The sequence below is a fragment of the Oncorhynchus clarkii genome, chromosome 19 (genome assembly GCF_045791955.1).
Source record: "Oncorhynchus clarkii lewisi isolate Uvic-CL-2024 chromosome 19, UVic_Ocla_1.0, whole genome shotgun sequence".
Lineage (NCBI taxonomy): Eukaryota > Metazoa > Chordata > Actinopteri > Salmoniformes > Salmonidae > Oncorhynchus > Oncorhynchus clarkii.
Genome location: NC_092165.1, coordinates 30,755,724 through 31,024,026, shown reverse-complemented (window position 1 = coordinate 31,024,026; position 268,303 = coordinate 30,755,724). Strand labels below are relative to the sequence as shown.

Below are 268,303 nucleotides of genomic sequence, written 5' to 3'. Positions count from 1 at the left end.
ACGCAAAGTCCCCCTGCTCAAGCCAGCGCATGTCCAGGCCCGTCTGAAGTTTGCCAATGACCATCTGGATGATCCACAGGAGGAATGGGAGAAGGTCATGTGGTCTGATGAGACAAAAATATAGCTTTTTGGTCTAAACTCCACTCGCCGTGTTTGGAGGAATAGAAGGATGAGTACAACCCCAAGAACACCATCCCAACCGTGAAGCATGGAGGTGGAAACATCATTCTTTGGGGATGCTTTTCTGCAAAGGGGACAGGACGACTGTACCGTATTGAGGGGAGGATGGATGGGGCCATGTATCGTGAGATCTTGGCCAACAACCTCTCAGTAAGAGCATTGAAGATGGGTCATGGCTGGGTCATCCAGCATGACAACGACCTGAATCACACAGCCAGCTTTAAACTTCTTCACAACAGTATCTCGGACCTGCCTGGTGTGTTCCTTGTTCTTCATGATGCTCTCTGCGCTTTTAATGCCACCTGAACCTCTGAGACTATCACAGTGCAGGTGCATTTATACAGAGACTTGATTACACACAGGTGGATTGTATTTATCATCATTAGTCATTTAGGTCAACATTGGATAATTCAGAGATCCTCACTGAACTTCTGGAGAGAGTTTGCTGCACTGAAAGTAAAGGGGCTGAATAATTTTGCACGCCCAATTTTTCAGTTTTTGATTTGTTAAAAAAGTTGGAAATATCCAATAAATGTCGTTCCACTTCATGATTGTGTCCCACTTGTTGTTGATTCTTCACAAAAAATACAGTTTTATATCTTTATGTTTGAAGCCTGAAATGTGGCACAAGGTCGCAAAGTTCAAGGGGACCGAATACTTTCGCAAGGCACTGTATATGCTATTAAAATAGTTCATAGGAGTAACATGAATTTGTGCATAAGGCAGAAATTATGCGGTGCGACTCGAGTTTTGCCATCAGCTGGCAGACTGTGTCCCTATTTGGTCAGTGTCAGTGGAGGAAACGGAGAGAAGGGAGATGTTGAGAGGCAGACCCTCAGTCTGCTGCTCTCCCTCCGCTGGGCCTGACCATCAGATGCAGGCACCATCAGCCCAGATTTATTTTTTATTATTTCAAATATATGCTCACTCAGCTGTGCCTTACAAGTAATACAACTGATCAATTGCTGGTGTGATCATATAGCCTACCTCACATTTTTAAATATAAACTGAACAAAAATGAAAAACACTACATGTAAAGTTTTGGTCCCATGTTTCATGAGCTGAAAAAAAGATCCCAGAAATGTCCCATATGCACAAAGCTTCTCTCAAATTTTGTGCACACATTTGTTTACATCCTGGTTATTGAGCATTTCTCTTTAAGCCAAGATAATCCATCCAGCTGACAGGTGTGGCATATCAAGAAACTGATTAAACAGCATGATCATTACACAAGTGCACCTTGTGCTGCAGTTGTCACACAATGCCACAGTTTTGAGGGAGTGTGAAAGTGGCATTCTGATTGCAGGAATGTTGCCAGGCCTCACAACCGCAGATCACGTGTAACCACACCAGCCCAGGACCTCCACTTCCAGCTTCTTCATCTGAGACCAGCTACCTGGACAACAGATGAAACTGAGGATATTTCTGTCTAATAAAACCCTTTTGTGGGGAAAAACTCATTCTGATTGACTGGGCCTGGCTCCCCAATGGGTGGGCCTATGCCCTCCCAGGCCCATCCATGGCTGCGAGCCTGCCCAGTCATGTGAAATCAGAGATTAGGACATAATTAATTTTTCCATTGACTGATTTCCTTACATGAACTGTAATTCAGAAGAAAATGGTGAACATTGGCAGGGCAATTGAAGCAAATACAATATGCCTATAGCCTACTGCACATACCTCATTGCTATACTACTGTTTTTAAACTGGTTAATGTTATGTAAGGTTACTTAAAACAAAATAAATCTGAGCGGTAGAGCTTGTCTTGCTTTTGGACTCAAAGTGATCTCAACTCAGATTGGTGACCACTGCTTTAAAGGATTATTTCAGTTGTGGTCCATTAAAATGTTAAGGTTAAATAAGAACAAGTGTAATAGAGGCTTTTGGACTGGAGCTGCTTATTATATTGAGTTTAGGGTATGAAAGGGAGTAAGTTCGCAAAGCAGCAAATGCCAATGTTCAATACCTACAGTAGGCAGCATTTGTTAATAAATTAATTCCCTAAAACATCAAAAGGTACATATCTACAGACTAAATAATGCCTCGGTCAGTGAGTCTTCCATTGAAAAGTTAACTGTATCAGTCAAGATCTAAAATATACTGCGCTTTTTGTCAATGTAATAGTAAGGCTGATTGTGTGTGTGTATTGGTGTGAAATCATAGTATAATGTACACAAAGGACAGAATAACTGGAAATAAAATGGGTAGAAAAGTTCATTGAGATATGAACTTCAATCCAATTCTGCTCCGTTAGGTCATGCTGGTGAGCATCCATTCATTTTCAGAAACTTCACTGGAGGACAGTAGTGAGTGACCAACCCTCCACAACCAACTTGCCAGTCTGTGAGATCTGTACACAAGGTCAGTTAAGGAGGACAGGGCAGGGGAGGCAGCATGGTGGTCGAAATATAAAATCACACATTAATGAACGCATCTTCATATTCCTCATCCCTAACGTCTGGCTGCAAGGTATCCATCGAGTCCCCCTGCCTCCCACCATCCTCTTCAGTGCCATGACAGGTAGGACCGATGATGTAGCGGTAGTCTCCACCGACAGCCAGAGCTGCCCCAGAAGACACCACGAGCCAGTCTTTCTCATCCTCCTCCATCCCCACACACTGCCAGGGCATTCCTGACCAGAAGGGGTCCTTCCTTGGGCCCAGTGCCCCTGCCCCCTGCTCCCCCTTGTCATTCTCCAGGTTAACGTAGAGAAGGGCCTCCTTAATGCAGCTAGGCCCTGGGGATAGGCTGGCCCACAGCCCCTCCAGCTGGTCAATCAGGTGCAGGAAACTGGGGCGGCACTTGGGAACAGGGCTCCAGCAGCTATGCATGATCTCATAACTGGGAAAAGAGAGGGAGAGGACTTGAACTGTCAGGTCGTTATTGTAAAGTAATGTGTTCTCAATGAGTTACCTGGTTAAATAGGCAGTAAAATATACAAACTCATGATTAAATCATTTTCATTAATCTGGCACCAATGATGATAATTAGTAATTTAGTCATTTGAAAAGTATAGCACCGATCCCATCAGTTCTGATGAAGGCCTTGCAGGCTGATTTTCAACGCCAGAGAATTTTCTATCAGACCCAGTGGACCACTCACATGTCGTCTCGGCAGTCAGGTGGCTGTTTGAGCCTCTCTCCCTTGATGAGGTACTCGTAGATTTCGGAGTTCTCCACCCCGGGATAAGGGGTCTGCCCCCGTGCCATGATCTCCCACATGGTGACTCCAAACGCCCACTGTGGGGAAAACAGAGTCAGTCAATTAACTTCCGGGGCCACTAAAAAGGCAAAAATAAGGAATTGACAGTTCCAAAAACATAATCAACATATCTATTAAACAGGGACTCAGTCAGTGAACTTCTGTGGCCACTACATCGTTTAAAAATTCGAAAATTAAATTGATTGGTCTGGAAACAAATTTAACATCTTATCCACGATGCATTGAATTGCATTACAAAACACAAATGTAATCCTTTTCACAAAGAGGATTTCAAGATGGGGATCCCAAACTGAAATATTCCCGCCCTACAGTGTCACCATCATTTAGAAAGTGAAGATACGAGTTTGTGTGTACTGTGACCACTATGAGGGTGCTTCCATCTTTGTATATACCACATCACTCTGAGTAGTGTAGACATTGTCAGCAAGGCTCTCCAGTGCTATCCACTTGACAGGCAGCTTTGAAACAGATCCTTGTCTGTAGTAGTCGCCACTGTAGATTTTCTTTGACAGCCCAAAGTCTGCCACGCAGACTGTCAAGTTTTCACTAAGCCTATGAACAAAGGAGAGGAGATGGTCACAATCTAACCCACAGGCAAGATAACGCTCTAGTAAATTCAGTGTAAAGTATATCAGAGGGAGTCCCAGTTAGGAAAGAGTAAAGTGACGGGTTGCTGTCTCAAATGTTGCCATATTCCCCATTTAGTACACTAGTTTTGACAAGGGTCCTACAGGGAATAGGGTGCCATTTGGGACAAAGCCACAGTCTACTGTGCTCGTAGATTCTCACATGCAGTTGCGCGCAGCCAGATCTCTGTGTATGATGCTTTTGTTGCTCAGGTACGCCATTCCACGGGCGATGTCCAACATGAACTGTATGAGCATCTGCAGTGACACGGTCTGTGTAAGGGAGAGACAGCAACATTTTGCTAAAACGTGATTTGAACCTATACAAAAAGTCTACTATGAAAATAAATAATAATTTGGGCCCACAGGTCAAACTGGTCTTTCCTCTAGTTCCATAACATGAAATAAATAAATAATTTAAAACATTGTATGTAAACTGTCAAATGTAACAGTAGAAGACCTGGAGTCCTCTGGACACACATTGGGCAGAAATGTATTATAGATGGTGTTATAGGGTGAGTGTACAAAACATTAGTAACACCGGCTCTTTCCATGACAGACTGTCCAGGTGAAAGCCATGATCCCTTATTGATGTTACCTGTTAAATCCACTTCAATCAGTGTAGATGAAGGGGAGGAGACAGGTTAAAGAAGAATTTTTAAGCCTTGACACAATTAAGACATGTATTGTGTATGTGTGCCACTCAGAGGGTGAATGGGCAAGACAAACGTTTTAAGAGCCTTTGAACAGGGTATGGTAGTAGGTGTCAGGCCCACCGGTTTGAGTGTGACAAGAACTGCAACGCTGCACGCTCAACGGTTTACCGTGTGTATCAAGAATGGTCCACCACGCAAAGGACATCCAGCCAACTGGACACAACTGTGGGACGCATTGTCGCAGAGTCAACATGGGCCAGCATCCCTGAGGGATGCTTTCAACACCTTGTGGAGTCCATGCCCCGACAAATTGAGGCTGTTTTGAAGGCAAAAGGGGGTGCAACTCAATATTAAGGAATGTGTTGCTAATGTTTTGTACACTCAATGTATCTATTTTAGTATGCATACAAGTGTGTATAAAATGTTTAGGGGGCACTCACAAAGGGCTCGTCTCCAAGGCGGGACAAGAGCAGAAATGTGTGAAGGTCCCCGTGCTTCATGAATGGCAGGATAACCATGGGGATGGGCAACCGTTGCTGAGGGCGACTGTGCAAACTCACTCCTGGAGGACCAAAACATATTCAATATAATCAACAACTCACTGCATTGAGTTTCTGTAATGACAGTTACAACTCTTTCTCTGATCCTAAGTAGCCTACTTGTACCCGTTTGTAGAATATATTATTATTTGTAATCTGGCAATGCCTTTCGTAAATAAAGTTGTCATGAATTTAATTGAAATAAAAGTTGGCCTAAGTCATGGGTTTCTTTCTTCACTACTAACCAATGAGCTGGATGACATTAGGATGATCGAAGTCCTTCATATGAGAAGCCTCCTTCAGGCACTGTTCAATATCACATGACGAGTTGATATCCGCTGATGGAAAACAAAAAGTTATCACGACTTGCAAGGACGTATTAGTTCACATCAGGGGTGAAAGTAAGCCGGTATGGAGTTCTGGCAAAATAAATAGTGGGGGCACGCCATAAGACTCATGTTTTACCGGTAGGCCTATCACAATAATTAAAAAGATGCCAAGAAGAACTGTAGATTATTACACCATTATGTATCATTACCCGACCACATGTCAGTGTCATGACAAATGTGAGACTGGACGTGTGGAAGTATGCTCCAAAATACGGTATTGTTGGACAATGTAGTGACATTTTGCCACGGCAGAGATGAGTGGCCGAGACTGAGACGCACGCAAACAGCAGTGGATGCATCAATTCAGGTTACACAAGTTTAAGAATTTTTGACAAATCTCCAAATCGAAATCATCATTCATTCCACTTTCTGGTGTTTTGTAACAGCTGTCTCTATCCATTCAAATGGCGGGTGCACAGTACACTGTAATGATGCTGGAATATATATATTTTTAGTGGACAAACGTGCGCAGGTAGCCAGGCTTATTATAGGAGCCGTTTGAAAATCAGATGAAAACATCATGACTGGTTGTGTTTATGCAACATTAAAACATTATTTTTTTTAAAGATAATACATTTTAAAAGTTAAACAACACATTTGTACTATTAGACCTACAGCGTACCTCTGAAATGAATAGGGATTCTGTAATTCTATGATTAGGCCCAAGCGTGTGCACACAAAGTTCCAAAATGGGAAGAAATCTACGTTCATGCCTACTTTCAACTGTTTCAATGTAATATCCACCGACTGTACACATTCATATAAAAAGGCAGTGAAAATGTAGTCTATAGTCGCTCACTCACTTTTGAGCACCTTCACTGCAACTTTCTGTACAGTACTGTCCTCCATCTTTAGGAAGGCCTCACGCACTGAGCCAAACTCACCTACTCAAACACAGAAAATTAAAAACCACTGGCACATTCATCCTGGGACAATAAACACTTTGGTTACAATTCAACATATTCCAAAACATCACAACACAGACATGAGGTCTGCCTTGTTATTTAGCCATACACGGTCATGATTATAGGCCATGCCAGACGTTAGTAAATGTTTTCCTTTGCAGTCGCCAGCATCTACCACATTTTCTTTTTCTCAACAGGTCTACTTTCAGTCAACACTTTTAAGGGTGTGAGCTAGTTTGTATAGAAACGGTACACAAGGAAGCCCTCACCAACCTTTTCCCAACATGTGTCCGAGGGTCAGTAGTCTTTCTGGGATCAGGACGTCTTGCAGTTTGGCCTTTAGATCGTTATTGATACCCAAACTGTCCACTGGTGGGAGACACCGATTTAATTAATTAATCACCACCAAGGTCCACTGACTACAAGCACAGAGTGTCAACAGAGGGCGGCACCTTTATTTGTGGAGGCCGCAAGCCAAACACGACTGACTTTACTTACAGCTGGATTCTGGGAGCTCGGGGCAGGTCCTGTTGAATGACCTGGCTGCAGTGAAGGACACCAAGCGCTCATTCCCTGGGGGATTGAAGACAGACCTGCAATGACAAGCAGAGTCCTGCATTCACATACTGTATGGGCGCCGGCAGGCCGACTGTCTGCAGTATCTACCAGAATCAGAGGCCTGGTTTGAATACTTTATGACTGCACTGTTATTCCTGCTTTGCCTTGGTTTAGTAACCTTGCAGTAAAGTTGCTCCTGTTCGAAGACTTCTAAAAATGCATTCTTCCTTCCTTCCTTGGGGTAATTGGTGAAAGGAATGTAGTCGAAACCTTGCTTTCCCTCATCCAATCATGTCAGCTCAGTGATAACTTTAAGGAAGGGATGAAAGGAAGGTAGGCTGCAGTCATAAAGTATTCAAACAATGCCTCTGATTCTGGTAAATACTGCAGACCGTAGGCCTATATGTAAAGTCAGTGTACTTTTGGGGGGGGGGGGGGGGGGGGGGGGGCTGGCAGCTGTTTACAGTAGGTCAGTGTATTCATTGAAATACTGCTTTCAGCCCATGCAAATTAATTTAAACAGAAAATAATGTTTATTTGAAAGGCTTTGGCCTGGTCTAGTAAGAGAGCAATGGTAGTATACCCAAACTGTGTCTCCTTCCCTCTGCGGTGCACTAGGACTGTCAAGAGAAGCCCCACCATGGTGGCCACCAGCAGGCCCAACAGAAGACCCACCCACATATGGCCTCTCTGCATCTGGGCTGGCAATGCTGGTGGAACACACACACACACACACACACACACACACACACACACAATTACAAACTGGCTTTACATACAGCAGAACGCCCTGTCACCTTCAAATTTGGAACATAGGTTTTAAAACAATTAGAGTGACAGGGCTTATAATGGAGAGTGAGAGGGGCTCACTGACCTGAGGCGGGCATGACCAGTACAGGCTGGCTCCAGGGCCCACAACCAGCCACTGTACACGCTGACACGTGGAAGGTGGCGTTGAAGAAACGACCGCCACCGGACAGGTGGGCCACATTCTCTTTAAAGAACAGAGCCTCCTGGAACACAACAACCAAAGTATGTCAGTGTGTATGGTCTACATAAGACATGCTTTGAGTTGAAGAAACTTTTTTAAAAAGCTTCCATTTCAAGGGAGTGCTGGGCTTTTAAATGTTTTTACACAACACACATTATGATTTGGAACTGCTGAATACTGAGAAGGCCCTGCAATTGGGTCTCGGACCACCTGACAGGCCACCCCCAAGTGGTGAAGGTAAGAAACAAAATCTATATGCTGATCCTTAACATGGTGGCCCCACAAGGGTGTGTGCTCAGCCCCCTCCTGTACTCCCTGTTCACCCATGACTGCGTGGCCACGCACGCCTCCAACTCGATCATCAAGTTAGCAGACGACACAAGTAGTAGTAGGCTTGATTACCAACAACGACGAGACAGCCTACAGGTAGGAGGTGAGGGCCCTGGGAAAGTGGTGCCAAGAAAATAACCTCAATAACTCAACAACAACAAAACAAAGGAGATGATCGTGGACTATCTACATCGATGGGACAGTACTGGACATTTTTAAGTTCCTCTGCGTACATGTCACTGACAAACAGAAACGGTCCACACAGACAGTGTGGTGAAGAAGACAACAGCGCCTCTTCAACCTCAGGAGGCTGAAGACATTTGGCTTGTCTGGTGTGTGGTAGATTTCTCCAGCGTGTACAGGTGTATGAGACTGTCTCTCCAGTGTGTACATACACTTGTATGAGGCTGTATCCTACCTGTCCTTCTCCTCCCAGGTTCCACTGGACTTTGTAGGCCATCAGTTTCCCCTGCAGCTCATCGTCCTCCAAGGTCGCCCAGTTCATGGACAGCTGCTGCTCCGTTAGGTCAAATGTCAGGTTCCGGGGGGCAGCAGAGGGCACTGGGGAGGAATAACACACAGGGGCGCAGTGTCAATGAATACATTTAACACCTTAAATTTGATCATAAAGAACATTATAAAAAAACAGGTCGATTTGGTATACAGTACCAGTCAAAAGTTTGGACACACCTACTCATTCAAGTTTTTTTTTGTTTTTTTTCTACATTGTAGAATAATAGTGAAGACATCAAAACTGTGAAATAACACATATGGAATCATGTAGTAAGCAAAAAAAAGTGTTAAACAAATCAAAATCTATTTTAGATTTGAGATTCTTCAAAGTAGCCACCCTTTGCCTTCATGACAGCTTTGCACACTCTTGGCATTCTCTCAACCAGCTTCATGAGTTGTGTTAACAACCTTGTGTTAACAACCCTCCAGGCGAGCTTCAATGCCATACAACTCTCCTTCCGTGGCCTCCAATTGCTCTTAAATACAAGTAAAGCTAAATGCATGCTCTTCAACCGATCGCTGCCTGCACCTGCCCGCCTGTCCAACATCACTACTCTGGACGGTTCTGACTTAGGTATTTGTAGTTGTCCACATATTCTAGGTGTCTGGTTAGACTGTAAACTCTCCTTCCAGACTCACATCAAACATCTCCAATCCAAAGTTAAATCTAGAATTGGCTTCCTATTTTGCAAAAAAAGCATCCTTCACTCATGCTGCCAAACATACCCTTGTAAAACTGACCATCCTACCAATCCTCGACTTCGGCGATGTCATTTACAAAATAGCCTCCAATACCCTAATCAATAAATTGGATGCAGTCTATCACAGTGCCATCCGTTTTGTCACCAAAGCCTCATATACTACCCACCACTGCGACCTGTACGCTCTCGTTGGCTGGCCCTCGCTTCATACTCGTCACCAAACCCACTGGCTCCAGGTCATCTACAAAGACCCTGCTAGGTAAAGTCCCCCCTTATCTCAGCTCGCTGATCACCATAGCAGCACCCACCTGTAGCAGGCGCTCCAGCAGGTATATCTCTCTGGTCACCCCCAAAACCAATTCTTCCTTTGGCCGCCTCTCCTTCCAGTTCTCTGCTGCCAATGACTGGAACGAACTACAAAAATCTTTGAAACTGGAAACACATCTCCCTCACTAGCTTTAAGCACCAGCTGTCAGAGCAGCTCACAGATTACTGCACCTGTACATAGCCCATCTATAATTTAACCCAAACTACTACCTCTTTCCCTACTTTATTTATTTAGCTCCTTTGCACCCCATTATTTCTCTCTACTTTGCACATTCTTCCACTGCAAATCAACCATTCCAGTGTTTTACTTGCTATATTGTATTTACTTCGCCACCATGGCCTTTTTTTTTTGCCTTTACCTCCAGTATCTCACCTCACTTGCTCACATCGTATATAGACTTATTTTTCTACTGTATTATTGACCGAAAGTTTGTTTTACTCCATGTGTAACTCTGTGTTGTTGTATGTGTCGAACTGCTATGCTTTATCTTGGCCAGGTCGCAGTTGTAAATGAGAACTTGTTCTCAACTTGCCTACCTGGTTAAATAAAGGTGAAAAAAAGAAGAGGAAGTCACCTGGAATGCATTTCAATTAACAGGTGTGCCTTGTTAAAAGTTAATCTGTGAAATCTTTCCTTCTTAATGCGTTTGAATCAGTTGTGTTGTGACAAGGTATGGGTGGTATACAGAAGATAGCCCTATTTGGTAAAAGACCAAGTCCATATTATGGCAAGAACAGCTCAAATAAGCAAAGAGAAACAACAGTCCATCATTACTTTAAAACATGAAAGTCAGTCAATGTGTAAAATTAAGAACTTTGAAAGTTTCTTCAAGCGCATCGCAAAAACCATCAAGAGCTATGATGAAACTGGCTCTCTTGAGGACCGCCACAGGAAAGGAAGACCCCGAGTTACCTCTGCTGCAGAGGATAAGTTCATTAGAGTTAACTACTTCAGATTGCAGCTCAAATAAATGCTTCAGTTCATGAAACAGACACATCTCAACATTAACTGTTCAGAGGAGACCGTGAATCAGGCCTTCATGGTTGAATTGCTGCAAAGAAACTACTACTCAAGGACACCAATATGAAGAAGAGACTTACTTGGGCCAAGAAACACGAGCAATGGACAATAGACTGGTGGAAATTTGTCCTTTGGTCTGATGAGTCCAAATGTGAGATTTTTGGTCCCAACTGCCGTGTCTTTGTGAGACGCATAGTTGGTGAACAGATGATCTCGCATGTGTGGTTCCCGCCGTGAAGCATGGAGGAGGTGGTGTGATGGTGTGGGGGTGCTTTGCTGGTGACATAGTCTGTGATTTATTTAGAATTTAAGGCACACTTAACCAGCATGTCTACCACAGCATTCTGCAGCAATACACCATCCCACCTGATTTGTGCTTCGTGGGACTATCATTTGTTTTTCAACAGGACAATGACCCAACACACCTCCAGGCTGTGTAAGGGCTATTTGACCAAGAAGGAGAGTGGAGTGCTGAATCAGATGATCTGGCCTCCACAATCACCCGACCTCAACCCAAATGAGATGGTTTGGGATGAGTTGGACCGCAGAGTGAAGGAAAAACAGCCAACAAGTGCTCTGCATATGTGGGAAATCCTTCAAGACTGTTGTAAAAGCATTCCAGGTGAAGCTGGTTGAGAGAATGCCAAGAGTGTGCAAAGCTGTCATCAAGGCAAAGTGTGGCTACTTTGAAGAACCTAAAATATATTTTGATTTGTTTAACACTTTTTTGTTACTACATGATTCCATAGATGTTATTTCATAGTTTTTATTTCTTCACTATTATTCTACAATGTAGAAAATAGTATAAATAAAGAAAAACCCTTGAATGAGTAGGTGTGTCCAAACTTTTGACTGGTACTGTATGTCAATGCGGTCATTGTAAACTTGTGCTACTGCCATCAAGCAGTTCATTATTTAAAACACCATCTGCTCTAAAACCCAGGAGAGATTTGCAAGGAGAGGGAAATCACTAATCAATCAGTGTCTTTGACCTAACAGCACACCTAACAGCAATAAAAATTGGTTGATCTCTAAGAGTGAGAGCCCATGGTCTCCCTGTAGTGGTATTCCTGACCAGCGTGTGGGGACACTGAGGCAACAGGCCTTAGTTCAGCACTGCAACACATTGATTTGGATTGAGGGCATGCACAATGGTTCATTGTACCAACAGTACTGGAATCAACTGGCCTGTGTCCTGGCCTGTGTCCAGCACTGCCAGTTTACCATCAAGGTCACCCCCAGAAACCCCAACTGCACTGCTCCCCTCATCAGACTCCCTCCCATAAACTCTGCTGCATGTATGTACACCATATCTCAACAACAAACCTTATTTAAAACCAATCAGATTACACTGCATCCTATATAAAAAGTTAAAGGATTTAGTTCATGTTCTAGTACTTTGACAGTGTAACAACTTTGAAAAGTTGGCTGTGAGGCACAGAGGGCCAACAAACATGAAGCATTACGTTATATTCCCATTGTGATAAGGTTGCCACTTGCCATATTGTTGCATGAAACATCATGTGCTTTTCATGTCCAGCTGGTGAAGTGGTTGGTTGACCATGTGTGTATACTAAATGGCACCCTATTCCCTAAGTAGTGCACTACTTTTGACCGAGGGCCCATAAATAGTGCAATGCATAGGGAATAGGGTGACATTTGGGGCGCATCCAATGACAAAAAAACAGTTGATGAACAAAAGAGCTGATATGTCATTATGTATTCTATTGGCTGGATGCCCACCTGCTTCTGGTGTCTGAAAGTCCAGCCAGCCAGAGAATAGGGAGGTCCCAACCTCATTGTCACAGCACACTCTAACACTGTAGTTGGAGTAGCAGCTCAGCCCACTGAGGATCTGTTGGAATGGTGGAACCTTTACACGCTGGTCCAGAAGTTCCACCTTCCTCCCAGAGTTCTTAGAAATCTGCAAGATGTTTGAAGGAAGGAAAACATTCCATAAGGGTTAAAGTTCAAGGACAAATGCCAGAGCGTGTGGGAAAAAAATGCATGATATGTCATCCATCTTTTGAGGTGAAATTCTCATGTTTTCGTCAACAAATTATTTCATTCAAAGAACAAAAAATAATAATACTCAAGGCGCTGCCCCCCCCCCCCCAAAAAAAAAGATATATATATTTTCATTATCTCAGTCTTGACTAAGCATTGATCCAAGGCATGAATCTCAATTTTGATGGTTGTCACTCCCATCCTAAATTGCACTGACAGACGACTTTCAACAACCACATCTCTTACAAATGCGTAAATATATTTAACTGCTGACTGAGTGTGTCAGTTTGCTGGCATATTCCATGACTGCTTTATTGAACATCCACATATAAGAATTCAGTCACAGGGTTATTTGATTAAGGAATTTAGCCAAATCCACAGCACTGGCCAGCCATCTCAGTTGTGCTGGTTTAGTTCCTTTTTACCTGTGGGAATGGAGTATTAGAATATTATACAATTCTTTACCTGGATGGTGCAGGCCGACAGGTCAGAGTGTCCGGTGAAGCCTGGGCTCCAGGCCAGCGTGACATTGTTCTCCACCATGTGGACCACCTGCACACCTTTAGGGGCTGCTGGGAGGACTGCAGTCAAAGAAAAAGACGGGGATTTAGATTTACTAACATCAAACTCTGCACAGACAAGAAGAGCTAAGTGACAGCAGCGTACTGCGATGTCCATTGACTAGCCGGTCTTCATCAAGGCAGCATATTCAATTTGAAAAACAAATGCCTTGGTCACACATGACAGCACTGAATATTCATGAATTAGTCACCTTTAATGTGCACAGTGCCTGTTCGCGATACTGAGATACCTCTGACATTCTTGGCTTCGCAGTAGAACTTGATGCTGTTATTCACACCTACAGGGAAAGGGAACAGAGGTGGGAGACATGTTAAGTGGGGTACGCAAACCAGAGCCCTTTAAAAAGGGGAGGGTTCAGTCGATGCCAAAAGAGTGAATTAAACCAGTCCCCTGCTACTATGCCTGACCAACAGTTTGTTTCTCCCATGTAAATGAGTCATTTTCACACTGGGAACAGTATGAAATGCATACCACAGTGGGTTACTAATATATATATATATATATATATATATATATATATATATATATATGAATGTATCATCTGGATTTCCACAACCTCAGCGGCAACCGATGGTGAAATTGCCACATCTCCAGACATCCTAGACATCTTGTGCACTGAAAAAACCTGTATTTTATTCACGCCTAACTTGGATAAGGATCTAAGGGTTTTCGAAACCACCAATTTGCACAAACCAGCTACTGAAACTACAGCACGGAAACACAGGGAGTGCACAAGGAATAACTCCTAACCTAGACCGACATTGTTAAGCCTTGTTTCACTTTCCTGGAGCTAATCCTTCATGACAAACACAGTTACAGGAAGGCTTGTGTTGTGTGTGTGTGTGTGTGTGCATTTTACTATCCTTGCAGGGACCAAAAGTCCTCACAAGGATAGTAAAACAAGGACAATTTGGATAAGTGGGGACATTTCGCCAGTCCCCACAAGGAAAATGTTATTTTAGGCTTAGGGGTTAGGTTTACAAGTCAGGTAAAGGTGAGGTTAAGGGTAAGGGAAATAGAATTTTGAATGAGAATCAATTGTTAGTGTGTGTGTGTACTGTACAGTACAGTGAACAATATCAGGCAATAAGGGCCACTACCTGGTTAGTCATCCACTGACTGACAGAAAAACATGCCAGGGTCATAACAGGGAACGCATCTGGTTACTCTCACATTCCAAGGAAACATCAGTCTCTGGTAGCCAGATAGGAAAACATCAGCACCTGTTAAGTGGAGTATCTGGCTACTTCATTCCTGACTCAGAGTTAGAACTCAGCAGCAAAGTCTTTGTATCCATCCCAAATGGCACCCTCTTCCCTATTTAGTGCACTACTTTTGACCAGAGCCCTGGGGCCAGTTAAATAGGACAGAGGAACTAAACCAGCTAAACATAAGCAGGAAATGAAGGAGGATAGCCACTAAGGCGAAAGGCTTACATATCACGAGAAGGGAATGAATCAGACTTCTAATGAACAATCCACTGGCTGGTGTCTACACGTATCAAACATTTACACTTGTACGCGTTCTCAACCAATTACAGCGCATTTCCACTCTCAAGTCATAACATTTGTTCTTTCTGATAAGGGGAATCATTACAGGTTTCCCTATCTATAGCCAACAAGAAAACACGTCATACAGTGCTGTGCCCATAGACAAAAAAAGCACTGTGTATTTACTCGTAGACATCAGCATAGCATAGACATAACATCGGAGTGTAAACCCTCAGAGGAAAGCGCAAGAAAGCCCTTCATTAGCGTTCCACCCACTGAGAATAACCTTTGGCTTCATTCTACCATTAAAACAGTTCTATTTTCAACTCACGCACAAATCTCTAAGAGCAGCTTGAAAGCCATAAAACCATGATCCCTTCCTTGCAAAGTATGACTAATGTCTGAGTTGCTCTTACAACAGACGGATGGCGGTCCACCTTATTGAACTAACAGCACTAACAGTCTGATCAGACATATGATTCATATGTCATTTTCTGGCTTGTTAAATCAAGAGGATATTTCTCAATCATCTTTCATCAGTTCCTGAAATCAGGAACAGCAGTGGAGAAGGTGGAATGTTTTAAGTTCCTCGTTGTACACAACCCCGACAAAACTGAAATGGTCCACGCACACAGACAGTCTTGTGAAGAAGGGGTAACAGCACCTCTTGAACCTCCGGAGGCTGAAGAAATGTGGCTTGTCACCAAAAACCCTCACTAACTTCTACAGGTGCACAACTGAGAGTATCCTGTCGGGCTGTATCACCGCCTGGTACGGCAACTTCCCCCACCACAACCACAGGTCTCTCCAGAGGGTGGTGCGGTCTGCACAATGCATCACCGGGGGCAAAATAGCTGCCCTCCAGGACACCTACAAATCCCGATGTCACAGGAAGGCAAACAAAAAAAATCAAGGACAATAACCAGCCGAGCCACTACTGGTTCACCCCGCTTCCATCCAGAAGGCGAGGTCTGTACAGGTGCAAAGCTGGGACCGTGAGACTGAAAAATACAGCTTCTATCTCAAGGCCAGACTGTTAAACAGCCATCACTAGCACAGAGAGGCTGCTGCCTACATACAGACTTGAAATCATTGGCCACTTTAATAAATGAAACACTAGTCACTTTAATAATGCCACTTTAATGTTCCCAAATCTTGCATTACTCATCTCAAATGTACATATGTAACAGTATAACTTTAGACCGTCCCCTCGCCCATACCCGGGCGTGAACCAGGGACCCTCTGCACACATCAACAACAGTCACCCACGAAGCATCGTTACCCATCGCTCCACAAAAGCCGCGGCTCTTGCAGAGCAAGGGGAACTACTACTTCAAGGTCTCAGAGCAAGTGACGTCACCGATTGAAACGCTATTTAGTGCGCACCACCGCTAACTAAGCTAGCTGTTTCACATCCGTTACATATACACTGTATCCTTCACTATCTACCCTTTACTATCTATTGTATCTAAGCTGCACTGTCACTGCTCATCCATGTATTTTATATATTCTCATCCCATTCCTTTACTAGATTGTGTGCATTAGGTTTTGTTGTGGAATTGTTAAATATTACCTGTTAGATACTACTGCACTGTCGGATCTAGAGGCATAAGCATTTCGCTGCACTCGCAATAACATCTGCTAACCATGTGTATGTGACCAATAAAATGTGATTTGAGTGTCTGAGGGGAGGCATCTCAGATCTTCTCCTCCAATGTGTTTTGAGAAGGCGGCGAGGAGACAGGATGCACGGATTTGAGGAAAGCCAAAGAGAAACAGCCCAGTAGAGACTCACCGTTAACACGGAGTACAGATGGCGAGGAGGTGGCATCACCCTTCTGTACTCCCCCCAGCCACCAGAGCACCTCCACAGGGTCCGGGGGGCCCACAGCAGCACACGTCAGGTTAAAGGGCACCATAGGGAACGTGGCTACATCTTGGGGCTCAAGTATAAAGTTGGGGACACCTGGAGATGGATGGGGAGAGCGAGAGCGAGGGGGGTAAATCCATTTGAATTCAATTACTTTTTGACAGCACCCCTTTTGATTGGAGCGAAACCTTCCATACATATTTGCCCATTGTGGAAGTGCTCAGAAAGTGACTTTTTGGGCCGGAATGCCAAAACATTCAAGAGATAGAAGGTGCTTAAAAATGGTCACTTATCAACAACAAAAAATAATTTAAAAGTGCATTTGCATATGTTGTAGATTAGACTGACCCTAATTGACATAATCTGAGGTGTTTGGGTTGTGCCCGCCATTGGTCCAATACAGGGTTGTTGTCATGTTTTGGCTGATAAATTCTATTCCCATTTTAGTACATTTAAATGTCAACTTTCAAAATGGTACCACAAAGACGGTTGGAGGTCCGCACATCAGAGAATGTTGACTTGAATGGGAATTAAATTATGTCAACCCTCCATAGGAAACCCAGCAAAAATCATAGAAATATAGATCGAATACACATGACCATTTAAGTTGAGAGACGGTGGGTGGACCAGCGGCCATCTTTGAGGTAGTAAAAAATTTAATGGTGTACCAGATAAATTGCAGGGATAGTTCCATTCTATTAATTCTATTTCTAGGATTAAAATGGTCACCCACCCTGTATTCAAGAGCTTGTTGTGTCTCAACCGATGGCGGGCACAACACAAACACCTCAGATGTAAAGTAGGGTGTAAGCTACAACATCTGCAAATTTGAAGAAAAAAAAAACTAAAAATCAGAATTTTTACTAATAACCGTTAAAAGGAAAAACGGCTCAACTTTGAGCACCTTTATCTCCTGAATTGTTCGGCGTTCAGGTGCAAAGAGTCACTTTCTGACCACTTCTTCCATAGGCAAACATGTATGGAACGTTTGGTTTAAATCAAAAGGGATGTTGTCAAAAATGTATTGAATTCAAATGGATTTACCAAGACACAGGCATACAGACAGAGGGATAAATGTATTGATTGATTTACCCTCGACTGTTATCCAGGCGGGCTCAGAGGAGATGGTCAAGCCATGGAACTCTACCTCACACCAGTACTTCCCTGCATCCTGTTGCTGGACAGACTTCACACTGAAACCACCCGGACAGACAGACACTCAGTGATCCCCCTAGTACTTTACATGAGATGCTAAATAATGCACATTTCAAAATGATAGAGGAGGCGAGACCCATTAGGCCACATTTAGGTAAAAGCCCATCACATAAATTGGGTAGGAGACGAAAAAGGACAATAAAACAAAGATAAATAACCTCTTGAGAATATGTTGAGAGATGGAGTAGGACCCTTACTAATTGGATCAATGAACTAGCTTGGGGCAGGAGTACACTGTGCATTTGTGTTAGGAGTCACTCAGGAAATCACTTTGAGCATTGACAGGTCATATTCACTCATAGGTTTGGTACATTACTTTCTAAACGTAATTCAGTACAGTTACCTGTCCAATTGTAATCTGATTACATTCAGTTACTTTTCGATTACTTTCCCCTTAAGAGGCATTAGAAGACAAAAACGTATGTTACAGATTTATCCTGCAATACATGTCGTTCAATGTTAAAAAGTTTACATAGCTGGCCATATATGGATATTCAATTTTACTTTATTTACGGGTTGGTTATGTAGGCTTCTTCTAACCCATCGCTTTCTACTACATATAATACAATTAAATGATATCTTTACATTAAAAACTAAGGTCTATTAGAATTCCAGTCATTCCAATAAATGTTATACACCTTCAAGAATAGGACTTGGAAATATGGTAGTATAGATTAGCCAAATTGCTTTATCTGAGCTTAACCCCAAAACTAAGGACTTATTAGCCTGCCCTACTCTGTTGTTTATGATTTTGTTGTCATGGAGGACTGATTGGGCTTAAAAAACAAATGCTACCTGGAATGGCATGCCTTGGTCACTACTGAAAAGTGCTATTTGCATTTGCTATAGGCCTATTGTTTACCTTTTTGTTGGGGACACTATAATATCTTGATAATATGCAGATGTTTAAAGGGCAAATCCACAGAGGAAACTATAACAAAACGGACGCCCCGCCTCTGTTTTGGTAAAAAGCTGAGGGTTGGGCCTGGAGAAATGTAACCCCTCTTAGATTAAGACACCGCTATGGATACAAGGACTGTTTTAACCATGTTATGAGGCTATACAGTGTTTGTTTACATTTACAATGTTTACAAACGTTGGCGTAAAACCAGCTTATAATTTTGGGTTCTCATGCAGTGTGACAGTTGAACTAAGCTCATGAGGCATTTATAAGTTATATTCTTCAAGAATCAAAAGGATATATAATTTATAAATCCAAAAATGAATGTTGCAACAGATTGCCCATTTAAGTCTATCAAAAGTGTGCGAGTGTGAGCATGTGCCCATTAGGCCTATGCATTTAAAAAATATATATAATAATCAGCGTGAATTTGTTGAACAATAAAAGCCCCATTTTTATTCCATAGGCTGTGATCTGCACTATGCAGCTGTTGCATGAGCGCATGTCACTGGCTGTCCACTGGATAAAAAAAATAATGATTGGTAGGCAGTTTAAACTTCTTGAATTCAACCATTATTGGGTTCAAATACACATTTAGATGTGTGAACAGCCATCCACAACAACCACAATCCGTACATAGCTAAATGAGAGAGCAGCAGTGTGATTCACATCAATGCGCTATGTAGATATCAATAAAAAGTGATATCAGTATCACCGTACACTACACCCCTGCTGTCATCCTCACCTCCAAGCATTTATTCAAGTTGGATGATCTTTGGATGCCGACAGCAGTCGCACCATTGGAATACATAGCTTGGATTGTAGCCTACAAAAGCATATTCCTGCTCTTTTCCCTCGATCCATCAAACACATTTGGTGTGTCATCATAGTGGTCTCTGACTTGTGGTCAGACTCGCTCATGTGGAACAAACTTAAATTTGCGCCTTTTTTCAATGCTGATTTGAATGTCATTGAGAAAACAGAAGCGTCAAATATTTTTTTCCACAAACATCCTTTCTGAATTTAAAAGTAATCATCTAGTTTTTCAAAAGTATCTTTAATTGGATTACAATATTTTTGATGGTAATGTAACAGATTACAGTTACCGTTTTTTTTGTAATCTGTTACTCCCCAACCCTGCCCACTTCTGACACCAATCATCACCAAACTCACCACTCCAACCATTGAAGGACAAGTCACTAGACCATAGAAATATGATATAAATGTAGAATGATTTCTATCTTTCACATCATTCTAGTTCTTTAGACTAGACACAGCATACGGTGAATGTCCCTGGTATCTAGGACATTCGTGTCTGTGTGATGAGCAGGAAACAGGAACATTTTTTCAGACTTTAGAGAGATCAAACTGAAGACCTTCGAGCTTCAGTGCATGAGATGAACAGAAACGGCTACCAATGGCGATGCAAGTTCACTTTACCAACAGGTCCAGCAGTCTGCCTCCAGCTTTACGTAACTCACAGACAGATGCAGATGACTGCATTACAATCCCCTCTTCGGGGTCTGGTTTACGGTAAGGGTAGACCCCTTGCTGTCTCCACTCCAGCCATGTTATTTACAGTTTTTTTTTCTATTTCTGACAGGGATAAAGCCTCCCCAAGCCGATTATTAAACCTCCCCCCAACACCACCCAAAACCTACAAGTTCTATTCTGCCATATTTAGCAGACCTGCGTTAAAAAACGATCTGAAATAATTCGCTTGATTATTCTTACCCATTGCAATTTGACCGAATAGAAATTCCCAGAAGTGCAAAACCCACCTATATGGCATTTCAGGCAGGCTAAAGCAAACACTAAGTATTTTGAAAGATTTAAAATAGTATTTAAACCCAGGTCTGATGTTGAGCCTCTTGGTGGTAAGAGTAGGTAACAACAACCTCCACGCTGATCCTCAACACAGGTGCCCCTCAGGGATGTGTGCTCAGTCCCCTCCTGTAGTCCCTGGTCACTCATGACGGCACGGCCAGGCACGACTTCAACACCATCATTAAGTTTGCCGATGACACAACAGTGGTAGGTAGGCCTGATCACCGACAACGATGAGACAGCCTATAGCAGGGGTGTCAAAGTCAAATACCCAGTGGGCCAAAATGTAAAACCTGAACAAAGTCACGGGCCAACATTGAACAAATTAACCTTTTAATATGGACCCAAACAAGTTTTGCTTTAACATTGAATATGGAACAAGCATCGCTTATTCCCATACAATATATAATTTAATAGTGGAGACATGCAAAATCGAATTTCAAATGAAAAAACACATCAATGGCATTCATTTATTAAATAAATAAAATGTAAATAAAAATTGTATGCCTCTTTTCTATTTGCAGCCTTCTGATTTAAATACCAAAATAAACTTTTTCCACTGGCTAATAATTTTACAAATAAAATGATAATAAATCAATCAACCATTCAAGCCCATGCCTTGTAGCAAGAAAAAGTGCATAAAGAAAACGTTAATTATTGCACACTGGTCTAATCTGATGTGCCCAAGCCAGATACCTGGCATCTCTTCTTGGATGCTAGTTCATCAATGTCTGGGCTCAAGCTCTGAGCTGAAGAAATCCTCAGTATCGAGCGAAGATGTTCATCAGTCAGACGTCTCCTGTGAGTTGTTTTGGTCATCTTCATCGAGGAGAAAAGTTGCTCGCATAGATAAGTGCTGCCGAACATGGAGAGCATCTGAGCAGCTTGGGTGCGGAGCTGAGGCATTGTGTCAGGGATGAACCGTGGAAACTGTGCGGCGCCCACAGCATCATACTTTGACTTCAGCGTGTCGTTGCACTGGAGTTCAATCAGCTCCATTTGGATGTCGGTTGGTGCATTTTCCACATCAACTGCGAAGGGATTACTAAGCAGTTCAAACTTGCATTTCTGGGCATCGAAGTCGGCAAATCGCCGGCTAAACTCAGCGGCGAGAACACTGAGTTTTTCAGCAAACTGTGCGCATGGGAACACGGCGGTAGAGATCTGCGCTTTTATGGATTGGCAGCAGGGAAAATGGCAAGGGTTTCCTTGCAGCATCTGATTCTCCCACAGGCACAGTTTAGTTTTGAAGGCCCTCACTGCAGCGTACATGTCTGTGATGATGCGCCCCCGCCCCTGAAGCTGCAGGTTCAGCGCATCGAGATGGCTCGAGATGTCACAGAGAACGGCCAGCTCACACAGGAACTTTTGCTCCCGGAGCTCTGCTGTATCCTTCCCTTTGGTTTCCAGGAATTGACATATTTCCTCATGCAGCTCAAAACATCTGTTCAGTACTTTTCCTCTGCTTAGCCATCTCACCTCTGTGTGATACGGCACGTCTGCGTATTCCGAACCACACTCCTCCAGAAAAGATTTAAACTGGCGGTGATTTAGACCTTTGGCTCTTATAAAGTTAACTACCTGTGTTACTGTGGTCATAACATGTTCCATCTTTAGGGCTTTGGCACACAGTGCTTCCTGATGTATGATGCAGTGGTAAACAGTTAGCTCACCTGCACAGTTCTCTTCCCGCATCTTCTCCCGAACCATGCCCACCAGTCCACTCTTTTTACCGCACATCGCTGGCGCACCATCTGTCGTTAATCCAACGAGTTTATCCAACGGCAGCTTTATTTCAGTTACACATTTGGAAACCTCCTCAAAGATTTCCTTTCCTGTGGTTGTGCCATGCATTGATTTGAATCCTAATAGCTCCTCCGTAACACACAGATTTGAGTCCACTCCACGGATGAAGACTGACAGCTGAGCAGTATCAGATGCGTCGCAGCTCTCATCCACAGCGAGGGAGAACGCAACAAAATCTTTTCCCTTTTCCATCAGTTGGTCATACAGATTGGTGGCAAGATCACATGTGCGATCAGCTACTGTGTTCCTGCTCAGGCTCACGTTTGAAAATGCTTGTTTTTTCTCTGGGCATACGAGGTCACAAACCTTCATCATGCACTTTTTCATGAACTCTCCCTCATTAAAGGGCCGGGCTGATTTTGCGATCTCTGCTGCCACTATATAACTAGCCTTTACAGCAGCCTCGCTTTGTGATGTGGCTTTTTTAAACATATTCTGTTGTGAAACCAAACTTCTTTTCATCTCCTCTACTTTCTGGCTCCTTTGAGTCATGTCAAGGTCCTTGTATTTGTCATGGTGTTTCGTTTCATAGTGTCGTCTAATGTTGTACTCCTTACTTACAGCCACGTTGACTCCACAAACAAGACAAACAGGTTTGTCTTTTACATATGTAAACAGATATTCTGCCTCCCACTTGTCCAGAAAGCTCCTGTTTTCTGCCTTTCTTTTTGCCATTTTTGGGAAGGGTTAGCTCGCTGACAGTTGTAGCGTCTATGTTGCTATGACTACTGTCACAGAGGAGAGAGCGTTTCTGGGTCCTGTCCTGATTGGCGCGCGAAAACAGCAGAGCATTATGGGATTCGTAGTATTAGTGGTGAATGCGCTGTATAATACCGGCGGGCCAGCTCTAGTAGTAATTTGGTATTGTCTCGCGGGCCAAATATAATTACCCCGCGGGCCAAATTTGGCCCACGGGCCAGAGTTTGACACCCATGGCCTATAGGGAGGAGGTCAGAGACCTGGCCGTGTGGTGCCAGAATAACAACCTATCCCTCAACGTAACCAAGACAAAGGAGATGATTGTGGACTACAGGAAAAAGAGGACCGAGCACACCCCCATTCTCATCGACGGGGCTGCAGTGGAGCAGGTTGAGAGCTTCAAGTTCCTTGGCGTCCACATCACCAACAAACGAACCTGGTCCAAGCACACTAAGACAGTCGTGAAGAGGGTACGGCAAAACCTATTCCCCCTCAGGAGACAGAAAAGATTTGGCATGGGTCTGAAGGGTTAAAGTTGATTTTGGGGGTCTTCTAAAGACCCCCACCATTGATTATGTTGTTATTAATTTGCTTACGTGCCATTATACTTATGCTCACTGTATAGCTGAATATTGAGGCCTCTGTCTGTGAGTAGCTCTCTGCCAAAACCCGCAGCCCCGCGTCTGTGAGAAAAGGTGAGATAAGGGACGGAGGGTGATAGCGAGAGAGAGCGACAGCGTCTGTTTTTCTCTGAAACAAGGGCAGATTTGCATACTGCTGAGACAGGTTCTCAGAAACCTTGTGTTGAGAATAACTTGTTCTTTTAGCTGCACATGCAGGTTTTGACATAGGAGACATTGAGTGTTCCTTATTTGTTAAGTAAACAACAGAGCCCAGAAAAGTGGAACCAACAGGTCCTCAGATCCTCAAAAGGTTCTACAGCTGCACCATTGAGAGCATCCTGACTGGTTGCATCACTGCCTGGTACGGCAACTGGCCCAGTACATCACTGGGGCAAAGCTTCCTGCCATCCAGGACCTCTATACCAGGTGGTGTCAGAGGAAGGCCCAAAAAATATGTCAAAAACTCCAGCCACCCTAGTCATTGACTGTTTCTGCTGCTGCATGGCAAGCGTTTACCGGAGCGCCAAGTCTAGGTCCAAAATGCTTCTAAACAGCTTCTACCCCCAAGCCATAAGACTCCTGAACACCTAATCAAATGGCTACCCATTTGACTATTTGCACCCCCCCCCTCTTTAACACCACTGCTACTCTGTTGTTGTTATCATCTATGCAGTCCCCTTAATAACTCTACCTACATGTACATATTACCTCAATTAACCGGTGCCCCTGCACATTGACTCTGTACCGGTAGCCCCTGTATATAGCCTCCACATTGACTCTGTACCGGTAGCCCCTGTATATAGCCTCCACATTGACTCTGTACCGGTAGCCCCTGTATATAGCCTCCACATTGACTCTGTACCGGTAACCCCTGTATATAGCCTCCACATTGACTCTGTACCGGTAGCCCCTGTATATAGCCTCCACATTGACTCTGTACCGGTAGCGCCTGTATATAGCCTCCACATTGACTCTGTACCGGTAGCCCCTGTATATAGCCTCCACATTAACTCTGTACCGGTAGCGCCTGTATATAGCCTCCACATCGACTCTGTACCGGTACCCCCTGTATATAGCCTCACTTGTTATTTTACTGCTGCCCATTAATTTTTTGTTACTTTTATTTCTTATCCGTATTTTTTTTTTAAATGCATTGTTGATTAGGGGCTTGTAAGTAAGCATTTCACTGTTGTATTCGGCGCCTGTGACTAATACAATTTGATTTGAGTCAGATAAAGTCTGCTCGTGTAAATTCAGTAACGTTGTCAGTCTGCCTTAAATCCAGTCACACAAGAGCAAAGACTTTTGAAGGATAAAAAAAAAGACAATGCTTTAAGCTACAATTAATGTTATTTGACCAGCTTTATGATTAAACTTAGAAGCACTTTCTCTGACTTTTCAACTAACTGGATATCTACTAATCTCCTGTGAAGCTGATCTGGTGATGGTGAGCTCAGTGCTTTGCAACACTCCAAGGAAAGGTTAGTTTCCTTGCGATAATGATGACGCTTTGCAAAAACAGCCTCCAAATGATTTCTGGTGAAATGCACTGATTACAGCAGTGTGAAATCCAATCTCTCTCTGTGCTTAGGTACTCTACTCCATCTGGTAGAACTATCTATACCCATCTGCCTAAACAATGATTAGAAATCTAAACTGAAGCATCACTCACCAATCCTTGCTCTTCCCACAAGAGCCAGAGTGACAGAAAAGATAAAAGTTCAACATTATGTTCTCACAATGAAGTAGGAGACTGAACCAAAGCGCTGACCTGTGGAAGGTCTCCCAGTGGTGTTGCTCGATGGGGATGTACATCTGGTCTGTGCTGTACAGCTTCTCCCCATCCTTCATCCACACGATCTCCGGCTCACTCAGGCCCTCGACGCAACAACCCAGGCGAGCCGTGTTGCCCTGGGTTACTTTGAGATTGGTGGGGTTCTTGGTGAACAGGAGTCCTAGAAGTCAAAGGTCAGGACACACCAGAGTTCAATGAGTCACTGATTATTAGCCTAAGCTCATTGTGGTTGTTTCTTCTTCGTCCTTCACTACTTTAAAATGGTGTGGAAGAAAAGATCATGGATGGGATCTAAGGCTACGTCAGATTCCAACACACAAGCAGTAGTGAGCGTTACAGGAAAGCTAACTGGATACCCCTGAAAAGGTAGCCGACAAAATGGTAAAGCATATTACATGGTAACAATTGCCGCGGCTGACTTTTCACTTAAAATGTATGCCAAACAAAAACCATCGATTTCAACGTTTAAGAAACCACACAACTGAACATGTCACAAAACCACATTCACTGGAAGAACTGTGCAGATGTAAAAGTTTGGTCACAGAATTTCTGTAAAATCGATTTTCTTTTATGTAAACACATTTTCCAAAAACTCTTAAATATCTGCTCTGACTTACAACTCAAAGATGTCTGCAAAAATAATGGAGAGTCAGGTATGGCATGAAAGCTTGAGTTATAAAAATATATTTTGGTTATTGAACTACAGTAAGTGACGTGGATTTACACCCGGTAACAGAATTGCCGTAATGGAATTTCATCATGGGTCCCTGATCTTTACTACACAGAGATGCATAATTATGGATATGAATTTCATTTTCTTCATGGTGATGTATCATAAATACGTACACAAAAAGGTAGAAACATGCAATATCATCTTTTGAATATTTGGGAATTATTCTATACACTGGATATTATTTTAATGAGCTCCGCCATCAAACAAGACCAAATTTGGTTGGTCCGGACCAAATCTGAACCAATCATAGGATGTTAATGTTTCACATGTACAGCACAGTAGAGTTCAGTACAGTACACTATAGTATACCGTAGTGTGCTCTACTGTGTACTGTACAACCACTCTATTCTTCTCTACTGTACAGGACTATAATCTACTTTATTTACTCTACTGAACTATACTAAAGTTTTTTGTACTGTGCTGTCCAAACTTGTGAAACATAGACGTCGTATTAAGAAACGCTATAGATAGGTTTCTACACTATTTTCATTCTAACAAAAAAAACGATTGGGCAACAACAAATCCAATCCCTTTTAGACAACTTCCTGGACAAAACGTTTTACTGCAATAGCGAACGTGTAAACTTGTTAGTAGAAAGTCTAAACTATATATTTGACCTCTCAGCTTCCCTATCAAATCTAAAAATGTCAAGCAGACAACCTAAGAAAATGAACAATGACAAATGGTTTGATGAAGAATGAAAAACCCTAAGAAACTAATTGAGAAACAGATCCAACCAAAAACACAGAAAACCTGGGCCTACTTCACTTTGGTGAAACACTAAAACAATAAAGAAATACACTAAGAAAAAACAGTGGTGTAAAGTATTTAAGTAAAAATACTTGAAAGTACTACTTAAGTCGTATTTTGGGGTATCTGTATTATTTTGACTACTTTTACTTCACTACATTCCTAAAGAAAATAATGTACTTTTTACTCCATACATTTTCCCCTGACACCCAAAAGTACTTGTTACATTTTGAATTTTTTGTAACCTTTATTTAACTAGGCAAGTCAGTTAAGAACAAATTCTTATTTACAATGACGGCCTACTGGGGATTGTCTAATTCACACACTTGTCAAGAGAACAACCCTGGTCATCCCTACTGCCTCTGATCTGGCGGACTCACTAAACACATGCTTTGTTTGTAAATTATGTCTGAGTGTTGGAGGGCTATCCACAGATAAAAAATAGAATGGTCCAATTTGCTTAATAAGGAATTTAAAATTATTTATACTTTTAATACTTAACTATATTTCAGCAATTACATTTACTTTTGATACTTAAGTATATTTAAAACCAAATACTTTGACTTATACTCAAGTAGTATTTTATTGGGTGACTCACTTTTACTTGAGTAATTTTCTATTAAAGGTCATCTTTACTTTTACTCAAGTATGACAATTGGCTACTTTTTCCACTGAGAAAAAATCTAAATAAATAAATCAGCTAAGTGTAATTGAAGAATCAAACCACTTCTGGGAAAATTGGCACACACTGAACAACACAAAAGCTACCCATCCAAAATGGAGATAAACCAAGACTCAAATATTTTCAGTTCTATAACAAAAGAACAAACAGCAAAAATATGTACACCACCGTTCAAAAGTTTGGGGTCACTTATAAATGTCCTGTTTTTTTAAAGAAAATCACATGTTTTGTCCATTAAAATAACACCAAATTGATCAGAAATACAGCGTAGACATTGATCATGTTTTTAATGACTATTGTAGCTGGAAACGGCTGATTTTTTTATGGAATATCTACATAGGCGTACAGAGGCCCATTATCAGCAACCATCACTCCTGTGTTCCAATGGCACGTTGTGTTAGCTATCCAAGTTTAGAGGTGAAAGAAACACACACCTATTTAGGCGAGGTGCTGGCTAGAGGAGTGGAACACTTAAAACATAAATAAAAAGGAGAGCACAACACAAGTGTATCATTTTAAAAGGCTAATTGATCATTAGAAAAAGCTTTTGCACTTATATTAGTTGTGTACTACTCCCTTCACAGAACAGTGCAAACTGGCTCTAACCAGAATAGAAAGAGGAGTGGGAGGCCCCGGTGCACAACTGAGCAAGAGGACAAGTACATTAGAGTGTCTAGTTTGAGAAACCGACGCCTCACAAGTCCTCAACTGGCAGCTTCATTAAATAGTACCCGCAAAACACCAGTCTCAACGTCAACAGTGAAGAGGCGACTCCGGGATGCTGGCCTTCTGTGTTATTTTGCCCATCTTAATCTTTTCTTTTTATTGGCCAGTCTGAGATATGGCTTTTTCTATGCAACTCTGCCTAGAAGGCCAGTATCCCGCAATCGCCTCTTCACTGTTGGTATATCAAACTTTACTTGTTACTTCTGTGAACTTTCATTATCCACCCTCCTCCTCAGTGAGAGAAATGATGAAATATCTTACAGATATGTGGGTTTTTGGTAACGGAATTACAAGACAGAGCGCAATGTTTCTTAAATGTACAGAAGCCAGATATGTTATCCTAAAGTAAATACAGGCCCAAGTGTAGATAGTAGTTGGCAGCGGTCTTTTACCTCAACATTAATGTGTTTTGATGTATTTCTAATGCATTTTAAGACTTTATCTGGTAGATGTTTTCTAAACCCCTTTTCCATCTGCTTGACAAAAAAAAAATAGAAGCCTTTGCTTTAAAAGTCCCCCACAAAATAAAAGTCCCCACAAGTTATTCAATTTGTGTCCACAAATGGCACACGTGCAGGACTTTTATTTTGACAAGAGGTAAGCAGAGAGGAAGTTGGTCATGACCCATGTTTGAAAAGTCTGTTGAATAATATGATCTTTTAGATATTTTGTCTCAAATTCCCCCCATCATAATGACCAAGCGTTCTGCCCACCTGCACAGTGAGTTGAAATGGAATTGTATTTCATTTCTGGCTTCCCGCTGACTGTTTTTGTGCAACCCTATACAATTTGGAGCAATACATTTGTGTTGCTAAAAGCAGGTAAATGAAGCACTACCTTAAATTCTACAAGCAGAGTGAACGTTATCATTATATTGAATGTCCAGACCACTGATTTCACTACTATATTCATTTAAAAGCGGAGTGGGGGTGGGGAAAGACTTGGGTCAAATAGCCTAGACAGGCCTATGGAAAATACTTGGTTCAAATAGCCTAGACAGGCCTATGGAAAATACTTGGGTCAAATAGCCTAGACAGGCCTATGGAAAATACTTGGGTCAAATAGCCTAGACAGGCCTATGGAAAATACTTGGGTCAAATAGCCTAGACAGGCCTATGGAAAATACTTGGGTCAAATAGCCTAGACAGGCCTATGGAAAATACTTGGGTCAAATGCATACTGTAGGCCAGGGCTCCCTAACTGGCGGCCGGCATTTGGCCCCCAGGTGGATTAATTTTCTCCCCCATGTTAAAAAAAAATATATATACACACACTTTTTTAAATAATTGGGGAGGGTATAAGACTGTAAAAACACCAGGAAATCAGCTCCAAGTGATTTTAATTTAAGTAATCTGTTACCAAGTATTCCCACTCATAATAGATAGACACGTGATCTTATACAAATGTAAGCAAGGTTTGAAATTATTATGTTTTAGTCAAACATTATATCTGTTTGGTCTTTTGCAGTCTACAAAATATTTGCAATTATGTCAACCACCCACTCCAGAAAACAAATCGACACCGCGACTGAATCTAGTTGATGATCCCTGCTAGGCCTATGTAAAAATAGTCCCCTTTTAAATATTTGGAGCCAATATAATAGTCCCAAAAAAGCAAAGCCAAAAATCAAATAAACATCTCAAATACTTGAGTATTTGTCCGAATGTTTTGGACCCAGGTCTGGATGGGGAATAAACAAATTACCTAATCTTAGGAAGAAATATGTGCCGAACCCTGGCTATGATCAGACTCTTCCCTTGTTATTGTGCCCTATTTAAAAAAACGTTGTTACAAGTCATACTGTAACATTTGGAAAGAGAAACCCCTACACTAGCACTCAATTGTGTGCAGAAAACCTAAGTGGTGGACTTGGTCCCTTGTTTTGGACTATCGACCACTGAAATAACATCGATCGTTGTTGACAAACATATACGCGAAACGGAGTTCAATAAACTAATCAAAGTATAACCTAATTAGACATTTCTGAGTAGTCGTGCAGTCAAGGGATAATTACTCAAACTTACCATGGATTGCTCTACTACTTTGTGCCAAGAGTATGATCCAAAGATAAATGGTCATCTTTTTAACATCTGGTTCACAGTTTGAGCCTCTTATTCACAAACCTACGAATTCCGAAGTTTTGAACAGTCGAAGCCCTGAGCTACATGTCCCTTCGGGCAGTGACTCCAAAGTAGGTTTCCGCACTAGAAAGTCACTACTTTGAGATTTATAGGGAACAATTCACCAAGACCGAAATACCAGTAAATTCCTGTCCGGGATGATAAACAAAGTATAGGTTGTTTTCTTTCCCCTCATTAAGTAACCGACCTTGACGTGGACTCCGTCTATGGTGATTTACACGTTGTTTTTCTAGCCTCCTACTACATCAGGGTGTATTCATCACGTCGGTTGAATTGCAACATAAATCCTTTACTCCAAAAGTATAACGAAAACGAGTTTCCATTGGACAAATTGAGTTAGATCCCCCGTTTGCTTCCGTTAGAAAAACGTTTTGCAACAGAATTATCGTAGTGAATAAGCCTCTGGACAAAACGGTCAGTGTCCTGAGGAATGTCAATGTGCATGACCGCCGCCTAGTGAGAAATCTGTTCGTGTAACACCTATTGAACCTACAGAGACAAAGGCAATTGTAAAAGCAATTGTATTTATATTTAATGGGAGAATTTGTAATGAGTTGCAGAGTATATTAGGTTACTGCAAGTAGTACACAAAAATAAGGTTGTGACAATCTAATGTGAAGTGATCTTTTTACTGTACACTCGCACAAAGCTAGGATGGCAACAAAATCGAATCTGATTTAAGGAAACAAACTCAATGGAAATATTAAATAGAAACATTAATAAATGCAGTAAAAGGAAACATTAAAGTTAGGTAAATCTGTTAGTACAGTATATTGGCATAACTCATGGAGAGTATTCTGTTACAGTTCACTTCCATACATACACCTGATGTTAAGTTATATTTCTTGTTAATGACAGCCTGCTGGAGCTCCTCCTTCATAGAAAGGACCTCTGAGGTTGTCGTCAATCTAGTAATACAGGTTGAGATGCAGAGGCCCTTGTCAGATGAAATAATGTGAAGAGGATCCATTAACACGTGTTTGCGGGTCAAAATGAGAAAAGTAGAGGTGGTCATATTTTGTGTTTATCTGATATGATCACACTTTCAAAAAACAAATGACAAGTTATTTAGAGTTAAATTAGAAAAATTGTAAGGATGTGTTCAACAGATAAACTGAAGATAATAAATAATACAAATCAAGTCCAAATAATAAGACTAGCAATAATTGAATAATGAAATAAAAGAGTATGCTTGCTAAGAGTCGAATGGATTGGTTTACATTAAACGCTGTGCTTTTCTTCATTCTTTCCCAGCATAAAAAAAAAATAAGCTCTGGTCCCGCGTGTTGTGTGTGCGGCTTGCCGATGCGGAACCTTCCTCAACTGAAAATAAATTACCAGGACCCTAGAAAACTTGGGCTGCCCATTCCAGATCCACAGAATAAGCAAGCCTCTGTGCATAAAGGAGTTCTCTCATTCTGGGTCTATGTAGTGCACTGCTTTGACATTCTGTAACTCTGTACTACAGCTTTCATTCACTTGCTGCCCACCGGCACCATCTCTTATAGGCAAAAAAGTAACACTTAGGCAATCTACCCCAGCCAAACCCCTGTCAAACTCCCAGCAGTGATTATGCAAGAATGGGCTGCCATCAGTCAGGATGTGGCCCAGAAGTTAATTGACAGCATGCCAGGGCGGATTGCAGAGGTCTTGAAAAAGAAGGGTCAACACCGCAAATATTGACTCTTTGCATCAACTTCATGTAATTGTCAATAAAAGCATTTAACACTTATGAAATGCTTGTAACTATACTTCAGTATTCCATAGTAACATCTGACAAAAATATCTAAAGACACTGAGGCAGCAGACTTTGTGAAAATAAATATTTGTGTCATTCTCAAAACTTTTGGCCACGAATGTACTACAAGCATAACCTGCTTCGGTTAAATAACTAAAGACAACATTTCGGTCAGAAATTAATAGCTAAGTATTCAATATGCAATTTATGAATATCATTAAAGTGAGTGCACTGTCCATCGTTCACATAGTTCTCTGTCACCATCAATGGTGTCCTGTTGTTTTCATACGCAGTCCTGTAGCATGCTCCTGATCAGTCCTTCTCTACAGTGGTACTTCTCCGTTGTAACCTGTTGCCGCAGCAGTGCAGAAGCCATATTTACTGTAGTACACCACAACCACTTAGAGAGGGTGCTTGAGGGTAGATCACAAGCTGGACTCAGGGGGATGCTCTCTTTCTATTGTTCAGGCAAATTTCTTTTTGGTTGCAGTGAAGCGCTCCATGTACTGTGGGGTAAACAACAAATTAGATGAACAAATAGGCACATCTGAGGCTGCGACACCACAGACAAAATGAGAACTATAAGATACGCCCTTTGAGTAAGAACTGAATGGTGGTCTAATTTGAGTATGATAATAGGCAGGTGGTCCTATTTAATGGTTGGGGCTATATTTGACCACAGATTATGTCAAGTGCAGGGATTATGACTAAAAAAAGAATAGCAGTCTGAACCACAAATTTCTTCAGTTGATCCTTCTCAACATTGAACAGGAAATCCCATTATTGTTTAGCTAGAACACCACTTTAGAAACATTATTTGTTTCTACGCTGCTCACAAAAATTACGTCAACCATGGGGAGGAACGATATTTAAAACAGTTGAGTTTTAAAACGCATGAGCTGTTTTGTTTACAATCGATATTAAAGACAGCATAGAGCAGTAGCTTGACTGTTCCTTGCTTTAACCTTGATCATTCATTTAGCAGCGGGCTGAATGTCAAAGAAACAAGCATCTGTTTCACGACTCACCTTCTCATACCCTTCCAGGTCACGCATATTCTTCACCTCGAACAGGTTGCCCTCCACGGAGAGCAGGGACACCTGGGAGGTGGTGAGGATGGACACAGGGATGGAGGTGAGCTCCAGACAGTTCTCCTCCAGTCTCAGCACCTTCAGCCTCTGGCAGGTGGACACCTCCGCAGACACCACTGAAATCTGGGATCATCATTTATATACACAGCACAAAAACGTGTTGGTCCCATCTTTCATGAGTTGAAATAAAAGATTGCAGAAATTTTCCATATGCACAAAAAGCTTACTTCTCTCAAATGTATTTACAAATCAAATGTTTATTTGTCACGTGCGCCGAATACAACAGGTTTAGACCTTACAGTGGAATGTTTACTTACAAGCCCTAACCAACAGTGCTATTTAAGTAAAACAAAATATATATATATTAAGTAAACAATAGAGAAGTAAAGAAATACAAAAAGTAAAATGACAGTGAGAATAACAGTAGCGATGCCATATACAGGTGGTACAGGTACAGAGTCAATGTGCGGGGGCTCCGGTTAGTCAGGCTAATTGAGGTAATATGTATGTGAATGTATACTTAAAGTGACTACGCATAGATGATAAACAGAGTAGCAGCAGCGTAAAAGATGAGTTGGCGAGGGGGGCTGGACAACAAGCAAATAGTCCGGGTAGCCATTTGATTATCTGTTCAGGAGGTTTATGGCTTGGGGGTAAAAGCTGTTGAGAAGCGTTTTGGTACTCGACTTGGTGCTCCGGTACCGCTAGCCATGCGGTAGCAGAGAGAACAGTCTATGACTGGGGTCTTTGACCATTTTTAGGGCCTTCCTCTGACATCACCTGGTGTAGAGGTCCTGGATGGCAGGCAGCTTAGCCCCTGTAATGTACTGGGCCGTACGCACTATCCCCTGTAGTGCCTTGCGGTCGGAGGCCAAGCAGTTACCGTACCAGGCAGTGATGCAACCAGTCAGGATGCTCTCGATGGTGCAGCTGTAGAAACCTTTGAGGATCTGAGGACCCATGCCAAATCTTTTCAGTCTCCTGAGGGAGAAAAGGTTTTGTCATGCCCTCTTCATGACTGTCTTGGTGTGTTTGGACCATTCTGGGATAATGGTGTTGATGTGAGCCATTACCAGCCTTTCAAAGCACTTCATGGCTACGGACGAGAGTGCTACGGGTCTGTAGTCATTTAGGCAGGTTACCTTAGTGCTCTGGGCACAGGGAATATGGTGGTCTGCTTGAAGCACGTTGGTATTACAGACTCAATCAGGGACATGTTGAAAATGTCAGTAAAGACACATGCCAGTTGGTCAGCACATTCCCGGAGCACACGTCCTGGTAATCCATCTGGCCCAGCGGCCTTGTGAATGTTTACCTGTTTAAAAGTCTGACTCACGCCGGCTGATCACACAGTCGTCCGGAACAGCTGATGCTCTCATGCCTCAGTGTTTCTTGCCTTGAAGCGATTTAGCTCGTCTGGTAGGCTCGTGTCACTGGGCAGCTCGCGGCTGTGCTTCCCTTTGCAGCCTGTAATAGTTTGCAGGCCCTGCCACATGTGACAAATTCCACAATGTGGAAAATAGTCAAAAATAAAGAAAAACCCCAGAATGAGTAGGTATGTCCAAACTTTTGACTGGTACTGTAGATTAGGTACCTGGTTAAAATTGGTGCACTATATCTATTAGCTGCTAAAGGCACTTATGTCACTCAAAATGTCAAGCTTCTGCCTCTAACCCTAGGAAACTATTTTCCACCTTCTCCCCACTCCTTAATCATCCACCCCCTCTCTCTACGCGGACAACTTTGTCAACCACTTTGAAAAGTAGGTAGACGACATCCGCTCCTCATTCACTCAGCCTATTGAGTCCACCGGTCCCACTCACACAGAACCTTATACCTTGATCTCTCTCCCCTCTCTCTCCAGATGAAATCCTGCAACTTGTGAAGTCTGGCAGCCTGACAACAACCTGCCCACTTGGCCCCATCCCCTCCTCCAGACCATCTCTAGAGACCGTCTCCCATTCCTCATCCCTGACTACTGGCTGCGTCCCCTCTGACTTCAAAATCCCTCACTTCCTCAAGAAACTAACACTCAACCCCTCTGACATCAAAAACTACAGACCGGAATCACTTTCTTATTTTTCGAAGTGCCGCCTGATAAACCATCTCGGTATCCCTCTCAGAACGATCTTCTTGACCTTAACCAGTTCAAGACGGGTACATCAACCAAGACTGCTCTTCTCCAGGTCACGGAGGCTCTCCACACTGCCAAAGCGGACTCTCTCCGTTTGATGCTTCACAGTGCCTTTAATACTGTGAACCATCAGATCCTGGTAGGCCGCGCCTACCAGGTGACATGGAGAGGATCTGTGTCTGCACAACGTACTCTCACTACTGGTGTCTCCCAGGTCTTGGTTCTAGGCACTCTCCTCTTCTCTCTATACACCAAGTCAGTCGGCTCCGTCAAATCCTCACATGGTCCTTCTTATCATTGCTATACAGATGACACTCAACTACTTTTCTCCTTCCCCCGTCTGACACCCAAGTGGTGACACGCATCTCTGCGTGCCTGGCAGATATTTTAGCTTGGATGTCAGCCCTTCCACCCCAACAAGACAGAGCTGCTGCTCTTCCCCCCCGGTGGAAGGCCTGCCCGGTCCAAGACTTCTCCATCCCGGTTAACAACTCCACGCTGTCCCCCTCCCAGAATGCAAAGAACCTTTGCGTGACCCTGGACAACACCCTGACATTCTCTGCAAACATCAAAGCAGTAAATCGCTCCTGCAGGTTCATGCTCTACAACATCCGTATAGTATAACCCTACCTCACACAGGAAGTGGCGCAGGTCTTAATCCTGGTACTTGTTATCTCCCGCCTGGACTAAGGCAACTCGCTGTTGGCTGGGCTCCCAGCTTGTGCCATCTAACCCCTGAAACTTATCCAGAACGCCGCAACCCACCTGGTGTTCAACCTTCCCAAGTTCTCCCGCTCCTCCGCATACTACACTGGCTTCCAGTTGAAGCTCGCATCCACTACAAGACCATGGTAATTGCCTACGGAGCAGCAAGAGGAACAGCCTCTCCCTACCTTCAGGCTATGCTCAAACCCAGAGTACTCCATTCTGCCACCTCCGATACCTTGGTCTGACAGCAGACTCACTGCCCATCTTCTGAAAACGTGAAACCCTACCTCTTCAAATAGTGTCTTAAATAATCTCAAAGCACCCCTCATCTCCTTTTGTGAACTTCGCACCTGATCCCCCCCGTACTAGCACTGACTTTGCTGATAGCAAGTTAATTGAGGAAAAATGTACTTACTATGACTGAGATATTTGTCTGTCTTAAGATAAATACAGTAACTATAAGTCACTCTGGTAAGAGTGTCTGCTAAATGACTAAAATGTAAATGTAGGGAATACACAGCTGTACATTTCGATGAAACATGGTGAAGCCCCAAAATTGCATTCCTTGGAAGCCTGTGTTTCAGACATAAGGAAGTGGATGGCGGCAAATGTTGTACTTTTAAACTCGGACAAAACAGAGATGCTAGTTCTAGGTCCCAAGAAACAAAGATCTTCTGTTGGATCTGACAATTAATCTTGATGGTTGTACAGTCATCTCAAATAAAACTGTGAAAGACCTCGGCATTACTCTGGACCCTGATCTCTATTTAGACGAACATATCAAGAATATTTCAAGGACAGCTTTTTTCCATCTTCGTAACATAGCAAAAATCTGAAACTTTGTCCAAAAATGATGCAGAAAAATTAATCCATGCTTTTGTCACTTCTAGATTAGACTACTGCAATGCTCTACCTTCCGGGCTACCCAGATAAAGCACAGAATAAACTTCAGTTAGTGCTAAACACAGCTGCTAGAATCTTGACTAGAACCAAAAAATGTGATCATATTACTCCAGTGCTAGCCTCTACACTGGCTTCATGTTAAGGCTAGGGCTGATTTCAAGGTTTTACTGCTGACCTACAAAGCATTACATGGGTTTGCTCCTACCCATCTGTCCGATTTGATCCATACCTACACGTACGCTACAGTCACAAGATGCAGGCCTCCTTACTGTCCCTAGAATTTTTAAGCAAACAGCTGGAGGCAGGGCTTTCTCCTATAGAGATGAATTTTTATGGAATGATCTGCCAATCCATGTGAGAGATGCAGACCCAGTCTTGACCTTTAAGTCTTTATTGAAGACTCATCTCTTCAGTAGGTCCTATGATTGAGTGTAGTCTGGCCCAGGAGTGTGAAGGTGAAGGGAAAGGCACTGGAGCGACGAACCACTCTTGCTGTCTGTCTGGCCGGTTCCCCTCTCTCCACTGGGATTCTGTCTCTAACCCTATTACGGGGGCTGAGTCACTGGCTTACTGGTGCTCTTCCATGCTGTCCCTAGGAGGGGTGCGTCACTTGAGTGGGTTGAGCCACTGAGGTGATCTTCCTATCCGGGTTGGCACCCCCCTCGGGTTCATGCCGTGGAGGAGATCTTCGAGGGCTATACTCTGCCTTGTCTCAGGGTAGTAAGGTTGGTGGTTGAAGATATCCCTCTAGTGGTGTGGAGGCTGTGCTTTGGCAAAGTGGGTGGGGTTATGTGCTGCCTGTTTGGTCCGGTAGTATCGTCGGGCAGGGCCAGTGTCTCCCGACCCCTCCTGTCTCAGCCTCCAATATTTATGAATTTAAGTGTATATATTTATTTATTTCTCACTCACGAGGAGATAAACCCTAGGACCATGTCTCAGGACAACCTGGCCTGATGACTCCTTGCTGTCCCCAGTTCACCTGGTCATGCTGCTGCTCCAGTTTCAACTGTTGTGCCTGTGGTTATGGAACCCTGACCTGTTCACTGGACGTGCTACCTTGTCCCAGACCTGCTGTTTTGGACTCTCTCTCTACTGCACCTGCTGTCTCTAACTCTGAATGATCGGCTATGAAAAGTCAACTGACATTTACTCCTGAGGTGCTGACCAGTTGCACCCTCTTCAACCACTGTGATTATTATTATCTGACCCGGCTGGTCATCTATGAACATTTGAACATCTTGGCCATTTTCTATTATAATCTCCACCCGGAACAGCCAAAGAGGACTGGCCACCCCTCAGAGCCTGGTTCCTCTCTAGGTTCTAGACTTAAGGGAGTTTTTCCTAGCCACCGTGCTTCTACATCTGCATTGCTTGCTGTTTGGGGTTTTAGGCTGGGTTTCTGTACAGAACTTTGTGACATTGGCTGATGTAAAAAGGGCTTTATAAATAAATGTGATTGATTGAATAAATATGGTGCTATTTGAGATGCACCAATAAACACCTGATTACCTGGTTCTGGTTGAGATTGATCTCAATGGCCTGCAAGGCCGCCACCTCAGCAGGCACCGCCTGGATGTGGTTCCTGGACAGGTCCAGAACGTCCAGGTGTCTTAGGGAGCCAAGGCCAGCAGGAAACTCCCGGAATTTGTTCCCTGACAGGCTGAGGGTGCGCAACGCTTTCAGCTGTCCTACAGTGATAGGGAGCTGCGTCAGGTGGTTCCCGTTCAGCAAAAGAGTCTCTAGTTTCTTCAGCTTTCCAATTTCATCTGGGAGACTTGCTGTGTACACACACACACACACACACACACACACACACACACACACACACACACACACACACACACACACACACACACACACACACACACACACACACACACACACACTTAATACATAGCCTAGCTAAAGAGATTGATTGAAGCAGATGAACGCACATAAATAATCAATGCCAGTAATGGTCATTCATTATTCAGTAAAAGCAAAGTTTCGAAAATTTGTCAACAGATGCTGTCGTATGACAGACGGTAACGTTGAGGATGCAACAACCACTTACTGAGTTTATTACAGTTTAAAGTCAGACTCTTCATCTGAAGGAAGTTTCCTATGGCAGCAGGTAGCACTTCGATCTTGTTGGAGGACAGATCTACAGTCCGCAGGTTTCCAGTCAACCTCTGGAGCTCCTCTGGGAACTGAAATACATTAGCGGCAAAAAAATACATACTTTCAAACCGTCCAAGACAAAAACCACAACTGAATGGAATTCAGCTAAATAAAACAAACCGTTATAAGGCTTTTGTGGAGTGTGGACATTTTAACAGTCAGACTATAGGATGTGCTCTGTGTGTGTGTGTGTATATGACTGTTACCTCGGGAAGACCTTTCCCTGTCAGCTGAAAGATCCCAGTCTTCTGTGAGTTCTCCAAATGGGCTTTGATTGCATTGTTCCCCATCTTTGTTGTAGTTACCTGGTGATGCGGTCCTCCGAAGTGATGGTCTTCAACTCGACAGTAAGTCACACACTTGTAATTATCTAACCTATTATTATGATGGTGGTGCCAGATAATGTGGGTCTGCCTGCTACTTGGTTTTCAGTGTGGCCCCTGAAAGAGATAATTGATTTTGTATTCATCACGGCTGTAGGCCATTAGGCATTAGCTGACAAGCAAGGAAAGGACAATGAGGTCAGAAGTTGGTTAGCCATTGCTGCTAGCTATCTTACTACTGACTGTCCAAGGCAAACTTTGAGACGTTCATGCAAATTATTGACTTTAGAAGTACTATGGCTATTAGCAAAGGGTAATAACGTTATCTGTACTTTCAAATACAATTTTCCCAAATTATGGTAAATATTTGGAGGATACTGTTAGCATAGCTAGCGAGTAAGACCAACTGGGATTTGTTTACAGTAGTTAGCTAACTGATAACGTTACTTACCTTGCGGGCTGATTTGAAGTCCTCCTCGTGCAGTAAATTACGTATCTGCAAATGGTAACTAACATATTAGGAACATATAACTATGAGGATTGTTGGACTAGTCAAACCTAAACAATTAGCTAGTCGCCTAGGACATACTGTAGCTAATCCTGCATCTCGAACAACAAACATGTCGCTGGGAAGCCAGCAGTTTGTAGTGGTGGGTCGTTCGTGAACGGATCTTTTGGATGCATCCGTAAGAAAGCCATTCATTCGGCTCTGATTTGCATACTGGTACTACTGCTTTTTGAGCAATTTCTTTTTTGCTGCAGATAAATTACACAATAATTATCTATAGAGGGTGTATCCTGACTGCATGAACAATAAATAATGGGGAGCGCGTCAATCTGGTCCACGCTGAATTTTCTTTTTTTTTGTATTGCGTAAAAAAAATCGAATAATTTGGTCAGTAAGAAAAGTATTTGAACGCGAATTTCACGATCTGACATACATTGGATATTTTCATTTTCTTCGTGGGTCTAGAACTTCTAGGTCGATGTTTAATATTGCAGAGGGTTTATTGTTTTTTTGAGGTCGGTTTATATTTGACTATTAAAAAATTATCCGATTTCAGTTGGATTATTTTATGAAATAATGACGTTACAGTGATTTTAGGAATTCCTAAACCAGAAATAGTGAACATTCATTGCCAAAGCATTGAAAATATTCCATTGTCTCTGTCAGGTAGACATCAATAGAAAAATATGAAATAAAAATATAAGTTGTGTATATTATATTTAATTCCTTAAAGTAATCATCTCTGCTCAGGCAGTAGCAGTCAGATAATCTAACATTATGTGCTCCCCATATTGTACTACCCAATACTCAGGTTATGGATGTGTCACTGCAACCTTAAAGGTCCTCAATGATGTCGCTATTGCCCTTGATTCTAAGCAATGTTGTGATGCTATTATTATTGACTTGGCCAAAGCTTTTGATACGGTAAACCATTCTATTATTGTGGGCCAGCGGAGTATTGGTGTCTATGAAGGGATCTTTGGCCTGGTTTGCTAACTACCCCCCTCAAAGAGTGCAGTGTATAAAGCAGGGATGCAAACTGGTGAGGGCCCAAAAAGGTGATACTTTTTTTTTTTTACACTGAAACATGCAAAAAAAAATCCCTGCTATGAGGGATAACATTTTTATTTTTTATATATCAGCTTTAAAATGCTAATTTCTTATGACAGGCTGGATCCTTTCTTGAAATGCAGGTTTTAACTAATTAAACAACAAATGATATGATCTACATGATCAGTCTCTGTGTGCAAAATAAAAAGTGGTTAATGTGAACCTAACTCGCAGCTAAAAAATTTAAGAAAACCAATCCAATGTTATTTGTTGCCTAGACTTTACTGCAAATGACAAGTCCAGAGAAAAAAAACAATACACTAATATTACAGTTAGCCACGACAGCCTTTATAATAGGGACATGAAGTAGCCTAGTGGTTAGAGCGTTGGGCCAGTAACTGAAAGGTTGCTGGATCGGATCCCTAAACTGCCATGGATCAAATCCCAGAGCTGACAAAGTAAAAATCTGTTGTTCTTCCCCTGAACAAGGCAGTTAACCCACTGTTCCCCGGAAATAAGAATTTGTTCTTAACTGACTTAGTTAAATGAAAACATAATAGAACACTTGTTGGATATTTTCATTTTCTAAATATTGCACTTGGGGAAAAAACATCTTAAAGTAGAAATAGAATGAAACAGGCATTTATTTTTGCTCTATTATAGTGGGCACTATAGTAGACATCGATCAAGTGCACCAAAAAAAAAAAATGTTCACTGAAACATTCACTAAAAAATGTAATAATCTTCCTCACTCACACACACGTGTTACTCTGTGTCAAGTTCAACACAACAAAAGCAATGTCTTATTACATTGTACACTTTCTGCCTGTGGACATCTGTTCTACAATGTGTCAGCAGCAGAGCATGAGACCCGTTGTTGGCATAATTGATCTCTTTCAGGCAGAGAGTACACCTGGCATACCCCATTTTATCCACTGTGTTGAAAAAGTGAGAAAGAGGAAAAGTGTGTGGTGTTCCTTTCATCTCAAATAAAATTGTATTGGTCACAAACACATGGTTATCAGATGTTATTGTAAGTGTAGTGAAATGCTTGTAGTGACATCCAGTTTAAGCTAGGCCCAGTTCCAGCTAACGTTACATTTAATCCCTGAATCCACTTGTTAAACAAGCAATGCCTCATTTTCACCTAATTCTCTCATTCTTAAAATTAACCACATACTGTAGAGGGAAAATATTAGTTCATATATAGTAGTTAGTTCATTAGCTAGTTAACATTTCACATAGATTGCCAGGGTCCAGTAAGCAACTAAAGTTTAGAACTTGAGGAATGGCAAGGAGTCGTATACCAGTTAATACTATAGCGAATTGGTTAGGTTATTAATGTTAGCTCATCTGATGTTGTAATGTTAACTAGCTGCCTAACTTTAAACTCAATTATTTGATCAGCTAAATTGGCTAATGCTGCTCAACAGTTTTCTAATGGATAATTCGATCCAGCTAGCAAGATAATTAACAATGCCAATTTCGGCGAATTCCGCCGAAAGGTGACTAGTTTGCATCCCTGAGTCAAAACATCTGCTGTCTCAACCACTGTCTGTCACCAAGGGAGTACCCCAAGGCTCAATCCTAGGCCCCACACTCTTTTCAATTTACATCAACAACATAGCTCAGGCAGTAGGAAGCTCTCTCATCCATTTATATGCAGATGATAGTCTTATACTCAGCTGGTCCCTCCCCGGATTTTATGTTAAATGCTCTACAACAACGCTTTCTTAGTGTCCAACAAGCTTTCTCTACCCTTAACCTTGTTCTGAACACCTCCAAAACAAAGGTCATGTGGTTTGATAAGAAGAATGCCCCTCTCCCTACAGGTGTGAATACTACCTCTGAAGGTTTAGAGTTTGAGGTAGTCACTTCATAAAAGTACTTGGAAGTATGGCTAGACGGTACACTGTCCTTCTCTCAGCACATATCAAATCGCAGGCCAAAGTTAAATCTAGACTTTGTTTCCTCTATCGTAATCGCTACTCTTTCACCCCAGCTGCCAAACTAACCCTGATTCAGATGACCATCCTACCCATGCTAGATTACATAGATGTCATTAATAGATTGGCAGGTAGGGGTGCTCTCGAGCGGCTAGATGTTCTTTACCATTCGGCCATCAGATTTGCCACCAATGCTCCTTATAGGACACATCATTTCACCGTAGTCCTCTGTAAACGGGTCATCTCTGTATACCCGTTGCAAGACCCACTGGTTGATGCTTATTTATAAAAACCCTCTTATGGCCTCACAGCCCTCATCCTCCACATACAACACCTGTTCTGACAGTCACATTCTGTTAAAGGTCCCCAAAGCACACATTCATCCCTGGGTCGCTTGTCTTCTCAGTTCGCTGCAGCTAGCGACTGGAATGAGCTGCAACAAACACTCAAACTGGACAGTCTTTTCATTCAAAGACTCAATCATGGACACTCTTACTGACAGTTGTGGCTGCTTTGGGTGATGTATTGTTGTCTCTACCTTCTTGCGGTTGTCTGTGCCCAATAATGTTTGTACCATGTTTTGTGCTGATACCATGTTGTGCTGCTGCCATGTTGTGTTGTGTTGCTGCCTTGCTATGTTGTTGTCTTAGGTCTCTCTTTATGTAGTGTTGTCTTTTGTCTTGATGTGCGTTTTGTCATATATATTTTAATCCAAGACCCCATCCCTGCAGGAGGCCTTTTGGTAGGCCGTCATTGTAAATAAGAATTTGTTCTTAATTGAATTGCCTGGTTAAATGATTAAATAAAACATGGAAATACTGTCTTTAATCATCCTATTTAGCTAGCCTGCCTATTGTACTGCAGAGCTGTCTGACTATTATTTTTGTTACTAGTTCTTCAAAGTAGATAAGGTATACTTTCACGATCTGTCTGTACCTCTCGTCGTTCTGTTGTGTAGGCTAAATTCACCTCTCGTGTGTATTTTACAGATTTTAGCAGGCGTAAATGTGTATCAGTCCAGAGATCTGTGAACAATGACGAGACGATCATGTCTAACAATGGGAGTCGGTGTCCCAAAAGCGGAAGGCAGGCGACAAGCTCAGGTCCAAAATAAACCCATAGAAACGCATTGGGTTTATTTTGGACTAATTTTGGCGAGTGAAACCTCTCGCTTCGCGTTGTCTAAATCTCTTTAGCCGGAAACAATGGCGCAACGGATTATGCTTAATTACTACATTTCTGCGCTGAACTAGGTTGAATATTCGCTTAATGGAAACTAGAGTTCTTGACTTGATTTCTCTTTAGAGAAACGGCACGTCGGGATCACATATAAAAAAAATAAATGGAATTCAAGTAATTGAACAGAAGTCGGTAAATGAGTTGTTTAATAACCAAAAAAGCGAAATATTGGTTAATAGCTCAGCACTAATTGTTAAGCATTTTGAACAAAGAGCCTTTTGGGAGCTAAATGAGCCGTCTCTTTTACACGAACTGACCCACATTTGCCGGCTCTGTGTATTGGCAGCAATGTGATGGGAAGTTCGGATCGTTTCGACTCGTTCAGTCAAAACAATTAATCTTTCGACTCATTTTCTTCATTTGAGTCAGTTATGCCCAGAGCACGCATGACCCCTTATCTGCGAACGATGAACTTAAAACTCGAGAGGCATGGTTCTACAAGCCTCTCGTTTACGTCTTTCAACATAGGTGGCTTATTGGAGCTGTCATTTGTGACAGACTTGTAAACGTGTTTAAATAATGCATATTTTTGATTGCTAGGCATACAGATACGATTGTCTTCATACATTTGAAACGAGTCTAGAGGCCGCAACCAGACTAGATTGTTAACAACTCTTGGCGGAAAGCATTGCTTGATGGTGATAAGCAGCGCAATGGGCTTTCTCGAACTGCAGGCCCACAACGATTAGTTCGAGTTCGAGGCTGTGTCCATAACATTCAATACATTAATTACATTCACTCTTGCACCATGCCCGATCAATTAGTTCAAAACATATGCCATAGTCGGGAGACCATCTCTGTAGCCACTGCCGGAGGAGCGTATCATCTAGCAAACTCAGGTCAAACGAACGACTAAAATGAGCGAGTCAGTAAAAGGAGTCGTTCAAAAATAACGAATCGTTCGTGAACTGCACATCACTACAGTAAAGTTAGAGCGGGAAGTCCGGAAGTAATTTCTTCACCAAAGGAACAACATCCGCGGGCTAAATTTGAAAATAAATATTTGGTCGAAAATTGGTAAGACAAATGGACTTACACTGTAAAATGTTGGTGTATATGGGTAACTATATACTAAACTAGTAGTTGTGGGAATGTGGTAAAATTAGGTTTTCTATCTTAACGTAGACAAACGTTGCTTTCTCAGTTAGCTAACAGTAACGTTAGCTAGCACAACATTGCTAGCCTCTGCGAATCCGAGTGTGTAACGTTAATGGACACTAACTAGCCACGTTCTATATAACGTTAGCTAGCTAACTAAGATTCGCTTGTTATATTGAGTACGAATCTTTGCTTTTTTACAGCTACATATTTTCCAAGGTTGACCCCACCGCTCTTACGAATGAATCCGTGGGACATTGCTCCATATTCAGTGACACCAGTTGCAAGTCTTTTGACCAGATGCGTCGCCTCGGGTGTTATTTCCCAGGTGAGTGCATGCCGAGCAGGAGTGTTTTTAACTAATTCATCGGGCAAGAGTGAATGTAATTAATTTATTATGGAATGTTATCGACACAGACTCGAACTCGAGAACTAATCGTTGGGGGCCTGCAGTTCGCAAAAGACTTTGCGCTGCTTATCACTCTCACTGCAGTCAACAAATACATTCCGCAAAGAGTCGTTCACAATCTAGTCTGGTTGCGGCCACAGCTAGACAGGTGGGTATAATTTGTGGAACGTTCCAACAGGAATTTGTTCCAAAAACTTCGTAAATAACAAGGTTGCCAACAAACAACCAAAACAAAGTTGTATCGCGGCGGAATAAGATACCGGGTAGGAAGTGTGCTATTTCAAAGTGTTTCACTCACCACGTTTATTCCGAAAAATGTCTGTCCTCACTCTGGTAGCCAATGGACAAACGTGAAGAAGAAACTACGTGGCGAGTTTATGCCTATTCGGCAGCTAGGTGAATTGATCATGCTACTTTGTATGCGTTGTTTGTTGGCAACCTTGTACTTTACGTTTTTGGAACAGATTCCTGTTGGAACGTTCCACAAATTATACCCACCCCAACTAGACCTCGTTTCAAAAGTATCAATACAATCTTATTGGTATGCCTAGCAATCAACACATGTGCATTGTTTAAACACGTTTACGAGTCTCAGTCACAAATGACAGCTCCAATAAGCCACCTTTGTTAAAATACATAAACGAGAGGCTTGTAGAATCATGCCTCTCGAGTTTTATGTTCATCGTTCATGGGCAGGGGGTCATGCGTGCTCTGGGCATAACTGACTCAAATGAACAAAATTAGTCGAAAGATTTGTTCTTTTGACTGAATGAGTCAAATATCAGAGTCAGTAAAAATATCTTAACTTCCCATCATATACTACCAGGACCCAAAATGAATGCAATCAACTTTCACCTGGTGCAAAACACACCTACACCTTGGTATAACAGAGATTATAAACTGGGTGGTTCGAACCCTGAATGCTGATTGGCTGACAGCAGTGGTATATCAGACTGTATACCACGTTTATGACACATGTATTTTTACTGCTCTAATTACATTGGTAACCAGTTTATAATAGTGATAAGGCACCTCAGGGGGTTGTGGTATATGGCCAATATACCACGGTTAAGGGCTGTATCCATGCACTCCGCGTTGCATCATACATAAGAACAGCCCTTGGCTGTGGTGTATTGGCCATATACCAAACCTCCTTAGGCCTTATAGCTTAATTAGATAATATTTTTGGAGCAGAATTATTTGAGAATGTTGCCATCTCTAGAAGGGTTGTTTGGGTACCCTTGAAGAAGAGTGTATGCAGTGCATTTGGAAAGTATTCGGTCCTCTTCACTTTTTCCACATTGTGTTACGTTACAGCCTTATTTTTCCTCATCAATCCACACACACTACGCCATAATGACAAAAGCGGGTTTTAGATTTTTTTTTTCACGTTTTATTACCTTATTTACATAAGTATTCAGACCCTTTGCTATGAGACTCGATAGGACTGACAGAGCTCCAGAGCACTCCACCAATTCTTTATGGTAGAATTGCCCGATGGAAGCCACTCCAGTAAAAGGCCCATGACAGCCCACTTGGAGTTTGCCACAAGGCACCTAAAGGGCTCTCAGACCATTTTCACAGTAAAGTCTATACTTTTTGTATTTGGCGCATGTGACAAATAAGGTTTGATTTGAGGAACAAGATTCTCTGGTCTAATGAAACCAAGATTGAACTCTTTGGCCTGAATGCCAAGCCTCACATCTGGAGGAAACCAGGCACCGCTCATCACCTGGCCAATACCATTCCTAAGGTGAAGCATGGTGGTGGCAGCATCATGCTGTGGGGATGTCTTTCAGCGGCAGGGACTGAGAGACTAGTCAGGATCAAGATGAACGAAGCAAAGTACAGAGCACTCCTCAATGAAAACCTGCTCCAGAGCGCTCAGGATCTCAGACTGAGGGCTCACTTCACTTTCCAACAGGACAATGACCCAAAGCACACAGCCAAGACAATGCAGGAGTTACAGTGCCTTGCGAAAGTATTCGGCCCCCTTGAACTTTGCGACCTTTTGCCACATTTCAGGCTTCAAACATAAAGATATAAAACTGTATTTTTTTGTGAAGAATCAACAACAAGTGGGACACAATCATGAAGTGGAACGACATTTATTGGATATTTCAAACTTTTTTAACAAATCAAAAACTGAAAAATTGGGCGTGCAAAATTATTCAGCCCCTTTACTTTCAGTGCAGCAAACTCTCTCCAGAAGTTCAGTGAGGATCTCTGAATGATCCAATGTTGACCTAAATGACTAATGATGATAAATACAATCCACCTGTGTGTAATCAAGTCTCCGTATAAATGCACCTGCACTGTGATAGTCTCAGAGGTCCGTTGAAAGCGCAGAGAGCATCATGAAGAACAAGGAACACACCAGGCAGGTCCGAGATACTGTTGTGAAGAAGTTTAAAGCCGGATTTGGATACAAAAAGATTTCCCAAGCTTTAAACATGCCAAGGAGCACTGTGCAAGCGATTATTGAAATGGAAGGAGTATCAGACCACTGCAAATCTACCAAGACCTGCCGTCCCTCTAAACTTTCAGCTCATACAAGGAGAAGACTGATCAGAGATGCAGCCAAGAGTCCCATGATCACTCTGGATGAACTGCAGAGGTCTACAGCTGAGGTGGGAGACTCTGTCCATAGGACAACAATCAGTTGTATATTGCACAAATCTGGCCTTTATGGAAGAGTGGCAAGAAGAAAGCCATTTCTTAAAGATATCCATAAAAAGTGTTGTTTAAAGTTTGCCACAAGCCACCTGGGAGACACACCAAACATGTGGAAGAAGGTGCTCTGGTCAGATGAAACCAAAATTGAACTTTTTGGCAACAATGCAAAACGTTATGTTTGGCGTAAAAGCAACACAGCTCATCAGCCTGAACACACCATCCCCACTGTCAAACATGGTGGTGGCAGCATCATGGTTTGGGCCTGCTTTTCTTCAGCAGGGACAGGGAAGATGGTTAAAATTGATGGGAAGATGGATGGAGCCAAATACAGGACCATTCTGGAAGAAAACCTGATGGAGTCTGCAAAAGACCTGAGACTGGGACGGAGATTTGTCTTCCAACAAGACAATGATCCAAACCATAAAGCAAAATCTACAATGGAATGGTTTAAAAATAAACATATCCAGGTGTTAGAATGGCCAAGTCAAAGTCCAGACCTGAATCCAATTGAGAATCTGTGGAAAGAACTGAAAACTGCTGTTCACAAATGCTCTCCATCCAACCTCACTGAGCTCGAGCTGTTTTGCAAGGAGGAATGGGAAAAAATGTCAGTCTCTCGATGTGCAAAACTGATAGAGACATACCCCAGGCGACTTACAGCTGTAATCGCAGCAAAAGGTGGCGCTACAAAGTATTAACTTAAGGGGGCTGAATAATTTTGCACGCCCAATTTTTCAGTTTTTGATTTGTTAAAAAAGTTGGAAATATCCAATAAATGTCGTTCCACTTCATGATTGTGTCCCACTTGTTGTTGATTCTTCACAAACAAATACAGTTTTATATCTTTATGTTTGAAGCCTGAAATGTGGCAAAGGTCGCAAAGTTCAAGGGGGCCGAATACTTTCGCAAGGCACTGTATATCGGGACAAGTCTTTGAATGTCCTTGAGTGGCCCAGCCAAAGCCCGGACTTGAACTCGATCAAACATCTCTGGAGAGACTTGAAAATAGCTGTGCAGTAACGCTCCCCATCCAACCTGACAGAGCTTGAGAGGCTCTGCAGAGAAGAATGGGAGAAACTCCCCAAATACAGGTGCACCAAGCTTGTAGCGTCATACCCAAGAAGACTCGAGGCGGCTGTAATCGCTGCCAAAGGTGCTTCAACAAAGTACTGAGTAAAGGGTCTGAATACTCATGTAAATATGATATTTGTAAAAAAAAAAATAATAATAGTAATAAAAAACGGTATGCTTTGTCATTATAGAATAAGGCTGTAATGGAACAATGTGGAAAAAGTGAAGGTCTGAATACTTTCCGAATGCACTGTAGTTGCTTTTCTACCGATATCCTAGGCCATCACACTAAGAGTCTCTTTCCTTACAGGAGGATGTTGATTCTGTCCCTAGAGAACCCCACGTCTTTTCCCCACATCTCCTGGAAGCTGAACAGCTCATCACTATGGAACGGGAGCTTGACAAGGTAACGTTACAAACAGGTATTCTTGTATTAATTAGTGCACATAATAGCAATACATTTAGCAAGAAAACAAGTTTATTGGACATGTTCAGGTAGTCCCTCCCCGTTCCAGTCCGTTTTCTTCCATTTGGTGCCTAGTGACTACAATCCTGGTTTGGTGCCAGACACCTGTCCTGTTTGATGCAGAGATATGCATTTACCTAACTTAGTTCTATTTGTTTTAGATCAATCTAGAAATGGAGTTGTTGAAGTTGGAAAAAGAAAGCGCAGATGTCACTCACAAATTTTATTTGAGTAAGTGGGGATGTGGTACTTTTCCTTTGTGGTGTCTTGAGGTAGTAGGTAGCAACATTGTCAGATACAAACATGTTTAATGTTTGGAGGGACAGCCAGACTTTGATGTAATTGTCTGGTCATAAATTAATAATTGAATGTGTTTCTTATAGGTCAAAGGTTTACATCATTGCAGCAATTCACCTCCCATCTGCAAGATGTGCTGAGAGAACAGGCAAGCCTGCGCCGAAGACTGATGAAACCACTGTGTCAGACTAACCTGCCCGTAGAGGCAGATCTTCACAGGTGAGCTACCTTTTATTTTTGCATGCACTGACAACACTGTGTTTACAATATTCTTGAATTCTGTACACAGGAAGATGCCCTGATGTTTTTTGTGATGTTATATTGCTGAGTGTACCTTTTTGAATTGTATTCTCCCAGTTAACAGAGGAATGATGGTCCTGTTTTATAGATATGTGGTGGAGGTCATGAGGATGGTGGTGGACTTCATTGAGAACTTGGAGGCAAAGATAAGCACTGTTCGTTCTATTCCCACCATTGATGATTCCATGAGCAATCTGGTGAGTTCTTTCAGTCAAAACCCTATCCCCAGGCCAGATGTATTGCAAGTCCTAAACTCTGCCATGGATTGTGTTCAGTAGAATGCATGTAGCTACGTTTTGTACAGTATCTTCCTCTTGACCCCTTTTTATCCTCTATTTTACAAGCCTACCCCTTACCCCAGAATAATAACACTTTTCAGGTTGTTGAATTTATACTAGCTAATGGTAGTAAGTAAGCATTGTCTGAGCCAGAATGGCCCATGTTATTGTTAATACTGTACTGTGATTGTTCATGTTAATTTTATACATTGTACTCTCTCTTTCTCAGAACAATGGCATAGCTCAGCTCCTAGCCCAGGTGACAGAGGTGGAAAGACTCTCTAAACAGATTCTACAGTGGAGAAGTCAAAACAGCAGCACTTCCATCAATGACATCACTACCTGAGAGCAAGGTGAGTCCCAATTCTTCACCTTTTTTCCTGAAGTGTGCACTTGCCTGTCATGGATTCAACAAGGGTGGAAACTCCCTACAGCCAATGCTTACATGAATCCACTGCTTTCAAATCCATTATTTTAAATTGTAGTGTGCAAGTAAACACTTTGGGAGAAGGGTGGAGAATCGGGACGCAACCCAAGTCAAACCTTTCAGAACGCTTCAATGGACATTTGTCAGTTATACATGACGAGGATTATGTGTTCTGAAAATGTTTGACAAATGTCTCATTCAGAGAGAATGGGTGTTGTGTTACTTTACAACATTCCCCTTAATGTGCTTTTTTTATGTTAATTTTGATTCTAACTAATGGTATCTTTGTAAATAAATCTATCTTGTTAATATTTGGACTGTGCGTACCCTGCGGACGATGGAGCCGAGTAGCTATGTCACAATGAGACCTCCCGATTGGCGCAGCAGTCTAAGGCACTGCATCGCATTGCTTGAGGCGTCACTACAGACCTGTGTTTGATCCCAGGCTGTGTCACAGGCGGCCGTGACTGGGAGACCCATGAGGCGGCACACAATTGGTCCAGCGTCATCTGGGTTAGGGGAGGGTTTGGCTGGCAGGGATTTCCTTGTCCCATCGCACTCTAGCGACTCCTTGTTGTGGGCCAGGCGTCTGCAAGCTGACGTCGGAACTTAGGGGAATTGCAGCGATTGGACAAGACTGTAACTACCAATTGGATATCACGAAATTGGGGAGAAAGAGGGGTAAAAGTACAACAACAACAAAATAACAATGGGGCTGTCTCGTCTGTGGACTCTGAATTACACTTTCCTCTCTCTAACTATCAAACACACACATAATTCCATTGTTGATGGGTGTTACTGAGATGAGAATAAGGACAAGAGAGGGAAAATACTAGTGAAGAGCCTACTTTATTGCCAAGACTTTGTGGACACAACTGAAATACACAAATAGACTAAAGCAGAGTTGGAAAAAGATCCATAAATTCAGACAGATACACTTGTACAGTGCATATGAAAACATTATTTAAACTTCCCATCTATCATAACTACAGTCTATGTAGAGTCAGAGCCAAAAGCAATAAAGTGAATGTAACAATCTGTTTCCTTGCTGTTCACTATGTACTGTGCCTTCGGAAAGTTCTCAGACCCCTTGAGTTTTACGTTACAGCCTTATTCTAAAAATGGATTAAATATATAAAAATCCTCCGCAATCTAGACACAATATCCCATAATGACAAAGTGTAAACAGGTTGTTAGACATTTTTGTAAATGTATTCAAAATAAAAAACAAAAATACCTTCTTTACATAAGTAAAACCTTTTGCTATGAGACTCAATTGAGCTCAGGTGCATCCTGTTTCCATTGATCCTCCTTGATGTTTCAACAATTTGATTGGAGTCCACCTATGATACATTTTATTGATTGGACATGATTTGGAAAGGCACACACCTGTCTATATAAGGTCCCACAGTTGACCGTGCATGTCAGAGCAAAAACCAAGCCATGAAGTCAATGGAGATGTCCGTAGAGTTCCGAGACAGGATTGTGTCGAGGTGCAGCATTGAAGGTCCCCAAGAACACCGTGGCCTCCATTCTTAAATGGAAGAAGTTTGAAACCACCAATACTTCCTAGAGCTGGCCGCCCGGCCAAACGGGGGAGACCAAGAACCCGATGGTCACTCTGACAGAGCTCCAGAGTTTATCTGTGGAGATGGACCACCATCTCTGCAGCACTCCAAAAATCAGGCCTCTAGTAAAAGGCATATGACAGCCCGCTTGGAGTTTGCCAAAAGGCACCTAAAAGACCCTCAGACAATGAGAAACAAGATTCTCTGGTCTAATGAAACCAAGATTGAACTCTTTGGCTTGAATACCAAGCATCACTTCTGGAGGAAACCTGGCACCATCCCTACAATGAAGCATGGTGGTGGCAGCATCATGCTGTGGGGATGTTTTTCAGCGGCAAGGACTGGGAGACTAGTCAGCATCGAGGCAAAGATGAACGAAGCAAAGTCCAGCCAGATCGTTGATGAAATCCTGCTCAGGACCTCAGACCGAGGTGAAGTTTTCCCCCTCCCAACAGGACAATGCAGGAGTGGCTTCGGGACAAGTCTCTGAATGTCCTTGAGTGGCCCAGCCAGAGCCCAGACTCGAACCTGATCGATCGAACATCTCTGGAGAGACCTGAAAATAGCTGTGCAGCTATGTTCCCATCCAACCTGACTGAACGTGAAAGGATCTGCAGAGAAGAATAGGATAAACTCCCCAAATACAAGTGTGCCAAGCTGTTAGCGTCGTACTCAAGAACACTCAATGCGGTAATTTCTGCCAAAGGTGCTTCACCAAAATACTGAGAAAAGGGTCTGAATATTTTTGTAAATGTGATATTTCGTTTTTTTATATTTGCAAAAAAATGTAACTGTTTTTGCTTTGTCATTATCTGGTATTGTGTGTAGACAAAGTTTTAATATGTTACAATGTAACAATATGTGGAAAAAGTCAAGGTTCTGAAGACTTTCCGAAGGCACTGTATGTGTACATACACACCATTGGCCTGGCACTAGATATGTGATTTAATGCTTGGCATATCAATGAACCTGGTCAAAGCAGATGAGGGCTCCTTCTCACAAAGACAGGCTGATTCATATGAGCAGGGTGTCATCGACTGAAGAATTTGAAAAGTGGGACACTTGGGTTATTTTAGACTTTTCTTTAGCGTAATTGAATTCTGTACAGTAACCACAGCTTTTGCTATGTGTATATAGTGTAAGGATTTGTTTGTAAGCGACTTGCCTAGTTAAATCAAATATAGTTAGTCAATCCAATTCAATCAAATGTATTTCTAAAGCAGTTTTTACATTACCTGCTGTCACAAAGTGCTGTACAGAAACCCAGCCTAAATCCCCAAACAGCAAGCAATGCTGATGTAGAAGCACGGTGGTTAAGAAAAACTGGAGGGTGAAATTATGATTGAGCTGTGTTTATTGTGTAATTTAGCATTTTACAGTACTTAGACTTACAACTTATATAAAGTGTGGTTGTTATGGTAATAACGGAGGTTGGCGTTCACGCATGTGCTATTCTGCTGCATACCACAAGTTGTCAGCTTTGAGCTATGTAGGGGGACTGTTCCCCAAACTGCAATTTTGGAAACCGTTGCAAAATATGACAACTGTGAAACATAACATGCAGTGAATAACAAATTCGCGATACGGGTGGATGACTAGAAAACCTTTCTTGACCCTTACCTAAAAGCTATAATTTCCTTTCAGGCCCCAGCGAGGTTCGAACTCGCGACCCCTGGTTTACAAGACCAGTGCTCTACCACTGAGCTATGGAGCCGGTTGTTGAGGTAAGAATGTATTGGCATTTGATCACGTGATGTCATAGAGCCATTTCGAAGTATTTTACTTCAAATTCGAAATAACCAACACTTCCTGTCTAACTACACCACACATATTCATCTAGCAAGGCTATCTTGTGGAAACGGACACAGTCGCTGTTCAGTCCGATTTTGCCACCACCGTCGTGTAAGCAAACTAATTACAAAAGTTTATAAAAAAAAATATTCAAATATTTGTCTCATTGTAAGATATAATTAGCAAAATGTTCCTCCTTCCTTCCTTTTCCATGTTATTCTAAAACCATGTAGCAGCTATCTTCTTGCCATGTGTACAACCATGCTTCAGAGGTTGTTGTTCACTTGCAGTAGAATGCTATGCAAATTTGCAATGGGAGAGCCAATCCACTAGTTTCCCTACATTCCCGCGCATTGACCTTCATGGCAGCCACTGGGCTCGTTTGAGTGGTAAGGCTAAAGCAACCGACTGTTATTTAAATTTATCTAGGCAAGTCAGTTTATAAAAACAAATAATTATTTACAATGATGGCCTGGAATAGCTCTAACTTGAGTGATGCAGAGGTCCAAGGCACTGCATGTCAATGCAAGAGGTGTCACAAGAGGCTCTGGTTCAAATCCAGGCTGTGATTGTGAGTCCCATAGGGTTGTGCACCATTTTCCCCCTGTTTTTTCCAGGTTTGGTTGGGGTACGCCGTCATTGAAAATAAGAATTTGTTCTTAACTGACTTTCCTAGTTAAATACATAAAACCCAGATGACACTGGGCCAATTGTGCACTACCCTATGGGACTTCCAATCACCAAGGTCTGCAATGGTTCCTCTAGCACTGAGATGCCTTAGACTGCTGTGCCATTCAGGAGGTGCATCCAAAGTGTATTTCCCTGTAACATGCCATTGTTTATGAAATTTTAGGAAATAAACATGTCTTCAACCCCCATATCACACACTCACGTACTTAAATCATAGTTGTGTGTACATCAGTGGAGGCTCATCAGAGGAGGAAGGGGAGGACCATCCTCAGTGAATTTAATAAAAAATAATGAAACATTAAAGTTATCCTTTTTAGACAGAACTATACTAAATATATTCACGTCACCAAATAATTTATTAAAGCATATTGTTTTGCAATGAAGGTCTACAGTAGCTTCGCAGCACTCTGTAGGGTAGCACCATGGTGTGGCCGGAGGACAGCTAGTTTACGTCCTCCTCTGGGTACATTGACTTCAATACAAAACCTAGAAGGCTCATGGTTCTCACCCTCTTCCATAGACTTACACAGTAATTATGACAACTTCTGAGGGACATCCTCCAACCTATCAGAGCTCTTGTCCACCGAATTAAAGGATCAGAGAATGAATCTAGTACTGAAACATAAGCTACAACTAGCTGGCACTGCAGTGCATAAAATGTGGTGAGTAGTTGACTCAAAGAGAGAGAAAGACAATATATGACATTTATTTTTACAAATGAATTTCTTCAAAAATGAAGGAGAAGCAAGAGAGCGAGAGAGAGCTAGATTTTTAATTTTTTTTTAAACTTTAACTTACTTAGCTAGTGAATGCAGCTAGCTAGTTTAGCCTACTCAAACACCCGGCTCAAACAGAGGGATGCTATGTTACCTAACTGGCTATGGCTCTTCAACAGTGCAACTCTTCCATGTCAAGGTAAGCTTTTGGTTTTATTAATTTATTTCTACCGGGGCCTGCCGGTGAAACGGCTAATCTGCTTGCTAACTGTACACTGTACTGCATGATTGTAGCGGGTTTACCAAAGTATTAGTTATAGTAGCTATGTTCCCTAGATGTTAGCTAATATGGTGACAATAGTGTAGGCTGTGTGTAGCGCTTAGCGGTTATGATATGAAGATTTGGCTTGTAAAGTTTTTTTTGCCTGATCACAGACAGCTGATGTGTTAGTGAGAGGTGGAGAGCGCGTAGATGCGAGAAATAATTATCCAACGATCTAAGGGCTCATGCTGTTTGTATGTGGCTGCTTTGAAAGTGAACTGTGTTTGGGTGTGATCAGTACTGTATTCATTCTGACGATTCTGTTGAAAAACATTTCTTAAACGGAAGCAAACGGAACAAAACAGGGATAAACATACCTAAATTTGTCCAATAGAAAATCCTGTTTTTAACTGTTGGACAAATGATTACATCCTAGATCAGCTAGATGCAGGCAAGATTGTGAAAGGCGGTCTTGAATGTGTCAATGTCTGTCACCTTGATTACTAAGATGTCTCTCGACTTGGCACCTACGATGTAGACTTTCATTCATAAGCTAGGCTGTAGCAACCTTATCATGGTTAAGGGAAAATTTGAGTATCGTGTAGTAGCCTGAACCTATCGATCTTACATTGAACTGAGTGAATGCAATATGAATGGCAGTCATCCAATATGCTGTAATAGAAATAAGGCCATGCTCATAAAAACAATAATCATCCTCCTTCATCTTAAACGGCACCGACCACCACTGGTGTACATTGTACAATCAATTTAGAGAGTGAGAGAGCCTCATATCACATTAAATTCTATATATCCACTGTATACATGAATCCCAGAAAAGTTTGTTCCTGTTTCAGTCATGTCTTTGGTCACGTTCACATGGGTCAAACAAAAACACCTTAATCATTGGTTGACTATAGAGCCTCCCACAATGCAGGTGATGGATGAAGTTGGTGAAGAGCAACTGCAGAAACTTGATCACATGATTTATGAACGTTTATGCAGTCTACTGGTCGGCGCAAGTCTGACAATCTTTATCCCCATAATGCAACACACTTTGAAAGGCAGTGACCAATGATGGTCACCGACTTGACAAAAGTGGGGATAAAACTTTCCTTGAAGAGATTCCCTAAAAACACACGTCCCATCATTGAATGTGCTCATGGTAGTTGGCAAACCAAATACCCAGACAATAAAAAGAGAAATTGGTTTGATGGTTTACAAAGCAAAGTGTGTGATGAAGTGTGATTTTGCCCTAGCTTTGCCAAGAGGCAGTGCTTGACTTTGGCAGGAGTTCACCAAAGCTGAGTACGAGCACCTCAAATTTTCAACTGCTTGAGTTCCTGCACCTCTTATAGAATATTATCTCAAAAGTATTGTGGAGTTCCTGCACCTAAATATTAACAGTCCCTGCACCCATCATCTTTTGTGGACAGATTCATGCTTACTTCTGGGTAACCAAGATTACTGCACCCAAAATGAGTACTGGCACCTATTTCAGTCCAAGTCAAGCACTGCCAATAGGTTATGATGATGTTGTTGGACGAATGTTGTTAGGAGCATATTTTTATCCCAGTCATCTAATTAATTCAGACATATTTCCTGCCTAGTCATGACATCAGTCCTCAATGTTTCAGACACCAGAACCAAGCAGGGTGACTTGGACAAATAGGCTAGCCTGAAGTGTGGAGTCAGTCCACACCGAAGACAGAAATGGAGTGATGTTCCGTTTGGATTCCAGGCTTCAAATTGGCAGTTTTTCCTTTGCCTGTGACTTTCCCTGTTAATCCTCTCCTGTCATTCCACCCTATTCCCTCTTCCCCTTTCTCACTATGCTTTTTCCATGTCAAATGAGCACATAACTTGTGAGTCTGTATGGAGCATTTATTTCAGTATGTGATCATGAGAGAATATTAAATAACCTGGTATTCATTCTCCTTATACAGTATATTCATTCATTTACTGTTTTAGATTCATTTCCTTTAGAGAAAGCATCGTCTTACATTAGCAAAGTCTAACATTTTAATTATAAAACCTTTAAGACTTTAACACAGCAATTAAATCAGCATTACATTACCTTAATGAAAAGAGGTAGACCTATAAGTGCCGACATCGACAACAATTAGACAAAAGTTAGACAGCAATATGCCTTGGTTTTAGTTACAATCACTTAGGCCACAGTCACAAATAAATTCAATCACCTCTCAATCGACTCTCATTTCTAGGCATCAACGTAGTCTGAGTTCCCGCATATCACCCCTGCGTCCTCGTAATGGGCACAGTTATGTATTCCTATGTCTGTGTGTTGACAGTCCAGCAGGCTCTCCTCTGTGCCCTCACACTGCACATCGTCCAGAAGAATCCGGAGACTCTTCCCTTCTCCAAACTCAGAGTGCTTGGATGCCTTCAGGGCGAATCGGAACCCGAGCTGCCGACATACCACTGCCGCGTTCTTCGTATTCCACAGGTCGTCGCACACCGTACCCCATTCACCGTTGACGAAGATCTCCACCCTCCCCCGGTCGTCCCGCCCCTGCTCATCCCCCGCCAGTCTCACCGCCCCGCTCTGAGGCGCGGCTGCCGGCGCCATCCCGCTCTCCGAACGGTGCTTGCCCTTCTTTCGTCGGTTTTTCCGTCGTGTGTGCCTGGGCGGTTTGGTTGTAGTTGGAGGCAGTGTGGTGGTGACGACGGCAGCCCCTTGCTCCTTTAGAATGTCCATGAGCTCCTGAAGCCAGTTCTTGTCAGACTCTTTTACTGAGGACTCAGTGGGATGGGGTCTGACGGGCTCTTCTGGCGGGGAGAGCTTTTGATGCTTTGTCGGTAGTTCAACTCCTGTTAATGCTGTGGGATAGAAGAACAGGTCAGATTTAGGATAACTACATGGACTGTCCTAATGAATAGATCGGTGAGATGAGGTTATAATTAGCATGTACGCCTATCCACAGTATAATAAAAGTGTAATATGAATCTGGCAATCTCAGAGGTTTTGTGTCTAAAATATCTCTCAAATGACAATAATCAGGGAATTGATGATGAAGTGAATAATCTAATCGAAGCAGCGAGATCTAGTGACAATCTAGATCGAGCAGCGAGATCTACTGACATACTGTAAGTGTTTGATTGAGCAAAGGGGGCTAAATATAATGAACAAAATAAAAGCAGACAGACTGAGATATATGTTGAAAGCCAGCATACTCACTTTCTTTTGGCCTGAACTTGATGAGCTTGCTCTTCACTCTGACAGGCAGTGGGTCATAGTGACATTGTCTTGGCGGTGCCCGTCTAAAAAAGACAAAATACCAAAAGTTCTCAGCTCAGCAGGGAAGAACACTAAATCAGAGGGTGAGAAGTCAGTTTCACCCCAGTTTCATCAGCCTCTGTTGAGACTTCAACTCTCTTTTTTTGATTCGCTTTCAGCTGGTCTCCCTCCCAGAATGAGGCTGAAGGCCTATTCTTCTCTTCCCCTTTTCCAAACATTGCTGTGGTAGAGAGTAATTCATATCAGCTTCATGAGCGAGTGAGAAACAAATAACTTGACACAACAGTATAGTGCTGCAGCCAACAGAGAGCAAAAGAGAGGGTATGCAAGAAAGAGAGAGATCTTGCGGCCAAGACTGTTTAGACCTAAGTCAGTGAGAGAGAGATTTAGATAAAAGAGCATTCACACTGCTCCAACACCCTTTATTTTATTTTATGTTCGTTCTTTCTCTTTCACCTAGAAATCTGGAGAAAGGGAGAGTGAGCCGACCCCGAAAGAGGGTAAGAAAATCTCAATGATCACCAAAACAGAAATAGAATGCCTTCATCAGCAGTTATGCTATAAGAACAAAGAACACACAGAGAAACAGAATGTACAATGTAAATCAGATTAAGAACTACAGACAGAAAGATTATGATGCGGCACATTCTTCTGACTTAAAATAGATCAGTAATCATGAACAGATGCTTAACATGTTTTACTGATTTTGTTTTGTCTTTGTCTCTTTTTAAAAGTGTGTCTATGACGGTAATGCTAGGCTTCTGCCATCTTCAAAAGAAAAGCAGAAGGACACTACACTTTATTTAGCCCTCACCTTACCAAACATTGTGGCAGGGTCAGGCTGTTGAAAATACAGATTGTGGCTGTAACGGTTTTCTTCTGGTGAAGGAGAGGCGGACCAAAATGCAGCGTGGTTATAATTCATGGTTCTTTAATAATGAAACCATACATGAATAAACTACAAAAACGTGAAAACCCGAAACAGTCCCGTGTGGTACAAACACTGACACAGGAGACAACCACCCACAAAACCCAACACAAACCATGCTACCTAAATATGGTTCCCAATCAGAGACAATGACTAACACCTGCCTTCTGATTGAGAACCATATCAGGCCAAAAATAGACAAACTAGACATGTAACAGAATGCCCACTCAGATCACACCCTGACCAAACAAAACATAGAAACATACAAAGCAAACTATGGTCAGGGTGTGACAGTGGCTTTAAATCCTTACCTTGAGGGATCCACCAGTTTGTAAACAACACCGGTGGGAGATGTGGCACTGGGCACTCCAGTCGACATGAAGTACAGTTCTCCTGTTCAGACAGAAAAATGAACATTTCACATAATTTGGCAATCTAGCTGTTTTCAGTGGCGATTCTCCATTGAGCATGCTTTTTAGTCCAGGACTAAACTTAATATTGGTTTGGGAAACTGGCCTTAAATGTGTGCAGCCTAGAGATCTGATGCTTAAAAAACCTTTTCCATTGCCTGTGTGACCATGGGCAAACAAAAATAGGTTTAATGTGACTCCTCCTACCTGCCTCGTCCTCAGCGAAGGAGATAATGTACTGGTAGTAGTTGTTTATGAGGCCAGGAAAGGCACAGGTCAAACCAATGCCCATACAGATCTCATGGTAGTTCCACTGACCCGTGTTCTTATTCTCCTGGAGGTTCATCATACGCCTATAGGGAGGAGACACTACATTAAATGTTATTTTGACTTTTTTTCATTTGCAGTATGCTTTCCTTATAGACCATATATAAAAACATAAAACACAACTTTTGAAACATAAGAAAATACACCTGCTACAGTGCATCCGGAAAGAATTCAGACCCCTTGACTTTTCCCACATTTTGTTACGTTACAGCCTTATTCTAAAATGGATTCAATCGTTTTCCCCCTTCATCAATCTACACACAATACCCCATAATGACAAAGCAAAAAACGGATTTTTAGCCATTTTTGCAAATGTATTAAAAAAATATTCTTAACTCAGTACTTTGTTGAAGCACCTTTGGCAGCAATTACAGCCTTGAGTCTTCTTGGGTATGACGCTAAAAGCTTGGCACACCTGTATTTGGGGAGTTTCTCCCATTCTTCTCTGCAGATCCTCTCAAGCTCTGTCAGGTTCTTTGGGGAGCATCGCTGCACAGCTATTTTCAGGTCTCTCCAGAGATGTTCGATCGGGTTCAAGTCCGGGCTCTGGCTGGGCTACTCAAGGACATTCAGAGACTTGACCTGAAGCCACTCCTGCATTGTCTTGGCTGTGTGCTTTGGGTTGTTGTCCTGTTGGAAGGTGAATCTTCGCCCTCAGTCTGAGGTCCTAAGCGCTCTGGAGCAAGTTTTCATTATGGATCTCCCTGTACTTTGCTCCGTTCATCTTTGCCTCAGTCCTGACTAGTCTCACAGTCCCTGCAGCTGAAAAGCATCCCCACAGCATGATGCTGCCACCACCATGTTTCACAGTAGGGATGGTGCCAGGTTTCCTCCAGACGTGACGCTTAGCATTTAGGCCAAAGATTTCAATCTTGTTTTCATCAGACCAGAGAATCTTCTTTCTCATGATCTGAGAGTCCTTTAGGTACCTTTTTGCAAACTCCAAGTGGGCTGTCATATGCCTTTTACTAAGGAGTGGCTTCCGTCTGGCCACTCTACCATAAAAGCCTAATTGGTGGAGTGCTGCAGAGATGGTTGTCCTTCCGGAAGGTTCTCCCATCTCCATAGAGGGACTCTAGAGCTCTGTCAGAGTGACCATTGGGTTTTTGGTCACCTCCCTGAACAAGGCACTTTTGCTCAGTTTAGGAAGTCTAGGAAGAGTCTTGGTGGTTCCAAACTTCTTCCATTTAAGAATGATGGAGGCCACTGTGTTCTTGGGGACCTTCAATGCTACGCACATTTTTTGGTACCCTTCCCCAGATCTGTGCCTCGACACAATCTTGTCTCAGAGCTCTACGGACAATTCCTTCGACCTCATGGCTTGGTTTTTGGTCTGACATGCACTGTCAACTGTGGGACCTTATATATAAGTGTGCCTTTCCAAATCATGTCCAATCAATTGAATTTACTACAGGTGGACTCCAATCAAGTTGTAGAAACAGCTCAAGGATGATCAATGGAAACAGGAAGCACCTGAGCTCAATTTTAAGTCTCATAGTAAAGGGTCCGAATACTTATGTAAATAATTTCAGGGTTTTAGATGTAATAACTTAGCCACATTTTCTAAAAACCTGTTTTCGCTTTGTCATTATGGGGCATTGTGTGTAAATTGCTAAGGATTTTTTTTATTTAATCTATTTTAGAATAAGGCTATACTGTAATAACATTTGTTAAGTCAAGGGGTCTGAATACTTTCCGAAGGAAATGTATATGGACTCAAACATCTATAAACACTTATAGGATTGGATTAAAAACGGTGAACACGTACAGTAAGGAGCCTTACCCGCTCATGAAGTCTCCAAATATGTACATGCCGTTCAGATTGGGGTATTCACACCCTCTGTACACATATCCGCCAGTCACAGACTTGCCCATCTTGTGAGGGTAGGCATAAATGGGGAGTACATCATCTGGAAGAGAACAGGAGGAAGAGATATAAGACGTATTTTTTAAATGAAATTGTGCAGAGCCTGTGGTTTTCCAGAAATCCTGGTTAAATTCACGGATTCCCTGCTTATTCCCACCTGAGCACTCCCCTTCTAAGCACATTATGACCCTGGAGAACGGTGTTCAATCCCTACATCCACCCTTCCAATCTCTTCCCACTCTGGTTCCATTACTGTCTAAGGATAAATAAAGTACAGTATTCAAGTTTTTTTTTTAAACAGGAAGATTTTTTTTTAAGGAAGTCACAGAACAAAACACACTGAGACCTTCATCTCCCAGTGAACCACAGGATGCCGGCATGACAATGAGCATTGGAGTTGGTTATGCAGCACAAACTGATCTTGGATCAGGCTACAGGATTCCCACCTAGAGAGCTGTTGGCGCACAGCTTCTTGTCATAACAGGAGAAGCCCTCTTTGGCCCTCCAGCCGTAGTTCCTTCCCTTCTCTATGATGTCGATCTCCTCAAACTTATTCTGGCCCACGTCCCCGCAGAAAATACGGCCCTTCCCCTCCTTCGTCAGAGGGTCCCCACGGTCCACAGAACACCTCCATGGGAGAAACAAGAACAAAGCTACTTAAGTAGCTACAACTAGATTACACTTCATTTCCAAGTTATTACTCCTTTATTCAGTGCAGTAATGTAACGTCTCGCCACACTTTTTTTGGTCAAGGTATATAAAGTGTAAGGAAGTGTAATGTTTCATGAAGTAAGCATATCGTGAAAGTGTTGAAAAAAAGGGGGCACCTCCACATGTTCCGCACCCCGTAAGCGTAGACCTCAGGGCGCGCCCCGCGCTCATGCACAAACGGGTTGTCAGAAGGGATCCTGTACAGGGGACCCCTATCATTGTCATCAACATTGATACGAAGCACTTTGCCTAACAGGGCTGACCTGCAGAAGAGAGGAGTGTAAACTTGGAACATCTTTCCGCGAGTATTATTGTCTTTGCGGTTTACCTAGTAACTTATTATTAGCAACTGTGTTAATGGTACAGCTGTAACTAATTGTTAAAGAGTTATGTGAGTTGATGCCATAAGATGACATCATGAATGAGAGGTCCACATATTTTTCCCTCTTCTCTCACTTGTTCTGAGCATTTCCATATTTCCCAAAGGGGTCTCCGGCCATGCCCCCGTCTCCAGTGAAAATGTACAGGTATCCATCATCAGCAAACATCACCATTCCTCCGTTGTGATTGGAAGCAGGCTCATCAACCTCCAGAATGATCCTGAGAAGGTGTTTGAGACAGAGACAGATACGAGACAGAGAATTCAGTGCGGCAGCGCCCATCTCTCGGAGGTAAAATAATTATGGAAAAAATACTGCTTATCCAATCACTTTGTTGCTGGCGGGAACTCATCTTATCCACCTCTAATGTGTAATATCTACCATGTGTTATGCACAACAGCAATAATTTTAGGCCTACTACTACACATTGGTGTAGATATATGTCCAGCTGTATGCAAAACCAATTGTACTGTAAATCCATTCCGCACCCTTTGAGTCTTCATAACAACAGCAAAGCCCAACTGCCTTGGTGATGGACACCACAGCAGCCATTTTGGGGCAAGAGCACAACACAGGTTTCAACCCCAAATGGCACCTTTTCCCCTATATAATGTACTACTTTTGACCAGAGCTGCCCTTTTGGTCGAAAGTAGTGTTCTATATATAGGGAATAGGGTGCCATTTGGGAGTCATCGATAACTACCTCTCAGATGCGTGGTCCACCTCGTTCATGTCGCCGGGGGAGACGCGGAACTCGCTGACCCTGATCCTCTCGTCGAAGCCGATCTCCACGGAGTAGTACACGTACAGCTTCCCATTGTACTTATAGTTGGGGTGAAAGGTCAGGCCGAGGAAGCCCCTCTCGTCCCCCTCCCAAGGTGACGTCAGAACAGCCTTAGTGATGTTCAGGAAGGGCTTCTCCAGCTTGGAGCGGTCAGGCAGGTACGTCCACACCAGGCCCACCTACGATATGATATGATATACTTTATTGTCCATTTACATGGAAATACATTTTGCGAGGTCAGCATACACGTAAAAAAAATGCCCCAAATCTATACACTATTGGCCGGTTTCCCAAACATAGATTACGACTAGTCTCTATTTTCTATTGAAATAACTTTTTAGTTCAGGACAAGACTTAATCTGTGTCTGGGAAACCGGCACTATAATACCACAATGCAATAAAACAACTCTGGAAAGTGAGCACAAACACACCTGTTCGGCTATAAAAAAGCGGTGCGTGCCATCGTTGGCGTGCACCATGGCCAGGGGGTTCCGCAGCCCGTTGGCTACTTCCTCCAGACAGAGCTGCAGGCAGCCCTCGGGGTCGGCCAGGACGTGGCCCAGGTTCTGCGTCAGCTGCTCGTTGCTGAGGAGGTGTGGGTAGCAGTAGTCTGGGTCCTCCAGCTCCAGGTGCTGGCAGAAATGGACCTGGTCCGGCTCGGCTTGGGCTAGCTGCAGGTCGTCAGAGAGCAAGGTGATGGTGGAACGGCATTTGAGCCAGAACTGAGAGCAGTAGTCAGGACACAGGCCAGGGAGGGTTCTGATGGGGGTACTGGGGTCCTCTGCATCAAAGAGGTGAGCTGCATATGGAGAGCATTCCTGAAGGAGGGGAGAAAGAAGGAAAAGGAGGAGAGAAATGTGAGGAGTGAGGGACCAAACAAACTCTTTCATTTGTACAACCCCCATGTCCTGTTAGACAATCGCCTTGTTCTGTGAAGAACATACACTTTCGTTTTGAGGAGATACGCTTGTTATGACAACGTGCATTTTATCATGCAGTGATTGACAAAAGCGCTACAGGACATACATTGTTAATTTGTTATTATGCATTCTATTACGCAATTATGCACTGTAATAATGCATGTCATATCGGACTATTTTATCGCATTGGATGAATGTGCGGGTGTATAACAAGTATATGCCTTTACAAACATGCCTGTGCTAGCCAATAATGGATGATGTAATTCTGAAAACAAAACCATGTATCGACCTTTACCCGTTCTTTGCTTACCTGGCAGAGAAGGTCCTGCACGTACCCAGCACAGTTGGCATATCCATAATTGTCGAAATTGTCCATGATCTTATAGAATTTTGCCATCAATTCCTGGTCCTTCGCTGAGTCGCAGCAGCCGAAGTTCCTGTACATTGCGCAGAACTGGAGGTCCTCTTGAGGCTTGAACGGGGGCTTGAAATCCAAGCATTGTGGGTGTAAGGACACAGGTGCTATCCAAAATCCCAACAAATATAACCCAATGAACGGCGAGTGCCTGACACGACCGAGGATATCACAAAAATACCACATTCTGCCGTTACGGGTCACCCGGTGCCATCAGAAAGTTATGCAAACCAGCGAAAAACGAGACTGCCTCCGGTTCGACTGTCCTGTGAACGCTTTATCTCGCGTGTGGTTGGTTCACTGAACTTTGCTCTGAAGCTTTAATCATCAACGTTCGACGGGTTGCAGTCCGTTTTATTTGCAATTCCACCACGCAAAGTATCTGTCTTAAAGGCTACTTTGTTGTCCTCATGCTACACCGCAAATTATCCAGTGTTAAATCAACACTGACAGAGTTACATTTAAAATTAGTCCCGAATCTATATGGGTCCACACATTTCAGTGTTAAATTGACACACTGCTCAGTTTAAAGCCTTATTTGCATATTTCCCAGAGTGTCTTGCATTTCGAGTGAAGTTTTAGAGTTTACCACCCATGACTGTATTTGTAGTGACAGAAACATTGTTGTTGCATTCATCAAAGTTCAGTCTTTTGTTCTTCACCAAGTGAGATCCTATGTTATTCTTCAAATAAAACTATTTAACACATCCACTAAATATTTCGTGAGGCATTACTTTGAGGGCCTTGGTTAACCCTTAGCCTACAATAATTAAAATAATTTTTAAAATCCCCATCAAAATCCGTCTGTTTAAACAGAGATATGTGTTTTTTTTTGCATGGGCTGCTTCTCAATCCCCTGCATCCGCCGATATCACCTTCCCGCATCTGCGGTAAAAGGTGGCAAAGCTAGACTATCTGTTGTTCCATGTAGTGAATCTGTTATTCAAAACATTTATATTGTCTAATAGCAGTAATGCCAAATTCAATGTTTCATCCAATATTTTTTTAAACATATTTTTTGATACCTTAAGGTGTCTTAAAATTCAAACAGATAAATAATCCTTGGTTTTCCCATCTTAAAACAATTCCATATGTTAGTTTAGAATGTCCCTCCCCCAGTTTAGATAGGGCTTAGACTTAGACTAATGGTTTACAGGCAACATCAGGCCTGTAAAGTAACACTATACTGTCTTGAAAATTATATCTAATTCCTGTCAGAATCCAGCCAGAATGGGGCTATTTTTATTCATCTGCATTCAGAATCACTGCCAAATTGGGAAGACTAGTACATGAGACTACCTAAACCATCTTAATGAACTTGAACAACCATTTCAGTAATGGGTGTAAAAGTCCAAGTAACAGATTGGATTTGTTTAAAAAAATGTATGCTATTTATATTTGAGTAGAATGAGATGAATTAATCAATCATTGTATATGCAAAACATAGATATTGAACTAAACAATTAAAAAACTCTACCTGCAATAGAGCATGTTGGGAAACATGGAAATTGTGGACGTGGTTTTGGTTTAACACTGGTTGTATTAACACCAACACAGGTTATTTTACACCAATGACTGTTCATTTAACACAATCAACACTAGTCGTGTTATACTGAAAAATCAACACTTGGTGATATATCCATATGAAGGGAAAGGGGGATACCTAGTCAGTTGTACAATTTAATGAATTCAACTGAAATGTGTCTTGGGACTGCCTTTAATCGACATCCACCTCATTGGCACCCGGGGAACAGTGGGTTAACTGTCTTGCTCAGGGGCAGAACGACCAATTTTTATCTTGTCAGCTCGGGGAATTGATCCAGCAACCTTTCGGTTATCCACTAGTTCCAATATGTCCATCACAAATGCCATGGATATATTGGAACTAGTGGATATATGGAGGCTTAAATATCCTGACTTAGTGAGATATATATATGGTGGAGGCTCAATCTTATGTCATTTTCACTTGCACCAAAAATGTAAGAATTGTTGATAGGGGACAGAATGCGGTCGGCTCATCAAACAATTAGCATATTACTCTTACAGAATGTCCATGTGGGCAAGGATATTGGACATTTAATCAAAGCCTATTGGATTATAACTTGTTTTTAACTAGGACAGAAGAATTTATAATTGACATTATCCCGACATAACATAGGTACAGCAGATCCCCTTATTGTATTGGACACTTTTAAATATGCCTTTAGAGGCCATGCAATTCAGTACTCATCTCTAAAACAAAAGCAATTTTGGTCAAAAGAGTCTAAATTAACAAAGGAAATGGAAAGACTAATAGTACAGATAGATAGCAATAAAAACTGTACCAAAGAGGAAAAACAAAAAAAATCGAGGAACTTATTCAAGAAAGATCAAGGGTAATATATTATAAAAAATTAAGCGAACTGGATGGAAAATGGGGGAAAATGCACCAAATTATTTTTTAATCTTCGACATAGAAATGCTACCAAAAAGAATAATTTACTAAAACTTGATACAAATGGAGTCCCCCATGATTCACCAAACTATCATTTAAAAAAAGAGCGTGCAAAGTACTTTAAGCATATGTTTTCATCTTAGTCTCCTCCATCTCCACTAACAGTTGATGTATTTTGTTCTATTATTAATGTAAAATTAACAGCTGTACAGAAAGACTCATGTGAAGGCCAATTACAGAGGAGGAACTTCTTCATGCAATTAAAGCCTTTAAGTCTGGGAAAACTCCAGGGTTGGATGGCGTACCAGTGGAGGTACAATAGGCAGGTGTGTGCCTTTCCAAATCATGTTCAATCAATTCAATTTACCACAGGTGGACTCCAATAAAGTTGCAAAAATGTCTAAAAACCTGTTTTAGCTTTGTCATTATGGGGTACTGTGTGTAGTTTGATGAGGAAAAAAAATAAATGTAATCCATTTTAGAACAAGGCTGTAACGTAACAAAGTGGGGGAAAATCAAGGGGTCTGAATACTTTCCAAATGCTCTGTATACCAAACCTTTTTTGATATACTCAGAGGACCGTTATTAGCATGTTTTAACCACTCCTACAATCAGATTATCAGATACTCAACAAGAAGGTCTGATTTAATTATTACTGAAACAGGATCCAAGTGGTAAATACAAAGATCTTGTCCATTAAAACATTTTGAGACCCTTACACTTCAGTGTAGTGATGCCACAATTCCCCCCCCCCCCCCCCAAAAAAATGCATAGCGCATAGAATTTAAAAGGTATTGTCGGATATTATTCCTCCTAATCAGACAGGTTTTTTTTTACATGGACAATACATTGGAGATAATATAAACTGGAAACAATAGAACACTATGAAACATTTGGGAAACCAGTTCTGGTATTCATAGCTGACTTTATATTTCAATTTTGGAGAATCTCTTATAAAATGAGTTATATGGTGCTTAGATATGGTATGTATATATATGTATATATGGTATGTATATATTTACAATAAAATATATGAGGGATTGGAAATTATGCAGACAATTACATTGATGGAAGCTACAATCTATCAGCAGTATTTAAGCTGATCTACCCATTTCTCTCCGTCTGGAGAAATGCCATGGCTTCTTTTGCTATTTTATCTGTTCTGTAGTTATGCTTGACCACAGACGTAACTAAGTCATTTTTGCACCACTATTCGTATCCCCTACAGTACCAGTCAAAAGTTTGGACACGCCTACTCATTCAAGTGGTTTTCTTTATTTGTACTATTTTCTACATTGTAGAATATTAGTGAAGACATCAAAACGATGAAATAACAAATATGGAATCATGTAGCAACCAAAAAAGTGTTAAGCAAGATGAGATTCTTCAAAGTAGCCACTCTTCACGTTGATGACAGATTTGCACACTCTTGGCAACATAGAAAATAGTAAAAAAATAAAGAAAAACCCTGGAATGAGTAGGTGTGTCCAAACTTTTGACTGGCACTGTATATGCCTTCAGACCCGCACAAAACATACAATAATAGGAGAGGAAGTCATGGTATCAGTCCTGTCTGAAACATTAGTTCAGTGTTTTCAGACAAGCATCATGACATTGGAAAGAGGCCTAATGCAATAAGAAGCAAAGAAACACAAGGGAAGTTGACACATTAGTGAGGGACTTCCATTGGTGTCTGCTTGTCTCTCGAGGAGAAGCTAAATATGACTTAATAAAGGCTGTTGTCATTTCCCCTAGCTATTATTATTATTATTATCTGTCAGTCAATTAAATACACTCTTATTAATTAGTTTTTTTAATAGAAATTAGGTAATGTGTTATTATGTTCCACATGAACGGAAATAATAGATATGTCTAATTCCAAACAAGAAAAATAAAAGTTTTCATTCTTTGACTGAACATTTTTTTTTATATACTTAATTTGTTTTTGGTCAAGATAAATGTCAACAAATGTCTTTGTTTCTGCATTGCATGACGGGGGTTTTGAAGCAATATATCCTATAGTGGCATGATGGAATTGAAACATTTCTACAATTGCCTTGTTGCTACTGTGTTGCAGTTTTTGGTGTATTGTTGCCTTTGCCACTAGATGGCAACCTGTTCACACAATATTATTGAAATATTGTTTTGTCGCATAACGTCCCATCACGTCCCAATCCCATGGCCCCACAATTTATTGAACTTTAGTAAACTATCAACCACTTTCAAGTAATGTTATCATAATATTATTATTGATCATAATCTTGGTTATCAGATTTTAAGCTTTAGAATCAATATCGTATCGTTCTCCGTGGCCTCACCCCCCTGCAAAGCCCGACAGTCAACACTTGTGCTAATTTAGATCAGGGTGAATGAGGAAGAATATATTGATCATAGGCCTATATGCATAATAACCATGCATCAAACTCCCAGGCAAATAATGAGAGGACTCCACCAAGCACGACATCTGTATCTACAGCCATAGCCAATAATGAATTATGCTACACTAGAATATGTTTTATTTGTTCATTACACACCCATTTGTCACATTCCACAAAATACTTCCATACACAGCATCAAAGTTAGGCCTACTGTTATAACTCTAATATTAGGCATACTAGCCAGTAGCCTAAAGAGTTGCCATTATATATATCAAATAAAATGTTATTAGTCATACACATACATACATACGACCTACTTCCGGCGCCGACAGAGATGGCCGCCTCGCTTCGCGTTCCTAGGAAACTATGCAGTTTTTTGTTTTTTTACGTGTTATTTCTTACATTAGTACCCCAGGTCATCTTAGGTTTCATTACATACAGTCGAGAAGAACTACTCAACGCATCACCGGGGGCAAACTACCTGCCCTCCAGGACACCTACACCACCCGATGTCACAGGAAGGCCATAAAGATCATCAAGGACATCAACCACCCGAGCCACTGCCTGTTCACCCTGCTATCATCCAGAAGACGAGGTCAGTACAGGTGCATCAAAGCTGGGACCGAGAGACTGAAAAACAGCTTCTATCTCAAGGCCATCAGACTGTTAAACAGCCACCACTAACACTGAGTGGCTGCTGCCAACACACTGACACTGACTCAACTCCAGCCACTTTAATAATGGGAATTGATGGGAAATGATGTAAATATATCACTAGCCACTTTAAACAATGCTACCTTATATAATGTTACTTACCCTACATTATTCATCTCATATGCATACGTATATACTGTACTCTATATCATCGACTGTATCCTTATGTAATACATGTATCACTAGCCACTTTAAACTATGCCACTTTGCTTACATACTCATCTCATTTGTACATACTGTACTCGATACCATCTACTGTATCTTGCCTATGCTGCTCTGTACCATCACTCATTCATATATCATTTTGTACATATTCTTTATCCCCTTACACTGTGTACAAGACAGTAGTTTTGGAATTGTTAGTTAGATTACTTGTTATTACTGCATTGTCGGAACTAGAAGCACAAGCATTTCGCTACACTCGCATTAACATCTGCTAAACATGTGTATGTGACAAATAAAATTTGATTTGATTTGATTTGATTTTGAAAATCTTACAGTGAAATGCTTACTTCCGAGCCCCTAACCAACCACGCATTTTCAAAAACAATACGGATAAGAATAAGAGATAAAAGTAAAAAGTAATTCAAGAGCAGCAGTGAAATAACAATAGCGAGACTATAAACAGGGGGGTACCGATACAGAGTCAATGTGCGGGGTCACCGGTTAGTTCAGGTTGTATGTACATGTAGGTAGAGTTATTAAAGTAACTATGCATAGATGACAACAGAGCGTAGCAGTGGTGTAAGATCCAGGAAATGATGGGCAATAGGCGTATTGTGGCCTGGTATTTGGTTAATGCATTCCAAATAGGTTTATTGTTTACGACCGAATCACTTTACTTTCTGCATCTGCCAGCTGACCCTTTAAAAAGACTCAACAGTGGGACCAACGCACAACCCACTGGGCACAGACACCAATTCAACATCTATTTCACGTTGGTTCAACGTAATTGAAATGACATGGAAACAACGTTCATTCAACCAATGCGTGCCCAGTGGGAAGGCTCTACTTTTATCTACCTGCTCCAACTAGGCTATGTTTCCACTTGCTGAGTAAACTCAACTCCGTATACAGTACATCTCAATGGAGTTGATTTGCGATGAGTTTTAGCGGAGTGTACCTCCGACATCGAGTCGATATCAGTTGTTACTTGTAGAAATGTCCATTCTTTAATGCGTACCTTGCACATATGTTTGTCCTCTGTAACTGTGTTGTTTTCTTTAGGTGCCGCAAGCCGCAGTTTTTTTGTAAAACGTGCTTTTTACTTGACCTCCGCCAAGGGAGCAGTTGTTTGTTCATGGATAAAGAGCAGATTGCATGGCAGATTTCTTCATTTTGGCTAGGGATGCATAGAATTATGTTTTTTTTTTAAATAAAACCCGATGAATTCCAACTCCCACTGACAACTGTATAACAATCAGGACAAGTGTAGCACATGGGGATGTGTGAAGCTTACTCCTCAGCCTGAAGTGTCCCCACCTGCACCAGCGAATAGCTAGAAGTCGCTAGCTTGGGCATACCAGTAGTTTACAATTCAACCGAGAGTGTTGGAAGTGAAATGTTACAATTGACCCCATAGGCAGGGTTAAATCTAACAGGCTGAAGGGTTAAATGTAGCATTGTCATCAATGGTAAAAACGAATGGCAATTGAAAAATGTTATGATTTGAAACTGATATTTGGATGAAAATAAATAAAGTTGACAAAATGTATATATTTTACATTAGCATTCAAAAGTATGAATTGGACTTTTTCTACAGTATAGTCTTAAATTGTACTGGGAAACTTGATGTAAAGAAGTGACATGTTTTATTATATCATTCATTTGAGTGTAATTGGAGTCTTGTGAGAAAATACAACAATAATTATTGTCATCAACTAAGCTGTACCAATCAAAAGACTTCTCCTTACTGATAAAATTATATGTGATGAGAAAAATGGCGAATTTCCACAGATCAATCATTTGAAAAAGAGAGGCAGCCAGAATATTCACTTTAGGCCAAAACATATATATATTTTAAGTAAATAAAACAAAACATATGCTTCAAACTGTATGAGTAGAAGCTTGACAGAAATGGTAGCAGAAGGTGAATGTGGAACTTTTGTTGCACACATATATAGATGATGCTGCTTACCAATGATAGTGTCATTGCGCAAAATAGTATTCAGCGTCATCTAGATGTGTGCAAGAAAAATTCAACATTCACCTTCTGCTACCATTTCTGCCAAGCCGTCTATGCACATACAGTTTGTCACATACATTTGATAAATCTAACACTTTGAACACACCGACAGCAAAATTGCATTTTGGGACACCAGAATTACATTAATCTCCAATTAAATGCTGCGTTTGCCTTGCATTGTGTTGCAGAGGCAGTTGCAGTGCTTTCAGTGAGGTGCATGAATAGGATTTATCGAACATATGAGTCAAACTGTATGAGTAGAAGCTTGACAGAAATGGTAGCAGAAGGTGAATGTTGAACTTTTGTTGCACACATATCCAGATGGTGCTGCGTACTATTTGCGCAATGACGCTGTCGGTGTGTTTGATTGGTAAGCGTAATGTGTTCACCACACAGAACGCACTGCAACTGCCTCTGCAACGCAATGCTGCAAGGCAAACGCAGCATTTAATTGGAGATTAATGTAATTGAATGTCCTTCTGGTGTACCAACATTAATTCACTCTCGGTGTGATCGAGGCGTTCAGCTCGAAGCTGCCACAGGATGAGGAGAGGAGAGGGCGAGTTTAATCCATCAGATTCCAACCTAACTGCCATGATGGAGGACAACATTTAACGAGAATGCTATAATGTATCCATATAGTGCACTTTCGGCTTACTTGAAAATTAGGAATTTATATACGAGCTCGTCCGCGGGATTGCTTAATTGGAACATTTCTGGAACTTTCTTTTGAATATTGCCTGGCTGAAAGCAAGCCCGTGCTGTGGACACACGCGACCTCTGACATCACGGATTTACGCAGCGCTTGTTGACGATCAGCGAGGCTGTGGGAGATCCTTTCCAGTCTGTGGTTGGTGAATCCGGTGTCCAAGAAGACCGCCTCTCTCCGGGTCTGTCCAGTGCGTTAAAGCGAGTAAGGCGTCTCAGAGAGGAGGTACCGGGATGAAAACGAAAAACTGTTTTTTTGCGATTTTGCTGAATTTTACAAGGGGATTACGGTTCTGTTGCCTGCCTGCTTGCCTGACAATGTGGGTCACCTGCTTAGCTCCAAGGCGCTTTTATTAGGCTCCACATTCCTGCCCAGTGTTGAATTAATCTTTACCCTTCATGTCGCATTGGAATAATTTCATCTATCATGGATTTTATTTTCTTTTACAAAGTCACCGTTGAGGCTCGGTTAGACATCTTATAGATCCGGACACTGTAAGCTACCATCGAACTCACCCATATAGCGCAACATCAGGAGGGGAACATGGCCAAAAATGCCCCAGGCGGACCGTTGCGGGATGACTTAAGCAAGCTCTCCGGAGAGGAGCTCTCCAGGCTCGGCAAAGACGAGCTGATCAGGAGGCTACGGAAAACGGATAACGAGAAAATGTACTTAATGGTGGAGCACGGGAACATGATGAAAGATGTGAACCGGAGACTACAGGTCCATCTCCATGAGATCCGCAGCCTCAAAGAGATCAACCAGAAGCTTCAGGATGATAACCACGAACTCCGGGAGCTCTGCTGTTTCCTGGACGACGACCGACAGAAGGGCAAGAAGCTGTCACGGGAGTGGCAACGCTTCGGCCGCTACACCGCCGGATCGATGTGGAAGGATGTCGGGGTGTACCATCAGAAGCTGAAGGATCTGGAAGCCAACCAGGACTCTGTGATGCGGGAAAACCTGGAACTGAAAGAGATCATTCTGATGCTGGATGAGGAGAGGAACGGAGCCGGGTCACGGAGCTCCATAGATTCCCAGTCCAGCCTGACCAACCTGAACGGGGGCACTGGAACCGTTAGGGACGTCGGGGACGGGAGCAGTACCTCCAGCACCGGCAGCGCCGGTAGTCCTGACCACCACCACAACCACGTACACAAGCCAAACGAGGGAAAAATAGCATCCCTGCGGAGGTCTATGGACGACCTATCGCTGGCGTCACACATCCACCTGCGCATTCCTAATGGACTGAATGGTGAGTCCATATAATAATGACTGTACATATAGAATCCTATGAATTCTAGGATATCTGTGGGTGATTCTATCTACAGAGTGCCACAAGATCCCCAATGTTCCCCTTAATATTGATGATGATGAGGATCTTCATTTTACAGGCTACATCTTTAGTTTGTTATCAGCCTAACATGCATAAATGGTTGAGATTATATATTTGTTGAATGTATAGCCTGCATATGAAACATGAGCCATTAGGAATCTACCCTAGCTGGGTGTGTGAGTAGAGAAAGTGAATGAGAGTTTAATATGCCTATAGCCTAGAACACAAGTTACTTGGAGGTGTGAATTGAAGTATTGAAGTATTGATAATAGCCGTCCTTTCAGAAAGGAGTCAGGCCAGGGACACGCCCAGGCCATGTATGACCTTCTGGCCTGTGAGTCAGAAAACTCCACAAAACCTGAAAAGTCTTTAAAACAATGTTCCTCCCCAACCGTTGATTGCGCTCAGCATTTCAATCTAATCTCGTCAGGCACCTACAACCACATTTTTGCCCTGTGTCCTCTGTCACAAGACACTCATGTGCAGTGCAACCTAATGTAAAATGTGTAAGATGCTTATTTGTCTGTTCATTGTCAGCTAGTATACTATACTTAAACATCTCCTTGAAAAGTTAACTAGGCCTGCCTGTCATGCCCTGTTACATAGTAATAACACTGGTCTGACCGGGTCCAGAGGAATCTCACAGTGCTGTTAGTGATGAGTGGTAGATAAGGGATGTAAAAGTATGTGGATGTGGGTAATTCCGGTGAATTTCCTCATCCTCACACCTTTCCACACATCCTGTCCGCGAAGGTACTTCAAGGAAAATGCTTGACAAGATTTGATGGAAGGCAGTCATGGTTAGTAGAGAGAGGAAATAAAATGGGTATTATTGAGGTTCCTATATCATTTTACTCACTAGAAGAAGTTAAAGAGGAATTCCGGGATCTTAAGCACTTACAAATTCGTTACATATTGTATTCATTGGAATTCGTAACATATCCGAATTGCACTAAAATATATATATATATATATATATATATATATATATATATATTTTTTTTTTGCAGGACTTGACATATCACAATCACGTAGTACACAATTTTCGAGGACCCGTTTCGACTTGTAAGCACTACTTTCAAAACTACTGGCTGAAATGATATAAAAGCTCTGGAGCATGACTTTAATAGTTGCAGCTAGTATTCACAAGAGTGTTTGAGAGTGTGTTGAACGTGATGGATGTTGATGGATGATGGTGATGGTGGTTCAGGTTCAGGAACCTCTGCAGAGTTGGTTTAGAGGTGTCAGTACATTATTGACCGACAAGACTGAAAGTAGACTGAGAATAGACGGATACTTCAGTCATCTTGTTTACATTGAGGAAGCGAAGACAACACACACACACACACACACACACACACACACACACACACACACACACACACACACACACACACACACACACACACACACACACACACACACACACACACACACACACACACACACACACACACACACACACACACACACACACACACACACACACACACACACACACACACACACCCCTCGCTGCACGGCTCGAGGGGATGTTTGCTCTCCGGTTTGTAGGGAAACCATTAAACACATGGTCACGGTGTGCAATGCCAGCACAGCAGTTCTCCTGTACTGTGGGTTACCAGATACACACACACTGCTGTCTCTCTTTTTCAGTCTGGAGGACCCTACACACTGGAGAGGCGATAAGCAGAAGACACAAACTTTGAACACGCGTGCTAGCTAAGTAGTGAGTGGGTACCAGGAAACATACAATAAAACACTAATGCCTGCAATATATCATACATATTGGAAGAAGGTACTTTCATAATGAAACGAGTAGTTACACTGAAGCTACACTTCATAGTGTATCCATGTGGACTTTGTTGATTGTTTTTGTCAATTGACTTTGGTGGTTAAGGGGTCACGTGATGGTGTTACTGAGAGGAGTCACAGATGGTGTCACAAACGTATCCATCAGGGACACAGCCATGGTGTTTGGTTCCTCGAGACTAAGATGGCCACCGTCATGTTGACAGTGTTGATGGTGACAGCGATGACGGTAAACGGTCCTTGTCCTGGACAGATGGCGTCTCTAATTACCTCAACTCTGTGCTGCATGGCAGACCTGATGAGGATTATTTAACTGAGTGTGTGTCCCAAACGGCGCCCTATTCCCTTTATAGTGCACTACTTTTGACCAGGATCCATAAGGCTCTGATCAAATGTAATGCACCATATGGAGAATAAGGTGCCACTTGGGATGCACTCTAACTAACGCCCTCCTCACAGCGAGCAGCAGGGCAAGGGCGACATGGTGCTAAGTCGCCTCAGTAAGTCACCTTGTTCAAATCAATACAGAACCCACTGACTGAGCTCTGCAAACTGTCCATCTGCTGACATTTTAAGTATGACCCAGGCCAGGCCTCATCGCAGTCAAACTGTGTTCAACTTTTAGACAAGGCCTGTTTAACTTCATAGACATCTAGCTCTTTGCTGAAGAGTTGAAATGACCCAGTCTACTAATGGATCCTTCCTATCAACCAGCTTAAGTCTTTATCTTATCTTAGATATGCACTTAACACTATCCCCTCACCTTCCACTCCCTCGTCCTAAACTACCTCTATCCTATCTGTCCAATAGTTCTACTCCCGAGTCCCGAGTCCCTCAACCCCCCCTTTTCACCAGATGATAAACTCATATGCTACAGTGAGGACAGTTGGCTGGACAATGCATCACATCAATACAGCTACAGTACAGACGATACTGAAGCAGTGTGCCCTTATGTGTGTCTCTTTTGTCCATGCGGTTAAGGCTAATCAATGTGTCGCGTCCCAAATAGCACCCTATTCCCTACACAGTGGACTACTTTTGCCCAGAGCTCAACGTTTCCAAAACAGCAACCTGTTCCCATTGAAAATAGGGTGACATTTGGGACGCATCCAATGTGTGAAATGGCTGGTGGTCGCCGTGACAAAGCAATTGTTAGTGTGGGCATACAGCCCTGTATGGGGCCTTTGCTATTGAATACTCTGATGGACAAACTGTATTGATCATAGTGCCACTGTTGCGTGAATAATAATGTGGCCTGGTGTTGGCACAAGCTGCTAAGCTCCTGGCTGGCTGGTGAATTCTGATTGGTTCATTGTCACAGTGTCACAGAGCCAAAACCTATTTGGTATGGTTCAGCACTGGCTTGTCCTACCTGTCAAACATGTATAGACATGAATTAACATTTAATGTTCAACTAATCTATTTACCTAGTTATTATTGCGTTATTACATGGTTAGATGTTAATGAACCATATCATAACTTGTAATAACCTAATTGTTTTCTCTTTCTCTGCTGGTCAAGTCAGCCAGTCCCTCTCACTCATATGCTGTTGACCTTCTATCCCGACCAAGGCTGATGCCTCACCTCCAGCATTCTCTCTCTGTGATGCAGAGGTCCTTGTGGGATTGCCTGTGGCTGTCAATCAAATAGTTATAGCCTGTTTATTGGTTCCCTGTGCTCTCTGGCCTATTAAATCAGCCGCTGAGGCTGAGGGGAAGGAGGTGCTACTGTGTCGCTGTCAGTTTTACCCGCTGCTTTTATTTACTAGCCGGACCATGTGGGAGGGCTGTTTCAGTTGCAGTTTTAGCCTCTCGTGTGTGTGTGTGTGTGTGTGTGTGTGTGTGTGTGTGTGTGTGTGTGTGTGCGTGGGGATATATGTAAGATGAGAGAGCCCACTTGTTGAGAATAGTCCTGACTGTAAATTCCCAAGATTAATTCCACCGCTGCATCAGAGGAAAAGGCCCGGGCAACGGACGCTTTCTCACAGCTGTGTGTGTCATCTTAAAGTGGCAGCCGGTCCTCTTCTAGTTGTGTATGTGTCTGTGATATACTGTACATCCCACTTATCTGGCACGCTGTTTGTGTTTGTGTGTGTGCCTATGTGTGAGTTCATCATATAGGTGTGGCAGGCAGCCTAGTGGTTAGAGCTTTGGGCCAGTAACCGAAAGGTTGCTAGTTTGAATCCCTGAGCTGGCAAGGTACAAGTCTGTCGTTCTGCTGCTGAAAAAGGCAGTTAACCCACTGTTCCTAGGCTGTCATTGTAAATAAGAATTTGTTCTTAACTGACTTACCTAGTTAAATAAAGGTCTCTGGGCAGATGCCCGAAAACAGTGAAGCTGATTGGTCGAGGGAGGAGTACGTCTTTTTGTATATGACAAGGAAATATTCTTATGTTTATGTCAAATTTGTTGCACCTTTAATTCATGCACCTTTAATTCATGCACCTTTAATTCATGCACCTTTTCTCAGAAAAAAAGTATATTTCAACACTGTCTGCTCAGGCAAATTTGCAAACTGAATAAACTTGGAACCAATCAGAACTCCTGTAGATACCCCTTGTGATGAAGGCAGCCAATGGCCTGCTTCTAAGATGTAAAAATAGCCTCTGATCTGCTGTCAGTGTGTTAAGATGAAATAATGCTTTCTCCCAAAGACTGAAATAAGATTATATATACAAAGTATGTGGACACCCCTTCAAATTAGTGGCTTCGGCTATTTCAGCCACACCCATTGCTGACAGGTGTATAAAATCGAGCACACAACCATGTAATCTCCAAAGACAAAAATTGGTAGTAGAATGACCTTACTGAAGAGCTCAGTGAATTTCAACGTGGCACCGTCATAGGATGTCACCTTTCCAACAAGTCAGTTTGTCAAATTTCTGCCCTGCTAGAGCTGCCCCAGTCAACTGTAAGTGCTGTTATTATGAAGTGGAAACGTCTAGGAGCAACAACGGCTCAGCCGCGCAGTGGTAGGCCATACAAGCTCAGAGAACGGGACCTCCGAGTGCTAAAGTGGGTACCGCATAAAAATGAGCTGTCCTCGGTTGCAACACTCCCTACAAAGTTCCAAACAGCCGCTGGAAACAATGTCAGCACAATAACTGTTAGTCGGGAGCTTCATGAAATGGTTTCCATGGCCGAGCAGCCGCACACAAGCCTAAGAACACCATGCGCAATGCCAAGTGTCGGCTGGAGTGGTGTAAAGCTTGCCGCCATTGAACTCTGGAGCAGTGGAAATGCGTTCTCTGGAGTGGTGAGTCACGCTTCACGATCTGGCAGTCCAACAGACAAATCTGGTTTTGGCGGATGCCAAGAGAACGCTATCTGCCCCAATGCATAGTGCCAACTGTAAAGTGTGGTGGAGGAGGAATAATGGTCTGGGGCTGTTTTTCATGTTTTGGGCTAGGCCCCTTTGTTCCAGTGAAGGGAAATACTAACGCTACAGCATACAATGACATTCTAGACGATTCTATGCTTCCAAGGACCTTTCCTGTTTCAGCATGACAATGCCCCCGTGCACAAAGTGAGGTCATTACAGAAATAGTTTGTTGACATCGGCGTGGAAGAACTAGACTGGCCCACACAGAGCCCTGACCACAACCCCTTCGAACACCTTTGGGATGATTGAAATGCCGACTGCAAGACAAGCCTAATCGCCTAACATCAGTGCCAGACCTCACTAATGCTCTTGTGAATGGAAGCAAGTCCCCGCAGCATTGTTCCAACATGTAGTGGAAAGCCTTCCCAGAAGAGTGGAGGCTGTTATAGCAGCAAAGGGGGGGTCCAACTCCATTTTAATGTGTTACAGTTTGCTGTTTACAGTTGACTAGCCTAGCCAGCCAGCTAATACTGTAAATGTCATTGTGCCTGCTCATGAAGCTAGTGTTTCATGAGCCATCGCTCTGTTAGTGAATTACATTTGGAATCATGTTTTGGCATGATTGTCTCATTACAAGTAGCTAGCTGCAGGCTTAAAGAAACATTTGATCATATAATTTGCATAGAACACCCCAAAAAAGCATGTCGATAAAAAGCTGTGTGTCATGTCTGCTAGAACGGAGGTTTAAAAGCGACAAGAGACATATGCATATTAGCCAATACCAGATGAGATCTCAAATAGCAGCTTCTCAGTATCATGGTGGGCATGCATAATGTTGGATGCATTGGAATATAAAGGTATGGAGAATGATAAAGAGCTTGTACGGTTATAGAACAAGCAGTTGGTAAATGAATGTTTGGGTTTCATAATACTAAATATTCAGTGAGTGTGAGTATGCATCTTTAGATGGTTTAAACGATTCATTTTCATAAAATTGAACTATGGTCCTGTGTCTATACAGATCCACACTTCTCAGTGTTAAATGAACACGTCGCTTAGTGTAAAGCCTTATTTTTGTGTTTCCCAGAGTGCTTTGCCTTTCTGGTGAATTGTAGAGTTACCACCCTTGACTGTAGTTGTTAGTGACAGATATATGGTTGCAGTCATTTTTTTTGTCCTTTGGCCTTCTCCAAGTGAGATACTAAACAAATTGCTTTCATTCAAATGTAATTATTCAACACAATACAAGTATTTAATAGGGCCTTATTTTGGGATCCTAGGTTTACCTGCAAGTCACATTATTTTATCTTAAAAAGTGATGTGTAATTCGTAAAGTGATGTGTAATTCATTTTAAAATGTTTATTCACTCACAATTTGTATTCAGAATGACTGCCTGACAGGGAAATTTAAAATAGGAGTTTACCAAAACCATCTAAATTGGAACAACCATTTCAGTGGTAATAAGTCCAAGTAACAAATTTAATTAGTTTAGAAAAATCAGTTTTTAAATGTGAGTAGCATAAGATGAATTAATCAATCAATGTACATGTAAAAACAGAGATATTAAACAAACAAGAAAAACAAATCAACCTGAAATAGATTATGCAGGGAAATAATGATGGGCGTGGTTTAGGTTTAACACTGGTTACTAACACCAACACTGGGGTTCTTTTGCTCCAATCCATGTTCATTTAACACTTACAGACTTAATTTAACACCCGAATCAACACTAGAAATGTCACACTGAAAAATCAACACTAGCTAACGCTGGCATGTTTTCCATAATGTACGTTTCATGCAAATACATTAGAACAAAGAACACCGTCACAAATAGTGTTTCACCATTTCATGTGTATGGAAACAGATAGCAAAGGTGTCTCAGGCAGTATTTGAAGTATCTAAATCTAGTATAACCTACCAATCAATGTATTTCAAGTGCCGTGGAGGGCACAGGCTTACAATGTTACAGTCCAGAAATGAGAGCTTTACCATCGATGCCAAAAGCCCGGGCCTCCGATGGAGACGATACAACTATCATCAACGAAGGCTTCAGTATTCTGTCTAGGAGCATTTGTGTGCCCAGGCCCCATAGGCGTATCGAAAGGATCCCACCCTGGTCACCAATGTAGCTGACCGATGTAGAGAGAAAACAAATGCCTTAGCAGAATGCAATCTAAAGCTTGTGTGGTCCAGAGATGAGAACTCCACCATGTATGGCCAACGCCTGGGCTCCTGATGGGGACAATGTAATTATCACCACTGCATGTTACAAGAGTCAATTCATCTGTTTGCCACCTGTTAAACTGATTCTACATTGAATTTAGTCTTCAACATAGTTGGAGTTCTTCAACTCTAAAATGCATGAGACTGTGTCAGACAAAACCCACAAAGAAAACAGGCAAAATGCGGTCTTAATGTCTGAATAGTGACGGCAGGGCTAGTTCAAACTGCAGTAGGATGGTTCTCCTCACAGGTGAATGAATCAGCCCATGCTTGGTGAATAGCACTTGGTTGATCTCTGGGAGCAGGACACAGGAGAGCCGACTAGATCATGTGAGACAAAAGTGAGAGACAAGAATGAATACAATAAATCCTCACAGCACAATAATGGAGTTTGTGAGCTGGATTATGTGGCATTTCGTCAGCATGAATTAAATTAGTGGGTCCTACTGTAACGGGTGTCGTCGTCTGAAGAGGAGGAATCGGACCAAAGCGCGGCGGGGTAAGTGTTCATGACTTTTTATTTAAACTGAACACTATAACAAAATAACAAAGAGAATAAACGAAACCGAAACAGTCCTGTCAGGTGCAGAAAACACTAAACAGAAAATAACTACCCACAAAACATAGGAGGGAAAACGCTACCCAAGTATGGTTCCCAATCAGAAGCAACGATAGTCAGCTGTCCCTGATTGAAAACCATACCCGGCCAAAACAAAGAAATACAAAACATAGAAAAAGGAACATAGAATGCCCACCCAAATCACACCCTGACCAAACCAAAAATAGAGACATAAAAAGCTCTCTAAGGTCAGGGCGTGACACCTACCTTGATGACTATATTAGCTATACACTACCTGTCCTATAGATTTTTGTAGTTTTAAATTATGACTTTGAATAAACTGCTATCTAAAAACGCTCCTTGTCCTGGAAAGACATGCTAGCTAACATGCTAGATAAAGCTATCTGCTCCTGCTAGCTAGTAACACATCAACTTGTTGTAACTAGCTAGCTAACTAGAAGCTAGCTACACTACTAAGGTTGCTGCATTCTAAGTTGGGAGTCGTTTTACAGCTTGCATTGATGGTATCACGTTAATATAACTAAATAGTTAGATGACAAAAAAAATTATAATACTTGACCTAATAGCAGATTGTCAGATGGAGATCTCTCTCTCTCTCGAGCTGTCTCCAGCTATCTACTACCTTAGATACGGATAACGTGATTGGCAGACGGAGATCTCTCTCTCTCTCTCTCTCTCTCTCGAGCTGTCTCCAGCTATCTACTACCTTAGATACGGATAACATGATTGGCAGACGGAGATCTCTCTCTTTCTCTCGAGCTGTCTCCAGCTATCTACTACCTTAGATACGGATAACGTGATTGGCAGACGGAGATCTCTCTCTTTCTCTCGAGCTGTCTCCAGCTATCTACTACCTTAGATACGGATAACGTGATTGGCAGACGTGATCAACAGAGATAGTACACAAGTTGTGTTTTCCTGTCCAGCTAGCGGATATAAAAGTACGTTTTCTGCAAAAAAAATCGCAAGAATTGACATTTCCAACAAACAGAAATGTGTTCCGAATGAATAAATATACACAATATGTAAAAACCAGCTCCTCCCTTGACAGAGATCGATCATCTCGAGAACTAAAGCAGATAGCTTGCTACGGCCCACCACCTATTATTTACAATCTACTGTACACGACCAAGGTGCTAGTCAATCAGCAAGGACACCGTTTCTATGATTATTTAAGTGTATTACTGGACTAAAAGCTTACTGTAGTTCTCATGTGAGACTGAAGAAGGTTCTTTCTGAAAAGGGTTCTTTCTCCCACCATCTTACTCTTTTTTGTTGCCTCAACAGTGTGGGAATTTCACTTCATCCACTTTTTTGTTGTTCTATGGATGCTATACGGTATATACACACTTATTTTAGGTTCTTTACAAGTTGTTTTAATAATTTCATAATTATAATCAGGAATAATAACCTTAAGAAGAATGCCCATCAGGAAGGGGTGCGGTCCAACTAATGGATAACTGAATAACTGTGTACTTCACACTGCTTTGAGGTGATTAGACAGTCTAAATAGTTTGCGGTGCAAAGCTGTGCGCTCTGGGGTATGGCTCTGTGTGTGTTTGGTTTTACCCTGTCTCGGGCCTTGGCTCACTCCCTGGATGATGACAGTGTTTGATCAGGTAGTGTAGAGCCGGGATCGGGGGCTGTGTGTGGCGCTGTGTGTGTAGTTCTGTGGATGGGGCTGTGTGTGTAGTTCTGTGGATGGGGCTGTGTGTGTAGTTCTGTGGATGGGGCTGTGTGTGTAGTTCTGTGGATGGGGCTGTGTGTGTAGTTCTGTGGATGGGGCTGTGTGTGTAGTTCTGTGGATGGGGCTGTGTGTGTAGTTCTGTGGATGGGGCTGTGGAGGTCTTTGTTCAGCCGTCTCTGTTGTGTTCAGCTCCTGTGTCCTGCTTCCCAGCTGCCCTCCTCCTCCTCCACCACCACCCCACCACCCCCAAACTTTGATCAATGGGTCTTTCTTTCACTCGCTCACTCACTTATTTACTGTCATTTATTCTCTCTCTCTCCTCTCGCTCTTCCCCTGTTGCCCTTCTTCTCACTCCCTGTCAGGCTCTCACTCCCGCTCTCTCACCCCCTCTCTTTCTCTATTACTTTTCCTCACTCCTCCTGTTGCACTTGTTCTCACTCTCAGTCCAAACCCTGAACCCCTTTTCTCTGCCTGTTGCACTCAGTGCCCCCCCCCCCCCCCCCCCCCCCCCACCCTTACTTTGGTTCCCACAGCCTGGACGCTGCTGAATTGTAGAGAGATCGAGAGAGAGGGAGAGAGGCAGAGAGAGAGGCAGAGATAGAGAGGCAGAGATAGAGAGGCAGAGAGAGAGAGAGAGAGAGAGAGCGGCAGAGAGAGAGAGAGAGAGAGAGAACAAAAGGCCTGACTGAGAGGGGCTTGGATGTAACTCAGGCCTGAGTGGTGACTGTCTCTCTCTGGCTGGCTGGGATGGAGAAGGAGAGGGTTTAATCCATGGCACCTCAAATCCTTTCTCGTACATAATGTGTTTGACCAAGGCCTGGGTTGAACTATCAACAGTAAATACTGTAGTCCTAGTGTATGTTTTCTTGTGAAACATGGCACTGTTAATCCTGTCAATCCTTCAGAATAAACCATTTTTGGATTTCTATGTAACATATGTGGATGGATGTCTATTTATGGGCCTCATCTACAGTAGAAGTATTTATCCTAAATCAGATTTTGTTGTCCAACCAAATGATAATCATCATGATTAAGAACATGGTGAACATGGTGATCACGCTGATTAACATGGCAGACTCAAAATAGTGTGTGTGTGTGTGTGTGTGTGTGTGTGTGTGTGTGTGTGTGTGTGTGTGTGTGTGTGTGTGTGTGTGTGTGTGTGTGTGTGTGTGTGTGTGTGTGTGTGTGTGTGTGTGTGTGTACGGGTACGTGTGGGTGTGCGCAGAACTTACATACAGTATGTGTGGATTGATCTAACACATATTTATTTCTGTACATGTCATTACTGGTTTTGAACAGAATTATAGATTTTTTGAATTTGAGGGTGTTTTTCTCAGGACTCACTTAGCCCACCTTAGCACTTAGTACCGTAAATAACTCGAAAACCCAAAGCGATTAGGCTTAGTGGGAAAGTCAATACACATCCAGACCCAGCAATAAAATTAAAAGCTTTTCAAATCTGTCACACTATCCACCCAGCCAGCCTAGTGTAAAAAATGCTATAACAGCAGCGGCCCTATTTGATGTGTGTGTGTGTGTGTGTTTGTGTTTATGTGCACACTGCAGGCCCAAGGTGTGTCTGTTATTGCTTTACGACAGTCCAATTGTAAGTCATTGTGGAATGAATCCTCAGTTACAGGCATTGTCACATTCTGACCTTAGTCCCTTTGTTAGGTCTTTGTTTTGGTATGGTCAGTGCGTGAGTTGGGTGGGTTGTCTATGTTCCGTTTTCTATGTTGTGTTTTTGCGTTTGGCCTGGTATGGTTCTCAACCAGAGGCAGGTGTCGTTAGTTGTCTCTGATTGAGAATCATACTTAGGTAGCCTTTTCCCACTTGTGTTACGTGGGTGTTTATTTTCTGTGTCTGTGTGTTCCACATGGAACTGTTTGGTGGGTGTTTATTTTCTGTGTCTGTGTGTTCCACACGGAACTGTTTCGGTTGGTTATTTCACGTGTCGTTTATTGTTTGGTTTCAGTGTTCGCTTGTTTTAGTAAAGAGCATGAACATGTACCACGCTGCGCATTGTTCCTCCGATCCTTACTACTCCTCCTCGTCGGAGGCATGAACATTTCAAACAGGAGAACATTCCAGAAAAAAGGTGGCTAGGAATGAGAACATTCAGACCTCCCAGCCAGCCAACCTAGGGATGGATGGTGCTCAATCTGCCATCCCATTTGGGGTCGTATTGGAGTTTGGGTCCTATTTCAACTTTCAGATGATGTTTCAGCCCCCACTTCCCATGGCTAGAGAGAGAGAGAGAGTCGAGTTGCCCTGTGCCGAGTTGCCCCGCCCGGTCAGCCCTGTGTATGGGATCTCCTGGATTCCCCAGCAGCGGTAGAGAGAGAGGTCCAGGTCTCCAGCCCACCGACCACTTCATCCCTGTTTACGAGGGGTTAGGGCACACTTAGAGGGGTTAGAAAGAGCATCTCCAGACAAGCTCTTTTCTAACATGCCATTAAAACAGATGACTATTATAGAGGCTGAGGATCTGGTAACTGTTAGCTTGGCTTAGCTCCTCAGCCTTTTGACTGGTGCAGGAGTTGGGGTCTTCGGGCTGAATCTTTATTTAAGAACCGTGAACATAACTGACATTTTCATTCAAATCTCCTGTTGACATCAATGTATTATTTCCACACAAAAGGTATGAGCACAGATCTCAAATGAGTATGAAGCCTTTAGAGTGTTTGTTGGTCATGTTGCTCATTCCTGGTTGTTGGGATCCTTTAAGATCCCATGAGATCTAGAGGAGTCATTGCTTGCGTCCCAAACGGCACCCCATTCCCTATATAGTGCTCCGGCTCTGGTCAAAAGTAGCACGCCCTATAGGGAATAGGGTGTAATTTGGGATGCCCACATTGAATCCCTTGTCCCTCTTTCAGGAAGCCATATATCTCGTGTGACCATGTAATCCCCACGCCTCAGTGAAAGAATGGCCTACTGGGATAATTTATGCCCCAATACTCACCAGGTCATCCGTACCCAGGTCACAGCTATGTCTGTCTGTGTTGTATAATACACCATGTCACTACCTGTTTAGTCATGCGTTTTTGGGTCTGTAACATGAAACTGCGACGGAGATCAAAGCTAATCCGGCTGCCAAACATCTATGGGACGTTCTGGAACCAACGGAACAAACCAAAAGCAGATGTTGTTTTCCCAGAATTCTGATTCCGGAATAAATTAATCAGAACTGCTGAGGTTGTGAGCTGGTTTCCCTGAATGTAGCAATGTGGGTACACAGTTCTATATCTACAGGTACAGTATGCGTGTCCTGGGTGTCCATAATTGCTGCTATGTGCACGCGAAGAAGATGATGGAACAAAACATTAAAAAACATGATCTTTCTTTCATTGTAACACACCGTAGACCAGCAGACCCTCACTAGCTCTAGTTGAAGAGACACACAGTGAAGAGCAGGAGTCAACCAACCTTGTCTTATTGTGCGCATGCTTTGCCTCAGTGTTTTGTTGTTGTTTTTTTTCGCTGAGTCCGAGGTTCTCAGAGTTCCAGCTGACTCCCTGCTGTTCAGACCTCGCCGTATAAAGAACACAATAATCTATCTGTCTGTCACGTCTACTCCCTCTCCGGCCTCTAGGTCATCAGGCGGCTGATTATCCCGCACACCTGTCACCAGCGCCTCATGACACTCACCTGGACTCCATCACCTCCTTGATTATCTTCCCAATATGTGTCACTCCCCTTGTTTTTTTCCTCAGGTGTTATTGACTCAGCTTTCATGTCGGTGCATTTTGTTTCGTGGTTATTGTTTATTTGATATATTAAAACACTCACTCCCTGAACTTGCTCCCCGACTCTCAGCGCACTCGTTACACTGTCTGTTTTCACTCCCTCCACACACATACAGAGTGGGCCATCCCAAATGTCACTTTCTTCCCTATATAGTGCACTGCTTTTGACCAGAGCCATATGGGCCCTGGTCAAAAATAGTGCACTATAAAGGGACTAGGGGGACTTTTGGGTTGCAGAAACAGCCTGGCTGGTCTGGTGTTGACTGCTACAACAGTCTGTAATTAACCTGTCCATTCCCAGCTCAGACAGCCACTAACAATAGACTGGAGACTGCAACCTTGTGAATACTTGTAGAGGGAGAAATACACATCTCAGATAGTTATAGAGTTTTCTTGGAGAGTTTTGTAAACAATTGAAAGACACACAATGTCCAGAACATTTTCTGGGACAGAGGACCTAGATGGGGAGTTTGTCTCCACATGTCCATTTGTCAACATATATTTACTATATAAGACTATCTGAATAAAAGTTGCATTTGGTTTATTTTCAGTTTGGTAATTGAAGTGTGATAAGCCTGTTATTTGGCTGTCCGGTCCAAATACAGTTTGTTATTCCACAGACAAAGCGGGGTAATTTGTTTACATTGAGGACGGCTGTGTGTTTGTTGACGGGGGAGCTTGGGTTTCCTGTCCCAGTGAATGGATGGATGAATGGATGGATGAATGGATCAGTTTCAGTTCTACTCCCCTGAGATTCTACTTCTTGTTTATGTGAACGAACTGCCTCTTGGCCCTGTGCATGCATGCATGTGTTATTGTTACTGCTAGCATGGTTAGTGCTCGGTCTGCTTCGAATGATTTATAGCCCAGGGAGAGAAGCGAAAGTGCTTGTCTCTGTTGTTGTGATAATGACACTGCATAAGGAAGACCTTTGTGGGTATGTATGAGCCAATGAAAGACAGGTTAAGAATGTTTACCCTCTGAAGGGTGAGTAACCTATTTTATTTAAGCCATGCAGATTGAGGAAACAAGGTGTATATTGACTGATTGATTGTAGAGGGCCACTCTATGGTTTTCCCTTGGTCAGTAATTGGACACACACACACACACACACACACACACACACACACACACACACACACACACACACACACACACACACACGCTGGTCTCAGCCCACAGTGTCTGCATGTGGAAGGTCTGGGTTGGACAGATGGACATGGAGTGAGAGCCAACGGGGAGGCTGGAGGCTTGGGTTGCAGATTACTGGGGTGTTTTTGACTTTAGTTGGCGTCTTGTGGACCCAGACCAGACACTGAGACTTGGGCAGGCTCGGTGAGACAGTGATAGATCATCAGGATCTGGATTCATAAAGTATCTCAGAATAGGATTGTTGATCAAGGATCCGAGAAAAGCGACTCGGCTGGGATAATTTCCTTCAATGTGAGACTTACCGAGACGTGCAAATGGCAGAAAGGATCAGGAACCCCCCTATCTCTATTTCCTCAAACTCCTCCTACTGTCTCTCTCTCTCCACGAGCCATGATTCGATGCAGTAACACTAAGGGCTTGTTAGGGTTATGGTCATCACTTACAGTCTTATTGACAGAACAGGACCTGATCAGCTTGCAATGTAGCTAGTTGGTCAGACCCACTTCCCTCTCTATCTACCCACACACACACGTGTGTGTGTGTGTGTGTGTGTGTGTGTGTGTGTGTGTGTGTCTCTGCATGTGTGCGCATGCATTTGTGTGTGTGCATCGCCGGAGACCATTCCAGAGGAACTCTTCCTTTACTGAGCTAAACAACATTTGGTTTTGAAAGACTTTTATAATAGATTCATATCAGAGTCTTGCCAGAAGTCACAATCATTTATTTTATGACTTCAATATTGTTTTAATATCGCTTCATGCATTTTCCCAGAGCTGTCAAACTCAGGAAACTGAATCTCTTCTCATTTCCATCTGTCTCACAGTGGAAGTGGAGGGGGGCAATATAAATATATTGAAATAGATTTTTATCATTTTGAAACCCATTAAATCCAAACACGACTCTTGAGATGGAAACTATATGACTATCACAATTGCTTTTCATATCGCAATTCTGAGGAACGTTCTATACTTTCAGGATGGCTCATTTATAGCAATGTTTTCCTAATGGTAGGCTGGACAATTTCAATTTTATCGGAAGACCGTTCTGGTGTATGGCAGGAAACATTGCTTTCTTGATTGTGGGAGCCACAAGAATACTTAGCAGAGTAATAACACAAGAAAGTTGGTGAAACAGACACAGGCTTTGTGCTATTCTGATCCTAGATCTGTGTGTGTTCAAAAAAGCTGCCGTGTCAGGATCCACCACATTCCTCCGCAGACCAGAGAGGAAGTTGGATTTCACTGGGTTTCACCGTGTGAAAGGGACACACCCAGGAAACCCTACAAAAACATTGTGACAACATGGGCTCTTCTCAACAGCGCTCATTAGTGTCACACTACAACAGGAAGCCGTGTGTATTCTCAAATCCCCAAGCATTCCGTTACATGAGCACACACCTGTAGAGTTTGAGGCAGCTAGGAAATAGTCACAGCAGCCACAGCGCTGTAGAGGGCCTACAGGAAATATGAACTCAGCGTTAAGTAAAGAAATATATGGATGTTATGGAACTTTCCACTCTCTAGCAGTAGAATGTGGGCTGCTCAGATTGAATTAATTAGCTAGCTAGTCATATGGAGGCATAGAATTTCACAGGGGACATTTTGTTTTCGTCATCTTTCTCTACCTCTTTTCCACATTCAAAATCTCTCTCTCTCTCTCTCTCTCTCTCTCTCTCTCTCTCTCTCTCTCTCTCTCTCGTTCTCACTCTCTCATGGGGAAAGTGACCTCATTGGAGGGAAAAGGGGGTCAAAGGGGAGCGGGAGGCTGGGATTGGCTGGTCTCGCATGGCCAGGAGGTGGTAGTCGTGGGAATGCCATAGCAACCAACAATTATCTGCCGGTTGATTGATCCCAGAGGACCGGTAGAACAAAAGAGGGAGAGAGGAGGTAAGAGAGTAGGTGAGAGTAAGGGCTAGGGTGAATGAACGAGAGGTATGTGTGTATGTTTGAGTTTGTAAGTATGAATGGTATAGACCGTACTATAGAGGGTGTTGCTGGCTTTTAACCCCAAGAGGGTGTGGCTGATTCAGAGTGGCTTTTCCACAAGACACTGCAGCCAGACAGGATGGCAGGGCCTGTTATGTAAGCATGTGGATGGATGAGCAACCTCACCAGGGTCAATGAGTTGAATAACCTCACCATGCAGTCACCAGGGCCAAATCCTCCATTTGATGTGACAGACTGTCTGTTACGGGATTATTTATAGATTTGTTTTAGGTCATTCTGATTCACATCAGTTGCCAAGCATTCCACTAGTGGCTAATGGAAGACAGTGATGTGTTTTTGAGAGAGTGAGAAAGAGAGATAACCAATTCATCCATGAATCAGGTATAGCAGGGGAAGAAATACGGGGCTAGAAGTGGCCATTTGCTAGGGTCAACCCCAGTTTTGATAGGGTCAACCCCAGTTTTGCTAGGGTCAACCCCCGTTTTGATAGGGTCAACCCCAGTTTTGCTAGGGTCAACCCCAGTTTTGCTAGGGTCAACCCCAGTTTTGCTAGGGTCAACCCCAGTTTTGCTAGGATCAACCCCAGTTTTGCGACGGGCAATCCCCATTTTGTTAGGATTATTCAATGTGTTTGGTGTGAAATATGAAGGAAGTCAAAAGCAATAAAAAACAGATTGGCTTCTCCTGAGCCTGCAGTTGGCCTCTTGGTTTAATCTGACCAATCTCTTAATCCCACCGGATCTGTCTCATCCTCTCTTTCTCTATCGCTCCCTCCCCTTTTCTCGCTGTCTCACCTGAAGAGCAGCCATTTTACATTTGAGTCATTCAGCAGACACTCTTATCCAGAGAGATTTACAGGAGCATTTAGGGTTAAGTGCCTTGCTCGAGGGCACATCCACAGACTTTTCACCTAGTCGGCTCGGGGATTCGAACCAGCAACTTTTCGGTAACTTGCCCAACGCTCTTAACTTCAAGGCTACCTGCCGCGGTCACACCCTCCCTGAAAGGGGTGTGTGGTATCCGAATAGAAATGTAGAAATGCTAGTATTCGGTCTAGAGATTCTGTGTTCTGTTAGCTAATCATCATTGTTTGGCTTCTGTGATTGAGAAGCCTGTTAGATCATCCCAGACAGAGCGACGGGGGGGGGGGTTAAGCTGTACCCCTGTCACTGTCTGAACCGGGTTGGAGGGGTTAGAGGGGTGTGTGTGTGTGTGAGAGTCTTGCTTGGGTCTGCCCGGGCCATCTGTCCGACACTATTGTTTTGCGGACAAAGGGGTTGGGGGCTCTTCAAAGCCCCACCATGGTGAATGGGTGAATGAAGCATCACGTCACCCCACTATATCACTACAGGACCCTGAGCATGGGCTGGCTAACGCCGAGACTGACACACGCAGAGTGGAGAAACCAGCACAAACTTTCTTTCTCTCTGACACACTCACACAGTCTTTATTTCCCACCTCTCCCTCCCCTCCTGCCTCTTAACTCCACTATCACAGGAGGTACAGAGTGAGAGGCTAACCTCACAGGCTATCCTCTCCTGCCTGGAGGCCCCTAGATAAGACAGGGTTACTAGGTAGGGTTAGGCCACACACACACACACACACACACACACACACACACACACACACACACACACACACACACACACACACACACACACACACACACACACACACACACACACACACACACACAGGGTTAGGCTGCAGGGTTAGGCAGGGCCAGGGGACAAAGGTCTCTCTTTGAATGATTAGCCCAGGCCTCTCATCTAATGCTTCAGGTTTATGACACCAGCGTATCTATCTGAATATAAGTTTACCTCTCTTTACTTGTCTCAAAATGAATGAACTATCCAATCCAATTAAAAAAGATCAAAGTTTACTCAGTATATGACACGAACGGTGTAAGGTGAAGAATTTCACCCACTAATGGTTAAGGGAGGAAAAGCTGATCCTAGATCTGTACCACTCCAAAGTTGTATGCCAAGGTGATGGTATTTAATCAATGAAAAGTTCAGCCAGTATGAAGTACTTTTCCTTCCATGTAAGTGATTATAAATGTGATATGTTATAAACTCTGTCTTTCAAAGATAATTCGTAAAAATCCAAATAACTTTACAGATCTTCATTGTAAAGGGTTTAAACATTATTTCCCATGCTTGTTCAATGACCCATAAACAATGAATGAACATGCACCTGTGGAACGGTCAGTAAGACACTAACAGCTTACAGACGGTAGGCAATTAAGGTCACAGTTATGAACATTTTGGACACTAAAGAGGCCTTTCTACTGACTCTGAAAAACACCAAAAGAAAGCTGCCCAGGGTCCTTGCTCATCTGCATGAACATGTCTTAGGCATGCTGCAAGAAGGCATGAGGACAACAGATGTTGCCAGGGCAATAAATTGCAACGTCCGTACTGTGGGACGCCTAAGACAGCACAACAGGGAGACAAGATGGACAGCTGATCGTCCTCACAGCGGCAGACCACGTGTAACAACACCTGCACAGGATTGGTACATCCGAACATCACACCTGCGGGACAGGTACAGGATGGCAACAACATCTGCCCGAGTTACATCAGGAACGCACAATCCCTCCATCAGTGCTCAGACTGTCCGCAATAGGCTGAGAGAGGCTGGACTGAGTGCTTGTAGGCCTGTTGTAAAGCAGGTACTCACCAGACATCACCTGCAACAACATCACCTATGGGAACAAACCCACCGTTGCTGGACCAGACAGGACTGGCAAAAGTGCTCTTCACTGGCGAGTCGTGGTTTGGTCTCACCAGGGGTGATGGTCGGATTCATGTTTATTGTCGAAGGAATGAGCGTTACACTGAGGCCTGTACTCTGGAGCGGGATCGATTTGGAGGTGGAGGGTCCGTCATGGTCTGGGGCGGTGTGTGACAGCATCATCGGACTGAGCTTGTTGTCATTGCAGGCAATCACAACGCTGTGCGTTACAGGGAAGACATCCTCCTCTCTCATGTGGTACCCTTCCTGCAGGCTCATCCTGACATGACCCTCCAGCATCACAATGCCACCAGCCATGCTGATCGTTCTGTGCGTGATTTCCTGCAAGACAGGAATGTCAGTGTTCTGCCATGGCCAGTGAAGAGCCTGGATCTCAATCCCTGGGACCTGTTGGATCGGAGGGTGAGGGCTAGGGCCATTCCCCACAGAAATGCCCGGGAATTTGCAGGTTCCTTGGTGGAAGAGTGGGGTAACATCTCACAGCAAGAACGGGCAAATCTGTTGCAGTCCATGAGGAAGAGATGCACTGCAGTACTCCAGATACTGACTGTTACTTTTGATTTTGACCCCCCCCCTTTGTTCAGGGACACATTATTCAACTTCTGTTAGTCACATGTCTGTGGAACTTGTTTAGTTTATGTCTCAGTTGTTGAATCTTGTTGTGTTCATACAAATATTTACACATGCTAAGTTTGCTGAAAATAAACGCAGTTGGCAGTGAGAGGGCGTTTCTTTTTTTTGCTGAGTTTATGTGAAGCTGCAGCCCAGTTTTGCTTTTGATTGGCACTGTTCCAAATAACAACCCGGAAAGTATCTCTGGAATGTGAGGTAGATGTGGAGTTTGAGCAATTACCACACCACTCGCAATGTACACACGCCATATGTCACTGGTTGCCCGTCGCCCTCTCTACGGTGTGTGTGTGGGTCAGCATCTTTCACATTAAACTTAGGACCAATGCTGCTATCTTATCCCATGTTCCCAAGACACACACTCTCTCTGTTTCCGAGAGGACACAGCCCTCCTTGAGGGGGAGTTTGGGTACTTGTACAGGATACTGTGATTAACAATACCTGGAGAAAGCGGACAGACTTATTCTAGTACGACAGTAAAAACAGGCTTGGAATTACAAAGATACTCAGGGAACCCCCATAAGCCTTTGCAATATGTTTATGTTGATGTTAACCCATTATTTCAGAACCCCCCACAATTACCAAAGGTGGAATATGCACTGTTCATTGAAAATGAGCTGAAAGGGAGATGTTCCTGTAACAGGGATACAGTGACTTGGAAAAGAGCTCATGAGCATCGATATATCCTTTCTGATAGAAATGGGTCATTCTCCTTCTCTCTTGTTCTTTGTGTCTTCCTCTCATCCCCCTCTCCTTTTCTCTTTATCGCCTTCGTCTAATTTGCATCGGAGGATGTCCGTAGTATCTTCCCCCGTCTCTGCCCAGTTGTGAAACCAACGTCTACTGTCACCCATTCTGGTATTAGTCTAATGATTACCCTTGTTTGAAAATGACATTTATCCCAGTGGAAGTGAACTTGTTTCCAAATACACTTTCATCCTGATTTCCGAACGGCTCATTTTAGGATTTCGAGCAACTTTCATCCTAAACAGTTTTGACTGTTATTTAGATATCAACTGAAACCATACAAGCCACAAAAATGGGAGGTACATTTTGAGGGGTTTCAATGTAATATTCCATGTGGAAGATCAGTGAGTCCGTGTTGGTAATGATGCTTAGTTTTAGCTCTAGGCAGTAGGGATCTGGTCACACACACACACACGCACACACACACACACACACACACACACACACACACACACACACACACACACACACACACAATGGAAGGAAGCAGAAGAAGCCAATATAGCCAAAGAGCACCCAGGCCCTGAAGTCAAACAGTGAGATTTGTTGCTCGGATACCTTCTTGTCAATGCCTTGATATTCAGTCTCCTCTCCATGTTGTTTCTCCGACGATCTCTCTTTTTATTCCACTGTTTATTTTTCCACGTTTAAGTCAAGTCCTGACTGGCTGACTGAGGCCTGTTTGTTTACCTGTGTTTGAATGGAGCGACAGGAAGATGAAGGAAGAAGGCCTTGGGGCAATACTTTACTCCACGCTGGGTGTTTATGTACCAAGGTATTTGGAAAAGTAGAGTTAGATTATAGACCCTGGCACTCAGTCATTTTAATTTAATTACACCTCCAAACGTGAACTTATAAACAAGCCACCAGGAATGTAATGAAATTTAACCAGGGAGTGAAACACTATTTCCCCTGTCTGTTCATTACATACAGAAAGGCTAGCCATCTCAAAGCCTTTCATTTGATCAACTCTCTTTATCTCCTGCTTTCCTTGCTATGGGGTGAGTGGTACATCATATCTAAGTGTTTGCTTTAGCTAGGTGTGTTTATGATGCTGTTATGACAGAGTTAGTACACAACGTGTTTGGTGCCGGTCAGCATTCATCTCGGTTGTTGTCTTTGTGGGCTACCGAGTGGTGCAGCGGTCTGAGGCACTGCATCTCAGGGCTAGAGGCGTCACTACAGACCCTGGTTCGATTCCAGGCCGTATCACAACCGGCCCGTGATTGGGAGTCCCATAGGGCGGCGCACAATTGGCCCAGTGTCGTCGGGGTTAGGGTTTGGCGGGGGTAGGCCGTCATTGTAAATAAGAATTTGTTCTTAACTGACTTACCTAGTTCAATTCAAGGTTAAATAACAAAAAAACGGGGTCAGTGTGGACAAGTACCTGCAGGGTGCTACAGTTGACACACTCAAGACTGCTTTGATTCTCAATGAGTGACCTGGTAAAATAAATAAAAAGTTACATCTTTAGATGGGGAAACATTGTGCTACATTTCAGCCTTGTTGTAGTAAGAGAGCTAGCCTGGTCCCAGATCTGTTTGTGCTGTTTTGTCAACTCGGGTCATTGTCATAGGAGTTGGCAAAAACAGCACACGAGGATCAGGGACCAGGCTAGTAGAGAATTGTAAATGCAGTTTTATAGTGGTGAAACAGCATATGCCCCTGTCTACCAGCGAATCCAATGCTTTGCTCTGTAAGATCCTTACAGCTTTCAGTCAGATTCTGTATGTGTAAAAAACTGTGGGATAAAATGGCCGTTTCCCATCTAAAGCCAGTTAGCCTTAAGCTTGAACCGGGACCAAGGCCATGCTAACACTCATAGGGTGGATCCCAAATGGGACCCTATTCCCTGTGCACTACTTTTTACCAGAGCCGAATGGGTCCTATATAGGGAATAGGATGTCATTTGGGAGGCATACACTCACATTATCCCTAGACACTGATCTAAGGTCAGTTTTGTGTAGTATTACCTCAAGTCAGGATTTGGGGAGGTTAAACTGATCCTAGATCTGTGCCTTAGCCTAAAAGCAACCGGAGGCCCCAGTTAGTTCCTCTTCTGGGGATACAGGACTTTGAAACAACAGGCCTAGATTCTGACATATTCATTGGCTTTCACCTACCCAGTCCATAGTTCTATCAGATCTGCCATGTGGAGTAGTGAACCCTAGCAGAAAGGACGGAATGAAGCACAGCCGTAGTTTAGCTATCCTAGGTCCCTCTCTATAGGGAGGCCTAACCTTAGCGTGTGCCTATCGACTCCCTGTAACCTTCACGCTAATAACGCTAATGAGCCTAGCGCCACGGCCGTTAGATATCTCATGTGGCTCTTTAGCACTTAGCAGTTAGCGAAGAGCACTGTAGTAGAGCTTCACTACAGGGACCTTCACTGTGAGAGGTCAGGTTAATAGCTAGCTACACACCAGTGGTGTAGTGGGGGTTTTACGCAGGTATAGACTGTATACCTACTTGTTTTTCAGTGGGCATGGCGTATATTCACTTCTTAATCGCCACTGATGCGCATCAACTAATAAGGCTGATGGAACAGACCAGAATGTTTAGCTTAAAATGGTGATAACGTATTATCTCTTCACATATTAGGCACAGCAATGTACACACGGCCGTAGGCCTGCGCCTGAACGTTCCAAAACACTGTTTTAAAATGTACATTAGCACATGCGAGTGGTTTCATGGGCAAAGATGGAAATATCTCCTCGGAATGTACAAAGAGGGGGATTTAAAGATGCGACAACTATCATGGTTGCTAACATAACTAGGACAATGCCTTTGGTTGCTAGGCAATGAAAGAAAGTTGAAAGAAAACGAGAACTCATATGAGGAAGTCTTCATAAAGAATGATTGCCTCCACGTTTTTATGGTGGGATTTTGGCTATAGACTACTTTGAAGCAAGGTAAGCCATGTCTCATGATATGAAGTAAAACGTCCAGGTGTCAAACAATTAAGGAACAGGGAAAATACAGTGACGCTGCTAATGATAGGGCTTTTGGTAGTTGATAAAGCTTTCCCAAAACCTACTCTATGAATGTTAACGAGCCACAAAGTAGCCTATGCCTACCTCTCAGAATGACATCATGAGTATTTGCGTCAATTCAGTGGCCGTTTAATTTGCAAACTCCATCTCATGTGCAACAGAAACACTGCTAACCAAACAGTGCTAGGTGCCTGCACACTTTAATTAAAGGGTAACTACACTCAAAAATGGAATAATCTTAGATTTTCCCCAGACCTCGAAAGTGGCCTCTTGATGTGTTTCAAGCATTGTTATGGACTTAGAACATACCATTTTGTTGTTTTTCTGTAACTTTGAGAGCAAAAACCTGGAGAAATTGGGACAAATCTGAAACCTGGGAATTTCTGAATCAGTTGACAGCCTCATTTATCTGTTTCAATAGAATACCACGGTATGAGTCATAATACCCATAAAACCTAGAGGTCAAACAGGGAAATGGTTCCAATCATTTTTCCACCATTCATTCTTCTGATAGGGGATTTTAGAAACACTTAAAATAAGGGCTGTGTGTCGTGTAGGCTTAGCATGGCGTGGAATTTTGATAATCATGTACAGTGCCTTGCGAAAGTATTCGGCCCCCTTGAACTGTGCGACCTTTTGCCACATTTCAGGCTTCAAACATAAAGATATAGAACTGTATTTTTTTGTGAAGAATCAACAACAAGTGGGACACAATCATGAAGTGGAACGACATTTATTGGATATTTCAAACTTTTTTAACAAATCAAAAACTGAAAAATTGGGCGTGCAAAATTATTCAGCCCCTTTACTTTCAGTGCAGCAAACTCTCTCCAGAAGTTCAGTGAGGATCTCTGAATGATCCAATGTTGACCTAAATGACTAATGATGATAAATACAATCCACCTGTGTGTAATCAAGTCTCCGTATAAATGCACCTGCACTGTGATAGTCTCAGAGGTCCGTTAAAAGCGCAGAGAGCATCATGAAGAACAAGGAACACACCAGGCAGGTCCGAGATACTGTTGTGAAGAAGTTTAAAGCCGGATTTGGATACAAAAAGATTTCCCAAGCTTTAAACATCCCAAGGAGCACTGTGCAAGCGATAATATTGAAATGGAAGGAGTATCAGACCACTGCAAATCTACCAAGACCTGGCCGTCCCTCTAAACTTTCAGCTCATACAAGGAGAAGACTGATCAGCGATGCAGCCAAGAGGCCCATGATCACTCTGGATGAACTGCAGAGATCTACAGCTGAGGTGGGAGACTCTGTCCATAGGACAACAATCAGTCGTATATTGCACAAATCTGGCCTTTATGGAAGAGTGGCAAGAAGAAAGCCATTTCTTAAAGATATCCATAAAAAGTGTCGATTAAAGTTTGCCAAAAGCCACCTGGGAGACACACCAAACATGTGGAAGAAGGTGCTCTGGTCAGATGAAACCAAAATTGAACTTTTTGGCAACAATGCAATGGCGTAAAAGCAACACAGCTCATCACCTTGAACACACCATCCCCACTGTCAAACATGGTGGTGGCAGCATCATGGTTTGGGCCTGCTTTTCTTCAGCAGGGACAGGGAAGATGGTTAAAATTGATGGGAAGATGGATGGAGCCAAATACAGGACCATTCTGGAAGAAAACCTGATGGAGTCTGCAAAAGACCTGAGACTGGGACGGAGATTTGTCTTCCAACAAGACAATGATCCAAAACATAAAGCAAAATCTACAATGGAATGGTTCAAAAATAAACATATCCAGGTGTTAGAATGGCCAAGTCAAAGTCCAGACCTGAATCCAATCGAGAATCTGTGGAAAGAACTGAAAACTGCTGTTCGCAAATGCTCTCCATCCAACCTCACTGAGCTCGAGCTGTTTTGCAAGGAGGAATGGGAAAAAAATTCAGTCTCTCGATGTGCAAAACTGATAGAGACATACCCCAAGCGACTTACAGCTGTAATCGCAGCAAAAGGTGGCGCTACAAAGTATTAACTTAAGGGGGCTGAATAATTTTGCACGCCCAATTTTTCAGTCTTTGATTTGTTAAAAAAGTTTGAAATAGCCAATAAATTTCGTTCCACTTCATGATTGTGTCCCACTTGTTGTTGATTCTTCACAAAAAAATACAGTTTTATATCTTTATGTTTGAAGCCTGAAATTAGGCAAAAGGTCGCAAAGTTCAAGGGGGCCGAATACTTTCGCAAGGCACTGTAAATCTCTCCAGGACAAGGTAACTTTTATCAATATATTCACCTGTATTTACCCCCCAAAAATGAAATGCTAATTAGCTGCTAATGTGGCTATCATAAAGAACTACCAAATGCCATGTTGATCTGGACGAGACTGCCTCATCGAAGATTAAAGGTAAGAATCTCTGGAGCAACTATCTAATGTTAGCTAAATGTAGTAATGAATAAATAGTTCTACATTTCTTTAAATTGACAATTATGTGAACTGTCAAGTTTTAAATTGACATACCTGTTAGCAAAGGTATCAGCTAGAGATGATGTGCAGGAGCTTGCAGGGATTAGCATTTTTTAATCTGAGGGTAAATAGAGACAAATATATTGTTAAAGTCATCTTGTCCGAGGTAAGTTTACATGGTTATCACGCCAGGGTAAGTCTACACGAAACACAGTCCTTATTTTAAGTGTTTCTAAAATCCCCCATGGGAAAAATGTATGGTGGAACAATTATTGGAACCATTTCCCCGTTTGACCGCTAGGTTTTATGGGTATTATGACAACTCTACTGTGGGACTCTATAGTAGAACTACTATTAGCCTACTTTCACAATACATCTTGGGTTGTCCTGACTGTGAAAAACCAATATGGGATTTTTTTAGGTCAGTCAGAGTGCATGTCACTGTTTCTCATAGAATTCTTCACACAGAGGCTGGTGGGAGGAGCTATAGGAGGACAGGCTCATTGTAATGGCTGGACCTTTTAACACAAATGGAAACCACATGTTTGACTCCGTTCCGTTAATTCCAATCCAGCCATTACAATGAGCCTGTCCTCCTATAGCTCCTCCCACCAGCCTCCACTGGTTTGAATACTGCATACAAAGTGTGCATGTAGCCTAAACACTGATGGAATTGTGTGCATTTGAAAACAACTTATTCAATGCTAGATGAGTCCTCCCTCATTTAAGAGCTATAATAAAGACACATACCGATCAGGGATGTGATGTATTCGGATATTGTTGGATTAGTGGGTTACTGAAGCCTGCTAAATAACACAGGGGATTTACACCTGACCTGTTATGGGCAGGTATGTACACAATAACGCAGAGAGAAAGAGAAAGAGAACAGGAGAAAGAGAGAGACTTAGGTAGCATAAAGGTGTGTAACATGAACCAGGCACTGATCTCTTTATTATATTCTTATATAGGGGGAGAGAGGAGTGAAGCGGGCCACTGCTGCTGAACCTTGGGAATGAGCTTGCTTTACCAGACACCGCAGACAGGCAGAAAGACAATATGTTGTAGCCAAGTGGGTTGTCAGGGCATCGCTCAATGTTTTATTTTCCCTTACTGTACCCTACTGTACCTTACTGTACTCTACTGTACTCTACTGTACCCTACTGTACCTTACTGTACTCTACTGTACCTTACTGTACCCTACTGTACCTTACTGTACCTTACTGTACCCTACTGTACCCTACTGTACCTTACTGTACCCTACTGTACCTTACTGTACTCTACTGTACTCTACTGTACCCTACTGTACCTTACTGTACTTTACTGTACTCTACTGTACCTTACTGTACTCTACTGTACCTTACTGTACTCTACTGTACCTTACTGTACCCTACTGTACCTTACTGTACCTTACTGTACCCTACTGTACCCTACTGTACCTTACTGTACCCTACTGTACCTTACTGTACCCTACTGTACCCTACTGTACCTTACTGTACCCTACTGTACCCTACTGTACCTTACTGTACTCTACTGTACCCTACTGTACCTTACTGTACTCTACTGTACTCTACTGTACCCTACTGTACCTTACTGTACCTTACTGTACCCTACTGTACCTTACTGTACTCTACTGTACCTTACTGTACCCTACTGTACCTTACTGTACCTTACTGTACCTTACTGTACCCTACTGTACCTTACTGTACCCTACTGTACCCTACTGCACCTTACTGTACCCTACTGTACCCTACTGAATCTCCCTGATTCTTTTGACACTTTTGACCTGAATCTATTGTGGTTGTGTATGTCTGTGATGCCAACTATGCCCTTGATCGGAGCACATCAGCGCCATGGCCTGGTTTATACAATACCCTCTGCTCCTCTCCACAGTGTGTGGGTTTATAACACACACACACACACACACACACACACACACACACACACACACACACACACACACACACACACACACACACACACGCAATAGAGAGATGGTTGATAGTGGCACTGACCTGACCAGGGAGGTTAGTTTTAGATTTGAACTAGTTAAATGTACTCTCACGTTCAAACACTGTTCTAAAAGATCTTACTACCTCTCTGATAATAAGATTCTATTCCCGAAGCGAGTGAACTGAACAGTTACCGTTATGACTTGAGCGATCCGGTGATGTCATTAAATTGTGATGTAGGTAAGCAAACATCCTGTAGCTGGAGTTGTATGGTTGGAATTTGCATGTTCCCTGAAGCAGCATCTTCAGATAACATCTAGGTTACATCTAGGTACACACACACACACACACACACACACACACACACACACACACAGGAGCACTTGTCTCTCATGGAAATCTATTCAAATAGCAGATTAGAAGTTGTTGTCCGGGTCTAGTGGTGCATTATGAAAAACAGGGAGAGAAGGGGTGATAGATTATGGTGTCAGGTTGTTGGATGTCTTCCACCTTCCACGTGGTGTTGGTGGGTGTGTAATTGTGTGTGTCTTTGAGTGAAGAGGGTATGAGAGTAGAGACAAGGAGAGAAAGGTCCTAGCTCTGTGTGTGCGTGTGCGTGTGCGCATGTGTGTGTGTGTGTGTGTGTGTGTGTGTGTGTGTGTGTGTGTGTGCGTGCTCTAACTCAGTACTGTGCCTCATTACTTGGCTCTCTGCAGCTCAAACAGAGATTGATAGTGACAGCAGCGCCCCTGTGAATGGACAGATGCACAAGGGCACGTCTCTCCCTATCTCCTTCCTTCTAACTCTCCATCTTTCTATCCCTCGCTCCCTCTTTCCTTTATCACTCCTCCTCCTTCCCTGTGGTTCTCAGTGCGGTCGAGCAGTGTAGAGAGGAAGTGTCTGTTGACACTGCTGTCCCCAAGGGGCCTGTCATGTAAGCAGACTCTCCATCACCTCAACCACCTCCATCCACAGCTTGTGTGACTAACGTTGTATAGACTAACCAAACAACATGGGAATTCTCCCCCACACAATCTACCAACCTTTTCCCCTTTCTCTAACTCTCTCCATTCTCTCCTCTCTACTCTTCTCCATCCATCCATCCCTAAAACCCTGATTCCCTCTTTTTCTTTCTTTCTTTCTTTCTTTCTTTCTTTCTTTCTTTCTTTCTTTCTTTCTTTCTTTCTGTGCTTGTGCTCCTCTCTCTTGTCCAGAGGCGATCGGCAGCACATACAGTATTCTCCTCTTTGCATTCTGTATACACTGTCTTCTCCTATAAAATGTCCCTCCTGAGTGTATTCAGACTGCACCTTTGCACCTCTGTCTCCAGCTTCTACCTTGTCTAGGTCTGGGGCAGCGCAGGCCCATCCATAAGAGTTAGCAGGAAGTGGACAGCTGCTGACGGACTGTAATTGTAGGATACCCTCCTCTCCTCTCCTCTCCTCTCCTCTCCTCTCCTCTCCTCTCCTCTCTTTTCTCCTTTGTCCTTCGGTCAGCACTGTCTGTGTCTGCGTCTGTAGGCAGTTGGTGTGTGTCTGTGTGTGTCTGTGTGTGTGTTAGAGAGTCGGTGTGTGTCTGTCTGTGTATGTGCGTGTATGTGTATCCTATAATCAGAATTGTCTGTGTCTGTATCCCGAGGCAGGCTGTGTCCTCCAGAGTAGAAGCTGCTCAGTCATTCATTTGACTCACAGGCCCTGGTACGGCACACAGTTACTGTTTAAGAAGTTGTTCTATAATGCTGCTTATGTAACTGGGTGTGGCTGTGTGTTTGACCTTATCAGCCCTGCAAAGTTCACATGTAGTTTTATGTCTCTCTGTTATGGCTGTCATTCCAGGTCAGGTCCCACCACTCTCTGTAATGAGCCCTCAGGGAATGTGTGAATGTGTGAGTGTGTGTGTGTGTAGGTGTGTGTGGTGTGAGGGCCAAATGAGCTATGGTGATAGAACTGTGGAAGGGTAAATCCTCAGGACATATACTGTATCTATCTATCTGGGTCTTGAGGGTTCAACGTTCAGATCTTTACAGAAATGGAACGGCTCGCTTAGCCTCGCAAGCAATGCAGGCCTCTGTCTGTCTGTCTGTCTGTCTGTCTGTCTGTCTGTCTGTCTCGCTCTGTCCCCCTCTCAAACCTAGATGTATTTACATGATGCAGACAGCTCTATGCTACTGATATATTGTTGTTTGTTACAGTTCCATTTCACACTCCGTAATTCGGTGTAATTCAGTAGGCTTTGTCTGCAGCTTTGGTCAGCAAAGTTTTTCTGTTACTGTATCCCTGCTATCCAGCCTGGTTTGCTGAGTCAACACTCCTGGCTTTTTCATTATGCCCTGGTTGTATTTGTGGGTGTAGCGTTTAACTATTTCAATCTACTTTGAGCATATTTGTCCAACTATTTACCAAGCATACAGAATCTGCCTGTATGTCATCGTCAGTTGTGTCTTCTTTTCAACTCTGTTTAATCTCTCCTGTTCTTAGTAGACTCATCTCTCCTGTGTATGGCTTGTGTGAGGCTGCAACTCAGTCATCAGAACCGTATTGGCCTCTAAGAGTCAGACCAGATCAGGTTACTATAGAGACCCTGGCCAGGTCATGTTACTATAGTGACCCTGTGAACAGACGGAGAGTGGAGCAGAGGGGTGCGGAACAATACTGCACTGTTTGCCTGCCCCACTGGCCCCTGTGTGTGTCCGTGTGTCCGTGTGTGTGTCCATGTGTGTGTTTTCCCTTCTCCCACTAGCCTCTCTAACTCCACCTACTAGGTAATTGAAATCATTCCTTGGTCTGCCTCGCAGCTACCTTGCAGCTGTGTGTGTGTGTGTGTGTGTGTGTGTGTGTGTGTGTGTGTGTGTGTGTGTGTGTGTGTGTGAGAGAGAGAGAGAGAGAGAGTGCGTTTCCAGGGTCAGGCCCCTGATCTCCCTCCCCCTCACTGTAATTGAAATCATTCCTTAGTGAGTCCCAATCAGGGAGCTCAAAGCCTTCTTTATTGTGCTGCTCTAAGGGGAGCGCTCTGAAGATAGAGTAGGGGTGTACAGTAACCCTATGTTATAGTCTCATTAATTGTGTGTGTGTATGTGCGTATGCGTGCATGCGGTTGTGTGTGTGTCCAGAGGTAGAGTAGGACTGTGTTTTTACTAGTGTTTTTATAATGGAAGGAGTAGTGTGGGAGGCGAGGCGAGCTAATTTGATTGTAATTGATTCCATAACTGGAGGTCTGCCTGTAAGGTTTAGTCACTGGTTACCCCCCCCCCCCCCCCCCCCCCCCCGGCCTCCTATTCATTAACTATACTCTCATGAAGCATTCCTTCCGTCTCAACTAGTCTGTGGAGACTTCACCTCACAAAGTTGACTTTCTACAGGTCATAGACGCCTGGACATTACCAGTGTGCATAGATCTGGGAACAGACAGCATTACAGGCTCATGTGTCTGCACGTGCCATCATGAAATCAAGAGAATAGTAAGATTGCAGAGTTATCCCTTGTGACTGAAAACATGGTCAGTTGGCAACGGTGTGTTTTTTCTGTCAACGTCCTAGTGCTTTTTTTCTGCACTGTACATGCTCCTTCTAAACCTCTGTATGAGTGTGTGTGTGTGTGTGTGTGTGTGTGTGTGTGTGTGTGTGTGTGTGTGTGTGTGTGTGTGTGTGTGTTATACTCACTCAGTAAAGATATTCCCTGGGTAATCCTCTTCACGTCCCATCTCTCCCATGAAAATGAATTTCTGCTATTCTCTCCTTCTTTCCTGCTGTAATCCCTAGTCTGATAATGGCTGAGGTATTTATGTATAGCTGAGAGGATACAGCTCTGTCACAGGTTACACAACACAACCGTATGGGAGAATAAGAGTAATGGAATTAAAGATGCCAGCAGGGAGAATATGACTGTCCATTGTGAGGATGCATCATGGCTACATTGTATGAGTCTCGCTGATTGTCTATGCAATACTGTGACGTGTGATCGACGCCTGGCGATTCTATCACAGTAGAACCAGAACGATTCGAATGGCCGTGGTTCTAGATTGGAACGGAACTCAGGAATCTATTCTTCTGGACAAAAGTAGTGCACTACGTAGGGAATACGGGCGCCGTTTGGGATGCAAATTTAGGGACTACCATCTAGGCCTTAGGCCCTTTTGCCGGACAGCCTGTCTGCCTGCCTGGTGGAGTAATCGGCTTGGGAGCTGGCTGCAGGGTACAGGACAGGACAGGTCAGCTGACCACTGTGGGTAGATTAGAGCGGTCACAAGGAAGGCAAAGAGGCTTACTGTAGCCACAGGAGCCTTGCCTGCCGCTCCCTCTCTTTCTCTCTCTCTCTGTTTCTCTCTGTGATTCTTTCTCTCTCTCTGTTTCTCTCTCTCTCTCTCTTTAACCTCTGTCTCACTTTCTCTTTGTTTCCTTCCCAGTGTTTCTCTCTCATTCTCTCACTGCCTGTGCCTGTCTCCCCAGTTTTCCCTTTCACTCTCTGTGTTTCTCCTTGTCTGCCTTTTCATCTAACTGTCTGTCTCTCAGCTATTTATCTGCCTCTCTCTACCTCCCTTACCTCTCTGCCTCTCTCCCTCGCTCTTCCTCCTTCCCTGCCCCTCTCTCCCTCGCTCTTCCTCCTTCCCTGCCCCTCTCTCCCTCGCTCTTCCTCCTTCCCTGCCCCTCTCTCCCTTGCGCTCTCTCCATCCTGTGGTTTTTACAATGAAAACACCATTGCGTCATTCACTGGCGGATGAGTCAAGTTAATCACTACTGTATCTGTCTGTCTGTGCCTCTGGTCCTTACAGCTGAGACAGAGACAAACAGCCAGTCTCATGGCCAGTAATGACTGAGCTCTGTCATTGGTTTTATGTATCATATACTGACACCTGGTGGTGGAGGAGACACACGTTGCCTACACACAATACCATATAATGTCAAAGTGGAACTTCTTAGAAATTAACTGGACAAAAATATAAACACAACATGTAAAGTGCTGGTCCCATGTTTCATGAGCTGAAATAAAAGATCCCATACATTTACCATACGCACAAAAAGCTTATTTCCCTCAAATGTTGTGCATGCATTTGTTTACATCCCTGTTAGTGAGCATTTCTCATTTGCCAAGATAATCCATCCACCTGACAGCTGTGGCATATTAAGAAGCTGATTAAACAGCATGATCATTACACAGGTGCACCTTGTGCTGAGTACAAAAAATGTGCAGCGTGCAATTGGCATGCTGACTGCAGGAATGTCCAGCAGAGAATGTAATGTTCATTTCTCTACCATAAGCCGCCTCCAACATCGTTTTAGAGAATTTGGCAGTACGTCCAACCGTCTTCACAAACGCAGACCATGTATAACCACATCAGCCCAGGACCTCCACACCTGGCTTCTTCACCTGCAGGATGGTCTGAGACCAGACACCCGGATAGCTGATGAAACTGAGGAGTATTTCTGTCTGTAATAAAGCCCTTTTGTGGGGAAATCCAGTGGGTGGGCCTGGCTCCCAAGTGGGTGGGCCTGTTCCCTCCCAGGCCCATCCATGGCTGCACCCCTGACCAGTCATGTGAAATCCATAGATCAGGGCCTAATTCATTGATTTATATTGACTGGTTTTCTTATATGATCTGTAACTCAGTAAAATCATTGAAATTATTGCATGTTGCATTTATATTTTTGTTCAGTATAATAAACAATTTAAGTTGAGTCAATAAGTATTCAACCCCTTTGTTATGGCAAGCCTAAATAAGTTCAGAATTAAAAATGTGCTTAACAAGTCACATAAGTAGCATGGACTCACTTTGTGTGCAATAATAGTGTTTAACATGATTTTTGAATGACTACCTCTTCTCTGTACCCCACACATACAATTATTTGTAAGGTCCCTCAGTCGAGCAGTGAATTTTAAACACAGATTCAAGCACAAAGACCAGGGAGGTTTTCCAATGCCTCACAAAGAAGGGCACCTATTGGCAGATGGGTAAAAATAGACATTGAATATCCCTTTGAGCATGGTGAAGTTATTAATTACACTGAATGCTGTACCAATACGCCCAGTCACTACAAAGATACAGGTGTTCTTCTTAACTCAGTTGCTGGGGAGGAAAGAAACCGCTCAGGGATTTCACCATGACATCAATGGTTTAATGGCTCTAATAGAACAAAACTGAGGATGGATCAACAACATTTTTGTTACTCAACAATAGTAACCTAATTGAGTGAAAAGAAGGAAGCCTGTACATAATAAAACATATTCCAAAACATGCATCCTGTTTGCAACAAGGCACTAAAGTAATACAGCAAAAAATGTGGCAAAGCATGAACTTTTTGTCTTGAATACATAGTGTTTTGGACAAATCCAAAGCAACACATTACTGAGTACCACTTCATATTTTCAGGCATATTGATGGCTGCATCATGTTGTGGGTATGCTTGTAATCGTTTAGGACGGGGGAGTTTCAGGATAAAAAAGAAACGGAATGGAGCTAAGCACAGGCAAAATCCTACAGGAAAACCTGGTTCACTCTGCTTTCCACCAGACACTGGGAGATGAATTCACCTTTCAGCAGGACAATCACCTAAAACACAAGGTCAAATCTATACTGGAGTTGCTTACCAAGAAGACGGTTAATGTTGGCCTGGTTACAGTTTTGACTTAAATCTACCTGAAAATGGTTGACTTGCAATAATCAACAACAAACTTGACAGAGCTTGAAGAATTTTGAAAATAATAATGGGTAAATGTTGCACAATCCAGGTGTGGAAAACTTTTAGAGACGTACCCAGAAAGACTCACAGCTGTAATCACTACTAATGGTGCTTCTACTAATGATTGACTCAGGGGTGTGAATACTTATGTAAATGAGATATTTCGGAATACTTTCTGAAGGCACCGGGGTGCCATTTATGGACGCAACCCCTATCCAGCAAAACGCTTAAAATGGGTTGTTGCGATTTACTAGTCATAAACTCAGTGGTTAGAGGGTAGAGGAGATCAACTCTAGCTCGTGTCACAGCCCTCGCATCTGTACGCCTACCAGCTACACCATTAGACACCTTGGCATTGGTTCCACTGTCTAGCCCTCCATATCTCTCTCTCTCTCTCTCTCTCTCTCTCTCTCTCTCTCTCTCTCTCTCTCTCTCTCTCTCTCTCTCTCTCTCTCTCTCTGTCTGTTATCCATCATTCTTCCCCCCTCTTTCCCCCTGTCTCATTCCTTCAGAGGGAGTTATGGAGGAACAGAGAAGAGAAGGATAGAGTAGAGAATGATCCCTTCTCGCTAAGTTTCAGTCATTAGTCATCACTATGGTCAACACCCACCCACACACACACACACACACACACACACACACACACACACACACACACACACACACACACACACACACACACACACACACACACACACACACACACACACACACACACACACACACACGCACACACTCCCCCCTATGCTGCCCCCCCCTCTTATTAGGGAAACTACTGAGATGGATGACAGAGCAGTGTGTGTGTGTGTGTGTGCGTGTGTCTGTGTGAGCGTACATGTAGGGGGCCTAACAACTGCTGCCATTGCAGATTGTCTCCATTTAAATCATGAAAACCACGAGGTTTTCGTGCCACCAACATAATCCCAGTGCTTTAGCTGATGGATTGGTTTGAAATCTCTGTAAAGGAGCTGTGCAGTCCAGTATTGATTGTTGGGGATCGGCGGTTTACAGGAAATGAAAGAGAGCCATTTTAGGATTACTGTAGTTTTAGGCACAACATAATCCCCATGGGAGAGTCAACAATAGAGCACTGGACTAGTGGAGGGTTAAGGCTGAGTGGACTGCTGAGCATCACACAAACATGCCAATCAGAGGGACCCAGAGCCCACCAGAGTGAAACTGTGGGCCCGCATGTGTTTTGGTCTAATAAACGATGTATGGGCTGGTGAGAGAATTAGGAATGTGTCAAGGTTTCAGACATGTGGTTCAGATTTGACACTGGGTATGTGCCAAATGGCACCCTATTCCCTATATATATATATATATATATATATATATATATATACACCGTATATGGAGCCTGTTCAAAAGTAGTGCACTAACAGTATATTGGGAAGAGGGTGCTATTTGGGACACTGACTGCCATTCTTGTACATGATGTTTTCTCTTCCTCTTTTTCTCCCAGATCCATCTTCAAACTACATGAGACAACTGGAGACCAAGGTCAGCATCCTAGAGGATGACAACAAGCAGCTGCTATCACAGGTAAAACACTGCTGCTGTTTTATTACCATGGGGAAAACGATCACCCCGCCGTTGATATTCTTCTCTCTCTTCGCCCTCTGTCTCTCTCTTACTTTCTCCCCCTCTCACTTTCTCAAACCCAAGCTCTCTCGTGGGAGAGACAGAGGAAGCAGCAGAGACACGAGTGTATTTTTCAACGTATAAATAGAGAATGTGAGAGATGAAAGAGAGCGAATAGCGAAAGCTAAATATTGCAGAGTAATCGAGTACACAGGGGAGATGGGGAGGAGAGAGAGAGAGCTTCTACCTGCTGGGATGATAGGGTTAATTGAATAATTCAGTATCACAGGGAAAGTGGTCTTCAATAATGGATTGGGTTAAAACAATGGGAAGGGAGGAGAAATCACACATGGACTGAATGTTTCATGGCTTCTCATTGTCATTCTGTCTGCCGTCTGATTTCACACGAAAGGAATCGGTGAAGAGCAACAACACACACACAGACAAACCGATTCTCAGTATCTCTACCCTCTACTGGGAGATCCTAGAACACACACACGCACACACACACACACGCACACACACACACACACACACACACACACACACACACACACACACACACACACACACACACACACACACACACACACACACACACACACACACACACACACACACACACACACATGAATGGACACCTACACACTAGAGTAGAAGGGAGTGCAGAGTTAGTGCAGAGTTTTACTAACATTGTAACAATCAGAGAGAGCATCATTATGGCATCAGCTAGAAGTGTAGTCTGTGTCCCAAAATGCCACCCAATTGGCCCTGGCCAATAGTGCACTTACTGTAATAGGGAATAGGGGTGTCATTTGGGATTCAGTTATGAGTGTCAGCTCTGTGATTACAACAGCCTTCACTATGGGGACGGTACTGTAATCCCACTGAGCCAATCCCAAATGAGCTGAAAGCACACAACACCAATCAGAACAGAGCGAGAGCGAGAGACTGAGCGAGAAGGTCCATGTAGTGACACAAACACACTCCAGAAAAAGGGATTACACAGGGCATTTGTGCTGCTCCAACGGCCCCAAAGACGACACGCTACCGCTCTGTGTGTTGGGGCTGACAACATGTTGATCTCTCATTCTGCACTCCACACAAAGAGAACATAGAACACTGACAAAGAACACAAAATCCATCCCTCAGGGTAGCAGGTAGCACAGACCAATCAGGGAGTCTAACCATGAGGAGTGTGTGTGTGTGTGTGTGTGCGTGTGTTTGTTTTTTTTCGAGCTGAACTGAAGGGTTGCTGTTAGCGTCAGATAAATGCAAAATAACACTGAACAGATACCGATGTCTGAATCAAACGAAACATTCTATGCCTGGTTTGCTTTCCTTACGTGGCCCAGAGGGTAAAATAGACAGTGTGGAATCTAGATCAACCAAACTTTATTTTAAGTGCATTCAAATGAAAACAATACAATGAAAGAAGTAAACGCAAACCAGAAGCAATGAAAGAGTAAAAGCAAAACTAAGGATGTCTTCAAAGAGTAAAAAGATTAAAAGATACACAGTTTAGAGTGAGCTCATCATAATGACCTCACACACGTACATAGAAAGAGGCCATACTGCTCCAAAGCCTGCTATACAGTTTTATCTCCAAGGGAATATATTTGATTTGATTTATCCACTAAAACCTGTCTTGTCTCTGTTGTATTACCTTGTCCAATGAGACAGACACAGATATGTGACATATGTAAAGGCAGGAGGGAATGTTCATTGACTTTTTGGTCCCATCTAATGTCACAGTGACCTGAGGCAGAGGGATTGCCATTTACTGTATGCCAGACAGGAGGATTCAAAACACATGCTGGCCACTTTCACTGATATACAGGGTATAAATGAACTGAACTGGCTGAACAACTGCTGTTACAAGGTTGTGCTTCTATCTCTCGGCCAGAGGAGATCGGCAGCACATATTCTGTTCTTTGCCTTCTGTGTGCATTTTTCCTCTAAATGTTCTCTCTCTCTCTCTCTCTCTCTCTCTCTCTCTCTCTGTATCTCAGCAGGCTAACAGTGGTGATCTGAACAGTCTGAGGAAGGGTCTGTCTCTCTACCACTCTGAGTCTCAGCTCTCCTCTCTCACACAGTACCAGCAGGACGCCGGGCAGAATGTACGTATAGTTTGCTAAACCACTCCTGGTGTGTGTGTGTGTTTATATGTGCAGGGATCTAGAGTGCGACCAATTAGAGTGCAACAAAATATTCTGCTGGCGACCTGCAGTTTTAGTTTGGGATCACCTGCGCAGCTAGAAAAAGGTTTTCATGGAGTCCTCTCTCTCCCTCCACGACTGCTTGCTTCCAGTTCCTGGGCCACACACACCAAGTCCCGCCTGCTGTCACTCAAGCAGGCAGCACACAGTTCCTCCACGCTGTTTATTCTCTCAGCATGCACTCAACACATACACGATATGGCCAAAAGTATGTGGACACCTGCTTGTCGAACTTCCCATTCCAAAATCATGGGCATTCATATGGAATTGGTCCCCCCTTTGCCACCACAACAGCCTCCACTCTTCTGGGAAGGCTTTCCGCTAGATGTTGGAACATTGCTGCAGGGACTTGCTTCTATTCAGCCTCAAGAGCATTAGTGAGGTCGGGTACTGATGTTGGGCGATTATGACTGGTTCGCAGTCAGCGTTCCAATTCATCCCAAAGGTGTTCAAGGGGGTTGATGTCAGGGCTCTGTGCAGGCCAGTCAAGTTCTTCCACACCGATCTCAACAAACCATTTCTATATGGACCTCACTTTGTGCATGGGGGCATTGTCATGCTGAAACAGGAAAGGGTCTTACCCAAACTGTTGTCACAAAGTTGTAAGCTCAGAATTGTCTAGAATGTCATTGTATGCTGTAGCTTTAAGATTTCCCTTCACTGGAACTAAGGGGCCTAGCCCGAACCATGAAAAACAGCCTCAGACCATTATTCATCCTCCACCAAACTTTACAGTTGGTACTATGCATTCGGGCAGGTAGCATTCTCCTGGCATCCGCCAAACTCAGTTTTGTCCATCGGACTGCCAGATGGTGAAGCGTGATTCATCACTCCAGATAACACGTTTCCACTGCTCCAGAGTCCAATGGCGGCGAGCTTTATATCACTCCAGCCGACGCTTGGCATGGCGCATGGTAATCTTAGGCCGCCCCATTATACACCTGTCAGCAATGGGTGTGGCTGAAATAGCCGAATCCATTCATTTCAAGGGGTGTCCACATACTTTTGTTTATATAGTGGATCTTCTTCGTAAACAAGAACGATGCTGCTTTCCACATTGCTTCTAAATATGAATCCAGTTATTTTTCTTTATCATACTATTCGTTTGTGTATCTTGATCTCGGCAAAATGTTAGTTAGTCTAAGGAAGCTGGCATGTTTCAAACATTATGCTAATGCTATTCGCTAACTAGCTAAATGCTGGTGGTGTCGATCAGCACGTTGTTTGTGCAACTTACTACCATTTTTGCCTAAATGTAACATCTGTTCAAACGCCACGAGGGTCCCCTGGGAAACAATTATCAACACTTTTGTTCCTACCCTGTCATAACTCCTACCTACAAACAACACCAACCATAGAATTTGAATAATCAATCCAACAGTTCACCAGTGTTTTTATCTGTTTTGCAAGACAAATCGCAATATTTGGTTGAAAAATCACAATTCTATTTTTTGCCAATACTGTGCAGCCCTACTAACTTTATCTATATATGCAAACACTTGTGTGGTTGAGGGGCAGCTCTCAGAGCTGTGGGGGGGATCTTGAATGGTTGGTAGCCTGGCGGTTGGGAGCTTGGGCCGGTGGCTGATGGGTCGCTGGTTCGGGTCCCTGTTTTGACTTGGTGGGAGATCTGTCGACGTGCACTTGAGAGGATTGCTTGACCCTGGTTGCTCCTGTGGGTCGCTCTGGATGGGAGTCTGTTAGATGACTGAATGTAATGTAAATGTTGAGTGGGTTCACTGCAGGGAAATAAAAAAATAACAATTAAAAAAACAAACAAAGGAAAGGAAAAGTGATGTATTTTTCATGAGATGTGCTTCAAAAGTAATTAGGATTCATATAGGCCCGTTGTAGGCTTTATCTGAATCAATGACAAAATATTTCTGGTGCTCTTAGATTTTATGTGGCGCTCCTAACTTTTGTAAGTTTGGAGCACCAGTGCTACCAATGAAAAATTTTTCTCTCCAGAAATGAGCTGGTCTGTGGCTGACCTCAGTACCACTTCACAGACCTGCTTTGAACTGGACTTTCACACACTTCACTTCCAAACCCTCTCCAGCTCCTCCACATTTAAAGGTGTATCATCACACTTTGCAGTATCGAATGTCAGCCTCCAGTAATATGCACCTTCACTCCAGCCCCGCCTCTTCCATATTCTACCCTGAGTCTAAGAGTTAAGAGACAATAACCTCAGGTCTTTCATGTAAACACAAACTCAGACTTTACCCAATAACACTGAGTACTAAAGTAGACCTTACAACAACAATACCTCATGTTAACCCTACCTTCCAACCCCCTCACACTGTTTACCTGTCTTTGATTCTCTAACCCAGCCTTGAGCTGGAGACTGAATCTGGAGTCTTCTCTCTCTCTCTCTCTCTCTCTCTCTCTCTCTCTCTCTCTCTCTCTCTCTCTCTCTCTTTAATACCCCCCCCCCCCCTAGTTTTCACCACCCCTCTCTGTCTCAAATCCAGTCTTTCTTCCATTCCACTCAAGCTCTCTCTTTTTCCTTATTGCCACCTACCTCTCTCTTGTATCCATCTCTCTCTCTCTCTCTCTCTTCTACAGCCCTGAGACTTCACCTGTCTCTCTATTGGTTCTGTGTTTAACCAGAGGACATCACCTCCCCCCCTCCTCCCCCACCTGGCCCTGCTCTTGACAGTGGAGAGAAGCATTTCAGGTTTAAAGCACTTTTTATGCAGTTGTAGACATTTTGCCACAGGGCGTAGGGAAAATGTCTCAATGTTATTTTAAAAAATCATGAAATTCTGCTCATTTTCCCATGGGGAAGATATGTATATTTTTTTGCAGTTTTAAAGCTAACTTACTGTAATTCTACCCATTTTGCCATGGGGTGAAGATAATTGCTGATGCACAACCAAATTTCAACTTTGCACCTCGTCTATTCTATTATTCTAACTCTCAACAGGAAGTTGGGACCCCACATTTTTTTTTAAATAAAACCTAGCAGCCTGGATATCTAAGCGACTGCTTATGTCGCTTTATACCTGAAGCCAGCCCTGGACATCTCTTATGCCTGAAGCCAGCCCTGGACATCTCTTATGCCTGAAGCCAGCCCTGGACATCTCTTATGCCTGAAGCCAGCCCTGGACATCGCTTATGCCTGAAGCCAGCCCTGGACATCTCTTATGCCTGAAGCCAGCCCTGGACATCGCTTATACCTTGAGCCAGCCCTGGACATCTCTTATGCCTGAAGCCAGCCCTGGACATCTCTTATGCCTGAAGCCAGCCCTGGACATCTCTTATGCCTGAAGCCAGCCCTGGACATCTCTTATGCCTGAAGCCAGCCCTGGACATCTCTTATGCCTTGAGCCAGCCCTGGACATCTCTTATGCCTGAAGCCAGCCCTGGACATCTCTTATGCCTTGAGCCAGCCCTGGACATCTCTTAGCCTTGAGCCAGCCCTGGACATCTCTTATGCCTTGAGCAAGCCCTGGACATCTCTTATGCCTTGAGCCAGCCCTGGACATCTCTTATGCCTTGAGCCAGCCCTGGACATCTCTTATGCCTTGAGCCCGCCCTGGACATCTCTTATGCCTTGAGCCAGCCCTGGACATCTCTTATGCCTTGAGCCATCCCTGGACACCTCTTATGCCTTGAGCCATCCCTGGACATCCCTTTGAGACCACTAATTAAATTAGCATCACTCCTTTCAGAAGGGCAAAGACTCCCTCTGTTCTTTCCCTCTCTTTTATCCCACTTTCCAGCTCTCACCTTGGCATGGAGAGGAGAACAGGGGGAGGGAGAGGAGAAGAGGGTAGGGAGATGAGATTGGGAAGGAGAGGAGAGGAGAGATGTGAGGAAGGATGGAAAAGAGACTAAAGGAGAGAGGTGGGGAGAGAGATTATAGAGAGAGAATAAGGAGAGAGCTGAGAAGAAAAAGAAGAGTCTTGTTCAGTATTCTGATTGGTCGTGATAAAAGACATCTAGAGTCGTCATGGTAACCACTAACCACTCAGGTACTCTTCATCCACAGGAAGGAGAAAACAATTAAGAGTGTGTAGCATGAGCTACAGCGTGTGTGTGTGTGTGTGTGTGTGTGTGTGTGTGTGTGTGTTCTGGAGTGAGAGACATACATACTCTAGACCCCTATCCTGATTAGCATGACTTTGAACTCTCACTTCAAACACACAGGTGATGCCTTGAATAATGCAACATCTCTCTCTCTCTCTCTCTCTCTCTCTCTCTCTCTCTCTCTCTCTCTCTCTCTCTCTCTCTCATTTAACCAGGTAAGTTGACGGAAAACACATTTTAATTTACAGCAACGACCTGGAGAATAGTTACAGGGTGGAGGAGAGGGGATGACTGAGCCAATTGGAAGCTGGGGATGATTAGGTGGCCATGATGGAATGATGGCCTGATTGGAAATGTTGCCAGAACACTGATGTTACAGTTTTTCTCAATTGCTAAAACACAATTTCTGAAACCTTGCTCCATTTCCTGAAAACATTAAACACAAAACCTCATCTTCCAGCACTATTTACATAACCTCTGACTCCTCTTGCAAAGTGAAACATTCGCCTCAAAACAGTTTTACCTGTGTTCAAAATCAAACACTGCTCTCAAATCATAAACAAAGTGATCAAAATTATATACACTCTCAAGCAGTCAGTAAACAATACACCGAAAAATAGAAAACACATTGTTCAAAACATACAATTCTCAGGGAGAAGTACATTTTTAATCTAAAAAAAATCATATTTTTCGGTCATTGTCTTTTGATGAACGAAAACATGTTCTATCATAGTAGCTCAAAATTGATCAGAAATTACTACTCTGCTTTGTTCTTTGCAATTTAATTTTTTGTTCTTCCTCCTCTTTGTACCCCTATTTTTACAGTACTGTACCCTGCATCTCACTTGTCCTTTGTCTCTGTGATACTGTAATTCTTGTTCTTTGTTGATATGAACCTGCAACCAGTCAACATTTATTGATCAGTCAGTACTGTTAATAAATGGGGAAAGCACAATGTTCAGGGCCATACAATTTGTCCATTGTACAGTATACCGCCTACAATGCACTGTACTACAGTATCCATTCTCAGACTTTCTCCTTCCCACCTTCAACAACCTGTTTGCTCTCTGAACTGGCTTATATTGGTTGTGTAGCATCATTTGAAACAGGTTAAATCAATTTTGAGTGGTTGTGTTCAATCAATTACATATGTTCTCTATTTGTATTTGACTGTTGCCACTTGTGTTTACCAGTATGGATGACATGTGCATTAGTGTGCCGAATGTGTTTTGAGAATGAGAATGTGTTTAGAGTTTTGCTGAAAAGTCTAAGTGAGATCTGCAAATTGTGTTTTACCATGTGAAATGGTTTAAGGTATTGACAACAGACAGCATAATTAGCTAAATGAGTCCAGGCAACTGAGAACTTTGTTCAGCCAATGGGTTTTAGTGTTTTAGCAATAGAGAAAAACTGTAACATCTCTGCAGTGTGGTATGCTGCTGGCTCTCTCTCTCTCTCTCTCTCATGTCACACCCAATGACATGGCCTGATATACACTTTTTATGGTGGGTGGATTTTTGTTGTTGTTGTGATCCCCATCAGCTGCTAACAAGGCAGCAGCTACTCTTCCTGGAGTCCAAACACATTAAGGCAACAACATCTCCTCCCCGCTGATCCTCAACACTGGGGCCCCACAAGGGTGCGTTCTGAGCCCTCTCCTGTACTCCCTGTTCACCCACGACTGCGTGGCCACGCACGCCTTCAACTCAATCATCAAGTTTGCAGACGACACAACAGTGGTAGGCTTGATTACCAACAACGACGAGACGGCCTACAGGGAGGAGGTGAGGGCCCTCGGAGTGTGGTGTCAGGAAAATAACCTCACACTCAATGTCAACAAAACTAAGGAGATGATTGTGGACTTCAGGAAACATGTCACACCCAATGCATTACAGACAAACTGAATTGGTCCACTCACACAGACAGCATCGTGAAGAAGGCGCAGCAGCGCCTCTTCAACCTCAGGAGGCTGAAGAAATTCAGCTTGTCACCAAAAGCACTCACAAACTTCTACAGATGTACAATCGAGAGCATCCTGGCGGGCTGTATCACCGCCTGGTACGGCGTGATACAGCCGTACCAGGTATTCCTGCTCCGCCCTCAACCGTAAGGCTCTCCAGAGGGTAGTGAGGTCTGCACAACGCATCACCGGGGGCAAACTACCTGCCCTCCAGGACACCTACACCACCCGATGTTACAGGAAGGCCATAAAGATCATCAAGGACATCAACCACCCGAGCCACTGCCTGTTCACCCCGCTATCATCCAGAAGGCGAGGTCAGTACAGGTGCATCAAAGCTGGGACCGAGAGACTGAAAAACAGCTTCTATCTCAAGGCCATCAGACTGTTAAACAGCCACCACTAACATTGAGTGGCTGCTGCCAACACACTGACATTGACACTGACTCAACTCCAGCCACTTTAATAATGGGAATTGATGGGAAATTATGTAAATAGATCACTAGCCACTTTAAACAATGCTACCTTATATAATGTTACTTACCCTACATTATTCATCTCATATGCATACGTATATACTGTACTCTATATCATCGACTGCATCCTTATGTAATACATGTATCACTAGCCACTTTAACTATGCCACTTTATTTACATACTCATCTCATATGTATATACTGTACTCGATACCATCTACTGTATCTTGCCTATGCTGCCCTGTACCATCACTCATTCATATATCCTTATGTACATATTCTTTATCCCCTTACACTGTGTATAAGACAGTAGTTTTGGAATTGTTAGTTAGATTACTTGTTGGTTATTACTGCATTGTCGGAACTAGAAGCACAAGCATTTCGCTACACTCGCATTAACATCTGCTAACCATGTGTATGTGACAAATAAAATTTGATTTGATTTGATTTGATCACACACACAAAAAAACAAATAAAACAGTACATCATATACCATTGCACCAATACATATATCTACAATACAAAATGCATAATAGCATCATACGGTGATGTTACAATGTGCGTGTATGTAGAGTGCGTGTGCTAGCGTGTGTGTGCGTATGCGTGAGTGTGTGCCTGGATGTGTGTGTCTCTTCACAGTCCGCGTTGTACCATAACGTGTAGTTTTATCATTTAAAAAAAAATCAGATTTAACTGCTGGCATGAGATACTTGATGTGGAATAGAGTTCCATGTAGTCATGGCTCTGTGTTGTCTGTTCTGGACTTGAGGACTGTGAAGAGACCCCCGGTGGCATGTCTTGTGGGTTTTGCATGGGTGTCTGAGTCGTTTGAACAGACAGCTCAGTGCTTTCAGCATGTCAATACCTCTCACAAAGACAAGCAGTGATGCAGTCAATCTCTCCTCTACTTTGATCCAGGAGAGGTTGACATGCATGCCATTGATGTTAGCTCTCAGAGTACATTTAAGGGCCAGCCGTACTGCTTTATTGCCTATGTCTCTCTTTGTGGCCCTTGACCATATGACTGGGCAGTAGTCCAGGTGCGATAAAACTAGGGCCTGTAGGACTTGTTTTGTTGATAGCAATGTGAAGAAAGCAGAGCAGCTTTTTATTACAGACAGACCTTTCCCCATCTTAGCTACCGTTGTGTCAATATGTTTTGACCATGACAGTTTATAATCCAGGGTTACACCAAGCAGTTTAGTCTTTTCAACTTGTTCAATTTCCACAATATTCATTACAAGATTTAGTTGAGGTGTAGGGTTTAGTGAATAGTTTGTCCCAAATACAATGCTTTTAGTTCTTGAAATATTTAGGCCTAGCTTATTACTTGCCACCCATTCTAAAACTGACTTCAGCTCTTTGTTAAGTGTTGCTGTGATTTCACTTGCTGTGGGTAGCTGACGTGTATAATGTGGAGTCATCAGTTTACATAGACAAACAGACTTTACTCAATGCCAATGGCAGGTCATTAGTAAAACATTGAAAAGTAAGGGGCCTAGACAACTATCCTGGGGAATGCCTGACTCTACTTGGATTATGTTGGAGAGACTTCCATTAAAGAACATTCTCTGTGTTCTGTTAGACAGGTCACTCTCAATCCACAATATAGCAGGGGATGTAAAGACATAACACATACGTTTTTCCAGCAGCAGATTATGATCAATAATGTCAAAAGCTGCACTGAAGTCTAACAAAACAGCTCCCGTAATCTTATTATTATACATTTCTTTCAGCCAATCATCAGTCATTTATGTAAGTGTGATACATGGTGAGTGCCCTTTCCTATACTGTAAGCATGCTAAAAGTCAGTTGTTAATTTGTTTACTGTAAAATATCTTTGATTCTTGTGAAACACCAAAAAATCTAAAGTTTACTAAGGGTCGGTAACAGGCTGTTTGGTGGGCTGTTTGAGCCAGTAAAGGGTGCTTTGTTATTCTTGGGTAGTGGAATGACTTTTGCTTCCCCCCAGGCCTGAGGGATCACACTTTCCTGTAGGCTTAGATTGAAGAGATGGCTAATAGGAGTGGCAATATAGTCTGCTATCATCCTCAGTCATTTTACATCCAAGTTGTCAGACCCAGGTGCCTTGTCATTGTAATTTCTTCACCTCTTCCACACTCCCTTTACGGAATTCAAATTACAATGCGTATCTTTCATAATTTGGTCAGTTATGAATGGACGTGCAGGTTCAGTTTGTTGTTGGCATGTCATGCACATTTTGCCAATGAAAGAATCATTAAAGTAGTTGGCAATACAAGTGGGGTTTGTGATGAATGAGCCATCTGATGCAATGAAGGATGGAGCTGAGTTTGCCTTTTTGCCCAACATTACATTTAAGATGCTCAAAATATTTGTACTATTATTCTTTATAATGTTCTTTATATTTGCTTAATGTTTGACATAACTTGTGTGTTACTTCACTACGTGTTGCCAGGGGCTACCTATGATTGGTAGAGAGAGAGCCCACCGGTTGTATCAATGTTGTTTCCACATCATAACATTTTTTAGTTGATCAATGTGATGACGTTGAGTCATCGTGAAAAAAATGTATTTGGATTTGAAAAAAGTCATCAACATTTCTTTTCACCCAACTTTAAAAACCGAAATCCAATGACCTGGTGACATTTTGAAATTGATTTCACCAAATGTAAATCAAAACCAGACGTTGAAATTGTAGAGGGGTCGCTCCCACCCCCTACATCCCCCTACATCCGTCACAAGACAAAATGTACCCAGCGATCGTGATCCCACCTCTGTAGCACTGACTGAGGCAATGTCCCGACTTTCTCACATAACAAGAGAGCAATCAATCAAATGTCAAAGTCCCGACTTTCTCACATAACAAGAGAGCAATCAATCAAATGTCAAAGTCACAACTTTCTCACATAACAACAGAGCAATCAATCAAATGTCAAAGTCACGACTTTCTCACATAACAACAGAGCAATCAATCAAATGTCATAGTCACGACTTTCTCACATAACAACAGAGCAATCAATCAAATGTCAAAGTCACGACTTTCTCACATAACAACAGAGCAATCAATCAAATGTCATAGTCACGACTTTCTCACATAACAACAGAGCAATCAATCAAATGTCAAAGTCAATCAAAGTTGTTTCTGACGCAGAAGCAGTGATTCTCTATCTTGTAAAAATTGTTGGTTGAAAATATGTGTCCTTTGGAGCCTCTCTTTATGTTTTCTTTCAGACTTTCAGACTGATCAATGGCACTCTATTCCCTTCATCAGTGTTTCCCAACCCTGGTGGGACTCCAGTACCCCCAACAGTAAACATTTGTATTGTAACCTTGGACAAGCACACCTGAATCAACTTGTCAACTAATCATCAAGCCCTCAATGCGCTGAATGAGGTGTTTGTTCAGGGCTACAACAAAAATGTGTTCTGTTGGGGTTACTGGAGGACCAGGGTTGGGAAACACTACCCTACATGGTGCCCTACTTTTGACCAGAGTCATATGGGCCCTGGTCAAAAGTAGTGCACTATACAGGGAATAGGGTGCCATTTGGGACGCAATTAAGTATGGTGTGTCTGTGTCAGTGTTCTCTGAGTATTGATACTGGGTATTGATACCAACTCTGTAATGTTAGACTGGAAGCCCGGTCAGGTTCACTTCCCTCCTCTTCCATAATGCCTCTACAGCAGGTGCCTACACCATTGACTATGGGCCTGTTGTTATTGCACTCTCAGCTTTGTGTGTGTGTCACTCACACTCCGGTCACACTCTTCTTCTTCCTCTTCCTCTTCATGCTCTCTCTTCTCTCTCTCTCTCTCTCTCTCTCTCTCTCTCTCTCTCTCTCTCTCTCTCGCTCTCTCTCTCCCCCCTCTCTCTTTCTCTCCCTATATCCCTTTAACCCCCTCTCTCTCTCTCTCTCCCTATATCCCTTTATCCCCCCCTCTCTCTCTCTCTCTCTCTCTCCCTATATCCCTTTATCCCCCCCCTCTCTCTATCTCTCTCCCTATATCCCTTTAACCCCCCCCCTCTCTCTCTCCATATATCCCTTTATCCCCCCTCTCTCTCTCTCCCTATATCCCTTTATCCCCCCCTCTCCCTATATCCCTTTATCCCCCTCTCTCTCTCTCTCTCTCTCTCTCTCTCTCTCCCTATATCCCTTTACACCCCCCTCTCTCTCTCTCTCTCCCTCTCTCCCTATATCCCTTTACCCCCCCCCCCTCTCTCTCTCTCTCTCCCTATATCCCTTTAACCCCCTCTCTCTCTCTCTCCCTATATCCATTTACCCCCCCCCCTCTCTCTCCCTATATCCCTTTAACCCCCCCCCTCTCTCTCTCCCTATATCCCTTTAACCCCCCCCTCTCTCTCTCTCCCTATATCCCTTTTAACCCCCCCCCCCTCTCTCTCTCTCCCTATATCCCTTTAACCCCCCCTCTCTCTCTCTCTCTCCCTATATCCCTTTAACCCCCCCCTCTCTCTCTCTCTCTCCCTATATCCCTTTAACCCCCCCCTCTCTCTCTCTCTCCCTATATCCCTTTAACCCCCCCCCTCTCTCTCTCTCTCTCCCTATATCCCTTTAACCCCCCCCCCCTCTCTCTCCCTATATCCCTTTAACCCCCCCTCTCTCTCTCTCCCTATATCCCTTTAACCCCCCCCCTCTCTCTCTCTCTCTTTCTCCCTATATCCCTTTAACCCCCCCCCTCTCCCTATATCCCTTTATCCCCCTCTCGCTCTCTCTCTCCCTATATCCCTTTACCCCCCCCCTCTCTCTCTCTCTCTCTCCCTCTCTCCCTATATCCCTTTACCCCCCGCCCCCCTCTCTCTCTCTCTCTCTCTCCCTATATCCCTTTAACCCCCCCTCTCTCTCTCTCCCTAATCCCTTTACCCCCCCTCTCTCTCTCTCTCCCTATATCCCTTTAACCCCCCCCCTCTCTCTCTCTCCCTATATCCCTTTAACCCCCCTCTCTCTCTCTCCTATATCCCTTTTAACCCCCCCTCTCTCTCTCTCTCTCTCTCTCTCTCCCTATATCCCTTTAACCCCCCCCTCTCTCTCTCTCTCCCTATATCCCTTTAACCCCCCCTCTCTCTCTCTCTCTCCCTATATCCCTTTAACCCCCCCCCCCCTCTCTCTCTCCCTATATCCCTTTAACCCCCCCCCTCTCTCTCTCGCTCTCTCCCTATATTCCTTTAAACCCCCCTCTCTATCTCTCTCTCTTTATATATATCCCTATATCCCTTTAACCCCTCTCTCTCTCTCTCCCTATATCCCTTTAACCCCCCCCCTCTCTCTCTCTCTCTCCCTATATCCCTTTAACCCCCCCCCTCTCTCTCTCCCTATATCCCTTTACCCCCCCCCTCTCTCTCTCTCTCCCTATATCCCTTTAACCCCCCCCCCCTCTCTCTCTCTCTCTCTCCCTATATCCCTTTAACCCCCCCATCTCTCTCTCTCTCTCTCCCTATATCCCTTTAACCCCCGCTCTCTCTCTCTCTCCCTATATCCCTTTAACCCCCCATCTCTCTCTCTCTCTCTCTCTCTCTCCCTATATCCCTTTAACCCCCCCCCTCTCTCTCTCTCTCCCTGTATCCCTTTAACCCCCCCCCCCCTCTCTCTCTCCCTATATCCCTTTAACCCCCCCCCCTCTCTCTCTCTCCCTATATCCCTTTAACCCCCCCTCTCTCTCTCTCTCTCCCTATATCCCTTTAACCCCCCCCTCTCTCTCTCTCTCTCCCTATATCCCTTTAACCCCCCCCTCTCTCTCTCTCTCTCCTATATCCCTTTAACCCCCCCCCCCCTCTCTCTCTCTCTCCCTATATTCCTTTAAACCCCCCTCTCTATCTCTCTCTCTTTATATATATCCCTATATCCCTTTAACCCCTCTCTCTCTCTCTCCCTATATCCCTTTAACCCCCCCCCCTCTCTCTCTCTCTCCCTATATCCCTTTAACCCCCCCCCCCCTCTCTCTCTCCCTATATCCCTTTAACCCCCCCTCTCTCTCTCTCTCTCTCCCTATATCCCTTTAACCCCCCCATCTCTCTCTCTCTCTCTCTCTCCCTATATCCCTTTAACCCCCCCTCTCTCTCTCTCTCCCTATATCCCTTTAACCCCCCATCTCTCTCTCTCTCTCTCTCTCTCTCTCTCTCCCTATATCCCTTTAACCCCCCCCCCTCTCTCTCTCTCTCCCTGTATCCCTTTAACCCCCCCCTCTCTCTCTCTCCCTATATCCCTTTAACCCCCCCCCCCTCTCTCTCTCTCTCTCTCTCCCTATATCCCGTTAACCCCCCCCTCTCTCTCTCTCTCTCTCTCTACCTATATCCCTTTAACCCCCCCTCTCTCTCTCCCTATATCCCTTTACCCCCCCTCTCTCTCTCTCCCTATATCCCTTTACCCCCCACTCTCTCTCTCTCTCTCTCTCTCTCTCTCTCCCTATATCCCTTTAACCCCCCCTCTCTCTCTCTCTCTCCCTATATCCCTTTAACCCCCCCCTCTCTCTCTGTCTCTCTCTCCCTATATCCCTTTAACCCCCCCCTCACTCTCTCTCTCCCTATATCCCTTTAACCCCCCCCCTCTCTCTCTCTCCCTATATCCCTTTAACCCCCCCCCTCTCTCTCTCTCTCTCCCTATATCCCTTTACCCCCCCTCTCTCTCTCTCTCTCTCTCTCTTTCTCTCCCTATATCCCTTTAACCCCCCCTCTCTCTCTCCCTATATCCCTTTAACCCCCCCCCTCTCTCTCTCTCTCCCTATATCCCTTTAACCCCCCCCCCTCTCTCTCTCTCTCTCCCTATATCCCTTTAACCCCCCCCTCTCTCTCTCTCCCTATATCCCTTTAACCCCCCCCTCTCTCTCTCTCCCTATATCCCTTTAACCCCCCCTCTCTCTCTCTCTCCCTATATCCCTTTAACCCCCCCTCCTCTCTCTCTCTCTCTCTCCCTATATCCCTTTAACCCCCCACCCTCTCTCTCTCTCCCTATATCCCTTTAACCCCCCCCTCTCTCTCTCTCCCTATATCCCTTTAACCCCCCTCCTCTCTATATATATATATATTTATATACAGTATATATATATCCCTATATCCCTTTATCCCCCTCTCTCTCTGCTCAGGGGCACCGGTGTTGGAATGCTGGTTGGGATGGTTGAGGATCTAACGCTAGAGTGGTGCTCAGAAGGCTGTGACTGAGCAAAGCTGGGATAGAACCAGAGATAGGGATAACTAAGTGCTTGGACAGTAAGAGCTGGGAATGAATAGGATAGAGCTGGGATAGATTGGGCCCCTGCTCCTCTCTCTCAACGACCTCTTTTTGCATTAGCTGTGACCCAGAGATGGAGAGACACAGGGGAGTTTGACCAGGGTCAGGGAAAACCAGGGGAGATGAGAGTTGTAATGAGCTGATTAAACCAGGGATTTACCCTCCTTTAGGGGTCTGGGTCGGTGAACTATAGTACCCCAGAGAGAGAGAAGGGAGATGGGGGGATTAATTTAGATTGCTCACATCTCTGAAAATAAAGTACATGTGTGTGACCACTCTGACCATCTCTCCCTTCCTCTCTCCAGGGCTCCGGTAGGACCCCTAGTGGTGAGCCATCCCTCCCAGCAGACTACCTCCCTGTGGGCCAGAAGACCGAGGCTGTGGTCCATGCCATGAAGGTGCTCGAGGTCCATGAGAATCTAGAGAAGAAAATCCCTGAAGACTATGACAAGGACCTTAGTGAGAAGGAGAAGGCCATCGTCAGGGAGATGTGTAACGTAAGGAACTCTCTCCTCCCTCCCACACGACCTTTCTCACCCCCCCCCCCCCCCCCCCTCTTATACTTTTTCTCTCTCTCCCTCACTCGTTTCCTTTCTTCTCTCTTCCTCTCTCCCTCTCCTATCCCAAAAAGCTAATAATGAGAGCTAGATGAAGATACGAGGGGCCTGTCAAGTTGCAGCTTTCTCTCTCTCTCTCTCTCTCTCTCTCTCGTTCTCTCTCTCTCGTTCGCTATCTCTCTCTCGTTCTCTCTCGTTCTCTCTCGTTCTCTCTCTCTCTCTCTCTCTCTCTCTCTCTCTCTCTTGTTCTCTCTCTCTCTTCTCTCTCTCTCGTTCGCTCTCTCTCTCTCTCTCGTTCTTCTCTCTCTCTCTCTCTCTCTCTCTCTCTCTCTCTCCCCATTTCTGTTTGTTTGCCTGTCAGAATCACAAGCATGCCATCACTTTGACGGAGGGCAGTGTTTAAATTATTACACAATTACTCTCCCTCCCTCCCTCCTCCTTCCCTCTCACCTCTCCTCCCCCTCTCACCCCCTGGCTTCCCTCTACTTTAATTGGAGGCTCCCATAAAGGAGCCGTAGTATTAACGACGCACTTGTCTGCACCATTAAAATAACTTCACTGGGAGAAACAATGGAAGCTCCTGTTGAGGCCTTTTAAGCTTCCGAGCTCTATTCTCCATGCTATATACACCTTCCAGGCCTAGGATAGGACAGGATAGGGGAGGACAGGGCAGGATAGGATCGAAAGGCTAGGAGGATTGGACTATGGAATAGAAGCTACAGGCCCCTCCCCATTCTCTCATCTCAACATCACATCCTCCTTCCACCCCCACAGGTGTAGGCTCAAAATGGCATCCTATTTCCTTTACAGGGCACTACTTTTGACTAGAGCCGATAGGGTTAGTGTAGTATAAAAGGAATAGGGTATCATTTGGGCCACAACCATACAGCCTGAGACAGTGGAGTGGGGTCATCTGGGACTCGTGTGATGACACTTTTCTTGCAGGGACGACCCCAGGCCCTTCTAGTCTTTCAGCACTAAGCGATGCCTGTTGGTTTCTCCGGACAGAGCTCTGTACTTGGAAGAGACACAGAGAACATGGAGGCACAACGCAACCATTTATAGTGGAGTATCCCATCAAGCATAAAGAGATAAATACACCAACATCCTGGTGAGGTCTATGTTACATAGTCCATCTCGAAGCTGGGAGTCATGTGTTTTACAACTGTTGTCTTGTCCCTACGGTTGCATCGTGTGCTCAGATTATGTGGAACATACATTTTTGTAGGCCGTTATTGGATGGCTGGATTGATGGATTCCAGTCTCTGTGACCTCCCTTTGTAGACCCCAACAACACACTGGTCATAATAAAATGTTCTACAATAAAAAGCTTTGTGTAACAGTGTTTTCAAACCTTATTAGTGTAATTAGTACTAAATGTCCCTTCCACCTGGCTTTTCTAGAGACCCTCACTCATCTTAAAGGGCTGGATATGCTGTAGCTAGTATATCCATTGTATGACAGTGTTGTGTAACAGTGCTTTGTGCCCCCCCCCATTTCCTGTCCTGTGTTGTGTTCTCAGGTGGTGTGGCGTAAACTGGGTGACGCTGCGGGCTCCAAGCCGTCAATCCGCCAGCATCTCTCTGGGAACCAGTTCAAAGGGCCTTTGTAGTCCCTAGGACGACATTAACCAGCACTCAAACGAGACAAACGGACAGACAAATAGATAAACAACAACAACAACAATGGATCCTCAGCACTGACTGGACAAAGGGACACATCTCAATTGACCCTCTCCTACTCTCTCAGCACTGTGACCGTGGCTAGATGATCCAGACAAACCCTAACCTAAACCCAGCCCACTGCCTCTGCATCTGTGATATCCATCTTTGGCCTCCCTTAACCTCATGCCCTGGTGGATATTGGAATGGTGACCTGACCTGGGTAGTGGCTACAGGCAATTTCAGATTAGGGCAAAACAGACTGTGGCGACGAACGGTTCGAAACAGCGGGTGGCCGTCCTATCGCCTCCACAGCACAACAGAGCATCTGCCTTCATTTTCTGTTCAATGCCTGACTATTCTACATTTTGAATCGCCACCGTCAGTTGACAGTTATGGTGTGTTTTTGAAGAAGAGGAAGATGAAGGGAGGATAGGGGCACGAGCCATGCATTACCAACTAAACTCTCCCTTACAACCTCACAACCAGTCACTACAGTACTGAGCTACTATACCTGTGACCTGTTCTACAGTACTACACCTGACAGTCCCAACCAGTCACGACAGTACTGAGCTACTATACCTGTGACCTGTGACCTGTTCTACAGTACTACACCTGACAGTCCCAACCAGTTTCTACAGTACTGAGCTACTATACCTGTGACCTGTTCTACAGTACTACACCTGACAGTCCCAACCAGTCACTACAGTACTGAGCTACCATACCTGTGACCTGTTCTACAGTACTACACCTGACAGTCCCAACCAGTCACAACAGTACTGAGCTACTATACCTGTGACCTGTTCTACAGTACTACACCTGACAGTCCCAACCAGTCACGACAGTACTGAGCTACTATACCTGTGACCTGTTCTACAGTACTACACCTGACAGTCCCAACCAGTCACGACAGTACTGAGCTACTATACCTGTGACCTGTTCTACAGTACTACACCTGACAGTCCCAACCAGTCACGACAGTACTGAGCTACTATACCTGTGACCTGTTCTACAGTACTACACCTGACAGTCCCAACCAGTCACGACAGTACTGAGCTACTATACCTGTGACCTGTTCTACAGTACTACACCTGACAGTCCCAACCAGTCACGACAGTACTGAGCTACTATACCTGTGACCTGTTCTACAGTACTACACCTGACAGTCCCAACCAGTCACGACAGTACTGAGCTACTATACCTGTGACCTGTGTACTACACCTGACAGTCCCAACCAGTTCTACAGTACTGAGCTACTATACCTGTGACCTGTTCTACAGTACTACACCTGACAGTCCCAACCAGTCACGACAGTACTGAGCTACTATACCTGTGACCTGTTCTACAGTACTACACCTGACAGTCCCAACCAGTCACGACAGTACTGAGCTACTATACCTGTGACCTGTTCTACAGTACTACACCTGACAGTCCCAACCAGTCACGACAGTACTGAGCTACTATACCTGTGACCTGTTCTACAGTACTACACCTGACAGTCCCAACCAGTCACGACAGTACTGAGCTACTATACCTGTGACCTGTTCTACAGTACTACACCTGACAGTCCCAACCAGTCACGACAGTACTGAGCTACTATACCTGTGACCTGTTCTACAGTACTACACCTGACAGTCCCAACCAGTTTCTACAGTACTGAGCTACTATACCTGTGACCTGTTCTACAGTACTACACCTGACAGTCCCAACCAGTCACGACAGTACTGAGCTACTATACCTGTGACCTGTTCTACAGTACTACACCTGACAGTCCCAACCAGTCACGACAGTACTGAGCTACTATACCTGTGACCTGTTCTACAGTACTACACCTGACAGTCCCAACCAGTCACGACAGTACTGAGCTACTATACCTGTGACCTGTTCTACAGTACTACACCTGACAGTCCCAACCAGTCACGACAGTACTGAGCTACTATACCTGTGACCTGTTCTACAGTACTACACCTGACAGTCCCAACCAGTCACGACAGTACTGAGCTACTATACCTGTGACCTGTTCTACAGTACTACACCTGACAGTCCCAACCAGTCACGACAGTACTGAGCTACTATACCTGTGACCTGTTCTACAGTACTACACCTGACAGTCCCAACCAGTCACGACAGTACTGAGCTACTATACCTGTGACCTGTTCTACAGTACTACACCTGACAGTCCCAACCAGTCACGACAGTACTGAGCTACTATACCTGTGACCTGTTCTACAGTACTACACCTGACAGTCCCAACCAGTCACGACAGTACTGAGCTACTACCTGTGACCTGTTCTACAGTACTACACCTACCTGTGACCTGTACTATACCTGTGACCTGTTCTACAGTACTACACCTGACAGTCCCAACCAGTCACGACAGTACTGAGCTACTATACCTGTGACCTGTTCTACAGTACTACACCTGACAGTCCCAACCAGTCACGACAGTACTGAGCTACTATACCTGTGACCTGTTCTACAGTACTACACCTGACAGTCCCAACCAGTCACGACAGTACTGAGCTACTATACCTGTGACCTGTTCTACAGTACTACACCTGACAGTCCCAACCAGTCACGACAGTACTGAGCTACTATACCTGTGACCTGTTCTACAGTACTACACCTGACAGTCCCAACCAGTCACGACAGTACTGAGCTACTATACCTGTGACCTGTTCTACAGTACTACACCTGACAGTCCCAACCAGTCACGACAGTACTGAGCTACTATACCTGTGACCTGTTCTACAGTACTACACCTGACAGTCCCAACCAGTCACGACAGTACTGAGCTACTATACCTGTGACCTGTTCTACAGTACTACACCTGACAGTCCCAACCAGTCTACTGAGCTACTATACCTGTGACCTGTTCTACAGTACTACACCTGACAGTCCCAACCAGTCACGACAGTACTGAGCTACTATACCTGTGACCTGTTCTACAGTACTACACCTGACAGTCCCAACCAGTCACGACAGTACTGAGCTACTATACCTGTGACCTGTTCTACAGTACTACACCTGACAGTCCCAACCAGTCACGACAGTACTGAGCTACTATACCTGTGACCTGTTCTACAGTACTACACCTGACAGTCCCAACCAGTCACGACAGTACTGAGCTACTATACCTGTGACCTGTTGACAGTCCCAACCAGTCTACAGTACTACACCTGTTCTACAGTACTACACACAGTCCCAGTCACGACAGTACTGAGCTACTATACCTGTGACCTGTGACCTGTTCTACAGACTACACCTGACAGTCCCAACTCACGACAGTACTGAGCTATACCTGTGACCTGTTCTACAGTACTACACCTGACAGTCCCAACCAGTCACGACAGTACTGAGCTACTATACCTGTGACCTGTTCTACAGTACTACACCTGACAGTCCCAACCAGTCACGACAGTACTGAGCTACTATACCTGTGACCTGTTCTACAGTACTACACCTGACAGTCCCAACCAGTCACGACAGTACTGAGCTACTATACCTGTGACCTGTTCTACAGTACTACACCTGACAGTCCCAACCAGTCACGACAGTACTGAGCTACTATACCTGTGACCTGTTCTACAGTACTACACCTGACAGTCCCAACCAGTCACGACAGTACTGAGCTACTATACCTGTGACCTGTTCTACAGTACTACACCTGACAGTCCCAACCAGTCACGACAGTACTGAGCTACTATACCTGTGACCTGTTCTACAGTACTACACCTGACAGTCCCAACCAGTCACGACAGTACTGAGCTACTATACCTGTGACCTGTTCTACAGTACTACACCTGACAGTCCCAACCAGTCACGACAGTACTGAGCTAGAGCACTACACCATCTCCACCCAACGTCTCTTTTTGTGTTTGTGTAAATGTTCACCTACCATGTGTTCAGGACTGACAACCACTCTAGGACAGACTATTCTACTGCAGGCCCTGTTCTGTTCTTGACTTTGCTTCCATGACTTCTCCACAGGCAACTGACTGACAACTGACTGACAACCTACTTTTAATATGAGGAAAAATCCTGGAAATGTTCTGATGTAATTTCCTTCGGTGTATAGTCACAAGCCATAGGTTTACATGACTTAAAACCTAGCTGCTGCAGCCTACTGTTTGATAGTGTCATCCCCTTTTGCCTGAGCAGGAAGTATGTGTTCAAGTGTAGACAGAATTGATTTCAAAGTGTTCAACTAAATTCTAGCACCAAATCAGTTATGTGTAACAAAACATAGCCCTGTTTAAAAAAAAGTTATAATTTAAGACCGTGTTTGTTTGCGCCTCAAATGGCACCCTATTCCCTATACCAACACCATATAGGCATTAGGGTGCCATTTCGGATGCACACGTTGTAACTAAGTACAGAAAGTGGAACGCCGAGTTCAGTTTTATACCCTGTGTTTCAAAAGTTTCCTCCCAGGCAGAAAGCTTATAGCCTGGGTAGGGTCTGTTTATGCTCTCCTGCCAACTCCTAGAATTGTCAAGCCAAAATTTTTACATTTTAGTCATGTAGCAGACACTCTTATCCAGAGCAACTTACAGGAGTGAGTTCATACGTTTTCTCATAAGAGTCCCCCGTGGGAATCAAACTAACAACCCCGTTGTTGCAAGCACCATGCTCTACCAGTTGAGCCATACAGGACTTGACAATGTCTGCAATGGAGTTGGCAATAGGACAAACAGTTCTCGGACCAGGCTTGAAAGCTTAGCCTGTCAGACTATTAACTGAAACCTTAAGTCGAGGGAGAGGTTTTGGTTCATGCATAATATAAGGTCGCTTCTGATGATTGATCATGGATTAGAATGTCAGGATCTTGCTAGATGGAAGTGGACTTTGAATTCACAATCTGAATTTCTAATGTATGACAATCCTTGAAACGGTTTTGAAAACAGCTGTTATTTTGACCCGTCCTAACTTTTCCTCAATGAGCTCTTATAGGGACCATACCTTATGAAGTCTCATTGGAGACTATGTATACTACATGAGGTCTCTTAGCTGGGTCCGATGTATACTTTATAAGGTGTCTTAGCTGGCTCCTGTACATTATGATGTGTTAGGCCCGATGTGTGCACAATGAAGTCTCCTAGAGTCCCTATGTCTGCTCTATAAAGTCTCATAGCTGTCATCTCTATAGTAGGACTTCAGTGTACAATCCACTGATACGCGCCGATTATGTTGACATCGATGAAGGCAGCCCCCCGCACCTCTCTGATTCAGAGATGTTGGGTTAAAAGCGGAAGACACATTTCAGTTGAATGCATTCAGTTGCACAACTGACAAGGTATCCCCCTTTCCCTTTCTCCCTCCCCTTTCCCTTTCTCCCTCCCCTTTCCCCCACTGCGTAGCTAAATGAAGCTTCATAGCTGTGTTCTATACTCTGTGGCACCTCCTAGCTGATTGCTGTGTATTTGAGTCTTCTCAGTATTGTATGGTGAGGGCTAATAGATAAGCTACATAACATTGCCATGAGACTGACACAACAGATGTCATTAAGAGTTATAGCAACATAACAGACAGATGTCATTAGGAGTAATAACATACACTACATGAGCAAAAGTATGTGGACACCTGCTCGTCGAACATCTCATTCCACAATCATGGTCTTTAATATGGAGTTGGTCTCCCCTTTGCTTCTATAACAGCCTCCCCCTTCTGGGAAGGCTTTCCACTAGATATTGGAACATTGCTGCGGGGACTTGCTTCCATTCAGCCACAAGAGCACTAGTGAGGTTGGGCACTGATGTTGGGCGATTGGGCCTGGCTCGTAGTCGGCGTTCCAATTCATCTCAAAGATGTTCGATGGGGTTGATGGCAGGGCTCTGTGCAGACCAGTCAAGTTCTTCCACACCGATCTCGACAAACCATTTTTGTATGGAATTTGCTTTTGCATGGGGGCATTGTCATTGCTGTAACAGGAAAGGGCCTTCCCCAAACTGTTGCCGCAAAGTTGCAAGCACAGAATCAGATTCGTCTGTCGGACAGCCATATGGTGAAGTGTGATTCATCACTCCAGAGAACGCGCTTCCACTGCTCCAGAGTCCAATGGCGGTGAGCTTTAAACCACTCCACCTGATGCTTGGCATTGCACATGCTGATCTTAGGCTTGTGTGCGGCTGCTCGGCCATGGAAACCTATTTCATGAAGCTCCCGACGAGTTCTTGTGCTGAAGTTGCTTCCAGAGGGAGTTTGGAGTGTTGCAACCGAGGACAGACAATTGTTTTGCGCTACGCGCTTCAGCACTCAGCGGTCCCGTTCTGTGAGCGTGTGTGGCCTACCACTTCGCGGCTGAGCCGTTGTTGCTCCTAGACATTTCCACTTCACAATGACAGTACTTACAGTTGACCGGGGCAGCTTTAGCAGCTCTAGCAATTTGATGAACTGACTTGTTGGAAAGTTGGCATCCTATGATGGTGCCATGTTGCGAGTCACTGAGCTCTTCTGTAAGGCCATTCTACTGCTAATATTTGTCTGTGGAGATTACATGGCTTTGTGCGCAGTTGTATACACCTGTCATCAACTGGTGTGTGGCTGAAATAGACGAATCCACTAATTTGAAGGGATGTCCACATACTCTTGTATATATAGTGTATGACTGTGTATATGATATCTTACCTATAGGGGTTCAGGAGTTGTATGTAAAACGAATGAAGTCTGATAGCTGAGCTGAGTTGTATGCATATGTAAGGCCAGTGAATAATGTATATGAGTTCTCATAAGAGTCTTATATACTGTATGAGTTCTCTTGGCTAGTCTGAGGTCTGAATAGGCAGTTATAAACTGTTAAAAGACACTTGCTGCATTCTCTCGGATATGTGTTCTAAAATCTGAACTAAAGGTTTGCTGTCAGATTGGTAAATGAATCTGAATTGAGTTTGACACATTGTCAATCTATATAGGGGTATAATAAATGTATACCCTTTTTTTGTGTTATACATAAGGCTGTGTATAAATGTACGTTTACACATCCCCATGAATTCTGGGTAAAAAGCATTCTAATTGGAGAGAATATACTGTATTGATAGCAAAATATATTTTGGGCAAAGCCAGCCTGTCCCCTTATTCCCCATTTAGTGCTCTACATTTGACCAGAGCCCTATTTACCTTGGTCAAAAGTAGTGCACTTAATAGGGAATAGGTTACCATTTGGGATGTATCCGCTGTGTTTCAGTGTTGTTGAGGGGTCTGGATGCAGCAGGTGACTTTGAACAGTGACAGACTGACTGTGTGTTTGACCGGTCTCGTAACGTACAGTGTAAGTGCTGTGTGAACAAAATGAGCAGGAATCAACAAGGAAAAGCTTCATATATAATATATGAGGTATATTCCTGATATATGAAGATAATTCTGTTTGAATCGAGGACCTCGATAAAAGCATACACTGTTCTGTACAGTGTCGTCTTTAATCGTCCGGCATTGATGACTAAGGAGTTTCCTAACGGAAAACTGTATGAATAAGTCTTCACAAATTAAACTTTTGCAAAAGTGACCTTGTTCTTAAACAGATAAGTCTACACGCAACGACTGACTTTTATATTTGTTCATTTGAAAGCACAAAGTTCTGATTAAAAGTTTGACTATTTTCCTATTGTTACATTCAAACACATTCCTTCTTTATTCTCTCTATGTTGAACCGGTGATGTCCTTTTTTTCAGCCTCTTTTTCTGTGATACATAGTTTAAGGTATCCTAGGATATACAGTGCTATGTACATACATACGTAGTACTCCTGTAGCATACAATTAACTAGCATGCCTTTATATGTTTTTCACAAGCTGTATGTAGCTGAAATTGGACTGTTATTTTAGCAAATTTAAAATGTGACAACTGAGGTAAGCCGCTTTCAAATTTTTTAATAAAATTGAAGTATACTTTCTTTTTAACCCCTGGTGTGTTTGTCAGTTGTGAATGTCGACGAAAGTGTAACTTAGTGATTCCTGTATATACAGTCCGGGTCAAAAGTTTGGGCACCTATTCATTCAAGGGTTTTTCTTTATTTTTTACTATTTTCTACATTGTAGAATAATAGTGAAAAAATCAAAACTATGAAATAACACACATGGATTCATGTAGTAACCAAACAAGTGTTAAACAAATCAAAATATATTTTATATTTGAGATTCTTCAAAAAGTAGCCACACTTTGCCTTGATGAAAGCCTTGCACACTCTTGACATTCTCTCAACTAGCTTCATGAATGGAATGCAAGTTAATTTGTGGAATTTCTTTCCTTCTTAATGCATTTGAGCCAATCAGTTGTGTTGTGACAAGGTAGGGGTGGTATACAGAAGATAGCCCTATTTGGTAAAAAACCAAGTCCATATTATGGCAAGAACAGCTCAAATAAGCAAAGAGAAACAACAGTCTATCATTACTTTAAGACATGAAGGTCAGTCAATCTGGAAAATGTCAATAACTCTGAACGTTTCTTCAAGTGCAGTCGCAAAAACGATCAAGCACCACGATGAAACTGGCTCTCATAAGGACCGTCACAGGAATGGTAGACCCAGAGTTACCTCTGTTGCAGAGGATAAGTTCATTAGAGTTACCAGCCTCAGAAATTTCAGCCCAAGTAAATGCTTCACAGAGTTCAAGTAACAGACACATCTCAACATCAACTGTCCAGAGGAGACTGTGAATCAGGCCTTCATGGTCGAATTGCTGCAAAGAAACCACTACTAAAGGACACCAATAAAAATAAGAGACTTGTTTGGGCCAAGAATCACGAGCAATGGACATTAGACCAGTGGAAATCTGTCCTTTGGTCTGATTTCCGACTGCCTTGTCTTTGTGAGACTCAGAGTAGCTGAACGGATGATCTCCGAATGTGTGGTTCCCACCGTGAAGCATGGAGGAGGAGGTGTGATGGTGTGGGGGTACTTTGCTGATGACATTGTTGCTGATTTAATTAGAATTCAAGGCACACTTAACCAGCATGGCTACTACAGCATTCTGCAGCGATATGCCATCCCATCTGGTTTGCGCTTAGTGGGACTATCCTTTGCAAGCCCCCCCCTTTTTCCCCCAAACATAACAATGGTCATTATGGCCAAACAGTTCTATTTTTGTTTCATCAAACCAGAGGATGTTTCTCCAAAAAGTGTGATCTTTGTCCCCATGTGCAGTTGCAAACCGTAGTCTGGCTTTTTTTAATGGTAGTTTTGGAGCAGTGGCGTCTTCCTTGCTGAGCAGCCTTTCAGGTTATATCGATATATGACTCGTTTTACTGTGGATATAGATACTTTTGCACCTGTTTCCTCCAGCATCTTCACAAGGTCCTTTGCTGTTCTGGGATTGATTTGCACTTTTCGCACCAAAGTACGTTCATCTCTAGGAGACAGAACGCGTCTCCTTCCTGAGCGGTATGACGGCTGCGTGGTCCCATGGTATTTATACTTGGGTACTATTGTTTGTACAGATGAACGTGGTACCTTCAGGCATTTGGAAATTGCTCCCAAGGATGAACCAGACTTGTGGAGGTCTACAATTTTATTTCTGAGGTCTTGGCTGATTTTATTTTGATTTTCCCATGATGTCAAGCAAAGAGGCACTGAGTTTGAAAGTAGGCCTTGAAATACATCCACAGGTAAACCTCCAATTGACTCAAATGATGTCAATTAGCCTATCAGAAGCTTCTAAAGCCATGACATAATTTTCTGGAATTTTCCAAGCTGTTTAAATGCACAGTCAACTTAGTGTATGTAAACTTCTGACCCACTGGAATTGTGATACAGTCAATTGTAAGTGAAATAATCTGTCAGTAAACAATTGTTGGAAAAATTATTTGTGTCATGCACAAAGTGGATGTCCTAACCGACTTGCCAAAACCATAGTTTGTTAACAAGAAATTTGTGGAGTGGTTGAAAAACGAGTTTTAATGACTCCAACCTAAGTGTATGTAAACTTCCGACTTCAACTGTACACACACACACACACACACACACACACACACACACACACACACACACACACACACACACACACACACACACACACACACACACACATAAAAACAGAAGATAAAAAGATGGCTAACAAGCAACCTTCAAATTTAAGGAAGAGAGGAAGGATGCCTTTACTAAAGTGTTCATTCAGTACTGGTACTGTATGTATATATGCATACACATATATTCACAAAACAGAGGCGGGGCGATCGTTTTGTTATTGTTTCATCGGTGGATTTGCCCTTTAAACAGCTGCATATCATCAAGGTATCAAAGTGGCACCAACAAAAAGGTCAACAATAGGCCTATAGCAAATGCAGCATATGGCATTAATTTTTCACAAGTAAATAGCACTTTTCAGTAGTGCTCAAAGCATGCCATTCCATGAGTGCAGCATTTATTTTTCAACTCAAATCATTGAGCCCAATCAGTCCTCCATGACAACAAAATCATAAACAACAGAGTAGGGCTGGCTAATAAGTTCTTAGTTTTGGGGTTATGCTCAGGTAAAACAATTTGGCTAATCTATACTACCATATTTCTAAGTCCTATTCTTGAAGATCAAGGGGTATAACATTTATTGGAATGACTGGAATTCTGATAGACTTTGTTTTTTAATGTAAAGATAGAATTTAATCGTTTTATTATATGTAGTAGCATGTGATGGGTTAGAAGAAGGCTACATAACCAACCCATAAAGTAAAATTTTACATCAATATATGGCCAATTATGTCAACTTTAACATTGATTTATCCTGCAGTAGATGTCACTCAATTACACACATTTTTGTCTTCTTCTAATTCATCTTTAGGGGAAAGTAATCTAAAAGTAACTGAATGCAATCAGATAACGTTACTGATTTTGGGTAATCCAAAAATTACTTTACTGATTACAATTTTGGACAGGTAACTAGTAAGTAACGGATTACATTTAGAAAGTAACCTACCCAACATAAACTCCGCAAAAAAAAATAAATGTCCTCTCACTGTCAACTGCGATTATTTTCAGCAAACTTAACATGTGTAAATATTTGTTTGAACATAACAAATTTCAACAACTGATACATAAACTGAACAAGTTCCACAGACATATGACTAACAGAAATGGAATAATGTGTCCCTGAACAAAAGGGGGGTCAAAATCAAATTATCAGTCACTATCTCGTGTGGCCACCAGCTGCATTAAGTACCGCAGTGCATCCCCTCCTCATGGACTGCAACAGATTGGCCAGACCTTGCTGTGAGATGTTACCCCACTCTTCCACCAAGGAACCTGCAAGTTCCCGGACATTTCTGTGGGGAATGGCCCTAGCCCTCACCCTCTGATCCAACAGGTCCCAGGGATTGAGATCTGGGCTCTTCACTGGCCATGGCAGAACACTGACAGTCCTGTCTTGCAGGAAATCACGCACAGAATGAGCAGTATGGCTGGTGGCATTGTCATGCTGGAGGGTCATGTCAGGATGAGCCTGCAGGAAGGGTATCACATGAGGGAGGAGAATGTCTTCCCTGTAACGCACAGCGTTGCGATTGCCTGCTATGACGACAAGCTCAGTCCGATGATGCCTTGACACACCGCCCCAGACCATGAAGGACCCTTCAGAGTACAGGCCAAACCGCGACTCGTCAGTGAAGAGCACTTTTGCCAGTCCTGTCTGGTCCAGCGACGGTGGGTTTGTTCCCATAGGTAACGTTGTTGCAGGTGATGTCTGGTGAGGACCTGCCTTACAACAGTTCTACAAGCCCTCAGTCCAGCCTCTCTCAGCCTATTGTGGACAGTCTGAGCACTGATGGAGGGATTGTGCGTTCCTGGTGTAACTCGGGCAGTTGTTGTCGCCATCCTGTACTTGTCCCGCAGGTGTGATGTTCCGATCCTGTACAGGTGTTGTTACACGTGGTCTGCCACTGCGAGGACGATCAGCTGTCCTTCCTGTCTCCCTGTAGCGCTCTCCTAGGCATCTCACAGTGCTGACAGTGCAATTTATTGCCCAGGCCACATCTGCACTCCTCGTGCCTCCTTGCAGCATGCCTAAGGCACGTTCACGCAGACGAGCAGGGACCCTGGGCATCTTTCTTTTGGTGTTTTTCAGAGTCAGTGGAAAGGCCTCTTTAGTGTCCAAAATGTTCATAACTTTGACCTTAATTGCATACCGTCTGTAAGCTGTCTTAATGACCGTTCCACAGGTGCATGTTCATTAATTGTTTATGTTTCATTGAACAAGCATGGGAAACAGTGTTTAAACCCTTTATAATGAAGATCTGTGAAGTTATTTGGATTTTTACGAATTATCTTTGAAAGACAGGGTCCTGAAAAAGGGACATTTATTTTTTTGCTGGGTTTATTTTGATTTGTTTAACACTTTTTTGGTTACTACCTGATTCCATGTGTTATTTCATAGAGTTGATGTCTTAACTATTATTCTACAATCTATAATATAGTTAAAATAAAGAAAAACCCTTGAATAAGTAGGTGTGTCCAAACTTTTGACTGGTACTGTATATACACATACTTACACATACATAGCAGTGAGTACCCAATTGTCATACTTGAGTAAACGTAAAGATACCTTAATAGAAAATGACTCAATTAAAAGTGAAAGTCACCCAGTAAAGTATAACTTGAGTAAAAGCCAAAAATTATTTGGTTTTAAATATACTTAAGTATCAAAAGTAAATGTAATTGCTAAAATATACTTAAGTATCAAAAAATTATAATTTCAAATTCCTTATATTAAGCAAATCAGACAGAGGTTATTTTTTTAAATTTTTTTTATAGATATCCAGGGGCACTCTCCAACACTCAGACATAATTTACAAACAAAGCACGTGTTTAGTGAGTCCGCCAGATCAGAGGCAGTAAGGATGACCAAGGATGTTGATAAGTGTGTGAATTGGCATTTTTTGTTTGCTAAGCATTCAAAATATAATGAGTACTTTTGGGTGTCAGGGAAAATGTATGGAGTAAAAAGTACATTATTTTCTTTAGGAATGTAGTTTTGTAAAAATAGTAAAGTACAGATACCCCCCACAACAACTTAAGTAGTACACTGATAAATAGAAGAGATGGCTAACAAGCAACCTTGATCAAATTTAAGGGGGGAAGGACACCTTTACTAAAGTGTTCATTCTGGGCCTCAATTTAAGTGGCTTGACAAGGATGCCCCCAACTGGCTAATCCATCTAACGACAGGAAGCATGGGTGAAAGACTATAGGAATCATGTACACAACAGGGTACAATAGGATTATTTTTGTATATTTTTATTGTCACACATTGAAAAAATAAATGAACAACTTTAGAAAAAAACTAATGTTTAATGCCATGTAACTTTGCTTAGAGTAACGTTTCACATATTACAAACAAACTAAGTAACAATGGAAGTACACAAGGTATAATGAAAAGACAACTTCAACATTTAAAAAAGTAATTTTAAACCATTAATTTATGGCAGTGCTGCACTCTTAGAAAAAAGGTTTTCAAACGGATTCCATGGCTGTCCCCATTGCAGAACCCTTTTGGTTCCAGGTAGAAACCTTTTGGTTCCAGGTAGAACTCTCTGTGAAAAGGGTTCTACATGGAGCCCAAAAGTGTTCTACCTGGAGCCAAAAATAGTTCTTCAATGGGGACAGCTAAATAATCCTTTTAGGTTTTAGATCAGACCTTTTTTTTCCTAAGAATGTGCAAGCATTAAACATACTTTTTTTTCAACAACAAAACATAAAACGTCCAAACACCCGTAAAAAGGTGTGTTTATTTAAAGTGTGTGAGTTTCTTGTGTGTGTTTGTCCTGTGTGTGCATCATGCAAGTGTGTCTTTATGTTCCAGTCCATGCACAATGCTACAATGGTAGACTATTCATTGACATTAGAATATAATACTGGTTTAGTAGTGTGTTTCAAACAGAAAGGAATGCATGTGGAAGATACTGTACATCCAAGCCATGGAATGGTTCGAGTGGAGCTGCCATTTTCCTTTTTGGTCCGACCATTCTTTTCTACATTTGTACAGCAAGCTAACCTAAAAGTTTTCATATAAAAAAAATGACAAACATGTTACTAAAAAGGCTAATATAAAAACAGCCATAGTACAACAAACACACCACATGATGTATTTCACGTTAACTAACTTGTGCAATGGAAGTTAATGGTTGGTTCTTGATGAGGTGTGGCTGTGCTGTTTGGCTTGTTGGAGATGTAGGGTTGCAAAATTCTGGTAACGTTCCCCAAATTCCCAGGGTTTCCAGAAATCCAGGTTGGAGTCCAGATTTCCTGGTTATTCCTTACGATTCCAGGAATGTTCCAACCGGGATTTCTGGATGACCTGAGAACAGTACTTAAATTTTGCAACCGTAAGATGACAGCTTCAGAAAACTACAGGGAGTACATGAGGCCGGTCTCCCCAACTGGCCTTGCGTTAACTGTGTTCCCCATCACTAAAGCTGTCTGTCAGTAACACTGGAGACTCCTGTCTGCTGTAATAGGACTAGTGTTGGTTTGGCACATCCAGTTTCACCCCCATCACCTCATCCACGCCCCCTGACTCATGCCACCGATGGGGGGCATGCCAGGGGGCAGCGGAGGGGGTACCTGGCCCTGTCCTCCAGGGGGTGGGGGATAGTTGCTGGGAGGGATGCCCATCACAGGCGGGTATTCCCCGTGTCCGGGGGGCATGCAATGAGGGGGCGGGGGAGGGTAGCTGTGGTTGTACCCCGGCGGGGGGTAGGCGGGGGAAGGTGGAGGGAGGTTGGGTGGAGGGTAGGAGGCGGAAAGTGGAGGACCAGGCGGCGGGGCGTTAGGGGGGTAGACGTGGCTGTGGTAGGCCAGGGGAGGGCCATAGGATGGGGGGATGGTGCTGTAGGACGGCCCCTCTGTCTTCATCATCGACTGGAGGCTCTGGAAACCCTCTCCTGACATGTAGGAGCTGGAGGTGGGGATGCCCATGATGTAGCTGGACGGGGGTGGTGGAGGGGGGCGGTGGGGAAGCGGGGGAGGCTGGTGGAGGGAGGCTGAGTGGGGGGGAGGTGGAGGTCCTTTAGGGGGCTCCGCTGGGCCTCCTGCCCCAGTTGGGTCTGTCTCTCCTGGGAGAGGGGCGGAGGGGTGGGAGGCTGGAGGCTTGCGGTCTACAGGGAGAAGAGAATTAGAGAACCCTTAGAGAAACAACTGAATCAAACCACTTAACCGCTAACAAAGGCGCCATTTAACCGCTAACAAACACACCCCCCTTCCTAGACGGGCCACGTAAACAAAGCTGTCTAGCGAACGGTGCTGTTTCGAAAGCAGAGTAGTTTAACAGCTGATAAGGTCATTATCAGATTAGGTAGAAAGGTCAGACAAGGCATACAGTAGAGTAGCAGAAGGATGGGGTTATATCCTGTCCACCATGGCCATATACCACCATTGGCCATTTAACCACACCCCCTAGAGCCTTATTGCTTAAGTATCCCCTAACTATCTAAATGCTTGTGATTTTAACCTGCAGGCTTACAGGGAATCCCCTACACCAAGGGCCTGTAGGGCTCTGGTCAAAAGTAGTGCACTATGTAGGAAATGGGGTGCCATTTGGGATGCATCCGGAGGGCTTCTCAACCACTTAGCAAGAATGCCATGTGTCAATAATCTATTCAGCAACATGAGGCGTTACAGTGGGGAGTGGAGTGGACAGATCTGTGGAGCATTTACACCAAATCAATTCTTAAGCGGTGCAATAAGTATTACCCATACGAGAATAGCAGAAGGAAAAACAATAAGGCTAATGGACATGGGCCTGTCTTCATAAAACTTCAGGATAGGATTTATTTCCTTGAGTTTTCTTTTACATTTCGATCTACGGATATTCCCTCTGGAAACCAACAGGTGCGGAAGTTGTTGCACTGGTGTAGAGGCTTAGTGAATCTGGCTACTAGCGTGGTCGTCTTGTGAGCGGACCAGGGTAGGGGACTCACCTGAGGGGGGTTGTGATGTGGGTAGAGGGGGCATGGGAGGCTCCAGCCTGGGGATCTTAGAGCCCACTGGCTCTGGAGAAGAGAGAGATGGAGAGACCGCAATAAGTCATACTCTAACATACCTACTGTTATGAATCCTTTTTAAATGAATATTGGCAGCCATACGCTTCCAATAGATTAATCTACTGTCTCAGCCAGAGAAAAGGTTGTGCTCACCAGGTGCCTGGCTTTCTTCTTTAGGAGATAATACCTAAACAACGACATCAACAAGGGAAATGGGTGTCAAAAACGAAAACAGCTCAATTTAGTGCCTGTGGTCATGAAAATAACATGGTGCCTGCCCTCACAAGAACCTTTAAACTGGGTGTCAGACTCACGTGGGCTCGTTTGAGCTGGCGAGGAGGGCTGGTCTGGGGCGAGACCTTCTTGCTAAGTGGTGGCGCGACAGGGGGGCTGGGGAGCGGGGGCTGGGAGAGGGCCTGCAGCTGCTGAGGGGTAGGGGTGGGGGTGGGGACGGGGATAGGCGGGGTCTTATCGCTGGGGGTCTGGGGCATCTGCTGCTTGCCCTGGGAGTACAGGTCTAAGATCTGGTGGCAGATGTCTATGGAGCAGAGCAGGAAGTCATTAATGGGAAGTGCATTTCATAAGTATGGATGTAAATAATAGAGTACCACAGTATGGTTATCAAAACATCACGCCAGTGTAAGCCAACACAAAACACAGCCCTTATTTTAAGTGTTTCTAAAATCCCCTATGGGGAAAAATGTATGGTGGAATGTGATTGGCTACGAAAAGCCAACTGACATTTACTCCTGAGGTGCTGACCTGTTGCACCCTCGACAACCACTGTGATTATTATTATTTGACCCTGCCGGTCATCTATGAACATTTGAACATCTTGGCCATGTTCTGTTATAATCTCCACCCGGCACAGCCAGAAGAGGACTGGCCACCCCTCATAGCCTGGTTCCTCTCTAGGTTTCTTCCTAGGTTTTGGCCTTTCTAGGGAGTTTTTCCTAGCCACCGTGTTTCTACACCTGCATTGCTTGCTGTTTGGGGTTTTAGGCTGGGTTTATGTACAGCACTTTGAGATATCAGCTGATGTAAGAAGGGCTTTATAAATAAATTTGATTTGGAAAAATGATTGGAACCATTTCCCTGTTTGACCGCTAAGTTATGGGTATTATATCTCCTCCACTGTGGGGCTCTATAACACTGCAATAAGCAAACAGCCCACAAAGTGAAGTGTTAATATAAGTGGTGTGAAAGAGAACCTTGAAAGAGGCATACTTTTGTCTTTAAGGTCTAAAAACAGCCTTACACAAATGACGAAACCAGAGAAGTGCTCGAGAGAGAGAGAGAGAGAGAGAGATAGAGAAGGAGAGAACAGCCAGTACCACCTTCCAGCAGCTCCACTGGGACATCCTGGACAAACTGTTCCCACCATCGCCGTGAAGACTGCTTGGACGTCCACTCCTGGATGTCAAACTTACACAGCCGGCCGGCCAGGTACATGACTGCTACAGCTATGATCTCTGGTTCCCACTGTAGGGACAGCATGGTGCACAAGCTGGGGGGAGGAGAGGAGAGACGCATGTGTACATCAATTACAGGGCACATATTAATAAAGCCTCTCAGAGTAGGAGTTCTGATTAAGGATCAGTTTTGCCTTTTAAATCATAATCAATAAGAAGGGGGACCTGATCCTAGATCAGCACTGATTGCATTATAATACACACATGGATATCGCTGTTCTTCCATGGTTCTGCCAATTTAAGCATTCCATGTTCGGCTTGTGTAACTGCTCACCTGTCATTCACAAAGGTCCAGGCCATCTGAACTAGCTTCTGGACTTTGTTCTTATCACCTGAAACAGATCGGAAATACTTCAGATCTGTGAACAGAAAGAGGTGGATGAGTTTAGGGGTCGTTTTCATTCAGACAGGGTAATAATAGACTAGATCAGATTAGGATTATATCATTGTAGATTAATTGTAGTGCCTGATTCACATCATTGGGCCGACCCCCTTCACATTGTCTTTTGCAGCACATTTCCAGCTACCATAGTGAACAGGTAACCAGGCCAGCCCATCATAGATCATAGCATAAATCAGGGTTGCCAAATTTTGGAAACTTTCCCAAAACGCCCAGATTTCCCGGTTGGAGGATTCCCGGATTTCCTCCTTATTCCCATCTTGGAATATTCCATTTCTTGAAAAGATGAGAATCTTAGGAAAGCTAGTGGAATTTTGCAACACTAATCAAGCATATGCATCCGTGTACCTTTGAGCTGCTTGGCATAGCGGAGCAGGAACTGGTATGGGTGCTCCACCTGCAGGTCGAATTTAATGGTCTGCAGCAGGATCCTCTCCAGCACCATCACCTCCTCCTGTACAGGAACAGAGTCATGGACAATATTGTGACCATGAAGTGTTTTGGATACAGACCCTGTCCTTCCCAGGGAGGGAAATATAATTCACTACCTGGTCAGGGGTCACAAAACCTTACACTAGCAACTTAAAATGAATAGATTTAATGCAATGTACGGGGTTCCTTCCATATTATAGTACCAACATAGATGCAGGTATTACCGTCTTGTAATCCAGGCAATTGTCAAAGTTTACACACTTTAGTGAGGCACTAACCTTTGGGTCATCTCCAAACTGGGCGAACTGTATGTCATTCAGCAGGCTGCGAGCCGTCTTGATAATGTCTTTACATTTCTTTGGGGTCTCTTCCACTTTACCGGCCAGGAATAGACAGCAACCCCCAGTCACCTGTAGAGACATAGCATTCGTCAACTGGGTATATACAGCCGAGGCAAGGAGATATAACACAGCCACAGATGAACAGGGGAAGCCCTTTTCAACCGGTGACAACGACTTCCATTGGAAAAGGCTCGTCTAAACCATCTTTAACATAGCTAAGTCTGGTCAAAAGCTAAATCAGTCAAATCAACCCGACTTATCCATATTACAGGGATCTAAACTTGAGTTAGTCAAAAGCAAGAGTTGTAGATACAGTGTGAATACTTACATATCTGGGGAACTGCTTGAAGGAATGAAACATGTAGAAGCGATGGAAGTATATGATCCCTGTAGCCAACGTGTCATAGTGTCTGATCAAAGGGTTAAGGAACTGAATAGTTACTGTAACCGTGACGTGGATAATAAAATGCTGCATTGATCAATCTGAATATAATCTGGCACTTGTGAAATAACAAACAAACAATGCATTATTCTAACAGAACCATGACGCTGCACCAGTTTACTCTCCTGGCTGCCAACACAACCAACCCATCAAAAGAGACACCAGATCATGCATATTTGCACACAGTCGGTGTGTGTTCGTTGCTAATCAATGAAGGAAGGATACAGTCCCAGGCGCGTGCCCACGTCGAAGATGAATCGAGCCCCCTCTCTCCGGTACCGGGCCTCGGTGGCCGGGTCCAGGCCCTCGGACTGGGAGGGTGTGTGAGCCAGGTCCTTCTTGTCCCAGTACCAACATGGCTTGATGTGATCCAGACTTGCAGCTGGATTTCCAGGGATCGAATTCTCCCTGTATTCTTTCATTAACTATACTAGCTAAATTGTAGAAGCCTCGCTAGCTAACTAGCCCCTGCACACTGTACCCTGTTGTCAGCTTCCTAAGACAATAATTAGCGATGAAAGGGATGTAGCACAGCGATGCTATCTCTTTTTCACTTGAATAACCTCGCTAGTTACAGCTAGCTGCAGAAATCGTACAATTATTTCATCCATTCAATTAAAATAGCTACACTCGTATTGACGTGTACCGCGCCATATCTAATTCATCAAAATATGAAACAATCAAATGGGGCGGACACGTTGTTCGTTTCAAGATCGTCGATTGCCATCTTTGTCAACAAATCATGTCGCCTGAATTGTAACCATTTATGGAAATTTTCAGTCCCTAAAGTAAACTTCCAATCACAAACCACGAAGGGGTGTGTTTTGTGTTTATGTTGCGAAGCCAAACGTTCCATTCGCGAGTGGCCAACTGACTGTTCGTATGACCAATGGAATTGCGGTAAGCCTGATCATTTCAACCAATCCGTATAAAGAACCCGTTAAAAACGTTGCATTTTCGAAGCCAGTTGGATTTTTAACCAATTGGCAGACAAATGAAGCAGCGCACACCTATCAACAGCCAATACAAATCAAGAAATAGAACTTTGTTGATGTTGGTATAGAACGTTTTCGCTCCAATCACATAGTTAGAAAACGGTGTTCCAGGCATAGCTCGCCCAAATCAACATCAGGTTTGGTTTCGCTCGCCTTACCGTGTGGAAGAGGATTGTGCACAGTTTGACAGGAGAGGAACTACTGCACTCCATTTACGGTAACTTAGTTTCGCCAAACATATTATTAGCAATTATTTGCATGCAATTAACTGCTTGATATTACAAGTAATTCTGCTTTCCATTGACATTTTCACCTGACATTATTGCGTTGCGGTGCGAACGTCGCTTGCGAATTTGCGAGCCAAGCTAGCTAGCGTGTTTCAAATGTGTGTTTTTTATAATTTAGCATTTAAACCAGATTACGTTTTACTGGTGGCTTCCCTTTTCAAAGTTCACAGTAAACGAGCGTGAGAGCCTACTCGTTTGCTAATCACATTCCACGATGTGTTTATTGGACGAGGCAAATGAATGGACTCGTCCGCTACGCTGCAACCACGACTGTGAGCTAACCTAGCCAGATAGCTAGTCCAATTAGATTGCTTGTTGGATGGGCGTGATTCAGCAGGACGAACCTAGTAGGGAAGCTAACGTCAGTTAGCTAGCTCAGTGGGACTGTGATAATCTATTTCACTGTCAGCTGCTGCCTGTCAGCCACTTTAGAGCCAACGTTATCGCAACAAGCTTCCTTGGGAGCATTTAAGAAACCAAGCCCATTTTATATTCTCCACAATCCTTCTAACAAGATGAACAATCTAACCAGTTGAGTTGGACTGTTAACGTTAGTAATGTGTCGTATTTTTTGTTTGTTATTTAAGTTAAAACATGTAGGTAACTAGCTGTCTTCAAGAATGCCCGCATGTGTGTGTCTCCTATGCATTTTAAATTGAGGCGTGTAGCTGGATCTACGAAACCAATTGTGGGACCTCAAAAGTGGTCTGTTGTGAAGGCCAGTCCAGGTCCCACAATTGGTTTTGTAGATCCAGCTACACGCCTCAATTCAAAATGCATAGGAGACTCACTCACTAAATTCTTGTTCTTATTTGGTAGCCGTGCCTATCTTTTGCATTCATCTCGTAGGGGAGGGTCCGAAAACATTCAATAAACATTGATTTTGGAGTGAACTGTCACTTTAAGACTCCTCCATTTCTGTGGTAGGGTAAGGGTTTGGAACTTTGGCTCCTTGATGCTTCATTTGGTCTGGGGTGTAATCAGTTGTCCAAACAGATGCAAAACGGAATGTTTTGCAACTAAACGAGAGTTTCGATTGGACAAAGTCAGGTATGTTCTGTTTGCTTCCGTTAAGAAATGTTTTGCAACAATCTGCATAATGAATACGCCTCTGGTTTGTCTATGGGTGCATACTCGATTGTGTTGGTGGAGGATTCTTGGCAGCCTTTCAAACAGTGTCAGGGGCCAGGGCAGGTGAACTATGCCAATGGCATGCTAGTGGCCAAAAACCACAGAAAGGGGGTCAAAGCCTTTGTCCATCGGAGTGGAAGAAGAGGGTTGGTGTTTAGCCTATTACTGTTTGACTGGGATCTGAGCTGTCTGAAATCCCAGACCGCAACAGTCACGTTTTAACTGTATCACAGAAGTGATTCCTTCAGACATTTTCATATTTTTCACATTTATTTATTTCTAATCCCAGTTTCTCAGTTCATAACCCCCTGAATGCTTTTGGAAGGATTCCCTGTTTTTATTCTTCCAGCCACTGTTGTCCCTTTGACTTAAACTCAGATTTGAAAGATTCAACATGTTAAATCTAGGTCAAGGTCTCAGATTCTGTCAAATGATGTGTGTGAACATGTTTCGGTGTTCTAAAATCTGACCACAACCGACAAAATCAGGACCAGTCTAGTAGAGATGAGTCTGAACTAGAATCTGGGTTTACAGGATCATTTAATATGGCGACTCTCCTTTAAGCCCAAGAAGCAACCATTCAACTTGCCATTGACCAGCTTTTCAAGCTTAATGTCAAAATACGTTCATTACATACCAAAGAATGGAGTTTTGCTGAGCAACTATCGTCATTTGTGCTGTTATGGCCTGTATGTACTTCCAAAAAAGTTACATGCAATTGTAAAAATACCTTGTCTGGAATGAATCTAAGTATTGTTTTTGACCAAGTATGCATGTGTCAAATACAACTCTTCTGCACCTCCAATAAAATCACCCGTTTACTGGTTGGCTGATCCAGCAGCAGGAAAGGTCATTGATTTTATAACCTACAACAGTGTATGGATGTCATATCAATCTGTTTCACCGCTGCTACACTGAACGCAATAATATTTAATGTAAGTAGACAATGTAGGGTATGTTTTTACAGTGACTGTATTTCTTTATTTACTGTGTTTTAATTCCATTACTAATATTACAGGAGGTGCAGAATCAGTGGATTTGACACATGCGCACTTGGTCAAAAACAGTACTTAGATTCATTCCAGACAAGGCTTTCTTTTTCAGTTGCATGTGACTTTTTATTTAGACCTTTCTTGGAAGTACACACCGGCCATAACAGCCCTAATGACCATAGTTGCTTAGCGAAACGCCTTTCTTTGGTAAGTGCCTAACGTATTTTGACATTTATTAAGCTGAGAAATGGCATGTTGAGTGGCTGCTTCCTGTGCTTTAAAGGAGAATGTTCATATTCAACGTCTCCTTTTAAGCACAGATTCTGGTTCTGTTTTCTCACATGGTGTGTGCGTGAACTTAGCTTTAGGAACAGGAAGATGGCAGGTCCGCTGGAGGTCACACACACCATGTGAGAAGTTGTCCTCCCTGTATGGCTGGCCCTGCACCCTGCTGCTTGGCTAGGCCATAGTGTCTGTCTCAAATTGCACCATGCCCACTATAGGGTGCCAGAAGGGACGCAGCCATAAAGTGACAGGCAGCACTCAGCACTGCTCTCTTCCTGTAGCTGAAGGCCTCATCAAGTAGCCGTCCCACACTCTCGCTCTTATTTTTCCTCCCTCCCCAATATTAGCTGGAATTAGCCTAAAGGGTGTGGCAGCATCAACCCTACTTCAACTGGCACATGTAGGCTATACAGTGGTACTGCTGTCTGTGAAAGGCAGGCACACTCAGTGCCCACTTATTTCCCTTCAGAGTGGATGCGTTTTTGGAAAATGGTCAGAGTTTCGACCTGACTGCCAAACATGGCTTTGGACTCATGAACCGGTGGTTGAGTCACTGATTTCTTTGGCTTTTGCCAGTAGCTGCAAGAATAGCAGGTGACAAAGAAAGAGTGAGGGGAGGAGAGAGTGAGGGGGAGAGAGAAGAAATTAAAAGCTGGACATGAGGGAGCGAGGCAGCTGCAGAGTGGATAAACATGACTCCTAAAATGGCTGGTGCAAATAGTCTAAGGTCCAGATATATAATACTAACTGCATTGTTGACACTACACCGCCCTGGCGAGCTGTTTAAAGCCATCACTATGCCGGTGTGAAACACATAGCAGCCTAACACTGTATTGTTACAGAAAAAAAGCTACCTTGGTGATGTTTAATTTGACAGCAGATTAAGGTTCATTCTCCTGGTTGTTTCTTGCTGGAGAGGTAATATCTGCATCCCAAATGCCACCCTTTGAACTTTACAGTGCACTACTTTTGTCCAGAACCCTGGGCTCTGTGCAAAAGTAGTGCACTGTTGATGTAATGAAAAGTTTTACTGCTACGGTGTTGTCAGTAGAGGACATCACATTAAACCTCAGGCATTGTACTGTAGTTCCTCTCCCTGTATGACGCCATGTTTGTTTCTGCCGACTGCTTGAGGTTGTTGTGTTCATCTGGCAGAGCCGCAGGTTACCATGGCAATGCCTTTGCCTGTTTTATTTTACATAGATACTGTACCAGTCTCTCTCACTACTAGACTGAAAAGTGAGTAGAGCATTCTAGGATGCTCCCACTCGGATATTGGTTAGGCCAATAGAATCTAGATTATTCTTATAACAGGCAGGTGGAAGCATTGCATAACCTTGTCCTCATTGAAGTGTGGACTAGGCTATCAGCCAAGAACTACCAGTACCCATCAGTATATGAAGACCCATACTCGGAATGACACAACAGACTAGTGTGATTATTCATAGTTTTCTCAGGAAAGGCTTGTGTTGACCTGCAGAAAGACAACCAGTAGGCCTACAGAATATTAGGCTAATATCGTAATAGTCTGTTGTGGTGAAACATTGTCCTCTCAGTTGGTGTTAAAGCAGTTGAAAAAAATTGGTTTGTAGTGTAATTAGGCTTCAGCTAACTTTGTATAAATTGGAGCTTTTTCGCTTGGAGAAAGCTACTGTATGTGATATGCCAACCTGGTGCACCTCCAAACTGCCAAGAGTAGAGGGAGGAAATGTGGGATTGATATTGAGGCAATATTAACACAAATATCCTGTCGCTTTTTTTACACGCATTTGATTTCCATGTGAAATGTGCCCACTATGCCTTGGAGCTTAAACATCAACTCCCTCTGTTAAAGGTATTGATTGGCCCAGTTTAGATTCTGCAGTCTCTCACGGCCTTCAGTGGTCATTACATTACAAACTTAACTTTTGTTTGTGCTCATGAATCGCCGTGACCCCAACCAACCTGACTACTCACCCTTATGATCACTCGGCTAAGAATGCCTCTCCTTAATGTCAGTATGCCTTGTCCATTGCTGTTCTGGTTAGTGTTTATTGGCTTATTTCACTGTAGAGCCTCTAGCCCTGCTCATTATACCTTATCCAAACCTTCCAGTTTCAACACCCACACATGCGATGACATCACCTGGTTTCAATGATGTTTCTAGAGACAAGGTCTCTCTCATCATTACTCAATGCCTAGGTTTACCTCCACTGTATTCACATCCTACTATACCTTTGTCTGTACATTATACCTTGACGCTATTTTATCGCACACAGAAACCTCCTTTTACTCTCTCTTCCGGATGTCCTAGATGACCAATTCTCATAGCTTTTAGCCGTACCCTTATCCTACTCCTCCTCTGTTCCTCTGGTGATGTAGAGGTGACTCCAGGCCCTGCAGTGCCTAGCTCCACTCCTATTCCCCAGGAGCTCTCTTTTGATGACTTCTGTAACCGTAATAGAATTGGTTTCATGCATGTTAACATTAGAAGCCTCCTCCCTAAGTTTGTTTTATTCACTGCTTTAGCACACCCTGTCAACCCAGATGTCCTAGCCGTGTCTGAATCCTGGCTTAAGAAGACCACCAAAAACTCTGAAATCTCCATCCCTAACTACAACATTTTCAGACCAGATAGAACGGCCAAAGGGGGCTGTGTAGCCTGCAGAGTTCTGTCCTACTATCCAGTCTGTACCCAAACAATTTAAACTTCTCCTTTTAAAAATCCACCTCTCTAAAAACAAGTCTCTCACTGTTGCCGCCTGCTATAGACCACCCTCTGCCCCTGCTATGCTCTGGACACCATATGTGAACTAATTGCCCCCCCATCTATCTTCAGAGCTTGTGCTGCTAGGTGACCTAAACTGGTACATGCTTAACCTCTAGCGACGAGCAATCCCGTATCCGGGAGCGTAATCATAGCCTCAAGCTCATTACCATAACGCAATGTTTCCTATTCATGAAAATCGCAAATGAAATAAATATATTGAAACACAAGCTTAGCCTTTTGTTAACAACACTGTCATCTCAGATTTTCAAAATATGCTTTTCAACCCAAGCTACACAAGCATTTGTGTAAGAGTATTGATAGCCTAGCATAGCATTAAGCCTAGCATTCAGCAGGCAACATTTTCACAAAAACAAGAAAAGCATTCAAATAAAATAATTTACCTTTGAAGAACTTTGGATGTTTTCAATGACGAGACTCTTAGTTAGATAGCAAATGTTAATTTCTTCCCAAAATATTATTTGTGTAGACGAAATTAGCTCCGTTTTGTTCATCACGTTTGGCTAAGAAAAATACCGGAAATGCAGTCACTTACAACGCCAAACTTTTTTCAAATTAGCTCCATAGTATCGACAGAAACATGGCAAACGTTGTTTAGAATCAATCCTCAAGGTGTTTTTCACATATCTATTCGATAATCCATCAGTGGTGGCAGCTGGCTTCTCATCAGAAGAAAACAGAAAAATACTGCAGCTGGAGATTACGCAATAATTGCAACGGAGGACACCAAGCGACCACCTGGTAGATGTAGTCTCTTATGGTCAATCTTCCAATGATATGCCTACAAATACGTCACAATGCTGCAGACACCTTGGGGAAAACGTGGAAAAGGTAAGCTGACTCCTAGCTCCTCCACAGCCATATAAGGAGTCATTGCCATGAGGCGGTTTTAAAAAATGCAGCACTTCCTGATTGGATTTTTATCTGGGTTTCGCCTGTAACATCAGTTCTGTGGCACTCACAGACAATATCTTTGCAGTTTTGGAAACGTCAGTGTTTTCTTTCCAAAGCTGTCAATTGTATGCATAGTCGAGCATCTTTTCATGACAAAATATCTTGTTTAAAACGGGAACGTTTTTCATCCAAAAATTAAAAGAGCGCCCCCTATATCGAAGAAGTTAACACCCCAGCCATCCTACAATCTAAGCTTGATGCCCTCAATCTCACACATATTATCAATGAACCTACCAGGTACCACCCCAACGCCGTAAACACGGGCACCCTCATAGCTATCATCCTAACCAACTTGCCCTCTAAATACACCTCTGCTATTTTCAACCAAGATCTCAACGTTCACTGCCTCATTGCCTGCATCCGTAATGGGTCAGCGGTCAAACGACCTCCACTCATCACTGTCAAGCGCTCCCTGAAACACTTCAGCGAGCAGGCCTTTCTAATCGACCTTGCCCGGGTATCCTGGAAGGATATTGACCTCATCCCGTCATTAGAGGATGCCTGGTTATTTAAAAAAAATGCTTTCCTCACCATCTTAAATAAGCATGCCCCATTCAAGAAATTTAGAACCAGGAACAGATATAGCCCTTGGTTCTCTCCAGACCTGACTGCCCTTAATTAACCAACTCAAAAACATCCTATGGCGTTCTGCATTAGCATCGAACAGCCCCCGTGATATGCAACTTTTCAGGGAAGCTAGAAACCAATATATACAGGCAGTTAGAAAAGCCAAGGCTAGCTTTTTCAAGCAGAAATTTGCTTCCTGCAACACAAATTCAAAAAAGTTCTGGGACACTGAAGTCCATGGAGAATAAGAACACCTCCCAGCTGCCCACTGCACTGAGGATAGGAAACTGTCACCACCGATAAACCCACTAAAATTGAGAATTTCAATAAACATTTTTCTACGGCTGGCCATGCTTTCCACCTGGCTACCCCTACCCCGGTCAATAGCACTGCACCCCCCACAGCAACTCGCCCAAGCCTTCCCCATTTCCCCTTCTCCCAAATCCAGTCAGCTGATGTTCTGAAAGAGCTGCAAAATCTCGACCCGTACAAATCAGCCGGGCAAGACAATATGGACCCTTTCTATCTAAGATGATTTGTTGCAACCCCTATTGCTAGCCTGTTCAACCTCTTTTATGTCGTCTGAGATTCCCAAAGAGATTCTTCAAAGGGGGGGGACACTCTTGACCCAAACTGCTACAGACCTATATCTATCCTACCCTGCCCTTCTAAGGTCTTCGAAAGCCAAGTCAACACACAGATTACCAACCATTTCGAATCCCACCTCACCTTCTCCGCTATGCAATCTGGTTTCAGAGCTGGTCATGGATGCACCTCAGCCACGCTCAAGGTACTAAATGATATCTTAACCGCCATCGATAAGAAACAATACTGTGCAGCTGTATTCATTGACCTGGCCAAGGCTTTCGACTCTGTCAATCACCACATCCTCATCGGCAGACTCGATAGCCTTGGTTTCTGAAATGATTGCCTCGCCTGGTTCACCAACAACTTCTCCGATAGAGTTCAGTGTGTCAAATCAGAGGGCCTGTTGTCCAGGCCTTTGGCAGTCTCTATAGGGGTGCCACAGGGTTCAATTCTTGGGCTGACTCTCTTCTCTGTATACATCAATGATGTCGCTCTTGCTGCTGGTGAGTCTCTGAACCACCTCTACGCAGACGACACCATTCTGTATACTTCTGGCCTGTCTTTGGACACTGTGTTAACTGTCTCCTTCCCTTCATCTACAGTGATTTAAAGTGGATTTAGCAGGTGACATCAATAAGAGATCATAGCTTTCCCCTGGTCAGTCTGTACTGGAAAGTTAATGTTTGGTACACTCAGTGTATAGACAATGAACAGCAATATAGTTTGAAACTTATTTCGGGCAATTAAAACTATTAGACCTCGGCCTATTCAAGGAGAGAATAATTGAACTATAGTCTGGCTTTCTGAATGACTTAAATAGCTACATTGGCGAGAGCAACGTGTAGCCTAGCTCTGGTGTGATCACTTTGGCTAAATTGATACATTGCTGCACTGATTCATTGCAAATGCAAAGAACAGGCAGAGCGAGATGTGTTAATTAACTCGCACAACGAACCCACATTCCTGTCAGTGGCTGTGTGCCAGATAACAATTTATATTGGTAAACAGCTTATTTTCGCATGCGAAAAGATGCTAAAATCGAACCTGTTCTGAATAAATAATTGACGGATATTTCGTAATTGGTGTGAACTGCATCGTAAACGAGACACACTTGTATACATTTTCTTCTTCTTAATTATTCAAACTAAAATAACGGACTTGGTGAGAAAGGGCCTTTACTGAAAATATACCTTTTACAAGATTAAGTCACCGGTTGATCCTTATTAAGGAGAGAGAGTCCAGACGGGCTACTTTAGGAAACTTTCTAAATTAACATATAGGCCTATAGAGCGAATCAGCAAACTCACGCACCGGCAAAAGGACCCGTCAATGAAAGCCACCAGCCTGTGTCAAACAAAAGCAATTATTTCTCCTTTCCTTAAAGTATTAAAAAACTTAGGCCTACCATAGGCTTTCCGACAGCAGGCTATAATATAATGAATGGACAGTGAAATAATGAAGGGGAGAGACTGCTATGCTATAGTATGAAGATGAAATTGACAATTATTAAAATGGAAACATACACTCATGTCCATAGCCTATTTATCAGCGTTAGTCTATTTACATTTTAAGAAAATTATGCCAGGCTGGATACGATTGGCGTAATATCCATTTGACACAACATTAGCATATTATGGGCCTCAGAGCCAGAACAACGTTGTCGACTGCTGTTGAAAAATTAATGAATATTCAGACACATCCAACCTTTTTAAATATATATTTATTTACTAGCATGCAAAGAAAATGTGCATCTAGTGGATTAGCTGCTTGAGCATCAAACAACATTTGGAAAGATTAGGAGATTAAAACGAAACCGCTATTAATTAAATAAGAATACCAAACATGTTTTTGCATGATTGATTGATGATTCCAACATGGATTGTCTACTCAGGGAAAACAGGATGATACTAGACATACAAAGTCGTAGCATGCGTGAAAATCTATTTTTTTCAGGGATTTCTGAGGACACATCCAGGGCGTGATCAGAGAATTCATACAATCCTCCTTGAAACTTCCGATCTGTGTACTCTGTGGCTTTCCACCGAGTACACAGACTTTGAGCTCGGAGCGACAAGACCAAGGGTCCCCAACCGATCATCGCAAAATTTGAACACTACCAACAAAAGAAGCTGATCAAAAGCAGGGGAAGGGAGCTTAAAGGGACCAAATTCGGTCTCCATGACCAATTTCCAAGAGAGATAATATTAAGGCTATACGCACTACATGTTACACACACACTCAACCATGTAAATTGTCTGAGTTATTTATTTGGACAGCACATATTATAGTCTTACTCTTATACAGACATCGTACATACTCATTGAATCACATCCAATATCATGCACATCAACCTACTCAGATTTACTACACACATAATATCTTGCCTCAATTTTCTAACATCTGTGGCATTGGCTCACAGGCAAACAGGCAAGGGAATAAAACAAATATTGCTAGAACCTCGTTCTTAAATTCTAAATATCAGACATTTGAAAGCTCTAATTTTGACCGTCACAATACCCCTGATGGCAGTAACTTTACAAGCAATAATTATAGTCAATTTAGACTGAGAATAGGATCTAGTTATGGTAAGGGGTGAAATAAGTATAGCCAGTTATAATTGTAACAGTTTAGCAGATTATAAAAAAGGATCAGTCTTTACGTGGTTAATTAAAACCTCTTATGGATAGGTGGGACGCAAATGTCTCAACTGGCCAATTACCAGGGAAAATGGGGAGCGCCAGATTCAAATAAAATGCTATAAAATTCAAACTTTCATTAAATCACACATGTAAGATACTCAATTAAAGCTACACTCGTTGTGAATCCAGCCAACATGTCAGATTTTAAAAATGCTTTTCGGCGAAAGCATAAGAAGCTATTATCTGATAGCCTGCACCATCTGCACCAGCAGTGAACAAAGGAGCTAGCATATTTCAACCCTGCAGGTGCTACACAAAACACTGAAATAAAATATGCATTACCTTTGACGAGCTCCTTTTGTTGGCACTCCAATATGTCCCGTAAACATCACAATTGGTCCTTTTGTTCGATTAATTCCGTCCATATATATCCAAAATGTCCATTTATAAAGCGAGTTTGATCCAGAAAAAAACAGCTTACAAAAAACGCAACGTCACTACAAAATATTTCAAAAGTTGCCTATAAACTTTTCCAAAATATTTCAAACTACTTTTGTAATACAACTTTAGGTATTTTTTAGGTATTTTTTAAAACGGGGCGGCAGGGTAGCCTAGTGGTTAGAGCGTTGGACTAGTAACCGGAAGGTTGGAAGTTCAAACCCCCGAGCTGACAAGGCCGTCATTGAAAATAAGAATTTGTTCTTAACTGACTTGCCTGGTTAAATAAAGGTAAAATAAAAAATAAAAATAAAATAATCGATCAAATTGTAGACTGGGCAATCTATATTCAATACAGGAAAGAAAACAAACCAGCGCTGCTTTTCACGTCTTGCGCAACTCACAAGTGTCCTCAGTTCCTAGTTGGCCTACGTCTTCATTGCACAAAGGAATAACCTCAACCAAATTCCAAAGACTGGTGACATCCAGTGGAAGCGGTATGAACTGAAAACAAGTTCCCATGAGTTCCCAAAGACAATTCAGGGAACAGAGGGGGGAAAAAAATAAAATAAATTCTGAACAGTTAGTCCTCGGGAACAGTTAGTCCTACATAAGTTCTGTTATACCCACAGACATGATTCAAACAGTTTTTAGAAACTTCAGAGCGTTTTCTATCCAAATCTATGAATAATATGCATATCTTATATTCTTGGCATCAGTAGCAGGAAGTTGAAATTGGGCACGCTATTTATCCAGAAGTGAAAATTCTGCCCCCTAGCTACGAGGTTAAGTACCTCAATGGACTGTAAAGGTAATCCCGCTACAAACTATAATCACCGTGACCTTAAGGAAATCACAAATATTATGGACACATTAGAAATAGTGGATATTTTGGAGACTTAAAAACCCAGACCTAGTGAGAAGTACATGGAGACTTAATCAAGCTAGTTGACTACTTTCTTGTCTCTTGCATCAGGTTAAAACAGTTTTAATAGGGGACAGAATGCGATCGGATCATCATCTAATTGGCCTTCACATTACTCTTATAGAATTTCCACGTGGCCGGGGATATTGGAAATTTAATCCAAGTTTACTGGAGGACAACTTATTTTTAACTAAAAAATAATAATTTATAACATAGGTTCAGCAAATCCCCTTATTGTTGGCAATAAAAAATTATACTACAGAGATACAAAATAAGTTAGAGGAAAAACAAAGATCTTGAACTTATTCAAGAACGATCTAATGTATTGCAAAAATAAAGCAAAATGGAGAAAAATACACCTTTAATCTCCATTACAGGAACGCTAACAAAAATATTTTGTAGAAACTCGTTACTGAAGACGGAGTTATCTATGATTCTCTGAATGATATTTTTAAATGGGAAGCTAAATGTTTTAGGCAGATAGGCTCTTTTCCGTCTCATCCTCTCCCACTGAATGACGATTACGTTAAGGAATGTTTTCCAAGTAATATAAAAAATGGAAAATTAACAAATGTACAGAAAGATCAGTGCGAATGTCAAATTACAGAGGAAGTACTTTGAGGCTATTAAATCCTTTCAGTCTGGAAATCCCAGGGCTTGATGGCATAACAGTAGAGGTATATCAAGCCTTTTTTGATATACTAAAAGCTTCATTGTTAGATTGTTTTGACTACTAGAAATGGTAGTCTGTCAGGTACTCGGCAGAAACGTCTGATTTCTCCATTATTAAATCAAGACCCAGATGGCAAATATAACTATCCAGTCTATCTAAAATAACTGGAGGCCCCTTACACTTCAATGCAGAAATACTAGCGAAATGCATAGCACTCAGATTATAATTATTTTTTTTACCAGGTATAGGTCATCCTGATCTGACAGTTTTTTTAACATGGACAACACATTGGAGATAATATACGACAACTACTAGACATAATAAAACATTATGAAACATCTAAGAAGCTAGGCCTGGTATTTCTAGCTGATTTTATAAAGTAAGACTGGATTTTATTTATAAATGTGTGGATTTAAAAAAATAAATTTTGGTGTTTCTCTTATAAAATGGGTAAAAATAATGTATTTACACCCTAGGTGTAAAATAGTAAATAACGGCTACTTCTCAGAGTTTTGAATTGTCAAGATGAGTTAAACAAGGGTGTCCGCTGTCAACATATCTATTCGTTACGGTCATCGAAATGCTAGATATTAAAATCAGATCCAATAACAACATTAGAGGTTTAGAAATCCAAGGCTTAAAACCAAAGGTGTCCATGTATGCCGATGACTCCAGTTTTATATTAAGTCCGCAAGCTAGATCCCTGCAATGTCTCATTGAAGATAGGTTTTAGTCCAGAGTACAGAAAAGTTAATTATGATAAGTGTACAATATTACATATTGGATCTTTAAAAAGTACAACTTTTACATTACCCTGCAGTTTACCTATAAAATTGGCTGATGGTAAAGTAGACATACTTGGTATTCATGTCACAAAATATATATAAATAAGCTCTCCACAATGAATTTCAGTAGAGAACTTGTAAAAATAGACAAGATCCTGCAACCGTGGAAAGGTAAATACCTGTCTATTTATTGAAAAATTGCCCTGATTTAACTCCTTAATCATATCTCAGTTTACTCACTTATGGCGCTGCCTACTCCTGATGATCTTGTTTTTCAAATCATATGAGCAAAAAAATATTTTGCTTTATCTGGGATGCTAAACCAGACAAAATAAAGCGTGCCTATCAATATAATGAAGATGAATTGGGTGGGTTGAGATTATTAAATATAAAATCACTAAACCTCTCTCAGCTTCACTTATTCAAAAGTTTTGCTTTAACCCTAAATGGTTCTCAAGTAGACTACTAAGAAAAGCTCATCCATTGTTTAAAATTGGCCTTGCAGATTGAGACATGGCAATTTCAATTAATTGAAAATGATCTTTTTTCAAACAAGCAATGCGGAGCTGGCTACAATTTCAATTTCATCCCCCTGATAAGATATAACAAATATTATGGCTGAACTCAAATGTGCTGGTTGATAAAATACCTGTATTTATGGGAAAGATTTTTGAAAAGGGCTTTGTAAATTGGAATGGTAGAGTAGAGTTATGTCCTTCACGGAGTTATCAGAAATGTACAGAAAGGTCTGCTCAATCCAAGAGTACAACCAATTGATTACAGTGTTACCCCAAAAATGGAGGAGGCAGGTGGCAGCGGGAGGAGGTAGGGAACTGGTTTGTCTGCCCAATATAAAGGATCAAAACTGGTGCAGAAATAAAATAGCATAAATAGGAAAGTATACCAGCTTCATTTGAGGACCAGGATGTTGACAACTGTGCCATACAGATTGCAAACTAGTTGAAGAGATTTTTGATGTACCGACTCCATTGTACAGGGTGTATGGGTTGATATATAAAACAATGCAAGATTCAAGACTTTGAAGACATGCTTTTCAGCTAAAATTATTATATTGAATTCTTGCCACCAACAAAATGTTGATAATTTGGTTCATAAAATCATCGAAGCTCTGCAGATTTTGTTGTGAGGATACAGAATCAATAGATCGTTTATTTTCGTATTGCTCTCAGGTATCCTGTTTCTGGTCTCAGGTTCAGGAATGGCTGAAAATGCATAGCATTGATCTAAAATTGACCCTAGAAATAGTACTGTTAGGAGATCTGGAGAGACCAGGGCGGCAGGTAGAGTAGTGGTTAGAGCATTGGACTAGTAACTGGAAGGTTACTAGATCGAGCAGACAAGTTAAAAATCTGTCGTTCTGCCTTTGTTCGAGGCAGTTAACCCACTGTTCCCCGGTAGGCTGTCATTGTAAATAAGAATTTGTTCTTAACTGAATTGCCTAGTTAAATATTATTGTTATTTTTCTTTTTTTAAAGACCGTGTCAGTCAATTACTAATACTCGTAGTAAAATTATTCATCTTCAATTCGCAAACTGTGGATTCTATTCGATTAGGTAGATTGAAATTGTACGTTACACATGACAGCATAGTTGAAATATGTATGTTGTGTAGAAATCCGAAGAGGGTGGCCAGCAGAGATAGGTGGGATGGGCTGAGGGAAGCTGAGGGTTGGGATGTGGAATTGGAGTGGAGTTGCTGTGTGGGAGAAAGAATGATGGTCAAAGATAAAAGTAAACAATTAAACGTAATAAAAAGTAAGTTTGAATGACACGAAGGCTGATGCCGGCAGGTGCCATGCCGTGCAGGTGTTTGTACACATGAATATACACACACTCATTCAAATAAACGCATACAAGAACACACATATACATGTAATAGTGCCAGACATGCACACAAACATATACAGTTGGCATTGCTGTTATGATTTTAGTTGTCCTTGATGTCCTCTTTTTTTTGCATAGTTTTCTTTTTTCTCTTTAGTTCATTTTCTTGGGGGTGGGGAATGGAATTAATTGTATTTTTTGTTCTTGGGGGAGACTGGGAGGGGTCTCGAATGGTTGAGGGACAGCTAATGGGGAACTGTGGGGGGTATCTTGGAGGGCTCGGGTTCATGCTTTTTGGCCAGGTGTGAGATCTGTCAACATGCCATTGAGCAGGGCATTGACCCTGGATGCTTATGTGTGTCGCTCTGAGTGGGTGTCTGTTGGATGACTGGTGTGATGTAGTTGTTGAGCGGCTTCACTGCAAGTATATTGTATGTTTCGGTTATTCAATAAAAAAAGATTAGGAGATGTAGACCGTTTTAATAGACAAACCAGTTAGTAGAACAATTGCTTATAATTAAGCAATAAGGCACGAGGGGGTGTGGTATGTGGCCAATATATCACGGCTAAGGGCTGTTCTTAGGCATGACGTATCGCAGATTGCCTGGACACAGCCTTTAGCAGTGCCTTACTGCTATTATAAACTGGTTACCAATGTAATTAGAGCAATACAAATACATGTTTTGTCATATCCGTTAGCACGGCTGTCAGCATTCAGGGCAGGAACCACACAGTTTATAACCATTAGTAAACACTCCTGCTATTAGGTAAAGCTTATCTACATGACAGTAAAGTTAATAAAAATGAATGTAGGTATATTTAAATGCCATTAAAAATAACTTCAACCCTATCAGCCCTATGGGAAAGCACATTTCATATTGGACATGTTTAGGTAGTCTTTCCCTCCTAGTTTCAATAATTTTTTTCCTTCTGTTTAGTGGCGACTAGTGAGTATGACCATGGACTAAAATTTATTTGATTTAGAAATGTGATTTCGTAATCTCCCGTGGGCAGACTCTGCTTGTTGACTGAGAGATAAATGGGATTTGCCGAGATCTGAAAATCCAGTTTATTTTTTACATTTTTATTTTTGTCACTGGTTATCTGGACGTGTCAGGATTGGGTGAAGGCGGTGCCTAAACTGCTTCGTCTGTAGTGCGCCCACACGGTCCGGAAGGGGTGGCAGGTGGGGAAGGGGGGACTTTGGCTAAGCTTTTCCTTTTGTGAGGGTGACTACTTTCAGTTTCTAACATGTATGAACACCGAAGTGAATCGCGCAGCTGACCAAATTACACAAGATTTTACCTCTGGGTTAACAGAGATGAGTGATTTTTGTAATGTTTCTTCTCTCCCAAGAATATGCTTTAGTTGAGTGAATGACTTTGTGCTGTCTGTCTCTCTCAACCCAGTCCCTATCCCGCTCTCTGTCCAGCTGCACCATGGGAAAGAAGAGTCGAGTGAAGACTCAGAAGTCGGGGACAGGCGCCATGGCTGTGGTCTCCCCCAGAGAGATGATAAACCTCATATCGGAGCTCTTACAGAGTACGTAGCCGGGATGGCACCCTGCAACCTATACTATATATAGTGTACTACTTTTGACAAGGGGCCCATTTTCAATGGAGATTCTGTGTCCATGGAATGTTCTTAGGCTTGATCAGTGTCAGGGCCTGTTTCCCCAATGTGATTGCCTTATGTTACTTATGTATGTCCCGTTAGAATGCAGCAGTGCTGCCCCTTCTCCAGGGAAAGAGTGGGAGGAGTACGTCCAGATACGAGGCTTGGTGGAGAAGATCCGGAAGAAACAGAAAGGTATGTTGGAACACACCGGTTTCCTTTAGCCGGCAATCGGCTCAAAATAAATGAAAAGTGTGATTTTCCCCTGAAGCTCCTCAGCTGCTGCTGGAGGTAAACATGGGCTTTTAGAAGCCCAATCCGTTGCGCAACAATTTCAAACGCAATCGAGTGTTAAAAACAGTTTTGGTGTATGATTTTTAAAAAGAGCAAAAAAAAATTCTCAACTAGTAATTGAGGCGCACCTCCCATTCATGTGTAGGCAACAGGCTGTCAGGGCTTCATTGTTTCAAACTTGATTTTTTTTTAATTTCATATTATGAGGCAAGTATTTTAAGACTTCATAGGCGGCGTGTGAGTTTAAAGTTCTAGAATTTATTCATTTCTACCGTTCTGCGGGCCAGTTATGATTTTCTTATGTGCATTTTAGTTGAATAGTTTCAATTCAATAACATTTCTGTATATGAAAATCATTTTCATGTGGTTAAGCATTAAAATCTGAATAAAAAATTATAAAAAGTTAAGTCAACCAACCTGCCTCTGCCATATGGACACCTTGATACAGCAGGATCCATTAGCGGCTAAAGAAATGAGCGCATGAAACTCATAGCCTATAGGCCAATGCAGCAGTAGGCCTATAACTTCCATTGCTCTTTTACGCTGAGGATGGGTGGTTATCGGAATTGTTGGAAAGATTTTTCAAATAGCTTGCTGCGAGGAACTGCAGTTTTTTAATATATTATTATTCTCAATGGATAACAAAGGCTTTCCTAGATTTCTGCACAGCAGACCAGGTACCTCTATGCATCCTGAAGCGCTCGATCCCTCAACGTTATCAGGACAGAGAAACAAGATACTTGCTCATTGCTCACATGGAGCACTCCAAACAAAAGACAATGGAAAAAATTGAAAAGCTTGTTTCTTACAAGTGTAGCAGGCTGTGAACTCTGCAAACGTTTCCACTCCGAGAATGAGAACGGTAAATGACTGTAATGCATGATTTAACAGATATTAAAATAACCAAATGACCGGGATTAATAGTACATTTACTGCTGGTGACACGTGATGGAGAGTTGATGATAAAGAAATAAGAATGGGCAAACAATTCACAGGAAACAATGGATGCTCAAGAATTTGTGGGAGGCAGCTGAGCCGTTCTAGACTCCCCTATATCTTCACCACATCCCCCCCCCCCCCCTTCTTCTTGTCTCAACATTTTATATTATACTCAAACATTATCTTCACACATGTTAAATGCTTTTTCACTGACATCCGTAACTCAATAGTCAGCTAGGCCTATTGCCACACACGCTTCCCAAATAGGCATGGGCCTACGAACTTGTGATTTGAAACATTCCGCAGCAACTTCCTCGATTTCTCTTTGGCTCTTTTGCTAAGTCATGCTTTCTGGTGAAGTATTTTGAAGTGTATTTCTTTATAGACAGGAGTGATTATACCATTTTTACATTTCTTTCCATTTATTTCCCTATTGGACCCACCGCCCTTTCTCTCCTGTTCTATTGGTATTCATATCAACTTTTATTTCGTTCTCCAAAAGCCAAAGGCAGAATCCTAGTCATAATAGCAACCTATCCTAGTTTTTGCCTCTTTAGATTCCCCCTCTTTCATCGCTTTCACATATGGAACTGCTATCAGGTGCACTGTTTAGAATGTTGTTTTCCCAGGTGCACTGTTTAGAATGTTGTTTTCCCAGGTGCGCTGTTTAGAATGGCGCGTTTTCCCAGGTGCGCTGTTTAGAATGGCGCGTTTTCCCAGGTGCGCTGTTTAGAATGGCGCGTTTTCCCAGGTGCGCTGTTTAGAATGTTGTTTTCTCAGGTGCGCTGTTTAGAATGGCGTGTTTTCCCAGGTGCGCTGTTTAGAATGGCGCGTTTTCCCAGGTGCGCTGTTTAGAATTCACGCGTTTTCCCCGGTCGCGCTGTTTAGTATGGCGTGTTTTCCCAGGTGCGCTGTTTAGAATGCCGCGTTTTCCCAGGTGCGCTGTTTAGAATGGCGCGTTTTCCCCGGTCGCGCTGTTTAGTATGGCGTGTTTTCCCGGGTGCGCTGTTTAGAATGGCGCGTTTTCCTGCAAATTCCATTTTAACAAATGCTAGAAAATTATGTTTTATTGGCTGCTTTCATTAGATGAGTTGCATGTTCTGTTAACTTCTTGCGGATCAGTGGGACGCTAGCGCCTAAATTAAATTACTATAAATATTAAACTTTAATGAAATCACAAGTGCAATTCATCAAAAATAAAGCTTAACCTCTCTAGGGTACGTGGGACGGTAACGTCCCACCTCGTCAACAGCCAGTGAAACTGCAGGGCGCCAAATTAAAAACAGAAATCCCATAGTTAAAATTCCTCAAACATACATGCATTTTACACCATGTTAAAGCTACACTTGTTGTACATCCAGCCACAGTGTCCGATTTCAAAAAGGCTTTACGACAAAAGTAAACCAAACTATTACGTTAGGTCAGAGCCGAGTCACAGAAAAACACAGCCAATTTTCCAGCCAAAGAGAGGAGTCACAAAAAGCAGAAATATAGATGATCATCAAAGGTTAGTGATTAATTTTATCAGATGACACTCATAGGACTTCATGTTACACAATACATGTGTGTTTTGTTCGATAAAGCTCATATTTATATCCAAAAATATGAGTTTACATTGGCATGTTATGTTCAGTAGTTCGAAAACATCCGGTGATTTTGCAGAGAGCCACATCAATTTACAGAAATACTCATAATTAACATTGCTAAAAGATACAACTGTTATGCATGGAATTTTAGATCCTCTTCTCCTTAATGCAACAGCTGTGTCAGATTTCAAACAAACTTTACGGAAAAAGCAAACCATGCAATAATCTGAGTACGGCACTCAGACGACAAATCAAACCAAACAGATATCCGCTATGTTGGAGTCAACAAAAGTCAGAAATGGCATTATAAATATTCACTTACCTTTGATGATCTTCATCAGAATGCACTCCCAGGAATCCCAGTTCCACAATAAAGGTTTTTGTTCGATAATGTCCAGATACCTCATTTTTGTTCGCGTTCCAGTACACAATCCAAACTCACGACGTGCGATCACTAGGAGCAGACGATAAGTCAAAAAGTTCCTTTACAGTCCGTAGAAACATGTAAAACGATGTATAGAATCAATCTTTATGATGTTTTTAACATGAATCTTCAATAATGTTCCAACCGGAGAATTCCTTTGTATGTAGAAATGCAATGGAACAGCTCTCACGTGAATGCGCGAGACTGAGCTCGTGGCTCTCTGGCAGACCTCTGACTCATTCCCCTCTCATTCGCCCCCACTTCACAGTAGAAGCATCAAACAAGTTTCTAAAGACTGTTGACATCTAGTGGAAGCCTTAGGAAGTGCAATATGACCCCATAGACACTATGTATTCGATAGGGCAAGAGTTGAAAAACAACAAACCTCAGATTTCCCACTTCCTGGTTGGATTTATCAGGTTTTTGCCTGCCATATGAGTTATGTTATACTCAGACATTATTCAAACAGTTTTAGAAACTTCAGTTTATTTTAATCCAAATCTACTAATTATATGCATATTCTAGCTTTTATGGCTGTGTAGCAGGCAGTTTAATTTGGGCACGCTTTTCATCCAAAATTCCCAATGCTGCCCCCTATCCTAGAGAAGTTAACTTGTTGTTAATCCAGCCGGCGTGTCAGATTTCAAAAAGGCTTTACAGCGAAAGCAAACCATGTGATTATATGAGGACAGCGCTCAGCACACAAATGCATAACAAATAATTTTCAACTTGGGGGTTGCAACACGAAAGTCAGAAATAGCGATATATGCCTTTGAAGATTTTCTTCTGTTGGCACTCAAAGGTCCCAGTTACATTACAAATGGTCCTTTTGTTCGATAAAGTCCTTTATATCCATAAAAACTCAGTATATCTGGCGCGCTTCAGTCAATAATCCACTCTGTTTCCCTCCAAAATGCATTCAAAATGAATCCCAAACATTACCAATAAACTTATGTAAACAAGTTAATCAACGTTTATAATCAAACCTTAGGTACCCTAATACGCAAATAAACGATAAAATTTAAGACAGAGAATCGTCGTTATTGTCTTTACCGGAGAAAAATACCAAAGAACGTGCTCTCATTCACGCGCTTGGAAACACTACAGCCAAAATGGGAGCCACCTAGCAAAACTACAATTTCTGGCAAATTTTTCCAAAAACCAGCCTGAAACTCTTTCTAAAGACTGTTGACATCTAGTGGAAGCCCTAGGAACTGCAATCAGGCACGATTTCGCCCTATTATAAATGTGCCAGCCATTGAAATCTTTTTTTTTGGGGGGGGTGGTTTGTCCTCGGGGTTTCGCCTGCCATTTCAGTTCTGTTATACTCAGATATTATTTTTAACAGTTTTAGAAACTTTAGAGTTTTCTATCCAAATCTACCAATTATATGCATATCCTAGCTTCTGGGCCGGAGTAGCAGGCAGTTTACTTTGGGCACGCTTTTCATCCGGACGTCAAAATACCACCCCCTTTTCCAAAGAAGTTAAGATGCATTACCATAATGTAAATGTTCTGTTAAGATGCGTAAACATAATGTAATTTGGATTTCTGTCATTCTAAGCTCTGTGGGTGGATGCCGTAATGGGTTATGCACCCAATGCATATGAGTCTGGTAAATTTCTCAAATGACCGGTAAATTAAAATCTTCCCCCTCACGTTGTCCGGCGCCACATTTTCCTAATGGAAAATGGTAATAAAACTATGATTACTACACACACACACACAGCTGGATTTGAGCCATGGCCTATATAGATTAAATAGGAAGAACTCTGAGTTTGATCATAACTGTGTGTGCGTGTGTTTCTCTGTCTCTTTCCCAGGTATCTCAGTGATATTCGAGGGCAGCAGAGAGGAGTTCTTCCCGACACTGATGGCGTGGGCTCAGGAGAGTGGAGCGTCCTGCGAGGGTTTTGAGATCGCCAACTTTGCTGGCGAGGGCTTCGGCCTCAGGGCCACCAAGGACATCAAGGTGGGTCGCTACAACCGGATCGGCCGGTGTCCATGGCAAGTTGTCAGGGTGACATCACTTGGGTCTTGATCATTAGTGCACATCGTAGCAAAACGTTTTGCAATGGAAACCATAGTTTCTTATTGTACAAGTTGAACTGATTAACAAAATTACTCCAAGGTATTTTTAAGGATGAGAAAGGCCTTGACCTGAGGCTTCCTCCATAGACGATCTAGATAGATCAGCTCCTTGATTACATTTCAACAGAGGAAACAAGGCTTAATTCTCTCTTATTGGTGTTCTTCTCATAATGACCCACCAATTAGCCCTCATTATTGATGTTCTAAAATGGCTGCTGTTTAGGTCTGATCGATCAAACAGGCCGAGTTGTTTGTATGAAGCCCAGGGCTCTGTTGCTGTCATGATAGCGGAATTATGACTTTGATACCGATACCAGGTTTAGTATCAAGCTACTCGATACCAAAATGATACCATAACAAAGGAAGACTTATTAGCCAAAGTCACAGAAAGGCTCTTTATCCAGACAAACTCAACTACTGATCTGTTAAATCTTTGGACATCTTTTGAGTTCAATATCATTACATTTCAACATTTTGATGTCCATTTTTTTTTTTTTTTGAGACAGCCATCTATGCATTAAATAATCAATTATGCAATCACTTTGTTTTAACCAGTAACCTAGTGGTTAGAGCGTTGCTGCAGTAACCAAAAGCTGGCTAGATCTAAATCACAATACAGGCGAATGCATATTATTCAATAGGAGTGTGTGCAATGCATGCATTTGAGTTATTGGCCAGCAGCATATAACTACTGTCTTTCCTCTGAAGCTAAGCAGGGTTGGTCCTGTTTGGTCCCTGGATGGAAGAACAGATGCTGCTGGAAGTGGTGTTATAGCGCCAGTAGGAGGCACTCTGTCCTCTGGTCCCCCAAAAAATTATATCCCAATGCCTCAGGGTAGTGATTGGGGACACTGCCCTGTGTAAGGTGTTGTCTTTCAGATGGGACGTTAAACGCCTGGCTCTCAGTGCTCAAGATCCCATGGCACTTATTGTAAGAGTCGGGATGTTAACCCTGGTGTCCTGGCTAAATTTCTAATTTGGCCTTCATACCGTTGTGGCCACCTAATCATCCCCAGCTTCCAATTGGCTCATTAATTTCCCCCGTCCTCTCCCCTGTAACTATTCCCCAGGTCGTTGCTGAATGTGTTCTCAGTCAACATACCTGGTAAAATAAGGCTTAAAACAAAATATATAATATGCTAATTTCACGGGGCTGCAGATGACAATCCTTTCCATTTGAGGACTTTATTATTTTATTAGCAACTGCTAGGAGAACCATTTATTTTATTGTACTCATCCACAACATTTGCATAGAATAAGTATTGACTTCATGAGGCAGAATGTGGGAACCAGACAGGAGGCGAGGGAGATGAAGCAAGTTAATTACTTTTTGGTGACGAAGTGAATTCATAACGTTTTTGGTGACAATCAGCTTTCGAAATCCACATATTTTGCGTTATGGTACTAGGGTAGTGAATTGACATTGCTTCAGCTGTAAGCTAGCAAGAAGTTAAAGCTGGAAGATACCAGTATCGTGTTGCATTGTAAAAGTATTCTAGCTTGTATGGACATTGTTTTGCGAACAGTAATGAACAGTTTCCACGTTCTATATGCCGTGTTGCATTGTAAAAGTATTCTAGCTTGTATCGACATTGTTTTGCGAACAGTAATGAACAGTTTCCACGTTCTATATGCCGTGTTGCATTATTTAAGTGTGTTCATTTCTGTGCAGCGTGAGTGGGGAGGTTACGGCCCAGACGGCTTTAGCAAGGAATGAGTGGAGCAGGCACTTTGCTCTTCGTGCTATAAAACAGCTGCGCTGATAGACAGACTTGATCCTCTCAATCACGTGAGATACACAGATACTGAACGTAGCAAAAATTCTAGCACCTAACTTTCTTTTGGGGGGATATCGAAAAAGTACTGAGGTTTCAGTATGCCGTGCAACACTACAGAGCTCTGCCCTTTCTCTTCCCTTTCCTCTCTGTGAGTTGGTGGGAGTTTATTCAATGATGTAGCTAACACTCTTGAATTATTTTTCACTAAGTGTACAATGAATAATATTATTCAAATGAGCCTGGGGTGAACTAAAATCACGGGCCAAACTTTAGATTCACCCATGTAATTCAAGCATGGAAATCCACTGTCCATTCTGATAGCATTTGTTTCCTCAGGCAGAGGAGCTGTTTCTGTGGATCCCCAGGAAGATGCTGATGACTGTGGAATCAGCCAAGAACTCTGTCCTGGGTGAGTGACAACGTAAGCCCCATAGAGGGCTGAGTGGTATACCGGATATTACTATATAGCGGTATTGATACACAGACCAGTATTGTGTTTTTACTTTCACTTCTATAACAGTATTTCAATGTTTGGTATGTTTAAAGTAATACGCAACTTAGGTATATATGTATGTATGTATGTATGTATGTATGTATGTATGTATGTATGTATGTATTTATTTATAAATATATTTATTTATAAATATATATATATATATATATTTATTTATTTATAAATATATATATATATATTTATTTATTTATAAATATATATATATATTTATTTATTTATAAATATATATATATTTATTTATTTATAAATATATTTATTTATTTATTTATTTATAAATATATTTATTTATTTATTTATAAATATATAAATATATATATTTATTTATAAATATATAAATATATATATTTATTTATAAATATATAAATATATATATTTATTTATAAATATATAAATATAAATATATTTATTTATAAATATATATAAATATATTTATTTATTTATTTATTTATATATAAATAATACACACACACACATGCTGTTTCCCACACCAAGCCATTTCCCCTGTCACTCAAGGAGAGCGCAGGTGCTCGACCACAGAGTCACAAGCAATGTTCCCTCTAAGCTGCGCGCGGGCATGCAGTAGCCTCGAGACTGCCGTGCAGCTTCCCCAGGACTGCACAGTAGAAATATCAGCCGACAGAGAGAAGCACGAGATTAAACTTCAGTCAACTTTCTAGAGCAGTGGAAGATCTCCAAGGCATTCCTAGTCGATCGCCAAACATTTCTGAAAAATCCCAATGATAAAAGCCTTGTGTTCCTATTTTTAAAAATTTGATTCATCTCGGGCTGTTGGCGGTAGGCGCACCCGATTCAGCTGCGCTGGTTAGGCGGACTGTTGCCATTTTGAACCATTTCATGTGTCTGAAGGTACAAACTATGCCTTCCCGGTGGACCCAGAGAGCAAATCAAGTGCACTATAGGCCTGCCGTTGGCCAATCGAATGCCTCAGTAGACCATGTCTGCAATAACGTAGCAACCATAAAAGAAAGCTACAGCCAAGTTGATACTGTGAGATTTCAAAACATTTAACACCACGACTAGAGAGAGACTGTCAATGAATACAGCAAAGAGATGCTGTTTTTATGACTGAGTTCATGTTTGTTCTTACTCATCACTGTCAACACCTCGTATTCAACACTTTTATAAGCCAAAAAATGCACGTTCTTCCTATTTCCACTCAGTGCTACTACAAGCAGTGCAGCAGTAATGAATGAGTAGGAAAGTCTCTATAGACCTGTGTTGTTATTATTAGGCTTGGGACTTTTATTAAAATCAAGGAATATTTCACTTTCTCTGTTCATAGGAGTAACAACATTAATTTGTGCATGAGGCAGAAATAATGCGGTGCGACTCGAGTTTTGCCATCAGCTGGAAGACTGTGCCCCTATTTGGTGAGTGTCAGTGGAGGAAAGGGAGAGCGGAGGGAATTTGAGAGGCTGTCTGCTGCTCTCTCCCTTGTCTCACTTTGTCTCAAAGTGATCTTGAATCAGAAAAGGTTGGTGACCACTGTTCTAGAGTTTTCCCTGTTAACACTATCAACGTTTCCCTTTACTGTGGCAATTGTGATTAAAATCAACACAATATTAGCCACTTTCAATACAACATACCGAAACAAAACAAACTATGCAAGAGATTTTGTTGTATGCAGAACGGATCGGAGTAGGATTCTATTGCATTGACATGTACGACTCAGCCCGTACTCTACACAGACCAGTGCGGCATAACCAATCAGAGCTGCAGTTGGCCAATATGCAAATAGACTATTGCCATATATGAACCTGTGCCATTTACTTTGAACTGGACCGTGTTTACAGCATGAGCGGGCGTGAGTAGATACGCTTGTTTTGAATCTAAGCGAGAGCTGCATGTAGCCACGTGTACATTTTGTTCATATCCTTTGCTAGTTAGTGAGTTGTTAGCCCAGTTATAGATGATTTGTAGTCGGCAATAGGGGAGAGATTGCTTCCTTCAAGAGCGCATAGCTTGTACATTTCTAGACATCTTTGAAAAGCGAGTCGGATAAAGAGCTTTTTTTTGTCTTAAATGGGCAGTGTTGTGTTTTGAGACGGGCTTGTAGACAATAGGTATTGGAATAATAATGCATTTTTATTTTGTGTCATGACGTTGGCCTGTGGGTAAGGTTTATGACCCTCCTATAAATACCTTTCTCCCTTCCCTCTCTCTCTGACTCTACTGAAGGACTCTTGAATAGCCTTTGTTGAACATAGAGAAGAATCTGGGAACATCAAACAAGTGGGGGAAAGGAACCATATTTCGGCAAATAGAACCAGTTGAAAATATGCGTTGGTACGGTTGTCATCTGAGACATTATGACTGATGACAGGACGACCTAAACTGTATCTGGGAAAGTCTACACATTCTAGTTATCAGATTCACATGGAAATTTTGTGCAATTTAAATGTTTAAATATGAAACTATTTGTAAAAAGATTAAATGTAATTTTAGCTTCCAAATGAGAGATTTGGATTTTCATAAAGTTAGAGCTCTGCGCAGTCAGTGGCCCGCCCCTGTGAAGAGACATGGGTTATAAACTATGAAACACACCCTTCTCTCCCTCCACTATATAAAGCTTTGACGAAAATGTAACAATCTGTTCCGAGGACGATACTACGACAGTCCATACGTTGAAAAGGACTAATATATCAATTACAGAACTAAGCCAACCTCAGCGTGAGCTTTGGTTGTGAATGGTATAAACTTTTAACTCTTATTCACTAAAGAAGTGAGACATCCTAGCCGTTGAGTTAGCAACAGCAGCTGTAAACGTGGGCTAGGAAAAAACGGATGACCTGTCCCGTCTACCACACAACGATGATACTACAACGTATCCAATTTACCACCAGTCACATTCTTCCGAGGACAGGAAGATCTCTGTTGGCCAACACGGCCAGCATCTACGACCAACCTACCAAAGCGCAGCTCATAGTAAATATTTATTGCATTTTCCTTTTCCAAATGGGCGGTAATTTAGAATGCATAAGATGCTGTATTTACGATAGCACAGCTTCTCCCTTTGTTCCTCAGTCTTCCTGCTCTTTCACTCAAACCCAACCCCCTTTCCTTTGTGTAACCAGCCATGTCGGCTCCGTCCACCAGGGACGTTTTCTGTATGACATAATTTGCATTCTGTGTATATGTAATTCTGTGTGATAGGTATTTACTAAATAAATAATTAAACCCAATTTTGTATTGCTGATTCAACTTATTAGCCAGGGTTCGTGAAGATAACCAAGCATTTACAACTTTCAGATGAGACTGGAATAAGGTGAAGATTAATATTGACTGCTATTGATGTAAAATATTACTAGGTCTTTAAGAGTTTATTCAGAAGATAACAGCTCTATTAACACTCTTTCGTAGTGCCCCGACTTTCTAGTTAATTACATTTACATGATTAGCTCAATCAGGTAATATTAATTAGAGAAAGGATTTTATAGAATAGCATGTCATATCACTGAATCCGGCAAAGCCAAAGACACAACATTTGTAAAGTGGTTTCTTGCATCAAACAACACAACATTTTCAGTCACCTTTTCTGAATGACCAGTGGATAAACAGGTTAATGTCAAGCCCTACATGTTTTTTCCCCCTAAGGTTTCATGGAATGTAGGCCTAGATTGAACACCACACAATGGCTGTTAGAGTAGGCTGAGTGATAGAACGGCTATTTCCATGTTAATATTTGTTGGGATGCATTTTCAAACATTTAAAAAAAAAATGGTAGGCCTATATTATGATCAAATAGCCACAGTATCCTACTTGGCCACTGTTAAAACGGGTACAGCCTCAGTGTTCACAGTAAAATGAGTGCTGGAAGTTGCGCAGATTTTTCAGAAAGTTCAAGTTTGCGCTCAGCAGACCTGAAATTGCTCAATGCTGGGAAAACATTACATTAGTTTGTGTATCTTACTTACTGTCTGCTAGTTTGTCTTTTCTTAGCAAGTTGTGGCTAAAATAAATTTTGTTAGCCGCTAATCACTGGCTAGCTAGCTTGCTAGTAGCTTGCTAAATGTACTAAGTCAGAGCAAACGTTTGCCTGAGGACTCAAACTGAATTCTTCCGCTGCTCTATCGTTCGCCACATACCTCAGTCAGACCGCCACCATTGAAGTTGTTTGTGGTGACATTTAAAATGAGGGGTGTTGTACAAGACAGTCATCAGCGATTGGATCATCTCTGTTTCTGCAACGGTGTCTTCTAAATCATAGGAATAGACGAAGCATCAATATGTTAGCTAGCTACATTAGGTAAGAAAATGTGTAATGTAAAATCTAATTAGGGTCACCTGGAAACACTGACACTTGGTTCCTACCCTGTCAAAAGTTTCTCCATGACTTACTAATTCGCTGTCATGTTAAACAATATTCCAACTATAGAATTAGAATAATCATTTTATTTCCATGACTCCAACAGTTCACCAATTAATTAGGCCTAGATTTTTGGCCCATATCTTGCAGCCCTGCATGGCACGGTGTGGAAATAACACAAGTGCAGGAAATGCAGATAATTGTTTTTGGATCCACCCTAAGGTCATGAATTGCTCATAAAGCGTATTTAGAACTTTTATTTAAAAAAATATACTGTGTTTTTGCCCATAATGTGTAAGTTCAGTTACATACAGACAAACTGGACATACCAGTCAATTTGTTGGTGGAAGAACTATTGCACGTGGAGAAAATAAAGATCCTACCATTAAAAAAACATAATAATGGCCCCGGAGAATATGGCTGCCGTTTTTACAGTCTCATAACCAATTGTGCGTGTTCCCCCTCTCCGCATTATTTGAAACTTATTTTGTACATAATGTTGTCTCTTATGACTGAAAATACCTTCTGGATATCAGGACAGCGATTACACACTTCGTACTGGACACATTTTTTCTTTAATTAGTCAGACACGAAGGATTTACTTCAGAGACCCAACATGGCCCACATCCCCATCATTGGCAGGAGACAGATATATTTGGGACGTAGGTCTGGGTGCCTTGTAAGGATCCGGCAGCGAGTGGGTAATCTGCCTCTACCATCAGTCCTATTAGCCAACCCGCAATCATTGGATAACTAAATACATGAGCTACGATCACAAATATCCTACCAACTGGACATTAACTGTAATACTATTCATTGACTACAGCTCAGTGTTCAAATCCATAGTTCCCTCAAAGCTCATCACTAAGCTAAGGACCCTGGGACTTAATACCTCCCACTGCAACTGGATCCTGGACTTCCTGACAGGCCACCCCCAGGTGGTAAGGGTTGGTAACAACACATCTGCCACGCTGATCCTCAACACAGGGGCTCCTCAGGGGTGTGCGCTTAGTCCCCTCTTGTGCTCCCTGTTCACTCATGACTGCATGGCCAGACAAGACTCCCAAACACCATCATTAAGTTTGCCTGACGACAACAGTGGTAGGCCTGTTCACCGACAACGATGAGAGCCTATAGTGAGGAGCTCAGGGACCTGGCCTTGTGGTGCCAAGATAACAACCTTTCCCTCAACGTGATCAAGACAAAGGAGATGATTGTGGACTACAGGAAATGGAGGACCGAGTATGCCCCCATTCTCAATGACAGGGCTGTCGTGGAGCAGTTTGAAAGCTTCAAGTTCCTTGGTGTCCAGATCATCAAAAAACTATATCATGGTCCAAACATACCAAGACAGTCGTTAAGAGGGTGCGACACAGCCCCCCCCCCCCCCGAGACTGAAAAAATTTGGCATGGGTCCTCAGATCCTTAAAGTTCTACAGCTGCACCATCGGCAGCATCCTGACCGGTTGAATTACTGCCTGGTATGGCAACTGCTCGGCCTCCGACCGCAAGGCACTAGAGAGGATGGTGCGTACGGCCCAGTACCTCATCGGGGCAAGGCTTCCAGCCATCCAGGTCCTCTATAGGTGGTGTCAGAGGAAGGCCCTAGTCCATAGACTGTTCTCTCTGCTACTGCACTTCAAGCGGTGCCGGAGCGCCATGTCTAGGTCCAAAATGCTTCTTAACAACTTCTACCTTCCAAGCCATAAGACTCCTGAACAGCTAATCAAATGGCTACTATTTGCATTGTTCCCCCTCTGTTAAGCTGCTGCTACTCTGTTTATTTTCAAAGCGTGGTCACTTTAACTCTACCTACATGTACATATTACCTCGCATAACCTGTGCCCCAGCACATTGTACCAGTGGTCTGATACTCCTTCCATTTCAATATTATCGCTTGCACAGTGCTCCTTGGGATGTTTAAAGCTTGGGAAATCTTTTTGTATCCAAATCCGGCTTTAAACTTCTTCACAACAGTATCTCGGACCTGTCTGGTGTGTTCCTTGTTCTTCATGATGCCCCTGTATATAGCCTTGCTACTGTTATTTTACTGCTGCTCCTTTAATTATTTGTTATTTAAATTTTTTACTAATATTTTTTTTTTTTTTTTACTTTTCTAAACTGCATTGTTGGTTAAGGGCTTGTAAGTAAGCATTTCACTGTAAGGTGTACTACACCTTTTGTATTAGGCTCATGTGACAAATAAAGTTTTAATTTGACAAGGCTTTGAGCTCTGACATTTGAAACCCCTTGTGCTTTGTCCTCCCCTAGGGTCCACACACACACTGTTCTCTATGTAAATTCTCTTCTCTCCCTCCCAGGTCCCCTGTACAGCCAGGACCGTATTCTCCAGGCCATGGGTAATGTGACTCTGGCCCTCCACCTGCTGTGTGAGCGGGCTGACCCCTCCTCCCCCTGGCTGCCCTACATCAAGACCCTCCCCGGGGACTACGACACCCCTCTCTACTACGAGGAGGAGGAAGTGCGCCACCTGCTGTCCACTCAGGCCATCCAAGACGTCCTCAGCCAGTACAAGAACACCGCTCGGCAGTATGCATACTTCTACAAGGTCATCCAGGTGAATGGCAGATGGGTATTTGTTCGCTCTCACACTCACTCACTCACTTGCTGTCTCTCATTCTCAGTCGCTTGCTTTTTCACACACCAGGGCTTCCGTTAGCCGGTAAGCTTTTGGTCCGATCCCAAAAAATTAGCCTGGGAGATGCAGGAAAATCCCATTGCAAAATAATGCTTTTAGCCTATTCATTGATTGAAATACCAATTGATGGAAATATATTTACATTTGACTGGCCAGGTTTATTGGTCTAGGTGTATAGGTTAATTTGCCTAATTTAGTGGAATTAAATTGGCTCTTGTGTATTTTTGTCAGTCATTATGCTTATCACACGCGCATATCACAGCATACAGAGCCTTTGAGAAGAGAACCTGTCAGACAGCGCTAGAGTTGCTGCTACAACTTTTCAAACAGCTCATTCGTTGCTGCTGGAGTGAAACGTGCTTTTAATAAGCTCAACCATTGCTTAACAGTTGTAAATGCAATTGTGTGTTAAAAACCGTTTTGATGGCCACGATTTTAAAAAGAGCAAAAGTTCTCTTTCTCAGGTGGTAATTGAAGCGTGCTTCCCTTTTACCATTCAAATGCATTAGGCAACGGAAGGCAGGCTTCAGCGCGTTACACACATTGATGGGCATGAGTAATCAAGTACTCGGACTGTTAGAACACTATTTAACCAGAGAGAATTTACATAAAAATTAAATAATTTAATTCTCCAAATACTGGAAAACTATTTGGTCAAAATGTTGTCTTGAAGACGACGTTAATTTGCTCTGGCTCTAGTGTTCCATTTGTACATGTGCATTTGCGGAACACAACAAAAAATAAACCAAGCCAAGCATCACACAGTTTACGCATCACACAGTTCTGCCTCCTAAATCCCTTTCCCCTTCATCCCTCACGCAATTGCTTTCCGACTGCTTGCTCTACACATGCGTGCTGTGTGTGCCTATAGAAATAATTGTTGATATAAACTTATTGAACTGATGGGATACGCAAGCGACATTCCATGTGAAATTATAGTTTTTATCACAAATTCGAAATGGACTAGGGGAATGAATAAGTGTTCCAACAATGAGCTGCAGTTTTGGAATATTTGCATAATTGTCTGTTTAGGCTACTTTGTGGTTGTCACTAGTTACGGTACCCACAAAGTCAAAATTGGCTCTATGAAAATTCATAAACAGAAATGTGCTTTTTGGTCTTAATTTAAGGTTAGGCATAAGTTTTTAACTGTGTGGTTAAGGGTTAGGTTTAAAATCAGATTTTTAGATGCAAAATTGTAGAAACAAGCAGGGTTCATTACTTTGTGGCTGTGTCAACTTACCTCAGTTACGACCCTACTTTTGTTAAATTGCTAGTGGCATTTAGAATTGGTTAGCCTAGGCTATTACCACACTGAAAATATGCACAAATATTAGTTTGATAAAGACGGAGCTTATTTTCGTCGGTCATTAAGACCCGTCTCCTGGTCTGACAAACACCACTGTAGCTCAGCCACCTTCGACTGCAGATGCGCAAGGCTGACGTGGTGGATTGAGACGCAGCCCATGCATGAAAACAGATATCTCTAGCTTAAACTGACACATTTTGGTGTGTCAATAGACTTCCGGATCAAACTGATGCTGTGGCCATAATTCATCCCCATGCAGTGTTCAATGTAGAATTGTTAATCCGTATAGAAAATTCCAAGAAACTGGTCTGATAAAGTAAATCGAACACCTGTCTATTGAAAAGACAGAGTTTGGTTGTAACCCTGAAAATGTCTTTCAACTTGCCGAATTGAGCCCCATTTCAAGTGATTGTTCTTTGAGAATAATTGTTCCAGACGTGAGATGCGAATCACTTCAGTGTTGTATTTTATTCTGTTATTACATGTTTTTCACTCTAATATACAGTGCATTCAGAAGGTATTCAGCCCCCTTCACTTTTTCCACATTTTGTTACGTTTTCAGCCTTTACTCTAATAATTTTTTCCCTCATCAATCTACTCACAATACTCCATAAGTATTCAGACCCTTTTCTATGAGACTCGAAATGTGCATCCTGTTTCCATTGATCATCCTTGAGCTGTTTCTACAACTTGATTGGATTCCACCTGTGGTAAAATTCAAAAGACTGGACATGATTTCAAAAGGTTCTGCCTCCTATATAAGGTCCCACAGTTGACCGTGCATGTCGGAGCAAAAACCAAGCCATGAGGTCAAAGGAATTGTCCTTAGAGCTACGAGTCAAGATTGTGTCGAGGCACGGATCTGGACAAGGGTACCAAAACATTTCTGCAGCTTTGAAGGTCCCCAAGAACACATTCTTAAAGTGAGTAAGTTATGAACCACCATTTCTCTTCTGAGAGCTGGCCGCCCTTAAGCACACAGCCAATACAACGCAGGAGTGGCTTTTGGACATGTCTCTGAATGTCATTGAGTGGCTCAGCCAGAGCCTGGACTTGAACCTGATCGAACATCTCTGGAGAGACCTGAAAATAGCTGTGCAGCAACGCTCCCCATCCAACCTGACAGAGCTTGAGAGGATCTGCAGAGAAGAATGGGAGAAGCCACCCGAAATACAGGTGTGATAAGCTTGTAGCATCATACCCAAGAAGACTCGAGACTGTAATCGCTGCCAAAGGTGCTTCAACAAAGAACTTAGTAAAGGGTCAATGTGAGATTTCAGGTTTTTTTATTTGTAATAAATTTACCAATTCTAACCTATTTTTGCTTTGTCTTTTTGGGGTATTGTTTGTAGATTGGGGGGGGGGGGGGGGGGCGACCATTTAGAATAAGGCTGTAACGTCGCAAAATGTGGACAAAGTCATACTTTCCGAAGGCACTGTATATGAAGCCATTAGGATTGGTTATCTGGGATGGTTATGATAAATGATGCATTGTTGCACACTGTTGGCATACCATATATACAGAACAAAAATATAAACGCACCATGTGAAGTGTTGGTCCCATGTTTCATGAGCTGAAAAAAAAGATCCCAGAAATTTTCCATATGCACAAAAAGCTTCTTTCTCAGCCCAGGACCTCCACCTTGTGGCTTCTTTACCTGTGGGATCGTATGAGACCCGCCACCCGGACAGCTGATGAAACTGGGTTTGCACAACAAAAAATGGCTGCAAAAACTGCCAGAAACAGTCTTCGGGGAAGCTCATCTGCGTTCTTATCCATCTCACCAGGTTCTTGACCTGACTGCAGTTCAGCCTGGTAACCGACTTCAGTCGGCCACTGGCACGCTGGAGAAGTGTGCTCTTCACGGAATCCTAGTGTCAACTATATCCTAGTGTCAACCGGGCAGACTGCATGTATGGCGTTGTGTGGGCGAGTGGTTTGCTGATTTCAACGTTGTGAACAAGGTGCCCCGTGCTGGTGGGGTTAGGGTATGGGCAGGCATAAGCTACAGACAATGAACCCAATTATATGTTATCTATGGCAATTTGAATGCACAGAGATACTGCGACGAGATTCCATTAATCTGCAGTTTCAGCATGATAATGCATGGCCCCGTGTCGCAAGGATATGTACACAATTCCTGGAAGCTGAAAATGTCCCAGTTCTTCCACGGCCTGCATACTCACTAGACATGTCACCCATGTTTGGGATGCTCTAAATCGACTGGTATGACAGCATGTTCCAGTTCCCGCCAATATCCAGCAACTTCGCAATAACCATTGAAGAGCCATTGTATTCCACAGGCCACAATCAACAGCCTGATCAACTCTATGTGAAGGAGATGCATCGCACTTGGTGACGCAAATGGTGGTCACACCAGATACTGACTGGTTTTCTGACCAACGCCCCTATTTTATTTTTTTAACAGATTCATATCTTTATTCCTAGTCATGTGAAATCCATAGATTAGGGGCAAATTTATTCATTTCAATTGACTGATTTTCTTATGAACTGTGACTGTAAAATCTTTGAAATTGTTGCATTTTGCATTTATTTTTTTGTTCAGTGTAGAGGCACATTTTTTATAAATATCATTTTTTTCCTTAAACTTTCTTTCATTGTCCAGTAGCCAAAAGGCACAATCTTAGTCATATTATCAACCCATGAAATTTGTTGCATCTTTAGATCTCCCTTCTTTAAAAAAAATTATGTAATCTGTCAGGTGAAACTGCTGGCGTGTGCTTTTGACAACAGTATTTTCCCACTAATTGCATTATGGAATGAACATTCAAGTGTAGGCTACTGCCTTGTGCGCATTGCTGTGATTATGATGTGAATAAATAATAGTTTATAAATATTTAGCTAATCGTTATGGTCAGTTGCATCAGCCTCATTGCTTTTTAAAGTTTTTTAAAAAATGTACTGTAGCCTACTGGTTGTATGCATTTGAGGTCTATCGTGCCATCGGAATTGGCTATTTCTCACACAGAATGAAAGCTGACCATTAGAATAGGTAAACTTTTCTATATGTATATTAGATTGACATAGGCTAGAGAATTTTCGATGTTCATTACTCGTCTTGTTGCCTGAGGAAAAGTAAATGTGGCATCTTCAAAGTGCAAATCGGAATTCGGTAAGGACACCTGCCGTTGCATCCTCGAGTTACATGTTCTGTTAAGATGAGTAAAATAAAATGATTTGTCATTCTAGGCACTGTGGGTGGACACCCCTAATTAGGTAATGCACCCAATGCATATGGGTCTGCTTCACTTCTCATAACTCATTAAATTAAAATGCTCCTATTCTAACTAGTTTTTCTAAAGACTCCTACAAGGTCATCCCAGGTGAGTGGGAGGGCTCTGTCCATGCGTTGTCATTTGGGATATTCTAGTAAAAGTTGCGTTTCATTGCACCTAAAACAAAGCTTTGTTCATGATTGCAACATTGTGCAACACTCCCATGACCCTGAGATTGCAACAACTGTTGATCAGGAAGGAGGATGCGATACTGCCTGCCTGTACGGGCTTTGCACAACTTCTGCTGCTGACTTTGCAAAAATCTTGAAACGTATGTTGTGTGTAGACAGTCTCTTCTGTGTGTGTTTGCCATGGGTAGACTGAGGAGTAAATTTGAAAAAGACACTTGGACTTTTCACATATTGTTTCTAAACACTCTTCTCGTCTTTCTATCTAAGAAACAGTTAGGGCTGTGGCGGGTCACAATTTTGTCAGCTGGTGATTGTCAAGCAAATAACTGTCTCACGGTAATTGACAGTTAATTAACATTAACTTGTAGGCTTCCACACAGCCTACAAGTCACTGATGCAGAAGTTTGGAACATCTACGATCTATGTACCTGTACCAGCTTGAATAAAATAGAAAGGATTTTTTTCTCCAATTGATTTGGGGGAGTGCGCACTTACGGCTGGCTATTCTGTGTTGAGTGGTTAACACAAATCGGTACTCCTATATGCTTAATTTAGAGTTAATGTAACTTTAGGTGTTCTACAAACGTTGAGCTTTACGTTTAGATGTTTAATACATTGTAAGGCTGCATTTTGAGACTAATGATTTGAAAAAAGTTGCTTGAAAGGTATGAGCTCTGCTTTGTTTTTTGCGCAGGCTGTACACACTTCATCAGTCTCTCATTCACAATTTGACAAGCACTTGATAATGCCTAGAATTTTATATCATTTTATGTAGCCGTAATGCACCCTAAAAAAATCCATGCCTTTTGTGGCCGTTGTGCCCTTCTCCCTGAATGCTGAGCGCTCCGAATCATATCTCACTCACATGGCCCTCCATCACGTGATTGGGTCTTTCTCACAGGCTACAAGTGAAGACCGACACATCGGGGACACAACTGTGCGCGTCCTTATCCAATTCGGAGGTGCATCTTGACGATATTTGAAGAACTGTCCATCTTTAATTTTCGTCAACCAACGAGATGAGTAGGCCTTACGAACAGCAAAAGCACTAGCCAATGTTAATCTACTGTTCCCCATAGTATAAAAGTCACCCTATTCTGTGCGAGAAATAAATATTCCAAACATAGTCTGGGACAGTTGTGGGATGCGATAGATCCCAAATTAATACAACCACTAGCATCAAGAATTTTTTTTTTACGCAATGAGGCTAATGCAACAGATCAGAACTTTTAGCTTAAAATGTTGAAAAACGATTAGGCTATTTCTTCACATAAGCGCAGCAATGCTCACACATGGCAGTAGGCTATAAGCTCAAATGTTCCATTAGCAGAAAACACCATTATCAAAATTGACCGCAAATGCAATTATGCATGTAATGCTTTTATGATAAGGGTGCATTTCTATGGTGAAAATTATCTTCCCCAAACTCACGCGCTGCTTATGTATACCAGTTAAGCTCTATACGCCTTGTAAAGTGGATTCATGTGCTTAATTTTAAGAAGTTATTTGGCCACTTTAGTTAATATTGTCACCCATCAGACTATTCTTGATTTAATCTTGTGTTTATGTATAAATAATACAGTGGGGAGAACAAGTATTTGATACACTGCCGATTTTGCAGGTTTTCCTACTTACGAAGCATGTAGAGGTCTGTAATTTATATCATAGGTACACTTCAACTGTGAGAGACGGAATCTAAAACAAAAATCCAGAAAATCACATGATTTTTAAGTAATTAATTAACATTTTATTGCATGACATAAGTATTTGATCACCTACCGACCAGTAAGAATTCTGGCTCTGACAGACCTGTTAGTTTTTCTTTAAGAAGCCCTCCTGTTCTCCACTCATTACCTGTATTAACTGCACCTGTTTGAACTCGTTACCTGTATAAAAGACACCTGTCCACACACTCAATCAAACAGACTCCAACCTCTCCACAATGGCCAAGACCAGAGAGCTGTGTAAGGACATCAGGGATAAAATTATAGACCTGCACAAGGCTGGGATGGGCTACAGGACAATAGACAACCAGCTTGGTGAGAAGGCAACAACAGTTGGCGCAATTATTAGAAAATGGAAGAAGTTCAAGATGACGGTCAATCACCCTCGGTCTGGGGCTCAATGCAAGATCTCACCTCGTGGGGCATCAATGATCATGAGGAAGGTGAGGGATCAGCCCAGAACTACACGACAGGACCTGGTCAATGACCTGAAGAGAGCTGGGACCACAGTCTCAAAGAAAACCATTAGTAACACACTACGCCGTCATGGATTAAAATCCTGCAGCGCACGCAAGGTCCCCCTGCTCAAGCCAGCGCATGTCCAGGCCCGTCTGAAGTTTGCCAATGACCATCTGGATGATCCAGAGGAGGAATGGGAGAAGGTCATGTGGTCTGATGAGACAAAAATATAGCTTTTTGGTCTAAACTCCACTCGCTGTGTTTGGAGGAATAGAAGGATGAGTACAACCCCAAGAACACCATCCCAACCGTGAAGCATGGAGGTGGAAACATCATTCTTTGGGATGCTTTTCTGCAAAGGGGACAGGACGACTGCACCGTATTGAGAGGAGGATGGATGGGGCCATGTATCGCGAGATCTTGGCCAACAACCTCCTTTCCTCAGTAAGAGCATTGAAGATGGGTTGTGGCTTGGTCTTCCAGCATGACAATGACCCAAAACACAAAGCCAGGGCAACTAAGGAGTGGCTCCGTAAGAAGCATCTCAAGGTCCTGGAGTAGCCTAGCCAGTTTCCAGACCTGAACCCAATAGAAAATATTTGGAGGGAGCTGAAAGTCCATATTGCCCAGCGACAGCCCCGAAACCTGAAGGATCTGGAGAAGGTCTGTATGGAGGAGTGGGCCAAAATCCCTGTTGCAGTTTGTGCAAACCTGGTCAAGAACTACAGGAAATGTATGATCTCTGTAATTGCAGACAAAGGTTTCTGTACCAAATATGAAGTTCTGCTTTTCTGATGTATCAAATACTTATGTCATGCAATAACATTCAAATTGATTACTTAAAAATCATACAATGTGATTTTCTGGATTTTTGTTTTAGATTCCGTCTTTCACAGTTGAAGTGTACCTATGATGATACAAATTACAGACCTCTATATGCTTTGTAAGTAGGAAAACCTGCAAAATCGGCATCAAATACTTGCTCTCCCCACTGTATGTGGACCATTATCATGCACCTGTATCGAAACAGGGGCAGTGGGGAAAAATACATGTCATCTTTGCACTTTAAATAGTAAATGAGGACAATTTTTTCACGTGGTTCATTTTCATGCCATACAGGTCGGCTATACTCCTGTTGTAAATATAAGCAATGTGTTTTAATATTAGGACAGTTGAGAAATAAATATAGTAGGCCTAGTTTATTTTGTATTTAACCTTTTATTTAACTAGGAAAGTCAGTTGAGAACAAGTGACGGCCAAACCCTGACGATGCTGGGCCAATTATACGGCGCCCTATGGGACTCCCAATCACGGCCGGATGTGAAGCAGCCTGGATTTGAACAAGTGACTGTAGTAACACCTCTTGCACTGAGATTCAGTGTCTTAGACCGCTGCGCCACTCGGGAGCCCTGTAAGGTGCATGTTTTACTCCACCCCCCCCCCCCCCCCCCCCCCAAAAACAAAAAAAAGAACGAAATATGGATGTTAAAATTGCCTGTCCAGTCACCCCCTATTTCTACAGGAAAGTAGAACACACAAATACAACTCAAGACACTTTTTCTTCATAACGGACACTGGGGGACAGCTGTGAGTGGCGAAACAAATTCTGTGATCTCGTTTCAAAAAGCCATGAAATGTGATTGACTGAAGCTGTTTTGAAGCTGAAATTCTTCCAATTTCCTACTTAAACTTTTCAAGTAAAGCCTTAACTCCATATAGACCTTAAGGATAATTATGAACATGGTTTAATTTTCAGATGACTACCTTTTTATTTGGGCATGCTCAGGTTAACTTTCCCACAGAATTATTTCTAACAATTCTGACTCTTTCTGTGATATATTTTTGTGCCAGACGGTGTTCATGTGAACTTTGGAACCTTCAATTCAGATCCCAGTTCTTAGTGTCGTCAAACTCGCAGATCCAAAGCCTTGATTGATCTCCTAAAGAAAGAGCTATCGCTGTATAACGTTCACCTTGAAGCCAGGTACAGAGTAAATCTCTGTGCTGGGTTTGTTTTGGCTCTTGTTAAAAGTCAGTCAGGTCTCTCTCTGTCTGCCCCTCTCTCTCTCCTTTCCCGTCCTTACATCTCTCTGTCCTTCCATCTCTCGGTCTTTGCACGTCCACCTGTCTGTCAGTGGGTGCCCGGCGAGAGGGATTGGGTTTGAAGAGGCTCCCAGCTGTAGGGAAATGAGGAGAGCAGCTTCAGAATTGACTCTTGCACCCAATTTCAGAGCACCTGATAAGCTGCTAATGACACAGAGAGAGAGGGGCAGGCATGGGTGGTTCCTGTCCTGTATGACCATCGTATTACCAACAGGAGGAGCTGTTTCTTCTCCTAAAGCTCTTAGTCTGAACTGAAAACAGCTCCTGTGTGATTGGTGGATGCACTACTATTGCTCTTCACTATATTGTGTACATCTTTTGGTGACAGTAGTGACTATAGAGAATACGGTGCCATTTGGGATACAGACAGTGTTTGTGGGTGAGTACTGTAACATGATATTTACCACAATATATACAACACATTTATGATCTTTATTCACATTTTGGGGGGAGAGTCGGTGTCATTCACAACGTTCTCAAGCAATCTATGACTGAAATTTCCACATGAGCGGCATGATAAAATACAGGCTCTATACTGTAGATATAAAATTCATAATGGTTGAATGGTCGACTACTTAGGGGTTAATACCGGTACCGCTCCTCTCTAGCCGTTAGGTTTGAAAGGTTTATCTGTAGACAGCTGTAGGTAGCTTCAGAGAGGAAGACGGAGAGACGACGTGATTACAGTTTTATTATGAAATCGAAGAAACGCAAGGCAGATATTGTGATGCAAATCTCTCTCCCAGTATGCTAATTTAAAGTTATTAACTGACATGTTAAAATGAGGTATTCATTCCAGCTCTCCCTTTTGATCAAACCAATGAATACTAGGGCTGCGTCTCAAACGCATTAGAGCCATAGGGCGTTGGTCAATAGTAGTGCACTGTGTAGGGTGACATTTGGGCTCGTGGACCAGACGACTCTCTTTAGGTTCTGTCGTCCCCTTTCTTAGCAAAGGAACTGGAGGAGCAATAAGAAAATAACATTTCTCTAAATTATTTTCACTTTCTTTAGTTCGAGCGCTTTGTTTCTGTCATTTAAATAACTCAATTAGAGAAGAGGAAAAAAACATTCACATTTCACATTACTGTCGAGATGAGACCTCAATATGAAATATTCATCATGGCAATAGTTCGCGTTTGTCATTGTCTCTTGGCTGATCTGGACTGGTGTGTTGACATGTTTTTGATGAAATGTTTCTTAGTTCTCCGTTGAAGGTGGGTGGCTCAAATCAAAAGTAGAATTGTATTTGTCACATGCGCCGAATGCAGCAGGTGGAGACCTTTTTGTGAAATGCTTACTTTACGAGCCCTTAACCAACAATGCAGCTTTAAGAAAATGAAGAGTTAAGATCATATTGACTGAATAAACTAAAAGTAAAAAAAACAGATGTCGCACAATAAAATAACAATGACGAGGCTATATATACAGAGGGTACCTGTAGCGAGTCAATGTGCGGGGGTACATGTTGAGGTAATATGTACATGTAGGTAGGGGTAAAGTCACTATGCATAGATGATAAACAGCGAGTAGCAGCAGCATAAAGCAGGCGGGGGGGTTTATGCAAATAGTCTGGGTGGCCATTTGATTAACTGTTCAGCAGTCTTATGGCTTGGGGGTAGAAGGTGTTAAGGAGCCTTTTGGACCCAGACATGGCTCTCCGGCGCCGCTTGCCATGTGGTAGCAGAGAGAACGGTCTGACTAGGGCCATATGCACGACCCTCTGTAGCACCTTGCGGTTGGATGCCGAGTAGTTGCCATACCAGGCGGTGATGCAACCAGTAAGGATGCTCTCGATGGAGCAGCTGTAGAACTTTTTGAGGACCTGACGACCCATGCCTAATCTTTTCAGTCTGCCGAGGGGGAATAGGCGTTGTCGTGCCCTCTTCACGACTGTCTTGGTGTGTTTGGACCATGTTAGTTTGTTGGTGATGTGGACACCAAGGAACTTGAAGCTCTCAAACTGCTCCATGACAGCCCCGTCGATGTGAATGGGGGTGTACTCGATCTTCCTTTTCCTGTAGTCCATGATCAGCTCCTTTGTCTTGATACACTGAGGGAGAGGTTGTTGTCCTGGCACCACGCCAGTGCGGGCTGTTGGTGCGGTCTTCAAATTGGAGTGGGTCTAGGGTTTCTGGCCTCTCAAAGCACTTCATGGCTAGAGATGTGAGTACTAGGTGTCGGTAGTCATTTAGGTAGGTTACCTTGGGCACAGGGACTATGGTGGTCTGCTTAAGACATGTTGGTATTACAGACTCTGTCAGGGACAGGTTGAAAATGTCAGTGAAGACACTTGCCAGTTCACCTTTTTAAAGGTGTTACTCGCATCGGCTATTGAGACCATGATCACATAGTCGTCCGGAACAGCTGGTGCACTCATGCATGCTTTAGTGTTGTTTGCCTGGTAGGCTCGTGTCACTGGGCAGCTCGTGGCTGGGTTTCCTTTTGTAGTCTGTAATGGTTTGCAAGCCCTGCCACATCTGATTGCCTGTTGATTGGTTCGTCGGAGTGCATAGCGGGATGGGTTAGTGTCCCAGTCCTTGAAAGAGGCAGCTCTACTCTTTAGCTCAGTGGGGATGTTGCCTGTAATCCATGGCTTCTGGTTTATGTATGTACGGTCACTATGGGGACTACTTCATCGACACACTCCTCAATGCCATCGGATGTATTCCGGAACATATTCCAGTCTGTGCTAGCAAGACAGTAGTGTAGCTTAGCAACTGCGTCATCAGACCACTTCCATATTGAGTGAGTGAGTCACTGGCGCTTCCTGCTTTAGCTTGTAAGCAGGAATCAGGTGGATAGAGATTTGCCAAATGGAGGGCTAGATTATGGTTTATTACTAGTCCTAATATCATTCATCATGTCATTTGAAATATTTTCATTGTACTTACTCCACGAAAGTAAACATTACTTGGTCAGGGTTTATACATTTCACTTGTTAATTACTCGTTTAGAATCTGGTGCAGACTTTGAATTGAGTACTCACCCTCATCCCTAGTTACCTTTTCCTCTCAATCTTTGCTTTCATGCATTTGACTGAATTAAGGAGAATAGTGAATTATAAAGTGGCTGCTATTTGACAGAAATGTTTTGTTTTGTGGTCTTGACAGCAGGAGTGTCGTCACTAGGAACCAAACAGAGGTAAACGGAACAAAACTAAAGATTACACCCCTAGTCGCCTCTATATAAAGACAGTACCAACAATGACCACAAGGTGGTAGTGGTGGGTTGTACATATGATATGTGTGATATGAAGGTAAAATATGAATGTAATACTGATGCCGTGAGCATAGTTGTTTTCCCGCCCATGTTATAATAATAGCACATAGGTGTTATATACTGCTGCTAAAACCCAAAGACTTTAATAAGCAAACATCAGGAAACAGAACAACTGGGGGAAAAAAACAAGAAATGTAAATGACTCTAATTATGGTAAAAGAACATGTGGGGGAACAGCAGCATCTCTAATATGTTATTCCTTTTGTGGGGTGATGGAGTTGTGCCGGAAGCCCAGACACCTCATGGCCGTGGTGTTGAACAGTGAAAGTAAGGTGATGTGTTGAGATGTCTCCTCCTAACTTTGTGAACTCTCCTTCTCGGTTGGCTTGGTGTGTGTGTGTGTGTGTGTCCTGGCCACATTTCCTCTCTTCTCCACTGTCTCCTTTCACCCCCTCTCCACGCTCACTCTTTCATTATTTTGTCATCTTTGCCGCACCTCTTCATCCTTTCCCTCTCCTTTGCTCTCCTCTACTCCTTCTTCCCTCACTCATCCCTCTTCTGCCCCCCTCCCCCGTCTCTCATTCCTCTCTCCTGTCCTCTGCTCAGGTTGGGGGCTGGTGTCAGTGTAATGACTACTGTCAACGTCAGCCTCTCTCTGTTTTTCTAAAGCGGGCCGGCCGCAGATGACCGGGCTGGAAAATTAGCTTGTCGCATTGGCTTTGAATTGAATTGACCTGATTGTACCTTCCGTACATGTTGAGTGGCTTGGAGACTGACAAAAAAAAACCTCTTCTCTCCCTCCCTGTCCAGTCCATCCCAGCCCCCCTTCCTTGTGATCCACACACACAGTCAGTCAGTTCTACATGTCTTTCTAAGTGAAGCATAGCAGAGTGCCTCTCCCTTCCAGTGGGGACTGTGTGTGTTTGTAGTTTTGTGTGTGCGGATCTCATAAGGTGACCTCTGTATGCAGCGAATGCAAAGTAACCTTGGAGTGTGTGTGTGTGTGAGATGAGAAATGGTTTAGTGTCCCGGTGGTGTCGTTTCCCTTCCTCTCTGAGGCGCTCCAGGTATCCATCTGTCTAACCTTCTCTCCCTCTCTGACGAGTCAAATGAGAACGATGGAGACCCACGCCGTGTGGGGCGCATCCCGCCGTCATACACTGTAACATGGCGGGAAAAATGTTATTTATTTACATTCACAACGGTCAGGATTTACCATTCTGGTAACTTTTTCATCTTGGACGAAGGCAAGAAAATCTACAAGGCAAATATCTGCTACAGTTACTTCAGGTTGGATCCCAACCCCTTTGAAAGGCTATACGTGTAAATACACCGGTTGGCGCAGCGCCCGATCAATGTGTGCTTCTCCTCTTCCTCTCCTGCCCTTCCATGTCACGTCCACAGTCAGGCAGCAGACAGGCCCCAGCCTGGGATCAGGTATGGCTGCTGGGCTCGACGACGCCCCTCCTCTCCGCTAGGATCCATCCGCCAGCCGAGACTCTTATCTTTTAATGGATGTCGGAGCAGGACGAGGCTCAACACTGCTCCTCCGCACCCCTACCTCTCAGTCACAACCAGGGTGGGGGAGGAAGAGGGAGCTGCTGGGGTGTTATCCCATCACCGTGCCTCAATATTTGGGAACACCCTGTCAACCCATCGTCTGAGTGTCTAAGAGTTAAAGTAGCACCTTCTATTGAACTTTAGGCTTATTTGAGGTAGGGGGGGGGTGGGTTAGGGTTGGACAGTGCGCGTCATGTGGCCCAGTGAGCGTGATTCTCCTCACTTTACTGTAGGGATGAATCAGTGTCACTGCCAGACTGTCTCTATTACACGCACCCACCCTGCCACACCAGCCATCCGCCCAGTGGGAGAAAGATGATGTGACCGCTCTTACCTTAACCAGCCTAGCCTGTGTATGTCAACTCCCTCAACACTCCCTATTATAATCCACGGAATACTACTTTGAAGAGACCGATGGGTAAACAGGCCGATCAGTCAGACACGTTGTGTTAATGACCTACCACCACACGTACACCACGAGGTGGTTGTGTGTGTAACCGAGCGAGAGCCTTCGCTACAATGTCTTACTCTGGGTTTCCTACTGAACTCGAGTCTATTTTTACTGCAGCTCCCTTTGCATGTTGGGGACAGGGGAAAGAGCTTCAGGAAGCACCGTTAATAGACCCCGGTGCTACGCTCTCTGCCCCCTCGCTCGCTCTCTGCCCCCTCGCTCGCTCTCTGCCCCCTCGCTCGCTCTCTGCCACCTCGCTCGCTCTCTGCCACCTCGCTCGCTCTCTGCCCCCTCGCTCGCTCTCTGCTCGCTCAATTCAATTCAAGGGGCTTTATTGGCATGGGAAACATATGTTTGCATTGCCAAAGCAAGTGAAGTAGAGAATTAACAGAAGTGAAATAAACAATAAAATGAACAGTTAACATTACACTTACAGAAGTTCCAAAATAATATAGACATTTGAAATGTCATGTCTGTATAGAGTGTTGTAACGTGCAAATAGTTAAAGTACAAAAGGGAAAATAAATATAGGTTGGAATTACAATGGTGTTTGTTCGTCGCTGGTTGCCCTTTTTCTTGTGGCAACAGGTCACACATCTTGCTGCTGCGATGGCACACTGTGGTATTTCACCCAGTAGATATGGGAGTTTATCAAAATTGGGTTTGTTTTCTAATTCTTTGTGTAGGAGGTTTGGAAGTGCAGCTCAGTTTCCACCTCATTTTGTGGGCAGTGTGCAAATAGCCTGTCTTCTGTTGAGCCAGGTCTGCCCACGGCGGCCTTTCTCAATAGCAAGGCTATGCTCACTGAGTCTGTACATTGTCGAAGCTTGCTCGCTCCCTCTGCTCGCTCTCTCTGCTCCCTCTGCTCGCTCTCTTTCTCTGTGCTCTCTCTCTGCGCTCTCGCTGTGCTCTCACTCTGCGCTCTCTCTCTCTCTGTGCTCTCTCTCTGAGCTCTCTCTCTCTCTGCGCTCTCTCTGCGCTCTCTGTTCGCGCTCTCTCTCTGTTCGCGCTCTCTCTCTGTTCGCGCTCTCTCTCTGTTCGCGCTCTCTCTCTGTTCGCGCTCTCTCTCTGTTCGCGCTCTCTCTCTGTTCGCGCTCTCTCTCTGTTCGCGCTCTCTCTCTGTTCGCGCTCTCTCTCTGTTCGCGCTCTCTCTCTGTTCGCGCTCTCTCTCTGTTCGCGCTCTCTCTCTGTTCGCGCTCTCTCTCTGTTCGCGCTCTCTCTCTGTTCGCGCTCTCTCTCTGTTCGCGCTCTCTCTCTGTTCGCGCTCGCTCTCTGTTCGCGCTCGCGCTCTGTTCGCGCTCGCGCTCTGTCTGCTCGCGCTCTCTCTCTCTGCTCGCGCTCTCTCTCTCTGCTCGCGCTCTCTCTCTCTCTCTGCTCTCTCTCTCTCTCTCTCTCTCTCTCGCGCTCTCTCTCTCTCTCTCTGCTCGCGCTCTCTCTCTCTCTCTCTCTCTCTCTCTCTCTGCTCGCGCTCTCTCTCTCTCTCTCTGCTCGCGCTCTCTCTCTCTCTCTCTGCTCGCGCTCTCTCTCTCTCTGCTTGCGCTCTCTCTCTCTGCTTGCGCTCTCTCTCTCTGCTCGCGCTCTCTCTCTCTCTGCTCGTGCTCTCTCTCTCTGCTCGCGCTCTCTCTCTCTCTGCTCGCGCTCTCTCTCTCTCTGCTCGCGCTCTCTCTCTCTCTGCTCGCGCTCTCTCTCTCTGCTCGCGCTCTCTCTCTCTCTGCTCGCGCTCTCTCTCTCTCTCTCTGCTCGCGCTCTCTCTCTCTCTCTCTCTCTCTCTCTCTCTGCTCGCGCTCTCTCTCTCTCTCTCTCTGCTCGCGCTCTCTCTCTGCTCACGCTCTCTCTCTCTCTAGGCGTGAAGTGTGCTAGTCCCCCTCCCTCTAGCTCCTGCTAGGTTGTAAATGAGCCCTTGGAGGCGTCCAGTGTGTGGCTTTAAATGTAGATTCCTGTGTCACTGGTGGCTCTCTGTCACCCAAATTGATGAAGCAGATTTATGACGGCTGCTGGGCACAACAAATTAAGTTGACAGTGATGTATGGGGGTCTAACGCCATCCTGATCCTAGCTTGCACCGTGGACGCTAACACATGCGCGCACCTCTAACAGACACACGCATGGCACTCAATAACACACCCCTCACACACATTTACACACACCACTAACACACTCTCGTTAGTATCAGCTGCATAACCAAATTCCACACTGATTTATTATTTAATTTTTTGTATTCTCTCTCTTCTCCCATCCTCCGTCTGTCCTTCTTTTTCTCTCCTCCTAACCTTTAATTTCCAGACTCATCCGACCACCAGTAAACTGCCCTTGAAGGACGCCTTTACGTACGACGACTACAGGTTGGTGTGTGTGTGTGTGTGTGTGTGTGCCCGCGTCGGCCTGCTTTTGAAATGCTTGCCCTCCACCCCACTTTTTGTGTGCGCACGGCGCATGTCCGTCCGTGCCTGTTAGACAGTCTGAGAATGTAGAACAACTGCCGGCGTCCAGGATGGCCCGTTTTTTAAATTTATTTTTTAAACGGAGCGTTTATTCTCCTCGCTCTTTTGTTTTGAGGGAATCATTTATCGGCGGCCTCTTTTCATCTTCCCATTTGTGTTGAGTGTGACGCAGACCTCCGCTCCCGCCGGGCAACGTGTTGTGGGAATGACGGAGCTGGGACGGCGTGTGTTATCTTGTCACCGTGGCGCCAAAGGCTTTTTGGAGGAACCGCTGTTAGCCCAGTTTGGAATGTCGGAAAATCACAGGGCCCTTGTTGCGATTGGTTAGTCCAGGAAAGTGGGTCTTGTTGCTGATGTGATAATTGGCTGACCGTGACCTTTGACCCCTATAGATGGGCGGTTTCCTCGGTGATGACCCGTCAGAACCAGATTCCTACAGAGGACGGTAGCCGCGTCACCCTCGCCCTCATCCCCCTCTGGGACATGTGTAACCATACCAACGGTCTGGTGAGTACTACAAACACGCAGATATACACTAATATAGTGTATATACACAGATATACACAAATACACTATATCACGGCTGAAACGCAGTGGTGGAAAGTAAAAATACTTTCAAGTACTACTTGAGTATTTTTTGGGGGGGGTGTCTGTACTTTACCATTTTTTATTTTTGACAACTTTTTATTTTTTACTTCACTACGTCCCTAAAGAGAACTTCTTGCTTCGTACATTTTCCCTGACACCCAGAAGTACTCGTTACACTTTGAATGCTTAGTAGGACAGGAAAATTCTCAAATTCACGCACATCCCTGGCCATCCCTACTACCTGATCTGGTGGACTCACTAAACACAAATGTTTAGTTTGTAAATGATGTTGGAGTGTGTCCGTGGCGATCTGTAAATGATGTTGGAGTGTGTCCGTGGCGATCTGTAAATGATGTTGGAGTGTGTCCGTGGCGATCTGTAAATGATGTTGGAGTGTGCCCGTGGCGATCTGTAAATGATGTTGGAGTGTGCCCGTGGCGATCTGTAAATGATGTTGGAGTGTGCCCGTGGCGATCTGTAAATGATGTTGGAGTGTGTCCGTAGCGATCTGTAAATGATGTTGGAGTGTGTCCGTGGCGATCTGTAAATGATGTTGGAGTGTGTCCGTGGCGATCTGTAAATGATGTTGGAGTTTGTCCGTGGCGATCTGTAAATGATGTTGGAGTGTGTCCGTGGCGATCTGTAAATGATGTTGGAGTGTGTCCGTGGCGATCTGTAAATGAAAGAAAACAGAAATAAATAAAATGATGCTGTCTCCTTTGCTTATTAATATAAGCAATTTTAAATTATTTATACTTTTCCTTTTGATACTTAAGTATATTTTAGCAATTACTTTTCCCTTTGAAACTTAGGTATATTTAAATCCAAATACTTTTTAGACTTTTACTCAAGTTGTATTTTACAGGGTGACTTTTACTTGAGTCATTTTCTATTAAGGTATCTTTGACAATTTGGGTACTTTTTCCACCACTGCTGAAAAGTTGCGCGGCCTGAAACGGGGCCTGTTGCGCGGCCTGAAACGGGGCCTTGTTGCGCGGCCTGAAACGGGGCCCTGTTGCGCGGCCTGAAACGGGGCCTTGTTGCGCGGCCTGAAACGGGGCCTTGTTGCGCGGCCTGAAACGGGGCCTTGTTGCGCGGCCTGAAACGGGGCCCTGTTGCGCGGCCTGAAACGGAGCCCTGTTTCACAACTGCACACAAACATCCTCTACCCACTGTGCGAGAGGTTTTAATTAAATTAGTTTTAAAATCCTCTTTTTTTTTTTTTTGTAAAAAAAAAAGCTGCTGTAGATAATTGTAGATTTGAGAGAAACCACACCAGTGTAAAGTTTTTTCCTAAAATGGTTACGCTCATCTCATGGGTCCTTTTTTAGATTTATCGCAATCATTTGGCTTTGATTGTATTCAGTGAATGATCGTAAAGGAGCGGTAAGATCTCCTCCTTTGCGTGTGCATGTAAACTGCATCTACGCCCCTTAGATTTGATTTGTGAAAGCCTGATATGTAGACAAAGCGAGTCATTTAAAGACATGTAATAAAATGTCTTCCTGTGTATTCCCTAGGTTTTAGTTTAATAAGAATGGGGTTACAAGTTCCGCCGACACATTCCCACATTTTTATTGCTCGTCTTCAGCCCCACTTCCTGCAGTGTTGCTCACGGGTGAGAAATGGTGCGGGCTCGTTCAATTACCTTAATTTCTGCCCATTTGTGAACTCTCACTAAATCCGGATAAAGGAATTATTTGTATTGATATACTCATTGGTTTAGCATATGTAAATCAATACATTCATGTTTTGAAATAAATTGACTTGATGATTTTTGTTCATTATTCCCTTGAGTTTGTTACCGAACGAATGGAGGATTTGATATGCAGCTCGTCTCATACTAAGAGGGAAAATATTGTACATTTGTTAGATTAGCTGGTCACGTACAGTATATGAAATAAACATGCTGTAAATTGTTTTGCCAGTCAGTGAAGGAGCGTCACTTTGCAGCTCTGCACTTTAACCACCTTTTTAAATGTCTCACTGTAAAGTGTGTTATGTTTTGAAATGCACTTTCAATACACTTTGATTTGAACCAGTCCATATAAAACCAAGAGCGTTGGGCCAGAAACCAAAAAGGTATCTGGTTCGAATCCCTGAGCTGACTAGGTGAACAAAAATCTGTCTGTGCCCTTAAGCAAGGCACTTCACCCTAATTACTCCTGTAAGTCGCTCTGGATAAGAACTGAAATGCGAATGTAAAATGCTTCCACGAGCTTTTCCAACTGTCACTAATCAATCCGTAAACTGCAATTTGCCTGTTGTGTGTGTCACAGATCACCACTGGTTACAACCTGGAGGATGACCGGTGTGAGTGTGTGGCTCTGCAGGACTACAAAGAGAACGACCAGGTGGGTCTGGGCGCCGTTTACTCTTTAGCTACGATACAAAACTAGCATCCTGTCCAGGGGGATGTACCTCACGCGACAAGAAACAGGAGATGGGACAGGATCCTGTGGGCCGTACTGCCTTGAACAAGGCTTACCTACTTTACATATTTGTCCTGTACATAATGTTGAGTTATTATGGGTTATGTGCAAAGCGTACGATCCAATTGCATCATGGATGTGTATATCAATTTAAAGGTGGTTGGTTCCTGACTGGATGACTGACTGGTGTCCAGTGTTGATGTTATGTCTCTCGAGTGGCGCAGCGGTTTAAGGCTCTGCATCTCAGTACTAGAGGCGTCACTACAGGCCCTGGTTCGATCCCGGGCTGTATCGCAACAGGCCGTGGTCGGGAGTCTCATAGGGTGGCGCACAATTGGCCCAGCGTCGTCCGGGTGAGGGGAGGGTTTTGTAAATATTGTAAATACGAATTTGTTCTTAACTGACTTGCCTAGTTTAAATAAAGGTATTGTTTTAAGTATGTCAGGTAGCGGGAGAAGGTCAGGCTGGGTGTGAGTTAGCTGGGCCATGCCTGACTTATTGGCTGGAGGGGGTTTCCACAGTTGTTAAATCCCTGCTTTGGGAGAGGGGTGGAGAATCGGGACACCAACTTCTACAGCTCCCTCTCCTCCCCATCTCCACCTCTCTCTTTTTAGAATGGGAATTATTTGATAAGATTTAGAGACAGCGAAGTGTGTGTGTGTGGGGGGGGGTGATGGGGAGTCGAGCCTCTTGATCCTATGATTCCTCCGGCAGATGTCACCGTCCGGCCGAAGTGCCCCAGAGCTCACATAGGATGTGTCTGAAATAGCACCCTATTCCCTATCTAGTGTACTACTTTTGACCAGAGCACTATGGTTCCTGGTAAAAAAAATACAAAAAAGCTGTGCACTATATAGGGAATAGGGTGCCATTTTTTTGGACGTGGAACCTGCCTGAGCTCACAGACACACAAACCACTAAGCTACATTCCCTCCTAAGCTTTATCACTCCTCCTCTCTATCCCCTGCCCCGTCTCTCGCTCTCCTTTACCTCTCACACTCCTTCTGCTATCTGTAAATGTGGATGTAATATGTTGGAGCCGTCCGCGAGTGGAGTGGTGTGGGGATTCTCTGTGCCCATGTGTAGCTTCCACTAGATCAGAAATGATAACATGATTATGATGGAAAATGGTACAGAGGAATAGTGGGTGGAATGTTCACCACATTGCTTACATCCAAATGATCCAATCTACAGGAACCTTCTAGAGGTTGAGTTCGAATCGGATGATAAAGGGGAAGTTCAGCTGACTTTAGCTGCCAGCCAATGAAATACTAACGTTTGTAGTGGCAGTTTTTAACATTTTTTATATACAGTTTTTCCTGTTTTCAGGGAGAAAAACCGTCTAACATTAAGTTGTAAAATACTGAACTTCCCCTTTTAATGGTGAGTGACTGTTCTCTCGTCTGTCCTCAGATTTACATATTCTATGGGACGCGGTCCAACGCTGAGTTTGTGATCCACAACGGCTTCTTCTTCAAGGAGAACGCCCACGACAGGGTCAAGATCAAACTGGGCGTGTCCAAGAGTGAACGGCTGTACGCCATGAAGGCGGAGGTGCTGGCTCGCGCTGGCATCCCCTCGTAAGTAGAGAGGCTCGCGCACGCACACAGGCATTCCCTCGGCGGGATGGAGGGAGAAGGAGGGGGTGGCGCGAGAGAAAACAAATTATCTCTCTCCATTATGTCAGAGACGGGTAATTTCAGGAGGGCAATATTTTCCAGAATTTCAGTGAATTGATCAATGTGACAATTGGCAGGACATGGCCGACCATTATTACACTGCAAACGCATTACCGAGGCTCTAGTCTCGCAGCATTACTATTACATTACTTCTCTCTCTGCCCATCGCTATCACAACACTACATACAGGAGAAGAATTTACTGTGAAAACAACAGCTGCACTGTGACATGAAGGCTGCATCACAAATGGCACACTATTCCAGGGCTGGCCAACCGTGCTCCTGGAGTGCTTCCTGTCTTTAGGCCATCCAGGAAGGGGTTTAACATTCCTTTAATGCGGTCATTACTCTTGACCAGAGCCCGCTGTGGGTCGAAAAACGCATGGTATAGAGAGTATAGAGGCCTACTCTGAGACAACACTGCAACGTTTTCTGCTGGGCCGGAACAGAAACCAGCGCCCACACCGACCCAAGTGGTATCTCCCTCCCTCCCTTCTCTCTCTTTCTGCCTCCTATATTCTCTCTCTCCCCTCTCTCTCTCTCTCTCCGTTACAAGCGGCACGGTTAAAACACCAGGAATATCCCGTGGTAATGAGAGATTTACTTGTAATTGATTAAGTGTATGTTAAAGATGCCTCGGGGGATCAGGGTTTGCCCTCCACTCAGCTGATGCTAAATGTGAGTGGGTCTTGGTTAACCATGGACCAGTGGCGGCTATACTAAACATCTGAGTTCGCCATGGGCCACTAACCTCCATTAACACAAGCTGTACCTGCCAAGCCCCTTCACTGAGTTTAACCTACGGGTCAGGGTTTTATATGCGTCGCGCCATACAGGGATCACTGTGGACGTTTTTGTCTTTGTGAGTTTTGTATTTGAACCTTTTATTTTGACAGGAAGTCGATGCTGAGACCCAGGTCTCTTTTTCAGATGAGCCCCGTATAGCGCCGCAATATACAATAAACTCTTTCAACTACACATGTGTATATACACCTTAAAACACACTAGTATAAACAACATGTACACAAAAAGCCAAACCCAATAATAAACAGACACTTTATTCAGTGAAAGGTACCCTAATAACCGTCTGAAATGCCCTGGAGGCACCAACTCCTTCAAATTTAAAGTACATTGTCTATCACTCCACACGTGAAACGAAAAGCAGATCTACCCAACCCAGTGGAGATAGATGTGCAGAGTTCGCCCTCCCTGAGCACCGGTCCGGTAGCCCTTACATCTATAGGTTCACAATGAGGTAAGGTTGGGGGAAGTTTATGCAAGAGGGCTTCATAGACAGAAAACAGTGCAACGCAGCGATCTACGAGACCACGAGGGCCAGCCCACATTCTCATACAAAATGCAAAGTTCTGTTCTGTACACATCGCCCGTAATAAAGCGCTATGATAAACGGCGTCCAATGGCTTCAATACAGTGACCGCTGCTTTCACATAGAGCAGTGGTCACCAACCTTTTCTGAGTCGAGGTCACTTTCGCAGTCAGAAAGCAAGCAAGCTGATATCTACTGCTCAGATATTTTCTATGTACATTAACCTCAAACAGGTTTGTGGGAATGAGGTTTGGGCAGCAGGCCTAGTACATAATCACAGCATATTGGCTATATGATTGGCCTGCCAATATTGTTAATCAGACCATATTATATTTCAAAACTCGAGCGTTGATAACAAAATAGATCAGTTGGTTTAGCACTTGTGAGGCACTGTAGCATGAATTTAAATAATGAACCATTTTATTTTACCGGACTGACGGTACCTGCATCTGATGGTCAACGAGGTCAAATCACCACGTCCGTGATCTTCAGGTCGAGAAGTCTGAGCTCTAGAAGGATGCCAGAGTCCGATTGGCCGTTTTAAAGAGATTTTTCTCAACCGCTCTCTCCTTCCTTTCCTCCGGTGAGACTGACCAGAGAGGGGACACCGTCTTCCACCTGCTCTCTCCTTCCTTTCCTCCTGTGAGACTGACCAGAGAGGGGACACCGTCTTCCACCTGCTCTCGCCTTCCTTTCCTCCGGTGAGACTGACCAGAGAGGGGACACCGTCTTCCACCTGCTCTCGCCTTCCTTTCCTCCGGTGAGACTGACCAGAGAGGGGACACCGTCTTCCACCTGCTCTCTCCTTCCTTTCCTCCGGTGAGACTGACCAGAGAGAGGGGACACCGTCTTCCACCTGCTCTCTCCTTCCTTTCCTCCGGTGAGACTGATCAGAGAGAGGGGACACCGTCTTCCACCTGCTCTCTCCTTCCTTTCCTCCGGTGAGACTGACCAGAGAGGGGACACCGTCTTCCACCTGCTCTCTCCTTCCTTTCCTCCGGTGAGACTGACCAGAGAGAGGGGACACCGTCTTCCACCTGCTCTCTCCTTCCTTTCCTCCGGTGAGACTGACCAGAGAGGGGACACCGTCTTCCACCTGCTCTCTCCTTCCTTTCCTCCGGTGAGACTGACCAGAGAGAGGGGACACAGTCTTCCACCTGCTCTCTCCTTCCTTTCCTCCGGTGAGACTGACCAGAGAGGGGACACCGTCTTCCACCTGCTCTCTCCTTCCTTTCCTCCGGTGAGACTGACCAGAGAGAGGGGACACCGTCTTCCACCTGCTCTCTCCTTCCTTTCCTCCGGTGAGACTGACCAGAGAGAGGGGACACCGTCTTCCACCTGCTCTCTCCTTCCTTTCCTCCGGTGAGACTGACCAGAGAGAGGGGACACCGTCTTCCACCTGCTCTCTCCTTCCTTTCCTCCGGTGAGACTGACCAGAGAGAGGGGACACCGTCTTCCACCTGCTCTCTCCTTCCTTTCCTCCGGTGAGACTGACCAGAGAGAGGGGACACCGTCTTCCACCTGATGGCGAAAGTCGAGTCGCACCGCATCTGCCTCATGCACAAATTCATGTTGTTCCTAAAGTGAAATATTCCTTCATATTAAAATCATCACGACGAGCTGCTAATAATCATACAACGCAGGGCTGTCGATACTTGGCTACTCATTCATTGCCGCTGCAGCCCGAGCGGAAGTACAGAGAAGTGTGTTTTGTAATAGTGTTGAATAAAAACAGTGACAGTGCTGAATATAAACTTAAACATGAACTCACTCATAAAAACAGCATCTTGTTGCTGTATTCATTGACAGTCTCTCTGTGGTCATGATTTTAAAAGTTATTAAATCTTACGTAGGCTAGTAGCCTATTAAACGTGGCTGTGGCTAGGGTCATGGATGCTCTGTAGCCACGGTGATTTGAGCTATCAGATTGGGCAGCGCAGTAGGTGCACTCTATTTAGTCACCGATTTGCTGGTAGGCGGAGTTTGTCTCATGGGAACACTTTGCTTACCCGATGCGCAGGACTTTCGAATCAAGTGCACCTACCGGCAACAACTCAACATGATTTTTAAAAAAGAAGCGCACGCCTTTATCGTTCGTTGGCTTTTCTACAGAAATATTTGTTGTTCGACTAGGAATGTCTTGAAGATCGACCAGTCCTTCGCGATCGACCGGTTGGCGACCACTGATATAGATTATCGCCATAGTCAATAACCGGAATTAATGTTAACTGAATAATTAGTTTTCTGCTGTTTAACGAAAGGTGAGACCTCTTCCTATAGAAGAAGCCTATTTTGAATTGATTTTCTTTACTAACTCACCAGCATGTTTTTTTGAAACGTAGCTTTTCCTCAATCCAGACGAGCAGATATTTCTAGGTGGGGACAGCCTCAATGAGGGCACCTTTCAAAAGACGTAAATCATCAGAGAGCTTTTTATGTGATTTGGAAAATAACATGTACTTGGTTTTTACCTGCATTAAGTACCAATTACAGTTCAACTAAGGCTTTCTGCTGAGCAACAAACGCAGATTGAAGCTCTGACAGAGCCTGGTGTGTGTGTGTGTGTGTGTGTGTGTGTGTGTAATGGGAAATAGAGAAGTTGCTGTGACTGTACAGTCTCTCTTTCACTTTTTCTTTCCCCTCTTCCCTCTCTCCACTCTCATCAGGTCTAGTATCTTTGCCCTGCACTGCAGCGATCCTCCAATCTCTGCCCAGCTATTGGCCTTCCTCAGAGTCTTCTGTATGACCGAGGGTAAGACCCGCAAGCGTAAATGCTAGCATCGATTCGGGACCTTGCCTATGGATCCCCGCACGGTCACGAGGCCTGTCGCACGCTAAGGCACGATGCCAGCAACGGCCGAGGAGAGGTTAAGATTGATACCTGGACGTGAAATCCAGTTTGAAATAATACAAATACTTTACTTGATCGAGGTTACCCGTGTAGCTCTCCAGGCAGGCTAAAGCAAATGATCAAAGTATTTGAACCCAGGCCTGGCTAGCATACTACAGCTTCTGTAGGAGACAGGCCTCCTCTACCTCAGGCCACACAGATATATATATATATATATATATATATATATATATATATATATATATATATATATATATATATATATATATATATATATATATATATATATATATATATATATACTATTGTCTCAGGTGTGTGTGTGGCGTGTGAACACATTAGGCACTCAACCTCCGATCCTTTCATGTCTCCCTCTCAGGGGTAATCAAGCCTTATGTAATTGCTCCAATCGAAAGGCAGATTGCGAAGACAGCAGTTGGCTACCGGTTTAAATACCTGGGGACTCGGCCTGTAGAATAACAGTCCTTTATCTTAACTCTAATGTTCAAGGATTTAATTAATTTAATTAATTAATCACCAAGCTTAATTGACGTCTTTAAAAAATAAAAATAAATCATTGTTACATGTTTAGCTCTAAAGACCAGATGAGTTGAGCTGGATGTTGTTTCCTCTGTGTAATCGTATTGGTCCTGACATTCTGGTTCGCTGCCATTTTAACCCCTCTTCGCCACAGAAGAGCTGAAGGACTACCTGGTAGGAGAACATGCCATCAATAAGATCTTCACCCTGGGAAACACTGAGTTCCCTGTGAGCTGGGACAATGAGATCAAACTGTGGACTTTCCTGGAGACCAGGGCTGCCCTGCTGCTCCAGACCTACAAGACCAGCTCCCAGGTCAGTAAGGACAACATGGCTCACCCGCCATATTGTTTTATTTTCTCTCTTTGCTGACTCACTTTCTGTCTCCCCCTCCCTTCCCCTCTACCTCACTTGCTTACCCTCTGCCCAATGTCGCCCCACCTCCCTGTCCTCCAGGATGACCAGTGTGCGTTGGAGAAGCCCGGCCTCTCTCTCCACTCCCGCGTGGCCATCCAGCTGCGCCTGGCTGAGAAGCAGATCCTGGAGAAGGTGGTGGCCAGCGGCAAGGCCAAGCGCCTGCACTTCCAGCAGCAGCAGGAGGAGGGTGCTCCGCTGCCCCGCTATGAGGAGAGCGACATCGCCCTGCTGGAGAATGCCGAAGCCGACGACAAACTGCCCATCATCCTGAGGAAACTAGAGGAGGAGGATGAGGAGGGAGACGATCAGGCAGCGGTGGAGCAGGTGTTGGCTCAGGTACAGCAGCTGGGACACGGGGGCGCAGCCAGGGATCTAGCCCCCCTCATAGTCAACGGGGATGGTGGGAAGGTGGTGGTCAACGGGAATGGTACGGACGCTAGCCCAGTCCTGGAGGTTGGAGACGCTAGCCCGATTCAGGAGGCTAGCAAAGAAGCTAGCTCAATCTCCTCAGACGCAGGCCGAAGTGTTAGCCAAGCCCAGGACACTAGCCCTGCTCAGGAGGGGGATAATGTGGATGCTAACTCCACCATGCCTGACACTGCTGTCCCTACAACCACCCAGGAACAGGAAGGCCAAACCAGGAACAGAGACGAGGCTACTGCTTCTCTCTCACTGGGAGTGGACTTGGACCTGAGTGTGGAACGAACTGGAGACGAGCCCAAAGTCAACATTGAATAGATGGAATCATCATCTAGCTAACCGTTATTGCAGAAGAAGAGCAGCAGTCAGCCAGTCAGTCAGCCCTTTTCTATTTCTTTATTTTTGTCTCTCCAAAGTGACTCAGAAATAAAGGAGCTAAGAATAAAAAATAAAAAACAGAATTTGAATTTTTAAATGGTAGAACTTTTCACTATCTGTCCATTTCGTTGGTTTGTCCCTCCTTCCATGGCTTTGTTATTGGTGCCTTTCTACCTACCAACCGCTCCCGACTGCTTGCACACTGCCAGTCAGAGTCTTCCCCATCGGCCTTCTGTCTGAGCATTAGAAGTTTGTCATTTACATGAACAACTGGCTTTTTGTTGTTGAGGTTTGAACAGTGCTTTACTGGTTTACATTGACTTTATTCACATACAAGCTGTGAGAGAACGGTAGGGATTAACAATGGCAGGGGACGACCCTGGTTTCAGTTCCACTACTGTAGGTGGGACAGAAGGAAAGAAATGAGATTTGAATTGTATTTAATTTAGTCTCGAGCAAGCCAAAATCTCATCCTAACCCTTTACCTCTGTCAGTTTATTACTGTAGTTTATCTTAACGCTGCAATATGTGTTACTTTTTGGGAAACCTGACCAAATTCACATAGCAATGGGATTTTTAGATCTGTCATTTTCATTGATAGTAAGTTTAAGAGTGTTAGATCAGTTCTATGTACGCTATTTCTATGTTTCCTATTCTTAAGTTTAGTTTTTGAGTCTTTTACTTTCGCTTTAGTACACCAGCTTCAAACAACTGAAATACAATTTTTGGGGTTATTGATAAGATATTTCACAGCGGTTTGTTTTGTCACAAACTGAAATTAGGCAAACTGTTAGAATTTTTGAAACCAGGAAATGGCAGAGCGATTTCTGCATATTGCACCTTTTAATACACACCTAGTATAATTTCAATCTTTTTCTCTGGCTCTTTGTTCTCTGTTTGAGATCATCACTTCCCCTCTCTCTCTTCTCGCGCTGCACTTCCTGGTTTTACTCAATAGCTTTTTAAATACAACTGAAGGAAACTGCTGGCACAAAATGTCCTGTGCACTTCTTCTGGGAACAATCAGTATTTTATTTCTTTACTCAAGAGTATGAAGTACCATTTGAAATGTAATGGAAAGGATAATATGTGTGTTGATTGAGTGAAATTTGATGGCTAAAATCAGGTGATTTGGGTCTTTTTTTTTTTTTCATTTAAAACTTTATTATGAATGTACCTCAGCTCTTCAAGTTGCAAATAATTGAATCACCCAAGGATGAGTTTCTGTTGTGATGAAGAATATGACTAACGCTAGTCCATATTATGAGAGCCATAAGTCAGAATGGTGACGAAGTCAAACCTTCAGCGAGACACGACAAGACGTGGTTCACACAAAGGACTTCTGCTCATTTCACTTAGATGCTGGTTTTGTAGTTCGACATCCTGAAACGGTGCAAACTATTTTTGTTACTCCTCCCTCCACACCAGAAACGAGACAAACAAACCGTTAATAAAGAGGTCTCTGATCCAATCGCAAATTTTCAACGTATGTTTTTTTTTTTGTCTGTATTGACATCTGCTCTATGTTCAGCTTAGTTTGTTTTTTGTGTTAGCCATTAAATGGCTATCGAAACATGATGTGGAGTTTAGCTCTCTCTCCGTTAGATGCCTAAGCTCTTAAATAACCCTGTAACTCCAGTACAGTAGCTGTTATTGCCATTTCATCTGTTAGCAGACAGCGGTTCATGTCGGCACAGGGAGCTAATTCATTGGCGGCTGCATACTCGTCTCTCCCTCGCGACGGACTGACGGACGGATTTGAGCGGCCATTTTTAATAGGCCATGCACAAGCAGTTTATTTTCGCCTTTCTCCAAAGTGTTAGCTCGCGCTACTTAATTCTAATTCGTCTATCTGTTCATGCTGTTACCAACTGCAAAACGAGAGTTGCTCCGAAGTCTATTCTGCTGTATAACGCAACTATAAAAGGGGCTCGTTTTCTACCTTTGTTGAAGTATCACCATGTTTCCTGCTGCATACTGTGCTTTGTCGCACTCCGACCTCTCATCATGGACAGGTTTGTTCCTGTATTTTGATTGACTCCCACTGGACTACTACCACTACTTGCCATTTTGTACGATTCTCTACCAGTCTTTACCTGCTGCTTCTCTAAAGATTGTTTCCAGTTAGTGTAGTGTACAGTTACTGAGAATTCTTCCTACTGCTTTAACCAATCACACACTCCAAGCAATTCACAGCACCCTGTTCTATCTAGCCACAAAGTCCTCACCAGCTCCCCTCTTCGCCTGGTCCCAGGTCTGTTTGTGCTCTTGCCCAACCCCATTGCTGTCATTGTCAAGCCAATGAGTAACAAGAAGTTGGCATGATGGCACAAACAGACGAGCACTCGGGCTACCTTTACAAGCCTGGTCCAAGATCTGTACTCTGTGCTTTAGCTAACTCCTCTGACAGTGATAGTTGGTGGTAACGTTTAGACTTTTGCAGGGTTCTCGTGACCATATGATGATTATTGTAAGTACAGTGTAACTGTTGAAATGATTCATTGTTACTGTACATGACAGCAACTCTAGTCTCGGGGAACCAAGGCTTCTCACATTCTGGCAACAAGACCAGGTTTGAAAGGATGTCCCCACGAGACTACCCTAACCTTTACCTTAAACGCAGTGTAAGTACAGTGACAAGTTGGCACAATACTTCTTACACTGTACAACATACAGATCTAGGATCAGTCCAGCTCACCACATTGCAGTAGTTTGAGGTTGGTCCCGTGTGATGGTGACAGAAGGTTGTGATGGACAACACAGAATAGTCATGAAACTGTCCACATGGAAGCGCCACAGATTAAAGTGACTCTAATTTCTCACCTCCTATTCGTGTACAGCCTTGTTCTTTCTTTCTCTCCTCCTCCTGCTCTCTTCTCCAAACAGCCCTTACACTCACTCCTCCAGGGGCACAAGGTCAGCATCCCTTTTTTTTCCCCCACTCTCTTTCTCTTTTCCTTTGTTGGGGAGGGAAGTTTTATTTAATGTATTTCCCCCCCCTCCTCTGCCCCCTGGACCTATTACAAATTTATAAAAGAAACATTATCTTGAATCATTTAATTCGGGGCAATTAAATTTTGAAATTCCCCATTCATAATGCATGGGAGCTCCAAGATAAAACCCCCCTTTTAATCCTTGAATATATTATTATAATGGGGGTGGGCAGCGGAGAGAGCGGCAGTCCTGCACATGTCCAGTATTGTTAGTGCTCTCTGTGTCAGTAGCTTACTGTAGTGGGAGAGCAGGGAGAAGCAAGCATGAGGAGGAGAGCGTGAGAGGATAGAAGGCCTGGGACCATCGACTCCAAAGTAATCCTTCGCCATGAATTATGAACTCAACTCCCTATAAATATACAATGGCAGCCACCACAGCCCAGCCCAACGCTAGGGCCCATTGTCATGCAAGTGTTTATTTACCAATAGCATCCTGTGTCCTGGTCTGAGGTGGGGGTGGGAGAAGAAGAGATGGAGGTTTTGGATGGGTGGTGAAGGATAGGAGGGGGGATCAGGTGATTGCTGTATTTGGGGATAATGGGGTCATGTGTAGGGAGCATGTCATCAATGCAATTTTAAGAGAACGTTTGAAACACGGAGTTGAAACGTGCTAAATGTCCTACAGTGTAACATGGCTGGTATACAGTAGAGGGCTGTGTGCTGCAGTAACGGGTTCTGCCTGTGTTCACGTATCTGGGTTATCAGAGGGCCAGTGGAAAGCCTCTTTTCCATGGTCCTGATCAGCTGACTCGGGGCAGAGGTCATAGTTCAAATGTCGCAGGTGGCGGGCCCTAATTACATCACTTTTTCAGAGCCCAGTGTGACAAACGCACTCACTCACCCATACACAAACGCATGCATGCATGCATTCATACAGACGGACACAAGAACACAGACACTCAACACTCAGGCATGCACATTCACACACATTCACACTTGAGACATTGCTTGTATGTTACAGTATCACCGCACACAGACAATTGACTCCACGGCGGAAACCGGTTTACTGTTTGCACTCAGGGTTGTGAGTCTATTGCGACCACATGAGTAAGAGATGATAGGATTGTACCGTGCTAAAAGCACAAGCGACTGCTCAGCCCACAGCGCTTCTGTAACCAGTTCCACTACTGCTTATCAACCGCTGTCTGTCCACGCTTACCGGTACAGTTTGACTAGAGGTTAACCTGTAGGTAATTGTCTCACACACACAGTGTTTTACAGTAGCTACGTGTTCAAATTGTATTTATCACACGCCGAATACACCTAAAAGTGAAATGTTAACTTACGAGCCCTAAACCAACAATGCAGAGTTAAAAAAAAAAAAAAAAAGATTTTTGCTAAATAAATTCAAGGAAAAATAGTGACACAATAAAAAATAACTACTATATGTAAGGGTTACCGATGAAGCTCTGTGAGAAAACAGCATAAAGTTATTGTCTTGTGGCTTAGACTCCCTTAACCCACCCCAACCTCGTCCCAAATGATTGGCACCCTTGATAAAGATGAGCAAAAAAGACTATAAAATAAATTATACAAATACTGAGCTGTATTGTATGCTCTAGAACTGGGGAAATTGTAGTATTTTATACTAATACAATTGCTCAGAGAAATAGATTGTATTAAGTGATAATAAAACAGCTTTCCTGTTTTCAGTACTGTATCACACAGCCTTTTAGAAAAGGTTTTATGAGTTGGAGAACACATTGGGAGGGATCTTAGACCATTCCTCCGTACAGAATCTTTCCAGATCCTTGATATCGTTTGTCTGCACTTGGACTGCCCTCTTCAATTCAATCCACAGGTTTTCAATGGGGTTCAAGTCCGTACACTGAGATGTCCATTACAAAATGTTGATTTTTGTGGTCAATTAACCATTTCTTTGAATCTTTATTTTTTAATTTTTTATTTTATGTATGCTTGGGGTTATTATTTTGCAGGAAGATCAACTTGCAGCCAAGTTTCAGCCACCTGGCAGAGGCAACTAGGTTTTTGTGTAAAATGTCCTGGTACTCGGTCAAATTCATGATGCTGTTGACCTTTTAAGGGCCCCAGGACCAGTGGGAGCAAAATGGCGCCATAACATCAAACATCCACCACCACGTTTTGCAGTAGGTATGAGGTACTTTTCCACATATAATTATGTTTTTTTGACGCCAAACCCACCACTGGTGTGTGTGGCCAAAGAGCTCTATTTTCATGTCAAATTAAATGTGGTGGGGGATAGTTTGGCGCTATCCCCTACCGCTCATCCCTCCTTCACCTCATCCCAAACTCTGGAACGACGCATCCCCCCCCCCCCCCCCCCCCCATCCCGTAGCATGAGTGAGCCTGCCTGAGCCTGAAGGCAGCATCAGAGCTCATAATGGAAGTGTCCATTTATTATTAAAGAGGGGGGGTTGGAGGGACTCTGGCCTAGCGTGACCGGCCCGGTTTGGGTCTCCATCTGCCTGCCTTATGGAAGTGACATGTGGAGAAAGTGATTGGCAAGCAGAGGATTGTGAGGTGAAAAGAGTGTGATTAATGTGTGGGAGAGAGGGAGCGGAGTGCCTGAAATGCAAGAAGAGGGAGAGTGGGTGGGTACGTTTTCCCGCTCTCTTTCCTGTTTTAAGATTTAAACGGGTGAGATGATACCTACTACAGTATCAGGATTCACCGCTACGGTGTTCGTTGTAATGAACACAGATACATCGGGATGGAGAGAAGGGGCAACTTGGGGATTCCAGGAATGAATTGAACAAGGTGGAGGAAGAGAGGAAGTGATATCAAGATACACCGTGTGTCCTTCTGTTACATGGACACGGAAGAGCTCACACACATGCAAGCAACCCTATGCTCCCTCTCTGGTGGAATGAAGGGCCACCCTCCCAAGTTGCAGGAGTTGGAGCTGATTTGGTATTCCTCCACAGCAAGCTGCATTTAGTCCTTCAGAGTCTGCTGACGCACCCATGCATCAACCTAATTAACGTAAACATCTTTTCGGGTTCAGCAGTGGTGGAAAAAGTACCCAGTTGTCATAGTTGAGGAAAAGAAAAGATCCCTAAGTAGAAGATGACTCAAGTGAAAGTCACCCAGTAAAATAATACTTGAGTAAAAGTCTGAACTTTATTCCTTATGATTTATTTACTTTTTTTAAATAAATGTTTGGGGCATTTATGAATGTGTTATTCTATGCGTTTCTGCGGGCTATAGTAGTAAAGGCCAAATTCAATATTTTTATCAAATAATGTTAAAATAAAATTGTTTACATACAGGGGTCCTATAATTCCAAATCAAATAGCTTAATGATCCATGGGATGACCCCCCCCCCCCCCCCCCCCCCAACTGGAATTAGTTATTTTACAACAGTGAAACCACCATGTATAATAGATGCATTGTCTTTGCTAATGCAGTGGGAATGGTTAGAGGAGGAGGGGAGTCACACAGAAGTAAGGGAGAGTGAGTGTGGTGTTGGTGGTATGACTATAGAGAAAGAGAATTAGAAAAGAAACAAGAATACGAACAGAGAGGGTGACAAAATAGGCACGGGGGACAGAGGTAGAGAGGTGGAAGAGTGGATGGAAGACGGATGAGAATGAGAGCCCCCAAAGCACGCTGGTCTTGGGGCTCTGTTCACAAACACAAACAGAACCCACAGAGCCCCAGCACAGCTACCCAATTAGACGCAACCAAATCGTGAGAAAACAAAAAGATAAATACTTGACACATTGGAAAGAATTTACAAAAAAAAAACAGAGCAGATGAAAAGAAATGGGGGGCTAGAGAAAATGGGCCTGTGCGACTCAGCTGAACGCAGATGCAAATGGCAGAATACCTGACCACTGTGAATGACCCAAAATTAAGGACGTCTTTGACTATTTACAGACTCAGTGAGCATAGCCTTGCTATTGAGAAAGGCCGCCAACGGCAGACCTGGCTCTCAGCAGAAGACAGGCGATGTGCACGCTGCCCACAAAATGAGGTGGAACTGAGCTGCACTTCCTAAACTCCTGCCAAATGTATGACCATATTAGAGACACATATTTCCCTCAGATTACAGAGACCCACAAGAATTTGAAAACAAATCCAATTTGGCTATACTCCCTTATCTACTGGGTGAAAAACCACAGTGAGCCATCAAAGCAACAAGATTTGTGACCTGTTGTCACAAGGAAAGGGTTGTTCCTCACTGGTTGCCATCATTGTAAATACAACCTATATTTATGTTAATTTATTTTACCTTTTGTACTTTAACTATTTGCACATCATTACAACACTGTATATAGACATATGATATTTGTCTAATATTACTTTGGAACTTTTGTGAGTGTAATGTTTACTGTAAATTGTTTATTTCACTTCTTTAAAAAATATATATTTCACTTACTTTGGCAATGTAAACATGTTTCCCATGCCAATAAAGCCCTTAAATTGAAATTGAATTGAATGAGCAGAGAGAGGGAGTCAGGGTGAGATTGAGAGAGAGATAGAGATGGAGACAGAGAGAGTGAGATGGATACTGAGAGAGAGCAGATGAAAAGAGATGGAGGGCTAGAGAAAATGGGCCTGTGCAACTCAGCTGAACGCAGATGCAAATGGCATGCTGATAAGGGCCCATAAATCCAGTGTGTGACGTCTCTCCCTCTGCCGTGCTTCCCCGCACCCCCGCCCCACCTACCCCGACAGAAACACACTCAGGTCATCTGTCTGTACACCCTCCACAGACCCCCCCCCCTCCCCCAACAGTGAGACACCCTCTCACAGGAAAACGAGCGGGCTGTAGGAGGGGGGCCAACAAAATAATCTCAACATTCAACCAGGATAGGTGGACTGACTCTCACAGTTGTCCTCTCATTCTTTCCTTTTTTTGTTTTTCAAGATTGCTCCTTCTCCATTATCGGGTTGAGCTGTGCCCCAGAAACACACGATGGAGAGGGGAAGAGTACCTAAGGAGAGTGTGACTGTGTGAGAGAGAGAGACCACTATTCTCCAGGTCAGAGAAGGAACAAATAAATGTGTTGGGCACAAGGAGCGCGGCTGGAGAGGAGGGGGGAAGGGAGGAGAGGGGGAGCGGGTGGGGAGAGCGCACGGCAAGCCGACAGCTGATGAATGGCCGGGCAGGCTGTAAGTGACAATATGCAGACAAGCGAGATCATTTGCAAATGGATGCAGGGAGTGAGGGGGATAGATAGAGAGAGGGAAAGGCAGGCGAGAGGAGGAGGAGAAGAGGGGTGAATGGGTTAACCCTATCCAGGCCCTGCCATCCTTCCTTTCAAGGAGAAAGGGGAGAGGAGGAGGAGGAGAGCTCCCACCTGCCCAGAAGAGAAGGCTCATTTGTTTGTGTTGATGGAGAATTCTCTCTGCATTGGGCTGCATGCATGCAGAGGAGAGACTAACGTAACTATAGGCTAACATAACTGTAGACAAACGTTACTGTAGACTAACGTAACTGTAGACACACGTTACTGTAGACTAACATAACTGTAGACAAATGTTACTGTAGACTAACGTTACTGTAGACTAACGTTACTGTAGACTAACGTTATTGTAGACTAACGTTATTGTAGACTAACGTTACTGTAGACTAACGTTACTGTAGACTAACGTTACTGTAGACAAACGTTACTGTAGACCAACGGTAGTGTAGACCAACGTTACTGTAGACCAACGTTACTGTAGACTAATGTTACTGTAGACCAACGTAACTGTAGACCAACGTAACTGTAGACCAACGTAACTGTAGACCAACGTAACTGTAGACCAACGTAACTGTAGACTAACTTCTGTCTTCAGGCTTTTCTTTGGATCAGGCTTTTCTCTGGATCAGGCTTTTGCAGATGTTTCTAGTTTAGTAGCCGGTAGAATAAACCTCAGAGCAACCAGAAGAAAAGTCTTGTTTAATGTTTCCCTCTGTAATGGGGCCATTACGTCCACTGTTGGTTAACGGTGCATTTCTACATTCTATTCTATTCCATTCCATCTTGCATTCTATTCTGTTTCAACTCTTGTTTCCCCATTGTGTGTAGCGTGGAAGTGCTGGTGATGGAATGGAATAGAAGGGGTGATCAGTATCAAATGAAGGTCTATTAGTCTAATAGCGATGGAATAAGTAGGGGCCAATATCCTGTCCAATCTAACATTCATCAGGCTTTCTCAGCTACGTTACGCTCTCATCCAGTAGCATCTATATTTAACATCCACCAGACACACTCTACTACTCAATACATCACAGGCTCGCTGTGGGTGTGTGAATAGAGATGTATGGGAGGGACAAGTGTGTCTGTGAAGCGGACTCTGCTGCACAGCCATGGAAAGGAAACACGGAAGGAAATCACCGAGAGAAATGACTGTGGGAACTGCTATCACTGAGGGACTGTCATGGTTAAGATAGTTCATTAGCCCATCTAAAGCCACCTTTGTCAGTCCAGTTGCGTTAGTGTTGTCATAGTGAGCGCTGTCCTTCTCTCACGCGCTCTCTCTCTGTCTCTCTGTCTGTCTCTCTGTCTCTCTCTCTGTCTCTCTCTCTGTCTCTCTCTCTGTCTCTCTCTCTGTCTCTCTCTCTGTCTCTCTCTCTGTCTCTCTCTCTGTCTCTCTCTCTGTCTCTCTCTCTGTGTCTCTCTCTGTCTCTCTCTGTCTCTCTCTGTCTCTCTCTCTCTCTGTGTCTCTCTCTGTCTCTCTCTGTCTCTCTCTCTCTGTCTCTCTCTCTCTGTCTCTCTCTGTCTGTCTCTCTGTCTGTCTCTCTCTCTGTCTCTCTCTCTCTGTCTCTCTGTCTCTCTGTTTCTCTCTCTGTCTCTCTCTGTCTCTCTCTCTGTCTCTCTCTCTGTCTCTCTCTCTGTCTCTCTCTCTGTCTCTCTCTCTCTCTGTCTCTCTCTCTCTCTGTCTCTCTCTCTCTCTGTCTCTCTCTCTCTCTGTCTGTCTGTCTGTCTGTCTGTCTGTCTGTCTGTCTGTCTGTCTGTCTCTCTGTCTCTGTCTCTCTGTCTGTCTGTCTCTCTCTGTCTCTCTGTCTCTGTCTCTCTGTCTGTCTCTCTCTCTCTGTCTCTCTCTCTGTCTCTCTATGTCTGTCTCTCTCTCTGTCTCTCTGTCTGTGTCTCTCTCTCTGTCTCTCTGTCTGTCTCTGTCTCTTTTTCTCTCCTTGTGTGGTTACTGGCACCTGAAAACAACAAAGTACTCCTCAGTGTTTCAAGTGTGTTTGTCATTCTTGCGTCACCTGTCTGGACCCCTCTTTCCCCTATCCCTCCCTCCTCTCCAACTCTCCCTTCCCGGGTCTTAATTGACCCTGTAGAGTAAAATGAGGTTGTGTAGGGACGGCTCCAGCGCTCCACTTAGGCACCTGACATGTAGATCAATCACTGTGTTGATCCTAATACCCTTAACAAGGTGTGTCTGCACTCAAAGGACATCTGTGTCTGCCCTTACCGTCGCCACCGTCCCCTGTCACGCGCGCGCAGGCACACGCACATAATGTACGCATCCCAGGAGGCTGTTGAGGGGAGAACGGCTCGTAATAATGGCCGGAACGGCGCCACTGGGATGGCATCAAAGACCATGTGTTTGATGTGTTTGATACCATTCCACGTATTCCGCTCCAGCCATTACCGCGAGCCTGTTCTCCCCAATTCAGTTGCTAGCGACATCCTGTGGTATGGCATGCAACCACGTGCACACACACATACATATATATACACACACACACACACACACACATCAGGGTGTCCTTTCTTTGCATGTGACTGCGGTGGTTGGCGGTGTTGGTGTTTGATGGATCTGGTGAGCTGGTGTTTGTAATGGTGCTTCCTGTACCACACACAGGGCTAGCCATGAGGAGCTGTCCTCTCTGTGAGATATGGGTTGCGTGTGTGGTCAGATGGACCTCCTACGAGGGTATCTGGTTCTATGATTGTCACAATGGCATAATACCCACTGGGTACAGACGTCAGTTCTAATTTTGATTTTGTTCCGTTGTCAACTAACGTAAATTCAGCGCGAAATCAACAAAAACAATCACCATGTATTTGGATTTAGGTCAAAAGTTGGAAATTCCCTTACTTACTTTTTGCAAATCTAATCAGTTGTCAACATTGATTCAACGTCATCATATCACATTTTTTGTTGTTGAAATGACGTGGAAACAGCGTTGATTCTAGTTTTTGCCTAAAGTACATTACTGTTTTAAGCAAAAACATGGTTTTAATGTATATCTTCCACATTACATAACATTAGTGTGTAATCTACATATCCCTGCTCTCGTCCAACTGAAACTGCCACCAAGATGAAAAACAAACCCACTATGAAAGCCCAAATCTAATTAGAAAGAGACAAACTAATATGACATTTCATTTTGATAAATAATTCCAGCTCCTGAGGTCCCTGGAGGCTTCGCCCGAGCAGATCAAACTTTTCTAATGCTCTTAAAACGCTCCTCCATGTTTTTATTGATGGCATTATATAGTTTATAGACTTTGTTGCTTCGAGATCCCCTGGAAATACTTCATTGTATCTGATGCAGGCTTGCTGTAATATCATTTGTGTGTGTGTGTGTCCGTGCATCTGTGGAGGTTTTTCCCCTCTGTGTTTCTGCAATAACAGAAGTGTAATCTCTCTCCTCTTGTAAATAAAACTGAATTTAGTCTTGGTCTGTCGAGCAGAGTGATGTTTGGACCAAGAAAACCATGTATCTAAATGTAAACACTATTTGGGCTCCCTATTCTCTACTCTGTGTGTTTGTGTGTATTTCTTTGTTTCTATGTGTGTGTTTCTGTTTGTGTGTGCATGGGCTTGTGTGTGTGTGTGTGTGTGTGTGTGTGTGTGTGTGTGTGTGTACACTTGTGTGTTTCGGTTTGCGTGTGTGTGCGTATGTATTTTGCATGCTTCTCTTTCCCCTCTCTCTCTCAGGATGTGTGTCAGACAGGTCCACATGGAGCTCCTGGAGGCTTAGTGTCTTAGTGTCCACTCTTAACAAGGCCACAGCCTTCCCCTGAGAGGGCTTCTCCAGGGGCCATGCTGCCTTAATGCCCTGTAAAATAGAGAGATAGGTATTAAAAGAGAACGAGAGAGAGGGGACAGAGGAGTGATCATAGGCTTGTGGTCGGAATTTGCCCAGAGTCAGGTTGGTAGACCTGGTATCCTCTGTTACCCCCCCCCCCCCCCCCCACTCCATCGCTCTATCCTTTCCACCTTCCTCCAATCTTCCCAACCTTCCATCACCTTCGCTCTTCATCCCTTCTTTGACCTCCATCCCTCCTGTGTTACCTATCCTCTACTGCTTCTCCCTCTCTCTCCATTTCCTCCATTCCTCCATCCCTCTCCTCTGGTGCAGACATTGGGCCTGACAGTCAGGCTGCTGGGCAGGCAGGAGAGCCACCGTGCCACAAGCCATCTCGTCTCCTCCTCGGCCCCTAACACACATACACATCCCCTTCCCCCCCCGCTACTCTCCGTCCACCTGAGCAGCCATGACCATCGCCTGTCACCACGGTAACTCGTATAGCGTTTCAATTCGCCCCCGAACAGGTCAGAGGGGCAGCGGTGACAGAAAGTTGGGGGGTGGGGGTTTGGGCAGGAGGGAAGAGAGGAGAGCACGTGCACACGCGCACGAACACACATGCGCACGAACACACACAAACAAACACACATACACGGTGCTGTACGGTGGTGGCAGCCAGGTCTGTGGTTTCTAGGTCAGGGACCAGGGTTGGGGACTGATGGAGATGAGAAGGGACACCAGGACAGCGCTGGCCTTTTACCGTGGGCCTGGCCCCGTAACGTCCCAGCACACCGTCCAGGCCCAGCAGTGTGTGTGTGTGTGTGTGCAGTGTGGAGTGAGGAGTGGAGATGTGAGGGGATCAGACCTGATATGAGGTGATTTTGTCGTCTCTTTACTTCTAGCAGAGTGACGAGCAGGGACAGGGAGAGGACAAGGAGTGGAGAGGGCCGACGCTCTGCAGCCAGAGGAGTACGCTCGGCTGGACGGACAGACTAGAGGTGATCGCCCAGGGAGGGACTGGAGAGGACCGCAAGTTCACACCCTGATTGAGGTTATGACAATCGGAGCCAAACCACTCTCGCTACAGTGTCTTCATTTAATATTTGAATTGGATCTAAGTGATCCTAATTCTCTCCCATTATCTACTTGCTGATATGGCAGCATTACAAGGCCCTGTTGACATATAGCCTAGCACTCATTATTGCTTGATTAAGGACTACTTTACCAGGCAGGCTGCTGAACTGTACACACACACACATACACAACCCATCTATTATTCACTATGTCATTAATATTTAACTGTGCTTTCATATGGGCTGAATCATAACCTTTTCTATGGGAACATACAGTACAGTGTTACCTCTGCTGCTCAGTAGGAGAGGCATGGGACCAACAGTAAACTAACAGAGCTGGAGGAGGACTCTAATAAACTTGCTGTGTGTGTGTGTGTGTGTGTGTGTGGCGCATGCCTATGAGCCCATGTCTGTGTCTATTCATTTGGTATATTCACACATTTATGTTCATATATTTGTTCCTATTCTCTTGAAGGAGAGAGGACTGTGAACTGACCAGAAGGGTTTATTTGACCAGGAGAGGGCAGCGGTGGAGTCAAAGAGCTTTAATTAGTGGTGTTACAGTCACTGAGGCATAGCAGAGACAGCAAGAGTGTTTGTTGTTTTTTTCATTTGCTTTGGCAATGTTTCCCATGCCAATAAAGTTTCCCGGAGAGGGAGGGAAGGAGTGTGGCTGTTACAGTGAACGTATTAGCGCCATACTGGCGGTCACGAGTCATAATTGCAGTCAAATTCCATGTGACCGTTTATTCACAGTAATTAGGCTTCTCCAAGCTCTGATGCTGCCGATGGTCAGTAGTCGGCTACCAAACTTGCTATCTGACTCTTACTCAGCACTCTATTGTCCCTCTAATCACTCTGACTACAAATGTTTTCGAAAATCAAATCAAGCACTTCATGAGAGCCCATGAGGTAATGTTGCGCAAAATTTCTGTAGGCTATGCAATTGCGTGAGAAAACAGTGATGGCCTCTATTAAAAAGAGGATACCATCATCTTTCTATAGGTTAAGCCTACTATATTTATTTATCAACGTTTCTAATATTAAGCACATTGCTTCGCTTTACAACAGGAGTATAGCCTACCTGGCTGGCATGAAAATAAACCATGGGAAAAGCGTTCTTCATTCACTATTTAAGTGCATCGATTACATATTTTTTTTCTTCCCATGCACCTGTTACGAGACAGGCACATGATAACGGTCTATTCTAAATCAAAACGAATTACACACATATTATTTAGCGTATGTAAAGACAACATTTAAATTAAGAATAGTCTGATGGGTAAGTATGGGGTATTATCACTTGTGAATGATTCCCAGTGTGTACAGTAACACAAGAAACAGGGCACACCTCCTGTAGCCTAGCAGATAGGCCTATATGTTTTGATATGTTTTGTATCACAACTAAAGTGACCAAATAACTTCTTAAAATTAAGCATATTAATCCGCTTTACAACCGGTGTAGAGCCTAATTGGGATACAAAGAGGGCGCAGAGTTTCAAGTTTGGGGAAGATAATTTACACCATAAAAATGCACCTATGTAATAAAGCATACATGCATAATTGCATTTGCGATCACTTTTGAGAACAGTATTTTCCCGCTAATTGAATGCATTTTGGAACATTTGCACTTATAGCCTACTCATGGCTGCTCTTAAAATTTGAATACATCTTGTTAGCTGACACAAAGTATGTTGAATATGGATACGTCTTCTAACAATATACACCTCGGTATTCCATCAGTGGCAAATTTTGCGTCCCCAATGTGTCTGTCTTCACTTGTAGCCTACTTAGCTGAAATGCCTGTGAGAAGAACCCGATCACTTGACGGGCATTGGCTAATAAGAATTGATGTATACTACCGTTCAAAAGTTTGTGGTCTCTTAGAATGTCCTTGTTTTTTAAAGAAAAGCGGGTTTTGTCCATTTAAATAATATCAAATTGATCGGAAATACAGTGTAGACATTGTTAATGTTGTAAATTACTATTGTAGCTGGAAACGGCTGATATTTAATGGAATATCTGCATAGGTGTGCAGAAGCCCATTATCAGCAACCAATCACTCCTGTGTTCCAATGGCAGGTTGTGTTAGCTAATCCAAGTTTATCATTTTAAAAGGAGAAAATATCCTTTCTAATTTTATTCAGCTATGTTCAATTGTATTCTTCATACTATCAAATAATAAAAAAAATGCCACAGAATTCTAAACAAATCTTGTTTGCTAGATGAACTAGTGGAGCCTACAGCCTATATGACATAGCCACATCAGGGCCTTCCATAAGGACATACAGAGGATGCTATTCTGTTCTCCTGTAATCCACTACATTTTCTTCATATCATGTTTCTTTAGACCCATCTAAAATACAGAATGGTTTTATTGTGACAGTGTATTAAATGAGACTTTTTCACATTGATCAGCGGCTTGTAGGCAATGCATGGAAAGAGATGCTAAATGTGTTCTTGTTCATTGACGGTCAACTACCATGAGACCGGCAGTTATTTGCTTGACAATCACTGGCTAACAAAATGTCTTGACCGCCACAGTGCTTGGAGGGAGAGAGTTACAGTTTCACTGTAATCATATAGCATCACAGAGGGAGAAGTAGAGAGAGAGATGTATAGTTTCACTGTATTCATATAGCATCACAGAGGGAGAATCAAATCAAATTTATTTATATAGCCCTTCGTACATCAGCTGATATCTCAAAGTGCTGTACAGAAACCCAGCCTAAAACCCCAAACAGCAAGCAATGCAGGTGTAGAAACACGGTGGCTAGGAAAAACTCCCTAGAAAGGTCAAAACCTAGGAAGAAACCTAGAGAGGAACCAGGCTATGTGGGGTGGCCAGTCCTCTTCTGGCTGTGCCGGGTGGAGATTATAACAGAACATGGCCAAGATGTTCAAATGTTCATAAATGACCAGCATGGTCGAATAATAATAAGGCAGAACAGTTGAAACTGGAGCAGCAGCACGGTCAGGTGGACTGGGGACAGCAAGGAGTCATCATGCCAGGTATTCCTGGGGCATGGTCCTAGGGCTCAGGTCCTCCGAGAGAGAGAAAGAAAGAGAGAAGGAGAGAATTAGAGAACGCACACTTAGATTCACACAGGACACCGAATAGGACAGGAGAAGTACTCCAGATATAACAAACTGACCCTAGCCCCCCGACACATAAACTACTGCAGCATAAATACTGGAGGCTGAGACAGGAGGGGTCAGGAGAAGTAGAGAGAGAGATGTATAGTTTCACTGTAATCATATAGCATCACAGAGGGAGAAGTAAAGAGAGAGAGAATGTATAGTTTCACTGTATTCATATAGCATCACAGAGGGAGAAGACTGTAGACTCGTATCTACCTATGACTGATGCAGCTGCTCTACTAGCTTTGATTATTGAGTTCTAGTGCAAAAACCAAAACATGCACCCAAGGGGGGCCCCAGGAACGAGTTTGGGAAACCCTGGGTTGAGCACAGGATAACTGATCTAATCTCCTCCTGGATATCACACACACACACCGCCCAGAGAGAGGCAGAGTCTGGTCGCTCCAGGCTGGTTGGCTGTGTGTGTGTGTGTCTAGGTGGTTTGTCTTGCTTGGTGCATCCAGACTGTGTGCTGTGGGCTGTAGCTGTGTAGGAGTGACATTGACATGGTAGAGAAAGCTCAATGACATGGCGTCCGTTTGCTGTTCTCCCCTCCGCTGTGGCACCGCTGCTGTCCATGCCGCCAGCCAATAGGCCGGTGATGAATCGTGGGACCAGCGAGAGACGGGGTAGAGAGTGGAGAAGGGGGAAATGTGAAACAAGCAGATAGGGACTGGAGGGGGACGTGGGCCGGGCTGAGGGGGGGGAGGGTAACCTGGAAGAGACGGAGGGAGGGAGAGGGGTATGGAGGGAAGAAGGGGGAGAAAGGGAGGGAGAGGGGGATGCGATAAGGAAAAGTATGAAGGCAATCTTTCAAAGTGCTGATGGTGCTGGATGGGGTTTGGAGAGGGCTGAAACTGCTGTCTCCTATGGCAACGCCATTATTCACCATCAGATCTGTGTGTGTGTGTGTTATTATGTGTGTGTAAACTGTCCCTCACTAACACTGACCCCCAGGTAGTAAGCAGGTAGGCCAGGTCCAGTTGGGTGTGACACTGTCACGGCCCACCAGTGACACACTGAACCAATCACATCCCCCCCTTTAGTCCCTCAATTCTGTGCCCGTTTCATATTTGTATGCTTCATTGGGAAGACAGTGGAGCTATTTTAGAGGGAAGTACAGAGAGAAATCAAGTTAGGGCGTAAGTGGGGATCGAACCTCCGCCCCTGGATCAGCGTCCGATACACAGCCAATCAAATCTTCCTGTTCGAGTGATTCTTTCAACAACATTCACGGGTTTAGCTCTGAAATTACACCTTGATTTTTAAGTGTAGCTACAAAGCCCACAAAGAGTGTGTGTGTGTGTGTGAGTCACTATGAATGGATTTAAATGGATTGCTTGTAATTGCATCATGATGACTCCCCTCAATAGTATAAACTGTCTGATGACACACGCACACACACCCACACCGAGCTGCTCCATGTAAATGAAGGCCATATTTACCTCTGAGGGGACTGTTCGCTGCTGTTATCAGGTTGAACTATAGGTGAGTCTTGTTAGGCCAGCCACAGATGCAGCCAGCCCTATCCATCACGGTAGCGCTGTCTCTCCCTACACGCACACACACTCGCATACACACACATGTGGCCGCACAGACAACCCGAGTTCCAGCCCAGTTGGATATTCATCAGGGGAGTGACAACGAGGTCCTTGCTCTGCTACTCATTTCAATATTTGTTGAAATAATATGGTTACAATTTTGATTTGGTCATCTTATAAGCTTAAGGTCGGCTCAAGAGGCAAAAACACTGTCAAGTGTCTGTTGGGAATTCTCCTCCACTGTCCTGACCTAAGAGTGAAAACAAGAGAAAACAACAATCTCCTTTTTCTCATTTCAATATGAATACGGACGCAACATTGACTTTGTAACTCCAGGCTCTAAACTCCAAACGGCACGACGACAAACCACTGAGTGACAAATTGAAGAAGTCAACGGTAGGACACGCCTACACATACATGGCACACGTTAATCCAACGTCGAGTTAGTTTGTGTGAATGTTAGAGACATACGTCGACACACAGACAGAAACACTGCCTTTGTTCACCACAAAACCCCCAAAAGCTACAGTATAGGTTGGGTCATGATGCTAGAGGGATGAGGGAGCCACAAGAGTAACAACAAGAGAGCCCTGTTAGTTTCCTCAATTCAACATTTCTTAAAGCCCCCATGCAGTCTTTTTAATTCATCATCACTGAATGTCTAATAAATCACTTTTTTATTTCCTCAAAATGATTCCACATTTTTTACAATTTATTTTCCTGAGCCTCCTTTTACCATTGAAATTGCTCAATCTCTTCGCGTGGGCGTGTTGATACAAATGTAAATATATTTACATAAACAACCCTGATTGGTTGATAGGATCATCTAGACTCAGGGGTGCCCAATTACATTCAGTCGTGTGCAGATTTTTCTTTGAGCGGATGGTCGTGGAGCCCGGAACTTGTCCAAAAGCCACTCCTGCATTGTCTTGGCTGTGTGCTTAGGGTCATTGTCCTGTTGGAAGTTGAACCTTCGCCCCAGTCTGAGGTCCTGAGCGCTCTGGAGCAGGTTTTCATCAAGGATCTCTCTGTACTTTTCTTCGTTCATCTTTCCCTCAATCCTGACTAGTCTCCCAGTCCCTGCCGCTGAAAAACATCCCCACAGCATGATGCTGCCACCACCATGCTTCACAGTAAGGATGGTGACAGGTTTCCTCCAGACGTGGCGCTTGGTATTCTGGCCAAAGAGTTCAATCTTGGTTTCATCAGACCAGAGAATCTTGTTTTTCACGGTCTGAGAGTTTTAGGTGCCTTTTGGCAAACTCCAAGTGGGCTGTCATGTGCCTTTTATTGAGGCGTGGCTTCCATCTGCCACTCTACCATAAAGGCCTGATTAGTGGAGTGCTGCAGATTTGGTTGTCCTTCTGGAAGGTTCTCCCATCTCCACAGAGGAACTCTGGAGATCTGTCAGAATGACCATCGGGTTCTTGGTCACCTCCCTGACCAAGGCCCTTCCCCCCGATTGCTCAGTTTGGCTGAGAGGCCAGCTCTAGGAAGAGTCTTGGTGGTTCCAAACTTCTTCCATTTAAGAATGATGGAGGCCACTGTGTTCTTGGGGACCTTCAAGGGATGCAGAAATGTTTTGGTGCCCTTCCCCAGATCTGTGCCTCGACACAAGCCTATATCTGAGCTGTAAAGACAACTCCATTTACTTCATTGCATGGTTTTTGCTCTGACATGCACTGTCAACTGTTGGACCTTATATCGACAGATGTGTGCCTTTCCAAATCATGTCCAATCAATTGAATTCACCACAGGTGGACTCCAATCAAGTTTTAGAAATATCTCAAGGATGATCGATGGAAACTGGACGCACCTGAGTCCCATAGCAAAGGGTCTGAATACTTATGTAAATAAGGTATTTATTCTTTCTTTCTTTTTTAGAAATGTGCCAAAATTGATGTGGGCATTTTTAAAAATTTAATCCATTTTATAATAAGGCTGTAACGTAACAAAATGTGGACAAGTGAAGGGGTCTTTATACTTTCTGAAAGTACTGTACAGCCTACATGCACATACACAGACATGATGCATGCAGTCCGGCTCATAGGCCTGTATTATTTAAACACATTCAGCTATTTGCCAAATATGGTAACATATTACAAACGTTTCAGGCCTATTTAAATGAGAAGAGTGACTTTCTGGGGGAATTTAGAGGTGATTTGAACTTGTCCCAACTTTTCCGTTAAGTTTGTCACATGGGGACAACGACAAGGTTCGCAGGCACTTTATCACCGATCCACAACAGCAGCACATGTAATAGGCGCGCCAAGATGGAGAAGGGAAAAGCTGCAATAACAGGAAGGCAGGAATAGAGGCTGAATAGGGGGGCTGAGGAGGAGGAAGAAGAAGAAGAAGGTAATTGTTGGGAATGTGGGGCCTTTGGCAGCTTCTCCATCTGATGCCAGGGTTTTGTGTATTTTTGTTATTTTGAGGACTGAGCACAAATCTGTTTTCTCCCTTTCTCTCTCTCTCCCATCTCTCTCCTGGGAGCAGTGGAAGTATGCCTGCCCTACCGACCATCCGCCTGCCAAACTCTTTCTCTCCTTCTCTCCCTCTCCCCCCCCCCTCTCTCTCCTGGGAGCAGTGAAAGTATGCCTGCCCTACCGACCATCCGCCTGCCAAACTCTTTCTCTCCCTCTCTCCCCCCCCTCTCTCTCCTGGGAGCAGTGGAAGTATGCCTGCCCTACCGACCATCCGCCTGGCAAACTCTTTCTCTCCTTCTCTCCCTCTCTCCCCCCCTCTCTCTCCTGGGAGCAGTGAAAGTATGCCTGCCCTACCGACCATCCGCCTGCCAAACTCTTTCTCTCCCTCTCTCCCCCCCTCTCTCTCCTGGGAGCAGTGGAAGTATGCCTGCCCTACCGACCATCCGCCTGCCAAACTCTTTCTCTCCTTCTCTCCCTCTCTCCCCCCCCTCTCTCTCCTGGGAGCAGTGGAAGTATGCCTGCCCTACCGACCATCCGCCTGCCAAACTCTTTCTCTCCTTCTCTCCCTCTCTCCCCCCTCTCTCTCTCCTGGGAGCAGTGGAAGTATGCCTGCCAAACTCTTTCTCTCCTTCTCTCCCCCCCCCCCCCTCTCTCTCCTGGGAGCAGTGGAAGTATGCCTGCCCTACCGACCATCCGCCTGCCAAACTCTTTCTCTCCCTCTCTCCCCCCCCTCTCTCTCCTGGGAGCAGTGGAAGTATGCCTGCCCTACCGACCATCCGCCTGCCAAACTCTTTCTCTCCTTCTCTCCCTCTTTCCCCCCCATCTCTCTCCTGGGAGCAGTGGAAGTATGCCTGCCCTACCGACCATCCGCCTGCCAAACTCTTTCTCTCCCTCCCCCCCCCCCCCTCTCTCTCCTGGGAGCAGTGGAAGTATGCCTGCCCTACCGACCATCCGCCTGCCAAACTCTTTCTCTCCTTCTCTCCCTCTCTCCCCCCCATCTCTCTCCTGGGAGCAGTGGAAGTATGCCTGCCCTACCGACCATCCGACTACCAAACTCCTTCTCTCCCCCCCCCCCCCCCCCCCCCATCTCTCTCCTGGGAGCAGTGGAAGTATGCCTGCCCTACCGACCATCCGACTGCCAAACTAACTGATTTAGTCACACTCTTTTGCCATTTTTCTTCTCCAACAATCACATTTAGTCCCGCTGTTTCCACTGGCCAGGCGACCACGTCCCGCTGGGGTTCCCCCGAAGGAGAGGGGCTTCCTAAAGAGATCTCCTGGCCCCTTGACGTCCCCAACAATGTTTATTTCTCATTTAGCGGGGTCGGAGAGCGCCTGGCCCCGGCCTCCTGGTCTGGGCGTGGATCGTCTGGATACTGACACAAAGCTGGAACCATGGAGCATCCTGGAATATCCAGACAGCTTTAGATCATACATCTTTATTATCACAGCATGGTCTATGTCCCAAATAACACCATAGTCCCTATGTAGTGCACTACTTTGACCACAGCCCCAGAGGCCTATGATCAAATGTAGTGCACCATATAGGGAATAGGGTGCCATTTAAGACTCAGTCTTTAACTTTTATTTTCCTTTTCTAGTTGAAAAGGGAATGAAAGGGCACATTCCTTTACTGGAGAGATGGGCCATCTCTCTCTCTTTTTAACTTTGTCATACAGGCCAGTAATGTGGAGTGGATGCAATGTCGTTGACCCTCTGTAATTGTCATGGCTTAGATATCGTTAAATAAACAAAAAATATAAATGTCAGCGTCGTGGTCCGGGTATGCATGTCACCAGCAGACTCTATAAAGGTGGAGGGAACCCTGCCTCGTCTTCTGAATACCTAACCCTAGGATGGTTTTATTTTTCAGCGAGACAATGACACAAATGTTTATGCCAACGATACACCTGCATGGCTTTCCAATAGGCGTTTAGTGTTCCTGACCGGTGCAGTCTCAGTCCCGACTTGAATCTGCTTGAAAATCAGTGACGTGGTTTGAATATTGCCGTACGTCTATTGCTTGAGCAATTTTGACCAACAAAAAAAATGTATATTTACGCCAAGTGTAGAAAACTATGAACACTGCTCTTTCCATGACGGACTGACCAGGTGAATCCAGGTGAAAGCTATGCACAACTCAATGTTAGGTAGATGTTCATGTTTTCTACGCTAAGTGTATGTGGCCCTAAGAGCTGTGCAAAGTCGGTAGAATCGTGTTCAAAATGTTTGCAGATGTAATGGCTGCCAAAGGTGCTTCCACCAAGCATTAACTACAGTATGGGGCGGTAAGACATATGCAATCAAGAGGCCGATGGTCAAAAATAGTGCACCATCTAAGGGAACGGAATGCCGTCCTGAACTTATTTCCCTTCTCTAGCTGAAAAGGGAATTAAAGGGCACATGTATTTACTCTCACTGTGTGCATGTGTGTGCTGGTGATTAAAGAGTGGGACAGAGAAGGAGCGCTGTCAAAATGTGTAAAAAATTCAATCAAACAGCCTACATCAAATGAGATCAGTCTGTATGGGTATAATAGGTTACAACAATAAAAACGGACTTTCTGTTCCATTCCACACAACAACAAAAAAGAGGGGGAAAAAAATACAAAAAATAAGCACATGACCGCATTATGACATCACAAGGCAGTCTCATAAATAAAGCTGGTAATTGAATGAATATCTAATTATGCTGTAAAGACACTTCTGGCTCTGTGAGCTCTAAATGCATCGTTTTTTTAGGTTGTTTTTACCCTCATTATATAATTAATCAGTGATAATGACCAACACATATATTAACTAACAACCAGCCCCATCCGATCCAGATTAGTTCATTTTAATACCATTATTTTACCCTAAAGTAAACACCCCAACCCTTTTTGATAAAGACTAGAGAGAGTCAATTGGAGAGCTCATAATGAGAGCTTGGGATTCAGTAGAGCTGAGCAGAGCTGGGGAATGTGTTAACTTGTTCTAAATAAACCTATCATTAGCATTTTCCCTTTAAAAGGAATCATTTCAACTTTGATATTCTTAATTGTGCTTAAGGGCTTGTTCTCTGCTCGCTCGCTCCCCCTCAAACACTTGAAACTCTCTTAGACTCATGTGGAGAACGTCTTGGGAGCGCTCTTTAACACTTTATAAAGGTTACTTTTAATTCTCAACGTCTATTATGGGAACGGTGTAAAAAATAAATTAAAAAAAACCTTTTTAATGAAACATTTAACATACACACGAAGTAAGGAGGACACCCAAAGTGAATATTATTTCAGGGCAGGTAATGTTTAAAATCAACCTGCTATCTCTTAATTTGGCTACAGTGTAGTCACTGTCTGGGAGCTTAGGTAAAGACATGTAGCTGTGACACAGAACAGACAGTCAAAACACCGAGAAATGAAAGTGATCAATTATACTTAACGTTGACTTTCAAATGGACTCCGACAGTCAGACCAGTTCTAGAACAAGGAGAAACTGTAAGATTTCACTGAAGACCAAGAAACAAGACCATTCTTCTTGTCTCTTCTTCCCTTTAATCCAGAGAGAAGGTGTGGGGTAACAGGAACGATGGTAGAGGGGAGCGGAGGAAGGGGGCCCAAATTGCGGCTAGCGAGCGAAGACTGCTCTGAGCAGATAGAGGCCTGTAATTTGCATGTGGCAGCTGCTAGCCAACAGAGGGTACTGTTGCATAAAAAGTCTGTCTGGGAGACATTACATGGCTATAGAGGAATTAGCACTATCACATTCATATCGCCCAGCACTGTTACCAGTTCAATACAAAATAGAATACGGGCTAATATTTAAGTACTCCCTCTAGCTATATCTATGGAACTATGGATTCTAAAGTATTTATACTGTCTCTCTCTCTCTCTCTCTCTCTCTCTCTCTCTCTCTTTGTCTGCTAACATTGAATTGTTTCATATGATATTCTGGAGGGTAGTGTCAAGTCCTCTGAGTGAGAGTGAAAAATACTTAAAGTATTGGGCGAAAACAAGTGTTTCGAAAACCCTATGACTCTAGAGCTCTGTTGCATTTCTTCTCGCTGTTCTGTTAAATGAGTCTCTCCCATTCCACGTCTCGCCATACTGTCAACTTGCATCTGGACAAATAAACATGGATATCAGCGAGCCAGTTCCCGAACAGTTGTTCTTTAGGAACGAAGAGTTCTAAAGAATCCTAAGGACACCTCTATGTCCCGTAAATGATCCTCTAATCGCCAGCTAGAATCATTAGCCCAGAGAAACGGCTTATTTAGCATTAGCATAAAGCCCAAACACTGCATATACTATATATGCAAATGAAATTAGGGGGGGAAAACAGGACATTTACATCCAGGAAGTGTCGACGTGGCGACATCCCCATAACTTATAACACTGATTGTCCTCAGCTCAGAAAGGAATTGGCCCTGGAACTTTCAATAGGGAGGAAATGATGCAATAGAGAGGTGACTGACTGCACCTGCCCAGCGTGGGTCTGAGTAATGAACCAATCAGAGAGCAGAAGGACAAAGCGCACATTCTGAGAGTCCCGCTAAGCCATGCATGGTAGCCAAGTCACAAATGGACAGTTCACTTCTTCTTCTTCTTAATCTGGATGATGCTGTTGAAATGGTCTGATGAGAACATTTCACTTTGCCCAACTGTGATTACAGTTTGATGCCCAAATATGGAAGTTTTGTCAGTTGGTGACCTTTCACATTTTAATGAGACAACAGGAGTGTTTCTATCATTCCATTACAGTCCACAAATGTAGGCCCTTTCAACTGACCACTGCCTCCACCACAGTGATTCACCAAGAAATCAGTACTAATCCAACACTCATATGTTACTTCCCATAACCCCTAAAACCATTGGCATATACTGAAAGTCTTAAACATGACAATGATTTACATTTCAACGTAATGCCTTCAGCTAAGTAATACAAGGACAAAGCCGTTGGATACATCCTTACAAATAGGTGGTGGGTGTTCTGTTATACATATGATAAAGACATCATTTGGAAGAACCTGCAATCCCTGCTTTTTTATTGTAAATGAGCATGAAAACGTCTATTTATGTCCTCCCACTGGTGCTGGTGTGTGGAGGGAAGGAGGAAAGCGCTTGGCTCCGAGTTTGTCAAGCTGCTACTGAAGACAGCTGAAGCTCGAAGCCCCAGCCAAGACTAGCCGCGAAGAAAGGAAAGGAAAGGGACTGGTGTCGACAAAGAAAGAGAGAGAGAGAGAGAGAGAGAAGACGAAGAAGGGAAGAGCACTCAAGGCGATGTGGAGGACTAAACAAAGTAACAAAGTCCATTCATTGAGGCGGGGAGGTGGTGTTACACATCACTCTGCAGTAGCGGCAGTCTGTCTCAATGAGCAACGGGCCACTAAGGCTTATAGAGGCGTATTTCATGGTTCCTCATCGGATGAGAAGATCCGTGGGGCTTGACAACACCTGGCACGGGAACAAACCCTTCTCTCCCCCTAATCTAGATGTGAGAGGGAGGCTCAGCTAGTGGGCCGCGTCGTGAACGCACCGGGGATAAAAACCCTGGGATAGCAGGCCTTTTTGGATTCCCCTGCGATCATCAGAGAGATGGAGAAGAGATGAATACCTGACCCGGCCCCACTTGGAGATAAATATGCAGAAAACATCTTGAGACGGTGCGGTGTGAAGCTGTGATGCATGGATTAAAACACAGCCAGAGGAAGAGAAAATGGAAGTTGAGGAAAGGGGTTTGCAGGGGGTTTGCCCACAAATCCAGCTGGTGAGATGTGGAGATGGGTGTTAAGTAGCTGGAAGAGTAGGCATAATCTTGAGGCGTGAGCCAATCAACGTGATAGAAATGTGGAGAGCAAAGGATGACCGGCATGTTTTCTTTTGACTGTTGACCTTTCATGCATGTCTAGAGAAACAAACAAAAATCCCACTTCTCTTTCTGATGCCTCGTGATTCCCTCCACTAGGAAACATCTTTGAAACGTTTTTTTGTGTGTTTGTTTTTGTACAAAGAGAATCCCTTGCATCACATATAGCCCGTTAGTATAGGTCACATTTGAAAAAAGCCTAGATAGATAGCACTTCTGGGTGGAAAGTTGAGTGAGAGTGTTGGGAGAAATATTACCACTCAGCATCATAGTCTAGATCAAAACCAGATGCACCACAGCACAGACGTAGTATCTCAAATGGCACCCTATTCCCCACATAGTGCCCTTCTTTTGACCAGAACAGACCCACTCTAAATTGTGTTGAAATGAACAAGTTGATTATTTTGTAAACCCCCTCCCCACCTCTTTAATTCAATTAATTCCTAATGTCTTCTTTAGAACCCCCCCCCCCCCCACACACACACACACACACCATTATCCATATCCTCTCTCACTGTGTCACTGTGACCACTGCCTGGCTTTCTTCCTGCCAGCCTCACTGCCAGCCTGTCTGTCTGTCTGCTTGTCTGTCTTTCTCTCTCCCCTCCCTGCCTGCCTCTATCATCAATCAGCTCCCACTAAGACATGCAGGAGATTACCAGCACAGACCCAAGTAGGGAGAATCTCAGCTCAAACTCACTATTTTACTAAGTGCCACGCTATCCCGTGTCTCAAAGTCTCACATTCACTGGAGCCGTGACACACAGGCAGGTAGTCAGTAGTGGTGCAGAGCAGAGAATTGTGACTGGATCATCTGCATTGTACAACATAGATGCTGCTGCCACAGTATGATCTGGGTCTGTTTCCCATTCTGGGCCTCATTGTGTGTTTCTCATTTTCAGCTTGACATGAATTTCACTTGGAAGTGTATTTCTCTCATTTATGGCTGTCATGATGTTGATAAGCCCCTGATGATGGATTTGAACTCCAGTGTGCAGAATTAGGACAAAGGAGGTTATTTAATTTGAAATGCTTGCCTGGTAGAGTACCATACTCACAATAACTATCTTGAAATAGATTTTGACTAGGACCGCAGGAATGAGTCAGTTCATTTTTCAAAAACGTATACTTAATACTTCCAATCATTGGACACTAACATTAGGCTGAACGGGTGAGTCCGAATCATGTGTAAATCTTGTAAATAGCGAATAAGACACATAGAGGATAGGTTATAGCCAGGTTGTCTATAACCCTGTAATAAGGTTCACAGATGGCCTAAGCACAATATATATTTCATCGACCTCTGATGAATTGCGTTTGAAGCTTGGAATTTGCTTTGCGTCTTTTACTAGGTCATGATACATTTATCACAGAATATCTAACGCTTAACACATCTAAATGTATATCGAGGAATGTCTGCGGAGAACTAATATTCAGAGATAAATAAGACGCACTACGGTAGGCCACACTTTTTTTGTTTGAAACATCAAACAAACATTGCAGACAATTATGACTAATCAACATCAAATGACATCCAGTGTTTATGTTGATCATTTGCAGTGAGTTAAGATGTTCTAGTATTTTATGATAAAATCTCTGAACAAAATGCATCGCTGTTAAAATGTTTCTCATTACACCGACACATTTCCACGCATAGGGAAGGCTTTCAGAAAACGGGTCTAATGTTGTCTATAGCCTATGGAAAATGTAAGAGGGCATACTTTATATGAACGTCTATTCGACTGACAAGTGTCTCCACCTCCTTAGCAGCTCCAACTGTAATAGACTAGGACGCCAAAAGCGCAGACAGAAATACGCGCAAATATAATAAACATCTTGTTGACCACATCATAACGTCATCCACGTATAAAATAAGTGACCTTATATATAAACAAATCACCACTTTCATTATATTTCTAATAAATTATATTTCACGGCTGACAATGAATGCATTTGATATGAATGGTCTTGCAATATGCCCAGTAGGTCTGAGCAACAAAATAAAATCAACAATCTATTTAGGTCATAAGGTCAATAAGAGATAAAAAAAATATTTGAACACTTTTCTGAATAACATGAATAAAGAATAAAGTGACTCTTTTTTATCTGAAACTGAGCGAGTTTCCCTTCAGCGTGTGTCTGTGAGGCAGTGAGAACGAGCGGCTTCGTCCACTGCTGCTCTCTCTGAGAGACGGCGGCAGTGCGCTGTCCACTGTTTGCTGCTGGTGATCCGATAGTTGTGAAAAGCCACCACTAGTCGCCCCCAGTGCTCTTGCAGTCTCCAATTTTTCTTTCTCACTGTAGACTTAACGTCACGTCCGCACTTGAACTTGAATTTTATCCCATTGTACGGAGCCAGCTCTAGCCACAGAGAGACAGAGAGCTCGGGGGAAGCAGGACTCACTCCGCCATCTTCACACTCACACAGAGAAAGGGGAGAGAAAAGCGTGCAGGTCTTGATTTATTGAGAAAGGAGGTGGCAGCCTGTATGCCCGGTCTCCACAGAGCCGTACAAGGGGACAGAGCACTTGGAGTTGAGGAGACTGAAAAGTACCTGGCATTGCATGCTCAAGGCTGCACCAAGAGAAGTGCCCATCACTTGGCCATACCCAAGTGCCCAAGAAGAAAAATTGGATTCATAGTTTTCTAAAATTGTATCATCAATTATTGTAATTGTGTGTGTTTACGATTTTTTTATTTTAGTTTTTCGTATTTTTCTAAAAGAAGAAACGAAGTAAGGCTGAGCCATTGACTGGACACAGTCTGGGTACCCGAGCTGTCAGCGCGCGCTGACCATCGCGTTCTGATTCTTCTTTTTCTCTCACGAGGTGGAGGGACACTTGCCGGTGTTTGATCTCAACTGTCACTCACAACAACCGTCAATCATCCAAGGATATTTCCCCCACGTCTGATCTCTTTCTTTATTCTACTTGGACAGATCTCACTTCTCTCACACACCTTTTGCCAATGGTGTGAGTAGCCTAAAGAGAGAAGGTGAAATAGAATTGAAGGTAGGCTACAGCCAGGCTACCCACGGTCTCGTCACACACACACAGGGGCAGAGTGGACCGACGAGACAAAACGCAAAAGACATTTTCGCATCTCCAAACGAGGGGACCACTAGCCTACAGCACGACGCCCGACCAACCACTCTCCCCGGCCGGCGGTCCGAGCGCAGGAGACTCGGTCTTGTGGAGGTCCCGTGAAAAGTTGAGTGCCGAGCAGGAGGAGGCAATAGGAGGGAAGCGAGCCCATCCTTCAGAGTGCTGGTCTCCGGGCAATGCCAGTGTAAATGCCAGGGCAATGTCCCGTCGCAAGCAGGGGAACCCACAGCACGTGTCACAGAGAGAATTAATAGCACGTAAGTACCTGCTTTTCCATTTCCCTCAGAATCACACAGCTCATTGGGGACAGCTTTCTTTACTTTTTTATTTATTTTTACATTCAGTGGAAGTTCATGTGTCATTTTGTGACGCCTATTTTTACTCACACATGTGGCTAATTTGATCAATTTAAGTGAGGGTTGTGAACTCTTCAGTGCGTTACACCAGGGTTGGGAAAAACATAGTTTTGAACTACAGAATGTAACAAGTTTTCACTAGTTGATAAATAATGGCATTTGACACTATAAAGGTACAACAAGGGCATTGCCTTTAAATCCATTTTTGCTTAACAAGTAAATATATTATATTGCAGGTACTCTATTTGTTTTACGGTTTACATTTAAATTCAACAGACTTTATGCATGTGCTACAAGTCGAGACTACTTTTGTGAAAGCTGCATAAATATAGAAAATAACACCTTTCCCTTATTAGGTCTAAATATCTGTTAAGTATACAGTAAGTTCTTATACTGTTATATCACCATCAACTTATTCTCTCCCAAAAAGAGAATTTAACTTTGCATGACGTGTATAGGCTGTTGTTGGTGCAGGTTAAAAGGCGGTCAGGTATCTTGGCTGCACAAAGTCCTTCAGGCCAAGTACAGAATCAAGTACAATACCTGGCGTCAGGGAATGGGCCTCTGACATGTCGGAGGCAATTGATTTCTTATTCTATATAGATGATGAATATCATATAGATGATGAACTTGGCGTTATAGTCCATAGACTGAACAATTGACTGCGTAGAAAGTATAATGTGTTTGTAGACTACATTATTCTGTTTCGTCACACTTTCACGATCCTGTAGTCCACTTATTTACATACACGTGTGCTCTTACTTGAATACAAACATTCCCAACCAATGTAATAATAATAATGATAATAATGACAACCTAATAGTGATTTATTGACACATCGTTTGGAGATAAATGAAAATCTCAAAGCCTTTTCAAATGTAGTCTAATAAAAAAAAGCTGTTTTTTTACCAAACCACCAAACTTTTATCAGACATCCAAAGCCGGTATCCCTGTTGTTTTTTGGGAGGGTTGAACCGAATATATGTTGAATTTCTTAAGACAATTTAAACATATAAATATTGTACAGTCCCCCCCCCCCCCCCCCTTTATCGAGGACTAGTCAGATATCCTCGCGCCATCTGTAAACCAAAGCTGCCATTGCCCTTAGTCTCTGCTTTGACGCCCCCCCCCCCCCTCCCCGCAACCCCCGAATTGCATTATTACAAAAGAATTTGACAGCTGAATTAATTTAATGACACCTTGGCATGGTGTATATAGCCTATGTTCATATTTCAATTATACAGATTTCTCAGGATATCGTGAGGTAATTGAAAGTGAGTAGGCCTACTTTGTGTCTTGGCAAGCTATATGGATTTACCAGATTTATGTTCATCATAAGGTTTTGTTTTGTGGGCTCGGTCCACTTTTCATCCTCTCTTTTTGTTTTGTCGTGTGATTTGTTGACCTCTCCCCCGTTGCCTTGTTATCCAGCTACTCTATATTCAGTCTTTAAGATATTCAAAAATTCATTCAGCATGTGTTTCCCAAGACATCTCTAATTTCAAATAGTGTGTGTGCGCGTTTTTGCAGGCGATTAAATGTCTATTACCAATTCATTTATTGTAAAGGTTCTAGGTTTTGACTTATACAGCAGGTAGATATGGACTACTATACGCGGCATGTACAAGTGGATATTGATGGGCATAAACAGCGCAGTTAGGCGCAGGAGCGCCAGCGTCTTCGAAGCGCTGCATGCACAGAGTGGTGGCAAGTTAGATTATAGTCAAGAAAAGATTGATCAGGAAGCGCTGACATTTTATGAAAAAAGTATCACCCTATCTCTATTTAATATCGCGCATCAACGTGTATGAAACACCTATTCATTCATTCATTATTATTTAAAAAAAATGTACAATATGATAGTAGTAGCATTGTGTTACATAAACATTTATTAAACGTCTAGCTACCCTACAAAATACGAACCAGACATATGAAGAAACAAAGATAACCTGGTCAAATTTTAAAGAGCACTTTTAGGCATATGAGAGTCCAAGTTCAAAGCAATTAAATCCCTCTGTCATTTCTTCTTCAATGGGGTTCTGAAGTAGTCTCCGAGTCTAATCCATCCCGCTAACTGAGAACAGAGGCCCTCCATGGTGATGTCATCTGAGTCCAATGTGTTTTGTGTTGTTCGGGGTTAGGACTGTGTACTCTGCACATTCTCTCCCACACACCACTTACTTTTATGGCAAAATCGTTTTTTTTGTGTGTGTGGGTGTGCCTGTATGTCTCTCTCTGTGTGTGTATCTACTGTTTACTAGTCTGGCTCCTGAGTCAGTCCTCTGGACTCCGGTTTGTCTATGATGGCTACTGCTCCAGTCTTCCATCATTTAACACAGATTTCTCCTCTAGCTAGTTATCCCATCCTGTCTTCATCCGCTCCTGTTGTCATTGGCTTGCAAATTGATTCAAATAACTGCAATGATTTGTTTCGCTTGCAGAGGGGCAAGCACGGCCATCCTACTCCCACTAAACTCTGCAGGACACTGGACAGTACAGCGTTTACAATTGGCCTGTGAGATAGACACCTCCTGTGTCATATATATATATGAATGTACCTTGTTGATCTGGAACCTATAGATTTGAGAAGTTATCAGACTTAGAGCTGATTGCGTGTCTTTGTGTGTGTGTGTGTGTGAGAGAGGTAGCTATGGTTACAGCAGAGGTAGAACAGGCCTGTTTTAGTGTTGTATGAGTATCCAAAACAAATCTCCAATGTAGACTATAACTGTGGTAATTGAATAAATATGGCGACCACACTAATGTTGGAAGGAAACTGGTGACTGACTGACAATCGGAGTGTCAATCTACTTCTGAGACAACCCTTAGATTGGTGTGAGGGTGCACACACACACATTGCCTTATAGTGTATCCTGCCTCCCCCTGTCTTAGTACACACACACACACACACACACACACACACACACACACACACACACACACACACACACACACACACACACACACACACACACACACACACACCCTAACGACACTGCACTTCTCTGCATGCCCCTGTTTGTCTCTGTGTGGCTGTGTATGCAGAACACATTTTCATATAAACACTTTGGTAGAAACGTCGGGCTTTCAGTGAGTTTTGAATGGTGCAGTAGAATAGTACAGTACACCCCGTGACTAGGATGATTAGGGGGAGTCAGAATCTCTAGCAGGTCAAACCTGTCTGATAAGTGTTCAGTTCTAAGTCATGGTTGTTCAGTCAGGGGAGGAGCTGGCTGCAACCTGTGGCATGGCACTTGTGCATTTAATAACGTCTCTGGCAATGGTTTTTGGATGTATGGTTGAATGCACACACACACACACACACACACACACACACACACACACACACACACACACACACACACACACACACACACACACAGTACATGCATGCATATGCAAATTCACACACGTGAATGCCAAATCTCACATGCACGTACGGCATCAGCAAACTGGGCATAATTCTTTCACGCACTATTAGATAATATATCCGTTTGAAGCAACCAATCACATTCTTTTCATTTGGCTGTTGAGAACATGTGTCGATAAAAAAAAAATGCGATTTATCTATTCAGCTAAGTGAACTCTTCATTCTGTTGCAAGTCACTAAAATGTCTTCGCCGCAGATGCTTTACTTAAAATCTTATATTATTGTGACATACGATGATGAAACCATGTGTTATGTCTTCTTCTATCTCCCCTCCTTTTTTTTTTACTTAAAAGGGGAGGTCTTAAGAAGGCATTAAAAAAGTGTGTGTATGTGTGTGTGTGTTTGCGTCTGCCTACTAATTAACACGTCGTCTATGGCATTCAGTCGTAGTTAAGTGAAGGTCTTCCTCTTGGATTAGCCCCGTGAGTGCCTTTGAGGCAGCCGGCTTCGACAAAGGTTCAATTGCACTAGTTCATTCAGATTTGTTCTTCTTAGCGAAGGAAGGCAAGGAGAACTGAAAACTTTGCAGTGTTGCACTTCAACGCATTTACTGACTCGCCAGCAGCCCCGGAGGTTGTGTATGCTGTATTATAACACAACACACCACGTTCTCTGGGAGCTTAACGACCGACCAATAAGTGTGAAACATTGATACATTTCCAGGTGCCGCATGGATATGTTTGAATATGTTCGTTTTGGAAAAATGTGGATTTAAAGCATGTTTTCAAACATGGAAATTAGAACACTATCTTTGGTAAACTGCGCCTCAGCCGCGGTATCTTATATTAAACTGATATAGGCGACTGCAAATTATGGGTTTAGTCTGTATAGCTACACAGTCCAATATATATTATTTGTGCCTTGTAATTATCAGATTTTTTCAAGATATTTACATTTAAATATTTTGTAGTTTTTTAGATTAGTAAAAACAATTTAATCCTTTAACATTTAAACTATATCTTTCCATTAGATATACGGCAACCGAAAAAAACAACACACACACAAGCACACACTCACACACACACATAGTGTGTCGGCCCAGTGTGCGATACATTGTGTAAATTACAGCCGAGACCACTTGAGATGCATGTTTCCCATTGCGTTGGGAGCGAGTGAGAACCAGAGGGGAACCCCACTGTGCTGGTCTTTGTTCTGTAGAGAACCCATAGACAGACAGACAGACAGACAGAGGAACGACCAGTGTTCATTCTAAGGTGTGTTAGAGGTTTTGCCGCACAGTCTCTGTGTATCGGTGAAAATTTTTAACCTGCATTGAGCTCAATAGGTCTGTTGGGAATAAAAAATACATTCTCCCCTAAAATAATAACTAGACACACTTTTTTATTAATGCCATGGGTCATTTTGTTCAACCGTTTCAAAACCGGATGATGATAATCGGTGTGATTGGGCCACAGTGTTTTTGGAAATAATTATAGTGTGGTCCTAATTTACGAATTCCGACAAAAGGCTTGAATACTATTATTTTATGTGTATCAATTCATAATATTTACAGAACTTAGAAGCAGAAAGAGCAAGGCAGGAATCCCTAGTTGTTGTTTAGGGAAGGTGTTGCTATTTACCTCTAAAGCCTGAAGTCACCAGCGTTGTTGTTCTGCGTGCGTGTGTGTGTGTGTGTGTGTGCCTGTAAGAGAGAAACACAAAAAGCATCTTTATGTGTATCAATTCATAATATTCACAGAACTTAGAAGCGGAAAGAGCAAGGCAGGAATCCCTAGTTGTTGTTTTGTGAATAATTGAGTATTCAGTAAAAGACAACAGCTTCAGAAAGCAGCATACCTATACTTATTCTCCCGATTAGATGGTCATTGGTTCACTTGTCCAAAAGCCTTCTATGTCCTCAATAGGCTACTAATACTGTACCATCTATGTGCTCAATAGGCTACTAATACTGTACCATCTATGTGCTCAATAGGCTACTAATACTGTACCATCCATGTGCTCAATAGGCTACTAATACTGTACCATCTATGTCCTCAATAGGCTACTAATACTGTACCATCTATGTCCTCAATAGGCTACTAATACTGTACCATCTATGTCCTCAATAGGCTACTAATACTGTACCATCTATGCCCTCAATAGGCTACTAATACTGTACCATCCATGTCCTCAATAGGCTACTAATACTGTACCATCTATGTCCTCAATAGGCTACTAATACTGTACCATCTATGTCCTCAATAGGCTACTAATACTGTACCATCTATGTCCTCAATAGGCTACTAATACTGTACCATCTATGTCCTCAATAGGCTACTAATACTGTACCATCCATGTCCTCAATAGGCTACTAATACCGTACCATCCATGTCCTCAATAGGCTACTAATACTGTACCATCCATGTCCTCAATAGGCTACTAATACTGTACCATCCATGTGCTCAATAGGCTACTAATACTGTACCATCTATGTCCTCAATAGGCTACTAATACTGTACCATCTATGTCCTCAATAGGCTACTAATACTGTACCATCTATGTCCTCAATAGGCTACTAATACTGTACCATCTATGCCCTCAATAGGCTACTAATACTGTACCATCCATGTCCTCAATAGGCTACTAATACTGTACCATCTATGTCCTCAATAGGCTACTAATACTGTACCATCTATGTCCTCAATAGGCTACTAATACTGTACCATCTATGTCCTCAATAGGCTACTAATACTGTACCATCTATGTCCTCAATAGGCTACTAATACTGTACCATCCATGTCCTCAATAGGCTACTAATACCGTACCATCCATGTCCTCAATAGGCTACTAATACTGTACCATCCATGTCCTCAATAGGCTACTAATACTGTACAATCCATGTCCTCAATAGGCTACTAATACTGTACCATCCATGTCCTCAATAGGCTACTAATACTGTACCATCTATGTCCTCAATAGGCTACTAATACTGTACCATCTATGTCCTCAATAGGCTACTAATACTGTACCATCCATGTGCTCAATAGGCTACTAATACTGTACCATCCATGTGCTCAATAGGCTACTAATACTGTACCATCTATGTGCTCAGTAGGCTACTAATACTGTACCATCCATGTGCTCAATAGGCTACTAATACTGTACCATCTATGTGCTCAGTAGGCTACTAATACTGTACCATCCATGTGCTCAGTAGACTACTAATACTGTACCATCCATGTGCTCAGTAGGCTACTAATACTGTACCATCTATGTGCTCAATAGGCTAGTAATACTGTACCATCTATGTGCTCAATAGGCTACTAATACTGTACCATCCATGTGCTCAGTAGGCTACTAATACTGTACCATCTATGTCCTCAATAGGCTGCTAATACTGTACCATCCATGTGCTCAATAGGCTAGTAATACTGTACCATCTATGTGCTCAATAGGCTAGTAATACTGTACCATCTATGTGCTCAGTAGGCTACTAATACTGTACCATCTATGTGCTCAATAGGCTAGTAATACTGTACCATCCATGTGCTCAGTAGGCTATTAATACTGTACCATCCATGTGCTCAATAGGCTACTAATACCGTATCATCCATGTCCCCACTTTTAATACCATCTGAAGAGCACCAACTCTCGCTCTCTCTCGCTCTCTCTCGCTCTCTTTCTCCATCCTCACTATCTATCTCTTTCCATAACCTGCATGCCAGAGGCCTGGTTTGCTTACTTTAGGGATGGTGAACTGTCTGTCTGTCCTCACTGGATCTCTTAACACTGTCTGTCTTCATGTTGTTAGCTGTTTCAATACCTCCTTTCTCTATGGGGTATAAAGTCTTGCTCTTTGCCTCCCTCTCTCCGACTCTGTCTCTCTCCCTCTCCCGCTCTTTCTCTAGACGTGCTTCCTTCCACCTGCTAGGGGGAGCTCTTAGGCTGTGTGTGCGGGTGGTATGCAGCTCTTGTAGTATGAGCTGAGAGAGTAGAAAGCCATATTTCCTAAATGTGTGTGTTGTCGTGGGGGATGGGGCTAGGTAGTAGGAGTTTGAGTGAGCTTTTTGACGACTCTCAGTGTGGATGTTTTTCGATGATGTTGGTGTTCAAACACCCCGTTTAGAGTCCGACTGTCAACACTTCTGTCTCTGGCAGCCGGCCCTACAGCATCCGCAAACCTCCGCTCCTTCCTTCTCTCTCTTCCAAACATGGACCAATAATCAACATTTTATAAGATAATTAAAAAAGAATGAGATACATCTTTAACCCCATGTCCGTTCCATTTAAGCTGCAGATTAAAGAGATCATTTACATAAATACACAATTTGATTATAAAAGTAGAACTTAGATTATTTTACTGAGCTATATTTATTTTTTTAAGAACATGAAATGTAAGTTTTGTTTGCAGTTGATGCCACCATGTTTCCAATTCCAGAACGATTTGGTGTAAACCTAGATGCATGTAGTATGTACTGTAATGTAGATGGATGGTAAGATAATTCTGGTAGCTAGCTAGGTATATGCTGTATGTATCTAGCAGAAAGCGTGTAATTATTCAGTAAATAAACCTCTCCTCTCTCAGACAAGGCGTTCTCGCCAGAGCAATTTAACAAAATGTCTGCCTGGTCCCTTTGATTAATACGCTCGCATATTCTCTCCTTGTTTCTCCTCTCTTCCTTCCTTCCTCCTCCTGCGTGTCCTGTGCCTTTGTCTGTCTGTCTGTCTCTCTCTCTCTCTCTCTCTCTCTCTCTCTCTCTCTCTCTCTCTCTCTCTCTCTCTCTCTCTCTCTCTCTCTGTGTTTTTGATGTTGGGTGAGGAGGCTATGCTTGTCTGTGTGAAGGTATGTGAGAGTAGAGGACAGAGGTTGCACTCCAAATGTAACCATATTCCATATACAGTGCACTACTTTTGACCAGAGCACTGCACATTGCACTAAATAGGGAGCAGGGTGCCATTTGGGACCGAACCTAGAGGGCTGTAGCGCTGGGTTCAGGCTGTAGTGTAGTGTTCCGGTTAGGTCTCAGCCGTGTCCGTGACTCCATGCAGAGTTTTCATAGGCTGATTTACGACACTCCCTGGGTCTCTATAGTGCTCTGACAGTGTGTGACGCTCTGCTCCGTCCACAGCTGGGCTGGATCCACTGGGCAACATACCTAGAAGTGTGTAAAGTTCCTGTCTCTTAGCTCTCTCACTGTGTGTCTGTGTGCCTTTCTGTGAGTTATCTGTCTTCTGCAGTCTGTACATGGCAGTGACTGCAGATACATGTGTGTGTGTGTGTAGTTTTCCTTCTCCAGCCTATGCCACAACGGCATGGATTTCAAGGTGTCAGTCCTGGGGTATACCGTATCCAAAATATCATCATTATCTTTACGCCTACAAGTGGATACATGTTATAGAGTATGGGCCTCCTGCCTTCCTTCCTACCATCCCCTCTCTCTCTGTCTCTCTCTCTGTCTCTCTCTCTCTCTGTCTCTCTGTCTCTCTCTCTCTCTGTCTCTCTCTCTGTCTCTCTCTGTCTCTCTGTCTCTCTGTGTCTCTCTCTCTGTCTCTCTGTCTCTCTCTGTCTCTCTCTGTCTCTCTGTCTCTCTGTCTCTCTGTCTCTCTGTCTCTTTGTCTCTCTCTCTCTCTCACTCTCTCTCTCTCTGTCTCTGTCTCTCTCTGTCTCTCTCTCTCTCTGTCTCTCTCTCTCTCTCTCTCTCTCTGTCTCTGTCTCTGTCTCTGTCTGTCTCTGTCTCTCTCTGTCTCTGTCTCTCTCTGTCTCTCTGTCTCTCTGTCTCTCTCTGTCTCTCTCTGTCTCTCTCTCTCTCTCTGTCTCTGTCTCTGTCTCTGTCTGTCTCTGTCTCTCTCTGTCTCTCTGTCTCTCTGTCTCTGTGTCTCTGTGTCTCTCTCTCTCTCTCTCTCTCTCTCTCTCTCTCTCTCTCTCTCTCTCTCTCTCTCTCTCTCTCTCTCTCTCTCTCTCTCTCTCTCTCTCTCTCTCTCTTTCTTAATTAACCCAGGCTTGGCTGGGTAGGAGCAGAGGAAAGGTTTACTACTACGGCAGCTCAAACTCTCTCTCATACACACATACAAACCTTGGAATCAATGCATGTGTGCACGTGTGTGTGTTCAAAGTCCACAGCTAGAATATTTCCAATTCAAAACGTAATCTCCATTCACACACTCCTTACCGTGTGTGTGTTCTTGACTGCAGCTGCGTCTGGACCAGCCAGGTCACCCGGGATGCTAGTCACTATTCGAAGTCCATCCATGTTTGAGGACGTCGGGAGAGGATGTGGAAACTGTCCACTAGGGGCAAAAGTGAGCTCTGTTATCTTCAAGTAGGTTTCGGTTTTGCTAGGGTGTTGTTGACGGGGTTGGCGGATGGGTGTAAAGCATATGCCTCTGTTCAAATCCAGCGATAGAAACCTTAACCCTTAGCTTAAGTGTTCAGAGTTAATGCTTAATCTTAACCTGGAACACTTTGAAATTCTTCTGACGTGAGACTGTAGAGCTAGTTGGTCTGGACACCTGTTAAAGCTAACCTTAAACCATGCGATGTTGGTTTTATGCTTTGTGTGTTACCTTAAACCAAGTAGCATACCTGCTAGACTGGTTACCTGCTATGCTTTGTGTGTTATACCTGCATTACCTGCTAGCATACCTTAAATATGCTAGACTCATTCCAGCTAGACTCATACCTGCTAGACTCATACCTGCTAGACTCATTCCAGCTAGACTCATACCAGAAGCACTTAGTGTCACGCTCATTGGTGACAAAAGCTTCAGTAAAAGTGTGTGTTTGTGAGAGAGAGAGAGACAGAGAGAGAGAGAGACAGAGAGAGACAGAGAGAGACAGAGAGAGACAGAGAGAGAGAGAGAGAGAGAGAGAGAGAGAGAGAGAGAGAGAGAGAGAGAGACAGAGAGAGAGAGAGAGAGAGAGAGAGAGAGACACAGAGAGAGAGAGAGAGAGAGACACAGAGAGAGAGAGAGAGACACAGAGAGACAGAGAGACAGAGAGAGAGAGAGAGAGACAGAGAGAGACAGCGACAGAGAGAGACAGAGAGAGAGAGAGAGACAGAGAGAGAGAGAGAGAGAGAGAGAGAGAGACAGAGAAAGACAGAGAGAGACAGAGAGAGAGAGATAGAGAGAGAGAGATAGAGAGAGAGAGATCTTTACTCTGAGATGTTTAATATATACCCTCTGGTTTGAAACCCACTCAGATATGTACTGTGTGATTATGGTTGGTTAGAGAGAGTGGCTTTCTGGTTGTTAACTCTGTCAGGCAGTGTGTGTACCCAGGCCTGGGTGTCCAGCGAAACAGCGTGTGAACCCAGGCCTGGGTGTCTGGTTGTGGACCTTGCCTAAGGCCTGTTTGTTTGTGTTAAGTATGTGTATATTTACAGGAGAAGTGTGAATTTTTTGTCTAAGTGTTTGTATGTGTATCTAAGCCAATCTTGTGTCTGTGTCTGACAGGGCTCTTCCTCAGTTCTATTGAGGTTGGCTGAAAGTTGGTTAGGGTGACAGTACATTGGGGAGGGGGAGGTATGTGAGTTAAGCGCTGTTTTCTTTGTGCATGTACCAGACCGGTGTGCGTTCGGCACGTCTGCATTTGTGCGTGAATGTGTTTGTGCTTTACGTCTCTGTGAGAGTGTGTGTGTGTTGGCGTGTGTGTTGGCATGTTGTGTGTGTGTGTGTGTGTGGTGGCACTGACTGCAGTCTCAGCCGCAAACACGCAGCCTTGGTGAGAGCCGCCTGCCACGGCGTGGTGTAGCACGGCATGGAGGAAAATAGTGAACAAACAGTAAACTGTCTTTTATAGTTTGATTAGGTATTTTCCCCGGCTTCCTTCCTTCCTTCCTTCCTTCCTTCCTTCCTTCCTTCCTTCCTTCCTTCCTTCCTTCCTTCCTTCCCTCCCTCCCTCCCTCCTTCCCTCCCTCCCTCCCTCCCTCCCTCCCTCCCTCCCTCCCTCCCTCCCTCCCTTCCTTCCTTCCTTCCTTCCTTCCTTCCTTCCTTCCTTCCTTCCTTCCTTCCTTCCTTCCTTCCTTCCTTGCTTCCGTACCTACTTCATTCCTTCCTTACCTACTTCATTCCTTCCTTCCTTACCTACTTCATTCCTTCCTTCCTTACCTCCTTACCTCCTTCCCTCCTTCCTTCCTTCCTTCTCCCAGCAACACATGTAACAGCACCACTATGAATGGTCTTAATTGGCACAGAGCAGAACTTTCTATCTGGACAGAATTAGAGGAGCTTTTTTCTTTCACGATTTAAATGGTGGCAGTGAAAAACAATATGAAATCAGTCAGAAATGACGTGTGCTCTCTAATTAGCCACCTCTGACCGTCTGAAACAGTGAAGAGAGAAGCGAGACAGAGAGAAAGAAAAACGTTGAAAAGCATTTCAGAGTTTAAACGTTACTACATTTGCGTGTGAATAGGGGACTGTTATCTTCAGGGTTTTATTTGCGGTGTGGAGAATGTGAACGGTCTCGCTTTATTAAAAGTGTTTGTAGCGAGGAGCGAGGGCAAACGGAACGACGGAGGTAAGCGGCGGAACGGTTTACCCCGAGATATTAACATGACAACCCTCTCCTCTCCTCTCCCTGATGATGACCATGGCAAAAGTTAGCGTAGAATATCGACACGCTCCTCGGGCTGTATTATATAACCAAACTCTGCTGGAAAGAGAAATGGGCCTTTTTTTCTGGGCCAGCGAGACGGACAATCTGATTGGCCAGATACCTGTCAGCAGCAATTTCACTCTCCTTTGGGAGAAACACTATGAGTGGAGTTTCTCTGAAATTAAAAAAAGATGAGCTGGCTGGTTGCTAGAAAGTGAAGGCTTCCGCCCATTTTAGCTTGTCGTTCATTCTTAGACGCTCAATTTGCTTTGGGTTTTTGTGCTTTACACCCGCTAATTGAAACCCAATTAGTAGGTTCTCTGACTCAGACTACGTCCCAAAATGGCACCCTATTCCATACAGTACATAGTGAACTACTTGTTACCAAGGTTCCCCTCAGACTCAACCAGCCTTATTAGGTCAATTAGGCCAAAGTCAGGAGTTTCTTCCTTCCTCCCTTCACATCTGTCATTTGCATAGAGACCCACACCCTAAGCCACGTCTTGAGCAACAACCTACCAACCTCATCAAGACCTGCTAATTTTGTGTCCCGGAGACAAAAGCCACAGAGAACATGTCAGCTAGAAAACAAACGGACACTTATATCAGCTTGTCTTTTCTTCTCAAAAAGCCACTGACTTTAATACAGGTCAAACACATTGAGTCTTCAGTTTGCATGAGGCCAGATGGAGTATATCTCAGTACATGCTATATACTGCAGGTTTAAGTTATATTTAAACCCGACTGTGAACACATCACCCTCTCTCTCTCTCTCTCTCTCTCTCTCTCTCTCTCTCTCTCTCTCTCTCTCTCTCTCTCTCTCTCTCTCTCTCTTTCTCTCCCTCTCTCTCTCTCTCTCTCTGTCTCTCTGTCTCTCTGTCTCTCTCCTTCGCGTCCCCTAATCTGTAGGCTGTATCCAAATCAACACCCTAGTGCACTAGATAGGGAATAGGGCTCTAATTCGACGCACGCCTCCTCTCTGCGGAGCGTGCTGGATGAAGATGAGTAACATTTGACATTTCTGAGGCTCTAATGGAATTATAGGAAGTATTTGTTGAGGGATCAGAGAGAATGATGAGACGTAATGTAACCTAGGTGACAGCATGGTTATCGGGGGGGTGGTAGGCAAGGGGTGCCGTGGACAACAGCGTGCGTGCAGACGCCATCATAGACTGTCCTAGAATCTCAGCACAGTTCACTGATCCAATCCCACACAATCTGAAAGTGTTTGTTTGTTTGACTCATGCCAGTCTTCTAGAGTGCAGAGTAAAGCCTAGTCAGCCCAGGCTTAACACCACTGACACTACTGATGTCCTTCTGTGGTCTATAGGAGCCGAATCCTTCAGGTAGCGATTTTTAGACTTCTCTGAATACCTTCCCAGGGTAAATCAGAGAGCAACATTTAGCTAGGCTGTGATTGACAGGTCCTGATCAGAGTGTGTTGAGCTGTCTACAGTCACTTCCTGATGTCACCACACCTCTCTACTCACAGCAGGAAATCGACCTCAGTTCCCACAATGCAATGCAAAGTGAGTGCCTGATAGCACAATTGTTAATAACTGCGTGTGTGTGTGTGTGTGTGTGTGTGTGTGGGCTGATCTCTGTGGCTTGTTCATTTACACAGGAGAACCACTGCAGCCTAATTTGATGCACAGATGGCCTGCCTATGCCTGCAGGGCACCTCGGCTCTGTGTGTGTGTGTGTGTGTGTGTGTGTGTGTGTGTGTGTGTGTGTGTGTGTGTGTGTGTGTGTGTGTGTGTGTGTGTGTGTGTGTGTGTGTGTGTGTGTGTGTGTGTGTGTGTGTGTGTGTGTGTGTGTGTGGGGGGGGAAATCAGGAACAGGCCATGACACGCACGCACCCGCACACGCACACTCCTGTGTGTGATCATACAACACAATGGTTGCATGTCAACCGTAATGCTACGTGCATCTAGATATGATGCTGGAAAAGTGAAGCCGAGGCAAAATGCACCTACCTGTCCTCATGTCTTCCACGACAGGGTCATCCGGCATTGATCAGGCAATGGCTATTTTACATCACAGGGAAGCAATAGAATACAAAAATGAGTTGTTTTTCTTCTCCATATGTACTACAGGGACCATAGGTATGGCAGTTCATAATAATCATGTATGATATTAAAAGTAGAAGTATTGAATGCCATTGAATAAAATCAAACACAGTATTTCCATTCACTGAATGTCCTGTATACACTTTTGACTGTGGTAATAATTGGGGATGATGTTTTTAACCCGTTGTGGCTGTTTCTGTTAAAAAATAAACATGAGCAAAACAAACACATGCTAAAGGTGTGATCATATATCCAGAGGCCTTTGCTCAGTTCGACATTACAAACCTGTCTGCATTTATAATTTGGAGCTTATACAAATGGCAGAAGGATGCACAGCCTGCTGGTGATCCATCATCTACAATTAGTGAAGGAGGGAGAGAGTCCTGGGGGACATGTAAACAGGGCTACCTGAGCAGCATGCCAGGGGCTCACGCTACCTATATCTTTTACCCTTGCTTTTTAAAAAATCAACCTCTTTTTATCAGTTGCTCAAACCCCCCTCTTTCTCTATCCCTTCTTCTCTCTCTCTCTCTCTCTCTCTCTCTCTCTCTCTCTCTCTCTTAACCTGTCAACCTGTCTTTACCTCTGTCCTCACCCCCAGCTTCTCTTCTGCGTACCACTTTATCTCTCTCCCTGAGACCTCTCTCTCTCCCGCCCTCTCTCTCCCGCCCTCTCTCTCCCGCCCTCTCTCTTACCCCTCGCCGCTGGTGTGTGTGTGTGAGGATAACATCTCAGCTATGATTGCCGTGGCGATAGCATCACAGTTTATATACAGCCCCACGTATCTACAAACATGCTCTCTGCACACATGAACTTGAACCCTGTGCACCACAGTACAAGACAGCACAGTAGTACAGTACGGTAGAGAGACACTCTGCTCAGCGCAGCTCAAAGCCTGACGAACAACAGCACAGCGCTGGCTGAAGTTGGCATGTGTCTGAGAGACGCTCTAGCCAGCTAAGGTCAGTGGGGTGAAGAGAAACAGGCAAAGGAAGTAGGGAGAGATGAAGAGGCGCAGCGAGAAGTGGCAGTCAGAGAGGTTTTATTGTAAGAGTGTGAAGGTGGCAACACCGAACAAGAGCCTCGGACTACAAAGAGGCGATTGTAGCCACGTGTTGAAAGGTGTAGGATGATATTTCAAAATGGAGGATATGAGAGAGGAAGGGGGAGAGGGAGTAGAGGGCAGTTGTCTGCGGTTTGTGAGTCTCTGTTTATCTAGGTAACAGAATCAGCCAGCAGATCTGCAGGGCTTTTGTGGTTGTAGAAAATGCCAGTCTCTCGCTCTCTCTCTCTCTCTCTCTCTCTCTCTCTCTCTCTCTCTCTCTCTCTCTCTCTCTTCTCTTTCTCTTTCTCTTTCTCTCTCTCTCTCTCTCTCTCTCTCTCTCTCTCTCTCTCTCTCTCTCTCTCTCTCTCTCTCTTTCTCTCTTTCTTTCAGACATAGTCCTATAACCCAGTGGGTTGGCAGGGGAGCTCAGAAGTCCCCCCCCTTTAAACTTACTCTTGAAAGTTGTAATAGTATAACGCTGAAGGTGCAAGTTCAAAATCAGTTCCTCTTGTCATGTTAGTCATGGCATACCATACCATACCTTGTCAGAAATGTCCAGATCAACAAGCCCATGTCATCTAACGTTTTTTATCTTGTCATCTAACGTTTTTTATCTTGTCATCTAACGTTTTTTATCTTGTCATCTAACGTTTTTTTTATTTTTTAAAATTAGCTTTAAAATGTGCAACATTTCCTTTGCAGCCCATGACAACATGCGCAGAATTGCAGGAAATAAGCTATAAACCTGCAAAATTAGAGGGGCGTGAACAGTGTGTGTCATGTTCTCCAATGCTGGAAGGGGGGCCCCGAGTGAATACGTCTGGGAACCCCTGCTATAACCCAGAGCTGTGTTCTACACTTCCACAGAACAAATCTCACTATTTATAATAACCCCCCCCCCCCCTCTCTCTCTCTCTCACTTTCTTTCTCAGCGGCGGAGGCTGACCATGTGGATGGCGGACTTTCCGTGTCTGACTCCCTCACCCAACCTCACCCCCACCCTCAACCTCACCCTCACCTTCAACCTCACCCCCACCCCCTGTTGTCCCACCCGGCCCTGCTGGACCCCAGCCTATCCGACAGCCTGGCCATGGGGCTGGGGGACCACGACCTGCTCACCTGTGGCCAGTGTCAGATGAACTTCCCCCTGGGAGACATCCTGCTCTTCATCGAGCACAAGAAGAAGCAGTGCCAGGCCCTACTGCAAGGTCCTGGCTGCTACGACAAGATGGCCGCCGACCGCAGCAGCCCCTCCCCGCCCCACCAGCAGCAGCAGAACCAGGGTCGCCACGGTCACAGCCAGCTGAGGAAAGTGGTGGAACCGGTGGAAATCGGAATCCAGGTGACACCGGAGGAGGAAGAGGATGATAGGCTGATGGTGACGCCCACCAAAGGAATTTGCCCCAAGCAGGAGAGTGCCCTGGCAGGTAGGTCACACACACGCACACGCACGCACGCACACACACACACACACTATCTCTCCTCTCATTTACCTCTGTAGCAGCCAGACAGGGGCTTCCTGTTGTGATTGTGATAGTGCTCAGCCCGTCATGAGAGAGAAATAGAAAGGGGAGAGAGTGAGCTGATTTCATTAGGGCAGAGCGGGTGCCGTGCCGAACGGCGAGAGAGGACAGAGGAGAGAGGAGAAACAGCACATTACCCACTCAAAGCCCTAAAACCCCCTCAAGGACTCGGCTAGTTGAAACAAATTGTGCAAAACGTGACAGAGACTCACCCCTACTCTCATGGAGAAATCCAGCCTAAGCCATCTGCTTAAAAGGTGAAAAGCTCATTAAGATTTATATAGGCAAGAAAAAAATAAGGGAAAACCGAGCAGGATTAAAAGAGCTAGTTCCCCATTCAGTGGGGGTAAAGAGGCAGTTTAGCTTAGACCAGCTGGAAGCATGGGGGAGAGAAGAGAGGGAGCTCCTCTCCTCCACAGTTATCTTTCAGGCAAGTCAAGTCCTCCACAAAGAAACCCAGAGGGAAATGGGTCTCATGAAATACAATCATATTCTGGGATGGACAACGTTGCCAGGAGAAACCAACGCAGGTTTATGACACTGCCTCACTCGGTCTTCATCATTACAGCTTTTATTTGGATTTTTGTCTTGTCCTCCTCTTCCTCTTCTTCTGCAAATCGTTATTTGTGAAGTTAACCAGCGGGAGCAAAGACAATTTCTTCTCCACCACCATCGCAAAATACCTCACGTCTCCTAGTAATCAGGAAGTGGCAAAATGACCCAGTAGCCACCATGCTTCTTCACTCTGCTTCCTCATTGAGACTGGTAGTCATTGGAGACAAAGACCTTATGTCAAGGTTTATCTGAATATTTTCATATTGCCCTCGAATGCATTTTAACATTTAAAAAAAAAATGTAACAACGGATTGATAGCTACTGTGTAATATTTTAGAACTCAACAATACTATTCTGCAGTGAGTGTGCGACTTCAACATGTGCACTCCCAAGTCTGCGACTGCGTGTGTGTATAATCCTGCGCTCTGAAGTGTGTGGCTCTGCGGTTTGGCCGGTTCAGTACAACACTAGCGTTTAGGGGAACTTTATCAATATTTTAACACCGTGTCTCTGTACACTTCTGAGAACTTCCCTTCCTCTCTGCCTCAGAAGGCATCCCTCAGCAGCTCCCTGTGCACTTCAACTGTTTAGATAAAACATGATTATATGGTAATTTGAGGCTTGTTCAAAAAAATATGTCTTAAATCGAAGCTTGATCTTCATTTTTTTTCTTCATTTTATACTCTTATTCTCCAAGGAGAAAAACGTGATAGGTTGCAAATAGGCCACTACTTAATGACATCGCACAGCTGGTGCGTATAGCATGCCTTGAGAAGTGTACTGAGGCATGTGCACTAATTGATTGGTATTGTTAATTTGAGGTCACGTTAAGAGGATTTATTTTGTATACACTGTTTTTTTTTATGTGATATGCACATATTATTAACAGCTATCTTACTGCATAGTCTTTTTGTGAAGTCAGCTCAATTATGCTTGTGAAAAATTCTAATTGCACAGTATATATTCTAGCAACAGAACAATTTTTACACTAAAAGGGAAAACCATGTTAGAGGTTAAATTGGACGTGTATATCAATAGTAAATTAAACTACAGAAATAACATTTAATATTTCTATTTCCATTTCCAAGCTAAATATAATTTATATTTATATTTCCAAGCAAAATATAATTTTTGCAAGCATTTCATTTCAAGCGTATTTTAGAAATCAACCCCATAAATGATAACAGGAGGATTAAAATAACGACAGGTGAAATGTGCCTATGCAAATCATATTAAGGTTTTCTATAAATACATTTATGCCTTCCATGAGAGAGAGAGAGAGAGAGAGAGAGAGAGAGAGAGAGAGAGAGAGAGAGAGAGAGAGAGAGAGAGAGAGAGAGAGAGAGAGAGAGAGAGAGAGAGAGAGAGAGAGAGAGAGAGAGAGAGAGAGAGAGAGAGAGAGAGAGAGAGAGAGAGAGAGAGAGAGAATGGGGTGCGAGGGATAGAAAGCAGGGCGAGGAGGAGGCGTCCTCAGAAAGTGATTAAGAAGCTTGAATGTCAGCTTGTGCGTGGGGCTAAACACAAGCCTGCAGCCGACCACCATTTATAATTGCCTCCCAGCAGGGTAAAGTATTCTTTTATGCTAAACCTTTCCACTTCCATTTGTTCTCAACGTGAAATGGAAAAGGGAAAAAAAAGAAGAAACACTCATACTCTCAGCGAGCTTTTTAAAAATAGAAGTGGTATCTTTGCTCTCCAAGCACCGATCATTTTTCATGAATTTGTTTTTTTTCCCTCTCTTTTAATATAATATATCCATCTGTCATCTTCTAGTGGTGAAAAAGGGAGTGAGAGAAGGGAGAGAGAGAGAGAGCATAAAAGAGGAGTGTGGGAGGTTTTTCAGCTTCCACAGTGATAGTAGCAGCTGATTGTGGACAGAACAGCATTATGAGTCTCTGTGCTCTGAGGACCTCTCCTCTCGCTGTTCTGTTGAGTCGTCACGTCCAAACAGCAGTTTGATGTGTTCCTGTGTGTCTGGATGAGAGAGAGAGAGAGAGGAGACTCCCTAGCGGACAGGTTGTTTTGACAAGCTTGGACACTCCCGTGCTTCACCCAGCCGTCAGACCCCATCTCATCACCACACTACATACCTGCCCTGTGACTGACAGCTCTCACACAGGAAGGGGAGGGGCCAGGCCTTAGCGATCACTTCCTGTCACGTGACACGCCACACAGCTCTTCTTTTTTTCTGTCTTCTCTTCTCTTGTCTTGTGTTTGCGATAAACACCAGCCACCCGGAGTGTGTTTGCAGTACAGTAGACTGAGAAGACCTCGTTTTGTATGTATTTATTGAGTAAACCTGGGGATGAAACGTAACACGGAGAATATCCGAAAGCAGAGGGTAGTATTACACACAACAGGCCAACGCCTCCTCCCTTCAGGCTGATGATCATAAAAACAAAACGCAACCGCTTTGATCTCCACAACTCATATCAAGGGGGGGGGGGGGGGGGGGGGGTCAAACACGCACCTGCAACACCTCATATTCCATTCCCTTTACAGTGATCCTTCTCTTCCTCCCCTCCCTTGGCCTGCTGTGAGGAAAGTCAATGTTATCTATGAGTATATAGGACAGACATGGAAGAGGAACCACTCCAGGGTTCAATTCAATATCTCTCTGACGCTCCGGTATCAGCAGGACACGGAGCCTTGCTCAGCGACCACCTTATATTGCCACTTAGCTGTCTTAAATTTCGGCGCAATTTAATTATGTTTAATAGACCCTAATTAAATAAAATATGACATTCCCACTATAGCCCGGGGCTAGGAGAGCCCCACCGCTGTGGGCGAGAGAGAGAGAGGAGAGACAGAGAGAGAGAGAGAGAGACAGAGAGAGAGAAAGAGAGAGAGAGAGGCCCCTGGTCAAATGTAGTCCACTATATATTGAATAGGGTGGCATTTGGGACACGCGCACCTACCCTGTGGCTCGAGCAGGTTAACACCTAGAGAGAAAGCCTCTCGCCTGGGGAACGCTTGCGGAAGTAACCCAGACTGTCAGATTGCACTGAGCTGGTCAATTGTATGTCATTAAGCGATCAAAATGTCTCCACCTCCGCCCCTTAACAGTTTGCGTGAGTGAGTGAGTTGTCGAGAGAGAGTGAGCATTTAAGTCCTTCCTGTCCTGTCGTTATTTAATTGCACAGTAATTGGAGGTCTTGGGGAGAGAGTGATGAGCAGAGATTAGAGTGAGGCTATTTCTTTCCTCTCCTGATGTAAGTGCAATCAGCGGGCGTTCCATTGGATAAGGGAACCAAATGACCTCGTCTCCAAACCAATCAGCCTTGTGTTATGTGTGCTATGCATTCATACCATTTTCATTTGGGCCTTTTGAAAAGGCTTATATGGTCTTAATATCCTTTTACAATAGTCTCAAAGGGCCATATGAAGTACTGTGAGGATGAAAGGGTCATGTGGTTAATAACCTGGCCCGGAGGGACTGTGCTGCAGCTTAGTCACCAAACCTGTGAATGTCGGAGTGCTGAGGAGAGTTGAGGACTTTGGGAGTTGTGAGATCCGCGAGGAAGGTGTCACAGCTCCGAGACACTCAGGTGACAGAGCCACTTTACCCATAAGCCCCTGGCTGTGGAACTGTGACAGTTTGGTCGGTAAGGACCAGGCTCAGTTATGAAAGAGAGAGAGATTAAAGAGGAGAGAGAGAGAGAGAGAGAGAGAGCAAGAAGGTGAAGGAGAGGAGATAGCGAGAGGGCGAAGGGGGGAGAGAGAAAGAGAAAAAAATCCCACTCCTTTGCTTTTCACCTCATCAGAGCAGAGGGTGTAACAGCACCTAACACCGTGGTGTGCTGCTCTTAAACACTCGTCATCCAGGGTTTAATTCAGACATTTGAACTAAGGCCAGTTGGACAGGAGTGGAAAAGCTCCCAGTCAAAATGGGCCACAGCCACTCTCAGCAATCAGGGGGCCTCGCTAGCTGGATACCTTCTTAGGCTGACGTGTTGCCGCTTGACACACACTGTATGTGTGTTTGTACAGTAGATGTTTTTAAGTGCTATGTTTGGTTTCGGTTTGGCAGCGTGGTAAAGGCAAGCTTTTAGGAGCACTTTTGGTGTCGCACCAAGATTGAAGGGGGAGCACTTCTGGTGGCGCACCAAGAATTAAGAGAAGGAACAGGATTCGGGCTGGAGCCAACAGGATTTTGTGTTTGGGGAAAAGGAGAGCACATAGTGTCCCATTTGTTGCTTTGAGAGAGATGCCAGAAGCCCACATAGTGTATCTGGGGAGATCACTGTTGGGACTGTCTAAGGTCTACCTATATTTGTTTTTACACTGCTGCTACTTGCTGCCTATTATCTATACATAGACAGTTTACAAATGACCTCGACTAACCAGTTCTCCCCCACATTGACTCGGTACCTGTACCCCCCTGTATATAGCCTAGTTATTGTTATGTCATTTTCTTGTGTTTCTTATTTATTTCATTTGTTGAATTTTATTTGATTTAGTCAATATTTTCTAAACTCTATTTCTTGAACTGCATTGCTGGTTAAGGGTTTGTAAGTACGCATCTACCGGTGTTTTATTCGGCGCATGTGACAAATAATATTTGATTTGTGTCTGATACAAAGGCTGGCACAAAGACACGACAGCTGTCCTCCGTGCAGTGCAATCAATGGAAAGATCAACCCTAACCATGTGTGTGATGTATACACACACACGCACACACGCACACACACACACACACACACACACGTACGTTCCAGTCCTTCCACACACAGCTGCGTTCTACCATACACGTTCGATACATAACGTGTACACCACAACGTTTCGCTCGTCAGATATCTGGTACGCGAGGTCCTGGTACACAGACATTGGTACAGTAAAGACACAGGTGTGTCCGTTCCCCCTCCGTCTGGCCTCTAAGCAGGTCTGGAATCAGTCCGAGAGGTTTACACACACACACAGGCTAACAGGTGCCTGGGGGGAGTTATAGCTGACCTCTCTCTCACCAGATCCCCAACTGAATATTTCAAAAGACATGCTATATTTATAAAGATATTTAGCTCTGACAGGGACGCTACCTCTCCACTGGTGCCGCCGTACACTGTGTCTCCGAGGCCTGGTTCACTTCATACACAGTTCACTTTGACGGCGACGCCATAACACCTGGCAACATGCACCTACGCACACTTCCTGCCTACCTACTTTTGAGACCGTGCCCAGAGAGCGGTGTTGCGTCAGAAAGGCTCCCCATGCCAGCTGTCTGCCCAGTCTGCCAGCCTCCTCTCCTCCTATCACACCTCAACTGCCCATCTCACTGATGTGCTCACTGGCTGTTTGAGCCCTCAGGCTATGTCTTCTTCTTTCAGGAGGGAGGGCTGGAGTTTTGTAGGGGCATCCACATCTCTCTCTGTCTCTCTCTCTCTCTCTCTCTCTCTCTCTCTCTCTCTCTCTCTCTCTCTCTCTCTCTCTCTCTCTCTCTCTCTCTCTCTCTCTCTCTCTCTCTCTCTCTCTCTCTCTCTCTCAAACACACAGATGGGCTATGTGGTTTGGTTGCATCACTTTTGCAAACCCACAGCGATGTGTGTTTCAAAGGGCATTACACACCTGCTCACACTCACTTTTTCTAAATACATATTCAGTATTTCAATATCTTAGTGCAATATTCGTAGGGTGAATGAGGATATTGGAAAAGGCAACCGTATTTGAGTGACTTGTACTGCAGTGTGGACAGGAAGGCTGGCATAACCTCAAAGATGACAGGGGCACAGTCTCTAGGCGATACACCAAATGTCCCCTATTCCTTGAGGACACACACACGTACGCGCACACACACTCTCATACAAACACACATCTACAATAAATAAATAATCACACAACATGGACCGTAAAGCATTAAAAATCTGTTTCCATAACACTACACACGTTTGTATTTTTTGTGTGCGCTGTGTGCGTTGGGGCGTGGAGCTGTGGCTGTGCCAGGATCGATGTGTGGAGATCAGGCCTGGGAGTCAATGTGCGTTTGATTTTTAATGTGCTTCTCTGGAGCCATTACTAGGGCTGGTTCTCTTGTTGTTCTGTTGTTTCAATAAAGCCACGAGTGTCTGGAACCGAGCGGCCCCTTTTTGAAGTGGTAATTGCCCACTTTTGTCTCGTTCCGTTCCCTCTCTCTCTTCTGCGAGCCGTTCACTCACACACACACACAGACACAGTTGATCTGTTCTTCCTTCCTTCCTTCCTTCCATTCTCTCTCTCTCTCTCTCTCTCTCTCTCTCTCTCTCTCTCCCCCCTCCCTCGTTAGGTAGTGCTGTTGACGAAGTTGTGATGAGAGGGGTTTTGTTCACATGCATTTCAAATAAAGTGTCAGAGTGTGAGATGAAGACCTGATGCATATTTAATCCGCTGCTGGGGTTGCCAAGCGCTGGCTCAGGGTGCCACGCTCACACACGTTCAGGCATGTACAAACACTAACCCGTCGGCCCGAGTCTTTAGTCTTCTGTAGGATTGATCTAACATACCGACGGTGGCATCAATAACCCACACATCTTCAGGGATGCATTTTAGTTTTATCAAAATCTCCAATTACCATTCATGTCTGCATTATTAGTTGTCCTTTGTAATGAGCCAATCTTTTCTACAGCTTGTTTCTTGTCAGTAGCCAGACTATGTTTCCTCAGTATCAGCCTGCAGTAGCCCACGTGAAACACACAAAGACAATCACACTTAAACACACTTACACATAGGTGGCTGTCGCAAGTGATGCCTGCACTAATCGGTAATGGATTGGCCAGCCTGGGCTGTGCTGTTTGCGTAGAAACGTGCTTCTGCAGCGATTAGCTGGCCTTACACGCTGCAGAGGAAGACCCCTTTGGTGAGATGCACTCGGCTTGCTTTTCTTTTTTTCAAAAAAAAAATCTCTTCCCCCTCTCCTCTCCTCCTCCTTAATCCACTACTTCCAAACCCAGGAAAGTGCTACCTTTATACTGGGTTTGAATTGGTCTCTAAATCCTGCCGCCTGGACCAGCTCCAAAGACGGATGAAAAAAGACCAGAGAGAGAGACAGGGGCGAAAGAGAGAGGAAGCGTGAAGCAGAGAGAGTAGTTTTAGTCATTAATAGACCATAAAAAAGGAAAGCTGCATCTTGTGTACTTCTTAGCATCTTCAAAATCCTTTTTAGATTTTTGCCTCGTTGCCTTTTTTTCCCGAGTTAATCACTTTGCATGCACTCATTTAAATATTAAAATTTTCTTTAATCATCAAAGCCAGTGAGCCTCATGCATATTCATACATTCTCTCACTCTCTCCTCTCATCACCCCCCCCCCCCCACTCCCCTCCCTCACATCACAGGTTCATTACCTCGCTCCAGAGCCAAACAGCCAAACAGCCATTAGCCTCAGCCAGCTCTCTAATCACACACACGAGCACGCATGCACACGCACGCACGCACACACACACACACACACACACACACACACACACACACACACACACACACACACACACACACACACACACACACACACACACACACACACAAGCATGCACTCGTGCACACAGAAACACACAAACGCACACACTTGGTCATCAGCACACTAACCGTGCTAACTTGCTCTTGCTGTAACTCTACTACAAGCCAATCCATCCCTCAAGTCTAAAATAACTTAACAGACTTATTATACATTCTCTCTGCTAGGCAGGAGAGAGAGAGAGAGAGAGAGAGAGAGAGAGAGAGAGAGAGAGAGAGAGAGAGAGAGAGAGAGAGAGAGAGAGAGAGAGAGAGGGAGAGTGACAGAGAGAGAGAGAGAGAGAGAGAGAGAGAGAGAGAGAGAGAGAGAGAGAGAGAGAGAGAGAAACCTGTTCTCTGACTGGAGCTCTGAATATTTGTCAAGAGGCTTGACGAAAGTTACATTTGCATAATGACTTTGTAGTTCTGCATTAATAAAATTTGCATATGAAGCCGTGTTAATTACTCCTGATCAGGCTTTTTTGCATTCATGCATGTTAATTTTCTGCGACTTGCGAGAATTGATGTCCTGGCGTCAGGGATGTGATTGGTGGGAAGAGGGCGGTTGTCGAAGCAGGGGTGGGGGTGGGGGGTGGTGGTGGTGGTGGTGGGGGGGGGGGGGTGAGGAGTTGAAGAGAGGGTGCGGGAAGGAGGGAGAGGATGAGGTTGTAGTAGTTTTACTGAGAGACAGAGAATGCAGAGGATAGGTGGATGGATGGCACAAGACATTTGTGTGTTTTGTAGGAGCTTCTTTTTTGTTGCTTTGCTCTCTTACTGCTCCCCGCAAAAATCTACTTTAATTGCTGAGGAATAAGAGGAATAGAAGGATGCCTTTCCAGAGGAACCCTGCCTCAGTGTGACGAGACAACACACAACAGGAGCCGGACTAAATGCTGTAGACAGCCATTTCAAATCTATTGTTTACCTCACTTATTTGTCTGAAAGCAAGCCACTTTGTTTGGACCAATATGTAGAAGATACAGGCTCAGTGAAAGATAAATGGAGGGTATTGTCAATGTTGAATAATACCCCCCCCCCCCCCCCAAAATAAATATTGTCTCGAAAGTGTATTATACTTCACAAGGCTCTTATTTATTCTCTTGCATTTTATTTTCTCTTCATAGTTTGTTGGTAGTTTTCATAGTTTTCTCTGGCTGTACACGACTCATTATGAGTGAATCTTGTCTTGGGTATTGCTTTAATCTCGCTAGTGAACCCTGGGTGATTTAGATTCTCTTTGGGGGCATTGTTAGTGACATCACTGAGGTTAGAGTCTTTTGTTTGGTGTGGTAAAGCCAACAGTATTCTATCCAGACAGTGTTTTAACAAACGTTGTATAAGTGCCTTGTTGTACTTTTGGTCTTTTCCCTACAGACTGAGCCCATTTAACTACCCCACGGGGCCCATCGACTAGGTGTAGAGCTCAGTTAATACACCTTTTACTGAAGCTACTCTAGTCCTCAGCTCAAACTTTCTGTTCATAGCCCCTCTGAGTTCAAGCTTTTGCTCATGGAATTTTGGCCTTTCACTTGTGGTTTTGGCAAAGGCTTCACACAGGCAATGTGTGTCTGTGTGTGTGTGTGTTTCTCCTTATACACAAACGCAAGAGAGATGAGAGAGAAATAGTGAGGGAGGGAGAGAATGAGTGTGTGTGTTTTTCTTCGGGGAGAGAGAATCTGGTGGTCTCCCAGTCATTTGAAAATAACGACAGAATTAAATGCAGAGCTTTTACCAGCATGGAGAGTCTGGGGCCGCGGCCAAAACAAAGATATTTTAGAGCCGACAGACGCTCAACACAGGAGTGGAGTAAGGCAACGAACCAGGGCTTGACAGCTCTAGCAAGTGATGGGAGATTGGGCTCGGAGATTTTAAACGGGCCTCACTCGAGCCGCGTTGTCATCAGCCCGGAGATAATTGTGCCGAAAGAAGTTTTATCCCTGAAAGATAGACACGACCTCCGAGGATAATTCTAGGGGTTGTTCCTCTTTTTAATTTATTTTTTTACTCTAATCGCCTTGACGTATTAATATAATACAGTATCATATCTTGTATTGTTTTATTGTCGGCAACAAAATGAATGTGACAGATGGAGATAATTGGAGTAAAACAGCTGCGGTTGCTGTGAAAATAAGTGAGAATAGGAAAAAAAAAAAACTTGATTCAGGGTGACAATGACTGTTTGCTAACTAAGGAAAGGATACTTCCATGTTCATTTGAAAATTATATCTTGTGATATTTTATCCTTACTGTGTGTGTGTGTGTGTATGTGTGTATGTCTGTGTGTGTGTGTGTAAGAACAATCTGACCTTAATGGCCATGTACTCTTATAATCACCACCAAGCACAGCCAGAAGAAGACTGGCCACTTCTCAGAGCCTGGTTCCTCTCTAGGTTTCTTCCTAAGTTCCTGCCTTTCTAGGGAGTTTTTCCTAGACACCGTGCTTCTCCATCTGTATTTCTTGCTGTTTGGGCTTTTAGGCTGGGTTTCTGTACAGGCACTTTGTGACATCTGCTGATGTAAAAATGGCTTTATAAATACATTTGACTTGATTTAAGAGAGTGACAGAAGCAAATAAATGAAAACATGCCCAGCGGAGAGTTGTTGAAAGAATATTTTGCCTCCCTTTCACCTCTCTCTCTCTCTCTCTCTCTTCTCTCTCTTCTCTCTCTCTCTATCTCTCTCTCTCTCTGTCTCTCTCTCTCTCTGTCTCTCTCTCTCTGTCTCTCTGTCTCTCTCTGTCTCTCTCTCTCTCTCTCTCTCTCTCTCTCTCTCTCTCTCTCTCTCTCTCTGGCTCTCTCTCTCTCTCTCTCTCTCTCTGTCTCTCTCTCTCTGTCTCTCTCTCTCTGTCTCTCTGTCTCTCTGTCTCTCTCTCTCTCTCTGTCTCTCTCTCTCTCTCTCTCAGTCTCTCTCAGTCTCAGGTCAGGTGGCTGAGTAGAGCTGCAGAGCGAGGTTCCTCAGCCCTGTCTCACTGAGAGCAGGAAATGGTGTAGCTATAGAGAAACACACCTCTGTATGCACTCTGTCAGGGGGGGAGAAACTCTGTGTAAGTGTTTGTTTGGTCCCACAGACTGTAAACACCTGAGCCTTTTATTTATGTTATGTGCACATTTACCCAGTGAGCCACAAACTCACCTTTCCATACACCGCACATATTGCTTAAGGTGTATTTCAGAAGGTAGCTAGCTAACAAAGGTGTTCTTTTCAAACTGGGCTCGCTTTAATTCCTTTGTGGATGGAAGCGGTCCCATCTGGTTTGCAGTGTTTTTGAGGGGGACTTGTTTTTACTTTGGTGGAGTGGGATGCTGAATTGTGTCTAGACACACACACACACACACACACACACACACACACACACACACACACACACACACACACACACACACACACACACACACACACACGAACGCAAGCACAGACACGTTTCCCACATGAAGACATCAGATGCTCTACTGCATGCCGCTTTATGGCGGCAGATTTGGCATTTTCCTACCACAGCAGCGGGATAAAGTTGACACTAATTTGGACTGTGGACGCCGCCGAAAATGTTTGGCACACGCTGGTAGCCCTCTCCTCTTGGAGTTTGTACTGTCCTTCATTGTGTAGGTTGGTGTACAGAGGCAAGGAGAGCAACCCTTCCAACTATGTCACAAGCCCTCGGGTATTAAGGAATTTGAAAGGTAACAGGCTTTTTGAATTTGAGTGGAATTTGAAACCAGTCTCTGGGTTTTTTTTGAAAGAGATATTCTGGTTGGGTGTTTTTCTTCTTCATGCAGACGCGCTGCTTCAGAAATGTCTCTCTCTGTGGCTTTGAGAGCGAAATCCACAACACCATTCGGGTGGGTGTCCAGCTCCCTACATGTATTCCCGTCTCTCAGCCGTGGTTGTGCTGGGTGTATCAACCTTACAGCGTTTTTTTTCTCCCAAATATTGGAATTTGTCAAATTGGGAGAGGTGGGAGGTAAGGAGGCACACACACAGCCCTATGCCCTCAAAACAGCCTCAATTAATCGGGCTTGGACTCGACAAGGTGTTGAAAGCGTTCCACAGGGATGCTGGCCCATGTTGACTCCAGTGTTTCCCACAGTTGTGTCAAGTTGGCTGGATTTTCTTTTGGGTGGTGGACCATTCTTGATACACCATCAACCCAGCAGCGTTTCAGTTCTCGACACACTCAAACCGGTGCGCCTGGCACCTGCTACCATGCCCTGGTCAAACCCACTTCAGTATTTTATCTTGCCCATTCACCCTCTGAATGGCACACACACACAGTCCATGTCTCAAGGGTTTATTTAACAGGATTATTTAACATGTCTCTTTCTCTTCATCTAAACTGATGGAAGTGGATTTAACAAGTGACATCATTAGAGGATCAGAGCTTTCAGCTGGATTCACCTGGTCAGTCTACGACATGGAAAGAACACACACAAACACACACTCAAACACCTCTCATCCTGATCGGTTGCCCATTGTCGCTCTCCTCTCCTAGGACGGAAACGATGTAATGCCAGAACGCTGTTAATTCTTCATGTAGCGTTCCCAGGAATTAGTCCAGCTCTTAGTGTTGGTTGGAATCCTCCAGACCTAACAAGCCTCGGCCCGGTCCTCTTCTCGCCAGCCTGGAGAAGCCCTGGCAATACAATAGGGCCTCTGCCGTTTAGCCTTCTGAAATCACCACTTAACTAAAGCTAATTTCTCACTCTGTTAACCACTGGGAGGATTATAGGCCCTATGCTGGAATAATGCATGTTTGGTGGTGTAGGGGATAGAGGGATAGAGGGATGGCGGGTTGGAGGGATGGAGGAGAAGGTGTTAGGAGAGGATTTAAACCTCAATTACAAGTAACCGAGGGAGACTGCTTGTTAGAAGAGTAGGTGGGGTTTCTGTCGTCTGTGACCGGTACGCCGTTGTGAGCGCATGTTGGTGTGTGAGTGTGTGCGCGCACGGATTTCTGTGTGTGTAAAGCGGCCGAGGGCGGCACAGCCTGACGAATGTGTGTTGATCCCCCTTGTTTAGGAGGG

At 43.6% G+C, this 268,303-nt stretch overlaps 8 protein-coding genes and 1 non-coding gene across 15 annotated transcripts in view; 4 read left to right on the top strand and 5 right to left on the bottom strand.

The window, feature by feature from the left end:
* Window positions 1–1,071: 1,071 nt before the first annotated feature.
* Window positions 1,072–31,065, bottom strand: LOC139375027 (tyrosine-protein kinase receptor TYRO3-like). Its single transcript, XM_071116391.1, has 19 exons — window positions 30,689–31,065; window positions 25,750–25,933; window positions 18,000–18,100; window positions 16,833–17,003; window positions 13,738–13,824; window positions 13,431–13,546; window positions 12,702–12,882; window positions 8,815–8,957; window positions 7,950–8,088; window positions 7,659–7,785; window positions 7,016–7,110; window positions 6,791–6,886; window positions 6,416–6,496; window positions 5,469–5,561; window positions 5,125–5,246; window positions 4,192–4,301; window positions 3,795–3,954; window positions 3,283–3,419; window positions 1,072–3,021 (listed from the first exon to the last, which is right to left on the bottom strand). The coding sequence occupies exons 1-19, from the start codon at window positions 30,741–30,743 to the stop codon at window positions 2,595–2,597; spliced, it is 2,625 nt and encodes an 874-aa protein (XP_070972492.1). The 5' UTR covers window positions 30,744–31,065; the 3' UTR covers window positions 1,072–2,594.
* Window positions 31,066–31,312: 247 nt separating this feature from the next.
* LOC139375025 (leucine-rich repeat-containing protein 57-like) lies at window positions 31,313–40,696 on the bottom strand. The gene is made up of 6 exons (XM_071116390.1): window positions 40,314–40,696; window positions 39,746–39,979; window positions 39,433–39,568; window positions 38,889–39,157; window positions 33,572–33,757; window positions 31,313–33,049 (listed from the first exon to the last, which is right to left on the bottom strand). The coding sequence occupies exons 2-6, from the start codon at window positions 39,827–39,829 to the stop codon at window positions 33,008–33,010; spliced, it is 717 nt and encodes a 238-aa protein (XP_070972491.1). The 5' UTR covers window positions 39,830–39,979; window positions 40,314–40,696; the 3' UTR covers window positions 31,313–33,007.
* Window positions 40,697–45,525: 4,829 nt separating this feature from the next.
* On the top strand, window positions 45,526–52,663 carry LOC139374208 (HAUS augmin like complex subunit 2). 2 transcript variants are annotated; one of them, XM_071115229.1, is made up of 7 exons: window positions 45,526–45,622; window positions 45,907–46,031; window positions 50,170–50,265; window positions 50,487–50,556; window positions 50,709–50,841; window positions 51,011–51,119; window positions 51,430–52,663. In XM_071115229.1, the coding sequence occupies exons 2-7, from the start codon at window positions 45,945–45,947 to the stop codon at window positions 51,544–51,546; spliced, it is 612 nt and encodes a 203-aa protein (XP_070971330.1). In that variant the 5' UTR covers window positions 45,526–45,622; window positions 45,907–45,944; the 3' UTR covers window positions 51,547–52,663. The 2 variants fall into 2 exon arrangements, with proteins under 2 accessions (XP_070971330.1, XP_070971331.1); XM_071115230.1 differs by having other exon boundaries at window positions 45,534–45,622; window positions 45,923–46,031; window positions 51,430–52,660.
* Window positions 52,664–54,837: 2,174 nt separating this feature from the next.
* On the bottom strand, window positions 54,838–54,909 carry trnat-ugu (transfer RNA threonine (anticodon UGU)). Its single transcript has one exon. It is a non-coding gene; the product is annotated as a tRNA-Thr (tRNA).
* Window positions 54,910–58,517: 3,608 nt separating this feature from the next.
* LOC139375024 (HHIP-like protein 1) lies at window positions 58,518–67,200 on the bottom strand. Its single transcript, XM_071116389.1, has 11 exons — window positions 66,548–67,200; window positions 65,749–66,135; window positions 65,237–65,496; window positions 64,610–64,753; window positions 64,270–64,416; window positions 63,889–64,070; window positions 63,359–63,485; window positions 61,456–61,601; window positions 61,150–61,231; window positions 59,851–59,933; window positions 58,518–59,492 (listed from the first exon to the last, which is right to left on the bottom strand). Exons 1-11 carry the CDS (start codon window positions 66,836–66,838, stop codon window positions 58,873–58,875), a joined length of 2,469 nt encoding a protein of 822 aa, XP_070972490.1. The 5' UTR covers window positions 66,839–67,200; the 3' UTR covers window positions 58,518–58,872.
* Window positions 67,201–74,979: 7,779 nt separating this feature from the next.
* LOC139374207 (coiled-coil domain-containing protein 85C-A-like) lies at window positions 74,980–131,346 on the top strand. 2 transcript variants are annotated; one of them, XM_071115227.1, is made up of 5 exons: window positions 74,980–76,327; window positions 112,517–112,596; window positions 114,651–114,755; window positions 128,853–129,044; window positions 130,627–131,346. In XM_071115227.1, exons 1-5 carry the CDS (start codon window positions 75,616–75,618, stop codon window positions 130,714–130,716), a joined length of 1,179 nt encoding a protein of 392 aa, XP_070971328.1. In that variant the 5' UTR covers window positions 74,980–75,615; the 3' UTR covers window positions 130,717–131,346. The 2 variants fall into 2 exon arrangements, with proteins under 2 accessions (XP_070971328.1, XP_070971327.1); XM_071115226.1 differs by having other exon boundaries at window positions 114,648–114,755.
* Window positions 131,347–143,964: 12,618 nt separating this feature from the next.
* LOC139374206 (cyclin-K-like) lies at window positions 143,965–150,478 on the bottom strand. 2 transcript variants are annotated; one of them, XM_071115225.1, is made up of 10 exons: window positions 150,034–150,478; window positions 149,695–149,776; window positions 149,304–149,435; window positions 148,942–149,047; window positions 148,468–148,525; window positions 148,059–148,228; window positions 147,036–147,259; window positions 146,875–146,908; window positions 146,659–146,730; window positions 143,965–145,836 (listed from the first exon to the last, which is right to left on the bottom strand). In XM_071115225.1, exons 1-10 carry the CDS (start codon window positions 150,228–150,230, stop codon window positions 145,235–145,237), a joined length of 1,677 nt encoding a protein of 558 aa, XP_070971326.1. In that variant the 5' UTR covers window positions 150,231–150,478; the 3' UTR covers window positions 143,965–145,234. The 2 variants fall into 2 exon arrangements, with proteins under 2 accessions (XP_070971326.1, XP_070971325.1); XM_071115224.1 differs by having other exon boundaries at window positions 148,468–148,552; window positions 150,034–150,370.
* A 289-nt stretch (window positions 150,479–150,767) lies between these two features.
* LOC139375023 (actin-histidine N-methyltransferase-like) lies at window positions 150,768–212,060 on the top strand. The gene is made up of 13 exons (XM_071116388.1): window positions 150,768–151,020; window positions 167,088–167,220; window positions 167,395–167,487; window positions 172,359–172,507; window positions 174,741–174,813; window positions 181,567–181,823; window positions 198,443–198,501; window positions 198,993–199,107; window positions 201,468–201,542; window positions 203,034–203,200; window positions 207,292–207,377; window positions 208,171–208,331; window positions 208,473–212,060. Exons 2-13 carry the CDS (start codon window positions 167,118–167,120, stop codon window positions 209,169–209,171), a joined length of 2,037 nt encoding a protein of 678 aa, XP_070972489.1. The 5' UTR covers window positions 150,768–151,020; window positions 167,088–167,117; the 3' UTR covers window positions 209,172–212,060.
* A 25,507-nt stretch (window positions 212,061–237,567) lies between these two features.
* LOC139375022 (B-cell lymphoma/leukemia 11B-like) overlaps window positions 237,568–268,303 on the top strand; it is a 62,341-nt gene continuing 31,605 nt past the window's right edge. For 2 of the 4 annotated variants that reach the window (XM_071116385.1, XM_071116384.1), the window contains exons 1-2: window positions 237,598–238,565; window positions 254,680–255,174. In XM_071116385.1, the coding sequence (XP_070972486.1) occupies window positions 238,508–238,565; window positions 254,680–255,174 (553 nt within the window). In that variant the 5' untranslated portion in view covers window positions 237,598–238,507. Of the gene's footprint in view, window positions 238,566–254,679; window positions 255,175–268,303 lie in introns of all 4 variants that reach the window. The other 2 variants (XM_071116386.1, XM_071116387.1) reach the window with 2 other exon arrangements.

Bases quoted from the DNA above. Each gene is read 5' to 3' on its own strand.
- LOC139375027 (XM_071116391.1), bottom strand. From the start codon at position 30,743: ATGACCATTTATCTTTGGATCATACTCTTGGCACAAAGTAGTAGAGCA. The intron at 25,934-30,688 runs GTAAGTTTGAGT...TTTGACTTCTAG, and splicing joins AAGTAGTAGAGCAATCCATG to GACTCCTGTTCACCAAGAAC. The intron at 3,420-3,794 runs GTATATACAAAG...TTTTCCCCACAG, and splicing joins ACACTACTCAGAGTGATGTG to TGGGCGTTTGGAGTCACCAT.
- LOC139375025 (XM_071116390.1), bottom strand. From the start codon at position 39,829: ATGGGGAACAATGCAATCAAAGCCCATTTGGAGAACTCACAGAAGACT. The intron at 39,158-39,432 runs GTAAGTGGTTGT...GTGTGTACACAG, and splicing joins TTTAAACTGTAATAAACTCA to CAAGTCTCCCAGATGAAATT. The intron at 33,758-38,888 runs GTAATCAGGTGT...TGATGATCCCAG, and splicing joins TCAATCTCAACCAGAACCAG to ATTTCAGTGGTGTCTGCGGA.
- LOC139375023 (XM_071116388.1), top strand. From the start codon at position 167,118: ATGGGAAAGAAGAGTCGAGTGAAGACTCAGAAGTCGGGGACAGGCGCC. The intron at 199,108-201,467 runs GTGAGTACTACA...TGTGTGTCACAG, and splicing joins GTAACCATACCAACGGTCTG to ATCACCACTGGTTACAACCT. The intron at 203,201-207,291 runs GTAAGTAGAGAG...CACTCTCATCAG, and splicing joins GCTCGCGCTGGCATCCCCTC to GTCTAGTATCTTTGCCCTGC.
- LOC139374208 (XM_071115229.1), top strand. From the start codon at position 45,945: ATGAATCCGTGGGACATTGCTCCATATTCAGTGACACCAGTTGCAAGT. The intron at 46,032-50,169 runs GTGAGTGCATGC...CTTTCCTTACAG, and splicing joins CCTCGGGTGTTATTTCCCAG to GAGGATGTTGATTCTGTCCC. The intron at 50,842-51,010 runs GTGAGCTACCTT...CCTGTTTTATAG, and splicing joins GTAGAGGCAGATCTTCACAG to ATATGTGGTGGAGGTCATGA.
- LOC139375024 (XM_071116389.1), bottom strand. From the start codon at position 66,838: ATGTGGTATTTTTGTGATATCCTCGGTCGTGTCAGGCACTCGCCGTTC. The intron at 65,497-65,748 runs GTGTGTTTGTGC...ATCATATCGTAG, and splicing joins GCTTTTTTATAGCCGAACAG to GTGGGCCTGGTGTGGACGTA. The intron at 61,232-61,455 runs GTAGGAGGAGTC...CTGTCTGAACAG, and splicing joins CTTCGCTGAGGACGAGGCAG to GAGAACTGTACTTCATGTCG.
- LOC139374206 (XM_071115224.1), bottom strand. From the start codon at position 150,230: ATGAAAGAATACAGGGAGAATTCGATCCCTGGAAATCCAGCTGCAAGT. The intron at 148,229-148,467 runs GTGAGCAGTTAC...TCCTCCCCCCAG, and splicing joins TGGACCTTTGTGAATGACAG to CTTGTGCACCATGCTGTCCC. The intron at 146,909-147,035 runs GTGAGTCTGACA...GTCGTTGTTTAG, and splicing joins GCCAGCTCAAACGAGCCCAC to GTATTATCTCCTAAAGAAGA.
- LOC139374207 (XM_071115226.1), top strand. From the start codon at position 75,616: ATGGCCAAAAATGCCCCAGGCGGACCGTTGCGGGATGACTTAAGCAAG. The intron at 112,597-114,647 runs GTAAAACACTGC...TCTGTATCTCAG, and splicing joins ACAAGCAGCTGCTATCACAG to CAGGCTAACAGTGGTGATCT. The intron at 114,756-128,852 runs GTACGTATAGTT...TCCTCTCTCCAG, and splicing joins AGCAGGACGCCGGGCAGAAT to GGCTCCGGTAGGACCCCTAG.